Consider the following 257,567-nt stretch of genomic DNA (forward strand, 5'->3'; position numbering starts at 1 on the left):
GTTATCATGTCCTATGCAAATGAAGTTATTTAAATCCCATGGAAAATTAAATGCAGTCCTGTCATCAGATGGACGAATGAGTCTATTATGGTCCCAAGGTCCATTCATAAACAGAGTAAATTAACTTCTCCCTTGGTGCACAGGGACTTAACTTGGCCCCAAGCAAGGAACTTGACTTCTGATGATATGGTTGATATTTCCTTTTGCCCTTTAGTTGGAGGTCTGCTATCTTTTGGCTGACTTCCATTGTTTCCTCACCATCCACTATTGTCCTTGATGGCCTGGGCCCAAAGGAGTCAGAGGAATCCATAATATTTCAGTAGGATCCATCTGCAATGACAGACACATGGCCCTTCCCTTTACTTCTGGAGAAGTAAAACTGGGGCAGGTTAATACATCAGCTTGCTTATTTCCTTCTGCATAAAACCAGGATATGCACAAATACGAGTATATTTCTATTGCTGGAAATAATCTTACAACATAAGCAGAATCTGAAATGATATTTAAGGGTTCATGAATGACCCATAATAGATTAATCAAAACAGCCAGTTCCACCTGTTGGGCTGAAGAAAAAGAAGTATTAATAGATTTATGAACATCTGGACCATGAATCCTTCCTATACCATTAGATGAGCCATTAATAAAATAAGTATCTGCCTGTGGAATGGGGGAAGGTTGGACAATTTTTGTGATCACAAATTCAGTTGTGAGGAAATCACATAGTTTCCCAGCTGGGTAATGATTTCATATCCTTCATAGTAATTTACAAATGAAATTAGAAAATCCATGGAGTTCTGTAATGCTCTTAAAAATTGATTGTTAGGGATAATACAGCACAATAAGGATCAAACTTATGTAATTGTTGACATCAGGTCCTCCCCTGCTTCACTAATTGAGCAAGAGTGGCTAGCGACTAACCATTCATCCTGAGACTAACTCTCAGACTGAATGCCTCTACCTTTTATACCTCTAAAGTCCTGGGATTAAAGGCGTGAGCTCTGATTCATTCTCTGGTAGCCCAAGATGGTCTTGAACTTAGAGATCCATCTGCCTTTTTCCTGAGTCCTGGAATTAAAAGTGTGTGCCACCACTGTTTAGTTTCTATAGCTAACTAGTATAGCAGGCTTTACAAACTGATCTCCAGTGGCTTTATTGAATCATAAACAATATATCACCACATAGATCCATTTTAAAAGTTTATTCTCTTGTACTGTAATGCCTGTGGGAGACACTTTAGTGGGGAAAATAAGTAAGTTTAAAAGCAGGAAGGATCCACTCAATACACAAATCTTTTACTCTGAATTCAAATAGCTGTAGTTCTTTTCTTCCTCTCAAGATGATAAGCTAGGACTGTCTAGCACTGTTTTTCCTTCTAGAGTTTTAAGATTAGTACATATAAACATTTTGATTTTGCTGAAATGGCACTGGAAATACCAGTCGTACCTCATGAGTCCAGGGGGGATTTGCTAAAATGAATTTCATTTCCCAGTCGTGCTTTGCCTAGGTTGTAAAGTTAGCTTTTTCATAGGCTCTCCTAAGACCTCATAAAAAAAGTGGAGAGAATTCAGTATTAGATTATCTAATCCTAGTCCCATGCTTCAGGGTCATTTTCAAATAATAGAGAATACATATTTAAAGGAGATCTCAGTAAGGGAGCTGAGGAACCATCGGTAGCATAGGTGGTGGCACCATCACTACTTTTGACTTTTGCCTGCATAGGAAAACCCTCCTTTGTCTCTCTTACCAGTTTTAAGGTTTGATCATTCAGTTTATAGTCAAAGAATTGGCCATCTCTTCCTCCTGGTTAGTATTCTCCAGGTCCTCAAGTATCTTACAACAGTTCAAATCCATGCCCAGAACTGAACAGGGATCATTCCCCCTTGTTATTGCTGCCTCTTCAATATCCTTTCGGACTCTGTCCATGCTTCTTCATTTAACATTCCTTCTGGAAACCAGGACTTTATACTTATGCTCCTCCTTCCTTTCAAAATGATGTACAAGCTCGACATACAGTAAAGCCCCATTATCCTCACCTCCTTGGGTGAGGGTCACTACTCTTATCTCATAGCGGACTTCAGGTACTTGATTCTCGGAGCCACTTGTTTACCATGGGAGGCACCAGGAACATAACTGTCCTCCTCCTACAGTGTGTCAGGGCTAGTGACATCCCTCACCTCATCTGTCTCAATCTGCTTCATTAGACACACATAGCACAATCTTGCCGTTTCTTAAAACTTCTTGCTGGGCACAATAGTAATTTCTTTACATGCACGGTTGTTCAGGAGGAAGTCATGCCCAGCGATCACCTGGCTCCTCCTCCAGGATGCTAATGGAGGGAATGTTGGCAGATTGGTGGTAAAAGTGAAAATGTTGATATGAAACATTATACATGTAACTGGTATGCTACTAATAAATCTATCGTGTCCACATTTCTCACAAATCACAGTTAAATATTACTTGGAACCTCTAATGTACCATAAAGGCAGGAAAGCTTATTATTAATAAATCTTAATGGGTGCAAATGAGATTTCTGGGGTGGGACATCAGCACAAAGTAGAAAATGAAGTGAAGAAGCTATTGTTTCTCCTAGCCAAGTGAAGGGAGAGTTACAACCCCCTCCCCACACACACACAGACACACTTTTGGTCCTTTGTTTATTTGTGACAAGGTCTTGCTATGTAGCCTGGGCTATCCTCAAATTCACTCTATTCCTGTGTCCAGTTCCCAAGGACTGACTACAGGATCCAGATACCACATCCTGCTTTTTTTTATACTGAAAGAAAAACTAGTTGGTAACATATTTAGTCATTAACAACAATTATTCTGTTTGCCCATGTCTCAACCAGTTCTCAAGTCTAGCAAAATGTCGGACTTGAATATTACGTGTATTCTTTATTAAAAAAAGAAAAAAGGAAGGGCATGTTGTTTACCCTTTTCTTAGTCACTGTTCTATTGCTATGCAGAGACACCCTGAACAAGGCAACTTATAAAGAAAGCATTTAATTGGGGGCTGGCTTACAGTTCCAGAGGGTGAGTTCATGATCATCATGGTAGCAGGCAGATAGAAGACATGGTGCTGGTTGGCAAGTACTTACATGTTGAAACCACAACCACAACACAGTCATAAGGCAGAGAGAGAGAGAGAGAGAGAGAGAGAGAGAGAGAGAGAGAGAGAGAGAACTGAAATGGTGTGACCTTTGGAAACATAAAAGCCCACCCCCAGTGACACATCTCCAACAAAACCACACCATCTAATCCTTCCCAAATAGTCCAACCAACTAGGGTCCAAGCAGTCAAAAGTCAAACATATGAGCCTATGGGGGCCATTCTTATTCAAACCACCTGTAACAGGGAAGTTCACCATAATTCTATTGTTAGACCCCCGAAAACTCAAGTATTCGGGGTCCCAGGCCACGTTCGAGGTCACCCCAATCACCAAGCAGATTCGAGAGCTTGCTGCAAACTGCATGAGGCTTTATTGTAATTTAACGAGCTAACCCCATGTTAGCTCGGGTCTTTCACCCACCCGCCATGGCGGACGGCTAGAAAAGAGACGGCTCCTTGGGTCTCCCAAAAGATCTTATAGGGCAGCGTAAGGGGAGTGTCTAGGGGTACGCACAGGCTTACGCACAGGCTCACGATTGGTGTGCTTCCAGGCTTGGAGGGCTTGCCCTGTGTTGATTGGTCAACTGGTTGCTATGGCTCATAGGCCCTCCCAGGGCCTCTACGTCATTGTTGTGCGCTTGTCCGTAAAGCACACCCAGGGTCGTAAAGCATAGCGCCACCAGCTAACTTCCGATTGGCTCCTTGTCACGAGACAGGCATCTGACTTTCTAGTGACTAACTTCTGATGGGTTCCTTGTCACGAGACAGGCATCTGACCTCTAAGTGACCAAGGCAGGTTTATGGCAAGCACGTGTTCGGCTGTTATGGCTGCCAAAAGGGAAGCCGGTTCCTTCACTATCAGACACCACTCTTGGTCTCTTCTCTGCCTCTTTATTCAACCAAAATTATGCATCCACTGTGTTATGCATGTATCACTTAGGGTAAATATAATATCTACTTTTAGCAAGCCATTCTGTAATGTTAGGAGTTCTGCTCTTATCAGTTGTGTTTATATTTTCTAGGAGTGAAATGGGAGGAAATGGGCCTTTGAGAATCACAGACATTCTTGTCTCAGGTATGCTTAATTCAGGGACTAGGTAAGGTGCTGCTAGGCTTTTGTGGTCACTAAGCCTCCATGAGTCATCGACTAGGTGTTTTGTCTGGAGAACTCAAAGATTGAATTTCACAGGGTAAATTTTGGAAAAGGGGAGTTACTGTAGAGAGAAAGCTTAAAGAGAACAAATGCAGAGAGGAAGTGGGCAGAGCTCCTGCTTGATGGAAGGGGTCTTAAGAGAAGGCTGCTGCTAACAGGTTTTGTTGAGAGGTTAATAGGGCTTCTCATGGAGGAAGTGAGTTGGCTTTCGAAATGACTGGGCTGAGATGGGGGAGGTGAGCTGGTTAGTCAGATTATCTAATCACAGATCCCCCACGAGGTGTCTTTGTGCTTCTCTATCCCAGTAACTGGACTGGGGTTCTTGTAAACACCTCCAAGGACCAACGAAGTACCTAAGAGTGCAGAGCTTCCAGGCAGTTCATTTGGTTGCTGTACTAAAGAAGAAAGACAAACAAAAATCCAAGGACACAAACCAGTATGTGTGGCCAATACATTGTTTTTTGGCGGGGACAGAGCTGTCAATATTACCAAGGATGCTCCTGACCGCAGCAGGATGGCTTGTTTGCAAGGCCTCTTTCCCTTGACTATCTAGCAAGTTTCTTTGCCCCTGCTTTCATCACTGGGTTTAATATGATTATTCAGTAATTATAAATCCCAAGAAGTACAATTCTAGAAATACATAGTTCTTATGAAAAAATTGGAATAGACCATCTCATAACAGTGTTAGACCCCTGGAAAATTCAGGTATCCGGGGTCCCAGGCCATGACCGTGGTCACCCCAATCACCAGGCGGATTCGAGAGCTTGATGCAAACTGCACGAGGCTTTATTGTAATTTAACGAGCTAACCCCATGTTAGCTTGGGTCTTTCACCCACCCGCCATGGCAGATGGCTTGCAAAAGACAACTCCTAGGGCCTCCCAAGAGATCTTATAGGGCAGCGTAAGGGGCGTGTCTAGGGGTACGCACAGGCTCACTATTGGTGTGCCTCCAGCCTTGGAGGGCTTGCCCTATGTTGATTGGTCAACTGGTTGTTATGGCCCATAGGCCCTCCCAGGGTGGTTGCTATGCTCTGCATCATTGCTGTGTGCTTGTCCATAAAGTACACCCAGGGTCTAAAGCATAGCATCATCAGCTAAGTTCTGATTGGTTCCTTGTCACGAGGCAGGCACCTAACCTCTAGTGACTAAGACAAGGTCATAGGGCACATGTTACTGTCATGGCTGCCGAAATGGGGATCTGGTCCCTTCAACAGTAATTGTATGTCATGTTTTATAACATCCAAGATGTAAAGTGACCACTATGTTCTTTTAAGATCACTACTTTTAGTTACTTACAGTTTTATTGTAAATAAACTAAAAAAATACTTAAGAAGGTAGATATACTGCTGTATACCTGTAATTGAGCACTTTAGAGACTGAGGCAAGAGGACAGAAATTCCAGGCCAGTCTCTGCTATGTAGCAAGATCCTGTCTCCAAAATAATGATAGCAATAAATAAATTTACTGTACTTTTTAAGTGTACAGTTCAGTAATGCAAATATGTTTATACTTTGAAACATCTCCAGAACCTTTTCATCTTACAAAACCAAAAACCATATTCACTAAACAAAAATCTCATTTTTCTCCTTCCCAAGACCTTCTCAACCACCATTCTGTTATCTGTTTTTCATGAATTTGTGTACTTACTTGGTATAAATAGAAACCTATAATATTTGCCTTTTTGTAATTAGCTTATTTCACTTACCATAATGTCTCAGCCATGTACCTGTGACAAGTTATCTTTTGCTTTTTAAAGCCTAATAATATTTCCTCCTGTGTTAATGCCACATTTTATTAACACATCCATCCATCCCTGAATTTTTGCATTCCTCCCACCTCTAGTTACTGTGAAGAATGCCATGAACAAGTATGCAAATATCTCTGAGATTCTGATTTCATGTCCTTTGAACATATACCCAGACCATATGGATAGTTCTACCTTTATTTTTTAAGGAAGCACCATTCTGTTTTTTCATGACATTGTGTTGTTTTACAATCCCATCAACAGTGCTGGGGAAAGGGGTATTGAGATATTTCACATTCTCATCAGCAGTTTTTTGCTTTTATCTCTCTCTCTCTCTCTCTCTCTCTCTCTCTCTCTCTCTCTCTCTCGTGTGTGTGTGTGTGTGTGTGTGTGTGTGTGTGTGTGTGTGTGTGTGTGTGTATTCTGTATGTATCTGTGTACACACGCAGAAAGAGGACAGAGAGTCATGCTCTATTGCTCCTATTTTCTGAGACAGGGTCTCTCACTGAACTTGGAGCTCACTGTACCCAGTTTTTATGTGGGTGTTTGGATCAGAGTCAGGTCCTCACACTGCTCAGCAGGCACTTTGCCCACTGAACCATCTCCCTAGCCCCCAGATTTATATTTAATAGTGGCCATCCTACTAGTATAAAATAATATCCTTGTGTTTTATTTGTGAATCTCTGGTGGCTACTGATGTTGGACATCAATTTTATGTGTTTGTCAGCCAATTTAGAAAAATGTTATTAGAGTTCAACATAAATAATGATTTATTAAAAAAAAATAAGCCACAATAGTGGTCCTCCAGAACTATGGTGGAGCTGAGGAGTTCCTATCACATAGTGGCATGGTAATCATTGTGTACATGGTGTTTACTTGAGGGTCTGAGTTGGTGGTGTATACAAATTTGTGTTCATGGTTGCTTATAAAAGTATAGCACTTATACTATGTACCAAGTATAATCTTGGTAATTATAATAACAATGTTTCTTGTTTGTTACCTACTGTCTTAGTTTGGGTTTCTATTGCTGTGGAGAGACACCATGACCACAGCAACTGTTACAAAGGAAAACATTTAATTAAGGTGGTAACTTATAATTTAAAGGTTCAGTCCATTATCATCATGGTAGGGAGCATGGTGGCATGCAGGCAGACATGGTGCTGGCTACATCTTGATCAGAAGGCAACAGGAAGTGGACTGAGTATCACACTCCCTCCAACAAGGCATACCTACTCCAAACAAGGTCATACCTACTAATACTGCCACTTCCTTTAGGGGCCATTTCCTTTCAAACCACCACACTTACTATATACTTTCTTATTTGATTAGAGTATACTCCCTCTGCCTATTAAAAAGATTCTACAAAGCATTATGCTGTGTTCTGCCAGCAACAGCCTCACATGTTTTCTGTTTACCCTGTATTTTGATTTTATCAAAGCCCACATGAACAGAATGATCTGTACCATCTAGATTTATGTAAGCACATTCCACAGTGTCTCCACAACAATGTGAACTATGGCTATTATCTCTGATAGCCTGTGACATTAGAAAACTGGCATAAAATGTCACAGGGCATGAGAGAACCTCTGAGTTTACATTCCAGAGAATGTAATTTTATATTCTTCACCAAGTTTGAAGGTAGTGCAAGTTATTTGATATACTAATAATCTTACAGTTACCATCCTCTGCTGCTTTTCACCTTATTTTCTGAGACAGGGTCTCTCTGTGTAGCCCTGGTTAGCTCAGAACCTGCTATGTAGACCAGGCTGGCTCCAACTCACAGAGATCTACCTGTCTGCCTTTGGAGCACCATGATTAAAAGTATGTGCCAACAATACTTATGATTTATAATCAAAGAGTTGGATGACTCTTACAAATGTGACTTCTTAGAACAGATGTTGGATATTAGAGTCAATTTACATTCACTTCAGACATAAAAAGAATCACTTATAAAAACCCAAAGAATTGACATAAGTGGAATATATCTCTAAAACTGAACGTCCAATATATTTTATTCTAAGTACTTAAAGGAAATGTGGGCAAATAGTTGACAGTGTCCCACAAAGACATAGTTACTGTCCTCGTTGGCATTTTTTAAAAATATTGAAGAGACAACTGTCAAAATATTTACAATCATGTTTCTAAAAAGTATTAACTATGATTTTTAATTTTATATTTGGAACATCTCCTATGTGTTTTTAAATCAGCAGGATAGTAAATATTATTTAAAGATGCCTTGTTTCCTGTGAAGGAGAGAGTGGTCACCTGCATCTGCATTATCTGCAGATGCCTTAAGTGTTCAGGTTCCCTGGCTAAATCCCATACTGTATGTCTCGGTAATCTCAGAGAATTGGGATTATAAACAGATACCCTAGATGATTCTTCTATAACAAAGAAAAAATAGTAAGTATGGCAGGACTCCTTCCATGGTTTTATTTTGACTAGGGAGAGGGAAACACATGGGTTCAGACCAGCCATGTGTGAACTAGAAAAGGAAATTGGTCATTGCTGATGTAAACTTGTCATTAAATCCATGTCCCTTAGTGATCAAGCAGATAAAACCAGTTCACCATTTAATGAATGCTTCAAAAAACAGTAAGTGGTTATCCAGTTTTCTCTCAAGTGAAAACACATATTGCATAAAATGTGGTAAACACACTGGCAACCGTCTAGACTCCAAGAATGGGGCTTAGGTGATAAGCTACTCAGAGTTTTAGTTCAAAGTAGCCTGTTATTTCTCATGCAGTTCCCTCTTGTGGCTAATAGATGTAGGGAAAAAAAAAGCTACTTCTATGGCTAACTAAGGCACAGTCACTCCGGGGAGCTCTGGGTACCAATGGAGAACTCATTCTTATATACCCAAAGGATGCACATTTATACAACAAGGGTATCTGTTCAACTATGTTCATAGCAGCATTATTTGTAATAGCCAGAACCTGGAGCAACCTAGATGCCCCTCAACTGAAGAATGGATACAGAAAATGTGGTACATTTACACAATGGTGTACTACTCAGTGGGAAAAAAAACAATGGACTCTTGAAATTTGCAGGCAAATGGATGAAACTATAAGAAACCATTCTAGGTGAGGTAACCCAGTCACAGAAAGACAAACATGGTATGTACTCACTCATATATGGATATTAGAAATAGAGAAAAGGATTAACAGCCTACAATCCACACTGCCAGAGAAGCTAGAAAACAAGGAGGACAGTAAGAGAGACATACATGGTCCCCCAGAGAAGGGGAAAGGGACAAGAGCCTCTGAACAAATGGGGAGCATGGGGGGAAGGGGAAGGTAGGAGATAGAGGAGGGGAGAAGAGGAAAGGTGAGGAGAACATGAGGGTTCAGGAAGATTGAGTGGGGAGACGAACAGAGGAGAGCAAGAAAAGAGACACATCAATAGAGGGAGCCACTATAGGTCTAAAGAGAAATCTGTCACTAGGGAATTGTACAGAGATCCACAAGGATGACCCCAACTAGGACCCTAAGCAATAGTGGAGAGGCTACCTTAAATGTCCTTCCCCTATAATGAGAATGATGACTAACTTAAATGCCATCCTAGAGCTTCCATTCAGTAACTGATGGAAGCAGAAGCAGAGATCCACAGCTAAGCACTGAGCCAAACTCCTGGAATCCGGTTTCAGAGAGGGAGGAGTGATGAACAAAGGGGTCAAGACCATGCTGAGAAAACCCACGGAAACACCTGAACTGAGCAAGTGGGAGTTCATGGTCCCCAGTCTGACAGTTGGGGAACCAACATAGGACCAAACCAGGCCCTCTGAACGTGGGTGTCAGGAGCACTGGGCAGTCTATGGGACCTCTGGCGGTGGAACCAGGATGCATCCCTAGTGCACAAATGGACTTTGGGAGCCCATTTCCCATGGAGGGATACTCTCTTAGCCTAGATACACAGGGGAGGGCTTAGGCCCTCCCCAAATGACTTGATGATCCCTCATTGGAGGCCTCATCCTCCCTGGGGAGTGGATGGGGGATGGGATGGGGGGAGTTGTTGGGGGGCATGGGAGGATGGGAGGAAGAGGGAACTAGGATTTATATGTAAAAATGAGATTGTTTCTAATTTAAATAAAATTTATAAAGAAAACAAAATAAAAAACGCAAAACAACAACAAAAGAATATCAATACACCAAGTGATACTAGTCATTGGTTAGGGGTACTTTGGGGAGGCTTTATATCTCTGCACACACATGCCCACAGCTGGAGCTCTGGTTAACTCATAAAGCCATTAGAGTAAGGTGCAGCTGCTGGCAGCTGGAAAGGCCCAAGGAGGCATGAGTAAGACAACTATCTAGTACACTGGTATCTGACATCAAGTACACTGAGACCCATTATCAAAAGTCAGGGCTCATGAACTCCGGAATATAAAAGGCTCTAGGGACATAGCCTAGGTTCTTGGACCTATTGCTCAGTGGAAGAACAGTTGCCTAGCCTGCGGAAGGCCCTGAGTTTGATCCCCAGCCTACTAAACAAAAACCAAAAGCAACAACAGAAACAAAATCTAGATTCTTAATCTAAGGTTCAACATTCCATACAGGATTTTTTTAAAACAGGGATTAAACAATGTAATTCATGTATAAGTACTTGGAATTACAAATCCCTCCAAAAGCTAGCACTCATGCTATTTTAATATGTCACAACACAGAGACATAAAGCTGAATGGGACCTACCGTGTTCATGCTTTGCCACACTGCCCCCCAGGGGATCAGAGATGGAATCCTGCTGCTGGTGTATTTTTTACAGTGGCATCAATGAGCAGAACTATGCCATCCCTGGGTCTTGGTCCAAGAAAGTCTTCTTGAATAAGTGGCTAGAAGCCCTTGAATTGTAACCAACAGAGCAGACAGTGGCCCCAAGCTTCCTGAGGCTCTACAGATGTCCAGATCTCCCAAGGATGGTGTAGCTTCTGGATGGCTCCATTCACTGAGCCAGCTTACCTCTCCTCTCAGAGAGTTTTAAAGTTTGTTTTATGTTTGTGAGAGAAAGAATAGGGAAGAAAGAAGTTGTACTTCATCCTTTGTAACACAGTCCAGCACAAACACAACCACCTTTCAATAAGTAAGAATTTAGAATTCCTCAATTGAAATGAAATTACACAGTTAGAATACTCCAGGCATTTTCCCCCATCTTCTCCGTCAGTGAAGACCAGACTTCTGGAAAACTCAAGACACAATATGAAAGCTGGGTATGTTTGCTTAGGTTTTGGTGTGCTGTTCAACATCTCTACTTATCTGACCATTGGAATAGATTTGGAAAGAGATTATAAAAAGCATGAAAAGTGGTCATGCTGTCATGTAAACCTACAACAAAACTTAGGGAAAGTTATTTTCCAAAAGAAGAAAGCACCAACTTTTCAATTTTCTAAGATTGAAGGGACCCAAATACTTCGGGGTGCACCTCTTTGGACCCCGATTAGGCACAGACCACACCCAAATACCAGTTTCCAAGCACAAACCACACACAAAGAGATCCTTTATTAGGCAAGGCAAAGAGACAAGGTGGCTGGCGCATTGAGTAATACATGTCAGGGCAATGTGGTGTATTATAATCCGTCACTATCATGAGGATTCTAATTTCAGTTTTGCTTTCTTGTTTGGTTTTGGGTCTCTTGTGGCCCAGGTGACCTTGAACCTGATCCTCTTACTTCTGCCTCTTAAGCTTTGGGATTCCAAGCTTACATGACCATCCCTGGAAAAATGTTGCCTTTCTTAATAAAAATAAACTCTTTTCCAAAGTGGCACTAGAAAGAAAATTGCTACATAGAAAGGAACTGGATCTTACATTTCCCTAGATTGAGGGCGTGGCTTCCTAAGCACAGCCAATAGACAGATCCGCTCCCTGAGCACTTTCTGACAAAGTGCGCCCGACCGCCTTATAGCTAAGGTACACAGATCTTGATGAGTAAGTCCACAGGTCTCGACTCCAGAGGCTAAATGTCGGAAGTGAAAGCAGTCCTGTGAGATGCTGCTGATGGGCAGCACTGATGTTGCTTTGCTGGGCAAGCTTGTGTCTCCGTTGAGGTCTGCGCTAAACAGCAGTAAGATAGTATAACCCACTAAGTATAGTATTCATAAAAGTAAGCCTGAGAAATCATTTTATTGTAAGTCATCTTAAAAATTGAGTCAAAATCAATTAAAAAGTGACAAAATTCTTAAAAATGAAAAAAATTAATAAATCATTTCTGCAAACACAGAGAAAGAGGCAGAGACAGTGGAATTGCAAGCAATCCCAGGCCTTCCCTGCTAAGAACACTTAGTGCTTTTACAGAGGACTGGGTTTGGTTCCCAGAATGCTTGTAGAGCAGCTCTCAATGGCCTGGAGCTTCAGCTCCAGGGGATGTGACACCCTCTTGTAGCTTCTGCAGGCAACTGTACTCATGATATCACATATCTCCCATAGAGTCACAAAAATCAAATGAATCTCAAAAAAAAAAAAAACCAAAAACTAATTCTTAAAAAACTGACCACAATCTTTATTAAATTACTAAACTGTTAAGGCAGTAGTGGAGTTAATCATTTAATGATTTTTGTGGCAACTCACTTTTTTGCTGTGAAAAAAATTGCAAATTTAAACAATAGCTTTCTAATTTGTTATTTTGTGAAATTGGATTTTTTTTTCACTGACATGATTTAGGATAAAGCATTTATCACTGAATATCTTAACACCACAGAAAAGCATATAATTTGAAATTTCATTTGAATCTTATGCTTTTAGTTAGTGAAGCCACCTCAAGCTATGTATTATATTTTTTAAATACTATTTTCTTATTCTTTCAAATCTTCATAGGTGTATACAATGGATTTTGATCATATCCACCCTACTACCTCCTTTCCTCCAGTTCTTTCCATGAACCCCCACCAGTTACCTCATGTCCTTTCCCCTTTTTAATTTATTAATCCACTGAGTACAGTTAGTGCTGCCCGTAGGCTCATGGGTGGAGGGCCATTAATTGGGGCATGGGCACCCAACAACTGATCACATTCCCATAGAAAAGCAACCTTTCCTCCCTTATCATCAATCAGTTGCCAGTAATGCTTCCAGCTGGATTGTGGTCTCAGGAGGCCCCCTCCCCGCAAGATGGAATTTTTACTGGCTTGATCTCATGTGGGTCTTGTGCAGGTCATCACATCTGCTATAAGTTTATGAGTTCCAAAGCCCAGTTATCCCCATCCTTCAGCTCTCACAATCCTTTTGCTCCCCATTCCTTGGTGCTCCCTAAGCCTTGGATGGGGATGTTGATGTCAATGTCCCATCTGTGGCTGACCACTCAGAGTCACTTACCCTCAGCTCTTTGACCAGTCTTGATTGTCTTCATTGACCACTACCATTGCAAAGAGAAGCTTCTCTGGCCAAGGTTGAGAGTAGCACAGATCTGTGAGTGTAAACATAAATATTACAAGACAGTTTGACAACATGACCATTTAGAAAACTACAGGTAGGTTCACTTCTTAGGCCCATGGGCTTTTCTCGGGTTCACAGGACCAGACATGAAATCTCTCTTGTGAAGTAGGCCTCAAATCCATTTAGAAAGTCATTGGTTACCCCCTGTATTAGTTGCTTTTCTTTGCTATGATAAAACACATGACCAAGGCAACTTACAGAAGAGTTGTTTGGGCTTACAGTTCCAGAGGCATAAGAGTCCATCATGGTGGGCAAGCATGGCAGCCTAAGTAGGAAGCTGAGTGATCACATCTTTTACAAAAAGCATGAAGAGGAGGGGTGGAGGTGGGGGTAAGGGCCTGGAAGTGGAATGAAGTTACAAACTCTCAAAGCCTGCCCCAAGTGACATACTTCCTCCAGCAAGGCCATGCCTCCCAAACCTCCCAATTGTACCACCAAACTGGGGACCAAGTGTTCACATGCCCAAGCCTATATAGGATATTTCCTATCCAAACCACCACACTCCCATAAAAACCAGGTCACTATTGCACCAGTGGGCGTGTCTTATCTGGAAGGTTGGTTTTGCTGCATGCATGATCCAGTGTTGGGTAAGACCATTGATTGCTACCTTTTCTTCCCCAGCAACCTACATAGCATTTTCAATCTCCGTGGAAGCTAGCCAGGTGGTGAAGAGTTTCCTGGTCAGTGCAAGGTTAACTTCTCTATGTCCAGCAAACCAAGTGTGTTGTGCGGTGTCTTCGGCAATATGATCTTGCCATCTGGTTCAGGTGGGCACCCAAGAGCAACGGCAATAGCTTGTGTTGTTTTGGGGCCTCCGGGACCAATAGCTTCTAGCGTAATATTCTATGCTTGGCACTGAGGTTTTATTTAATAACTCATGTCTTTTGGGAGCAGCTCCATGCACTGATGCAGAGTACCTCTGTCCAGACTGTTTCTTTAAAAAAAAAAAAAAGTTTAAATTAGCTTACATACTTGTGGTTTTCCATAAATCTTTTCCATATGTCCTCAGTTTTGGTTAACTCACGTCTTACGCACTCCCTCTTTCCCCACCCCCTTGCCTCCGTGCACACTCAGGCCTTTAGCCCCCAGCTGTTCTTCTAGGTCACACGTGTTCTACTCCTACTCGCCCCTCTAATTATATAGATCATAGGTTTCCATACAGCTTTTCCCACACACCCTTCATTTTGGTTAACCCTTCCCTTCGTTTCCCCAAAGCCCCACCCCCATCTGGCATAACTTTTCAGCCTCCACTATTCTCCCTCTCCACTTTTAATCATGTTTAATCATCTCCCCTCCCTTAATACCCACCCTTAGTGGCCATTTCTAGTTTCCTAGATCCACTTGTTCTCCCGGTTAAACACACAAGACAAAAGATTTGAAACTGGGATCTCTCTCATACGAGAGAGATCATGCAGTGTTTGTCTTTCTGGGCCTAGGTGACCTCACTTACATGATTTTTTTTCTAGATCCATATATTTAGCTGAAAATTTCATGCTCCAATTATTTTCTTTATGGCTGAAAAATATCTCCTAGTATAAATGTACCATCCTTTCCTTATCCACTGATCAGCTGGTGGGCATCTAGGTTGATCCTACTTCTTTGTTATTGTGAACAAATCACCAGTAGCATGGATGTACAAGTGTTTCTGAAACAGGTTATAAAGTCCTTCGGCTATATGCACAGAAGGGGCCCGACTGGGCCATGTGCTGGTTCTACTTTTTTTAGTCTTTAGAGTAAACCCCATACTGGTTTCTAGTTTCTAGTTTCACTAGTTCACACCTCCACCAACAGCACGCAAGCGTTCCCAGTTCTTCACATCACACCAGCATTTGTTGTCATTTGTTTTCCTGATCCCAGTCACCACTGGGGTAAGATGGAATCTTAAGATGGTTTAAATCTGCATTTCCCTGACAGCTAGGGATGTCCAACACTTTTTCAGATGGTTAGTAGCCACTTGTATTTCTTTTGAGAACTTTCTGTTCAATTCCATAGGCCATTTTAAAAAACTGAGTTGTTCGTTTTTTGATGTTCAGTTTTTTTTTGTTTTTTTTTTTTTTTTGAGTTCTTTGTGTATTTTAGATACTAATCCTCTTTTGGATGTATAGTTGTCAACACTTGTCTCCCCTTCTGTGGGGTTTCTTTTCTCTTGGTTGATGATTTCCTTTGATGTACTGAAGCTTTTTAGTTTTGGGGGATTCTGTTTGTCAATTCCTGGCCTTAAATTCTGAGTAAATAGAGTTGAATTCAGAAAGTCATTTCCTGTACCTATAGCCTGCAGGACACTATCTGTGTTTTCTTTTTTTAATTTTTTATTTTTTTTGTTTTTTTTTTTTGAGACAGGGTTTCTCTATGTATCTTTGGAGCCTATCCTGGCACTCACTCTGGAGACCAGGCTGGCCTCGAACTCATAGAGATCTGCCTGCCTCTGCCTCCCGAATGCTGGGATTAAAGGCATGCACCACCAATGCCTGCTATCTGTGTTTTCTTATACTTTTGGTTGTGAGCGTAGCCTTTAACAGCTGAACTATCCCTCCAGCCCCTTTGTTTTCGTTGAAACCTCATTTCAGGTTTCACGTTAAGATCTTCGATCCATTTAGAGTTGATTTTTGTGCAGGTTTAAAAATATGTGTCTAACTTCATTCTTTTAACATGTGTATATCTAGCTCTCCCTGCCATCATTTGGTGAAGATGCTGTCTTTTCTCCAGTGTGCATTTTTGGCATCATTGTCAAATATGAGATGGCTGTAATTATTTGCACTTGTATTTGGATCTTGTTTTCCATTGGTCTGCATGTTTGTTTTGTGCCAGTGCCATATTTCTTTTATTCCTAAATCCCTGTAATACAGCTTGATTTGAAATATTTTATAAAATGTTATATATTTAAATTATTTATTGGCTATTTTTCTTTTTTCATAAACTGCCTATTCAGTTCATTGACCCATTTATTGATTGAAAATTAGTTTTATGGGGTATTTATTTTTTGCATAATCTAGATCTTAACCCTTTACCACATGCATAGTTGGTAAAAAAAAAAAAATTCCCCTACTTTGCAGGCTGTCTCCTCCCTATTTTGAAGACGGTTTAGCTTACACCTCACAGAAATATCATACTTTTTGACTGCTAAAAACTGGTAAGTTAGAAGGAATAGATAGTCTATGCTGGGCATGATGGTCTGTAATCCCAGAACTCCTGGAATCCGAGGCAAGAATATGGCTAACCTGGGGCACATAGTGAGACTTTATGCCAAAACAAAACAAAAACTATCATTTAGTTTTCTATGATGAAACAGAATCACAGAGGTTGTTTTTAAAGTCATCAGAGGAGCTAACGTTGGAATTGAGGAGGGAGCAAGTTTTAGAGAAATGAACACAGAGTCAGGTCCGGGAATAATGGCACGCTGTGATAACAGAAGGGGAACAGGGAGCCTAGGGTGCCACAGGAACAAGAACACGGGGCTGTAACACCGTTTTTTACAGGGGCCTCCCAGTCTGGAAGGAAGCACCGCCTAGCTGAGGGCGTGGGGTTGGGGTGGGCATACCTAACTGGAGGCCACTTAGCACAAGCAAGGCTCCTAACCTGTTAAAGCTACTGTGGCCTTTTAGCTTCAAACAGCCCCTCCGCAAACCAGTGAGAACGAAATCCTCCGGTAGGAGCTTGTCCACGTGTGAGTATTTTGCAGCTAGGATTGACAGCCGCAGTATTAAGAGCAAGTAGATGGGGAAGGGCAAACTCAGGCCCACAGACAGGATGCTTAGTGTTGGACCGCAGTGCTTCAAACCTTAGAAGCAGTTTGAAGCATGTCCCCCAGAGAGATCATAATGGATCAGTCCCAAATAACTTTCCACTATTGTTTTGAAAGAAAAAACTCCAAGTATTTTAAGTTTCAAAATATTTTCCCCGTTTAAGGGAGAAGATGATTCCCAGTTGGGTCTAATTGGCAGTGAAAACTGCTTGCTTGCCAAGAGGCTTGGAGGCAGGCACAGTGGGACCGAGCATGTGAAGCTTCTCCTGGACGCTAGGTGGCGCCGTGGACTGAGATTTGGTCTAAGAAATGTTAGCCTGGGAGAAAGGTCTTGGAAACTCCAATTCTTCACTCCCAGGTTTTAAAGTATTATTGTTATTATTATTATTATTATTATTATTGTTGTTGTTGTTGTTGTTGTTGTTGTTGTTGTTGTTGGTGGTGGTGGTGGTGGTGGTGGTGGTTAATTTGGTGTGTAGACAAAAGTTGGCTACTTATCACGTTTTGCATTCGTGAACAGAGAAAGCGATGGAGGCTGTACCCAGTGTGTGCTGTCTTGCTGCTGCTAGAGCCAGCTCTAGAGGCTCAGCAGGAAGGAGGCTGAGACAACCCCGGGCTGTTCCTGCGACATCAATGGTTTGCCCACTAGGAGGCGCTAGTAAGAGATCCACGAGCAGGGGAGGGTGGAGTAGGTCTCTCTCTCCCAGCTCCTCTGCTGGACTGGGCCCACAGTGACTACCTATCTTCTTGTTTCTCACCAACAAAAGCTGTCTTTGGATTTGGGTTCACTAATTCCCTCTTCCCCCTTGTCTCTCGAGGCCTCGGTCAGCAGTTACTCTCTTCTGAAACTTGCCCACTGTGTTCCTGTCTTCTGTTGTTAGCCCGGACCACTCCTTTGAAAAGATTGCAGTGGTTACGCTCCTGTGCCTCCTGCCAGGGTGCCCCTTCCTCACTTCCCTGTCCCACGGTCGGCCAGCTCTAAGAAGCCAATTCTTTTAGTTTCCTATACTCATCACCATACAGCCATATAGACAGACACTCATTCCTTTCAACTATTTATTCGGATTGCAGCATACTTGAGTGCCGTGCTATGAGTTTATTTCCACAGAAGATACCCTAAAGGTCTCTAGAGCAGCACACAAAAAGCTGCCTTATACTAATTTATGGCTGAATTATATTCTACTTTATAGGAATACAATTACTTTTTAACCAGCTCCGTATCAGTAGAGATGTAGGTTATTTCCAGACGACTGTTATAAATGTTGCCATAAAGAACAACACTGTTTAGAGGCCACTGTCCTCTGACATTTGTATGTCTGAGCAAATGTATGAGATTGAGTAAATCGACTCAGGTTAATTCTTGGCAGAGCCCATGTCAAAATAATCAGAAATAGGAGGTTAACATCTATGATCTAAATTTTGCAGGGCATGACACCCCCTTCATCCTCCCCTCCTTTCATCCTCCTCCTCTCTTCCCTAGCTGTCTTTTTCTTTTAAAAAAATAGGGTTTGGCTCTGTTGCCTAGGTTGGTCTTGAACTTGTGACCTTCCTGCCACAGCCTGTTGATCAGCTGAGCTTCCACGTGTATGCTATTACATCTGGCTCCAAATTCCATCCTTATAAAATTTCTACCCTTCCACATTTATTCCCAGCTTAGTGGTTATGAATGCAGAGCCATGGTGTTGGAGTATACTTTCTGCTGCATTGGTTATTATCTGTGTGTCCTTGGGCAAGTCATGACTTCTTGGTGCCCCAGTTTCTCCATATACAGGATGATTCCTTTCTCGTAGTTTGATGAGACCACTTAGTGCTTGGAGTGGTGTCTGGCACCAGTAAGAGCCACATAAGCAATGTCACATTCCTGTAGCCTGAGCCAGTGCTGCCCATCTGTGGGCACTCACAGTGAACCAGAGGTGTTCACTGCTGTCTCAGTAGTAGCTTGTCTTTCATATAAATGATACTATTAGATCAATTCTTGAAAGCAAAGTATGGCCAAAAATTAGGGAGCTGGGTACCTGAAATGGGTCCTGAGAGGAAGAGACTCTCCAGAGATATCTTTTGTACATTACAATTTTGTTTTGATTTTCCTGTTCACGTGTACTTAAAAATATATGAGACCCATATATTCACCCACCTGCTTAGCTAGATGGGAATCCTTTTAGGAGATTATCCTTTATAATAAGACGATCTGTAGTCTGTAAGCGTAAGATACTTTTATTCAGATAAACACCAGCCAAACACAAGCCAGAGCGTGCCAGGGGCAGCAAGGCAGGCAGGCCAGAGAGAAGGGGCTCCCATGTGCCTTGCAGCCCCTTAAAACCCTATCAGGAGTCATTCTGACCTCACCTTGACCACGCCCTGATAGGCGTGGTCAGGCACACCTGTAGCCAGCCCTTAGGAGGCGTGGTTACGGTGTCTCCCTACAATCCTTCTTAACATTTTCAAGCTAGACTTGTGGTCCATAAGGATCCACCATCTATACACCAATAAACCAGGAGCATCTTACTTCAGAAGTCCACACCACACCCAGCTGAGTTAAACCATCTCAGCATCATCCTTTACTGATCTCTTTCACAGACTTCATGTTGCACTTGTTTTTAAATCCTATGAATTGACCAAAGATCATATGGAATCCCCACTGAAAGCCATTTTTGTTTTCCAGGGCTCTTAGCAATAGATGGGACGAATTTGCACTGAGGCAGCAGCTGTAGTCAGCACAGTTCTATCTTCTTCTCCGAGATGTTGCCCTTGGCCAAAAACACACTAAACCGTCTCCAAGTTCAAAGCATTCAGTAAGCATTCTGACCAGGCAGAACCACCAGAAGCAGACACCTAATTTCCATGACAAATATGGAAATGCTGTATTAGCAGGTGGAGGCCTCTTCTGTGTTTCTATATGGACACAAACAGCAACATAGATTGGAATAGAATGGAACCTGTCCCCTCTTGGCAGTCACCTCAAAGGAATGGAATGGTCAATAGACATGCCAGTTGGTACAATAATCAAGGAATTGTTTCAAAATCAGCATAAGTGATGCCAAGTCAAAGAATGCTGTATTCACTAAAATATGGCATATTGAAGAAAAATAAAGTACCTTTGAAACCTTAAAGAATTCTATGAATTATGTCCTTTTAGTAGTCATAAGCTTCAACCTTGCTCTTTCTGCCTCCTCTAAGATTGCCTTACACACAGCTTTTGGTTTCCGGGGACCATTGTAGAGCCACCTGGGGAGTAGGAATCAAAGGGCTGTGGTAAATGTCTTGGCTGACAGCTTTTGATTGATGTAGGAGGGCCTCGCCCACTGTGGGTGGCACCATCTGTAGGCAAGTGGACCTGGGCTGTATAATAATCTAGAGGACTAAGCTAGAGAGAGTAAGCCAGGAAACTGTTCCTTCACGCTTTCTGTTTCAGTTGCCGCCTCAAGTTTCTGCCCTAACTTCCCTCATGATGGACTCTTACCTCCAGGTATAAGTCAAACAAACCCTTTCCTCCGCAGGTTGCTTTGGTCACATTGTTTTATCATAGTAACAGAAAAGCAAACTAGGACAGAAGTGTTGAGAACTGGGTTTTTGGAAGGGAAGAGGAAAAAAAGTAGCCTGACCCAAAGATGGGGGAGAATAGGTGGTAGCTGTGTGGAGAGCAAGCCAGGATAGGGAAGATGGCTTCCATATAGATTCTATGAGAGTTGGGGAACTGGTTTCACTTTTCACAGTTCCACAATCAGGTTGAGACTCCAAGCAGGAAGAGCCCAGATGGAGCCTATGGGGGCATGGCCTGAGTGCTGTGATGATGGAGCCTATGGGGGTATGGCCTGAGTGCTGTGATGATGGAGCCTATGGGGGTATGGCCTGAGTGCTGTGATGATGGAGCCTATGGGGGCATGGCCTGAGCGGTGTGATGATGGAGCCTATGGGGGTATGGCCTGAGTGCTGTGATGAACTATAACACAGTAGCAAGCTTCCTTGTGGTGGACCTGTGAGCAAAGACAGAATTTCATGAGAGTATCTCAGAAGCCTGCCAAGATAAAAGGTCCCATCAGACACCAATCGACAAGCAGATAGTATCATAGCAGCTAAGAAACCGAAGACCAGACCCATCTCCATTTTCAAGTCACCATGTGAGCCCAATGTGCTAGAATTATGGGTGGGTGAGTAAAGTTTCCTCTGTCCAAGGTAATGAAAATGTTTACTCTAAGCAATGAGTCTTATTCCAGGAGACATTTCTACCAGACAGGCTACTTAGTTTCTAGTCTCTCTCTCTCTCTCTTTTTTTTTCCACTTTTCCCCTTTCCCTCTTCCTCCTCTTCCTCTTTGTTCTTCCAGGAATATAACAAACTCGTTGTGTCATTATAAGCATGCCGTGACAAGGTGGTTTTCTTGCCTGTATGGCACAAGGGGTGGGTTTGAATTTCTGCCCCAGCTGTATCATCCCAAGGTTTGATATCATCTAACCCACAGAACAGATTGTCAATACAATGATCTGAAGACTTTTTTCTTTTTCTTTCTTATAATGTTGGTCACACTCCCAGCAGAACAAGCGAAAACTGATAAGGTTTATCTGCATCAGCAAGTACATGAATTCTTATAATTTATGGTCAGTTGTTTCCTTAAGTGCCTATCAGTGAAAACACAATTAGCAGCAAGACTGGGGCCAGGTCTTCCTGCACTGGGAGCACATGACTTATCTTTGAGGCATATCATGTGAAACCGATATTCAGATCTCCTCGCTTGAGGCTGGCTGCAGTGGAGGTTGGGGGAAGGGAAGGCTACAACCTCAAGACGCTTCATGCTAAGTGAACAGAAAGATTCCTCCCTGTTAATATAGAAGGGTCAGTCTCTACCAGGCCCCCTCAGGTCAGGAGTGCACAAGGTTTCATGGGCTCATGGCCAGCTTCTGTCATGGACTTTGGAAGAGAGCTGTGTGAGAGCACACTGTTGAATTTAACATTCTATTCCTCAAGCAGATATATTGAAGGAGGATGTTGAGAGGGAAGAAATGGTATGATTTTCCAATGGGTGAAATCAATTGCTAGACAAGACAATCAAATGTGTGTGGACTCTGGAGATGGTGTTGCAGGCCTGCTAATCAGCTGTGACTTTGAGCACATCATTCTCTGTGCCTCATCTATAAAATGCAAACATTGGGCAGGGCTGGAGAGATGGCTGGCAGCTAAGAGTACACACTCTACTTGAAGGGGTTCCCAATCTCTATGCTGATCAGCTCATAACTCACAAATGAATCTAACTCTAATTTGGAGATTCTTCTGGATTTCTATGCTCATATGCACGTGTGGACACATATCTCTCCCCCACATACACGTGATTATATGCCCAAGAGTGGGGTTATTTTGTTTTCTTTAAAGATTTATTTATTTATTTATTATGCATAGTATTCTGCCTGCAAGTATGATGGCACACCAGAAGAGGGCACCAGATCTCACTATAGATGGCTGTGAGCCACCGTGTGGTTGCTGGGAATTGAACTCTGAACTTCTGGAAGAGCAGCTGGTGCTCTTAACCTCTGAGACATCTTTCCAGCCCTAAAGCCCATTGTTTTATATGCTAATTTAAAAAGCCAATGGAAACATTCTAGACGATGTCATTTTTCCTGAATGGATTTTGGGATGTGTGTGTGTGTGTGTGTGTGTGTGTGTGTGTGTGTGTGTGTGTGTGTCTGTGTGTGTGTCTGTGTGTGTGTGTGTGTGTGTGTATCTGTGTGTCTGTGCGAGCGCACGCGCACTGGCGTACACTAGCATTTAAGGGGAGTACTTTTCATTTCTTTCAAGGTATAGAACAATAAATAAATATTTCAGCACTTCTGACCTGCTTGGAAATATAGGTGAAGTGACACATCATAAAATTTGAACTTCCATTGAGGGTAATTGTGAATAGTCATGTTTTCTTTTTGGTTTTTTGAGACAGGGTTTCTCTGGGTAGCTTTGGAGCCTGTCCTGGAACTCATTCTGTAGACCAGGTTGGCCTCGAACTCACCACCAGGCAATAGTCATGTTTTCTTTAATTCCACTTTGACATAAAGGTTCTTCATCATTTCCCACTGATGCTCAGTGTGATGAGAATACTGGATCCTTAGAAGAGATCCCTAACACAATATTGATTTCCTCTGCAACTTCAAAAGCCACAGCAAGACGTTGGTAAGCTTTGGCCTAGTTGGTGACATTTGAAGGGATCTTTTAAAAAATACTCTTATGCTTCTTAAAATTTCTAAAATGAGCAAAAGAAATTTTAAGAATTGAAATGTCAGTACTGGAAAGATAGCTCAGAGGTTAAGGGCACACACTGCTCTTGCAGAAGACACGAGTTCTTAGCACCCATGTCAGCCAGCTCACAATTGCCTGTGACTGTAGGGACAGTGTAAGCCACACCTGCTAGAAGATGACTACAGGTGTGCCTGACCACACCTGTCAGGGCGTGGTCAAGGTGAGGTCACGATGACACATGATAGGGTTTTAAGGGGCTGCAAGGCACATGGGAGCCCCTTCTCTCTGGCCTTCCTGCCTTGCTGCACCTGGCACGTTCTGGCTTGCGTTTGGCTGGTGTTTTTCTAATAAAGGTTATCTTTATCACAAGCTCCTTTTATTTCTTAATGTGAGACTCCAGTCCAGGGATCTGATGGCCCTGACCTCAGTGGACACCCGAACCCACAAGCACCCCCCCCCCACACACATAATTAATTTTTTTTAATCCCAGCACTCAGGAGGCAGAGGCAGGTGGATCTTTGTGAGTTCCAGACCAGCCTGGTCTACAAAGAGCTAGTTCCAGGGTAGGCTCCAAAGCCACAAAGAAACCCTGTCTCAAAACCCAGCCCCACCCCACCCCACCCCACAAAAATTTAAAGCTCCTTAAAAACTAATATTTGCTATTCTACTTATTTTCTTTTATAAAAATGGTATTTATTTTTTCAGTTATACAGGGGGGACACATACATGTGAATGTTGTTGCCCACAGAGGTCAGAAGAAGTGATTGTAACCCTTGGGGCTGCATTTACAGGCATTGTACACTGACTGGCACAGGTGCCAGGGACTGGACTGCAGTTCTCTGCAAGGGCAGCATGTGTTCTCAACTGCTGAGCCATCTCTTCACTTATTTTCATAAAGCAAAAAGAAATTGACTAGTTTATTGCCTTCTAGAAATAGCCAAGAGAATAAAACACCGGAAGTCAGCATGTTTTATTGCCTTTTTTAAAAAGAGGAAACTGTAATTCCCCAGGTTTGGACTTTGTCATAGATGGGCTCTTGGATGTCATAGTATTGAGATGTGTGACACCTTGGAGACATCATGTCTATTCTTCTCAATAACTTTATATCACTATTATCACACATCTAACCCTGGAAAAGTAGACTAGAAAAGTCTCTGAGATGCAAATCTCTAAGAGATACAAGAATCTAAGAGATACCATGAGAACAAAAGACTACCACGGAGCTTCTCCGCTGTTTGTGCCACTGGTTTTAAAATTGTGGAGACATGGGACTAAACTTTGAAGAGGGGAAAGGTAATTCTTATATTTTACCCCCATTTCTCCTCTCTCTAACTGAGTGTGTTTAATTAAGGTTCTCATCTAAATGACATTTTTTTTTTGATGGAGTCACATGATATACAGTATGCAACATTCTTGGTTCCTCTTACTGCAACCACAATCATAGCCTCAGAAGCAGGCCTGGAGGAGAATGAGATGCTGGAAAAAAGCCAAGCCCAGGCTGGGGATTTGCAAGATGTCAGTTTACTTACCAGAGGAATCTCTTTTACAGCCCCAGAGTAAATTCTGGATATTTTTGGCTGAGGGGTATTAGCTCTTTGTGTGTGTGTGTGTGTGTGTGTGTGTATATATATATATAATATATATATATATATATATATATACCAATGTCATTGACAGCTGTAAACTCCCTGCAAATCCAGTACCTTCTGCAAGTCTCAGGTACATACACAGTGCCTAAATCTTGGTCCAAACTTGTAAGAGCTTTTAGTCTTGTCAGGGAAACCTGTCTGGACATGTAGAGAAGACCGTCAAAGCAGATCTTCTTATGAACTCTTTGAAGACGATTAAGCCAGGCACGGTGGGGTACACCTGGAATCCTAGAAGGCTGAGGCAGTGGGGTTATGAACTACAAGCCAGTCTGGGCTATACTGAGAGATCCTCCTTCTCTTTCAAAAAGAAAAAAAAGATTATATTAAAGTTGTTATTCATCTTGTTTGTACCTCTCTTGAAACAGCCAAGAATCTCAGCAGTTAGGTCAACTTCACCAATTATAGTTTAATGCATTCTTTATATTGCTTCCAAATTTAATCTAAAACAAAAACTGTATTGCGCCTCTGACATGTCTGACACCGGTTATGTGAGTTTCTCCCATCAGCCACCACCTGAGCAACCCTGTCTTAAAATGCAGCTCCTGCCTGACATTTCTGGGATCTGGCACCCACACAGGACTTCACCTCACTTCAAATGCCTCCAGAATTCCAGATCAACCTCAGGCAACAAATAGGGACTCTCACAATAGGTTATGACTGATTTACAACTATACCTCCTGCCCACCTTACCTTTTCAGAAATCGGGGTTCTACTGGAAGTTCCAAGCTTCTAGTCATGGCTGGACCATCTCCCATTGCAAAGTATCCAGGTGACCATCAGGATGTACCTCATTAGAATAAAAGATGCAGGGCTGGAGAAATGGCTCAACAATTAAGAGTACTGTCTACTCTTCCAGAAGACCCAGGTTTGATTTCTAGCAACCATATGGCAGCTTATAGCCAGAGTGTTGGGGCATCCGAAACAGGGACTGAGAGTAGAAACCAGCTGTCTTCTGCTGCTTCTGCTACACAGTCTTCTAAGTGAAAGAAAACTACATATCCATTTTTTCATGAAGAAATTAAGGGTTCTGCTGTGAATACTCTTCTCATCTGCTACATGTTTTCTACTGTAGAAATTGCTTCCAGTGGACTCTTACAACCAAACTAAAATCCCAAGTCTCCCTCATCTTCCCATAGATCCAAAGAGATGCGAAAAGTTGTGGTTGATATCAGGCAGCTGTTTTCTACGTTAGTTTCAAGTCCACCTAAATTCTATTAGTCCGTTTTCTTTCTTTTCATTGGCCCCCGATATAGTCCTTTTAGCAAAATAGGGCTTTGGCAATCTTGCCTTCTCCGCAGTATGTGAATAAATCCCTAAGTCTCACTTACCACTCAGCCGATTTACCTTTAGGATAAAATGGAATTGTTCCCTGTGCACCCTCTCAGTATCTCTTCATTTCTTTCTGTCATTGTTCATTCATTCATTCTATGAAACTTCACTGTGACAGGCACTGTCCTAAGAGATGGAAAGGTGAGTCTTGATCCTCCCTCAAAGACTACACATCTGGTAGAAAAATACAGACAACCAGTGTGTATGCTTGTCTGTGTATTAGAGAGTGCCCTCCATCTGGATGGACAGATCTTAGTAGGACTCAGGCTTGGCAAGTGAGAGTACAGATGAAGGCAGCCCCACCTTTCCTCTTTGGTTGGGAGACTTTGTGTAGAACACAATGTGAGCAACTCTGTGTTATGGCCCCAGGGGAGAGCCTATGAGAACTCAAGGTTTGCTTCTCTAGATACTGGCAGTCCTGTATTTTCCTTATGTTTCCATGGGCCTCCAGTGAGTGGATTGATCTTCAGGGCACCTCAGTGACATTAACCAAAGTCCCCAGTTGGGAAAAACAGGGATATGAACAGTTTAACTTGCCTTTAGCAACCGGCAAATTAAAACAGGAGGGAGAAAACACGAACATTTTCTTCTCTGCCTATCTTCATTGTTAGTACTCAGGCTTGTTTAGCCTGGATCTGCACATGAGAGGTACCTGGATCTCCACCTGGGAAGCATTGTACTCTTATTCTAGCAAAGGCTAAAGTCAGAAGGAGAAGGGATGTTTGATAACTGTTCAGCCTGAAGGTGGTGTCTGAGCATCAGTCTGGGGTGGGGGTGGGGGGGTACCTTAAAAAAAAGAAAAAGCAGAAACAACTGAAGTACATGCTAGGAAGAAAAGTGAATGTCTCTTCCCCCTGGCCCAGCTTCATTGGTATCCAACTACTTAACTATGCACACACAGTCTCTCTCTCTCTCTCTCTCTCTCTCTCTCTCTCTCTCTCTCTCTCTCTGTGTGTGTGTGTGTGTGTGTGCATTCCATTTATTTGGCTCAGACCTGCTTCTTTGAGTGACTGCAGTACCTTTAGACTTTTTCAGAGACCCTAGCTGATCCTTAGCCCCTTTCCCCCATTGAAGCTTGGCCTTCCTTCTTGACCCTCCTTCTTGGCCCCAGGTAGCTCAGAAAACTCAAATCAATTGAAGCTAGTAGGCTTTACCTTCTGCATGTAGATGTTTTTCCCTGTGAGAGGTACTAAAAGACAAAATATCTAGGGTCCAGTGAGGACTTTAATACCTGTGTAATGCTGTGGTTGGAGTTGACTAACCGGTTAGGTCTGATCTGTTGGGTCGCTGAGGTCAGAGCTCAATGCACCCCCTACAAACTAACAAAGGAAGACCTCTGGGGAGGAGGCTCAAAGGAAAAATAACACTGCTATCTCCAACAGTTTCTGGGAAATCAGCAAAGAAAACCCATAAGGTTACAAGTGCATCATCAATTGTTGGCAGAACCATGTCAGCACAAAAGAGGGATTGCAACAGAAAGGGGCATGGGCATGGGTATGTGGGCTTGTCTGTTTAGATTGTAAAATACAATTCTACATGGAAACTATGTAAAGCACAAGTGCTTAGCACAAGTTGATAGCTCTGCACGTACATTCTATCATTTTGCCTTGGCAAAGTGTGGTTGCAGGTCCAGGGAGACGGGAAATTAGAGAAGAAACTTGAAAATATCAATTTTTGAATCTGCCTTGTCCTCAGGCTGTTGGGGGATATACAATAATACTGTGAACCCCAAATTTGCATTTGTGCTAATTAAATAAAATTAACATTGGGTCAGGAGATTGCATTAGCAACTAGTTGACAGGAAGTAACCATAGAGCATTAGAGAGAATCCAGGAGAGAGAGAGACACACAGGAAGTAGCAGAAAGAGAGGGATTTGGAGTGGTGAGCCTTTTCTAGTTTGGCAAAGCAGAAGCATGGGTCTTTTGGAGACACCAGCAAGGATAAGAGGGTCAGGTGGTTGCTACTCAGCCTCTCTGAGCTAGCAGGTTTTCACTCCAGCCTTTGAAACTCGCGTCTTACTTATAAATAGCATGATAGAGATTTAGTCAAAGCAATCTTTAGAAGCAGCAACAGAGCTGGTGACGGTGGGAACAGAATTCCTGCCAGGCTGTGGCCAGAGAAGCAAAGAACAATTGCTGGCTGAAGTCACAGTAGATTTAGCTGCAGCCACCCACGATGCTGACGTTAAAACAACATCAGGAAAATTTAATTATCTTTATGATGATAAAACTAACGGTTTTACACATTTGTCAATTATTAGAAAAATAGTGTAGCCTCTCCAAACCTCTCTTGTTTACAGTGTTCTCAGTGAGTAAAGACTGACTTGAAGAGGCCCGAATACTGCTTGAGTTATATTCAAAAAGTAAAAACTAAAAAGAAAAAGAAAGAAGAAACCTTATGTAATCAGTCAGTAGATGGAGACGTCATAGGGCTAAGTGCACTTAGAGGAAGCAGTGCTAAGGATGAAAGAGAAAGATCCTTGATGTCTGCAAGTGTGGTCTCTACATCTTCACTCAGGCATCACTTACTGCTCTACAGAGGTCTGAGGTCAGACACGGAGCTCAGAAACTCTGAGAGAAACCTGATAGATTCATTTTAGGTCCATTGAACCTACTAATTAAAAAACTGCTTCGGGCCACCATTTGAAACCTCTTTGCTTATTTCATTTTCTTTTATAATTTTGATCGTCGTTTATAAAAACGCTTGGTGTGTGGCTGGCCCTGGTGGTACAGGCCTAACTTCTCATCACACAAGACACAAAGCAGGGGGATCATGAATTCCATGGAGCTTAAACCAGGTAGTGGGACCCTGCCTCAAAATAGAACACAAGTTCTCTACTTTAGCCTGTTAGTGGCATTAGCAGTTGCTTTCTGGACTTAGCAAGGTACACCCTCTTGTGCCCAGTGGCCCTGACTCCAAACCATGTCCCTGTGACTTATCTATGGGCCACATACACACACCATTGTCTCTAGATAGGATTTTGAATGGGCGAGGGATATTTACAAGCATAAACTCTTGAATCCCAGATATACAAAACAACTTGTGTTGGAAATCTCACATTTTTATTAACCTTCTAAGAAAATACACCATTTGTCTATGCACGTCATTCAAGAAGGTTTATTTGGCTTTCTCATAAACTGGCTGAAACTGCTTTACTCCACTTCTTGTACCCTTTGGAAGTTTCCTAAGTGGAGAGGGAACATTTAGACCTGTGTGTCTTCATCACAGGTGTGTTGTGGAACATTATTTTAAGGTCTGTTACATTTGTTTATGCTGTGGAACATTTGCTTTAGTGATGCAAAGATGTGTTGCATTCTTTTATGTTGCATTTGTTTAACTCTGTGAGGCTGTGTGATCCTTTGCCTGTCTAAAACACCTGATGGTCCGATAAAGAGCTGAATGGCCAACAGCGAGGCAGGAGAAAGGATAGGTGGGGCATAGAGAATAAATAGGAGGGGAGATCTTGGAGAAAAAGACCTAGGAATGAGAGAAGGAGGAGGATGCTAGGGGCCAGCCACCCAACCCCACAGCCAGACACAGAATAAGAAGGAAAGAAAAGGTATGCAGAAATAGAGAAAGATAAAAGCTCAGAGGCAAATGGTAGATGGGATAATTTAAGATTAAAAAAAAAAAAAAGCTGGCTAGAAACAAGCCAAGCTAAGGCTGGGCATTTACAATTAAGAATAAGCCTCTGTGTATGATTTATTTGGGAGCTGGGTGGTAGGCCTCCAAAAGAGCCAAAAGAGGCAACAAGAGCAAAGAGTAAAAAAACAAACAACACAGATGAAAGTCAGTGTCTGTGGACAGGCGGCAATCTCCCTTACTTAGAAACAGTAAGCATTTCTCCAGTCCTTTATGTGATTGTGTGAAGAGCTCTGGAGTTTGATAAATCTGTGCTTATCTAGAGTGTTAGCTACCTATTGATGGGGTTCTATAGCCTCCTCAGCACCCATTTCTCATTTGTCTTGCTGGAACACAAGATAAAATGGAATAATTCATGAAGAACATCTAATTAGTATTGAGCAGACCAAATTTTCATACTTGATAACATCCTCACTTTTGGGTGATGGGGCCCAAAGAGGGTGTAGGAGAGATCTGAATGGTGAAGGGAGACAGAGCGCTGGGGAGATGGCACAGTGCCTAAGAGTGTGAACTAAACTTGCAGAGGGCACAGGTTTGATTCCCAGAACCCACATAGGGCAGCTTACAACTGCCTGTGACTCCAGCACGGGGGATCTGATATAATCATCTGGATTCTGCAAGTGCCTTCCCTCCCATGTATATATACCAACATATAGACATACACACATGCACATGCAATTTCTAATTTTGTTTTTTTTTTTTAAGAAAAAAAGCAATGAGGAACGAAAGGCTATCACCTGGACTTTCAAATCCATGTGCTCAGGATGTTGTCCACCAGCAAATGAAGTCATCTGGATTTTTAATGCCCAGTGACCTGAGGTCATGGGAGTGTGTTCTGCTGCGTTGTGAGGATTGCTCGTCGCCCCCAGAGACCTTTGTGACACCTGTCAGAATTCACCAGTTTTCAAGTGGCCACAGTGCTAATCAGTGTCCAAATAACCTTGAGCCCCACCTCTGTGTGTAACTGTGAGAAGGTCCCTCTGACTTTTCCTCTAGAATTCAGGGAATTCCCAAGGAATGCTTGCTTATTGCCAGCTACCACCAGCCACTGCAATCACATGTTGCACTTTCTCCAGACACAAAACAGGCTGTAATATTTAACAAAGTTTTATTGAAGGAGATGTGGGTATAATAAAAAAAATAGCATCAGAGAAAAAAAAATCCACCTGAGCCAACCTTTGGATTGCCAGTCAGCCCCACCCCTTTACTGTATGGTAGGGACCTATCCTGTTACAAACATCCAGTTTGTGGACTGTGCCTCCCTATCTCAGATGCCAGAGAAAGAAAGAGCCCAAGGGCCTAAACTGTACTAACAGAGACATTCTTTTCCCATAAACACTGCCTTATGAATGCAGAAGGTGCTCAAAAATGTTTGTTGAATGAATGCATGACATCTCAACCTTCCTGTTCCAAATTAGGATCTTAGCTTTACATTTATGTAATTAAAATGCTTATTTAAAATATCCCCCTTAATCAATCTCCAATGTAAATTTAAAAAATTCCCCTTCTGTTGCAGATAAAAATGTAGAGACTTAAAAAAAATGTTAAGATAAGTTTAGATAATTTCAGTGATCTGACAACTTGGAAATATTAGCCTTTCTCCCACCCTCATACTCAACTTTCTCAATTTTTAGAAATTAAATTTTCACGAACTGTTTGGCCTCAGGCTAAACGGTGCACCTCATTGCACAGGGCGTTTACTATTGAGAGCATGTTTCTGAAAATTCCAGGTTTTTACTTTTGCATCTAGGCTGACTGAATAAGTTCTGTTTTCCCATAGTTGACTTTTAACAAAAAAATATGATACTAATTTCTAGAAGCTACATTGAGTTGCTATACACTAACTCCAGTCTCCAGGCAGGTGGAAAAGGGTCCTATAGACTCAATTAGCAAGATCCATTAAACTGATCTCCATACCTCACCTCTAGGCCTCCTGGTATGGACTGTAGTGGTGAGAAGTCTTCTACAGTGCACTGAGGTACTAAGTGTTTGAGGACTGTTGCAACATTTCTCCTCTCTCATCTCTTTCTCTGTCCAAGCCTAAAAAAAAAAAAAAAAAAAAAAGGAAAAAAAAGTCATCAGAAAATATAGCTCATTGCCAGTGTTGCCCCAGTGACTCTTACTTAATCCTGCAAATGACTTCCAGAAAATGCAGAGTTTCAGAAAGAATGTTCAACCTGATGTCCTGCCCCTGTCCTGTTGAAGCCTGGGTTCAGGTCCCGAGACAGAAAGGGACATGGGTGGAAGAAAAATTGTCCAACCATATGATGAGTTTTACACAAGTGGCTGGTCCCAAACAGCCCTAGCGGTCTTTATTTATACTTCAAAAACAAGCATGTTTTTCCTACCCTCCAACGTTAACTTCCAGCAAAAACAAATATGTCAAAAGTGATTTTTTCCCAACTTTTGTGTCAAAACATCTTTTTTAGCCAAAAACAACACTTGTCATTTTGCTACCTTGGCTAAATGTTGAGCCAGGCACATCCTGTGCTTACAGAGTTAAAAGGAGAACAGGATATCCAACAGGAGCTACAGTGAGAACCCAATATCAGTGGCTAACAGAGCCGCAAGGCCTTGAGCCAGATCAATGACGTGTGGACTAAAGGGCAGCTGTGTGACTCAATGGGCCACACTACAGCCTCCACGACAAGATTCTTCTCTCTCTTTTTTCTTGCTTTCTTTCTTAGTTGTATTTGTTTTTTGGGTTTTCTTTTAAATTTGGTTTGGTTTTATGAAGGAGGGTGCAAGGGTAGATGATGAGGAATAAGATCGAACCCAAGATAGGTTGGTTATTAACTGGTAATTTATTAGGAAGGTATACTCACAGGAGGTATCAGTAACCAGATTTGGTACTCCGAGAAGTCTGATCCCAGATGTTTCCAAGATCTGGCCTGAACCCCAAGAGACAGCAGGTGCCTCCTGTCCTCTCTCTTTATCCTACCCCTCTAGGTACCTGTGACCACGCCCAAATGGACATGGTCAACCGTACAGGTATCCAGGGTCTCTCCCTACAGGTAAAGGGTGGATACAAGGGGATAGGGATCGGAGTGCATGGTGTGAAATCCAAAAAGAATCAGTAAAAGTTAATAAAGGTGATAGACATAGGCACACATCCTCAAAAACAGCACCGACATCCAAAACTTCGCCAAGCATATTTACAGAAATAGGGGTGAAGTAGCTTACAGAAATAAGCTACTTGCATACGGTCAGCTTATATTTTCTCTAACTGTTCCCTTGTCCTATCTGCCTAAGCCTCTTTATAAAAGGCAAACTTTGATAAGTCACTCTTTTTCCATTTTGCCACACTGTTCTTAATGTGCTTTCCCAGAATTGGAAGACATAGCTAATGTCCCCTGTGTTGTTTCCTTACTTGTGCCCATTAACTTTATCTGTCCCATGCATGGCTGACAATGTGAAACTAAAACCACCAAGAGAATCCTCAGTACTACGAGAGGGAAGAGAGTGTGTAGGCCACTTAGTCTCAGCAACATTCTATACTGTCCCAAGGTCTACCAGTTCTGGCCCAGTGAGAGACTGTCTCCTACTGGCTCTGTCTCACAGAGACCCGTTGGACAAGCACTCATATGCTGGTCCAAAACTAGGCCACACAGTTCCCAACAAACCCCTAGAGTACCACTTTCATCAGTGGGATTTTGGTGCTTTGGTAGCTGTTTCTGGCCACTCTTCTTGATGACTAAAGCATTTACTCAGGGTCAGGGCACATGGGAAAGGGATACAGAATATATTCATCTTCTTCTTGCTGGCACAACTCAAAGCTGTGTGTTGAACTGAACCTTTCTTTCCTCTGTTTCTGCATTCTCTGGCCTGAAGCTCAGTTAGGGGCATGTGAGGACACTCATCAGTGGACACAAGCTCCTCATGACAGAGATGCTGTATACTCCACCTGGATCCATGCTGTTTACCACTTTGGTTAGCATCTAACAAATGTTTTGGTAAATGAAAAAGGAAAACAGACTGATTTTCCCATATTTACAATTTCCTGGAATAGTCCTTGTGTCTGCTTCAGTAAAAAATGGCCTCTTCCCCAAGGACTCATATAATAGGCTATAGTAGAGTTAAGCAATAGAGCTAAAGAACTTAAAACCTAAAACAGATAGCTAAACACTGATCTGAACTCTGGAATCCAATTGCAGAGAGGGAGGAGTGATGAGCAAGGGATCAAGACCAGGCTGGAGAAACCCACAGAAACAGCTGATCTGAACAAGGGGTTACTCATGGATCCTAGACTGATAGCTGGGAAACCAGCATAAGACTGGTCCAGATCCCTTGAGTGAGGAGGTCAGTTTGGAGGTCTGGACAATCTACGGGGCCACTGGTAGTGAATCAGTATTTACCCCTAGTACACAAATGGACTTTGGGAGCCCTCTCCACATGGAGGGATACTCTCTCAGCCTAGACACATTGGGGAGGGCCTAGGCCCTGCTCCAAATTATATGACAGACTTCAAGGATCCCCATGGAAGGCCTCACCCTCCCTGAGGAGAAGAAAGGGGATGGGATACAGGGTTGATGGGGGGCAGGGGAGGAGGGGAGGGAGAGGGAACTGAGACTGACATGTAAAAGAAGCTTGTTTCTAATTTAAATAAAAAAGAAAAAACCCTAAAACAGTCTTTGAATCTTAAAAGAATCCCCAACACTGAATGATGAGGCAGAAAGACAGAGGAATAGGGAAGTGTGCAGAGGCAAGGCTGGGCATACGTGCACACTTCCTGACATGCTCACACAGCCACTTTCTTTTCTGGGCTGTCTGAGTCTGCTCAGAGGCGTTTATTTAAAGCAGTTACCTGTCTCCCTCGTCCAGCCCCTGGTTAGTGCCTCCAAGCCAAGCTCAGAATTTCACCATGATTCTTCACTAACCCTGAATCACTATCAGATAAAGGTCAGAGCACCTAGTTTCCTAGAAGCTGGAACTAAATGAAGGAAGTAAATGCCACCCCTTACACACACACACACACACACACACACACACACACACACACACACACCAGACTCCCTCTTCTGCACCTTTATCTGCATTTGTCCTGCTCTGGACAAACAGATGGACAGTTGTCCCAACAGATGGAAAGAGAGGCAGGTCAAATGAATACAATGGGTAATGTGAAAGCAAGTCTGAAAGGTTCTTGCTTCGGTGTTCACGGCTGAGTTCCATCAAATACCCAGGGCTGTGGCCATACCATTGTAACAGACAGAACTGGATGGAAAAATGCCCACTTTCCCATGCACCCTAAGTGGCCCCTGCTGCCCTGACCATCCCTCTGGGACTTGTCTCTCCGCAGGGTTCCTCAAAAACCTTCACAATCAACACCCACAAGAATAACTCTTGCCTCAGCAAGGCATTTCTGAGATACTTCTCTGGAGTTTCTGCCTGTGACCACACCGAATGGCCAGGGATGGGGCTGGGCAGCTGGATGAGTCTTTGGAGTACCAATCCTGCTCTTAATACTTGCTCATCACACATCCCTAGAAAGCCTGCAGGCTCGTCACATTTGTCCATCCCTCCCTGCTTCTTCTTCTGTTACTGACTCCCATGAGGAGCTCTGATCTACTTTGGATTCCTTGAGTCTATTTCCATTCACCAGACATGCAACTGTGTGCAACCTTGGTTTTTATATAACTTCTCAGTATGTGATGCAATCCTCTAGTTTGTTTTGAAGTCCTCAGTGTGAAACATCTAATGCATGCACTGTTTTGAACTTTTCAGGACACATAGCTGACAGAGGATTCAAACCACAAGATAAAAGGTAGTAGGCCCTGGGGCCTAGGAGTATCCTATATACCTTGAAAGAGAAGAGTGTTGCTGGGATGTCCAGGGTCACACTGATGCTCAGTCAGAAAATAAAAGCTCCGTTACCTGGCTTTGACCTGTCCCTCTCAGCCTGCATCCCACCTCCCCCCAACAGCCCTTAAACATCATGCCCACCATGTAGCAGTCACCTGTGAAAGTCGTCTTTCTCTTCTCTTCATTCTGAGAACACTCAACAAAAGTCTTTGTGTTTTTGGAAAGGCCCGATGTAGTCCCCACCCATGAATTTCTGCCACCGGGTGGGTCTTGATGACAACTTCCCCAAGCATTACTTGGAACAGATGCATGCAGCAACTCCTGTCACATGAGCCTCATATGCTCAGCCACAGCTCAGTCAAGCGTATGTGCTCGGGCCCTTGTGACATGTGAGGCTGGCAGGATACTGGCAAGCCCGGTGCCGGCTCAAACTTTCACTTGCTCAACTTGTCTTTTAGTTTCTCTTTAGATTCTCATAAAAACACAGGTGAAAATTTGTGCCTGACATAAGGGAAACACATGTTGAACATACAAAAAGTTTGCCAAAACTCCAGTCTATCAGTGACCTTCTGAGTTCTAATAGGTAGACCCAGAAATTCTAAATTTTCACATATTTTTAAATATAATGCTTAAATTTAAAATGTTTAAATGTCAAAATTTTAGACATATATTTAAAGTATCCAAAGTGCATTTTTCCCTCTCAAATACGGGAAGAATATAGTAAAATAAATATAGCTCATAGTCTCCTGGCATGGGCAAAGCTATGCAGCGTTACTATTCTTATGATACAGCTGAGCAAGCAAAGGGAAGGAAAGAAAGAAAAATGAATAGGATGTGAGATTTTTTTTTTAGCAACCCCTCCAATCTTTACAAAAGGATTTTATGGAGGAATTTTCCTCAAATTTTGCAAAGAAATGACAGAGAAGCATCTTACCAATAACAACATTGCAGGGGTAATTTTGTTGTCTTTGAATACCACAGCATTTCAGTGGCCAGTCCACTTTAGAGAACGTATTCTAGAGAAATGAGAGTTTACATAAAGGCTAACATCTGTATTATAAGCAATTATGTGCATCTGCTTCTCTAGAAGGAACTTGCACAGCCTTATGTGTGAACAAAACCCTCTTGAGAGTCTAGTGTACCCCTTTCTAGACTTTTTCTCATGTTAGTTACTGGGCTTGGCATTGAACCCAAAATAGTGCTAAGGTATAGTTAGTTGTGAGACCAGTGAACCATTGCCCCGCCCATTCTCCCTCCCACCTCATCTCTCATTCACACCCCTCCTGCACACACAACAATTTTGTCTTTTATCTGAACTTTTTGTATCAGTGAGCTGACATTTGAGTCCTGGCTCTCCAAAATGTGAAAACTTAGGAAAGTTACTCGGCAACCTAGTCTCCATCTTTTCATCTTTGTAAGGCTTGGGCCCTCTTCTTCCATAGGGCCCTATAACATGAAGAGATAAATGCAAATTTTGTGCTGACTTCACAGCAAGTGCCCCAACACACAGAGACTTAACATGGCATTCAACAATTATTTCATATTTCTATCTAGTTTAGTGCCCATGGTTAGATGGTGACCTGTAATATAAACACAACTCACTATGACTAAACTCTTTCCATTGTGCTTGACAGGTAATTTCCAGTTTGGGGTCACAAATACCGTAATGAAAGCATGTTATAAGTAAAGCATGTTCTTCCCCTCTGTTCTTTTCTTTAGAAGAATTCTTGCAATTCTTCTTGTAATAGTATTTCTAAGTAGAGTCATTAATCTTGAGTAATCTAAGTAAAAGTTTTATATTTTTCCTACTTCATTCAATGTTGTAAGAAAGCACACACAAAAAATGAGAGAGAGAGAGAAAGAGAGAGAGAGAGAGAGAGAGAGAGAGAGAGAGAGAGAGAGAGCGCCTTTATGTGCCTATAGCTTCGCTGATACTTTGTATTAGTCAATACTTTGTATTATTTCCTTAGAGAGATTCTGAGCAGTAGAATTACTTGAGCTAAGTGTAGGGCAAATGGCCTGGCCTCCACACTATAAATACTTTAAATGCTGCATTGTGACAATTTATTCCACTATTAACAATTTATGAGACTACAAGTTTTGAATGGTCTAGTACATTAACATATTTAGTGTATATATTTAGTATGTGTTACAATTTAGAAAAGTCTTAGCCAGTGTAAGAAGGAGGAAAAAAACCCTGCTTAAATTTGGTCTTGCTTAAAAATTTTGTATTATTTCTTTTAATTTAAATTTTAAATCACTTGGTAAGTTACTCATTTCAGTTTGGGATTTTGGATCAAGGGGGACTGAATATTAGAATGCTTCCTGACTTGACAAACAATGTCATTGTTTTCCCTTTCTATCTCTACAGATAAAACATTCTGGATCTGGTTGCTTCCTCTCTGCTTCCTGCAGTTGTTGTAACCTGGAGGTCAATTTTCACAGGACAAACAGAACTGAGCAGGAAACATGCTACTGTCTTGTTCCAAAAGTCAACAGAAGATACTCTGTTAGTATATTAATTAGCTTTCTGTTCTCTGTGACAAGATGTCTGATGAAACAACCAAAGGAAGGAGAAATTTATTCTGCCTCACTGTTTGAGAGTGTCAGTTTTCTGGCAGGAAGGGTATGGCATGGCAGAGTGGGCCCACACATCCAACAAGGAAGAAAGGAAACAACGGGAATGGGCATGAACTTGAGGATAAGTCCATTCTCTAGGGCTCTTCTCACCTCACTTTTGCTTTACGAGGCCCCTCAGTCTACAGGATGGTGTGGTGCCGACCACATCCAGCAAAGGTCTTCCCACCTACAGAATTGTCTCTGGATGTGACCTTACAGACACACACGTGAGTAAACTATACTAGTCTCCTAGTTTTGAACTTTTCAGTATAATCAAGTTGGCAAGTTTAGCCATCAGGGACTGTGGAGATGGCTTGGTGGGTAAAGTGCTTGTCCCAAAGAGTAAGCAACAGAATTCAGATCCTCAAAACCAATGTAAAAACCAGGTGGGTGTGGCAGCCAGCCTGCAATGCCAGCAAGCTGGAGGGCGGTAGGAGCATGCTGGCTAGCTAGATTAGCCAACACAGCAAGCTCAGGGGTCAAGAAGAGGCCCTCCCTCAGAACATAAGTGAACAGTCAAGGAATACACTTCACATCAACCTCAGGCCTCCACACGCATGTGTGCATGCACCCACACACCTACATAATGCACACATACCACACATACACACACCTAACAAAGAAAGAGAAAAGGTTAGTCACCACCAGTCAACTCGAAATTAGGTCAACAGTGTGGATTATGGTGATAAAACTCCTCAATACTATTCCACAAGAGACACCAAAGCTGCTGCAGAATATACTATTCCTATAGAAAATTTATGAAGAGTCAAGTCATACTTGCTTCTCTTCTGGGTAGGGTGGAAGGGGGGGGCGTGGCTGGACTGACGGCCATGGCTGGTTCCATTAAGCTGTGTGGATCTGATACATTCCTGGGCCACAGGAGGGACAGATCTGACAGGCGGTAGGAGTGTGTGGATCTAGTGTCGTGCCTGAGATTCACTGACACATTTTTCCTTCTTGCCTTCTTTTCTCTAGACTCCATGCATAATATTTTTAAAAGTATTTTTAAAAATGTAAATCCTTGTTTTGGGTTCTGTGATTATGAAAATGAATTTAAAAAATCAGTTCTTGCTTCTAGCTACTTCACAGGCAGTGACAGTCAGACTGAGATGTAATTACAAAATGCCATTATTATGAGGGCTCTTTGAAATAAATGCGTCTCGGATGTCTTGGCCTCTTCTTATTGTGGTTGGCTGAAGAATCTTAAGATATAAAAGGCTATGCCATTTACTAGCTGAGTTAATAGAAACAATTTAATTAAACTTCATGGGGCTCTAGTTTGCTTACGTACAAAAATAAGGACCTTAAGAGTCCCTATGTCTCTAAATTGTGAAGTCAGAGTCATCAAACACCTGTGAGGTTATTAGAACAGTGGCTAGGTGTGGTAGTGTTCCTCTGTCATCCTAGCACGTGGGAGGTAGAAGGAGGAGGATCAGGAGGAGTTCAAGGCCAGTCTGGCCTACACGAGACCTACTTTCATAACCAACTAACCACACACACACACTGGAATGGAATGACAGCTACAATGATAAATTTGATCAACTTTTGTGCCACATACTAGGTTTAAGGCATGGGAAATCTAATGTTTCAAGCCCAGCCATGAAAAGTCCAAACTGTTCCTGCACATGAACACGTATGTCTCCTGTGAAAGGAAAGAGACACACTATCAGGAAAGGCAACCCACTTCTGAACCTATGATCGTTTGTCTGAAGCAGAGACATTTTTACCCAGGGGTTCAGGATGGTAGTGGGATTTTTCCCTTTGGTGGTTAATATTGACCGACAACTTGGCAAGAATTGAGACTCACCGAAGGGACAAGCCTCTGGACACATGAGTGAGGGAGTGTCTGGATTAAGGTAACTGAGGTGGGAAGGCCCACCCTAAGTGTGGCCTGCCCTACACCATGGACTGGGGCTGCAGACTGCATACCTCAAAAACAAGAATGCTAACCCCTCCCTGCAGGGTTTGGGGAGCTATGCTGAAGAGGAGGTAGAAGGACTGCAAGAGCCAGTGGGGATGGAAGACACCAAAGAAACAGCGTCTTCCAGATACAACAGGATTAACTGTGGCATCCTGCACAGGGCCTGCACAGGTCCAGGCCAGGTGTGGCCCCAGCTCTGAAAAGAAGTGAATATGAGTTCCCATCCTAACAGAAGCTATCTACAATTCACAGCTACTGGCAAAGGATAAAATAGCTTTCTCCAATGGAGTCTCCCTGGGTATATAAACCACACTTAAGGGTAGCTTGGATGCCCAGCCATAGATGGCCAATAGAAAACAAACTCAGTGGTATGTTTTTTAGGCATGTTTTGTCTCTTTAATGCTTTGTGCTTAAAAAAAAACAAAAACTTTCTTGACTTTTGCTTTCCTGTTTTCCGATTTTATGTTCTTATGAATTTTATATGTGTGAGTGTGTATGTGTATTTCCCTGTGTGTATGTGTTTCTTGTACTCTTTTTTCTTTTTTCCCCCTATTAATTTACTTTGTTTTATTCTGTTTTTGATTTTTAATTGGACCATGTATTTTCTAAAGAGAGAGAAAAAAGGCATGGGATTGGTTCGGTGGGGAGGTGGGGAGGATCTGGGAGGAGATGAGGGAGGAGAAACAGGGATCAGAATACTTCATGAAAACTATTTCTAATAGAAAAGGAGAAAGCTATCTGAGTACAAGCATTAATCTCTTTTTGCTCCCTGACTGCAGGTGCAATGTAACCAGTTACTGCAGACTCCTGTCGCCATGTCATGGTGGACTGTCCCCTTGAACTATGAGTCAGAATAGACGATTCCTTCTTTTAGTGGCTTTTGTCATAACAGTGCAGAAACCGTTGGAACTCCCAATAGCTTTCCCTACACATTTTGGCAAACGTCCACAGATGCACTTGGAACCTCCAACATATCAGCTCAAAGGCTTCTCTGATTCTTGATTATCTCTGTCTTAACATCCAGAGGACCACAGGGCCATGTTTACCTGTGACGTCATAGAAGTACTAGTTACTTTTCTATTGCTGTAATAAAAATAAACTGGCAAAAAAGCTACTCAGGGAAGAAGGGGATTATTTTGGCTTTTGGTTCCAGAGGGAGAGAGCCTCATGGGTTTGAACATAGAGGGTCTGTTAACTACAGGCCATCATCTTGTGATCATAAGAGGACACACTGAGTTGGGTGGTGGGGGTGCACTCCTTTAATCCCAGCACTTGGGAGGAGGCAGAGGCAGGCTGATCTCTGAACTCTGAACTCTGTGAGCTCAAGGTCAGCCTGGTCTTCAGAGCAAGTTCCAGGACAGCCAAGCTACACAGAGAAACCCTGTCTTGAAAAACAAAACAACACAACACAACACCACCACAACAACAGAAGTGCAGAAAGGAAGCAGAAGGAATAGACAGGAGAGGAGAGGAGAGAAGAGGAGAGGAGAGGAGAGAGAGAGAGAGAGACAGAGAGAGAGAGAGAGAGAGAGAGAGAGAGAGAGAGACTCCTGAGGGCATTTGTTAGGACCCATCGTACCTCTAGGTTATTCAATTGTGTAAATGAATAATTTGTCTTTTGCATATAAGCTAGTTTGCACATGAGTTTGTTTTTTTTGTTGATGTTGTTTTGAGATTGGCTTTTAAATTGTAGACTAGGAAAGCTTTTAACTCGTTCTTGTGCCTTGGCTTCCTAAGTGCTGGGATTGGAGACACGCACCACCTTGTGTGCTGCCACCATGCATACGCCACCATGCCAGCTCCAGTCTCACCTTTTTTTTAAGTTATTGAAAACATTTTCTTATTTTTTCATACAGTATATTCTGATCACAGTTTTCCCTCCCTCATTTCCTCCCAGAATCTCCCCACCTCCCTATCCATCCAACTCCACACCTCCTTTCTCTCTTTAAGAAACAAACAATCCAATAAACACACCAGCAATCCAGAATAAAACAGAGCAAAGAAACAGGAAAGAGAGAGAAAAAACAAAACAAAACGAGACACACATGCTTGCATGTATACAAACACACATCACAAAAACCATAAAAACACAAAATTGGAAAACATAATAGAAAAGCAAAAGCAAAAAAAAAAAAGGTTTAAAAAAAATTTCAAACAAAGTATTATGAGCCAAAACATCTCCAACAATGCTATGGAGTTTGTTTTGTGTTGGCCATCCACACACCTCCCCTAAATGTGGTGTGCATACCCAGTGAGACGACATTGGAAAAACTAATTTTTCTTTTGTGAGCAGTTGTCAGCTGGAGGAAGTGTCTGTGTTAAAGTTGAGGCCTTGTATCCCGTTTCCCCCTCAGCACTGGACCTCATCTGGCTTGGCCCTGTGCTGGCCCTGTGGGTGCTGCCAGTCTCCATGCGTTCATATGTGTGTCAGCTCTGTCGTGTCTAGAAGGCCTTGTTTCCTTGCTGTCCTCTGTTCCCACTGACTTACAATCTTTCTACCTCCTTTTTCTGCACAGCTCCTGAGACCTGAGGGGAGGGGTCTGGTGGAGCGGTAGGATTTTGGACTGAGTAGCTGTTATATTTGAGCATTATTCTAGTAAACATGGTTATAAGGGATTCGAGGTGAGATTTCCCCTAAAACCACAGGCAGAGCATCAGCTGGGGTTCTAAACTGGCTCTAAAAATATCTCCCACTCCTTCGGGTTGCAGGAACAACTAAATATGACTGAGAACTCAGAAGCAAACCAAGCATTCAGGAACTGGTAAGTCTACGGAGAACAGGAACATGGAAGGAGCAGGACCCAGGCTAGGAATGGGGACATTTGACCGGGCTTGTCCTCAACCTGCCCCTGAACTCCCCTTCATAATGAAAGAAGTCCCTCTTTCCTGTCTGGTGACACTAACTTTCCCTTGCTTAAAACCCTGTATAACCACATATGAACAATGGCCTCCCAGGGGTATCCCCGTTCCTCAAAAGCTCCCATGTCCTGGCCTCATTCCGAGTGATAGGAGTAGAGTCTAGGTGGATAAGAAACGCCTCATATTCCAAGAGAATCACAAATTTTTAATTTATATTGGAATAAACTGAATATTACATGTGGAGTGGATTCTAAAGGTATTTGATTCGATGGAGCCCTGACTGTCACTTCCTGAATTCTTTGGACTCAACATTTTAGACAGTTCCAGTATTTCTGGTCCCCCAGAATATCATGCTTTGCTTCACATCGTCTCTTTACACACTGAAATCTGGCATGCCTGTGTGCTTTCTTTAACCAAAGAGACATTAGGAAATGTGGTACAACTGGGGTTGGAGAGATGGCTCAGTGGATAAAAGCACTGGCTGCTATTCCAGAGGACCCAGGTTCTATCTCCAGCACTACAAGTTGGCTTACAACCATTTATAACTCCAGTTCCAAGAGAATCCAGCGCCCTCTTCTGGTCTCCACAGGCACTGCATATATGTGGTGCACAGACATTCAGGCAAAACACCCATACATATAAAATAATTAAAAATAGTATAAAAAGCCGGGCAGTGGTGGTGCATGCCTTTAATCCCAGCACCCGGTAGGCAGATCTTTGTGAGTTCAAAGCCACCCTGGTCTACTAGAGCTAGCTCCAGGACAGCCAGGGCTACCCAGAGAAACCCTGTCTCGGAAAAAAAAAAGTACAAACATAGAAAATAAGATACAATCATCCAGTCCAAATTGTTAACCTAGAAAATCATAAAATGTCACTAATTGTTTTAGGTCTCTAAATTTGGGGTAGCTTGTAACACAGCAAAAGCTGTAACAGATATATCAACTCGTGCATCTGGGAAAAGTTTTGCTTTCTTTGTAGGAAGATGGACTAACAGTAGGCTACATGGGTGATGCTAACTCATCACATAGTCTATGGGAGGATTTTAAAAACTCAGGGAGACAAGACTAATGGGAAATTGGTCATGTATAATTATGTATCTTGCCTCACCCCTTGGGTCCTGCGAGGTCTAGAGAGTAATGCCTTCTCTGAAGCCCAGAGAACTGTATTCATGAGGTTGAGCCTCAGCAAACTTCAACTGTTCTAACCATGATTTGGCAGGCATGAAGCATCGCCTCAGAGTTGTATTTCTTGATCTCAGTGGAGATGACGAGATACCAGACTAGCACTCAGAATTTTCTTACCCACAGGAATCTCTGAAGAGGTGTGGCTCTAAGAACCAAGGGCTATGTCATCTATAAAGCCACCTTGAATTACAGACTAGAAACCAGATGTGTCTTACCACAACTGAGAACCTTGCTTCTTCCTCTATCCCAACATTGGTATGAGTCAGAGGATATTTTAGTGAGATATATCACAACTAATAAAAATAATTTAAAATAATAATTGTTCAAAGATTTTGGTCAAAGACAGTTAAGAATCTAAAGCCATATATTACAAAAACAAATCAGATACAACTGAACTGTCTATATCCAAAAACTACTACTTTATAAGGTAAGTTTTAACATGAAATCAAAGAAAATTGATATAAATGGTTGTTCAAAATTTACATAATTTATTTATTCTCAATTCATATTTGTTAAAGAAAGGAATAAACATTTCTCAGAAAGTTTTAAAAAATCAGTTATACATAATTTTCATCTGACAGTCCAGTGAGAGGGGTGTTATTCTTAGGATGTTCATATATAGGTGAAAACATTGTAGCTTAAAAGCTAAATAATATATCAAAATGATTAAATTATAGAGTAAACAAAACACTGAACAAGAGGTTGAGCAGGGAAAGGAAGAGCCTATTAGATACAGATTCTAATGGTGGCCACAGGAAGAATGGTGGTTTAGGAGCAAAGCCAAGGGTGACCAAAACAGGAAAACCTAAGTGCCATTGCTTTAGCCTGTTATATTGGCAAAGTGAAGCTTTAAGCATACCAGTGGAAAAGTATTCCAGTAGCAATGTGAACATAAAGACCTCTGGAAGTAGAGGGTGCATCTGTAAAGCTTGAGAAGTTCACCTTCTCTACAAATCTCTGTTGAGGTAACCATCCCAAGGAAAGCAATAGAGCAAAACCACACCACACCAAGCAGAAATTGAATTATAAAAATAGAACTTAGGGAATGCTCTAGAATTTCCAAGGAAAATACTTGGCTCACATTCACTTTAAAAGTAATAAAAGACATACAGTGGGACAGGGACTTTTATATGAAGGTTTGATTTGTGCTCTGTCATGCAGTTTGTGAGTGTCTGCCTTAGCCTCATTGCATGTGTGTGTGTGTGTGTGTGTGTGAGAGAGAGAGAGAGAGAGAGAGAGAGAGAGAGAGAGACAGAGAGAGGGAGAGAGAGAGACAGAGAGAGAGAGATGTCATGGCACAGATATGGAAGTCACATTTACACAAACATATCCATATCTCTGCACATATAAAGGCAATTTTAAAAATTCTTTAAGGTTTAATTTTTTTTTGAGATAGGGTTTCTCTGTGGCTTTGGAGGCTGTCCTGGAGCTAGCTCTTGTAGACTAGGCTGGCTTTGAACTCACAGAGATGTACCTGCCTCTGTCTCCTAAGTGCTGGGATTAAAGAAAATTTTTAATTGCCTTTCTATGTACAGAGATCTACTGGTCATGGGTGCCCAGACCTAATGGATACATATATGATAGAACTCTTGCATGCAAGCTCAAGCAGCATCCTGGAAGAGGTAATGGAAGGATGGCAAGACCAGGAAGTCTGCTGTGAAATCGTGTCTCCCAGAAATGACTGGGAAGCTACATTCAGCAAGATGGCTGCCTTAGCAAGAGCTGAACAATGACACCACCAACTAGACTAGTTAACTAACATGGAAGAGGGAAGTCTCATAGGTCACCAGTCCTAGACAAAGAACTACAGACAACTCCTGATTTCTGAGAGAAGAGGTTGCATCTCCCAGCGATGAGCCCCTAACTGACTATCCAATATAGAGTGGTTAACTTTGAAATCATAAAAACATAAGCAACACTTAATAGACTCAGGAAGTTGTATTTATATATTTGTGTGCATACATAAGTAACAGTAATATTCAAAGAAGAAGAAAGAGAAGCCATTGATTTGAGAGAGAGTGTGGGGGCCATAGGAGGGGTTGGAGGGAAGAAATGGAAGGACAGAAGGGACATAATTATATTTTAATTAAGGATTTAAAATTGTCATTATTTACTTTTTAGGCAATCACATTAAGGTCATAAAAAGTTAGACTAATGAGTATAATTTTATCCTCACTATATAAAGATGTTCAGAGTCAGTCATGTATAAAACACCTATCTCCTACACGGTACTGTGGGAGTCGGAAGAGTCTACACTTCCTCTGTCTTCCAGGAGTCCAAGTGGGGGAGATTAAATGTGTGCTCTAGTCCCCATAGTTTAAAAATGAAAACGTGTATGTACTGAGAGAAAGAGAGAGACAGAGAGAGAGAGAGAGAGAGAGAGAGAGAGAGAGAGAGAGAGAGAGAACTTGTGCTTAAAGGAAAGACAGATCACAATCAGTTGGAGGAAAATTAGGAAGAGTATAAGAGTATGTCTCCTAGGACAGGGACAGGTAATGATTAAAACATGGACAGCCTTCTTCCAGGAAGATCTGAAGTTCCATAAATGAGGCATTGTGGGTGGAAGAGACCACATAAGACACACAAGGACCAGTGAGCACTTTGACGTTGAGGCCTGTGTAGGAGTTCCTGGGACTGAAAACCCATGCAACATATTTAGGCTGGAAGTTTCTTTAGGAATGGAACTAGGAGAAATCTGGTGCTGATAAATCAGCTGGTAATGCCTGAATGCTGTGCTGCTGATAAATCAGCTGGTAATGCCTGAATGCTGTGCTGCCTTTGCTTTGGAGACAGTGGCTGGTATGTTGGGGGATTCACACTGACACATACTTTCCACATATTCATTGCACACCGCACATAATAGTGCCAGGTAAAGAAAGGCAATAAACACCATTCATTTACTATTCAATTTTCAGATAGGAAAATTAATGCTTAAGGAGGTCAGCTGATGGATCTAAAGACTTACATAGTAAAGCTAGAGTTTGAACCTTGGGCCCCCAAACCTGGACTTCCCCTACACATACCTCTTGTATCTCACCAGGAAAGGTAGGCGTGAAATTAATCCTTGATCAGTCGAAATACCACTGGGCATATGCAAGTGGCAAAAGTCCACCTTGAAGTCCCATCCAGGGAAACCAGGGCACGTTAAAGGCTGTAATAAATATGGGTTTGATGCCCTTGCTCACTTACTTCTCAACAAAGCAAGTAGCCCCAGCCAGACTGTCTAACCTTTCTGGACTCTGGGTACCTTGCCTAGGGAGTGATGTCATTAATAGTTCCCTTTTCAGAGGATTTTGAGAGAAGTCACTCCAGTGGTGTGTGTAAAAGGCTTCATAGTATCAAGCACCTAGTAAGTATTTGGTAAATGTTAGGGGTTAATTTTAAGAGATCACAGTGTAAAATAGTGCACACTGCACACACTACCTTATGGCCTCTTAGGATTTTAGGATATTGGTTCTACATGGCCTTTCTCTATTTGATATCCTAGAAAATAGCCCCAGCAAGGGCCAAAGATGGCAATATTTTGTCAGAATCCATTATACTACCGATTCCTAATAAAACAAGCAAACCACTCAACACTGATTGGCAATCAGGATTAGGCCTGCCAATCATGCATCTGAGAGCAGGGGTCCAGCATAAGTGAGTCTGTATACCCAGAAAGACTTTTCTGTCTGCCCTGCTCTCTGGTACTGGGAGGGTCTGCTTCCCCAGCAGGAATCTTAGGCTATGGCATAGAAGCAGTGAGAGACCCACCTTGCTGCAAAAGGCATCTAAACACACCTCAGAGATTTGTGCTTCACAGGCATTCTCTGTTCTGTGCAGGAAGATGATGACAGAGTAAGATGCAGGTTGTGGGAATGTTACTTCCACTATGTAAAAATGTGTTACATTTGTTTATGTTGTGGGATATTATGTAACGATGTGTTGTTGTTTCATCTTGCCTGCCTAAGGCATCTGATTAGCCTTACAAAAAGTTGAACCGCTAATAGCTAGACAGTGGGACTGGTAGGCAGAAAGCATAAGTAGAAGAAGGAATCTAGACTCCAGACAGAAGAAAAAGGAAGAGAAAGGAGAAGGAGATGCCAGGGTCCAGCCAGGCATCTGCCATCCAGACAGTCATGGAGGAAGCAGGAGAGTAGGACATGTAGAATGAAAGAAAGGAAAAAAGCCTCCAGGTAAAAGATAGATGAAAAGAAACAGGTTAATTTAAGTTTTTCGTTTGTTTGTAAAAAAAAAAAAAAAGCTAGCTACAGAAGCATACTCTAAATATTACCATTAACCCTTTTCATCCCATCAACTCCAAATTCAGTCTAAACACTGGGTAAAGAGCTTGCTTTAGGCTCACTAACTTACAGCTGTGACAGTAGCTAATGGGTACATTTAGGTAGTTCTCAGGTCAGTAAATTCACTGAGCTCCATAGTTCTAGCATACAGACCAAATTTAGCACCTTATGTAATCCGAGCACAAAGAGATCTGGAAGGACTTCCAGAATGCCCATCATCAAATGCCCTAACTAATGACATCACCATGTTACAGCTGTAGAAACATCTACTAGAGGGTTCACTGTAAAATAACACAGAAGGCTAGGGAAGTGGGCTTAGTTTGGGGAACAGGGCATTATAGCTACTCATCTGAAATCTCTGAAGGCACAACACATTGGCATGACATTTTCCCTTAAGGTGATACCACCGGAAAACAACAGCAGCAAAACTCTACAATGTTTTGTTTTAAGGAAAACATTAGCAAACATTGTGACATTACAGGTTAAAACAAATGCCTTGTGACACGGACCATAAAAAAAGTAAAGTCTAAACAAAGTCTTATCCCATGGTTGTGTACTCAAAATCGGCTTAACTGCTTCCTCCTGTTAATTCAAACTTCAGAGGCTGCCAGGATTCTAGGAAGCTTCAAACCCACCAGTTATGATTTTGTTGACACAAAATGGTCTGGAGTTTCCAGCCCCCAGAGGAAATCAGAGATATAAATAACTCTATGACAATCTGTTTTAGTAACTGGAAATTTCCACATCTTCCCATGGAAAGCTAGGGGGAAACAATTCTTTTTGGTCTCAGGTTGGTGGCCAAGAGGGGCCTCGGTCCCTCTCTGGGGTTCAGGATCCCAGGGCTGACTTTCTAAGGTGCAGTTGTGCTGGTTCAGATGGAGTCTTGAGACCAAGGAGGCTGTCAGTCTGGCAGGCTCCTCGAGGAAGTGCTGGGTCATGATCCAAAGCATTTGAAAAGTGCAAACGACAGGTTCTGCAGGCCAAGGGATCCTCACTCAGAGTCCAGAGTGAGGGTGTCCCATCAGCTGATCTCAACCGCCAAGGCCACAGGTCCAGATCTGGGAAGAAGAGACCACAAACAGGGAAATAAAGAAATCACTATTCTGATTAGAGCATACATAACTTCTCAAAATAGACTGGAGGGAGAAACAACTTTAAAAAAATCCATGTAATGAAATCAGCATGGCTCAAAGTCATTCATGCCATTTCCTCTACCATTGATTGCCCCAGTCTAATTTCCTTCCTAGCACTATTGCAAGAGCCACCTCCTGCCACCCCCATTCTATGGACCACAGACAGCTGTACTGTGATGAAACATTTCATAGCATGTCAGATGCCCTGGAGCTTGGAGTTACAGGTGGTTGTGAGTTGCTCAACATAGATGATGGGAACTGAACTTAGGTCCACTGCAAGGACCTCTTAACCACAGAGCCATTCCCAGGTCCTTTACTTCTGTTTTTAAAGGCTCTGACAGTTCCAACAAGCTGACTTACTCCATGCACTCACTCGACCAAGTGTATGGCCAAGACTGCAAATGGATCCCGCATGGGTATATCTGATTTGGCTAGTTTGTATTTAAAAATCTTTTCATCAACTATTTACTAACTAGCAGTCATTACATAAACATTTATGTTTCCATCTTGGCAGTGACCGGTTAGAGCTGAGTAGCAGGCTACGTTCTCCAGTTGGCCACCATCCCCACTAGTTACCTCAGACCTCCTTCCATTTCACCTCTGCTCTCAGGCCTATCCTGTTTCTTCTGTCCTGAGCAGTTGGGGAGTCACTTAGAGAAAGATGCTGAGCCCATAGGACCTACTCAAGCAGGTGCTTCTAGGTCAGGGATATCATTTATAGGAATTGGGATTTTCATGTCTGAAGAAATAGATATTTAATCAGGCTTGCCAGGGCTGATGGGAAACTGTTGAGTCCAGCAAATCTAACTGCTGACTCAGAGCTGAGAGCAATCAAACCTCTGCGAGGACCTGCCCTATGCTGCATTTATTCCCTGGCTCTGTGCTCAGGGTGTGGGCCCTTAGTAATGGCTTTTAGACCAGTTGTTGGGAAAGGGCTGCGGGCTCACATTAACTCTTTTTCATCCCATTGGTACTGACGATTGCCATATCTTACGGTTGAGCTGAAGGCTTTCTAGGGTTGCTTTCTCAAATGCTGGCTTTGGAATTGTGGTGCTCGCCACAGTAGAATTCTAAATCAAGCAGCTCGAACATCCTGAGTTTCTGACACAAAGGTGTTTTGAAGTCTGATTCTCCTGTATCATTTTGTTCCACTCAGGTGCCGCATGACATCATTGCTAGCCCACAAAAGAAGTGGCTCTTTGCCAAGCAGACTAGACATCCCATTGTCCCTCATGACTCAGGCTATCTGATTCCAGAAGCACGGCTTCCCAAGCTCCACACTTTCCATTCAACCAGCCTGCAGGAGCCTAGCACTCTCCCTTCTGATGTCCCTTCCCTGTCACTGACTCCAGCTGTGAGCCTGTCACCCTCTTCATTAGCCCTGCCCTGCTCCCAGCTCAGCCCCACAACCTATTTCTTAAACACTGTTGGCTGCAAAACCCTCAGTCAGTTGTACCCCAGCAGAGTTATTGTCTCACTAGTACATTTTGACTGTGTTTCTAACTTTACCATTACAGACTTCCCACTCAGGATAGGAGGCAGGAGAATTTAAGGATACAGATAGAGCAAAGAAAGGCGGAATTGCTCCGGGCCTGAAGTGGATGCCGTCTTTGCTCTCCAACAAAGACAAGGAGAGGAAACACAAATTGCAAGAACAAGCCTAGTAGAACAGCTGCCAATTAAAACGCTTCTGTCTGTGTACACTGATCCTATTCAACTTTCATGAATTAATTAGCACAACCGTGGATACAGTTGCCCCTTCCTATCTCTGTGTTTCACACCCACTGGGTTGACCAACTCTGGGTTGAAAATAACAAAAACAAAACAAACTGCCCACAATAAATGTTTATAGGTAATCTTCCTTTTCCTGTTTTTAAGTATTAAAATGCATTTTAATATTTTTACAAGTAAAGCATACAGCTATATGCGAAGGGACCAGCTCCCCATTTCGGCAGCCTTAACAGCTGAACATGTGCTTGTCTGACCTTGCCTTGGCCACTAAGAGGTCAGATGCCTGCCTTGTGGCAAGGAACCAATCAGAAGTTAGCTGGTGGAGCTATGCTTTACGGCTCTGGGTGTGCTTTACGGACAAGTGCACAGCAATGACGTGCAGAGCATAGCAACCACCCTGGGAGGGCCTATGGGCCATAACAACCAATTGGCCAATCAACACAGGGCAAGTCCTCCAAGCCTGGAGGCACACCAATCCTGAGCCTGTACGTCGTACCCCTAGACATTCCTTATGCTGCCCTACAAGATCTCTATGTAGCCTGTTCGAGCTGTCTTTTTTAGCCATCAGCCATGGCGGGTAGGTGAAAGACCCGAGCTAACATGGGGTTAGCTCGTTAAACAACTTTAATAAAGCCTCATGCAGTTTGCATCAAGCTTTCGAATCCGCCTGGTGATTGGGGTGACTGTGGTCCTGGGCTGAGACCCCGGAGGCCTGAGCTTTCAGGGAGTCTTACAATGATGATTATTCTCTGGGCACAAGCTAGTCTTAAGATCTGTGTGTGTGTGCTGTCTGGTTTTATGTCAATGTGTCACACAAACTACAGTTATCTGGAATGTTGTAGGGCATTTTCTTCATTAGTTATTGATGAAGGTGGGCCCAGCCCATTGTGAGCACAGTCCACCCCAGGCTAGTGGTCCTGGCTTCTGTAAGAAAGCAGTCTGAGCAAGTCTTGGGGGGCAAATCAGTACGCAACATTCCTCCATGGCCTCTGCATCAGCTCCTGCCTCCAGGTTCCTGCCCTGTCCTGACGTCTTTCGATGATGAACAGTAATATGGTAGTGTAAGCATAATAAACCCTTTCCTCCCCAACTTGCTTTTTGGTCATGGTGTTTTGTCACAGCGATAGTTATCCTACAAGAAGGTGTAAAAACCAACAGTGCACAGTTAAAGCCACACTTTAAGCCACCAACACCATCCTGTTCCTTCTCACATCTGCCCACCGAGGTGACAGAGAATGGCACATCCTTTAATTTGGCAACAAATATGGCCAAACCGACAAGGCCCCTGGGGATGGCTGGGAGAACAGACAGTAGGCACCACTGAGTCCCCTGGCAGCTATTTTCACATATTTTCACAGCTATCCAAAGATTACAACAGATCCAGAGACAGGACTGCAGAGCAGTGCCATGAGAGAGCACGTGTGCACCCCCCTGGGCACAGCCACACAGTGTGCTTCTGAAAATGCATTTCAGGGACAGCATCTACACAGAGTATGGGAGCTGGGCTTTTGCTGGGTTAGACTATCTTGGTTGTATGGCACTGCTAAAATGATGTAGGACAGAACGCTTAAACGGAGGGCTTTAAAATACAAAATTACAAAAATACATATTTTATAATACAGGAAATAAGAATATCTGTTAGAAAAGGAAGACTGGGTTTTCCAGAGGCCTCCATGTTTGGAGGTTCAAATTTAGATGCTTTACACTCCACTCACATTTACAGGTCAGGGATGAAAACAACCGTATCCATCCAGGCCAGGTTGAGGGGTCCTGAGGACGTTTCCGGAGTCCCTAGGACCTGCCCCTCTTCCTACCTAGATCCTAAGTTTCTTCCACCTGTGCTCCATCCCAGAGCTGGGTGGACAGCCACAACACCTTACTTCTGCACAAGAGAGGGCTCCTGAGGGCAGGAAAACAAAACAAAACAAAACAAAAACAAAACAAAACAAAACAAAACAGAAACAGCACCAGCCCTGGAAGATACGAAGCTGGAACACACAACCATGGCTCCAGAGGCACCTTTCTCATTATTCCTTTACTATCGCTTTCTCAAAGAGTAGAACAATAAATAGGCTTTAGGTAGGCTTAGCTGGCAATAAGCAGCCTAGAGCAGACACAGTGTAGACTCTTGTTACCATTTGAAGGAGAAATGTCTTCACAGGCTCTTGTGTTTTAATACATGGTCCCTGGCTGGTGCTGCGGTTTTGGAGGGTGTGGACCTTTAATGAGGTGGGAATTAGCCTGGGGAAGTAGGCCACTAGGGTTTGGCCTTGAGGTTAATCGCTTGTTCCTATCTTACATCCTGTTCCACGGCACTTCCTATGGAACTGAGATGTGAGCAAGCAGTTGTCACACTTGCTCTCACTGCCATGAAGAGGCCTGCTGCCGTGCCTTCCCTCCCATGATGGACCCCTCTATAGCCCCTCAAACCATGGTCCAAAATAGACCTCTCCCTTCAGTTGCTTCTTGTCTGGCGATTGGTTACTGCACTGAGAAAAGTAACGGACACACCCTTGTTTTTGTCATTGTTCAGTAAATCATGGAATGCAACTGCTATCTACAAAGCATTTGCACTGTAATAGGTGTTTTAAGTAACCAAAATGACTCCAACATGCATGGTTTTGGATCTGTGGCAGGTTTGTCACCCTAGGTCTCTCATAGTGTCCCATGCTAGAGCAAAATGCTTCCTAACCCTTGCCCGGCCTCTGTGCCTGTAGACTGCTGGCACTGAAGTGGGTCACACTGTGGGGAAAAATGATTTCAAGCCTATATGCAGGTGTAGATAGGTTATCTGCAAATATTGGGCCATTTTACTGAAGGGACATGAGGATTTACTAATTTAAGTGAGGCTACAAACAATTCCCATGGATATTGGGGGATAATTGAATTTACTAACTCAAACTGAGATAGAGAAGGAGGTGAGAAAGAAAAGCAAAGCCACGTTTACTCATCGTTCTGTTCACTTCTGTACTGTGGTGGAAGAATTCATTGTCTGCGAAAGAAAAATCCCAGAAATGTCTAGTTTCAGTATTATTCCTCCCTTTTCACTTTAAAAATAGGTTTTTATTAATTCTTTGCGAGTTTCACAAATGCCTAGAATGGATTTTGATTATATTCATCTCCCCATATTCCCAATGTCCACCCCACCCTCCCAAACCCTTCCGACTCCGAGTCTTCATGTGTGCGGCCCATTTACTCAAGATATGGAACCATCCACTGGAGCATGGCCAACTTACCAGGGGCCACACCCTTAAAGAAAAAGGATTTTCCCTCCCCCCAGAAGGCTTCAATTATCATTAACTTCTCAGATAGGTGTGGGGGCTCATGAGCCCCTCTTTGCTCCATGCTAGAATGTTTTGAATGCTGCTCTTGTACAGGTGGCCAGAGCTGCTGTGAATGCACCAATGCAGCAGTCCTGTCAATGTCCAGAAGACACCATTTTGTGCCGTGCCTGTCCTTCCCAACCTCTGGCTCTTACAATCTGTTTCTTCCTCGTTCATGGTCTCTGTACTAGCCGGTTTTATGTCAACCTGACAAACCAGAGTTATCCAGAAGGAGGGAATCTTAATTGGGAAAATGTGTCCATAAGATCCAGTTGTAAGGCATTTTCTTATTTAGTGATTAATGGGGGATGTCTCAGCCCATTGTGAGTGGTGTCATCCTTAGGCTGGTGGTCCTGAGTTCTATAAGAAAGTGGGCCGAGCAAGCCCATAGGGGGCAGGCCAGTGAGCACCTCCCCTCCATGGCCTCTGCATCAGCTCCTGCTTCTAGGTTTCTACCATGTTTGAGTTCCTATCTGTCTTAGTTAGGGTTTCTATTGCTGCAATGAGACACAATGACCCAAAGGACAGTTGGGGAGGAAAGGGTTTATTTGGCTTATACTTCAGCATTGCTGTTCGTTGCTGAAGGAAGTCAGGACAGGAAGTCAAACAGGGCAGGATCCTGGGGTCAGGAGCTGATGCAGAGAACATGGAGGGATGCTGTTCCCTGGCGTGCCTTCCATGGCTTGCTCAGCCCACCTTCTTGTAGAACCCAGGATCAAAAGCCCAGGGATGGCACCACCCACCATGGGTTGGGCCCTCCTGCATTGATCACTGAATGAGAAAATGCCTTACAGATGGATCTCATGAGGGCATTTCCTCATCTGAGGCTCCTTCCTCTGATGACTCTAGCTTGTGTCAAATTGACACACAAAACCACCCAGTACACTGTCCTGACTTCCTTCAATGATCAACAGGAATATGAAAGCGTAAGCAGAATAAAACCCTTTCCTCCCCAACTTGCTTTTTGGTCATGTTGTTTTGCTACAGCAATAGAAACTCTAACAATGACAATCCATGAACTTAAAGGGGTGGGGTATGATATAGATGTCCTATTTGTAGCTGAGCTCTCCATAGACAATTATTCTCTGAACTTTGAGCATTTGTGAGCATCTGTGTTAACCAAGGTCCACTGTGGAAAGGAACTTCATGTTAAGATCTGGGAGATGCACTAATCTATGACTGTAGAGATACAAATTTAGAGAACAGATTGATGCTATTGTCCCTTTAGTAAAATTACTGTAGTAGGCTCACCATCAGAGCCTACGAGTTCTCCGATAGGTTCTTGGCCACAGATACAGTACCAGCCATGCAATTCAGCCTGTGGAGTGGGCCTCAAATTAAATCAGAATGTGGCTGATTATGCCCGTAACGTTATTGCCACTACTACACCAGTGGTTACATTCTTGCCATGCCAGTTACTGTTGGAGCTCACAGAATTCTCAGCTGGGTAAGATGACGGCTCATCACCAGGACCATTATCCTCTATGTAGAGTAACTAAAATTTCTAATATGAATAGATCGATCATATGAATACATAGATTAGATGAAAAAAATATATAGCCTGTAAAATAGTAGGCTCCCATATGGCTTTTTTGAACATCTTTTTTTTGACTGACACGTCATACCTGCCTGTTTTGCAGTAGAACACAAAGCTTGGCTGCTTAATTTATACTAAGGTGTGGAAACCTGATGTCAGAGTTCCTAAGAGAACAAAAGCTCACGTTTGCATGATGAGTTGTTAGCATCAAGTTTTTCTAGTTTCACTTTTTCCTTAACCCCTAGTTTCATGTGCTCTTTCCCCTCAGGTTTTCTTCCAGGACTTGGCACCCAGCTGGCTGAACTGTGCTGAACAGCCCCTGTTGCTTCTTTTCTAACGAGGTTTTTACTAACCCCATCATGACCATCCTGACCTTGCTGGCCTCTTCAAGAAAGTTTGCATTTAGAAGGAGCCCAGTGGAACTGCTCTGGAGTGTTGCCATGCTCAGCAGCAGTCTCCCTACTGCCAGAGGCCATGCTACTATTCGCCATGGGCCTTAGGCAACCAGAAACCACAATCTTTGGCTTTTGGTTTAGATTCTTATAAAATTCTGATTTTGGTCCTCTAGGACCACCCAAAATCTAGTCCTTGGGCTAGTGTTAGCTGGATAACTGCTAGTTACCAATTTTGGGTCTAAAACTTAGGAACTTAAAAAAAAACTATTTTGTTTTTTCTGTTATGAAAATGTGTTATATCTGTTGTATCTAATAGAAATGTAGGGGGGGCGGGGGCTAAGAAGATAACTTAGTGAAACAGTTGATGCCCAAGCATGAGGACCTAAGCTTGATCCCCAGCATCTGTGTGAAAAGCTGACTGTGGTGGCACATACTTGGAAGACAAATGCATCAGTGGCCAGCCTCAGATCCCAGTGGAATACTGTGTGGAGAAAACAAGGTATATGGCTCACAAGGAGTGGTACCCAGGCATACATTTGTTCCCACAGGCATACATATGTTCCCCAGTCATGCATGAATGTGTATACACACACACACACACACACACACACACACACACACACACACACACACACACACGCACACCTGAACATACACATGGATAAAATAAAATACAAATATAAGCTGGAACTACTATGTCCTTGTGGTTTTCCATTACAAACAGACCACAAGCTTACTATGTAGCCCCAGCTGATCTCAAGCTAGAAATCCTCCTGCCTCAGCCTTCTGAGCCTGGGATTAAAGACATGCATGAATCAATACACTTGGCTTTCCATTTTAGTTTTTAAGAATTTATTTACTGTGTATATTATGAAAGTATCAACAGCACCTTGAAAATTGAACACACACGGGTGACACACACACAAAACCTGGCTGTTGCCCAGAGTTTGGGAAACGAGCTTCTCAAGATCTGAAGACTTGTTCCAAACTTTTTCCACCAAGAAATTTGTATGCTATTCTCTCTCTCTCTCTCTCTCTCTCTCTCTCTCTCTCTCTCTCTCTCTCTCTGTGTGTGTGTCTATGTGGGGGTGATAACTACAAAAATCAAGCATTTTTGTAGTACAAAAATGACCTTATTTAAAAGCAAGTCTTTGTGCTTATGTAATTTTACCATTCATTAAAGATGAAAGAAAATTTGTATACTAGTGACTTGGTTGTGTTTATAACTACGAATGTGTAGAAAACCAACACATAAATATACAGCACAAATTAGCAGAAGTATATTTAGGGCTAATTCAGAAATTGCTGGAAATTCTGTCCTAATAGCAAACCAAAATTTATTTAATAATTTTTTTAGTGAAATGAAAGCCAACAATGAAAAGTTTTAAAAATAAAATATCTAATGTAACTAAATATAAAGTTATGAGTTTGATACATGCTGAGGAATGATGGTAGAAAAATATTAAAAGTGTTTTGTGTGGCATGTAGTTGTACACACCTCTAATTAGAACACATGGGAAGCAAAGGCAGGCAGATCTCCGTGAGATCCAAGGTAGCCAGGCCTACATAGTGAGTTCCAGGACAGCTAGAGCTAAATAGTGGGACTCTGCTTTGAAAAGAAATGAAATAAAATAGTATATTTTTTGTAATTAAAGCATTATATTTCAGTAAGATAATAAAGCTGTATATGTACAATAAGTCATGACACTGCAAATCATAACACATGATAGTCTCTGCAGCATTCCTTCGTGTGGCATAGTAGGACAGCATGCACAGTGCAAAGCGGTCATGCTGCATGCTCAGAACCATGTTGTCATGATATTATGTGATATCACATGGGTAAGTACTGACAAACACCTCAGATTCACTATACATTTACTTTTGAATTGACAATTGGTCATTGCATGGTCAGACACCATTCGCCAAGTTTTTTTTTTTTTTTTTGAATCCCCATTTGTTTAAGCCACCCAAAATTTAATAAATTCTGTAAATCTAGACTCTGTAGCAGGTAATTGCTATATGGTCCTCTAGTTTGACATTACAACAGGCCCCAACATATAAATGACAACCCACTCAATTCTTTACATTAAGATTTGTTCCTTCCTCCTGTGGATAATAAAATCCAGATCAATCGTTTTTACAAAAAACTATTTTTGTTATGAAAAAGTCACACGTTTTAGAGGCTGACAGATCTGTGGAACTGCATTTGAGTCTACATTGTGTGATTTCAGGAGGTCACGTGGCTTTTCTGACTCTCAGTTCCTCATGGGGAAAATAAAGGCACCATTCCCTGCCTTAGGCAAGACTCAAGATTAAGAGAACAGAAGTTTAGGAGGGATTTGTCACAGTACCATGAATAGGATTTCCTGCAGTGACAGTAATGCTGTGTATCTGCAGTGTCCCATATCGTAGCCTCTAGCTACCATGTGTGACTGCTTTAAATATGGCTATTAAGCCCTAAACTCAAATGGCCACAGCTGGCTATTGTGTCCGTTAGAGCAGGTCTGGCATGCTCACCTCCAGATAGTAGACTCAATGTCTACTATTTTAGTGAGCACTGTAGAATCCCATAACTGGCTGAAGCCCAGAGTAAGCAACGACAGAACATTCTGCTTTAAATGGTATATCTATATCACCCCCTCCAAGGCTCAGGGAACAATATGAAAGAGGGGGAAGAAAGAATGTAAGAGACAGAAAGTGGGGACATGAGTAACACAAAGACTGACATAGACACTGCACTCCTGGACCCAGGATAGCATGGTTATCCACTTAAGTCCTGCTCAAGACTGGTCCTGTCAAATTTCACCATGGATAAGAGAGGAATCTGCGATGCCCACACCCTTCTGAGGGACTATTGGCAGTCAATGGTTGCTGTGGTGCAGCTACTGATACATTGACTTTTCTTTAAACAACTCCCACCCATGCTCCTGCAAAGAACTCCAATTAAACTCAGTGAGTCACACACAGAAAGAAGAAATGAAAATAGAGGAGGCGCTTGTTGGGAAGAATGTCAGTCGGAAAGGAAGGGGACTAGGAGTCCGGAATGGGGGATGAAATGCCTACAATTCATTATACATACATATGCATGTATGAATAGAAATAGAATAAAAATAGAAAAACTTAAAATTTTATTAAGCATCATCTTACACATACCAGACAATGTTTTAGATATTGCAAATATTATCTATTGACGAGAGAAACACCATTTCCAAGAAACTTAGGCGTAGCTAATAAAGCAGAACTTGATATTTTTGTAGGGGAATTTGCCCAGGTCTTCTCTGGAAGGCCTCGTGACACTCTGGATCCTTGAACTACTGAATGGCTAATAAGACATTTTATGAACCAGTAATGGCTGTCCTCCAGCAGGCACTATGAGTTGTGATACTCAGGTGGGTAAATCTGTATAGTGGCCATGGAGACTTTCAGAAAAAAAGGGACAGAGACATCTTTATCTTTACTTCAGTCTCAGGAAAACAGTGGCCCAAAAAACTGAAGATGGAGAAGTTAAGGCTCCTGACTCAGGTTCTTCATGAGCATGTTGTGTGGAAGGGGCTAATGGCACAGCAGCTGAGAAGTCAAAAAGCCCCTCCTATCTCTTCAGCCATGACAGTTTGATGTGATCTTTATGGGGATCTGCTCTGGCAAGGAGACCTTTGCCCAGCGAATGTAAACACCTGGAAGAAACGGAGACTCTACATGGCAGTACTAGAGAACTATACTCCACAGTGGTTGTGGACTACAGTTAATGCCTTTCACATGCTACTTGCCACTGGTCCCAACACAAGACACACAAGGCTGAAGAGGTAGGTGGGACTTCCTGTCCTGGCCACAGTTGCGCACAGTCAATGACTTACACATGAGGCACTCATTGACAACTCAGATGGGGCCCTCTGGTAAATTGGCTTAGCTCCCTGGGAGGCTAGAAGAGGACGTAAGATCTTCTGGAGCTGGAGTTACAGGTGATTGTGAACTCCCTGGTGTGGATGGTGGGAATCGAACTCAGGTCCTCTGTAAGGCAGCTCTCTTAACTACTGAGCCATCTCTCCAGCCTAATCAGAATGGCATTTCACAGACATAGACAATGTCCTTCAATCATATCCATTCCCTTTCACCTGCCCTGGACCTCCTCCCCTTGTGCAGGTGCCCTGTCCATGTATTATTATTTTTTAAAGTCTAGAATCTCTATATGAAAGGAAACATATTATCTGTCTGCACTGTTTGAGTTGGGATTAAAACGATGACCTCTATTTTCATTCATCCCCCTGAAAATGACACCATTTCATTTTCCTTTATGGCTAAATAGTGCTCTACTGTGAACACTGACGGACACCTGGGATGATTGCATAACTTGATTATTGTGAATGGTTAAGATGTCCCTTCTGAGTGACTAGGGGGTCCTCAGGCCTCAGGCCAGGAAATCTGTGTGTGAGAGGCGGGACCTAAGACTTTAGTGATGTCACAAGGGAGCAGAAAAGATTTAAGTAAAAGTCAAGGTCCTGTTGAAAGTCACTATTTCCTCTTTCTTTGCTTTTCTGCTCCTTTCCTGTCACAAAAAAAAAAAAAAAAAAAAAAAAAAAAAAAAAAACCTCCTGTCTGCTTCTCTGTCTTTTTCTCTCATTTCTCTCCTGTCTCTCTCCCTCCCCGTTCTTGCCCCCCCACCCCCGTTTTTACTGGTCTCCCCTCTTTTTTTCTTGCTTTCTCCCTCTTCCTCCTTTCAGTTTTCTTTTTTTTTCTCCTGAGGCTAGGTTTCACTGAGTAGCCCAGGCTGCCTTTGGCAGCACAATGCTCCAGTCTCCACCTCCCCCTGAATGCTAAGATCTTATTTCCTTTTGACAACAGTTCCTTGAAATCTACAGTTAGAGGTCTCATTGTCAGCCCTGATAACACACACAAAGGGCAGCGGACAAAACACAAAATACTTCAACAGATGAGGACACAGCGAGGATTCAGTGTAGGATTCAATGTAGCCTCCAAAACTTCTTCCCCTTGCTGGTGCCACACACTTCAAATAAATTAGTCAAAGACGCCATTTCCTTTTTGACAGACAAAGCCGGTGTAGATATGGAAAGAAATTCACTGGGTGCTGCCTAGATCCCACTGAGAAAAACCCTAGACAGGTCTACATATATTCTGGGGTTCTTGTGGACTTCAGGAAGTGAGGAACAGAGACTACAGACAGACACCAGAGCAGCTCTATTTAGGACTCAAAGCCCTAGCTGGTCCAATCAAATAGGAGCAGGATGATAAAAAGGCCCAGGCTAAGCTGATGCTCACAAAAACCTCCCAGAACTGAGAAGGTTACCAAATCTCTCTCTGTTCCTTACCCAGACAGAAGGGGTGGATTCCTAGGAGACCAGGAAGATTTAACCTGGCTCATGCCCAGAACAAGAAAAAGAATGATGGAAACCAACAGAATCCTCAGAGAGGCTCCTGGCTACCTCTCACTGGCAAATGCAGCCTATATTACCCAAAAGACAGCACTTTGGAGGCTCAGAGCACAAGGCAAACCCTTTTAGTCCAGAAACAAACATCCCCTTACGAAAAGTCTGCATGTGGATCCCAGCTCATGGAAAACTGAACCTTTTTCTTCTTGGGGTAAAATGTCTCCAGGATTGTCTCAAAGCCCTCCTATGCTTGAAGTGTTTCAGTGGAGCCTGGCAGGTCGAAGGCCACTGTGAGTCAAGCAGAGGTTCACACCTTGGCTCACAACACAGGCTCATACTACTTGCAAGTCACTCACCTATGTCTAGAATACAGCTTTCCACAGAGCTTCTTCCTCAGGGCTATCACTGCGGCTATGAAGATTAAAGCAATGATGCAAAACGGGATGAGAACATGAAGTGGTGATGTTCTGGGGACCTTGGGTTCAGTCCAACCTGAGTGAAGGGAAGAATAAAAATCCCATCACAGGGTAGCTCATAGCCAGACTGGATTGGCTTTCTGAGGGGTCCCCACCACACAGGGTTAAGTCTTCACTCCACACCTGTCCCAGCCACCCAGTGAAGTAGCCTCTACTTTGCTCTCTATTTTCACTGGTGAAAAAAGCGAAGCTGTGAAATCTCCCCAAAGTTAGACTGCAAGGGGTTTAGCTGAAATACATTCCATACTGACCGGGCCCAGATCCTGTGCCCTTTGCCGCTTTGTCATTCCATCCATCCACCACCACCACCCCCATCTCTTTTTTCTATCTCCATTTCCTTTCTCTTCATCAACCTGCCTTTCTCATTCAAGCAGGAAAAAACCCCTCAGCTCAAAAATTAAATTTCTCCCTCACCGATAAGAACTCAAGAGCTTAGAAGTACCACTAGTTATTTGATTTTAAAGACTAGCAAGATCCTTTGGGAAAAGCAGAACATCCCAGGCAGTGGTGATATATTAAATCTAGCCATTCAGGTTTTGGTGTGGATGATTACAACTGATCCTTAGCTTGTCTGGACTAACCAAGGTGCTGGTGCTGAGGACAGCATCCATTTAGTGAAGAGGTGATGAGAAGAGTAATTTAGAGGCTGGGGGACAGTTTTGCAGCACTCTGGGTACCTTCAGGTTGGTCAGATGGAGAGAAGAAAGGACTACCGGAGTGTTCACAATTTGGCAATGAAAAGGCACACAGGTTAGGCTGTACCTGTTTCCAAGACTGGAATTTTGCCTCATGGCATGATGGACACAACTACTGTACAGAACTATTCAGGAGGGAGGGCTTGAACTGCTGGCAAATCAGGCCCCTTTGGGAACCTTTGTTGGGTTCAAGTTTCCTCACAGATCTTCCATGTGTGGAGTTTCTGCTCACTCCTGAAGACTCCAGCCTCCCTAGACTGTATTTGGAGGGCAAGCATGGCACCCAAGTCATCTCTTAGTCCTGTATGAAGCCTAACATCACTTCATGAGAGGTGTCAGTCATAGTTTCTGGGCTGCACAGACTAGTCCACCTAGCTGGTCAGTAGTTCCTTGTGGCAATCTGTTGGTTATTTTTCTCATCCACTCCCTCCATCCCAGCGCTAGGTTATTAGCTAGATATGATTCCTAAAGACTGCCTTTCTAGACCCATGGACCAGCATTTAGGTGTAGCCAGTAACAAAAACTAAGTTCAGACAAAGAATGGGTCTTCTGGATCTTGACTGTAAAACATCAGAGGTCTCTCCCATCACTTTTTCTTCTCCAAAGGCAGAAATATGGATTTGGCAGTGATCCCGTTCGGCATTTCAACAGTGACAACATCCAGAAGAATGGCAGAGCAAAAAGATGGAAATAACCTGGGTCACTAGATGACTTATGGAATGTAGTCATTTAGCTGCTTACAGTACTTTCTTTATTTGAGTATTATGTAATGGGGAAATACATGGCTACTTTGAGTCATTGTATGCTCGTTTCTTCATTATGTCTGCTTAGCCCACATATTCTTCAATGTTATCTTATGATAACTGCATTCTCTTTAACAATGATAAGCAATGGGGGAAAATCAACTGTACTATTCTTACCACAGACCCGTATGCTCAGAAAGAAGCCAGGAATCTTATTGGTGGTAACTTAGGTTTTCTTCACTTCACCCTTCAGTATCGTGTTTCATTTAATTACCACAGTGACTTTTTAACATTTGAAATTTGTCTGGTTTCAGACAAATTCTTTTCTGCTGCCTGGATTCCCCCCAGATGTGCCAGGAGGGCTTCACTTTTCTGCCAGCCCCGCCAGGTATTTTATAGTCACTCCCACAGTGTAGCCCAGTTACATTTCCCATTGAGAATGTAGCAGCTGGCTGAGGACCGCTCTGTTTCTAAAGGAAAATGACCTGATAACTCCCTAACTTCTGACCAAAATTCAGTGTGTTCAGCCTTCTGTCCTGAGTGGCAGGCATCTTCCCACGCACCGACTCTCATTTCTGCATCTGCTTTATTCACCGACTTCTGGAGAAGCCTGACGTGGTTCACAGAGGACAGCAGTGAGTGAGTGAGCGAGTAGCTTAGTTGATGAGAATGAGTAGAAACGGGAGAGTTATAAGTCAGCCAGGCAACACCTTTGGGAGGATGTGTGACTGTGGTTATCCTGCTGCTATAGCTTTGTGTCACACATCAGGGCATCGTCTCTGATCTGACTGTCCACACAGACTAGGAGCTGAGGTGAGAGAGCTGGGGTCTTCAAGATGGTGTCTCCCACCCAACACTGCAGCATTTACCAAGTACTCCTCGTGGGCAAAGCAATCTGCTTTCACTTTGGTATGGATATAAAGAAGACCCGTGTCAACTATGAAAACACATGGAAAAACACATACAAAATGCGAAAACATACCACACAGTCTCAGCAAAATAAGCAAGTGATGTGGACGAAAGATCTTGATGAGTAAGATGAGAATCTGAGTCTGAAGTAGTTTGCGCTGTCTTAGGGACAGGGTAGGCTTGGGGGCTGCAAATAATGTTGTTTTATGGAAAGGAGCTTATGGCACAAAGAAGGTGTGGAAGTGGGAAAGGTATTGTAACAGGGTCCCAGACCTCAGTAGGCCCCCAGACCTTAACACAACTGACTCCATGCAGGAAGTACCATTCAGTTCATAAAACTCAGCACATAGACAATACCACCTGCCCAAATGAAAACAGAGACCCGATCCATCAAAATTCATACTCCTGGGAAAGTCTTTAAATGTACTAACCTTGCTTTTTGGCTTTTATAGCTCTGCTTCTGGCTAACTGTTCTTGTTTACTGAAGTGTGTCAACCTGGAATATAGTTTTTGTTCTTAAAAATTCATCCTGAGAAATGCCTGGGGCTACGCTGGGATCTACTGGCCATCTGGCTAATAAAGGCTTTCTATTGGCTTAAACCCATGTCTGAGCAGTCTTTTCTGGTGAATACCCCACAACATTTCTGGAGGTTTCACAGAGACCAGACCTCAAGACACAGGGCAGGGGTGTCTCTGAGCTGCTTGGAGTGAGGCAGTGTAGTCCTCAGGGGACTCCTGGGGGGTACAAAACCTGAATTATGGGTCTCTAGGGCTCCCTTTGATCAATTGATGCCTAGAGCTTTGGAGGAGTCTGACAGCTCCACCTTAAAAGGAAACAAATTAGAAAGCTGTCTGGTTTGTCACCTCAAGAGGTAAGACTGGTGAAGGCCGCACCTTCTGTTTGGACACATAGGAGAGGTCTGACGATGCATCTACTGATTCAGTGTCCAGGATCCATGTGAGGCGCCACTGAATTCTTCCTCTGTTCAGGTTCTCTCTCTCTCTCTCTCTCTCTCTCTCTCTCTCTCTCTCTCTCTCTCTCTCTCTCTCTCTCTCTCTCTCTCTCTCTCTCTCGTCTGTGTGTGTGTGTGTTTGTGTGTGTGTGTGTGTGTGTGTGTGTGTGTGTGTGTGTGTTTATGTGTGTTCTGTTTCCTGTTTTGATCAGTAGCTTTCTCTGGGGGTCAGAAGCCCGTGGCTTAAGGCCAGTGCCCCCTTCTGTTGGGGGCCTGAATCCTTTTGGATATTCCAGGTTGCCCAGAGAACACCTCCCCAAAAGAAAACCCTCCACCTGTTCCACTCCAGGATCAGAACACTTGCTTGTTTCCTGTTCAGTCAGGGTTGGCTCCATGTGGAGGTAGGGAAAGCCAGGCCTCTCATCCAGGGCCCCTGCCATCTAAGAGGAAGGCACACAGGGAGGGGAGATAGTTCCCTGTGGTGCACACTCCCTCTGCTCTTGCTCCTCTGCCTGCTCTAAGTAACCCAGGGGAAAGAGGACGTTTACTCCATCTTTCATGATTATGTTTCCTGTCAACCAATTATCCATATAATTGAAAAACTGAAAATTAGCATTTTCAGTAGAAAAACCCCTGAGGCCCAGGCAAGGAAGTTACCAAAGACAATGCTGCCAGGGCAGATGGATTTTCCCTTCTGCCCAACATTGACCAAGGGGGCATTATTTTCCTCCATTTTTCTTTTTACTTAAATTAGAAACAAGATTCTTCTACATGTCAATCACCAGTTCTATCTCCCCCCAACTAACACCCTACCTATCTCATACCCTTTCTGCTCCCCCTGGAGGGTGAGGACTTCCATAGGGGGTCTTCAGAGTATGTCATAGCCTTTGGGACAGGGTCTAGGCCCACCCCCATGTGTCTAGGCTCAGAGAGTATTCCTCTATGTGGAATGTGCTCCCAAATTCCATTCCTATGCTAGGGGCAAGTACTGATTTACTACAAGAGGCCCCATAGATTTCTGAAGCCTCCTTACTGACACCCATGTTCATGGGGTCTGGATCAGTCCCATGCTGGTTTCCCAGATATCAGTCTGGGGACCAAGAGCCCCCCCCTTGTTCAGGTCAGCTGTTTCTGTGGGTTTCACCAAGGGGGCATTTTTCACTGGGTCCTTTGAGAGCTATACTTGAGTAAGCTCTGTTTCGCTGGCTGTGGTGCCCGTTAACTGGTTTGGGTGACATTTCCAAGAAAACCAGTCTCTTACTAAATTATTCAGAGTTTGACTGGCCATGCTAGCTAGCTAGCTCTGGAAGTGGATCTCAGCCTTTGGATTCCTGCACCCACAAAATCTCAACCTATTTGGACACATAGGTAGGAGCATCTAATATAAAGCCCAAGATTTAAGAGAAAGAGTGGAAGAGTCTGCTAAAAGGGCAGAGGGGTGTGGGACTATTGTCTTAAGATGCAGGAAGCAGTTGCAAGCCATGCAATATAGATGATGAAGATGGAAAAGGCAAGAAGTCTGTGAAACCTATGTTAGACTTCAAACTTCCAGAACTATGAGATAATAGAGCTTTGTTGTTTTGAACCATTACATTTGTGGCAATTCAATACAGGAGCAATAAGAACGACATACAGAGTAAAAAAAAAAATTCCTGTCTCTTAAGAAATTGTTGTTTTTCTAGTGGATAGATTTTAGTTCTCAAACAAATGTTTATATCTGGCACAAAAAAGGTACTGGTTTATTCAAACAGGTTCAAATTTGGCTGGTGCAGATATTCAAAATGATGAAATCCATTTCTAAAACTAGCCAGTCAGACTGAGAGATTTTTTTTTTTGTAGGAGAGCAGTTTCTCAGGGATACCACATAACCAATTAGCCAGCAGTATAGCCAACCAAACATCAACCATGCTATTCACTTGTTTCTTGGACAAACGAATCACACAGGATGTTTCTCCGGCTTCTCCAAATCTGTTTTCTAGGGTGTAACATTATCCTCTGAGATCTCAATGTTGACCTTTCTGGAAGAAGCCTGTGGATACATCTTTGTTCTCTGATCTCTTGGTAGCCGCTCCAACAGTGAAGGACTCTTGCTCAATAGAGATGTTTGTCCTGTTCTATCCTTGTAATTATTCTAGATTCTACCTTGACTTCATGAAGAGTCCCTTCATAACACCTTCCTTGAATGGCTTGTGTGAGCACACCATCTGTTTCTCACCTGAACTCTGATTGGTAGAACTGGGAAGTGGGGCCTGCACTTACCCAGAAGGCCAATGATGGCTGATGTAAGCTCCTTCATGTGAGCATTCCAGAACATGCAGCTGAAGTTTCTGCCAGGTTGGGGCTTTAGGCGCAAAACACTGGTGACCTGGTAGAGGCCTTCAGGGGTCCTGGTGTGGCTGGTGTTGGCAGGAACACTGACGTTTTGCCAGGACACTTCTGCTAGTGGGTAACCTCTAGCCTGGCAGGTGAGCTGCACCTCCCCTGTCCCTGGGACCTCTAGGATCCTAGTGTCTATCTTCTTGTAAGAAGCTGGACAACAGAAGAAAAAGAAGTTTTATTCTGATTGCTGTAGAATTCTACTTAATGCAAGAGGAAATAAGATGATCACTCTTGATCTTAGATAATACATATTTTTAATTTAAAAGATATTTTCTATGTCGCAGGTACATTATTTTGCATAGATTGAATAGTTTAATTAGTACAATACTACAAAGATGCTATATTGATGTCTCTAGTCTTTGTTGGGGTTAATTGAAGATGGGTATGTTGAGAGTGGTGTGCAAAGTCAGAAGAATAAAGAGTGGTAGACCCAATGTTTGAAATAGGAAGACTACAAACTTATATCTTAGCACTATGCTAAGATGCCATATTCTGTGGCCTCTTGTATTCTAAACAGTCTCAGAATCAATAGGTGGAGAGAGGTGAGAGGATGAATACACAATTAGCACTAAATAAACCCAACAGATCACTTCTCCAGACATTGTCAGTGGAAAGTTTACTCAAAATTTCCCTTTCCTTCTGTTATCTTTGAAATTAGGAGGAGGAAAATAAGGACCCTATAAGAGCTGTAAGTAATTAAGAGTTGGGTGTATTTATTATTACTTCTCAATACAGACATGTTCTGAGCATTATATGGCAAATGAATTATTTCTGTGTGACTCCCTACTTTCTAGAACATGAATATCTGAAACTGAAAGAAGACAATTGGAGAGTCAGGAAGCACAAAGACTGTCCAACAATCTTAGGTCATACCTAAAAATGAACAAATATTAACACCACATGTATAGTGTTGATAGTAAACTGTGCACTTTTTGGTGATGTAGCATGTACTGGCTTTTATTAAGTGGGAATTATTCCCTTAAAGAGACATTTAGCACAATCATTGAAGGAAAAGCAATTTTGAAGTGAAAACACAATTGTTGAGATGGTTAATCTTGTCAACCTAATTGGATGAGAAGCTCCCAGGATATTGGCAAAATGGGTGTGTGTCTGTGAGGGCTTCTCCAGAGAGAATTAACTAGTGGGTGGGAGGTCTACCTTGAACATGGGCAGAACCATCCCATCCCAACGAACTAAAGAGAAAACGAGTCATGATGGAAGTTCTGCTGTGTGTACCCTCCTGCGCACGTGGACTGAAACCTCTGAAAGCATGAGCTATAATAAATCCTCCTGATCACATTGCTTATGTCACGATGTCCCGTGTCACAATGATGAACAGTGGCTGCTAACTGCTGTGTCACAACAGGTTCTTATGCTAATAGAATATGTCCAAGCATGAAAAAAAATTTTTTTTTTGGTTTTTCAAGACAGGGTTTCTTTATGTAGTCCTCGATGTCCTGGAACTCACTTTTGTAGAATTTGAGGCTGGCCTCAAATTCACAGAGATCCGCCTGCCTCTGCATCCCAAATGCTGAAAATTAAAGTGGGAAATTACCAAATAGAGTAGCCGGTTGTGGTGGCCAACGCCAGTAGGCTTTGCTGAAGGAAGCAGAGGCAGTCGGATTTCCACAGAGAAACCCTGTCTCAGAACAACAACAAAAAAGAAACAAAAGGAAGTAAAAGTAGAATAGTAAAAAAGCCACCTAGAGATGAAAAATGCACAGAGAATCTGGATACTAAATGCCATACTTAAAAGTAGAGAATTAAATTTAGCACAAGCAAGCAGGAGTACATGTGTTCACTTCTTTCTGCTCTCCACCCTGGATGAGATACTGAGTTCCTGCCTTGATTTCCCCTCAATGACAGACTATAATTTGGAACTGGAACTGTAAGCCAAATAAACCCTTCAAATCTTAGTTGCATTTCCTCGAAGTATTTGATCATAGCCACAGATATGAAACTAGAATAGGGTTTGAACTGGAAGTCTATGCTTCCAGATCAAGGTAAGGGAGCAAGGAGGAAGGGGCTGTCTGTTCTTACCCATGCTCTCCAATGTAAATCATCCAGTGGTACCCCCCAAACAGGGAGAGGAGGGAGCATCGTGTAGTCATGCAGCTATTTGCTTAACACGTGGTGTTCATTTCCCATATGACTGTACATTCTTGTGTGTTGCTTACTTTTTCAAACACTTAGCTGAGAGCAGAGATTAAGGGACCATAATACCCGGTCCTAGCTCTGTAACTAGACATTATCTTATTTAAAGTGTACAAGGACTCCATGAGGTTGGTAAAATTTGGCTTCTTTGCTTGTAAACAAGGAAACAATAGAACCGTTGAGATGCTGGGGAGGTATGAACCCCTACATTTTATCACACTACTTTGCATTGGAAATGCCATAAAGGAATAAGAAGCAACATAAGCAGGAAGAATGCATTCCCTTGATAGATCTAGTAATACCTAGAACTCAAAGAAAATGAAGAGAATTGGGTTCTGACAGTCTACTGAATGAGTTGGCCTGGTCTTATATAATCTTCATGGAACCAAGTTTTGGGCTGTCTCTGGCAACCAAACAGTATCTAAAGCAATCTTTGGAAGTAGTCACTTTACGTCTTATTTAGCCAGACTTTACACCGCATCTTATTTCTATCTTTTGTGGATTGGGGAGTAAATTTTTTAAAAAAGCAAAAAAAAAAAAAAAAAAAAAAAAAAAAAACCAGTAGTATGCTGTAGGTGAAATCCAGACAACTCCTGCAGGAGAGCTCCAAATCTCCAAACAAAAAGAAACTGATCTGGGCTGAGCAGAGAGGTGATTCTAAAGATGGAAGACAGGACTGAGAATCGGGGCCTGCTGAAACTCTGCCTCGTGACATGTAGATGTAGGGAAAGGGATGGATATTCAGCTAAAAGAACCATCAGGGTTTGGGGGAAGGGGTGGAAACCCACACTTACAATTACAGCTTCCATAGCCTCCTTTTTATTGGGGAAGTGGCTAGAGAGGCATCACCCCCAGCAAGGCATAATAGGGAAGCTAGGCTTTTCTTGAGAAAAGATGAACAAAGTTTAGAGTTTCAGTGGGAGAATTTAAAGTCCACGAGTTCCAACTTCCTGCTCAATGAGAAGTGTCTTCTCTGGCAACTTTGTTAGTTAACTACCTTGGTAAGTGTTAGGCACAAACCTAACAGAAACAACAGGCAATCTGAGGTTGGTCAGGATGGATAAGTGTGTTGTTCAAGTCTTCTGCTTCATATTTTGTCCTATCTGTTATAGCAGAGATGAATCAAATGACAGGGATGAATCAAAGGCAGAGATGAGCCAAAAGCTCACATACATACTTATTTGTCATTGTCATCATTGTCATTGTCTTCATTTTGTCTTCAATTTGTTTTTGAACAAAGAGAACTGAAATTTATTAAGAAAGTGAGAAAAGCCTAAGAGGCCTCCGCCCTATACAAAGGACTACAGGCAACTAAGGGATGCTGAGAGTGGAGACAGTCTTCCTCAGGGAAGAGAACAATGATTGGTTAAACTAAATGTTCATCCCTAAAAACACACATGTAAGTGACATTGTACAGACCGAGCAGGTTGTATTCATGTATGCAGAATGTGTGTGTGTGTGTGTGTGTGTGTGTGTGTGTGTGTGTGTGTGTATACATATACATACACACATATATACACATATATGTACATGTATGTAGCAACATATGTGTGTAGCAACAATTAATGAAGAAACTAGGCCACGACTTTGAAAAAAAAAGTATTGGGAGGGTTTGGATAGATGAATAGGAAGGTTGAAATGATATAATTATATTAATCTCAAAATATAAAAATAATTTAAAAGAAGTTAAAAAAAAGAACTGAGACTGGGTGGGGCTCCAGGGGAGGAATAGCCAACTTTCCAACTTATGTCTAATATAATGAAGATATATTGTCAGATGCACATACATTTAGAATAGCCATTTCTCTCTGTAGAGCTGATTCACATCACTATGAAATGTGGCTTTTTAAAGATCCTGCCATTCTTTTTGTGGCATGGAAGAACTGTTTAAAATGCAGATTGTATTGACATTTTCATACATGCGTTACTGTACTTGGATGACAGTCACCTCTCCATTACCCTCAGTTATATACCCCCATCCTTTCCTCTGGCAACCCCTTTACTTTGATGGCATCCCTTTCCCTCTTAGGTTCCACAGATGAGACCAAACATATACATTTCTTCCCAAGTCTCCATTATGTCTCTTTATACAACAGTTTCCAGTTCTATCCATTTTCCTTTAAATGATCTGATTTTGTTCTTGGTTATAGGCGAATACGCCGTTAAACATGCATACATTTTCTTTATGCATTCATCTTTATGCATTGAGGGCAACTAGACTCTGACTTGGCTATTGTGAGTAGTGCCACAATAAACATGGTGGGTATTTTTATTCTGTGCTGAGTTAGACTTCTTTGAACATATACTCAGGACTAACTATTATAGCTGGATCAAACCACAGTACTATTTTTAGTTTTCTGAGGAACCTCTATTCTGATTTTCACTGTGGCTAGACCAACTGAAAAACACTGTCTTTTATCTTTAGTAACATCTATTTTTTTCTCATAATAGCAATCAGTTAGCTACCTTGTAGTTATATCTATAAATGGAAGTCCCTACTTCCCCCAGAAGCTATCTTTGCCATGAGCACAACAAGTAACTGAACTTCCAAGTGGGAAGCTCATTTTTGTGTCATCAGTTTCATCCCAGAGACACATGTTTGGCTGAGTAAAACACATGTAATAAGCTCAGTGGCTAAGAACTTGGTCTTATAAATCTGAAAGGTATCAGCCAATGGCTGGTGACGTGATCTTTCAAACTCCCAGTTTTCTCATTAATCAAAGGACACTTCCCTCCATTTCTGTCTTTGCTCTGGTGGTTTCTATAGCAGCAGAATCATTTCATTCCTGGCACCAGCTCTCACTGAAGAGTCTATGAAGTGATCATCCTGGGGTCCATCAGCCCTGGCTTTCCCCTTTATCTCTTCCTTGGCACCATTGCTGATGTGACTCGGTCCCTTGGTCCCCTGTTGACTTTTCAGCCTCTAACCTTAAAAGAATGATAACTTTCTACTTTTAATTTCTACAAATTTCATGGTTTCTATTTCTCTGGTTTGTGTGTGTTGGGGAGGGGTATGTGGTATATGTTTCTGTGTAATGTGTGTGCAGGCGGGCATGTCCACATTGGAGGTATGTGGTATATGTGGCGTATATGGTGCATGCTTCTGGGAGCGTGTGTGCGCGTGAGTGCGCACGCGCGCGCACACAAGCTCGCTCCTGCATGCATGCAGATGGACATGCCCAGGTGAAGATCAGAAGAAATCCCTGATTGTCTTTCTTATTCTCCACTGTATTCCCTTGAAACAGGGTCTCTCACTGAACTTGAAGTTTACTGTTTTTGGCCAGTCTGACTCTGGCCAGCGTGCTCTCAGCTCCTGCCTGTTCCTGCCCTATAGGAGGATACAGACATGCATTGTTTTTTTGATTTTTTTTTTTTAACGCGGGTGCTACGAATTCAAACTCAGATCCTTATACTTGCACAGTAAGTGCTCTTACCCATCTCTCAGCCTCCATATCACTTGTAAGACAAGAACAATCTGTGCATACAGTGTTATTATTTTAATCATCATAGTGACTGCAAATACGGAGGGAAACATAGTTCTTATATGCTTTTGTCACCTTTCTACCCATGGCTTCTCTTCAGCTGCCTTTGCTAGGCCCTTTGTCCTCATTGGTGGTGAATTCCCTCAACAGGAGCCGTGCTGCCTCTTTCCTCAGCCTGTTGAAGTCCCACTCATATCTTCTCGGGCTTTGGTTGGGTTAAAGTACTGCATTCCCCACGATGGCTCATCTGTTTCTATGCTTAGCTCCAGCTTGACTGTGGCCCAGTGCTCTATTGCTCTGAGCAGGCCTTTGCAGGCCTCTTCTCAACCTCAGCAGCTTTGTGAGGCCTTGGCCTCTCTTTCAGTACCACTGTTACTCTGCTTCAGCAACTCTCCCGCCTGATGGCTCTTAGTCACGTGGCTACAGCCTAGTTTTCCGGAAGCCACCATCTCTTCTGGATCATTTCCTCTTTCTGCCTCATCATTTTTCTATCCTTTAGAAACCAACGCTTTTCCTTATATTTAATATGAGTCATGGTGTGGAAAGAGGTGTTACATTCCTATTGTCCAGATCTATCCCCTAGATTTAAAGGTAAAACTAACCCTTTCTCTGCTCATACTTCGTTTGTAGGATTCTTCCCTGGGTCCCAGATCTGAGCTTCGGCATCACCATAAGTTACTCTTACACGTTAGTCTTTAACAATGCTCTCTGCTTACACTCCTCTGATGAAAATCAGGACACAGTGTTCCCTCTTGTATGTCACTTCGATTCTCAGACTTTTCCATAAGCTTCAATATTGAAAAATACATATTTAGGATTTTACAAATATTTGTATTTTCAGCAAGTAATTGTTTTATTCTTACAACACACATATATGTTTGGTAGTTCTCTGCTTTATCATTCTTAACTGTCTTATACTTAAAAACACTATGTATAACTATTGAAATTAAATGTTTCCTTATCACTGTGGGATTTCAGGTGTTCAAAGTTAGGAAACACCCACAACTATATGATGATCAGATTATTTGATTGTGTGACTGAATGAAAGATCTATTGAATATAATTCGATCCAATCTACTGCAATGATTCAGAAATGATTTCGAGATCTTTCCATACCTCCATCAAAAGGGTGCCCTGTCAATACTGATGGATACAGCACACAGTTTCCCACACTCTACTGCCCTCCCTGTTTCTGCTATTTAAAGGATTATTTAAATTAACTTGGCTTTTAAAATACAAGCAAAGAGGTCCCTCTCTATAGGCAGAAACCCAGTAACATGCTAGTAAAACAGAGGCTAGAAACAAAAGCAAACACGTTTTAAATTTAAGTTCTCTGCTTGTGCTGCTCATGTTCTTGAGAGCTTCCTGCCTTAGTAGTAGAAGAAATATCCATCCCCAAAGAATACGAGTCCAGTTAGAAAACATGTAGTGGGGGATTGAAGTCAAATTAAAGGGGAATAAGTTTCTCTTTAAATAATTCAACTCCCTTAGCCTGTGGCTCTGCCCCACAAGAAATTACCTTACATATCTCTGAGATATCCTGGGAAACGCTGCAAATAGATACTACAGCTTTTTAAGTCAAACACCAATGGGCCCTGAATTGTAACCATATTAACTCTATTCTTGGAGCCAATGCCTTTGAACAAAATTATAAAATCCTAATGACAACCCATGTTTCAGGTCAAGATTACAGTGTTAAAGAATATAGCTATAAAGTCCCTTCTGTGAAATTTGACCTGTAGTAGTTAAACAGTTCCTTTTCTTTTTCCTTTGATTTTATTGATCCAAAATAGTGAACATCCATAGTGGGTTCATATGACTTGGTGGCTACTGGTGAAAGATAGAGAAATACTGCACTGGTCTTAGCTGTGGACTCTTAGGCAAGTAGATTAACCTTTCTGTGCCTCATTTCATTTTCAAAAGGGAGGTAGCAATGCCACCTGTCTCACTGGCTTGCGTTTGGCTGGTGTTTTTCTAATAAAGGGATATCCTTATCATAAGCTCCTTTTGTTCCTTAATAGGGGTAGAACAGGCAACAGCCATGCTGCTCTGGGAGGCATGGGGTTTCTTTTCACACTTGTCTGGCACTGTGGAGGTTTTAAACCTTGGGGCAATGGATCATATCTGTGAAGGGAGACAGGCCTTTCATAAAGAGGGAGAAAGCAAAAGTAAAAGAAGGGGTGTTTCAGGGGAACCCTAAATGCTTTGCCTGGCGGTACATTCTCAGGTTCATCAATATGGGAAAGAGACAGGACAATGGGAAGCCTGTGCTTCCCTTACAGAGGCTGTGGGGATCAACAGGCCCCTCCATGACGACCATTGCTTTAAGGAAGAAATCTTCCTACACAGGGAGTCCTGAGCCCCGCAGAGGAAAAGGCAGGATGCCTCCTCATTCTGACTTCCTTTCACCACACTGTGTCTGCTGTTTTAACCGCTTTACCATTACTTATACCCGATGCCAAAATATATTTCCTTTCAGGTGCTTTTTTCCCCTTTGAAGCAGCTGCCTCTCATGTGGAGCATTATTGTAGGATGTAATACATTTGTTTATGCGGTGGAACATTTGTTTAATGATGCAAAGATGTATTGCATTCTTTTATGTTGCATTTGTTTAACTCTGTAAAGCTGTATTACTTTGCCTGTCAAAAACACCTGATTGGTCTAGCGAAGAGCTGAACGGCCAATAGCTGGACAGGAGAAAGGACAGGCGGGGCTGGCAGGCAGAGAGAATAAATAGGAGGGGAAAATCTGGGAAGAGAAGATCAAGGAGTGAGAAAAGGAGAAGAAGGACCTCAGGGGCCAGCCACCCAGCCACACAATTAGCCAAGGAGTAAGAAGGAAAGAAAGGAATATAGAATAAAGATACAAGCCCAAAGGCAAAAGGTAGATGGGCTAATTTAAGTTAAGAAAAGCTGGCTGGAAATAAGCTACACTAAGGCTGAGCATTCGTAAGTAAGAATAAGCGCCACCACCCCCCCCAAAAAAAAGAGCAAAGAGCCGAAAGAGTAAAAACCAAGTACAGCCTCTTTCAACCAGGTTTTCGGCTTTTGCTTGAGCTACTACTGAAAGTAGCATGCTATTGTGTGCATTTGTCACAACCCTCCATCAGAGGTGACTTGCAAACACTCACCTTTGACCTTCACCGTCAGGTACTTGTAGTCCCAGGCAGCCCCGCAGATGACCAGACAGCGGTACTGCCCAGCATCTCTCAAGTGGACACTGGGGATGTGGAACAAAGCCTTCCCTAGTGGCAGCGCCTCCTCCAGCAGGGTGGCTCTTTCACTCAGCGAAGAGGTATCGTTTTCTACCTTCTGCAAGCTGGCTCTGATTTCTCCAAGCTCCGTGCATTCACTGAGGTCAAAATCACACTCCAGGCTCGCGTTGCTGCTGAACTCTACTGTGTACACTTCCTTGGGGACTGTCACTGTGAATAAAGCTGAAAGGGAAAGACAGCTTGCTGTTGTCTAATTCTGTCACATCTCAGTTCTTGTAGAACCGGAGCTGTGCTCCACCCCTGCGTGATCTTCCAGGAGACCCCTGTCATTCTCTGGGCTTTCGCATGGCTCCTCGCTTCCCTTTTGTCCCATATAGAAATGGCGGAGTTCTTGTCTCAGCACGCTGAGGTGGTTTTCTTCTCTGAACATTCCCACCTGCACAGCTGATCTCCACTCTTGCTTCTCCTGAACACCCCAGGAGGAGCTTCTGATGGGCAGGCCTGCTTGCCCCCAACATCCCACCTCAGAGCCCTGCAGTCAGCCCAGAATATCCCTCTTGTGAGACCACAGGCTGCCCAACCATTGAGGGCTACCTACATTTTATTAATTGTCATTATATCTTATCATCTGGGCTGATTTTATTTTGTTTTAAAACTCTCTTTGCCAAATATCACCATCTCTAACCAGTGATAGTAATGGCATCCACCTCTTACAGAGCTCTTAGATACACTTAGATACACCAACACCTCATTTAGTCCCCCTGGAAGCCAGTGAGACAGGTGGCATTGCTACCTCCCTTTTGAAAATGAAATGAGGCACAGAAAAGTTAATCTATTTGCCTAAGAGTGCACAGCTAAGACCAGTGCAATATTTCTCTTTCACCGGTAATCACCAAGGGCTTGTATACATGCCTAGGGGCTGCTGAGAGGTTGGTGAGGATGTGCAGTTCTAAGACTGTCTCTGGGATTAAAGGAAATATTTGATATCAGTTTTATAAATGATAATAGATGTCTTCTGCTATTACCCCCTGTGGTGGCGCACGCTGGTAGGATTTGCAGAAGGAGGCAGAGGCAGGAGGATTACGAGTTCGAGGCCAGAAAAAGAGGCTAGGGTCTCCACGTGCAGTCGTTAAGAAGCTTCCCTTAAGTCACCTTGGCTTTCCTTCACCACGCCCTTATGGGCGAGTCCCGGATCCACCTGGTACCTGTCCCAGGACTATTGGGCGGGGCTAGGGTGTCTCCCTACAACCCCCACTGTTGGAAAGTTATTTAAGAGGATGCTTGAATAAACCGTGGACTCCAGAATGAACTGAGAGCCCTCCTGAGGTGACAAGATGTCTGTGTTTCATCCTTAACGCCGCTGGGTAGCTAGGAGTTTCCTGATCCACACTCCCCCGCTCAGGGAAGGACCTGGGGCTGTTCGGCTGGTTCCAATTGCAGCCCCAAAGACATCAGTCCGGAATAGATGGCCTCTGCAGCGTGGGACTGATACAGGCCCGACCTGTCATCATATGAACCTACTATGGATGTTCACTATTTTGGATCAATAAAGTCAAAGGAAAAAGAAAAGGAACTGTTCAGGCCAAATTTCGCAGAAGGGACTTTATAGCTATATTCTTTAACACTGTAATCTTGACCTGAAACATGGGTTGTCATTAGGATTTTATAATTTTGTTCAAAGACATTGGCTCCAAGAATACAGTTAATATGGTTACAATTCAAGGCCCATTGGTGTTTGACTTAAAAAGCTGTAGTATCTATTTGCAGCGTTTCCCAGGATATCTCAGAGATACGTAAGGTAATTTCTTGTGGGACAGAGCCACAGGCTAAGGGAGTTGAATTATTTAGAGAGAAATTTATTCCCCTTTAATTTGATTTCAATCCCCCACTACATGTTTTCTAACTGGACTCGTATTCTTTGGGGATGGATATTTCTTCTACTACTAAGGCAAGGAGCTCCCAGGAAGATAAGCAGCGCCAGCAGAGAACTTAAATTTAAAAAGTGTTTGCTTTTGTTTCTAGCCTCTGTTTTACTAGCGTGTTACTGGGTTTCTGCCTATACAGAGGGACCTCTTTGCTTGTATTTTAAAAGCCAAGTTAATTTAAATAATCCTTTAAATAGCAGAAACAGGGAGGGCAGTAGAGTGTGGGAAACTGTGTGCTGTATCCATCAGTATTGACAGGGCATCCTTATGATGGAGGTATGGAAAGATCTCAAAATCATTTCTGAATCATTGCAGTAGATTGGATCAAATTATACTCAATAGATCTTTCATTCAGTCTCACAATCAAATAATCTGATCATCAAATAGTTGTGGGTGTTTTCTAAGTATTTTCATTTAGTGAGAGGTTAGCTTGGGTTCAGATCCCAATAGTAGCCTGATTAGTTAGGAGCCTCTGAGTCAGGGCCTGTCATTTAACTTCTACGAGTCTGTCCGTTTTCTTTTAATGAGGCTAGTATCTATCTCTTGGTTCTGTGGGAAAATGTGGGCAAGGTGGAACATATGTATCACCCATATCTGTCAGCTAGCAGGCACTCAGAAAACATTCTTCCAGGTGATTGTTTAGTTCTTGGGGTAGTAGTAATCCATATACAGAAGGGCAGCCGTTCTTTATTAGCCAGGATGTTCTGTGCCTCTTTCCCTCTCTTCCTTCTTCCCTCCCTTCTTTCTCTCTTCCTCCCTCCTTCCCCTGTTTGCTTCCTTTCACTGACTGACAGGGTCTCACTATGTAGCCAGGCTGGCTGTTACCTCAGCCTTCTAGGCCCTCAGATTGTAGGTGCATACCACAATTGCGGTGAACTAGGGTATCAATTAACCAGGATGCTTGTCCATTCCCTGACCAACTCCATAGTCTGAGTAATTCTGTGTTTCCTGCTGGTTGATGACTCACACTGCAATTCTCTTTTAGATTGTTTTTGTTTCTAAGACAGTGCCTTGCTAGGTAGCCCCATATGGTCTTGAACCCAAGTCCTTCCAATCTCAGCTTCCAGGGTCCTGGAGGTGGTCCGGGTGTGGTACAATACTCAGTTTACAAGTCTTTTCTAATTCAAATATTTCCTTCTGTTATCCTCCAGACCTAAGAAGTTAATGATAAGATTAAGTTTGCTTTGATATTTTTTCCTAGTATCTAGCACGTTAATCTCAGCTATGGAGAATCAGGGGAGGGAAAGGGAAGAGTAGTGAAGAAAAAGAATATGAGCTTGATTATATTTATTTCTCACCAAGGTGTATTTTGCAACAGATCACAGGAATCAGCAATTCTTGGTTAGCATCCAGCATAGTGGATGGTGATATGCACCAATGAGCTTTACCAAAAATGGCTGGCAAGTTTATTTCCTCCATTCTGTGCCTTAACTACAACTAGAACATTAATGTGCATCTCTACAGAGGTCTGTGGTACAGAGAAGGTGCACCTATGCCCAGCATTTGTTTGTGCAGCACGGGGCTAGGAGAAAGACTCTAAGGTGTGTGCTCCTTTGCAAAACATTGCTAATCCTGCATGCCCTTGCTGGATCAGGCTGAGAAGACCCTGGGATCATATTAGTGGAGAAGGATGCTGTAGTTCAGGAATTCCTGTATGATTCCATTTTGGAGACTTCACTGCATGCTGAAATCACAAATTCCTATGTGCCTTATGCATAGTTTCCATAACAGGACCCTCTCAGTATTAAGATCTGTTCTTATGGGAACTGTAATAGTTTTCTCAATTTGATGGGATTTGGAAACATGTAGGATATAAACCCCTGGGCAAGTCTGTTAACGGGTCCAGAGAGAGGCTTAATTGAGCAAGGGTCCTGGGCTAAATAACAATGAGAAAGTGAGCTGAGACCAGCATCCATCTCTCTCTGCTTCCTGACTACAGATGCAATGTGACAGCTGCCTCACACTCCTGCCACCGTGCCTTCCCTGCCATGATGGACTGTGTCCTCTCAAATTGTGAAACAAAATAACCCCTTTTTCCCTTAAGTTGCTTTTTTTTGGCACTTTACCCCAGCCAGGGAGAAAAATGGCTACAACAGAAATCATCTCTAAATCCTTCACTTCCTTATAACTAAGAGATATACAAAATTAACAAGAGATTGTACAAAATCCACTCTGCCCTGGGAGGAGTTGTAATTATTAATCACTCATCAAAAATACACTAGCTACTTTCTGAGCATTTAATGTAGGAATTTATTTCTGTTAAAGCACATCCCCCTTTTAAATTACAGACATCCAAACAGAAAACAGGGAGATGGGTGTACAAGAAGTGGTAGTTGTGTGTCTGAGTGACAGGGCTGGATGCGTGTGGAGATGTGCCGACTGACTGACCTGACTGACATAGCTCATCTGTTTACCACTCTACACTTTCTTCTCATGAGAGGCACAGGCACTTCCCCTGGAACTCCCCATTAAACAGAACTTCCCCATCACGGCCCTGCCTTATACAGACATGGCTTCTCTTTTCTTTTCAACTGTTCCCCCGCTCTGCTTTGTCGAGTAGATGTCCCAGCTTTAGAAATAAAATGTTTTACCTTTCAGACAGGTGGCATTTGGGGGCTAACATTCATAAGTGGGTGAGCAATTAACCAACATAAACCATGCATCAGGTTTTTGAAGTTTCTCAGGATGACTGAGGGTTGTTATCTTGATGAATTTTGACTCAATTATAGCTTCTAAGATGTGCCAAGTCTTGGGCTTGATTACTCATTATAAAATGGGTAGTTTAGGAGAAACCACATACTTTTTTTGCAACATAGTTTTGAAATACTATAACTTTGGACTTTTGGTGTCATTTCATTTCACAGAGGAAATGAAAACACAATCAAGTCTGTGAAGAGCTCTTCTTCAAGGCTGTGTGCACGTTAGAGTAACCAAGCAGAAGGCCTCTGTCTGCCTGACTCAGGAGTCTTTTGGGACACTGCCTCAACCCATTCTCTGTTGTTTTAACAAAACACGAAAGGCAGTGAACTTTATTTCTAATGAGGGTCATTGCCTTCTGCTTCACCTGAGCACTAATTAGGATGCAGATGCTCAGGTTTGCCCCAAATGGAGAGAATGAGGATCTGTGAGGCAGACAATGGCATTGCTGCATTTGGACTGTAACTGGGGATAAGTGATAATTGACTTTTCTAAATGATCCCCACACTATAGGAACCCTTATATATCCATCTTATTGGCTCTCCCATCAACCTGTCAAAGTGGGAGATACAATCCATGTTTAACAGGTGAGGAATCTGAGACTTTACAAAGGACACAGTTTGCTTAAGGCCAATGAATGGCAGCCATGGAGCTAGAATTCAAATTCATTTCTATGTTCAACTCAATTTCATCTGTATGCTCATCACAACTCTCGGCTGTGAATCTAGCAGCTACTACCAGATTTTACTAGTCACTACCAGATTCTACCACCTACTACCAGATTCTATCAGCTACTATCAGATGCTACAGCTACTATCAGATTCTACCAGCTACTATCTTTGTAAACAGACAATTTCTGTGATTGAGGTAGGTAAACTTTTGGCTTTACGTTAAGGTAGACATGTTTTGTTTATATTTCATGTGCCACGTAGCAGCTAAATTAGCTAATCTAGAATTGAACTTTTGAGGTGATCAGACAAAGGATATCCAACTAGATACTTCTGGGGTCTTTTTGAAGTTTCTGAGGTCAATTTAGCATTTTATTTGCAAGCAGGCCTTGATGACAGCTGGCACCTGTCACATCTCCAGGAAACACAAAACAAATTATTTGCATGATCTCCCAAGATAGTTTCTTCCTTAGGCTAATTTTGAACTTTTTCCATTAAACAACAGAAAGTTTACTTTTCTAGCCTTTCTATATAGTGTTCTTGAAATGTGAAAAGGGGATAGAAGGCTTTATACAGCTGCTGTTCTTCAGAAAACTCTTGTGTACATGAGGCCCATGCTCTGTTCTGTGTGTGAGCATTGCAGGGGACACCTTCATTTTAGAAACACTGTCCTGGCCAGATTCCAGTCCTCCATTATTTTATTTACTTCACTCTTCACATTGCTGTGATGAAATAGCTGACAAGAAACATTGCTAAAGCTCAAATCACACATAAAACTTCACACACTTATAGTAGGAGTCTTCAACACCCCACTCTCACCACTAGATAGGACCGCCAGACAGAAAATTAACAAAGAAGCAAGAGAACTAACAGAAGTTATGACCCAATTGTGTTTAGCAGATATCTATAGAACATTCCATCCAAACACAAAAGAATATACCTTCTTCTCATCGCCACATGGAACCTTCTCTAAAATCGACCACATACTCTGCAATGTAGCAAACCTACACAGATACAAAAAAATTGGAATAACCCCCTGTATCTTATCAGACCACCATGCTTTAAAGTTAGAATTCAACAACAACACAAATTGCAGAAACCCTACAAACTCATGGAAATTGAATAATGTGCAATTACACCATTCCTGGGTCAAGGAAGAAATAAAAAAGGAAATTAAAGACTTCCTAGAATTTAATGAGAATGAAGACACAGCATACCCTAACTTATGGGACACAGCTAAGAGGAAAGTTCATAGCACTAAGTGCCCACATGAAGAAACTGGAGAATTGTCACACTAGAGAATTAGCAGTGCAACTGAAATCTCTAGAACAAAAGGAAGCAAACTCTCCCTGGAGGAGTAGACACCAGGAAATAATCAAACTGAGGGCTGAAATCAATAAAGTAGAAACTAGGAAAACACTACAAAGAATCAATGAAACAAAGAGTTGGTTCTTTGAGAAAGTCAACAAGATAGGCAAATCATTATCCAAATTAACCAAAAGGCAGAGAGAGAGAGAGAGAGAGAGAGAGAGAGAGAGAGAGAGAGAGAGAGAGCATGCTAATTAACGTAATCAGAAATGAAAAGGGGGATATAATAACGGACACTGAGGAAATCCAGAGAATCACCAGGCCATACTTTGAATATCTATACTCCACAAAATTTGAAAATCTAAAGGAAATGGACAATTTTCCAGGGTTTTCGATTTGATTCCATTGGTCAATCTGTCTATCTTTATGCCAATACCAAGCTGTTTTCAGGATATGGCTCTATAATAGAGCTTCAAGTCAGGGATGGTGATGCCTCCCAAAGTTTCTTTATTGTTCAAGGTTGTTTTGGCTATCCTGGATTTTTTGTTTTTCCATATGAATTTGAGTACTGTTCTTGCAAGGTCTTTGAAGAATTGTGTTGGGATTTTGATGGGAATTGCATCAAATCTATAGTTTGCTTTTGGCAAGATTGCCCTTCTTCGAGAGACTATGCAGTCTTCTCTTGGGGTCCTCCTTGTTTTCTAGCTCCTCTGGCAGTGTGAATTGTAGACAGGTAATTCTTTGCTCTATGTCTAAAAATCAAAAATGAGTGAGTACATAGAATGTTTATCTTTTTGTGATTCGGTTACCTCACTCAGGATGGTTTCTTCTAGTTCCGTCCATTTGCCTGGGAATTTCAAGATTCCATTGCTTTTTTCCACTGAGTAGTACTCCATTGTGTAAATGTACTACATTTTCTCTATCCATTCTTCAGTTGAAGGGCATTTAGGCTGCTTCCAGGTTCTGGCTATTACAAATAATGCTGCTACGAACATAGTTGAACATATGTCCTTATTGTATGAGTGTGCGTTCTTTGGGTATATGCCCAAGAGAGGAATTGCTGGATCTTGTGGTAGACTGATTCCCATTTTCCTGAGAAACCTCCATACTGATTTCCAAAGTGGTTGTACAAGTTTGCACTCCCACCAGCAATGGAGGAGTGTTCCTTTTTCTCCGAATCCTCTCCAGCATAGATTGTCATTGGTGTTATTGAGTTTAGCCATTCTGACAGGAGTAAGATGGTGTTGGCATAACTGGATTCAGACATGTAGAAGATTGCAGATAGATCCATATCTATCACCATGCACAAAACTTAAGTCCAAATGGATCAAAGACCTCAACATAAATTCAGTCACACTGAACCTCCTAGAAGAGAAGGTAGGTGGTACCCTAGAACAAATTGGTACAGGAGACCGATTTCTGAACATAACACGAGTAGCACAAACTTTGAGATCGACACTTGAGAAAGTACTCAACATCCTTAGCCATCAGGGAAATGCAGCTCCAAACCACTCTGAGATACCATCTTACTCCTATCAGAATGGCTAAAATCAAGATAAACATGGTATGTACTCACTCATATATGATTTTTAGACATAGAGCAAAGGATTGCCAGTCTACAATCCACACTGCCAGAGGAGCTAGGAAACAAGGAGGACCCCAAGAGAAGATTGCATTGTCCCTCGAAGAAGGGGAGGGGGACAAGAACCCTTGAACAAAGTGGGAGCACGGGGCAGGGGTGGAGAGGAAGGAGGTGGGAAGGGAAGAAGTGGGGAGGAGAACAAGAGGACTGAGACAGGGGAGGAATAGAGGAGGGTAAAAAAGGAGATGCCTTGATAGAGGGAGACATTACAGGTATGGAGAGAGGTCTGGCACAGGGGAAATGTTAGAGGATCCACAGGGATGACCCCAACTAAGAATCCAAGCAGTGGTGGAGAAAATGCCATTGATTCCCTTCCCCTATAGTGAGATTGATGTCTACCTTGGTTACCATTCCTAGAGCCTTCATCCAGTAGTGTTCGAAGCAGAAACAGGCACCCACAGCTAAGCACTGAACCATACCCCTGGAATCCAATTGTGGAGAGGGAGAATGGATGAGCAAAGGAGCCAAGACAGTGCTGCAGAAACCCGCAGAAATAGTTGACCTGACCTAGTGAGAGCATGGAGATTCTAGTCATAAAGCTGGGGAAACAGCATTGGACTGAGCCAAGCCCTCTGAATGTGGGAGCCAGCTAGGAGGCCAAGACAGTCTATGGGACCTCTAACAGTGGTGCCAGTCTTTAATCCTAGAGCACAAATGGACTTGGGGAGCACATTCCCTATGGAGGGATACTATTGCAGCCCAGATACAGCAAGGAGGGCCTAGGCCCTCCCCCAAATGATACATACCACAGACTTTGAAGGTCCCTGGTGGAGGGCCTCACTATCCGTGGGGAGGAGTTGGGGGATGGGTTGGGGGTGTTGGTGGGAAACATGGGAGGATGGGAGGGTGAGGGAATGGGGGGGATGGACATGTAAATATGAGTAGTAATTAAAGAATTTAAATAAAAATATAAAAAAGAGGAAGAAAATTAAATCACCTGTCCAAATTTACAGTAACCAATAGTAATCAAGATACTGACAAAAGGCTAGATACAAGGATCAATGGACCCACACAAATACGAGCTATTGGTTTGTGAGTCAATGGTGCAGGCTGGAGTGAGTGGGCACTGGTATGCAAAAGTTAAATGAGCCTCAACTTTTACCCCACATTCTGAACAAACATGAACACAAAGTGGATTATAAATCTAAATGTCAAATGTACAGCTACTAAATGTTCAGAGAAAAATCATTTCTATTTGAGCTGCTGAGAGATCCTAGAAACAGAGTCAGAAGTGTGAGACATGAAAGACAACACCCATACATTAGACCACAGGAAGCATCTTTCCGAAGACACCATTTAAAAAATGGAAAAGCAGGCTGAGAGATGGTATTTACAAACCATATACCTGATAATGGACTTATATCTGAAATAAATAAAGAACACTTAACACTTTACCAGGAAACAAAGAACCCAATTAAAAACTGTCAGGTGATTTGCATACATAGTTTACCAATGAAGATAAATGGCTAGCCAATAAGCACATGAAAATAGCTAGCCAATAAGTACACTAAGATATGCTTAACATCATTGGTCCCTGGAACACTGCAAACTAAGACCACAACAAGGTATTTCTATACATCAGTTGGGATGACATAGAATAACAGAACAATGTCAATACCACGAGTCACTGACACTCTCAGATACTGCTGATGGCAATGTAAAGTTGGCACAACTGCCACGGAAAGCTCTGGCAATTTTCTATACATTTATTTACAATGGCCATAGGGTCTACAAATTCAATGTAGTTAATCAGAAAATTGAAATGTATGTCCAAGCAGAAACCTATTTGCCAGCATTCGTCACAACTTGATTTAAAGTTGCCACAAATGGGAAACATCCCAAATGCCCTTCAGCTGTGTGAAATGGACCATCAAAATGCAGCACATACCTACAAAAGGACACCATTCAATAACAAAAAGAAACTATTGATATAGGCAGCAACATGGCTGAACCTCTAATGCATTGCACTGAGAGAAAGAAGCCAGATAACAAAGACTATCTACAGTAAATGTTATACACATGTGTAGAAAGTCACAGTAAATTCAATAAGCAATATAATGCACATATATTGATAATAAAAGAATATGTAATTACATAAAGAGCGTCTAATCCTATTTTGATTGTGGGGGTCATCCTGTGACTGTATTTGTCAAAATACACAGACTTTTTAGTGACAGAGAAAATTTCACTCTATGTAAACTTGAATACTTTTAATATGAAGATGTATCTGTCATCATCCCGTTAAACTTTTATAGATGGTATATATCTACAGAGAATACATAAGGAAAGAGTTAATAATGGCTCATGGAATCAGAATGAGTCAGGTTTCTCTACAGTCTTAAAGAGATACCCTTGACAAATTGAAATAAATGCAATGCCCATGAATGGGGGACAAATTAATAAATTATAGAACGTTCAGGGAAAAATATAGTCACTTAAAAATTATGGCTACTTCCATTTGCTGGCTTGGAATCTACAAAGAGTGCATACTGTCTGAATGCTTAAAAAGATTTCTTTTACCAATCCGTAGCCATTTATTTTTATGAAGCTCAGAGCAGAAACAATAACACCATGAGTAGTGTTTTGGGGAGGAGTATGTTTAGGCTGCTGCAGGCAAGTTCCTGGGGAGCTGGCGAACAATCTGGGGGAGTTTCCAAAAAGTGTTCAGTTGTGTCAAGTTTGAATTAGCTTCATGTGGTTTTCAGTGCCTTTGGTATATTTTGCAACAGAATGGGTTAAAGAAGAGCTATTAAAGCAATTTATGTAAGAAAGTGAGCATCAGCCAGGCATGGTGGCACATGCATTTAATCCCAGCACTCAGGAGGCAGAGGCAGGTGGATTTTTGTGAATTCAAGGCCAGCCTGGTCTACAGAGTGAGTTCGAGGGCAGCCAGGGCTGTTACACAGAGAAACCCTGTCTCAAAACAACAGCAACAAAAGCAAACATCTGAGAAGCCACCTCTTATCCAAGAACTTGAACATGACACATGACATGTGACATGTGTGCCGCCTCCAGAAGCAACTGATACTGAATTGTATGTGTCACAATCTCTTGCTTTATTTCAGTTTGACCTTATACATTTAAGGATGCTTGAGCAACAGACTTCTGAAAAACACGTTGTGCTGAATATCATCTTTCAGGGCATGGCTTTTTACTCAGTGTTACACCAGATTCACAGATGCAGTAACATGTTTGTGGTTAATTTACTTTCATGTGGTGATATCTTGCTTGTACAGATAAAGCCTGTCTGAAGGTCAGAGAATGGAGTTTGCCGCTAGCTAAGCATAGAGGTCTGGAGGTCTGTACAGACAGACAGGAGGGAGACGACATGTAGCTACTGGGAAGATAGGACATCAGGCATTCTCCAGTAAGCCAAGGCCACATGGAAATACTTAGATTAATAGAAATGGGTTAATAATTAAGAGAGAGCTAGCCAATAAGAAGCCTGAGCCGTTGGCCAAACAGTTTATAATTAATATAGGCCGCCATGTGTTTATTTGGGACTGAAGGGCAGGAAAGAAACTCAGTCTGCACTTTCACACTTATAATACTCTATCCTGGTAACAGAGCAAAGATTCTCTAACTATATCAGAATATTAGAGGTGTCACTACTCATCTCTAATGACTAAATGTTGCAATAAGCATTGGTTTTAGGATCTAAAGTTAGAAATGTGTGCCTGGGGTAATGAGGAATCACAGTGATGTAACTTGTGTATAGGAATTCCTTTTTCAGTGATGAATGCAGATCTAGTATGGTGCACAAAGCAGTTAAAGAAATGGGATCTTCATTCTGAACACTGTGATAGCCAGGGCATTCTCTCAGACAATGAATGTTGTAGCCCAACTGCCCTCCTGTTCCTCTTAAAGCTTTGACATATTCTTTTTTTTTTTAATTTAAATTAGAAACAAGCTTCTTTTACATGTCAATCTCAGTTCCCTCTCCCTCCCCTCCTCCCCTGCCCCCCACCGACCCCCCATCCCAACTCCTTTCTGCTCCCCAGGGAGGGTGAGGCCTTCCTTGGGGGATCTTCAAAGTCTGTCATATCATTTGGAGCAGGGCCTAGGCCCTCCCCAGTGTGTCTAGGCTGAGAGAGTATCTCTCTATGAGGAGAGGGCTCCCAAATTCATTTGTGTACTAGGGGTAAACACTGATCCACTACCAGTGGCCCCATAGATTGTCCAGACCTCCAAACTGACCTCCTCCTTCAGGGGGTCTGGAACAGTCCTATGCTGGTTTCCCAGCTATCAGTCTGGGGACCATGAGCAACCCCTTGTTCAGGTCAGCTGCTTCTGTGGGTTTCTCTAGCTTGGTCTTAACCCCTTTGCTCATCACTCCTTCCTCTCTGCAACTGGATTCCAGAGTCCAGCTCAGTGTTTAGCTGTGGGTGTCTGTGTCTGCTTCCATCAGCTACTGGATGAAGGCCCTAGAATGGCATATAAACTAGTCATCATTCTCATTATCTGAGATGGGGTTTTAAGGTAACCTCTGTACTATTGCTTAGATTGTTAGTTGGGGTTGACCTTGTAGATCTCTGGACATTTCCCTAGTGCCAGATTTCTCTTTAAACCTATAATGGCTCCCTCTATGATGGTATCTCTTTTCTTGCTCTCCTCTATTCCTTCCCTGACTAGATCTTCCTGCCCACTCCTGTCCTCCTCTCCCCTCCCCTTCTCTTTCTTCTAACTCCCTCTCCCCTCCTGTTTTCACATATTCTTAAAATGCTATTTTTTATTAAACATATAATACCCAAATGCACAATTCTTAGAAAGAAAAGCCTAAACAAAGAAACAAACATGGATACTGAAGTTTTCCTTTTTATCCCTAACCCAGGCTTTTTCCTTCACTCACACAATCACCATTCCTCAGTTTTGTTTTCTAGGCGCTCCCACCATCAGCTTAGTTTGAAATCAAAATACTTTAATTAGAAAGACAAAAAATGATAAAGTTAAAAAACACACACACGAAGAAGAAGGCATTCTGATTTAACACTCATTTGAATTAAAATTATCACAAAGAAAGAGCAGAAAAAAGAATTTCAAATTTATGGAAAGAGCAAAATGTGCTGGTTTGGTTTTCTATTTATTATTTCATCAAATAACTCATCACACATTTTTTGGTTTGTGAAATGCTCAGAGTAAGCATTAAACACGTATCCATTTTCAAACTTATTTGTGTACTAGGGGTAATAATTAATAATAATAATAATAATAATAATAATTAAATAATAATAGTAATCGCCCCCAGTTAGACGATTTATAGATTGTCTACCGTTACATCACACTGTTAGCACCAAGCTAACCGGGCAGAAAGGACACCAGTGTGTGCAAATCCTTCATATGCTACAAGTAACTATCTCATCCAGGGCACAATAAAAAATGTCCCCGACTCTCAGTTTCTCTACCTGCCAAACGACCGTTGTAAAGATTGAATGAGATATGTAAATTGTACAACATTCAGCACATATAAGCCCTCTTGTGAATATAAACATACCTGCTTCTCTGCATTCTTCCTGCTCCTTTAATACCTAACTCAGCTCATAACGATTGTAATTGCCCTGGATGGAACTAGAAAAAAAATCATCCTGAGTGAGGTAACCCAGACCCAGAAAGACAAACATGGTGTGTACTCTTTCGTAAGTGGATATTAGTTGTAAAGAAAAAGATAACTATGCTACAATCCACAGACCCAGAGAGACTGGGTAACAAGGAGGCGGGGGTGGGGGGCGAGGGGGGGCACATGGATCTCCCTGGGAAGGGGAAATAGAAGAGATCTTTTGGGTGGACTGGGAGCAGGTGGGGGGTGGGAGCTGGGGCCTGGATAGAGTAGGAGAGTACTGAAAGATGACTGGAAATGGGGGGAGCAGCATTTCAGGGCCATATAGAAACCTGATACAAGGGACACTCCATGAATCTACAAGAATGACCCTAGCTAAGACTCCTGGCAATAGTGGATACATAGACTAACCTGGCCATCTCCCATGGCCAGATTGGTCACTACCCCAATTGTCGTCAGAGAGCATTAATTCAGTAACTGGTGGAAACAGATGCAGAGACTCACAGCCAAACGTTAGGCCAAGCTCAGGGAATCCTGCTGAAGAGACGGAGGAAGAACTGTAGGAACCAGAGGGGTCAAGGACATCACAAGAAAATCCACAGAAACAACTAACCTGGCTCATAGGATCTCACAGAGTCTGAACCAACAACCAGGGAGCCTGCATGGGACTGGCCTAGGCCCTCTACATATATGTGACAGTTGTGTAGCCTGGTCTACTTGTGGGACTCCTAACAATGGGAATAGGGGTTGTCCCTAACGCTTTGTCTGACTCTTGAGATCCTATTCCTCATGCTGGATTCCCCGGCCTTAACACAAAGGGAGGAGTTTAGTCTCACTGCACCTTGATATGCCATGCTTTGTTGGCACCCATGCGAGGCCTGCCATTTTCTGAGAAACAGAGTAGTGGATTGAGGGGGCCTGAGGGTGGGCAGAAGGGATGTTAGGGGAGGGAATAGGAGAAGGGGAGGAAGGGGAAACTTCAGTTGGGCTGTAAAATAAATAAAATAAAATAAATTTCAAAAAACAAATGAAATAAAAAGAAAAGAAATGAAAAAGCACAGGCAAACAAACAGCAAAAAACAAAAAACAAAACAAAAATAACCTGCCACCCCTCATCCCTGTTTCCCTAACCCCTTCCTTTCCTAAGAGAAAACAGAAGAAAACCAGCCAAGCACCATCCTTGGTGGCTTTATAGCTACTAATCTATAGAGGCTGCACACTCCCCCAGGGTTCTCCTGAATGCAGAATCCCGTTAGGGCACGGGAACTCCAGCTTCAGACCCTTCTTTTGCCCATTGGTCCCTTTATGGCTTTATGGGAACAAAAGGTCTAGTCCAATCAGGGCAAAATCATTACATGCTTCTTTAACTAGCACTGGGGTAGAGGGGGACAATAAAGAGGAAAAATAGTAGTCTCTTTTTAAAGAAGAATGTGCCAAATATGTGTCCTAGTGCCAGGTCAGATTAAGAGGCCCACAGGGAAAGAAGGAGCATGGCTGCAAGATAACCTGGACAGGATGAGACAAGGAGACCACTCCTCAAAAGGTTATCTGGTGCCAAAGGATCACTTTGGCCATGATTCCTCTCAAGGCTTCTTCCATTGTGGAACATCCAGTCCTCTAGCCCTACGCCTGTCTATTTTCTTAACTCCCAGTGTTCTCTTGAAAGTGTACTGCCGCCCTGATGATACACACCAGTGATCTGAAATACCTTCCCCAGGGAAACAATTCTGAAACTGCTTTCTCCCTGCTCAACCACATCCTCCACTAGATGTCCCATCTTCAAGTTCTAAAGCAGAGTTTTCAGATTCAGTTTTCAATGGGGCTTTACGGAGACTCTGCCTTTTCGTTCCAGTCCACACCAAGACATTAAATGACCAGTGGCTACCGCCATTGCTTGCTAAAAGAATTCACATGAGTTTGCCCTGGTCACTGTCCCTGATAGAGGGGAAGCAGCTGCTTAGAACCTTAACTTAAATGGAACTGAACCACTGCTCTCTTACATCCACTCAGACGTGCCATTGGATGCAAACATTGGATGATGGAGACAGGTGGAGTAATATTCTGTAAGATGGGGCCAGCCACCTGGGAACCTTTCTTCTCTGTTACTTGAAATAACCAGGTAACCACACTCTCTCTCAAAAAATCCCACAGTCGGAGGAGCAAACTCATTTCCAGCTTTGGCTAGGGGGCCATCGCCTGCTTGGTGCTCCCAGGCCCCTCCCACTCTCCGTTCTTACCTGCTATATGATGAAGGTGCAAGCCGAGGCTCAACATCAGCGGCAGGAAGATCATGGTCTGTGTCGATCTGAAATGGACAATGAGAGAGTCTCAGGGCTTGGTGAGATTTCTCAGTCTCTGCTGGTTTAACTACTCCCAAGAGCATGGTAATGACCCAGATACAAATCTTGTGGGAGACACAGGTGACAGCGAAGGCAAGAGGAGAAGTAAGCAGTAGGTGCCTTTTCTGCAGAAGAGGGCATGCACAGTAAGGAGGAAGAAGGCACTCTTTCTGAATTCAAATGAGATGCTCTTCTTCCTTCTGGGGAGGCCTTGTCTGGAGAAGGGGCTGGACCTCCTCAGTCACCCACATCATTTCACTTCTAAAGTTGAATCAGTATCAAAATCTTGAACACCAGCCTTGTTTACAAATTAAATAAGTACACCATCTTCTCTAGCTGGACCAGAACTTGGAGAGAAAACCCTGGAGAACAGATCAGCTTGGGAGATCAGATTCCTAATTGGTTGAGCAGGAAAACACCAAGTCTTGAGTGCTGTTACCCATCATGCCTGTTGTGTAAATTGCCTCTCCTTTTTGTTGTTGTTGTTGTTTGGTGGGGTTTTTGTATGTTTGATTTTTATATCCCATTTCCCTCTCTCTCCCATCCTTCCACTCCCCATACCATCTTCCCATCCCATCCCTTCTCCCCTGACTCCTCAGAAAGGGTGAGGCCCCCCATGGGGATCATAAAAGTCTATCACATCATTTGGGGCAGAACTAAGGCCATCCCCCCTGTATCTAGGGTGAGCAAGATATCTCTCCATAGGGAATGGGCTCCAAAAATGCCACTTCATGCATTATGGATAAATACTGGTTCCATTGCCAGCAGCCACATAGATTGCCCCCTCCCCCCCCACTTACACCCACACTCAGGGGGTCTAGTTTGGTCTTATGCAGGTTCCCCAGCTGTCAGTCTGGAGTCTGTGAGCTCCCACTTGCTCATGTCAGCTGTTTCTGTGGGTTTTCCCAGCATGGTCTTGACCTCTTTGTTCATCATTCCTCCCTCTCTACAACTGGATTCCAGGAGTTTGGCTCAGTGCTTAGCTGTGGACCTCTGCTCAAAAGCAATCTATAGATTCAATGCAATCCCCATCAAAATCCTGGCACAATTCTTCACAGACCTTGAAAGAAAAATACTAAACTCCATATGGAAAAGCAAAAAACCCAGGATAGCCAAAAAATCCTGTGCAATAAAGGAACTTCAGGATGCATCACCATCCCTGACTTCAAACTCTGATATAGAGCTATAGTAATAAAAACAGCTTGGTATTGGCACAAAAACAGACAGGTAGACCAATGGAATCAAATTGAAGACTCTGATATTAATCCACACACCTATGAACACCTGATTTTTGACAAAGAAGCTAAAATTATACAATGGAAAAAAGAAAGCATCTTCAACAAATGGTTCTGGCTAACTGGATGATGACATGTAGAAGACTGCGGATAGATCCATATCTATCACCATGCATGAAACTTAAATCCAAATGGATCAAAGACCTCAACATAAATCCAGCCACAATGAACCTCTTAGAAGAGAAAGTGGGAAGTACCCTTGAATGAACTGGCACAGGAGTCTGCTTCCTGAACATAACACCAGTAGCACAGACACTGAGACCCAAAATTAATAAATGGGACCTTCTGAAGCTGAGAAGCTTCTGTAAGGCAAAGGACACAGTCAACAAGACAAAACGGCAACCCACAGAATGGGAAAAGATGTTCACCAACCCCACATTTGGTAGAGGGCCGATTTCCAAAATATACAAAGAACTCAAAGACATCAAAACACCAAATAATCCAATTAAAAATGAGGTACAGATCTAAATAGAGAATTCTCAATAGAGGAATCTTAAATGGCTGAAAGGCACTTAAGAAATTGCTCAACATCCTTAGCCATCAGGAAATGTAACTTGCCTCTTAGTGAATTTTCTAATTACTATTTTTAATTATTTTTTGGAACAGGGTCTCCTATTGTCCAGACTGACTCTACCTATGTAGCCGAGACTGGCTTTGAACTCCTGTTTCTTCTGCTTCTTCCCTCTGAGTACACACTTCCCTCTGAGTTCCCACTGTGCCTGCCCTACTTTTTATTTATTTGAACACATTAAATGGCGATGATTTATTACTTATTATAAATTATGCCTCAGAGAAGCTGGTTTTAAGATTTATATGCTGAAGATATATTCATGTTGTAAAAACTTTATTAACCACTAATTGTATAAACAATGAATTCCATTGTGACTTTTCACACATGAACTTTAATTATATTTACTCCCATTACCCTATATGCCCCCATCTCCTTATGGCCCCTTTCCTCATTAGCAGTTCTCCTACTTTCACATATTTTTTCCTACAAACGGCATTGAATTCTTCTTTAAGGCTGAATAATGTTCTATTGTATACATATGCAATATATTTTTTATCCATTCATCCATCAGTGGGCACCTGGACCAATGTCATAACTTGGCTGCTATGAATGGTACAGCAATAAGCATGGATACCACGTATTTAGGTGGATGACTTAGATTTCATTGGGTTCTCAGGAGGGGAACAGATGGACCATATGATGGTACCAGCTTTAGTTTTTTTGAGGAATATCCATCCTAATTTCCATGTGGCTGTACTAATTTTCATTCCTATTAACAGTGTGCAAGGGTTCATTTTGCCTGCATCTTTTCTAGCACCTGGTGTGTTTTGCTTTTTCTTTGATGATAGCCATTCTTCCAGGGGGTGGGGAGGAAACTCAGTGTTTTCTGAGAGCTCTAGACAAAGCAGGTAGAGCTCTGGGGTCTAGTGGGGATGGTAGGTATCATGGATCCTGCTCCAACTCAGCCTAGTTTCACCTCCTGTTTCCTTTCTGATTTCAGGTTTTCTGCATCCACAGAATACTCATGTTTGAACACAGATGGGATGGCACACTGCTGTCAGTTCTCCCTTGAAAGGAACCTTCTCCAGGGAAGGCTGTACATGTAAGTCCTGGGGAAGCAAAGCTGGTCAGAGAATACAGTAAGCTGGTGGAGGGATTCTCTTTGAGCCCTAGTAATGTCATTTGCATTTTTAGAAGAGGATGTTGCTTTGGTTAGAGAATTGCCTACTATCGGAAGGATGAGTTAGTTGGCAATGCAGACTAAGGACAGTGTGATAGCTTGCAATAGGGTGCTAGGGCTAGAAGAGGGAAGTGATCTGTTGAGGGTTTTATTTTCTATGTGTTCCTTAAATTTGTTTTTTTTAAATGTTTAATCGCTTTATTAGAATTATTAAAGTTAACACACAAAGAAAGCTGTATAAACCTAATACAGATTCTAAAAAGTAGAATATTAATTCAGTGAGTTGGTTCACATATACATAGAGTTGTGTTACCAGCACCAGTATTTAATTTTGCAACATTGTAATTACTACTAAAAGTTAGAGAAATATCCATTTCCTCTTCATTTTCCCAGAATCCCTAGCAGTTACCAGTCTGCTTTGTGTCTTGGTCAACTACTTGTGCTGAACATTTCACGTAAATGACATCAAGTAGCTCTTGACCTTTTGTGGCTAGCCTCTTGCTATGAGCATGTCAAGATTCATCTGTTGTGCATCACATCAATACTTTCTCTCTTCATAATGGGAAGTTATTCTGTTGTATAATGAGCCACATTTGTTTATCACTTGCTATTTCTTGTGAGAACAAAATATGTTCTGTTCATATCTGGGTCTGTAACCTGTTTTGAGTTAATTTTTGTGGATAACTAAGGTTTTTTTGCACATGTTTCAATAAAATATATTTTAAAAAACAAAACTATACTTTTTCTGTAGAACTGTCTTGGCATTCTGGATGATCGATGTGGGAACGTATTGCTGGACTTTTCGTCTATTTTGCTCAGCTCTGTGTCTGTTCCACGCCCCTATCACACAGTGCTAATTACTGTAGCTTTGGGGTAAGTTTGAAATCAGGAAGTGAGACCTACAACTTTGTTCCTTCTCAAGTCCTCTCTCTCCGTCACTCAGCCCTTCCTACTTCTTTCCTCCTCTCCCTTGAACTTCTGTATGAATTTTCGTATAGACTTGTCTATTCTTCACAAACGGATCGGACTTTGTGCTTTGGTAAGAATTGCCTTGACCCCGCAGTTCCATCCAAGGGGAATCTGATCATCTCAACATTAAGACCTCCAAGCCCTGAAAGAAACCTACCTGTCTGGTTGCTTTTCCCTTTTTTTCCTTTAAAAACATTATCTGTTGTTATTATTATTATTGGTGATATGGGCGAGTGGGTACATGTGCTCTGATGTGCACATGGAAGCCAACTTTATGAATTTGGTTCTCTCCTTCTACCTTTCTGTGAGGATTGGGAATGGCACTTAGGTCTCCAAGCTTGCTTAACAAGCACCTATACTCACTGAGTGATCTCACCATCCCAAGCTTTTAAAACTTTGTATTGGCACATTTAAATGTTACAAGTTCTAAAACTTTTTACTGGCATATTTAAACGTTACACTTTCTAATAATTACAATAATTTGAACAAAAAAGATGGCCCTCTGATTAAACTGCATGTTGCAGCCTGCAGGACACCATGGACCATCTCAGATTTTATTCTAGATCTCACCACCTCCCACCCAGCTTCCTCCCCTCCCCATCAGGAAGTTCTTTCCCCTTTCCCTTTCCTGCCAGCCAGACCTGCAGATGGCAAACAGAAGACTTCGTTACAAGTTGTTATGGATTCGGTGATGTGTCAAAGAGAGCCCAGTCATTTAAACTTGGTCCAACTTCTTCACATTACAAAGTTAAACAGTGTAAAGAAGTAAAATTGGACTGCAACATTCATGGAGTACTTGGTGCATGTGGCTGGTGCTTGTCTCTCCATCTGCCTGCTCCTGTCTGTCTGTCTGCTCCTTTCCCTTGAAGGAAGAGATTCTCCCACACATTTCTGGGTTCTTCAGTTTCCATTTACTGAGTTTCAGGAAGGCAGCCACATCGGGTATTTCAGACAAGTGTGAGGAGAAAATGGAGTAAGAGTGTGTGAGTCACTGACTGGGCCATTTTCTATATTTTGAAAGAAAACCTATAGGGAATTGCTGACTGTATAGATAAGTAGTTACAAAAACACAGCAAAGCTCCTGGGCTTGGGGATGGAGGCATTAGGGTAGCAGACAGCCAGCAACAGCCATCAGATCTGAGGTGCCTGCCAGAGTTCCAAGTGAAGCTGCTCGGAGGTGGAAGGGCAGACAGTCCCAAGTTGGAGGTTATGATAAGACCTTGTGTAATAATGACATAGGCCACAGCCTGCATGACGTCAGCCCTGAGAGATGGGAAATTCAAAGTATGCAGCAATGGACCTGGGGTATTTCAGTATGTCTGCACCCCTGTGAGGAGAGGCACCAGCAAAGATGAGGCAGGCGAAGGGCAGAAGACCAGACGATGGCACTTGTTAACTATAGATTCCACTCTGGGTATTCTGATCTTTGGTAGATTCAAAGCATGCTGATGCTAAACAGACTACCCTCCCCAAATCAGTCAGTTATAAGAGGTGGCATCGATTGGACCAGGAACTCTTGTTTAAATGTAAACCAGGCAACTCAAGAGTCTTTGTGATCCATGGCCTGCTTTATTGGGGACCTTGACATTCATGTTCACTATGTCATACTCCTCACAACCAAACACTATGAAACTAGTGACAAGTCCTCACTGAAAGCAAGCAGAATTGTGTTAATTCATCCTAAATTTGCTTATTCTGCCTCACTTCTTTCTCCTGGTGAATTAGTAATGCAGACATCTCCCTTCTGCTTCCTGGATAACCCCAATGTTTCCCCATGTGGGACCCTATGGCACAAGGCTTTTTTTTTTTTCCTTTGAGATTTCTAAGTATATCAGACTATCTTCTCAATGACAAAATGAACAAACACTTGACATACCAGGTATTCATTCTTTAAATAACAAAGTCCTTAGGTTGTTTTCAGGAGATGTCTTCAGAATCCACTTGAGGGGGGATGAAACTGGTATTTCTAGAATGGACAGTCTTGGAAGAAGCCAGACCACCTGGCCAAGACATTGTGTTAACAAAAGCTCAGAAAGGCCCATCAGACCCTGTTGACAGGGTTGGGGTGAGGTGGGCGGTGTGAGCTGGTGATGGGGGAAGTATTTCTGTGTATGTTTATCTTATTGATTGTTGAATAAAGTTCTGTTTGGCCAATGAGGCAGCAAGTTAGACGGGATTAGGAGTCAAAGAGGATTCTGGGAAATGTAGTAGAGAAGTGGTGATCCAGGCAGGAAGTGACAAAGCAAGGAGACTCATATTTAAGGAAGGAGAAGTAGGAAGTGGCCCCTTTTTCCCCTCGGCGCCTCCTCCATCGGCGCCATGTGAGCCACCGGCAAGAGAGGGTGCCAGTGGAAGGCATCCTCTATAAGATAAGTCTTATAAAATATATAGATTTATGATAATTAAGACTGAGCTAACAGATGAGAATCCTAGTCATTCATTGGCCAAGCAGCATTTGTATCTAATATAAGTCTGTGTATTATTTTGTCCATCCACGTGGCGGGCAGAACTTGGGCGGCTGGCAGAGATCGCCCATGTGGCCATAGGGCTTGGGCAGCTTTGGCGGAAAGATTTATCGTAACAAGCTGGCTCAAAAATGTGAGCATGGGAGAGCTGCCCCCATCCTCCCCATCACCTGTATCAGGTGGGAGAGCTGGCCCTGTACCTTGCCTTGGCATCACAGTACAGTTGACCCTGTGAGCTGGCCTGAAGTTGTGAGAATGGAAGAGATGGCCCCACTACTTGCTGGTCATGTGATAGCATGAATGAGAGAGAGAGAGGCTCCCCATGCACACACCCTTTACCCCTCGACACCTGTGGCAGGTGAGAGATATGGCCCCAGGGTCTTGAGAGTGGGAGAGCAGGCCCTTTACCTTGCCTGGGCAGCACAGTAGAGCTGGTCTCAGGGACATGAAAGCAGGAGAGCTGGCCTTGCTCTTCACCAGCCACAACACTCTGGAGAGTGGGCCCCACACCCTGTCTGGGTAACACAGTAGAGCTAACTGGTGGGAGTGGGGGTAGAGGTGGAGGGCAGGGGAACAGGCCCCACTTCTTGCTTCCTGCTGTGTTGGGTGAGCCAGCAGGGGTAGTGCTGGAGAGCTCTCCCTGGTGGTGAGGATGAGGGAGAACTGGCAGGCTGACCAACCCAGCTACCACCCAGTTCCAGAACCATGGCTATAAGTTGGCCCACCTCAACATCCACCCCTTCTATAAACTGCCAGAGCATGTAAAAGGGCCAGTCCTATAGATCCAAAACTACAGGGCCTCCATGACACAGGTCAACAACAGGACAGCCAGGAGAAGACCCAGTGAGAGGCCAGTATTGTGGTGTAGCAGGAACCAAAGTCCTTGAGCCAGACCAATGACTCATTACAACAAACACTTGTAAGTAACAATGTATGAGTCCGCAGTCACTGTGTCCTTACCTTTATTTCAGGAAAGGCCACATCACATAGGTAATGCTCTGGGCGTACTACTTGTGATGTACCTTAGCTGAACCCAACAATGGCCATCCTCTTATCAAAATGCAAGCATCACTTAAAAAGTTACTGCCTTCATGCATGGCAGCAGGCCTGGCACTTGCCAGCATTCTTATTTTTAAAACATGAAAGGATGACATACAGCAGAGTTCTCACTTCTGGTCCAGCTTCCATTTCGTCAATAGCCAATCAATGGAACTTTTCTGGAACACTGTCTCCCTGGAAAGCTGAGGAACAGGCTATTCTAAAGGCACTTTCCAGCCTGCAAGCTCCTGTCCTATTAATTTTGCTTCTAGGGAAAATGTGACCCGTGCCATGAATAAGAACACAGACTCTAAAACCAGACACATATGCAATAAAATTACAAATTATTAGCTTCTAACACTTTGGACAACTTATAAAAGCTTTTCACTTTCTTTCCAATAATAATAATAATAATAATAATAATAATAATAATAATAATAACCATCTCATGCCAGAATCTTATTCTCCTCTAATCCTCTAACTTCTACATCCGCCAGGCATCTTAGTTTAGCCCTCTCCTTTCTGCTATCCATTGGCATCCGCTTAACTCAGACTCTCATCACTTCTGCTGCTGCCCTAAGATAACTTCCTCACTGCTTGTTCCCCCTTTGTGCCGTGGCTTCCTCTCTACCAGTCTTGATGAGACTGGAATCATTTTTCACTCTTTTTCTCCCTTTTGACTTCTGACTCATCAACTCATCCTATAAGTCTCTCTAGTCACAAACACTCAGAACCTAATCATTTGTCACCACCCCCAGAGATTCCATATCAGTGGGGGTCATTGTCATCTCTTGTGATGATTTCTGCAATTGATAATAAAACACTAAGATCCTAATCCCACCATCTGACATTTGATGTTCAATTCAGCAGCCAGAGTGATTCTTTTAAAACATACGTGCTATTGTTTATGGAGTCAAGTTTTTCTAGGAACACTTTTTAATTCCTTTCCTGCCCTGGCCTCTTTTGCCTCATTAGTCACAAAATAATAACCCATGCCCTTTCCATGAACAAGAACACTCAGGTTGGTTATGAAAATTCTAATCTCATTTTACTTTGTATTTTGTTTTACTCTACCTTTGTTTATGAGTTTTTAATGGAATCACACAGTCTTGTTAAATGCCTTATATTGTACTACATTCAACACAAACATTTCCTAACTTACTTTATGTAGTTCCCTGTATCTTGAGTGTATTGTAAAACTATCATGTAGCTCATTACTGGTATGTCAAGTGATTATACGTTAGTCTTCCCTGCTAAAATGTAAGCCTTTTGAATTTATTTAGGGTCTTGGAATTTTGTTGAATAGACAATAAATTGCTACTCAGAAGCATGATCATTCCCTCGGGAGCCTGGCTCTTAGACGGACTCTTTCTCTTTTAGATAAACAAAACTTTAGGAAGAATTTCCTTTCAGTTAAGGCCACAATGGGATGAAGTAGTAACAGGCAGACAACCATCATCCTAGGACTTGCTTAAGATAAGGGCCCACATTGAAACAAGAGTTTCCATTGGTGGAAGGTGCTTGCAAGGTTGTCAACACAGGCATTTTAAGACCCTCTCTTATCAACTTGTCTAAATCTCTAGTCAGTGCAAATAAGACCTTTGTCTTCTGAGTTCGTGTGAGAACCATATTTTCTGAATGAATAGGTCTTCAGAGCCTTTATACTTAGGGAAGCAAAAGTCAAGTACAATAAAGTGAAGGAAGCATCGATTCTTTTACAGCCAGACAAGCAAGGTCTGGAGAGTTTAGAGGATATAAGGAATGAATGGAGAGTTTAGAGGATGTATGGGATGAATGGAGAGTCTGGAGGATGTATGGAATGATCAAAGACCTCAACTTAAATCCAGTCACACCAAACCTCTTAGAAGAGAAGGAAAGTGGTACCCTCAGATGAACTGGTACAGGAGACTGCTTCCTGAACATAACACCAGTAGTACAGACATTGAAATCGACAATTAATAAATGGGACCTCCTGAAACTGAGAAGCTGCTGTAAGGCAAAGGATGCAGTCAACAAGACAAAACGGCAGCCCACAGAATGGGAAAAGATATTCACCAACCCCACATCTAACAGAGGCCTAATTTCCAAAATATACAATGAACTTAAGAAGCTAGTCTCCAAAACACCAAATAATCCAATTAAAAAGCGAGGTCCAGAACTAAATAGAGAATTCTCAATAGAGGAATATAAAATGGCTGAAAAACACATAAGAAAGTGCTCATCATTCTTAGCCATCAGAGAAATGCAAATCAAAACAACTCTGAGATACCATCTTGCTCCTGTCAGAATGACTAAAATAAAAAACACCAATGACAGTTTATGCTGGAGAGGATGTGGAGAAAAAGGAACTCTCCTCCACTGCTGGTGGGAGTGCCAACTCATACAGCCACTTTGGAAATCAGTATGGCAGTTCTTCAGGAAAATGGGAATCAGTCTATTATAAGATCCAGCAATTCCACTCTTAGGCATATACCCAAAAGAAACACATTCATACAACAAGGACATCTGTTCAACCATGTTCATAGCAGCATTATTTGTAATAGCCAGAACATGGAAGCAACCTAGATGCCTCTGAACTGAAGGATGGATAGAGAAAATGTGGTACATTTACACAATGGAGTACTTCTCAGTGGGGGAAAAAAAATGGAATCTTGAAATTCCCAGGCAAATGGATGGAACTAGAAAAAACCATCCTCGCCTGGCGGTGGTGGCACATGCCTTTAATCTCAGCACTTGGGAGGCAGAGGCAGGTGGATCTCTGTGAGTTCAAGACCAGCCTGGTCTACAAGAGCCAGTTCCAGGACAGTCTCCAAAGCCACAGAAAAACCCTGTCTGGAAAAAACCAAACAAACAAAACAAAAGAAAGAAAGAAAGAAAGAAAGAAAGAAAGAAAGAAAGAAAGAAAGGAAGGGAGAAAGAAAGGAAGAAAAAGAAATAATCCTGAGTGAGGCATCTCAGCCACAAAAAGACAAACATGGTATGTACTCACTCATACATGGATTTTAGACCTAGAGCAAAGGAGTACCAGACTACAATCCACATTGCCAGAGAAGCTAGGAAGAAAGGAGAACCCTAAAAGACACATACATGGTTCCCCAGAGAAGGGGAAAGGGAAAAGATCTCCTGAGCAAATTGGGAGCATGGGGGGAGGGGAGAGGGAGGAGAAAGAGAAGGGGAGAGGAGGACAAGAAAGAGCAGGAAGATGGAGTCAGGGGAAGAATAGAGGAGAGCAAGAAAAGAGTTACCATAATAGAGGGAGCCTTATAGGTTTAGAGAGAAATCTGGCACTAGGGAAATGTCCAAAGATCTACAAGGTTGACCCCAACTAAAAATCTAAGCAATAGGGGAGAGCTACCTTAAAAGCCCTTCTCTGATAATGAGATTGATAACTACCTTATATGCCATCCTAGAGTCTTCATCCAGTAACTGATGGAGGCAGAAGCAGACACCCACAGCTAAACACTGAGCTGAACTCTGGAATCCTTGCAGAGAAGGAGGAGTGATGAGCAAAGGGGTCAAGACCAGGCTGGAGAAACCCACAAAAACATTTGACCTGGACAAGGGGTTGCTCATGGACCCCCCCCCCCAGACTGATAGCAGGGAAACCAGCATAGGATTGTTCCAGACCGCCTGAAGGAGGAAGTCAGTTTGGAAGTCTGGTTAATCTATGGGGCCTCTAGTAGTGGATCAGTATTTATCTTTAGTACACCAATGGACTTTGGGAGCCCAATCCACTTAGAGGGATACTCTCTCAGCCTAGCCACACAGGGGAGGGACTAGGCTCTGCTCCAAATGGTATAACAGACTTTGAAGATCCCCATGGAAGGCCTCATCTCCCTGGGGAGCAGAAAGGGGATGGGATAGGGAGTCAGTGGGGGGGGGCAGGGGAGGAGGGGAGGGAATTGGGATTGACATGAAAAAGAAGCTTGTTTCTAATTTAAATTTAAAAAAGAAAAAAATTAACTCATCATTTACAGGGCATCCACTCCTTCAGCTGCATGAACACAGTGATGACATGGATAAATGAAATGTGCAGGTGACCAGTCCATCTTTGCAGTCTCCTTTCTGAAATTCATTTGTGTTTTGTAAGTCAGTACCCTACCATCTATCTATTCTTGATGTCTGTCCTTTTTTTTTTTTTTTAAATGTACTGTGATGGATTCTACAAATCAGTGGGTTCACTATCAACTGGTCAAACCTCAGGAAATGAACAGTAATGCTTGTGGGTACTTGGATGACATGTTGTAAATGATAAATCACTCTTTGAGTTTACCGCCATTATGTCTTCTGAGGTGACAGGCAATCTTGGGCTTAGAAATTGTATGACTTTACATATGCCCATTTATTTCATCAACTCACTAAGGGTTCATCTAGTAGAAGTCTCTCTATTTTATTACTTACAGGGCTACCTACTTTGAGGTACCTCCCCTGTACCTCAAAGTACATATTTGCTTTCTAAGTACATATTTGCAAAGTAGTTACACCTCAAGTGTATTCTTTATCTGTCTTATTTTCAGTAGTTCGTATTTAACTTTCTCCCAAGTATAGTTATTAATAAATCACTCAGTTTTCTTCAGGTGGAGTTTTATGTAGCCCAGGCTGGCCTTGAACATCTGATCTTCCTTCTTTACTAGTGGAATGCTGGGATTATAGGCATGAGCCAATAATACACCTGGCTCCCTAGTAGAATTTTTAGCTCCCTTTCTCGTTATTTCTACACAAGAAGTACTTAGATCAATTTCTTCAGTTGCATTAGGAAGTCATATTTTTTTCCAGAGAAATCAAGAAAAAGTTTTAAGAGGCTCAAAAATCAGTTGCAGTTTCATTTTTTGGGTGTTGAATGTTTTGTTTCTTGCCATTTCTGTCATCTGACCAAATTAACAATGAAAGAAATTAACTTTGTCATGTTATAGAAATGCAGAAAAGCTTTCATTCTTTATTTTATTCATAATCTTTACTGAGTGCCAAGCTCTTATTACAGAACATACGGCACAGCCAACAAGCTTGAGAAAGTCTCCTCAATCTTTGAACAACCCAGGCACAGACTGGAAACATCTCAAGAATCCTAGATTGTTCCTTGCTGTAATAATGACCAGCATAACTGATACTGGATGTCTTGGTCTTAGCCAAAAGGCCAAGAGATGATCAGATCATGTTTGTGTATCATCTCATTATTACTAAAAATTCCCAGTTTTTTCTGGTTTGGTTTCTTACATACTTTAAGTGTCTGGGACGCCTAGCATGCCCAAGACAACCTAGATTAAAGAGACATCTGGACTAGAATAATGTGTCTGAATTAGCTACTGATTCTGAGATCAAGTATCTAAGACCAAAACTGAAGTTAGCTATGTTTGAAAATAATTTGAATGTGGTGCCTTTCAACAAAAGAAGGCAGAAGGCCCTGGGATTCTGTCACTCCTCATTGTATCATATCTACCGGGACTCAAGTATTTTTGTTAACAGTCAGTTTCCATAGATAATAAGGATCTTAGAGCCAGTGCCCAGTTGTCATGGGGATATGAGTAACTGTGTCATATTTAAATCATCTGTGGCATCATAGACAATTTATTCTCATTGTTACTCATCTCAAAAAGTTCAAGCTGCATCTCAATTTTTCATTCAATAAACACTGAGCTTCCCCAGTGTACACATTGGCTTTTGTGAGTCTTTATATTAGACCATGGAGAATTTGTAGTAGGATTCACTTAAGAAAAGACCCTTGCAAGTTAAAGGCATTATAACATAGTTAGAAGGTCAGAAGCCACACTAACTAGGAGCTGGTGTAAAAGGAATGGACACAGAGCAAGCTCCATGTGAACTGACTACAGAGATGGAGACTTTCTAGGGATGGGGTCCTTGAAGTGGTTTTTAATGCTCTGGGAAATTTGGCCTGAATGTTCTTTGGGTAGGCACCTGGGAAGTACAGAAACTAAACCTCAGAAATGCAAATGCATGGGAAAGCTGAGGGAACACAAAAGACTAAAGTGGTTTCTGCAATTCACACTGAACAATTATATGCTTCTTGCCAGGCAGAGGTGATAATGAGGTTGTAGTGCCCACCATCCAAAAATAGGTAAAATGTCAAAAGAGTGGGGAAATGATTAAATTGTGTGTGTGTGTGTGTGTGTGTGTGTGTGTGTGTGTGTGTGTGTGTGTGTGTATGTGCACTCGCGCATGCAGAACTGAAGGAGGATTGGCCACTCAGAGGGTCACTGTTCTTCTTCTATATGTTTGATCAGAAAGTCCTTGTTTAGAGTCAGAAAAGGTAAGCAAGAGAAAGGAGAAACTGTAAGACCATTGACAGAACTGTTGACAGAACAATTGGCAACTGATCAACCATATAGGTGAGAAAAAGAGAAGCAACAAGGATGACTGGAGTCTTAAGACCAAAACATTTTAGGGCTAGACAAAGAAGTTATTTCCATCACGGAAATGTCAGCTAATATTGGGGACTGAAGAAAGTACCTTAGTAAAAGAACACATTGCAAACTTACAAGATGCCTTGTAAGCTGATCAATCAACCCTGAAGCATAGTACCCCAGTGCATGGTATCTCAGCACTATCTGGAGATACTCCCACACTCTCTCACCATGCACGAATTCACCACCACAGCTCTCCTCTTAGGTATGTCAATAAATAGCAATTACTGCATTTTTAATTTTCCTAGTTCTCCTCTGATTATCTTATATGAGAAAATAAGCTACTTAGTAGGCTGCAATCATATTTTCTTAAATTTAACAGTGGTTAATGCAGAGCTGTGGAAACCATTTCCAAAGGATACATCTATAAAACATTCTGCATCTAAGATTCAGGGACCACTGCAGAAGAGGGGGCAGAAAGAGTATAAGAGCCAGAGGGTTAGGGTGTTTGCCGTGAGATTGTGTCCTCTAGAAATGTCGGAAACTATGCCCATAAAGATTCAGCAAACATGGCTGCCTAAACAGGAGCTGAATAAGGACAACGAAAGACATGGTAAAGGGGGAAAACCCATGAGGCCTCGACCCTCCACAATGGACTGCAAGCAGCTAAGGAATGCTGACATGGGAGGTAGAGTCTTCCCTGGGGATGGGCACATCAATTGGTTATCCAATACCAAATAGCTCTGAAAATATACATATGGGTAAATTATACAGACTGAGCAGGCTGCACTCAGGAACACACACACACACACACACACACACACACACACACACACACACACACACACATCCTTGTAACAATAACTAATGAGAAAAGAGGCCTTGGCTTAGAGCAAGGAGGGGTATATAAAGGATTTTGAGAAAGGAAAAACAAGAGGGAATGATGTAATTATAATTTCACATTTACAAAAAACTAAGAAAAAAATTTAGATTCGTGGAATATAATCATTTAAATTTTTTCTGTCCCTAATAGCAGACTCTTAAGCCTCGCTTTATAAACACAGGTCAGCTGGGGGTATTGACCTCTATCCAAAAGGGTAATCACCCACAGATGTCAGTTGTAGAAAATCAGATTCTGAAATTTTTTAAACTGCTAACACTTCAAAACCTCTGAGGGAGGCAATCTCAAGAATGGTTTCTCAGGCTGCTAAGACCGCTTGGTGGTAAAGGTGCTTGCCTTCCAAGCCTGAGCTCTGTCCCTAGGATAAAAAGGTAGAGGTAGGAGACAGCATGGCGTTGGTGGCCTGGCTATCTCCTTTAATCCCAGCACTCGGGAGGCAGAGGCAGGCGGATCTCTGTGAGTTTGAGGCCAGCCTGGTCTACAGAGCGAGTGCCAGAATAGGCTCCAAAGCTACACAGAGAAACCCTGTCTCGAAAAACCAAAAAAAAAAAAAAAAAAAAAAAAAAGAAAGAAAGAAAGAAAGAAAGAAGAGAAACTGAGGCTACAAGCTGTCCTCTGACCTTAACACACCTATTATGACATTTCACAACCAAGGCACAGTATGCAGAACAACCAAGGCACAGTATGCAGAATAAATAAATAAATAAACCCAAAACAAGAATAGTTTTCTCTCCAGTGAAACTTTTTTTTTTTTAATGCAGAAAGTTCTTTACCACATAAAGAGTTTCAATAAGAATAACAAACACTGGGAGAAGTGAGAGAAACCCTGACTTTTGGGAGATAGGAAGAAATTTCCCTGTAAGCACAATTTCCCAGTCAGAATGTGACAAAAAGAAAAGCTGTATTCTCATTGTCCTCCCCCCCACCACGGCAGACTCACCTACACAAACCAAGATAGTAAGAGACATTCTCAATGCACTGTGCCCCCCATACTCACAACAGCCCCAGCACAGCCCTGCCAGCAGACTCGAGGAAAAGCGTCTCCCAGAGGTCTTCCAATTAGATTCCCTTGAAGCAAATGACACCCATGACCAAAACTGTCCGCAAAGGGAACAGCAAGTGGATTCTCCCTAGTTGTAAGACAGGAGGGTGCAATAAAAGTATGCCCACATTTGAGCTTATGATATATTCAGCAAGGGAAGAAAAGACGCACGCAGTCATGATCCTTGAAGTTCTGTTTTCCTGTTAAAAAGAAGAAAAAAAAAAGTGGGGTTGGGGTTGTAATTCACCCAGAATGGTTTCTGAGGAACTGCATACTGCCTGCAAGCAAGTTTTGGTTTTGCTTTCAGCACTGTTGCTTTGTCTGTAGGTCCTCTCAAGTCAAATCCCTGTCAGTCACCCGGGAGCTATTGCTCTTGTCAGCTGTCCTTCAGTTGTGTCCCTGGTCCATATGTGATGGGGATCCCCGCAGCAAGCTGGCTTCCAGACTGGCCATACCACACAAGCTCTGCCTCATTGAATACGGTGGAAGAGCCACTGACGATGACTCCCTACATCAACCTCAGGCTTCCACATTCATGAGCACAAGCACATGTGCATCCACATAAAAGTGTGCGCACACACATGCACACATGTGCGCACACACATGCACAGGCACACACTTAGAAACAGAAAAATACATAAACGAGAACACTTCCCAGCTTCTTCATAGCTTCCCACCAGCTAGCCACTTAGCAATTCTGGGCATCCGTTGCCATGTATAGCATCATCTCCTCTCTTCATGCAGCCCTTGTCCCTTGTGTATCTCCGTGTGTTTCCTGTTTTTATAAAGGCATCAGCCATTGGACTAGTGTCCACCCTGATCCATTATAATTTTATCTATAAATTCCCGACTTCCAAGTAAATTCTGAAGTTCTAGGTCTAGGGTATGACCAGTGGTGATGTTTGGGAGGACACTAACTCACTACACGTCTAGATGGTATGATGGGGGAACTAACTCACTATAGCATCTAGATGAGTGTCACAGGGACACTAACACACTATACTATCCAGAGGGGGGTGACTGGGGGCACTAACTTGCTACAGTGTCTACATGGGTATGACTGGGGGTAGTAACACACTATAGCACTTCTAACCTAGGAACACTTGGATCCATTCCACACAAGAAGGAATGGCCAAGATACAGACAGCAATGGTTTCTTAGGTGTATGGCTGGATTTGAACTCAGGCCTGTGTGGCCCCATCATTCTATGAAGCTCCTCAGGGCAAGATTCAAACCCAGTAATGAGAAGGAAAGCTGGAGTAAGTGCAGATATAGGGGCAGTTGCCTTCTTCTTGACCCAGGCTGGAGATGGGGTGGGGGTGGCTGACAGAGATTTAGGTCTGCAGACTCAGGTGGTCATGCATGGGTTTTTTTGCTCTCTGCTCTTGACCCCCCCCATGACCTCTGACCTCTGGTTTTCCTTTTGAAAATGCAGGATCCTTTCATACTTGTCTATGTGCTTTTTAAATGTTTAAAAAATTAATTTTAATCTCTCCCTTGAGTAAGGAGGGAAGATTACAAAAAGGAGTGGTTACCTCAACTACAAAACACAAAGTGGGGGACCATAATAAGGGGATCCTGTTTGGGAAGCTCACCCCTCCCTCTAAGGACTGCCGCCCACTTCCAGCTCCAAGATGCACTCACAGAGTGGTTCTGGGAATCTATGGAATCCTCAGCTCATCCACAGGAGTGATGAATGTGTAAACCACCTTCCCACCTCCCGAGCTCACTCCAGTGGCCACTCACCCCTCAGTCTCTTCTGGATGGGTCTGAAGCAGCCAGTGAGAGCCCAGGTGTCTTCACAGTGGAGCCAAAGTAACTCAAGCTGGCATCTCAGCATGCTGGCCTGCTTTGTCTAAAAAAATATCAAAGAGGGCAGACACTGAAGTCTCCACAGAGCATGGTGCGGAGCATGGAGTTGGTTTTACAGTTTGCAGTTGCTTTTTCCCGTTACATTATGTTTTCTGCCTGCTATGAACATGAATTACTCTTTTAAACACATAGAAGTAACTTTTAAAACAAAGGAATAATAGAGAGTACTGTTAGATTGCTGAACAAAACCAAGAAAACATTTTAAGACTTTAGCAAACATCTCAAGAACTTAGCAAACATCTCTTATGTTTTTAATTATTTAAAAAAGAACACACAACTGTGAAAGCTCTTAACTTAGAAACACCTGTAAGCTCTTTGCTTCATTCCCAAAGGTCTCTCACAGGTGGCGGCGGCGGAGCAGGAGGAGGAGCAGGAGGAGGAGGAGGAGGAGGAGCAGGAGGAGGAGGAGGAGAGGAGAGGGGAGAGAGAGAGAGAGAGAGAGAGAGAGAGAGAGAGAGAGAGAGATTGAGAGAGAGATTAGGATTAGACCCTTCCAACATTGTATGTATGCTTGGTAATGGAAAAATGACAAATATGGTCAGAAAACAAACCACTTTAATATGCACGATAATGTTCTCACCAGTATACAAAACCTAGCACAGTCTTCCATTCTGTACAGAGAGAAGCTGAAGAGAGATTATATTGTTTATCAGGCTAGTGCAGGACAAAGAGAGGATGTGTCACACCCATTTCGCCCTTCCTTCCCTAAGACATTTTATTCTAAATGAACTGTCATGAAAATGCTGTTCAATGTATGGAAATTGATGCCACCTAACAAACATGACAGTGTGAAATGTTTATGTCAGCTACCCAGAATGATGTCTGTCATACAGCAGGGGCTCAGTCAACGCAGCCACAGCCCCTGCTGATCTGAAATAACCTATTCCACCCTGCCCACTCCAATTAGTCTAAGGGAGGATGCACATAGCATGAGGATGAGAAAGAAAAATGGCTTTGGAGAAATAACCAAAGGGCAAGTGCTGGGGAAGCCATGACCTGTGAGGAGCCAGACCGACTCTAGAATTGTCTTCCCAACTTTCCCAAGCCATAACCAAGATTCACACTTGGTCTTTATCTGGAATGTGGCAGAAGGGAAAAAGGCTAACCTTTGGAGAATGGGTAGAAGGACAGTCATAAGCAGCTGGGGACAGGGAGAAGACGGGCATTCACACTTGGGAATCTGTATGAAAACTGGCCTCTTCTATTACAGCCCAGGAATTGGAGGCCAGTCAGTTTTTGGATACACACTGGCTTGGGATTCCACCAGATCTCTGCTGATGGAGGCCTGATCTTGAGGTGAGGGAGAGAGAGGCATAGATCGAAGAATCTCTGTCCAAGATAGCTGAGATGTTCATTTCATGCTCAGAGTCTATTTTGGCCTCATTCGCTGACAAGGGCTCCTAACGTCAAGGGAGGTGTATTGTAAGTGGTTGGGTTGTTGCCAGGCTCTAGTGAAGTGCCTTCCCGCTCCAATTTCACCATACCTGCACAGTGACCAGAGAATAACTAAGGTGATGGCTCCTGGCTAAAAGGCAAGTTACTGAACTCCTAACTGTCAAATTTAAGTCAGACTGCTTCCTCCAAAAAGGTGTCTCAGGAGTAGGGGTCAGAGGTCAAGTAGGAAGTAAGGGAGAAGAGATGGAACTTGTCTACTGGCCTTCAGGAATAATAAAAAAAAATAGAGGAGGGGACTCATGTGACAGAAGTTTCTAGGAGCCTAGAAAGGACTTGTGCCTTCCTCTTTCCCCTCATTCCTGAACAGACAGGAGAACACTAGACATACTGCCCTGAAGTATGACATTGTACTTACTACAAAGACTTGCTGCCTGAAGTTTCTGAAGCAGAGAGGTTCACCACCCTGCCCATGCTTGTAAAGGGAGATGGGTTTGTTCATAGGGATGAAGGAAATGGGAACACCTTTGCTCCCATGCCTGGACCAAAGGAGCTACAAAACCCCAATACCTGCTTCAACAATGCAGAAAGGAAGGACATCTGTGGCATAGGAAGACAGGGCTCTAAGGCCACTAACAGTGGATGGAATCAGGCTAAGATGGCCATGTCGCTCTTCTGCTCCAAGGTGGGAAAGCTAGAAGCTTAGCTTGCTTTGGGGGTAAGTGTGAGTTGAAAAGATATAGGATTGGGACTTTAAATGGGACTGACTCTGTCAGTTCCTCAAACATAGCACAGAGTTCCCATATGACCTAGTTAGTATTCTACTCATAGCAATGTATACATGACAAGAGAAGTGAAATCTATACCCACACACAGTCTACGCCAATATTCACTGCATCATTATTCGTCATTGACAAAGTGGAAACAACCTAAATGCCCAGATGGAGTGCTGAAGCAGAGTGCTCCATACAATGAAATGTAATTCCGTCCTCGGAATAAATGACACACGGACATTCGGTGATATGATACAGTATGAAATGGATGCAATATAATATACCTTTAAAGCATGCTATGACAAAGAAACTGGGCACTAATGACAAGGCCACGAATTATATAACTCCATAGCTATGAAGCATCCAGAGTAGACAAACTGACATAGAGACAGAGAACACTGAATGACTGCTTAATACAGGAAAGCATCAGTGGGAACTGCTAAGGGGTGCATGGTTTCATTTGGGGAATGAAAATGTTTGCAATTCAATAGCAGTATTGTAATACGAAAAATATTGGGGTTCAAACTGAAGATCAGGGAAGCAAAGCAGCCAAGCTATCAGAGAGCTCTTAACCTCTAACAGGACTGTGGTGTTCCTATTATCATCGTGGTTGGAGAAATGAATGCCTCATACTGTGAAGACCCTGTTCCTATCTGTTATACCTCTCTAGTGCTGGGATTAAAGGCGTGTGATCCCAGGTGCTGAGATCATCTTTGTGTGAGCTGTTTCTGTTTAGGACTGGATCAATCTTGTGTACATCTGGGTGGCCTTGGACTCAGAGATCCATCTACCTCTTAATCCTGAGTCCTAGGATTAAAGGTGTGTACCACCATCTCCTAGCTTCTGGCTGCTGGCATTAAAGATATGTTCCTGGTTTCTATGACTTGTGGCTGACTTTGCTTTCTGAATCCTCAGGCAAGCTTTAATAAATCATAAACAATATACTACCACACAGTATAGGTCACACTAGTCTGTGCATAACAGTAAAATCCATTTACATGGGTGAACTGTGTTGTATGTGAACCATATCCCGAGTGCTGATAAAAAAAAAAAAAAAGTGGGACTCAGCTGAGTTGTGACAAGAAGCCTGGTAATGATGAAGTCAGGTTGGGATATGATGAAGGCCTCTCCTTAACAGGTTACGAGAATTTGACCGACTGCTAGTGTCAACTTTAAAAATAAAACATTTCAATGAATTGTGTCACCTCAAATTGGTGGTTATAGAGTGAGAAGGACCAGGAAACAACCCCTGTGCGCACCATTTTCCTTAGTGTCTCTCATAATGAGAAAGTCTCTCTCTCTCTCTCTCTCTCTCTCTCTCTCTCTCTCTCTCTCTCCCTCCCTCCCTCCTTCCCTCTCTCTCTCTCTCCATCTTTCTCCTGCCCCCTCTCTCTCTCCATCTCCCTCTCTCCATCCCTCCTTCCTCCCCTCCCCTTCACCTGACTATTTGGGAGACTGAAGCTCTAACAGCTGGTCCTCATCCTAATCCAACGACAGTACTGGTTGTGTTTGCAGGCTCAGTGTTGTGTGGATGCCAATGTGTACTTAGTTTTTATTCAAGTCCATCAGAGAGAGAGAGACAGAAGAGCCCCCAACCTCCTGCACCACACCTAGCCAGGCCTGAGCTTGTTTGTAGGAAGAGAAAGGCTTGAGGACTAGAAACAATCTGGGGACTGAAGGACCCTCAGAGTCAGCCAATATCCCCAGAGCTATGACATGTTCCGGGGGTCAAACTGAGATGGGAATGTGGTTCCTGCTACCTGGGCTCATATCCCTTAGTCTTTAGACCTGGAAGTGGATAAAGGGTTGGGGGTCAAGCAGAGGAGATGTTTAGATGTTATGCTCAGGTGAATGGAATCAGCTTTCTCACAGTGACTCTCAGGTTTCAGTTCAGCTTAAAAAAAAAAAAAAGAAAAAGAAGTGAAACGAACCTCTTTAAATGAAGTCAAAGGTAGTGAAAGGGACAGCTGACTCATACCTAAGTGTCAAGCCGGTGGTGGCTCCTTACGTGGTTCAAGTCAGTGGCTCACCAGAATCCCCTTGGGGAACTTGGAATGCGCAGAGGTGCCCGGGTATCACCCAGACATCCCGCCACACACTCGGGAGTCTGCATTTCTGGAAAGTTCTCACGTGTTTCTGGAGCAACTGATTTGGTGTATCGGATTCAGAGAACTCATGGGATTGATGTCCACTGATGGCAATCATTGAGTCAGAGGAAGGAACGGAAAATGAATCTACAAGATTTCAAGACGCAGCTTAAGTCTGCCTTCGCTCTACAACAAGCACAGGTGGCAATCTGTTAACTCAGCAATGGAGGAGCGGGGATGATGCTTCAGTGGAAATTGCTCTCTCCTGGTGTAGGAGGCAGAGTTCATGGCAGGCCCGTTTTTCAAAGCTACGCAACTGTAGAGGACGTGGCACTGTGGAAACCAGAGTAGATAGCTCCCAACAAAAGCCAGTCAGTCTCCTGGCTGCTCGGCCAGACTGCTCAGAGCCCTGGCCCACGACATAGGACTTTGTGGGTTATAGCTTATAATGTATACAGAATTTCTTCACTTGAGTGTCTAGTATAACGTAGGACCTACTGGTCCCTCTGGTTGAAGTGACGTGTTAAAAATCAGCAGCTTCTTGATGTCGGAACTCTGAGCCAGGTATTTGGAGAACAGAAAATTTAAAAAAACAACAAGCTCATTCACAAACTTCACTTTATCTGCCCTTCCACAGTTCAAGGCTCCTTGGGGTAACTTCCAATTATTTGCTCAACAGAGGACGCTCTTTCACTCAGTGTTCTTTTCCAAAGACCGGGGCTACAGAGGTTCAGGTGGGTCTGTGTTAGCCTCGAGGCGTGTGCCCAAGTGAACAGACTCATCTCTGGGTGGTGAGGGACACAGAATGCTTATCTCCCAGTGGACTCTTGAGAGTCCTCAACCTGGAGATCCTGGGGTCCGAGTCTCTCAGTGTAAAGTCACCTCAGCTTAGATCCCAGAACCCTGGCTAGGGGCAGTGAGGGAGTGGGAGAAGGGACAGACACACACACACAGAGAAGCTGGGATCGATCGGTTGGGGTTCTCTAACCTACATGGCCACTAGTGGGAACCTCAGCATGCTCCTGCGGTACAGCACAGGGGGAGGGGCTGGCTAGTCTGGGAGGAGATCCCTGTGAGCCTGCAGTCTGAGGATGTAAACATGAGGAGGAAGCCGCAGTCAGTTGCTAGTCCTTGTATACACTGATCAATTGTCTATAAACACCCATACTAGGAGTCCCGTGGAAAGCCTTGCCCATTTCCCGTGGGCCATTTGGTTTTGGAGTCCTTGACTGGCTGTGCCCATGTTAAAACACACATTCACTCAGGACTTCACAGGGCTTCCTCTGCTCCCTACATCTTGGCCTGAAACTTGGTGACAGTAGGGGCTGTATAATGACCTAGAATAAGGTAACCATAGCAACTAATCAATTCTAAATGGAGTGCCTAAGAAGATGCCCTCAGCTAATAAAAGAGGAAACAAAACTGGGAGAAGCTGAGGAAACAGGGGGTTAGCTGGACCCTAAGAGCCCCCAGGAACAGCAGTGTGAACCCACAGCCTCCATTTCTGCCTTCTCCCCACCCCACGCCCCTAGCTCCTGCCCAGTGCTCTGTCCCTTCCATGCCCCATGAAGCAGAGCAGGTGAACTGATGCTGCAAGCCAAAGACACGGAGTTGTGTCTGTCGATTTGGTAGCAGGCCTCTGACCAGATGGGTCTCTATTTCATCCTTCATCAGCCAGAGAAATGACTTCTCTAAGTGCCCATTCCATCATCAGTCAAATGAGGATCATAAAAGACTTGCTTCCTGGGGCTGTTGTACAGATAACATGAGCTGGTCCTGGAAGGTCCCCAGGACAGGTTTGGGGGGCAACATGAAGTACTATATAAATGTTAGTCTTAGGGGGTAACCAACCCAGATCCCATCTCTCAAATATGCCCGATTTAGTTCATTTGCTTAACTCAAATTTTAAAATTTAAAGTTTAGTTTTTTTTCTGGGCACAAAATGACACAATGTATCAATGTAAAAATATTTTAAGCCGCAAAAAAGTAAATTATAAAGAAGATAGTAAATATTCCCTAAGGAGTAAACCTCTACATAATTGTTCTCTGATTTTTTGTTTTGTTTTTTGAGGAGCATAGTTCACGGTGCCTCTCTGGACACAACCACAGAAATGTACTTCTAAATAAGTACCATTGTGTTATAACTCACGTTAATGAACTAATAACAAACATATTATGGACATCTTTTCCTTTGAGACTGACAGGGCTTTCTTTGTCTGGGAACACCATATTTATTTAAGCCACTTCAAGTCAGGCTTGCCTTTGACATGGTGCCCGAGAAAACAATTGCATTTCAAAACACTGCATAACCGGCTCTGAACCCTTGTCTACTTTATCTGGACAGACACCTGTGGGAAATGGACTAGACAGGTGGTGAGATGCCACTGATAAAGCTGTGGTTGTTGCAGCATCTCAGGGTGCAACTGTGGGAAAGCATCTAGGCTGGCAAACAGTTTGTGGATGGGTGAATGTTTAGAGACTGTTCCTGCCCAAGGGTTTTAAAAGTGTCCTTAATAGGGTGGACTTCTTCTTTTATTTTTGTTTTTAGGCCAAGAGGGGAGAACCAACTTATCTTGTTGGGCCTCCAGTGCCCTACATTTTTTTTCTTCTGAGTTTCTGCCTTTCCTAGGAAGACAGGTTAGGGGATTTTAATTGGCTGGAAAATGTCATATAACTTTTGAGAAACCTTTGAAGGTTCAGTGTCTGCAGTATTTTATTCCAAACAAGTTTGGGATGAATTTCTCCATCACCCCAATCCCTCCTTATTCCCTGGGGGAGAACTCTGGGCATCTTTAGCAAATGAGGCCAGGATATTAGGTTACAAACAGGATGGTGACTGCAAGCTGCATTGGCTTCTATGGACTGAAGAGCAGAAATAGATAATATCAACAAGGGGAAACATGGCTGTGAGATGACGTATCAAGGCCTGCTCAGCTTGACCTGGCTCTTTTTGCAAGTGGAGGAAGGAGATTAAATGCCTGGACCTTCAAACCAAAGGTCAAAAGTCTCCCCTCTTCCTCCCAGAAACCAAAGGCCAGCTTGTACCTGCCCACTTCATCCTGGCTTCCACCTTTTTTTCCATCCACCACCACAGAGGACTAGGCAGGCACATCCTATCCCCAGTGGCCACTTGCAGCCCTTGCTAAGGAGAAAAGCAGAAACATAGGCTGAGCTTTGCCGAGCTGTAAACATTGCCAGACAGTCCCAACTGCTTTGCACATATCCACCATTTCACAACCCAAAGAGAGAGACACCGTCATCAGTCCCACTGTATAAGTAGAGAAACTGATGCCCAGTCAACAGACTGTTGATGGTTGCAGAAGGAATGAGACAGCATCATCTGGTTCTGGGTATTTTTCACTCATCATTGCTTCTCTTCATTGTTAGGACAGGGCTGGCTGGTCATAAAGAGACCTGTGATGCTCTCTTCAACCAGCCCTCCTAGGAAAACAGAACAGCAACTCCAGAAGAGCTAATCTTGAGCTCAAAGTAAAACCTCAAGAGTGATGAAAAACTTCCCAGCATAGTAGTGGATGGTAATCCCAGCCAACAGCAGGCCAAGGTCTATCTACAGAAACAAAAAAAAACAAACAAACAAGAATAAACAGCAACAAAAGCATCCACCATCCTCAAAAGAGGCTCAAACAGGGGCCTTGAGTGGAGCCCACCAAGCCTGGGAGAGGAATGGGGGAAATGTGAGTGGCGAGTGGATTTGTGGTGCTATCTGACATTCCAGTGCTTTGTCTCAGAAATGGGATTCTAGGAAGGACATCTTTGCTTTCTCTCTTGCCTGGGTCCTTTCCTTTTTGCTTCCCGTTTCTGCTGCCTCCTCTTCACAGGTGAGCTCCTTCACAGCCAACAGACACAGACACACTAATTTCTCCTGAGGCACATGTTCTCTGTATCACGTATACACAGTTTGTCTGCACAAATTTAATTTTCTAGGAGTGTGATAAAGTAACCTGATTTTACTATGCATTTTAAAACACACGTCCAAGTTCATATTATGACCCCAGTACTCAGGAAAACACCTGGGCCAAAGGAGGTAGGTTAGAGTCAGGGGCCTTTAAGCTGCCCCTTGGTATGATGTGGTGAGAATGAAGAGAAGCTATGGCCTCTCTTATGTTATGCTGGCTTGTGTTTGTAATCTCAGTACTTGGGAGACCGAGACAGGAAGACTGTTGATAATTCAAGCCCAGCCTGCAATATATAGGGAGTTCTAGGCCAGCCTCAGCTAGCATGTAAGATCTTGTCTTAAAAACAGAAGCAAACTCGGGAGGCAGAGGCAGGCAGATCTCAGTGAGTTTGAGGCCAGCCTGGTCTCCAGAGCGAGTGCCAGGATAGGCTCCAAAGCTACACAGAGAAACCCTGTCTTTGAAAAACAAAACAAAACAAAAAAACAGAAGCAATACGTCATTTCACACGAGTTTACCTGTATAAGACCTACACCTGTCAAAAGTCACTCTTGGTGGATGAGCTACTGGCAATTGTTGGCTGCTAACATGGCTGTTGGTAGAGTGTTCACACCCAAATGGATGATGACCTCACACCAGGTCTATATGGGCAGCACTAAATGGATTCAGGATTAATAATAACACCAACAACATTGGAGAGGAGTCACAGTGGGACATTTAGGGGAGTTGGAGAGGTGTAGTGGTGGATAGATATGATCAAAATATGTGTATAAATGTATAAAACTCTTATTTTAAAGAAACAGAATGAAGAGGCAGAAAGGTGAGCAAAGGATGAAGTCAGAAAACCATCATGCAATGGACAGGGAGAAGACTGACATCATTTGAGGGGTGCCTACTCTAGAAAGGGGGCATAGTACCCTTTGCTTATGGATACAAAGGATTCATTCTCTGACCGTGCCCACACTGGTAGCCAACAGCCCCTTTCTCTCAGTAAGAGAGTTTTATTTGGCAAGACATGGTATTTTAACAACAACAACAACAACAAGATGTTTGCTATCTCTTTTTGTGTGTGTGTTTGGGGAGGTGGGGTTGGAGACAGGGTTTCTTTGTGTCTTTGTGTAACAGCCCTGGCTGTCCTGGAACTCACTGTGTAGACCAGGCTGGCCCCAAACTCAGAGATTCACCTGCCTCTGACTCCCAAGTGCTGGAGTTAAAGGCGTGCGCCAACACTACCTCTTTCTGGGTGTGTGTGTGCATGTTGCACACACATGTGCATGTAATTCCCATTTCCAGTAACCTGAAGTTCAAACCAGAGCATTCTCAGAATTGTCTTGACTTTTGGGGAAGTAGCTTCCTGAATCTTACCTATCCACGCTCACCCCATGTTGGTGATGTCATAGTCAAACTTGAATTTTCCCAACCCTCTCCGCAGAATTTCCCAGTGTCTCCCTTTCACGAAATCTAGGTAAGTATCAAATAACTGTTTTTCTTCGCTCCATGATCTACTTTCATCCATAATTTGCGGCAATTTAGACTTTATAGAACCATTTTCTTTACAGCTCCCCTTATCTTTACAGCTTAAATCTTTGGATCCACCCACCCAGAAACATGACCATGTCTTTCCAGGCTGTATCGTGAAATTTTTACTTTTGGAACAAATAAAGAATCCATGTTCTAGGATTCAGAAAGGACATAAACAATTACAAGGGTCCATCTCATCTAAATAGGAACACAGACCAGAAGTAGGGCTAGAGGGGAGAAATACCCAGTCTGAAGCAAGTCTCTCTGGGGACACACCAGAAGGATGAACTCAGTGTCAGGATCCATGGGCTCCCCAAGGTTCCCTCCCTACTGCCAGCTTTCCCCAAGCTATGACTCCCAACACCAGCTATTGCCTGCTTCCATGGCCACCTGAAATGTTGCTTCTGTAGCAGAACCAAGCTCATAGTCCTATTGATAATGCACCTACATAAAAGCCATTAAACGTTTCCCCTTGCATTAAGAGCAGAACCGAACCGTATTGTGTGTCTTGGGGACCTGCATGGTGAGCTTTAGACTCCCACCTTGCGTCCTCACTTTCCCCTGAACTTGATACACTCAAGTCCACTTTGTTACTGCTTTGGTGAATACTGTACTTCTGGGGCTTCATTAGGTTATGAATAGGGAGTCCAAACAAATTTACAAGAAGTCCCTGGCCTGCCCATTCTATTTAAAGTTGCCTCCCAACTCAGCTACCCAGCTCTGGTTAGTATTTTGTACTGAAGTGGCGGCTCTTTTTTTCTGTGATTTATCTGCACATTCATGTCTCACCTAGAATGTGAGTCCCCAGAGAGCAGGAGCCTTGTTCTTTGATCCCCCGGATTTCCCTTCTTCATTCCCAGTATGTATTGGAAACCTGACATCTAGTAAATGTCCCATGTTACTTGGCTGAAAGAATGAATCTTTTTGTTTTTTATTTTTTTCAGCTCCAAGTTTACTGTTGCTTAAGGAAGAAAGTCACAAAACAAAGATGGCAGCTGGGTTTCATTTAAAAGCAATCAATTAAAACAGCTGGACCACATAGCTGGTTCCCGGTAACAGGGCTGGAAGTACACCTAAGAGTTCAACTCTAAATGTAGTGATTTCATGGACTTGGTTATCTTATGCCCTTTCCTTCACCAGGGCTGTGAAAGTGGAGCATGAAGAGACCAAGAGGATTGCTGCTGTACTCCTATCCAGGGACCATGCCACCTTGGGTAAGTGATAGAGGCTTCGGCACCCTGCCTTGGGAGATTGTGACTGTAGAGCCCTAAATGAAGGTGTCAGCACTGACTCTAGGGTTCTGATGATTCTACTCCAGAAAGGTGCATGAAGAGGTCTCCAAGCTCTGTCACGTCAACATCATCCGTGTTGGTGACCTGCTGGGTTTCTCGGTTCTCGATAAAATCCCAAAGCCACACTGAATTAAAGAACCTCACAGTGCCTTCAGAACTCAGCTGCTCCCGAGGTTTCTCTGGCTCTGCCAGCCATCCATCCAGGTAAGCACGGCACTTGCTTCCAAAGGGACAGGTCCCTTTTCCTTGCTCAAAGTATTTACATGCCTTTTCCCCATCCCCTGTTTGAAAGCTTCAATCAATTCATTCTTTTGATTCTGATCTTCTACCCAGTACACACTTGGAATGACAAACTCTGATATCACAGGACACTCTGGACAAGACTTTATGATCGGGTTTTCAAACTGCTTGGCGCATCTCCATTGGCGGATGCGGGACAGACCGTAGGTGTGGCTGCAGCTGGAGAGAATGCCAAACCTCTCAGGTGCAGATGCCTGCTCCAAGATCACCTCCATACAGATGCTGCACACTTTGTCCTGGCTTGCTTGGAAGGCAAAAGCCTTTTCCATCTCATGTTCAAATGTCGACATACACATCTTCTCATGAGCTTTCCTTTGTTCTGGGTCAAAGGGGTGCAGGACTTGAAGCCTGCAGATCTCACACATGTCCCCATGCAGGTAGACACAGGCATCTCCAAACCGGCACTCCCCAGCAGCAGCGTAGGGGCACAATTGCTGCTCGTTGCTGCTATAGTAGCTGCTGGCCTCCAAGTCGTCCAGGCCAGCCCTGATAGCATCTAGATAGGAATGGGGCTTCATTTCCGGGCTGGTCTGAGGATCACTGCAGCTACCGGATTATTCACTGTGCTCGGGACACTCTTTTCTTCAGCCAGGCCAGTGAGATTTCGGTCTCTCAGCACCAGCGTCTTCTTCTCTCGCTTCCCCGGTTCATGCAAATGTGTCCTCACAACAGATGTGGCAATGACAGCAGAAGGGTGAGGGCTGGGCAAGCCTGAGGATGGCAAAGAGTAGCAAAGGATGCTGCAGCTGGGGGCTTTGTATGATCATAACTGCAGCGTGCACCCTATATAGGCACAGTAGCCCTTCTGGTAGTATTTGCAGATGGTGGATGGCTTGCTTTTTGCCAGGTCATGTGAGAACAGGCACTGGCTGCCTTCTTGACACACGCCATGCATAAAATACCTGCAGGTGACCTGCTTGGTGCTCATGGGCTATGGGCTTGAGTGGCTCTGAAATCTTATAGCTGCCAGCGCCAAGACCCAGCCCGGCCCCGCCGCGCCCGGCGCAGGCAGTCGCATCACTCTCGAGCGCACCACCCCTGAGCCTGCATCACCTGTCTTCTTCTGGTCTTTCTAAGCCAATCCTAACAAATTTCCAAGATTTGGGGTCAAAGTAAAGCAATATATTACTTGAAGGAAACACCAGTTTTTGGTTTTAAGACCCCAAAAGAAAAATTTTTCCTAGTAAATCCTAAAAATAATAAAATTTTTAAAAAATGAAGGATTCTTCATTAGTAGTCCTAGACTATAGGGAATAAAATAGCGTCAAAAAACGTTTTGAGGCTAGAGAGATGACTTAGTAGTCAAGAGCACTGACTTCTCTTCCAAGGGACTCAGGTTCAATTTCCAGCGCCCACAATGTTGCTCACAACCTAATGTAACTCCAGTCCTAGGGGATCCAATAGGCACTGCACACATAAATACATTCTGGAAATACTCATTACATAATAAAATTTCAAAAAATGTCTAGAAACTGTTCTTAAACAACTCAAAAGAAAAGATTCAGTAAAGCCTACATTCTATAAGTATCACAACTTACTGTAGGCTTTACATAGGACCTGAGCAATAGTTAGTTCCCATACCCCACCTTGCCCTCGCTTTACATGTATACACCACCTTCTCCTGGGCAAATAGATAGTTTTTCCATTATTGTCAGGCTCCACCAGGTGTGGCTAAAATTCCTTTGCAAGGAGATGTAAACATCTACTCCTCTTTTTACATCTAAGTCCCAGCAAGAGAGGTGCAATGGCCCTAATTCACTCTTACAGAACAATGAGTGAGCAGTTAAGGGCCTGAAAGTTGACTGCCCTAAAACAACCATGCTAGAACTTCCGAATTCAGTGTGGATGACTACCCCAGGACCAGAATATGGAGTTGTCTCCCCTCCCCCCTAAACCAGCCTCTGTCCTTTCCTGAGGCCATGGGCAATTAGGGTAGAATTGTAAACAGCTGGGTGGGAGGTGTGGCTCCAGACTGCCATGACCCTCCCTCCCCGCCTCCTCCTGTGGGAAATGCTAATAGCCAACAAACCCAGCTACAGCAATCTTATGCAAGCGGGCACAGCTGGACACATGAAGATGATGGTAGTTTGGCTCAGAGGATAGTCCTGTACACTTTGTGTGACTGTCAAGCAATGCAATGTGAGGAAATTCTGTGTGCCCTTGTAAAACTCTGCTGAGATTTTCTATGCTTTTAGTCCAAATAGTTACATGGGGCACTCCAGGGAAAACTCAAAACCCTGAGTTAAAGGGACTTGAGTCACTGTTCACCTGTGTCCTTGAATGACTACACTGCTTGCCTAGGTGGGTGTATTGACTCTGTTTGCTGATATGAATTTTATTTCATGTCTAAGACTGAACATATATATTCTTTTACCAATTTATATTTACTCAAAACAATGGTTTTACTTGTGTTACCTCATGAAATTGCCCTAGTAAGTATCTTCTAACCCGATGCTATCGCTGGCTCCAATGCGTATATGAGGAGATCAAGACACAGGCTTAAATAACATATCCAAGTTCAGATGGATAAGCAGAAGCATAGCTATAATCCAAACCAGATCTAACTCTGGCTCATGATCATCCTGCTATTATGTTTGAGAGTTTTGTTACATCCTTCGATGATATAGATTTTTAATGAGCTAAATAAATAAATAGATCAAACTTTAGTCTTTCTAACAGGTTTGAGACCTTGGGAAATACTTTGACATTTGGCATGGAAGGTTTATGGACTCTAATGCATTGTTCCTCAAGAAGCAGTTGGTGTCTGTAGGCCTATCTATAATCTGAATTGCATTGCTACCTGTGACTGACTTTCTTCATTTGATGTCAGTTGCTAGAGTGAGAGGGTTCAGAGATAAGATTTCATGAGTGGGGTGGCCACCTCAGGGTAAGGGTGTAGAACCCAGAGTAGTGATTTTCATGATTAGCATGGGGAGGAAACAAGCCTTTTGTCTCAGTAGTTCCATAGCCTAGAAATGTTAAGAAACAGCCCTAGAGAAAAGTCTCATATATGAATCAGTTGACAGATTTAACAGATAATCTTACAAACAATAACCTGTCCTATGAACCACAACAACCATCATGGTAGAAAAACCCTAAGGATGCAGTAGTGGCTTGTTACGATAAATCTTTCTGCCAAAAGCCGCTGAGCCCCACTGCCACGTGTGAGCTCTCCGCCAGCCACCTGCTCGAGTTAGGGCCCAAATTAATGCACAGAGAGACTTGTATTAGGTACAATGCTGCTTGGCCAATGACTAGGATTCTCATCTGTTAGCTCAGTCTTAATTATCATAAATCTATATATTTTATAAGACTTATTTTATCAGACGCCTTATTGGCGTCCCTCCTTGCCGGTGGATCACATTGCTCCGCTGGAGGAAGAGTGGAGGGGAAAAGGGACGCTTCCTGTTTCTCCTTCTTTAGATATGAGTCTCCTTGCTATGCCACTTCCTGCCTGGATCCCCACTTCTCTACTACATTTCCCAGAATCCTCTTTGACTCCTAGTCCCGTCTAACTTGCTGTCTCATTGGCCAAACAGTATTTTATTCAATAATCAATAAGATAAACATACAAAGAAGTACATTCCCCATCAGTGGCTCATATACTTTGGTGGTAACCAACAACTCTCTAATTAGACTTAAGACCTACTCAACAAGAGGGAAATTCTATCTAGTCCCCAAAGGCTCATGTGTTGAAAGCTTTGTCTATATGTGCTGGTCTATTAATTAAAACACAGAGAGTAGAGGCCCATTTGGAGGAAGCGTGTAACTGGAACTATTCCTTCAAAGGGTATATTTTATCTTTCCTTTTTTTCTTTCCCTCCTGGCCAGCACAAAGCCAGCAGCTTTCCTGAATCAGGCCTTTGGCTACAATGTTCTTTCTCACCAGAAACAATGAGCCAAGTACTCATAGACCAAAATCTCTGACGCTGTAAAGCAAAGTAAATATTTCCTCTTTTTTTTTTGGATAGGGTTTCTCTGTGTAACCCTGGCTGTCCTGGAAATTACGGTGTAGACCAGGTTGGCTTCAAGCTCACAAAGATGTGCCTGTCTCTGCCTCTCCAGTGCTAGGATTAAAGGCGTGCTCCACTGCTGTCCTCCATTATGTTGACTTTTCTCTCTCAGATATTCTGTTACAGTGACCCAAAGCTGGCTGACACAATATACATGTCTGCTTTGCACTACCAGGGGAGAGTTGAGCAATCATGACAGAGACCATATGACCCTAAAGACTGAATATTTCCTGCCCAGCCCTCAACAGAAAATGTCTGCCACTCATGTTATAAGAAAGGACAAGCTGGGTGGTAGTAATTTGCATCCCAGTACTTGGGAAAGAGGCAGGTGATCTCTGAGTTCAAGTCTGACCTGGTCTACAAAGTGAGTTCCAGGACAGCCAAGGCTACACAGGGAAATCCTGTCTCTAAAAACTAGAAAAACCAAGAAGTAAAAAGGAAATAAAAATGAAACAAAGAAAGAAAGAAAGAAAGAAAGGAAGGAAGGAAGAAAGGAAGAAAGGAAGGAAGGAAGGAAGAAAGGAAAAAGAACACACTGGAGTCTGAAGGTGAGGGTCTTGAATAGAGGGACTACAGTATTCAGGCTTTGTCTTTCAGTCAACAAAACCACCTAGGTTCCCTGACCAAGAAGGTGCTGTGATGACAGAAGTGTGTCTAAGGATGCTGCTGATCTTCCCCTTTTTTTTTTTTTTTTTTTGGTTTTTCGAGACAGGGTTTCTCTGTGTAGCTTTGGAGCCTATCCTGGCACTCCCTCTGGAGACCAGGCTGGCCTCGAACTCAGAGACATCACCTGCCTCTGCCTCCCGAGTGCTGGGATTAAAGGCGTGCACCACCAACGCCCAGCTGCTGACCTTCCTTTAAGTACTGAAAAAAAAAAAAATGGAACTAAAACCAGGAAGCAGAAATTAGTCAGCAGCTGGCTACTATTAGTTTATACAAGGCTGTTAGGGTCTGTAGACCATTGGTATATATGAATTCAGATAGCCTTCTCCATGCATGTCAGTGGAAGATGGTCTGATTATGGTAACAGGGTAAATCCTTACTAATGCCTATTATCCCATCAAAGCTGATTGATTCAGGCCACCAGGCTCTCTCAGCATCTCAGTCCCTACCTGTTATGAGGTCCTCCTAACTGGCATGCCCCACCCCTACCCTAAACTTCTCCAACCCAGATACTGTGCTGAGCTACTTTTCCCCATATAACCCCACCATTTTGGCTATGCAGGTCCTTTTTGGTCTCTTGGCTTCTGGCACTCCCCTCTACTAATATGTCCGGGTTCAGTTTGCTGGTCATGTTTACTCTGGACTCTCCCAAATGTCTGCCTCTGCCTGTATTCTCCCTTCTATCTATAATAAAAATCTGAACCCCTTAGGAGCTGTCATGTTCACCTTTTATTTTTTTTCCTCATTCATCTGGTGATCTACCCATACCACAGGAAAGTCAAATCAGCAGCTTGGTTCAGAGTGACAGATTTCCTTGGAAGGGAGCTAGCTCATTTACACCACTCCCATGGTTTCAGAAATGAAGGAAGAATGGACATCACCTACAGTGTGCTCTCAGCAAGTTACAGCCCAGTAAGCCAGTATGAGGCCAAGAGAATGAGGAGTTCACTTTGGGCCCTTCTACATGACTCTAATAAATACTAATATGATCTCCTACAATACTGAGGCTGCGCATGACTTCTAGGGAGGTACAGTTATAAACACATTTATAGGTGTTTAAATTATAATTGAAACAACATATTGCTTTATACTGATTGTTTCATTGAAATAAAAATCACCTCTTTCCAGATCTCAAATACCTAGCTAGCAATTTTAGGGAAGGAGCAGAAAATGATTTTCTAAAACCCAAAGCCACCAAGATTTTCACTGAAAGTCACATATGAAGTGTAGTATCTTAAAACAAAACAAAACATGGTGCAATCTGATTTCTGTTGCTTTTGAAATGGACAAAGAGGAGCAATATAAAACAGATAAAACAAGTGATAAATGGATAATTTGTTCTTATGGAGAGACAAACACAGAGAAGGATAGAGGCTGAATAAAAAGTGGGAGGGGATGTGCTGTCAGAAATTTCAGTAGAGAAAGACAGGGGTCATCCTTTGCTTCATACAAGACCCACAGGCTGTATCCTTTGGTGGGTGTCATGGCGTATCTATGGTATCTATGACTCCAGTTGAAAATATCATAGCCTTAAATGTTACCCTACTCCCAGAGAGGGAAAGTTAAAGCTCGCAAGTAGTGCTTTAATAGAAGTTTCTAGACACAAAAATAAATGAGCTGATCAATGTAATAGACAAAAAGGTCTATGAACAAATAAATGATATAGGCATAGTCATCTGTCTTTTGACACTAAAGTAAAATGGGGAAGTGATATTTTCAACATAGTAAGTGGTACAAAGACAATTAGATCTACATAGAAAAATGTGTTTTGATCTCTGTCTCACATTTATATGCACACACATACACCCAAAGTTCTGGAAGGATTTTATCTAAATGTGAAACAAAACAAGAACAATTTTAGAAAAAGGGAGAAATAATTCTTCATTAATTTTGAGTAAACAAAATCTGCTTACAGTAGTATGCAAAAAATAGTCCTAGCATAAGGAAAAGACTGACAAGCTGAAATATTTGCAATGAGTTTCTGTTGATCAAGTAATTCCATCAAGAGAGATAACAGACAACCCATCAGCAGATGTAGGGAAAGACAAACTCAGTTCATCTATCTGTCAAGGAATTGTCTGTAGGACCTCCAATGGATCACTACAACATCAAGAGGACAGTCTATCTTTTTGTGTCTTTTCCTCTTTTATTTATTTTTAGTTATATGTATGTATGTATGTCTGAGGGCATATGTACACAGGAATGCAGGTGCCAGCAGAGGCCAGAAGCAGTGGATCTCTCCAAAGCTGGAGTTACAGGCAGTTGTGGGTTGGCAGACACAGATGCTACAAACCAAACTTAGGTCCTCCATGTGAGCAGTACATCTCCCCCTACTCTTACACATTTTTATTTGTGGGGCTACATCCCAAGACTCCCATGGATGACCAAAACAGTAGGCAGTACTGAACCTTACATACATTATGTTTTCTACATACACCCACATAGATACATGTCATACACATGCATATATGTAATATACATGGCAAATGTTAATTTATAAATTACATACAGAAATATTAAAACTGTGAGAATAGAATATAGGAATAGTTTCTCTTTCTGAAAATGTCTTATTGTAATGTAGATCTTAGCAGCCTTGGGATATGATCTTTTTTCCTTATTGAGTCAAGAATTTTTATACTTTAACTTAAAGGGAAGCATGTTATGACTTCTTGTTGTTATATGCCAATTTCCATCAACACTACTAATAATGGCTTTAGGGCCATTATTAAGTGAAATAAGGGACACTTGGACACAAGCATTGCAATCTGTGACAATTGATCTGATGAACCAGGCTACTTCTATGTGACCAGTAGGCAGGTAGCTATGCAACAAGGCCCCCCTCAGGAAGCCCATGGCTCAGTCATGGCAGAGAGGGATGAGTGATCGTAGACTTCCATGGTTTATTTTTGACAGTTTTCTGTCTTCTGTGCTATTCAGCTTTTAGAGGAGGAGGGGCTATGTCCATAAACCTGAGAGTATATTTCAGCCGTCATGTTCTTGAAGGTGGATGTCTAAATCATTTGTGTATTCCCCAAAATGCCAAGTGAGTAGAGCAGGCAGCTAGTGAATAGAGATAGAGAAGGTAAATCATCATTTATTGTGTGTGGACTCTGATCCAGTCAGAAACCAGCTGGGTCATTGTTGTGTTCTGTTTGTTTTCAGTTTGACTCAATAAGACTGACACATTTAACTTGAGGTCTGAAAAGAGGGAAAGCTTCCTGCTAAAAAGCTCTTTGTTGTAAAATAAGCAAAGAATGAATCATCTTTCCTAAAAACAAAATAAAACATGGTTTATCCAAAATCGACATTCGTTGAATTATCCTAAATATGTTATCCAGTGTATGTTTAGCTTTGCAGTAATTCCACACTGACTGATATGAAAGACCCAGACATCTCTAAAGAAATTGATGCCAGAAATTTAAATGCAAAAATTGAAAATAAATTCCAGTTGATTTTGATATTATACAGAATCACTGTGCATGAATTTAGTTCTTCAGTCTGCCACAACTACAATTAGTATGTGTACTAATTAAAGACAGGTATAAAAGTTAAACACTTTGGGGGATGGGTGGAGAGATGGCTCAGTGGTTAAAGCAGCCATTACTCTTGCCCAGGACCTGGGCTCATTTTCCAGCACCCACATGGTGGCTCACAACTATCCAGGACTCCAGTTCCAGGAGATCTGATGCCCTTTACTGACCTCTGTGGGTACCAGGGATGCATGTGGGGGAATTTATATGCATACAGGCAAAACATTCCTACTCATAACATAAAATAAATAAATACATATAAAAACTTTTTAAAATTAAACTTAACACGTATTTTTTAACTTAATAAAATTTAGGCTACCTTTTAAGTACTTTGTACCAGTAATAATCAGGATGGATATAGAGCCCTTGGATCTTAAAATAATTTGATAATCATTTTCCTGCAATCAACAATACAAAATATCGATACAAATATGGGTTTCCTGCTGCCTATCAATGCCAAGCAATCTACCAAACACTAAGATAGTAAGTGGACAGTCCTGACTCCATTCACCATATGAAAACAGACTCAGGGAAGCTAGATGACAAGTCTAAGGTCATGACTGGCTTCGGTTTTTAAGGCACTCTCCTGCCCTTCCCAAGTGTGTATAGGTTTCTCGGTACACACATGTTTTTCTTTCACAATCAGTAGTCAGAGTCCTGACTTGCACAAAAAGGTTTTTGTTTTGGTTTAGTTTTGGTTTTTTTGTTTGTTTGTACTCCCTCCCCCCCCAGTTACCCCCACCCCCAGAAGTCTAGATTATTCAAATCTCTTTGAAGTCTTCAACACCTACAGTGTTCTAGAAAGAGATCATTTTATTGGGTTTCATATACATTCACATTCATAACTTAGTTCAAGCTTATTAAGCTATCTGATATTCAGAAAGAAGAAACGATTGGCAGAAAAGGTTTTGTCTGGTTGGGTGACAGTTATTGCTGCTTGTTTGTTTTGTTCTGCTATAGATGTGTCCTGGCGTTTTCCTCAGTTTTCAGCAGTGCAACAAAAGTTCTCACAATGAGTTTCAGCTATGCACGTCACAGTCTATTAAGTAATGTCTCGTAGTCTTTCTCCTTTCCTTTTTCTCCACTACAAGCTTTGAGGCGATAATATATTTTTGTGATTTTTTTTTTAAGGCTGGAATACCTAATCTCCAAGCAGACAGCTAAATTTGCCAGGAAGAAACCAAGATATTAAGTGAGAGGGAAAGCCTAGGTTTAGGGGATTTCAAGACTCAACACAGGCCCCATATTACTGACCAAAAAAAACCCCCACAGCTGTTTTGCCAAACTTCACTTGCAAGAGTGTGTTAACACACACTCATTTCTCAGACTGCACAGATGGAAGTGAGGCTCATTCCTGGGAGTTAGTATGATGTAGATCTCGCCATCATTTCATCCTCGGAAACATAAATAATGGGCTGGTGTGATGCATTTGTTCGTCTGCAATGCCCCAGATCCAACCCTACAGCTGCATAGTCAGATCCCCTGAATAAACAATCTGCTGTGTGTCCATAAATCAGACCCTATGCCTGGAAGGAAACTTGCCAAAAATTATAAAAGAAAATGAATTGATTCGGGCTGAATTCTGGTCTACACTGAAATTCAAGGGACAGTGAATTGAGCTTTTAAATTCTCTGATTTTTATATTATCCTTATATATTAACAGAATTAACATTGTCTTAAAGTGAAGGAAAGAAAGCCCTTGGAAGGCAAATAATTGAGCTCTGACCTTGAATTATAACTTAGTTATCTGAAATAATAATATGCTTACAACATTCAAAAGCAGCTGAGTGGTGGTGGTGGCACATGCCTTTGATCCCAGCACCCAGGAGGCAGAGGCAGAGGCAGGTGGATGTCTGTTAAGTTTGAGGACAGCCTAGTATACAGAGTTCCAGGACAGCCAGGACTACACAGTGATACCCTGTCTTGAAAAAAATTAAGAGATACAAGAGGCAGTTTGTTGAAATTTGCCTACTAGGGTTCCAATTTACCACAAAAGGCATTTTCTATCAATTTCTCATTCATTCTTCTAAACATGTATTTTTTTTGCAAATACAAGCCAAATGCAATTTTTTCTTTTCCCAAAGTGCAAAATTTGTATTTGATGAACAGACACATATAGCCCATAATGTAAAAATTAAGGATATAGATTACCCATACTTAGCACCTAGAATGCAAATGAATATTCATATAATATACCATCCCGAGTAAAGTGTAATGTATCCTTTGTTCTTTATTTTTCCTAACAATAGGTACATCTTAGAGATTGTTCCCATATTAGCCCCAAAAGGATTCCTTATTTGCTTTTGTAGTTGTCTACTAAAGTAGTCTATTGTTGAGATATACCCGCACTTATTTAATCAGTTCCTTGTTAACAGGTATTGAGGTTGTTTTAAATGTTCGGTCATTCTGAAAAAAGGTACAATGGATAAGCTTATGTATGTGACAATTTGCACACATGGGAAACTTCAGAAATGGAAATGCTAGGTCATGTGTGATCTGATAGAAATTGCCAGCTTATCCACCACAGAGGCAGTGCCACTAGACATCCCCACTGCCTGTGTAAGGAAGCCCAAAGGGTCTTTGTTATACTGTCTGGAAGAAGTCACTTTCTGTGCCATCCAGGGTTGGCAACTGCTCCCGATGCAGTGGCCACGGTGAGTCTGCTGTCCTCTGCAAAGGACTCTGAGGCCTTAGGAGACTTTTTTTTAGCTTAAATTTGAGGGTGGTTACTTTACAAGGGAAAGAAGTCTCTTGGGCTTATGTTTTCAGAGGTTTCAGGGTCCAAATCGGCACCGCACATCTAGCAAAGGCCTTGGATAGCACCAGTGCACAGTGAGAAGCATCATGTGGCAGAACTCACATGAGAGAGGTGAGCAGTGTGCAGTGCGGAAGGCATCGCAGAGGAAGAGATGAAAACAGGGAGCCAGCAAAGGAAACTGAGATCTCATCAGAACAACCACGATATGAATTAATCCCATCCAAACCATCCATGAGAGAGGTTAGCTTCCCACAATAACCAGATGGCCTGACGCACTTCCCATAGAAAGTCATCAATTCCTCTTCAGGACTAGTCATCAGCTCCTAAAGGATCCATCCCATCCACACCACTGCTTTGGAGACCAAGTTTCCAGTTTATGCCTATCTGAGGGACAAACCATGTCCAAGTCAAACCTCATCTGTTCAGAATTCACCATCTTATCTTCTCAAAGTCCCCAGGCATCATCCTAAATGCTTATATTCTAACACATGAATTAATGGTCATTAATTTTTTCTTTGATTTTTTTTTTCAAGACAGGGTTTCTCTGTGTAGCTTTGGAGCCTATCCTGGTACTCACTCTGGAGACCAGGCTGGCCTCGAACTCACAGAGATCCACCTGCCTCTGCCTCTGCCTCCCGAGTGCTGGGATTAAAGGCGTGCGCCACTCCCGGCCCGGTCATTAATATTTTAAATGAATGTTTACATTGTCTCTTCCGTGAGACTGCAAGCTCCATGAAGGCATATAGAGTATTTCTTTGATTCCTTCACAATTCCCAGTAAAATGTAAATGTGAGTCACTGAGCTGTTTGTAGTGGGAGTGGAAGACTAACTTCTGAGGCTAAATGGCACTTTGTTTTTCTCAGCTTTGGTGTTGGCTGGGAGAGGAAGATTGATTCTTAGACTACAAAGGTGTGTGTGTGTGTGTGTGTAGGTGGAAGACACCATTCAGAGAAAAGACATTAATCAACATGTTGAAACATGATCCAACCCTGTCGTGGGACCTTCTGCTGGTAAGTCCATTGATTGTCCAAGGACTGCCATAGACGATAGTGTGTCATTATTACTATAAAGATACAGATCTTCCTTTAAAAACACCAGGAGTGGGCTGTATGTTACTAGGAACAGCCACCATGCTTTGAGAGTATCTGATGTCAAGAAATTATCCAAAGGTCAAAAGCTTCTTCAGGCTGAATTGCTGAGGAAATGATCAAGAGAGACAACACATGCAAAGATCCACACCTTAGTTAATGGTGAGTGTGATGATATTTGTTTTTTCTTAAAAAAAAAAAAAAACCTACAGATTTTCCCTGTGGTTCCAGAGAAGTCTTGGGTTCTGAACTTTACTTAGTTCGAGGTTTCTCACTTCCTTTTCAGAGCCTGGCGACTAAAGAGCATGCATCGTCACAGAGTAATGCTAGCACACCTCCAGGTTCACAGACCTGAGTGTGCTCTTGGAGCAAAGCCCTTCAGGTCCCCGGTTCTGGGTGACCCACTCTTTCTCTTCCCACCCCACCCCCAGATCTCCAATTTGGATGGAAGACTTTTGAATGTTTTCTTCATATTTTCCCAAACCTATAAAGCAAAAGAGACTGAAAGTGCTTTATAGATTTTGTTATGTTTTGGAGACAGGGTTTCTCTGTGTAGCCCTGGCTGTCCTGGAACTCTGTAGATCAGGCTGGCCTCAAACTCACAGAGATCCACCTGCCTTTGCCTCTCCAGCTTAACAGAGTTTTAAGATTTATTTTTATTTTGTGGATTTGAAATATATATATATATATATATATATATATATATATATATATCACGTGCCTTCAGTACCCAGGGTCCAGAAGAGGTCACTGGATTGACTGATTGATTCCCTGGAAGGTGGTTGTGAAGGACCATGTGATGCTATGAACTGAACCTGTGTCCCCTGCAAGAGCAACAGTGCTCTTAACCATGAAACTCTCTCCAGCGCCTAATAGATTATTTTTAATGAATCATTTTGATGGTTTTCATCATTCATATTCAGTAACATGCTATGTAAAGATAAAAGCTGTAGGGAGGGTAGAGAATAAAGACAGGGATGCAGGAATTCTAAGTGACTTTTTTCTACTGGAGGTTAAACAGAATGGCTTAAGAAACAAATGTTTAATAAATAAAATATTTTATTAAATTAATGCAACACAATGACAATTAGATGCAAAATAAATTTTCCAGTTATAGTGATACACAACACAAAGGTATAAAGTGCATTTACAATCCAACACCATGAGATGGTGTTAAGATTTCAAGTAAAGTGGATAAATTGAATGTCTCACTCAACTGTATCTGTTCTTAAACTTCACACAAATAAGACATTGCCATGAGAATCATCCCGCAAACACACTTGGGTTAACAGGTAACAGAAGGGTTCCTTTGGGGACCAGGTTGGCTTGGAACTCTATGTAGCCCAGGTTGGGCTTCAACTCACAGAGATCTGCCTGCCTCTGCCTCCTGAATGCTGGGATTAGAGACTATTTCTTCAGTCTTGACATGTGACAAAACAAAGAAGATTGAAAGAAAGCTCTGGGCTCCTTGTCCCTTCCTCCCCCAAGAAGCACTGATTCTCAAATCCACTGGAAACTGTTATCTTAGAGGCCTCTGTGCTGATGAGAGCCTTCAAGGCCTCACATAGAGCTGATGGACTTTTCCTGGTGCTGGTCCAAATGGCCAACAATCCAGCAGCAATGCTGGAATTTCCGGGGAGAACCTCTAATAAGCAAGTGGATCATCTGTGTTTGAGAAAAGCAGTAGAGGAGAAACAACAGTGACAACAGGGCTCTAGATCTGCTTCTGTCACTGAGTTTCAAATAAGGCTGCCCCTTGGTATTGGGTTGACTCAGTAGACCCTGGCGACTCATGGTCTCCCTTTGAACAGACACAAAAATAAGGCAAACACAAACTTAGTCAGTGAGTAAGTGCTCTACAAATGGTATTTTACAGGCACAGACAGCAGACACGGTGCCTGGCCTAGACAGTGTGAAAGGCCCCTGGAGGGATGGGAAGGAAAACCTAGAAATGAGGCAGTTCCCTTCTTGGATCTTGAAGTAGGTTCTAGCAGCTGCATAAGGATCCATACATTAAATAAAAAGGGCAAGGTGTACAACAAATGCACAGTGAGCTACCATTGAGGAGTTTAAAAAATATAGTTACTTTAACATCTATTTCTACATATTAACTGTCTTTGGGGAAATATATGTACAAAAAAAAAAAAAAAAAAACGGAAGGGAGTAGCATGGCTAGGGTGATGGAATAGAGTTTTGTTTTGTTTGTCTCTGGGACCATTCTGAATCAGCTCCCTGTTGACATGTATTTGGATTGCATGTGTGTTCATGAGCACGAGGGTGTTTGTAGGTTTGTGAGTGTGTGGTGCCCGTGTGTGAGTGTGAGTGTGTGTGTGTGTGTGTGTGTGTGTGTGTGTGTGTGTGTGTGTGTAGGCATCATTTCTCAGGCACTGTCTACATCATTTTTTTTTTTTTTTTGAGATAGCAGCTCTTATAAGGCAGAGCTTACCAAGCAGGTTAGGCCAGCTAGCCAAGGAGATTAGGGATCTGCCTGCCTCTGCCTGCCTGGCACTAGGATCGAAAGCATGCAGACACACCCAACTGTTTTTTATGTGGGTTCTGGGGAACAAACTCAGGATTTCATATCATGAGGAAAGTATTTTACAGCTGAGCTATCTCTCCAGCCCTCAATATTATCTAGATAGAAAGATTTAAAAAAAAGAACTTTTAAACAATACTAGATATTATATGGAGGACATGATATTGTATGACAAAGATAACAAATCAGGGATAAATATAATGTTAGACAAGGAACTCAAGAGTTACTTTCCAGAGTCTTTTAAATATAGACTTCTTGCTAATGAGCATTGCTTTGAGTATTGAACATGCATAAGCATAGCCAGCCAGTACTCTGGCTTACATATCTATGCTCAAGGGCCAGCACAGTACAAGAGGCATGGTGTGATATGCAATGCTTCTTAATAAGCCGTTTTTTAAAATTCATTTCTTAGCTACAAATTGTATCCTCAAAGGACAGTGGCTGAAAGAGATCTGATAGCTGTTGTTCCATGGGCAAGCTACTTAACTGCTCAACTTCTTGGGCTGTGAAGTGAATATAATAGAGATTAACATGAGGGTTACTATGGAGATGAAATGAGATTGTACTTGTGAAGCTGACACTTAAACGGAACAGCTACTACCACCAAGCCTCGAGGACTGAGAATAAAGATTACTCCACTCAAACAGCAAGAGCCCTGTCAAACCAATCTTGGGTCCTCCGTGTGTCCTGGTTGTACCAGTAGTTACAGAGGACACCAAGTACCTAGCAGATGTGCATGCTTTCTAGCCTATGGACAAGGTGATCAGCAGCAGTTGAGTTTGGTGACTACATTTTAACATCTATTATGGCTTCAGAATGCATCAGTCACAACTACACTCCCACGACAAGCACACACACGTACACACACACACTCGAAATAAATAGAAAACACGCACACTTCAACACTTGCGACTCTCCATCTCCCATCCAGGCACTGAGTGGAGGAAAAGGGCACTTCTTCAAGGACCAGATGTTAAGTCGGGGATTCTCAAGCCACTTTTCCAAGATGGACAACTTGCTGATTGGTGTCTCCTGAAGAAATGTCCTTTGTGCCAGGCTCCCCTTCCAATACTTTCTTTGTTCTTTTCTCTTCCCAGGTTCCATTTTGAGTCCTTGGCCCCACATGTCAAGGATCCCTTCCTCCACAGCCCACAGACTGGCAATCCCGCCTTGATGATCTGAGTCCTCAGCTCTGCTTACGTCTCCTCGAACTGCATATCTAAAGAGGGATGATAGTATAGTGATTCCACAGGGGCAGGGACTGTGTTGGGAGATGTAGGAAGAAATGGGCCTTTGCTAGGTCATATAATAATGCTGCAATAAGACAGAGACAAGTTCTGTGCCGAGTGATGAAAGATGCCTACCAGTGCTTGTTTGTCTGGGGCTGCCCTGGTTTTAAAATGGAAAGTCTGAGCAAGTTAGGCTGGTTCCTCAGGGTGGTTCTGCAGCATCGATGGCAGCGCCCACGAGGGAGCCACCTGGGTCTTCACAAGCTCATCAGACCACTTTAATCGTAGATTTGGGTTCCAATAACATCAAAATGAGTTAGAGAACTTAATATAACTTATTTAAAATGTAGAGCAGTTGGCTGGGTAAGGGTTTTCTACTCTTATAAATAAAGTCATTGGTAGCAGAATGAATTGAAGCACACAGGATAAGAGCAAAAGTCCACGGTAAAGCTGTGTGTTCCTCCCCACCTTATTTCATCGTCCCAGCTCTGCTTTCTCTACTATAAAATGGAGGTGGTTCTCATATTTATATGAGTACTTGGGGGCAGGGTAAGAGAAATGAAATGCCATATCCCACACATGAAACAGTTAACAGCTAACCACACAGCAGAATCGTTTGTACAATTACACGCTCATCTAACTCAGCACTGTCCCTGGTCGCATGGCCCCTCCATGGGTAGTAGCCGCAGCCTAGACAGAAGCACCTCCCCTTCGTGATTCTCTTTGCATAAAGCTGCTGGCTAAGAGCTTTACAGGGAAATCCCAGAATTTCCTCAGTTGAGAGAGTTGTGAGGCTGAGGTTGAGGAGCCAGCAGTGCCCACAAACAGCCTCCTTAGGAAAGAGGAGAGATCATGAGTGGTAGATTTCTCTTGTTATAATAGCCTGTTTTGTTTTTGTTTTGTTTCGTTTTGTTCTTTTTTGGTTTTTGCTACGTGGTTCAGCTGGCTCGTCACTCATCCTCCCCCTGCCTCAGCCTCCGGGCTCTGGAGTGGCAGGGCCATGCTTGGCTGCTTCGTCCTTCACTTGCCTTCAGTTTGCCCCTCCTTTCTATTAGCTACACTTACCATTTTGGAGTTTTGAGTTTGTATCTTCGGTGTCACATTTTTCCACGTCTAGAGTTCTCACTAAATGAGAAGAAATGGATCTTTAATTCCATAGAGCACAACACTACCACCCACAGCAACTCAAGTTTCATCAATTCAAGGTGATTAACCCTTCATCACCAGGCCTTTACATGAACTTCCTTATTCTTGGTCCCAGACTCCGAACAATTTACATACTCCCCCCTCTCCCTCCCTCTCTCCTTCTCTTCCCCCTCCCCTCCCTCTCTCCCTCCCCCCCTCCCTCTCTTTCTCTCTGTCAGATTGTCTACGTTGTTTCCCTCAGAGATGGCGGACGTCCTGAGCTACTTTATGCCGTCCTGAATCTCCTCCGTCATTCTCATTCTCAGCCAATCCTTCCAGATCCAATTTGGCAACAACTGCTTCCTTGTGCAAGTCCAAGTCCAGTCCTTGTCCACACGTGTCACTGAAACTTAATGCTACTACGTCATGGCCACCCTCTTGGTTCTCGTCAGAGCTGATTCTTTGGAAGCAGCTGGTTGCCATTCCCTCAGTTACATCACTTCACACAGACACTGATCCTCAGAAGGGACGGAGGGGAATTCCTCTCTGAAGACTGGAGTTCACTTCCATTTTCTACTTCCCTATTTGGCTTCAGACAAATGCATACATCACTGGCTCTCTTGGTATGAATCTCAAAGCACTGGGGGGAAATGTTTATTCTAAGTCATCTTACAACAGGAAGACATCATTTGAATGTACTTGTCTTCCTAGATTTTAATCATTCTTATGGGTAAACACTGAAATAAGTACATGAAAAGTATTTAAGACAACATGTCATATTGCCTCCAGAAATCTTGTAAAAGAAATTCTTTGTGGTAAAGATACAAGTTTGAGACAGAAATGTTTTCCAACTTAAGGTACCCAGAATCTAACTCAATAGGATGTCACAAGGAATGCCTTGAATTCAACTGAAACCAATAGGTACCAAGGGGCTCTTCAAAGTCTGTGGCTATTGGCATGTAGAAAGAAACTTTATGGAGGTCTTCTTCAGCCTCCATGGCTACCCACCCTTTACCTCACCTCTGCACTACACACAGCAGCCTTACTGTGAACTACTCAACATTGGACCCCGAAGTGCTACCTTGAGAACTATTTTAGCTTCTCTAAGCCCTTGTCCAACTCATACCCCTCCAAAATGCACCATGGTTCAAGGCCACAGTCCCAGGTAGATGTTACAAAACATCAACAGGAGCAGGTGTAGGGGAAGCTGTAGCCACGCCTTCTTAGGGGCTGGCTACAGGAGTACCTGAGGGCTTGTGAGGGCGTGGTGAGAGTGAGTAGGGGGACTGCGTTTCGTTTTCGGTTTCTCTTTGCTTCTTGCTGTACAGACTACCACCGGCTGGCTGGTTCGCTCTGTAAGTAAGGCTTTTCCCTATTAAATACCCTTATATTTCTACCTGACTCCGTATTGGTAATTTCCCACTATAAGCAGGACTAAAGGAAGACTTAGCACACTGGCTCACTGGAGTCACAGCTCCTACTTACTTTGTTTAACTGAAAGTGAGCCCTGAAAGTGAAAGGCCAAGTGTTTCCCAGAGACGCTTGCTCTGCTAGCCTGTTGGGACAGGCATCTCCCTGTGGTGTGGGGCTGCCCTTATCAAGTCAGGGTGAACACCATCTCTGGCACTGCCTACTCAGTATCGTGGCAAGAAGACCCTCATGTACTTCCCCATAGGCAGCACAGAAACCACCGCAATGAAGGGAATACCTTGTTTTCTTATGCAGAAGATGATGACTATGGATGCTACCAGAAACAGCAGTAGCAATCCCAGAAGTACCCAGTGAGTCCTCTTATTTGGGAGAAATTCTGCAGGTGGTTCTGAAAAAACGAAATAAAAAGATGCTGACTAAAGATAAAGTTTTGATAAGAAATAGTCAGGAGAATGATCATTCTTGAAATCTAGTTTGGCTTTAGGATAATCTTAATTACTAAAAGCTAATGGCCAGTTAAGGTCTGGAAGGATCCAGGCTTGCACACATGCAAGAGACTGGATTCTGCTGCTTCAGATTGTCTTTGAAACCTCAAAAGTCCTTTATCCAGCCTATAAAATGGAAATTCTAGGAATTTCTTGTGAGGCTGTCTGTGACATATTTAGCCTAGTGCCACAGAAAGCGACTGCACTATTAGTTACATGGTGAGCTCAGTGAAGTAAGTTCCTTGTACACTGTTTAATATAGATTCTAACAGCCAACACAGCATGGAAGGCCTACTCTAGAATATGGGGGAGCACTAGGCACTGTTAAACAGCCTTAGCCTCCCACACCTGTGGTCATGATCAGGGACCAATGCTTGCTTTTCTTCTCCCACGTCTGAAACTCTCTGGACATTCTAGTCATTGGCATCTCTTGTCAGTTTCTTTGTCTGACGTCTTGTGAAAGATGGGTCTCATAGCACAAGGATGCTTTGGGATTGACAATTCCTATCTCTTGTTGTAAGTCAGTTCCTATGTCCTTACTATGAATCAACTGAGATCTACAATACTTCACTACACAGTCTATAAAACCTGTTCACACATATTTTATTTACATTTCAAAGTAACATTATGCTAGACCTACCAAGTATTTCTTAGAAAAACAAAACACAAGTTACAGACAAGAAGACAGAGTGGCTAAGTAAGTTACTCCAGGATGCCCCACAAATAAACAGCTTTTTGTTGTTTTATTATGATGGTTTGTTTGTTTTCTTTTTGAGGCAGAGTCTCTTGTAATCCATGCTGGCCTTGAACTTGCCAAGCAGCTGAGGATGACCTTGAACTTCTGATTCTCTTGCTTCCACCACCCAAGTGTTTGGATTACAGGTGAGCCCTACATCACCAGGCTTATCTGGTGCTGGGTACCTGCTCTTTGTGGATGCTGGACAAGTACTCTCCCAACTGAGCTACATCTCCAGCCTCATGAAACAGCATTTAATGGCAGGAATCTAGTAATGCAGCTTTTATGAGAGAGTCCAATTCCAGTTAGAATATCTTCCTTGTTTTCTAAATTTGTCTGCTCTCTCTGGTTCCAAACCCACCCGGGGCTGAATTTTCATATTAGTTGACTTTTCTCTGTAGTTTTATTTATTTTCTCTAAACGTATTAGAGCACTGCTGTCGAGGTACACTAAGGGACAAATGGAGGCAGAAGCAACTCTCCTCAGAATATCTCTGGATTTATGTCCTCATAATGCTCTGAGCTTGACTGTCCCTATCCATCCCACCTGTTTCAGTAAACTAACAAGTTTACAAAACAGCTGAACTTACACAGGCAAGGATCTCAAATAATTTGCATACACTACAGCTCATTTGATCCCTACAGTAGCCTTGCCTGGTGACTTATAACCCTTACAGGGAGAGCAAACTACATAGAAATCTAGTAGGTTGCCAAGAGACATGAGCCTCATGTTCTAGGCACAAGGCAGATTTCCTGGAGTTGAGACATCAGAGAATGCCTCAAAGAGGGTTACAGGGGGAAAGAATCCTTCATATGGAGAATAAGAGGGAAGGACAACGCATTCACTCCCTACTGCAGAAGGCCTAGAGAGAAGAGGGCAGCTCCGTGTGATAAGGTTTCAATTCCTGAAGCATAAGCTGAGTCATTCCCATCTGGTGCCCCAGATACAAGAGTGTTTCCTACACTTCAGCTGTCCCCTGTTTTGCTGGAGCACAGTGACTTTTGTCCTCGTCATCTATGGATCCTCAATGCCTAACATACAGTTTGTCACAGGTGAATACTCAGTAAATACTTGTTGAATGTTTACTAAGTAGCATTATAGCTTGCATGCAAGAAAATAGCATACATTTAGAAACATAAGTATTGTTTATTCATGCACTCAGCCAGCTACTACTGAAAGACTATGATGGGCAGTCATCATCCTAGGGGACAAGGGACAGAGTTAGTCAGTTTACCTGGGATGATCAACTCAGCTGTGTGGTTTTCCCCCGACTGTAATCTCCAAAAAGTACAGTAGAAAACATCATTAGTTGTCGCGTTGATCCTCAGAGTGCTGGTCACATTGAAAAGAGTCTCCTCTGTCTGGGAGGTGGTGACAGTAGTATTGCCAATCAGGGTTTGTTTGTCACTGTTTGTCCAGATGACTTCAGCTTCTGGGTAGCCCTCAGCCTGACATGTTAGTTCATACTCGGATGTGACTGGATCCATGGAAATTCTGTGGTTGATTTTTCGGTATGGGGCTAAGCCATAAGCAAAAAGAGGTCAGGGCTCTCTCCCATTGCAGGTGTTACAAAGAGTATCAACTTGGGCCAGTTCTTGGGGAACTATGTCTCCAGCTCAGCTATTTTGGCTGCAGGGAGTGTTTGTTAGTCTGACTCAGGTCTTCTGCTCAAATCTAGGCCAAGTTTGGGCTTAAGGAACAATCACATTGCTGTAATAATCACATTGATGTGTTTTGTTGGGCTCAAACTAAATCTATCAACTAAATAAAGTAAATTATCATCTTGAAACCAAAGGTCTTCCTATCTAAACATGAACTATATCTATTTAGCCAAAGACATAAGAGCGTTGTAGTATATCTTCACAGAAATTTGACACAGAGCAATTAGGATAAAACAAAACTGAAATAATGACAGGAAGTTTTGTTGCCCTTGAATCAAGAAAATAACCATCAATAAAATAGGTATAATTATGATTTGAAAACACAAAAGTAAGGGGCTTTTATGAGCACGTGAGCCCTCAGGCTTGTATTCATCATATTAATTAAAAATGAAATCACCAATTTTGCCCTATTGAAATAGGCATAATGACTCATGAAATAACGTCACCACAATAGGGTCTATCCCACATTGCACATGACTTAGTTTTTCTGGGAAATTAAAGGTTTAAATTTAAAATCACTGTCAATGATAAAACGTTTGGAATGAAATATTTGCCTTCTATTATCATTTCTCCTGGGAGTTAATTGAAGGAGAACAGTGCTTCATTTAGAGGACATGGTGAACTAATGAGTAGATCCATCCATAACTGATTAAACCTCCACAGCTTTCATCTCTGAGATGGGCACATGTGTGAAGATGCCACAAGAAAACATTAGAACTTCTACTTACGTGTTTGATATAGTACCTGTTAAATTACTTATGCCTCACACATGTTGACAGCAGTCACTGTACCTTACTGACTGCCACAGGAAGAGGGGAGGGTATTGATTCATATTTAGGTTACTATGGATTTTTCAAATTCTCCTGTCTATTTTTTTTTGTTTTGTTTTTGAGAAAGAGTTTCATGTAGACCGGGCTAGCCTTGAACTTGCTATGTGGCCAAAGATGATCTGTCTCTACCTCCTGAGTGCTGGAATTACAGGCAAGTGTAACCACCACACCTGGTTTTAAACCAAAACTTCATGAATGGTAGGCAAGCACTCTACCAGATAAGCTAAGGAACCATCTCCTTTGTCTACTTTTAATTGAACTAACCTTTTTTTTTTTTTAAAAAAATGAGCTCATTCAAAAGTCTCCTTGCAGAAACGGAGGCTTGAAGATAAGGCTAACAATTCAACACAAAGCAAAACAACCACTTTCTGAAGTTAAAAAAAAACACTGAGTTGGATAGGAGAAAGTATTGATTAAAATAAACTTCAAGATTATTGAGACCATCTCCATTTGTTAATGACGAATTTCATCATAACATAGCCTGATGCTACCACAATTGGCAAGACATTACACATATTGTTTATTCCATTTACTTCTCCTTTCAAGATGTCTATTTATGTCCATTTCAAGAATGTTATCATGTATTAGGTTGAACCAACTGTATGAAATCAGAGACAGTTATCTTCTTTTGATCTTCAAAATGACAATTTCTTACGCTATATAAGCCGTGCATTGGCATCAAATTTATTGTTTATAATCATGCACAAGCTTATAATACTTTACAGAAAGGGGAGACAAGCAAGTTTTGTTTTGTTTGTTTTGAAACCTCTGGTTTAAATCTAGAACACTATGCTACCTAGTTTACTGATCAAAACCACAAAAAGTTCGAGTTAGTTTTAAAGCTGTTCTAAGCTTGATGCACACTCCAGAAGTACAAAGATGGTCAACAAAGCACAGTAAGGGCATAGATTTTAGAAACAGGCTAGTTAGGTTTAGAACCTGGTTTTACAATTTTTAGCTGGGTAGAATTTGGGCAAACTGCATTATTTCTTTAGACTTCAACTTTTAAAATCTTAAAATGGGAAGAATAATGTATCATTGAATCTAAGATGTCATCTATTGAAAGACACATTCATATTTGAAAGATAGTAAATAGGAAAAAAATAGCATGGCCATGATCAAGTGCTTCCTTCATAAAATCATGTTAAAGGTTAAGTGGATTCATATAAGCAAAGAGTGCAGGGCATGGCCTAACACAGATTAGGAGTTGCATAAGTGTTAACTATAACAATGCTCCTGCCATCACCAGTCAGATGAGGAGGACCATAAGCACAGCTGTTTCTCCCCCTTTCATCACTACTTCAGTGGCTCTTCAGAAAGTTCTCATAGCTCACAACAAACAGTCTAGGAAATAAATTTTCCCATATTCAACCCTGTTCATATAGCAAGTGTTTTCAGCTGATGATTTTTGAAACAACCATCTCTCCCTTTAACAAATGTTATTTTCTTTTCTTACTGTACTGGAACATCATTATATGCCAAGGCCTAGGGGTACAACAATGAATAAAACAGACCCAAACCCCTGACCCTGCAGTTTGTGTTCAAGAAGAAGGAACAAGACAGTAAATATGATATCCCGAGGCACGTTAGATAGGGATAGATGACATAGAAAAGATTTAAACAGGGTCCAAGGATTTGCTGAGCCATGACAATCCTTAATCTTTTATCCAGATGATTAAGGTGTTTCCTACAGCTGCTTAATATCATTTAAGGTCCCAGCAATATTAAATGGACATTTCATTTTTTTTCTGATATTAAGTTCAGTGACTAAAGCTAAAGATTTCAATTGAAATCCAGATGCATGGGGTCTTCTGGAAGCATAATAGCACCCAAAGAGATAATGATAATTGAGTTAATACAAAACTACACCCTTCCAGATTTCAGTTTTGAAATGCTTCACCTTTAAAATCCCATGGTGGGTTAACTCCCTCCCGGGAAGCTGTATTACCACACACTTACAGATGGGAAGAGAAGAGGGGCAGCCTTACTGTGAAATCATTTGCATAGGAGATGACTCAGGAGTTCTACTTCCTCTGCACGCAAAGCTCCTATGTGCCAGCCACCAACGTGCTAGGGATCAAACACAGGGTCCTACACATGCTGGGCAAGTATTCTACCTCTGAGCTATGTCCTCAGTCCAGTTCCCATTTTTATTTTTATTTATTTTTTTGTAGAAAGGATCTTGCTAATTTGCCCAGGCTGCTCTTGAACGTGATATATATCCTAGACAAGACACAAAACTGTGATTCTCCTGCCTCAGCCTCCCAAATAGCCACGATTACAGATTTGAGCCACAACACACACCAAAGCCAAGGTCCAGATACTTGGTCTAGCTCAGCTAAGCTCTGAAAGCACTGACTGAAAGCAAATGACAAGATGAATTGGGAGCAGAACGCCAATGTAGCAATGTCTAAAAGAAAACAAGAAGACCTTCAAGTCTCCTTGGTTATCACCTTTGCCCCATCAGAGATCCCTTCACGGAGAAGCCAGCAATTCCAGAAGGTTGCCTTTTGCATCAGAGATATTATTGAGCAGATAATTTAGAATACATTCTTCCTCACCACAAAATCAGCTACTCTCAAGAAGCCATGAGATACCTCTGGACACAGACTTAAACTCCATGCTTCCTTCTTCCTGACTGCAGGGGCTGTTCTTTCCCCCACTCCAGGTTCAGCTTGACTTGACTGTTAATGGCCTTGACTGTTAATGACCTTCGGGCTTCATAATTCCTTTAAATGTCTTGGAACAAAATAGATACCTCATATTTGCTGATGTACTAACACATGCTCAATTTATGAACAACCACATTCCTTCTTTCATGAAGGTCACAAATGAAAAATTGTAAGTAAAAGGCAATGACCATAAAGCCTAAAAGACAAGTGATATTTTCATAACTATGATAGCTCTAAGTGATCCAACATCAGAGATCCATTAATATACCATCAAATGGGCACACTTTTCCTATCTCTATATAATTTTTAGGTAATAGTTATCTTGATCCCTTATGAGAAACGTGAACTTTTCCTATTAATAATATATTGACCTTCACACTAGCTTAGGAATAAAAAGATCAAGGGAGATTATCTAATTTTAGTGGATATTTAAAAACTTATTATGAAAATAAAAAGAAGCAGGCAGATCATCTCAAATTTAAGCTTGAAGAAGACAGAATTCAGCTCACTATCAATCAGGGAGAAGTTTCAGGGGACCACCGAAGGGGGTTCCAAATTGGAGGGATGCCAATGGGATGCCTTGGGGGATTCCTGGTTTTGGCAGGCACTGGAATTGTCTGTGTGCATGCCTGGGATGGGTGCAGCTCTCAGTTCTGTGAAACCCAACAGTGAAAGCAGGGGTGGTTAGTAAGGTATTTCCCTTTCCTTAGCTAGTTCCAGTCCCAAACCTTGAACTCAAGTGACCTGATGACATTTTTTTTTTTTTTTGTGGGTCCTTATCCAGGAACTTAACTAGCAGTTCTTCCTCAACACTCCCAAGTAACACTAATACAAGCTTCGGAGACAGATGTGCAGCTTGTACCATTTCTGTGAAAGAATGGCTTCTTCTATACTTATCATCATTTGCATCTGAATGTGAACCTTACAGTAGGCAGTATGTATGTATGTATGTATGTATGTATGTATGTATGTATGTATATACATTGTATTTGGTTTTGTATGGAGATACCCAAAGAAAGGAAAATGTGCTAAGCCTGATAGAATTTTTAAAAATCCAATACAAAGGTTCTGGAGGGATACACAAATAGTATATGCATGCCATGGATGATGGTGCTGAATGGAGGATTCCTTTCCATGATATCTGAAATATATATATATATATATATATTATATATATATATATATATATATAGCAAACACCTGGCATTTAATCTTTGAAATCTTACAGAACTGCAGAGCAGAGCATGGCTGTGTATTATCTATTACTGGATCTCCAATTACTGTCAAACACAGGTGCTAGGAGTATTCATTGATGGAGTGAATGAATGAATGAATGAATGAATAAACAGACTTAGTTTTCTGTGAAAAGTAGGTGTGGACTTCCAACAGTGAAAAGCTCTCAACATGACAGAGATGTCTTAAATACAGGTCAAGGCTTCGTTACCGGGAGAATTCTTACCATTGACTTTCAGCGTGATCCGCTTGTAGTCTGCTCCACCGTAGCTGATCATGCAACAGTAAATACCTGCATCCAGGAGTTTCACATTTGTGATCTGAAGCCCAGCATTTCCCATTAAAATTTGCTCCTTTGGCAACCAGAATCTCCCCATTAAGTGTTGCTGCTTCAGGTCTGTCTTTCCATCTACAAACTGAATAACTGGATTGTCGTACTTTTCCCAGTAGACAACTAACGAAAGCAGTTCCAGCCGGTGTGTTACTGGGAATCTGCATTCCAGTGTGACATTGCTGCCATACTCTACCTCATACAGGTCCTTGGGAACCGTGATAGTAAATGCTGGAAAGAAAGAAGACCAGCCTTCAGCAGACGGAAAAGTCCTCCAAGCACATTTGTAAAATGGGTAAAAGGTTACAATCACTTTATGGTTGTAATCACTTTATCTGGTGAGTTGCATGAACACTAAAATTCTTCTTGGAAATATCTTCATTGGGAAGAATGCAAGCGAATTAGTATATTCCCAATCTTCTTTAAAAGGAACCAATAAATAAAAGTATATTACCATTGGGTCATTTCCCCAGAAATTTTCATAAGTTATTCATGGGAAATGGATAATCTTTTTGTTTTGTATTACCTGTATTTTTAGCTTCACCCCTCCCTGTTTTTTTGTTTCTAGTGCTGGGATATTGACTCCAGAACATTGCTCAGGCCAGGCAAGTGTTCCACTACTAAATTATACCTACAGCTCCTGTATTTTCCTTCATCTTTTACAATGATACAAGTAACTTGTTTATGAAGAAGGAAAACTAGAGTGTGCTTTTTAACAAACAAAGTATGTTCCTTTAAATTATTGCAGGAGCTTGGGTGATCACCCAGTAAGTAAACTACTTGCTGTGCAACATGAGAACCCAAGTTCACATCCCAGAACCTATGTACAAACCAGCTACTGTAGTGTGTGCCTGCCATCTCAATCTCAGTTCTCCTACAGTGTGATGGGAGGAAGTGACAGGAGAATCCCCAGAAAGTTTGGAGCCAGCTGCCTGCAGTACTCAGCAATGAACAACAAATAAGAGAACTTGTCTTAAACAAGCTAGAAGGTGAGGACAAACACTCAAGGCTATCCTATGACCTCCACATGTGTGCCTAGCAAATGCGCGCGCGCGCGTGCGCACACACACACACACACACACACACACACACACACACACACACACACACTTCATATGCATACACACAAATTACTTCAATTTTTAACTCATGGCTAGAATATTGAAAATACAGAACCCACTGAAAAGATTTGGTGACTTACCATTTACCAAGTGACAGCAGACTGTGAAGATGGCAACAATGGCGCATACCCTCATGTTTCTTGAGCTGTCTAGTAATGGGAAACACAGAAAGAGCACTGCTTAATTCAAACAGCTGAACAATGTGACACCCGTATAAGATTTGTCCTTCTCATAGATAAATAACTCCTAAGAGCCAGTACGAAAAGCACAGACAAGCCAGGTGTAATTGAAGCAGTTTTGATTTGTAAGTGTGGAAACACAGCTGCAAAGTTGAAAGGTCAATACTTTCATTTCATAACTCAAGGTTATACAGAACCAAGTGAAAAGAAATTAGTATGATGAGATGAACATTTGTATATTGAGTTATAAGCCCCTCCCCACATTCAATAATGTACATTAAAAATAAGCCAAGGGAAAAATACCTTCCCAGCTCCTCCAGCTGCACCATGCCCTTTTCAAGATCTGTAAAACCTGCCTTAGGCAAAACTTCACAGCAAAGAAAATCTGATTCTCACTTTCACTTTCCAGTGCTTCCTACCCCCTTAAAAATCTCCCTCCCCTGTGCTTCTCCCCTACTCCAGATTATAATCCTTCTCCCCAATAAAGAGAGTAGGTATACCAATAACAGCAGTGGGAAGAGAGGAGAATTCTATTTGGCCCATTTACTAAGGTCTGGGTGCCTCAGGACCACTCTCTGAGATGTAGCTGTCTAGATCCTAGTTTCCATTGTGCTGACATTTTCCTAATTCACTCAGTAAACCCTGAATATCTCTTCTTGAGTCTGGCACTAGTTAGGGCACTGGAGGAGCAGTGAGCAGGAAACAGAAGCCATTCTTCTTTGGAACTGATGTCCAAAGAAGAGAGTGGTCAACGAAAGCTAGAGCTACACCCCAGCCATGTTCATTAACATTTCCTCTCTCCAGTGTCATTCACATTTACAACTTTCACAGGAAAGTCAGTTTTCCCAGGAAGCATCTCCCTAACTATACACAATCCATTTGACAGGCATATACAGCAGAAGACTAGGGTTGCTGGGTATTCACTCTCTAAAACTCAGTAAGAAAACGATACATGGGTCAAGAGGAAAATGAACAAGAGCCCCGCATAGTTCAGAGAATAATAAATACAAACATAGGAAAGGATGCTCTTTCTAAGAATGTATATTGGAGATTTATGGTAACATTGTTGACCTTTTGCTCGACCAAAATTATAGCTTCCTCATAGTTAGGAAAAATACAGGTGGACAGTATTTCTTGACTTTCCATTGGTAAGGATGTGAAATTGTATAGCTTCTTAAAGATCACCTTGGTAATCTCTGTTAAAACTTTAACTATGTATACCATATGGCTCTTTATTCCTGACTTAGAAATTCACCATATGGAAAAAAGTAAACACAAATATAACAGGGATGGCATGGGTGACAGCAGCTCCAGATTTGAAACACCCCATGTAGCCTAATGGCAAAATAAAACTGTATACATTCAAAATACCATGAAGGACAGAATTTAGTACATGCATAGGGAATGAGTTTGTGAAGATGTAGGAAGGAACTTGGAGGCAGTGTATAAAGCAAAACTATACTTGTGGTTTATAACAACCCTAACCATGATTATCTGCTGTGAAATGTGACTTTTGCAGGAAGCACAGGTAAGTTCTCACCCATTTATCATTTTTTAAAGAAAGAAAGACAGAAGAAGAGAGATAGAATCATGAATGGTTTCTTCTTTTTTCGTGTGTGTGTGTGTGTGTGTGTGTGTGTGTGTGTGTGTGTGTGTGTGTGCCCAATTTTCAAATGAGTGAATAAACAAACGTTTTACTTTTATTATTCTAAGAAAAAACTAATGCTTTCAACTTCTGAGTGTTTGGCGGACAAAGTGATTCCATGGGAAGCCCCTAGAAATGGAGTCTAGACATCTTCACTGAGGTAGAATGACCACATTAGTTTATTTTTATGTTTTGTTGTTATTGTCATAAAAACTAATGTAAGTGCATAACATACACTCCTTCAGGGAATGCTTGGTAATATCAGCTAACATATTTGGTTGCCGAAGTTTGCTTGGGAGGAGGAGAGTTGATACTGATGTGATAAAATAGAGGCTGGAATGCTACCAAGACCTCTCCCCAGGCATAGGACAGCACCTGATGGCAGAGACAGAGATGGCCCATGGTGCCACTCATGTCAAAATTGTAAGTATTTGTGTATTTAGCCAATTTGGTGAGTCCCTATTGTGTGCCAGGTCCAAGGTTAGGCCTGGAAGGTAGAGTTCCCTAAAGAGACTTGCTGACCAAGGGAGAAAAAGGACTTTCCCAATATTCGTGACGCGTTGTGAAAATTGGTACCATTGTGTTTTCACCCAGCGCTGACATTTTAAAACTTTTTGCTAATTCTATTCTTGAGAAACACAACTTGAATTTTTTGAAGAAATGTTTAGTTCTTGATAATTGTCTGATTAAATTATTTTGTCTGTTAAGGTCATAGGCTTCTTATTGGCTATTATGAACCCTTGATATTAGAAAAAGAGCAGATGCAACAGCTTCTGAGAGGCTGAGGCAGGAGGATCTTGAGTTTGAGGTCAGCCTGGGCTACATAGTGAGACTCTGTCTTTAAAAGGGGGGGGCATTTATCAAAAGAGCAAAGTAAAATAGCTCATTATCCTCTTGCTAATATTAGACACATATTTAAAATTGTTCCCTCCAGTCATCTGTCCAAGGATGTGATGACATCCAGGCTGGTGAGGATGTCAGGACACAGCAATTGTGGCAATGAGGCTGTAGGAGAAAATGGCCAAGCCACGTACTGGAGAGTCATACCAAGGTATCTGATATCTGTTGAAGGACTACAGGGCCATGCCTGATTTTGTCAATATTGACAGTAGACTTGGTTGGAATAGTTATCCATTAATTATGAATCTGCTTTAAAAGCTTAGTACGATAAAGGTTTACTAAAAGGTTATGGATTAGGCCCAATAGTCACCTTATTCAGTATCATACCCTCTCCTCCCTGGCCCCCAGAGTGCAGCTCTCGGTAGTGTGAGAGAAAAAGAGGAAGTCCAGGGACCATGTCTGTGACCTTGGCACCTGCTCCGTTTAGTGGGTCTAAGAGCACAGGATCATTTTCCTCCGGCAAGAATTGTAACTTTTCATGAATTCCCAGCCAAGAGCAGAGACACAGCAAGGAAGTACTGACTGAGGAAGAAATGATGGCTCCTTTAAGATGGGGAAATAGGTTTGTCCCGGGGAAAGTCCAGAAGAATATCATGGAACACCACTTCTCTATCTTCCCATGAGAGCAGGAGGGGAGCAGATGCAAGCTTCCTTTCTCAAAAGTAAGAGTGAAGATATACCAAATTTTCAAATTTTATTAAATGATCCTAAAACCTGTGTCCCTCTCGGTCCCACCTAAAAGCCTGTAACTACCTATGCTGTACAATTGGAAAAGGCTAATATTTGCAAAGTAGAAAGTTCTCCTTAAATATTCCTAGTCACTGTCATTGGCAGCTGCATATACTTTCGGGAACGAATCTTCAGTTTTGTTTTATATTCCATACAAAGGTCTTTCAGATACCCTGACATAATTAGGTAGCTATAAGAGTTTATCTGAAGGAAATACCTAGCCGTGTTCCAGGCAGTTGCACGTGGTATATGATCAGTGAACGACTGGGCTAGTAACCTGCTTAAATTAACCTGTGCACCTATCAATGAGAGAGTGATGCCCTTTAGTTATCCAGCACAATGGGATGTAGCAATTAAAAAAAAAAACCTGACTATTTAATTCATAGGAAAACATAGCAATCATTTATTCAGATTAAAAATAAACAAGATAGAACACCGTACTTTTACTTCTTTACGTCCTCTGGACAGATAGAGTAAAAGTCTCAGGCTACAGCGCCCTGTATCTTGGCAGAGGAAGGGACCTCAGGAGATGCTTCAAGTGGGACAACTTACCCAGTCATCGCTAGTTAACAAAGTCGCCCTAGGACCCGTTCTTCTGACCCAGCTGCCTACCCCAAGACAGCTTATTCACAAACACACAGTCAGTCGCACACAAAACTGGCATTAACGCTAGCAGTGCCTTATCACCAGACGAGTTGCGCATTCAGAGCTCTTAACTGTGCCCGGCAATCGGCTCTGCTGCCTGTTAACCCATCCTATTTCCTTGTTGCCTTTTCCTCTCTCCATCCTCAAAGGGTCTAGGACTCTGGCTCCAATTTGCCCTGCAAGCTGCCCGTTCCGGAACTCGGCGAGAAGACGCTCCCTACCTGTAGGCTGGGAGACTGGCGGCGACAGGAAGAAGTGCTGCCTGGTTTGTGGCTGGAGGCCCCCCAGTCCCCCAGCTTTATAGCCAGCGGAGGCCCGCCCTCTTGTGTGAAAACCCTGCCCACCTCCGCTCTGAAACCAAAGAGGTATCGCCTGTCTCTCTGGATTTTGTGCTCACTTTGGGATTAGAGTTTATAGGAAAACAAATCTATGGTCCGGCTTGGTGACGCACGCCTTTAATCCCAGTACTCCAGAGACAGAGGCAGGTGGATACCTATGAATTGGAGGTCAGCCTGGTCCACATAGTGAGCTCCAGGACAACCAGGGCTACAAAAGTGAGACCCTGTCGTGAAAAAGAAAAGCAAACAAACAAACAAAACTATTTTTAAAAAAACGAAACTAAAAGTGAAAGTGAAACTTTAGCTTTCTTGTAAATCAGGTTTCTTAAAAGAGCCAGTTCTGAGTAAACACACTGAGCTATTTTTTGGGTGGGGGAAAGGGATGGGGTGAGGGATGGGTAAGGTGGGGAGGGTGCCTGTGAAGGCCACAGGTCCACATAGGTTGTCTCTCTTTACAGCTCCCCACCTTGTTTTTTGAGAGAGGGTCTCTGAACCAAGTTTGCAACTGGCTAGACCGACTCTCCAGTGTGCTCCAGGGATCCACCCGCCCCCAGGGTCCACCCCCCCCCCCCCCCCCCCCCCCCCCCCCCCGCCGCGGCCGCGTTCTGTCTCAGATAGGGAGCTTCACTGCTTTTATCGTGAGGGCTGGGGACCCAAATTTAAATCTTCCGTGCTTGAGCAGTAAGTGCTTTAAAAACAAAACATCTCAAGTCATAAGAACTCAGACTTCAATTTTCTTTTCAGAATCCAGACACCTTAATAAATTACTGTCCGACATGGGGAAGGGCCTAGGCCTGGTCCAGGATGATGTGGTAGACTTTGGGGAGCCCCTTTTGAGGGCCTTACCCTGCCTGGGGAGTGGAGGGGGGATGGCTAGGGTCAGGTGGGATGTTGGGGGGGGAGAAAGGATTGACATCTGAAGCAAGCTTGTTCCTAATTTGAACTAATAAAATAAAAAATAAAAATAAATAAAAAACAACACTGCTAACCAAAAAATAAATAAATAAACAAATAAATAAATAAATAAATAAATTACTGTCCGATCCCTCGCCTCTTTCAAGTCCTTTCTGGATATGTGAAGGTCTTGAAGTAACTTTACATATAGAGTTATATAACATAAAGAGTTAACAGGAGACAAACGACTTGGGTTTTAATTCTAGAAAGTAGGTGTGTCTATATAATAGGAAACATATTTTTAAATCGTGGATTTGGTCACTTCCTCAAAGTTCCTCGACATAATGAAACCAGTTGCCTTGCAGTTCAAGAACTTCCCCGTGTCCTTTCCGAATGCTTGTGGATCTACACTGTCACTGTCAGGATCCAGGTGGGGAAGTCTATTCTAGATGAACTTGAAAAAGCCCATCTGGGAACTGGAAATGTGGGCTTTTTCCAAGATAAAGCCATGGGAACTCCATAGGGTATTGTGATATCATTTAGACATCTCACCATTAGACCCCAAAGACCTTCTTCATTCTTTGCTTTTCCTGATTATTCACTACACTACAATTCTAAAGTAGTGCGTTGAGTGAATACCGGGGTGCCCACTGGCTTGGATATAAGGAATTTTCACATTCTCAGAGCTTCTCTATTCTTTAAAGACGATGGAGATGATACTGCATTAAGGAAATATAGAGAATTTGGGACTCTCGATATCATCAATAAAATTGGAATAGACTTTGAAGCCTCAGCTGAGCTATCCCCTCTCCCAAATGCCTTTTGAACCCTCTTAGTGATCTAGTTTTCCCAACTTTAGTGGATGACTGAAAATAAAACATAGACTTTATATGTAGAAGTCTAATTTAAACATGTATATGTGTATGTACACATGCACAGACAAACACATTTCTAGCTAATAGTTCTTTTCTCTGAAAACGATAGCCAAATCCCAGGAAATATTTATGATCTATAAAAATATTTATGATCTATAAAAACTCACTCTAGAGACTCACTGTTTAGCTGAGTTTTCTTGGTTAAATAACAATTTGAGCAGTGCAGATTAAGTCATAGTCCCTTAGTAGTTCCTATGAGGTGAATTATTTTTAAAACTGAAGGGGCAGGTGTTTTGTTTTACAAAAGTATTGCTTAAGGTCTACATAAATAGTAGAAGAGCCAAGGTAACTGAAGCTGTCCCTGAAGCTGTCCCTGGGGATTGAAACCCTGCTCTCAGCCTGCTGCTCGAACTGATTTGCATATGAGTAATCTGAAGATTACCCTCACCTCTCCACCTGTTCCTACACCTCAGACTTATATTTTCCCACGAAGTGAAGTTGATCACGCTCCTTAATGAATTTGGTGCCCTCCAGAAGTAGAAAAGCAGGATATGACTTTAATTAAAAAAAAAAAAAGTTTTATCAACTCAGAATATACTGTGTAAGCCAAAATAGCCTAAGTAAGGGAAAAGTAGCCCTGAAAATGATTTGAGTTTTGTGATTTGGACAAATGAATAGGAAACATTCAGACAAGAGACAAACAGTGGCTAGCCAAGGCTGAATAGTGGGACACGTTGGTCATCTTTAACATCACCATTTCCTGTTCATATCCTATTCATTTGGGGGGAGATTATTTGATGGTGAAGACTAACCATCTCTATGGTAAGGAAATGCACAAAGTGAATTCTGGAGAGAACCATGAATGATCCGCAGGAGAGGCCTACTCAATAGAGGGCAGAACCAGTGTGAGTTGTGAAGGTGTTCTCTCTCAGAACACCATTGTAAGGCGGAGTCTACACTGAAAGGTTGGCTCTCATTCAGTGAAGGGCCTTGAGAGTTAAGGAGAAAGGTTGGATTTTAATTGTAATGCAAATCCATTGTCTGGCTTCAGGCAGAGGAGTCATCTGGTATCATCCTACTGAAAGCACTCTAGCCCGCTGAAGAAGGCAGATGGAGGATCCTGTGTTCATGGAAGCCTAGAACTTTGATGAGAAGCTGTTCTAGATCAGTTCAATTCCGACATACCCGTAGAGAAGTCAAGTCACCTCCCACAAGTCAAGATTCAAGCACCACAGGATGGAACCCATGGCAGAGGCCAATCTTAGGCTAGGCCTCCAGAACTTACGATGGACTAGAGACAAATTAGGATTCCAATGATTCTCCCTGGTTTGTTAGAGTAACTCTGCAGCCCAGCTGCTTGAACCTCTGGCTCAGAGAATTTTCATAGAGACTGCATCAACAATCAGTTCAGTGTAGCACGAATTCTCTTCGGCCTTAATCGTAAAAACCTGGAGTCAGCTATCAGGGGGTGAAAGCTGAAGGATCAGAGAAGCAGATGGGCCAGCCACTAGAGTTCTTAGAGCTCAGACCAAAGGGGAGATCCTGTTTGTACAAATCCTCAGATTGCATCTCAGACTGAATTCCCAGACTGCCCTGAGCTCCTGTCTCCTCCTTCCTTGTTTTCCTCTCTCCGCCCAGCCATATCACTCCTGTCTCCACCTATTAGTGCTGGGATTAAAGACATATGATCCCAAGTGCTGGGATCACCTTTGTGTGTGAGCTCTGCTTCTCCTTTAGACTGGCTCAATCTCATGTAGCCCAGGGTGACCTTGAATTCACAGAGATCCGTCTGCCTCTGTCTCGGCAGTTCTAGGATTAAAGGTGTGTGCCACCACTGCCTGGTCTCTATAGCTAACTAGTGGCTTAGCTTTGCACTCTGATCTCCAGGCAAGCTTTATTTGTTAGATCATAAACAAAATATCACCACAGTTAGCTTTCAGCCCTTCTCCCCTTTGTGGAGGACAGGAGTTGGGGTGAAAGTGCCATGCTCTGACCATAGGTTGGTCATTCTGATGACAAGCTCAAATCCAGGAACTCACAAGAGTCACTTCACTAGAGCAGAGAATACTTCTGTCTCAGGAAATTCCAAAGAATTAGTAGCTATGTGGGTCATATCTCAGAACAAAAGATGACCAAACAATCTTATTAATCACACAATTATAATAGGTTTCTAGGAATTTAATGCCAGTAAATGGAATGGAAACCAAAAGACAGAGAGAGAGAAAGAGAGAGAGAGAGAGAGAGAGAGAGAGAGAGAGAGAGAGAGAGAGAGAGAGAAACATATGTATATATGTCTCGGAGTACCACACAAAATAGGGCAGGCCATCTTATTTTATTTTTAAAAATTTATTTATTTTATATGCATGGGTGTTTTGTCTGCACGGATGTCTGTGCTACAAAAGGATGTCAGGCCTTCTGGAACTGGAGTTACAGACAGTTGTAAGCTGCCACATGGGAGCTAGGAATCAAACCCTGGTCCTTTAGAAGAGCAACCAGTGTCCTTAACTGGATGAACTATCTCTTCAGTGCTAGTTTTAGAGTTCAGGGGCTGTTTTCTAGGGGAGGAGGAAGAGACCAGGCTGCAGTTCTGGGGACAGGAGGCTGAGATTCACAGGTTGAGAACAAGGTCATGTGAATTGCACGGGTTCCAGGAGAAGGAAGTTAGCAGGCCTTCAGTCAAATGGTGCTGTGACATCACAGCTCTCAGCACCCCACAGAGGATCATCTATGAGCTTCCTGCCTGCCAGCTGTGCAGAGCATTTACATACAGCTGGGGCAGACTAGAGTCCACACCCTTATCATTCTTCCCCAGTCAGGTTTATGATTCTTGGGCTGCTATGAAATGCTTCGACTGAGCCACACGAAGCCTCATCTGACTCAGGTTACACTCTGAAGTATAACCGCCCCTGCTCACAACAGCTTTCCTTGAGTCTGTCATCTTCAGTTACTGCATTTCAGTGACAAACCTTGACAAGCGGTAGCATCATTTAAAAAAAAAAGACTATCCAATTAATAAGCTGAAATGCAGCAATCACAACAATTAAAGTATCAGTTATAGCAAAACACATAGCATGCAAAAATGTCAGACTTTGTTGTCTACACACTAGACTACCCAACTTGTAGAATAGTCTTATGAATATTATTTTCTGAAGTTGATTCTACTGTTGAAGTTGAGACATACAGCACATGTAACTTGTCAAAACTCACATGATGGGAGATGCTATAAGTGGCATTCAAACCCAGATCTCTGGCTCTGGTGTCTGCTACACAACAAATACACAGGTGTACAGTGAAATAAGAGTCCTTATCTATTGCCATCACATTGCATGTTTCTTCAGCCCACTCAGTTAAATCCTGAATTATTGTATGCCCCAACAATTGTACCCCTTACAGATATGCCCAAGATAACTACAAAACTAACAATGTTATTTATGACATTGACAAAATAGAACAATCCAAATGTCTATCAATTCTGAATGAACACACAAATGTGCTATATCCATATACAAGGCATTTAGCCCCAACAAGAAATGGAGCAATGACCCATGCTTCATATTTATTTTGTTTAATTTTTATCTCAAATTTATTGATTGTGTGTTTGTGTACAAGTGCATACTCATGCATGGAACACTTATGGATGTCAAAGGGCAACTTGCAATAATGGGTTCTTTCCTTCCACCATGTGATCCCAGGAGTAGAACTGGGTCCCAGGGTGGTAAGCCTATTAACCCACTGACTCATCCCACCAGCCCCTCTGCTACAACTTAGATGTAAGTGGAAAATAGTGTCAAAGTAAAAGAAGCCAGTAAAAGTCATTTCATTTATTTCAAACAGTCCAGAATAAGCAAGTCTTTGAAAAGGCAGAAAATAAATTAAAATGGTTTCTATAGATTGACTGCATGTGGCATCTTCCATAAAGAGAGGTTCTATAGTCTGAGAAAAACAAGCTCATGATAAGGGCCTGGGGGAGGATCCTGTGTGGTTTCAGCCACACAGATAATGAAAAGGTCACCGGGCTATTAACCATCACCGCTCTGGGCAGAAAACAGGTTACACATCTCTCCCTTTGAAAATACAGCTCTGCTTGCTTGACATTGCTGGTTTCCCTAGGGCTTATCTGTGGGCAAGGACCTCCATGCCTCCTAAGGTTGCCTTTCTCACCTTCTCTGCCCAAAGGGGGACTTGGCTTCCCCTGCTGAACATTCCTGTTGGGCATCCTCCCAAAGTGTCAACTCTCACCTGGCTTTAGTAACCACCCTGGTCCTTTCAAGACTATAGATAGCAGAAACTCCCACGGTTGCCATTTATGATCTGCTGAATACTATACGCAGGCAGAAAACCTTGTGTGCATCTAAATATATTATCTCATTCAGCCCTCGAAGCACAATAATCAGATAACTTCAGTCCTACTGCAGACGGAAGTGACAAAGTGAGAGGGTCCTGGTGACAGGGTGGGAATGGAATCAAGGCATGGTTCGTCTGCAGGCATAAACCCTATCAGGGATTTGTGGCCCAGCTCCCTTCGAAAGCTTTTACTCTTGGTAACACACCTGCTCCCACCAATTTTTGCAATTTTCCCATCCGGCTATTGAACTAATAATGTTTGAAATGAAGAATCTAAAATCCAGAAAGAATACCGAGGACTGAAGCTGAGAACATCCACACAAGCCTGGGAGGTCTGTCCCTTGAAGAGGCTGGATGCCTTCTCTATGGTGTGGTGTCAGCCAAGGTTGAGGCAGGGAGCTCTTCCAAAAGAAAATAGCGTGAGCACACGCTATTTCTCCAAACCTTGGGTAGCTAATGGGTCCTTGGGTGTTTCTTCAGAGGTTGGGGAGCATTACTTACTCCAGACAGACATTACTGGTAGTAGTACATAATATCGAAAGGGCATAAGGTAACATGGAAATTCAGTGATTTGCTTTTGTTTCCTGTTTAACTTGAAACTATTTGATGGTGGCAAATAGTTTTTTTTACAGGCTCGGGATTCCGGAGACATTTCCATGCTGCTTCTTCTGCCTTTCCTCAAAAATCATCCGCTAGACTACATCCTGCAGGTTGCAATTTGCGGCTCTGACCCGCCCCACCCACCTCCCTGCTCCAGGCGCATGCACCGGAAGGACACCCCAGGCCGCGAGAACTGGAGCCCGTAAAAGATCCAAAGGCCACGCTGATTGGCTGAAGCGCGTCCAATCCCTAGGCTCCGCCAAGAGAAGCACAGTCCTGCCCTGATCGATGAGGAGCCCTGGCTAGAGGCCTCCGCTGTGGTCACCTTCCCAGCACTGTGTCGCGTGAGTGCATCCGGCTGCAGGGAGGGAGGGTCGGCTCGGCTACATAGCCCTGTACAGCTGCAGCTCCAGCTGGGCAGGGGAGGCCTGGGCTCTGGGTTCTGCTAATGCCCCTGAGGCTGACAGGTATAGACAACCCTGTTTTGTGAGGGAGTGTGATCTCTCAGTAGCATTGTCAACAAGTTGGAAAAAGTCTGCAGAGTGCAAAGGAGAGGGAAATGGGATAACTCTAGGGGAAATACCTACACGACAGTAAACTGGCTCCACGGAGTCAAAGTGGAAACAATGACAGAAAACACCCCCAGAGGCTATGTGCTTCTGCTTAAGTTTGCTAGGAAATATAATTTGGAGCATTGATTGAGAATGATTGCGGTGATGTGACAAGCCACAAATTCAGGTAATAAAGCAGGACAGAGATCTGGATGACAGATGTCACAAATTATTTCTTTTTCCAAATCAAATCTTGGTTCCCAGGGTGACCAGAGAAAGTCTGTCTGGGATTTGCACCATCAACATTCCCCCAGAAACACACCTTTCCACAGTAATTATAATCATGACAGTGCAGAGCTGGAGAGTTAACACCTCACAAAAAAAGAAAAAAAGAAAGAAAGAAACCCAAACAAGCAAAAAAACAGGAGCAACCACATCAATATTTCTTTTCTTTTCTTTCTTTCTTTCTTTCTTTCTTTTTCTTTTTTTTCTTTTTTTTTTTTTGAGACAGGGTTTCTCTTCGTAGCTTTGGAGCTTGTCCTGGCACTCGCTCTGGAGACCAGGCTGGCCTCTAATTCACAGAGATCCGCCTGCCTCTGCCTCCCGAGTGCTGGGATAAGAGACGTGCGCCACCAACGTTTCTGTCCTCCACAACACTCTTGTTTCCTCTGTTACCAGTAAGAAAGTCGATTCGAGGCCACTCTTATTTAGCTGTTGATAACGTTTTGTCTCTGGGAGAGAGAAAATTGAGGGTTTTTGGAACACTCTAAGAAAAGGCTGTTAATGGTTTAGTTAGGTATCGGGGAGAAGAAGTTGAAAACTCTGTTCAAGGGTGAAGTTTCAAGGTGTGGCATATCATTTGCAGGTGTGTTCTCTCAGAGGGACACTGGTTTCCCTCTGTCTTTAACCCATCTACCTGAGAATTACTCCTGATATATCCAAAGTCCAAGTCCAAGAGGTCAAGGCCCAGAAAGAGGTAAGCCTGACCCTAGCTTTCCAAAGTCTTTCTCTTCTCTAGATGATTGACATGAGGATTGTCCCACCACTGCAAGGGAGAGCTCATCCCTCATAGGAGTTTGGCAAGGGACTCGGATCTGTGTGTGTGTGTGTGTGTGTGTGTGTGTGTGTGTGTGTGTGTGTGTGTGTCAATGTTCGTAGTAGGAGTAAAAATTAAACCTTCCATCCCTATATGCAGAAGACAGATAAGAGATGGTGAGTAGCCTGAGCCAAAGTTTTTCTTGTGTGGAATCATTCATCTTGTGCAAGTAGAAGCCACAAAGACTATCAAGATGGATGGCAGTGTTTCTCCTGCAAGCTCAGTTGGAAATGACTCATTTGGGCTGTCAATACTTAGATAACAGGGTAAGCTGCTAGGTCCCCCTCCCCCATGAGTGTCCTTTGTCCCTGCTCATAGGGTGCTGAGTGGGACAATGACAAACAGGAAGGAACGTCATAAGGAATCCTTAGGTATCTGCTCTTTCTTCCTAGTAAGTACTTTAGCCTCTGCCTGGCCCTGCAGCTGATTGGTACAAGTGCCACGTAATTCCAGGGTGTGTTCTTTGTTGGAATACACAGAAGTCACTAAAGCCTGGCACTCAGCTCCCTCTCTATCCCTGTGAAACATCCCTGTTCCCGCTCACCCTACTAACAGGGTAACCACTCCAACTGTACCCCCCTTCTTCCCCCACTCATTTCCTGAGTTACTCTAAATCCAGGATTTCCTAATGGGGAAAGATGTGGAAATAGCTGTTGTCTGGGATCCAAACAGACATTAATCCTGTCTGTAAAGCATCAAGACTGGCTACTGTGGTGTGAAGGTATTCAACAGCCTATTAAATCACATTGAAGAAAGTAGAGAAGTTGTGACATTCTCCTGAGCCTTATTGTCTTCTGAGAGAAACATCAATGACTAACTAAAATGTTCTCTGTACATACTCACTTGGATTTAGAACAAAATTAGGAGTTCCGATCCGCCTACAGTTTACAGCCCCCTTAGGTAGCTGTTAGGGAAGATAAGGTAATACGATGAAAACTGAAGTGGGGTCTGATGTGGGTGTGGCTTCAGTCACAGTTGCAACATGCATTCATAAGGAAACAAACTTCAAATTTTGAATTTTAATCATTTCCAGGCTAGTAAAAGAGAACAGCCATTCTGTTTTTAGATTTATCATAATACTCAATAAATTATATTGAGCACTTTAATATATAAAGAGGCCTGTACTTAACTGTAGGCTAATGTAAGTGTTCTAAGTACATTTAAGGTAGGCTAAGGTAAACCATGATGTTCAGTATATTAGGTGTAGTAAATGCAGTTTTCTCAATGATATTTCCAACTTACAATGAGTTTATTGGGCTGTAGCTTCTGTTGGAAGGAGAGGAGAAACTCTACAATGTAGTTCTTTTAAAAATGCATTTCTGAGCAGAAGAGATGGCTTAATGTGTAAAGTGCTTACCATATAACCATGAAGACCTGTGTTGGATGCCCCCAAACCAATGAAAATTTGAGCATGGTAGCACACATCGGCAATTCCAGTGGTGAGACAGGAGAATCCCTGGGTGGCTCCTGGCCAGCTAATCTGGTGTACACAGCTGAGAGCAACAAGTGGAATGGACTGTCTCAAAAAAGGTGCGAAGTAAAGACCAACACCTGGGCTGTCCTCTGATCTGCACTCATGTGCTGTGGCACACCCACCTGCACTCACACACATGAATGGACATAGACACTCACACACGGAGTTTTTTGTTTTGTTTTGTTTTTGGTTTTGGTTTTTTTGTTTTTGTTTTTGTTTTTTTACAGTGCATTAGAATGAAGGTGAGGCTGGAGGAGGATAGCTAGGGGATAACAGCTGCAAGAAGGTGTGGATGAGATGTGTTTCAAAGAGGGATGGGAACATGGGACTTCAGGAAGAACATTGATATACTAGCCATGAGACACCTGATTTTTGTTGTTCTTCCCAGACAGGGTTTCTCTGTGTAGCTTTGTAGACCAGGCTGGCCTCGAACTCCCAGAGATCTGCCTACCTCTGCCTCCCAAGTGCTGGGATTAAAGGCGTGCACCACCACCACCCAGCTTTGACACCTGATTCTTAAACACAAGGTCAAGAAGGACAGACAAAAGTTCTTCTGAACACACGTCCTCAGATGCAAGGTCTTATTGTCAACTGAACCGACGGTAAGAAGATGGATAGCCTTAGATTTAGAGTTGGGAAGATCATGATGGAACATGGCACTGAGTATTTACAGAACAGGGAGAGATGGGAAATCATTTCAATCTTCGGGTCTTGGCTAAGTAAATGATGCCAGGCTGGATAAGTATGCCTGAGGTTAAACAGCTAGTTAGAGTTTACACTACTCCCTAGGTCAGTTTCTCTCTTTTTTACATTGTTGATAGTTCAGAGAATGTATGAGGATATACAGAGTCTGTATAAATTATAAATTTAATATATATATATAATTTAATAATTATAATTATAAATTAAGTTGCCTTGCATTTTTATGCTTTAGGTCAAGATGGGGTTTATATTCTCAAAATCTATGAATGAAAACATGAAAAACCAACAGGAGTTCATGGTTACACATGCTCGACTTCAGGTACGTGTTAGTTAAGATGTTATGCTCCTAATCACATAAAATTTCTGGACTGGTGCTCTAGATGTATGTTCTCTTTGATGCCCTTGGCCCCCTAATTAAAATGCTCTTGGGCACCACTCCCAAGAGATGAAGTGGATGACTTCCTAGTTGGCGAATGGCCCTTGCCTCCAATCCAGATACTTGTTTCAAAATTTCCACACTACACATAATTGCTTAGAGTATATTATGAACAGAATATACCCTTGCCCCAATTCCTAGAACCTGTGCATGTATTAGGAATATGATACCTTACATGGAAAGGGACTTTACTGTGTATTCATACAAAGAGGTGTTAGCCTGGATTATCCATTGGGTTCATTGTAATTCCCAGAGCCCTTATAAGGAGACTGTGTGTGTGAGAGAGAGAGAGAGAGAGAGAGAGAGAGAGAGAGAGAGAGAGAGAAACAGAGAGAATTCAAAGATGTCATTCTGCCGCCACACATAGACATCTTAAACACAAACCTAAGCTGAGCGACACCCTACTAGTTTTTGAAGATGGAGTGAGTCAGGGCCATGGCCAAAAAAGGCAGGCAGCCTCATTAAGTTGGAAAAGCCAAAGAAGCAGATTTTCCCCTGCCGTCTCCAGAGAGACAGCCATGCTGGCCTATTTTTGCCCTTTAACCCCAGATGATAATTTGTTAATGTGGCATTAGGAAACTGCTATAGACTGTATACTTGACCTTGGATTATACAGTAGAAGTTTAGAAAAAAAATCAGAGAGATTTCTGAATTGCCCAATATGAGTTGTCCAAGTATCTTTAAATGTTATAAATCACAGCTGAATGTACAAAAGTTCAGCCCAAATTGTTTTGCTAAGATTTTAGACAAAGATCATGAGGCCCCTGTGTTTTTTATGGCTCTTAAGGGTAGAAAGCGATACTCTTGGGCAGTACAAGTGAAAGGTAAACCAGCCTGCCTGGCTGAATCCTTATTAACCTGTTGGCATGCCCGACCTGTCCTTGGTCTCCTGGTCTGTACCCTAGAGCCAACATGCCCTTCAGAGATGCTCCAAGAAGGAAACAGTATACTCATCATGTGGAATGTATATCATATAGAATGTATACTAGAATGCCTGTTGCTTATATTAGGAGTTGTTGTCATTGCTATTAAAATCTTTTTTTTAAAGTTAGGGTTTCATGTAGCTCAGGCTAGCTTCAAACTGGTTGTGTAGTCTAAGATGGCCCTTGAACTCTTGTCCTCCTGCCTCCTTCTCCTCAGTGCTAGGGTTATGAGTATGTGCCACTATACCCAGCTGCCATTAAAGATCTACCCAAGCTCCTGGGCAGTATAATGATTTCTTTGGTGGAAATAGAGAAATTGAAAGAATGGGCAAGTTTTTTTTTTTTTCTGTAATGGGGCAGTGACCAGAGGTGACTACAGTACAGGAATCAGCCCAGTATCTCAGAAAGTTGGAGCCACCTGTGCATGGAAAGTACAGAAGTTTCCTTCTTAATCAGTCCACACAACCTCAGGATCTGTGAAGATGTGGGGAGTTTATTCCTCTTGGAAGTTACAGGAAACCAGAGAGTCCTACATGAGAGGAATTCATCAGCGCACTGAAGCAGCATGAGTGTAATGCTAGTATCACTTCCTCATGCTACTCCAAGCTCACTGAGGTGACAATGATGGGCATGGGTGTAAGTGCCTGCTCTGCACTCTGTGGATTTAGGTCATGTATGGGGAACACTTTTGGAGTGTAGGGCAGTCTACTGCTTTTATAATGAACCATGAGCAAGAGGAACATGGAGGCCTTGGCGTTGTTTCATTCCTTGGAGTTGTTCACTGACACACAATCAAAAGATGGCTCCAGTAAATAGGGCCTGGCTTTTTGCATCCACTCAAGAATGTGCAGGGATATTCATGGTCCCTGGTAGTCACCTGACTGACCAGAGGCAAGAGAACAGCTTTAAGTCCTCCCCAGTCAATCCCAGTGAGTAGGTTTTCCAGAAGTGGCATTGAGGTCATCAATTTTCAGCTTATCTAAATCAAAGGTGAACCCAACCTAGGAACCCAGCCCCTCTTAAGCCAGCAGCTTTCTCTCATCTGGAAGAAAACAGGGTAAAATTTTCCTTAGAGCAATGACTACTTCACCTGCATGGAACCAAGAAAAGGCTAGGTAGGCCTAACACACTGCACTTCAAACATGCCATGTTCATTTGAGGAGCTGATAGGCCCCTTCCTTGTACTTGTCCTGTTTTGGATTCCCCACCCCACAATGGAGATGTCATACCTGAGGATCACACGGCTTCCACAGAGCAAAATTTATCTTAAACAAATGCTCAGCAACAAAGCAATGGTTGTCTCGCCTCTCTGACCCTTCAATTACTAGCCAAATTGAGTCCTCTCAAAATTTTGGAATCCTAACCCCAACATGACTGTCTCACTGGATACAGAGTCTTCATAGAGGTAATTAAGGTAAAATAAATCCTTAGGGTGGGTCTTGATCTGATATGTCTGTGACATATAAGAGGAAATTTAGTCCTGTACCCCAAATATGAACACAGTCATTTACAAGCCAGAGAGATGTCTCCTTATAGCTTGTCAAGGAATTGGATGCATTGATTTGGGATTTCTAGATTTCAGAACTGAGACAATTTTTTTCCTATTGCTTAAACTAGCCAGATTGTGGCCCTCTTAGAGTATGGGCAGCTTTAGCATTCTAAAGCATGGAGTACTTGGAAGCTGTATCCAGAAGTGGGTGCTGGTGTATTGGGCTCAACTGTAACTTTTCTACCTTTCTCCCCTGCTGCCCATTTCTATAAGCCTTCCTGGGAGGAGAGTCAGATCTCACGAATGGGGGAGACTTGGTCACCATGAGCTTTCCATACAAGTAGGACTCATCAGTTTCACTATACTCTTGTATGTGTGCATGTACACACCCGACAGTGTCTTGAATTGAGTCAACCTCTATTCCTTACTGCAAACCTTGTTCACACCACATCAGTTGAATTCAATCCATTTTCCTTCAAAGAATGTAACGTAAGTATTGCAGGGTCCCTGCATAGTTTCAGGAGACTATACAGTGGTACAGATGGTTGGTGACTGATTATGAAGACTTTTTTTCTTTAAAAAATTAGTTTTTGAGAATTTCATACAATGTATTAGGGCTAGGAACTATGTGGCTAAGTGGTAGAGTGTTTGCCTAGCATTCATGAGGTCCTAGGTTCAGTACCCAGTACAGCAACCAAAAAGAGATGGGGAGGGGGGAGTGGGAAGGGAAGGGGGAGGAAAGAGGAAAGAGAGGTTAATTTGGGGGATAGTGAGAGAAACTACCTCTTCCAACCTCTGTTACAGAAGATGAGCTATACGGTTAAAAATGAACATTTTTCCACATAGCCACTAGATGGCACACCTAAACAACTTTATAGTGCCCAAATGTCTGGAAAGCTTGATGTTACTGAGGTAGAATGGAAACCAGAAACCTAACACAGAGAGAGAAATAAGGATGGTGTCAGCCCATGCTATGAAGTGTGGCTGTAGGCAAAGCAGCGTGGCTATCCATGCAAAGATTAGTGGGCAGTAAACGTTTATTTGTTATTTGCTGTGTTCAGGCAACAACATGAGAGAAAACAAGTCAACCAAACATGAGAGCCAGCCCTTGACCTGTTTTTGTGCTGGAAACTTAAGGTAGTATAGATTCTCCTAGTTTTTGATGAAATTGGATCTTGCAGATGGAAGTTAGGAGCTAAAATACCTCGGTAAACAGTGTGAGTTCTTCTCTCAAAGGATCACACATTCTTGAACAGGGTTGAGATGGCAGCCAATGAGTTCAACACTGTGTTAAGAGCTAAGAATGCTATATATCAATATGTCTGTTAAAGACAGAATAGTAGAGACTTTTCCAAAGGTCACACATTTAGTCAGTACTTGCTTAGTCCTGGCTAGTTAATGGGGGTATAAAAATAAAAAGGTGAGGATGAGAGCTTTTCTCTCTGTCCTGACATGCTTCAAATATTTTATGTAGGACTTTTGTTAGAGGAAAAAATGTTTGGATCATTTTTAATAAGCACACTTTGAATCTATTAGGGAAATTGATGTTAGTTTTAGGTTCATTGTTAAGTTTTGGCTTAGACTACTGAATCTATCTATTAGGCTAGGGGGTTGACAGTTATGCCATTGGATACCCAAATTTATTAAACACGGTGTATTTTAGTTTTGTCAATTATTAGACATTGTTTAGATGCCAAATGCTATTAAGGCATAACTATTTTTAGTTTTATTTCCCCAAAGAAAAAACATTAACTTCAAGTTTTATTTGTTTTAAAATTTTTGAACAAGACCTCATAGCTTTTAGAACTATAGTGGTGTGAGAGATTATGTCATTGCCTTCTTTCCCTCCCTCCCTCCTTCCTTCCCTCCCTCCCTTCTGATCCATGATGAGTTCTCTGTGATGACCCCTTACTAAGACAACACTGCAGTGTCTACTTTGTTGCAACCAGTCACTTAGCCACAACAGATTTTCAACTATAGGTGTATCCTAGGTGCCTTTAGCTGGAGAGCATTGACAATACTATGTTACCACATAAATACACATGTGTCACTTACAATGTGCCAGGCACTGCTGTAAATTAATATTTGTGCGTGTGTGTGTGTGTGTGTGTGTGTGTGTGTGTGTGTGTGTGTGTGTGTGTGTTGGGTGGGTGGTGGTGGTAGTGGTGGTGGTGGTGTTCCTTGAGACAAGGTGGCAGTAGCCCAAGTAGGCCTCAAATTCACAATTCTTTTTCTATGTTCCCTCTCAAGTTCTGGGATTACAGGCATGCACTACCGAGCCTGATGCAGAACGGTTAACCTGTACTCTGTGAGAGAGAGCCTTACAACTGGAGTCCAGTGTTTGAGAACAGTCCTTTTGATCTTTGACAGTACCATTTTTGCATAGTTAGATAGTTCCCCTCCCCTTTCTTACATCGTGTGTTTGTTGTGTAGTCACAGAATCTCATCATAGCCTCATCCCATGTTGGGCATCCTCTAAGTTCCTGGCTGATTTACACAATTTTGACACAACGGATGCACTCTTTACCATAAAGTTTATGCATATGACAAGGACAGGGTGTTTTACATTTGCTGCCCCATCATACTGTACCACAATCTTGACATAGCTCTCTGCTTACTCCCTTTGACAGTTCCCAGCCATCAATTTCAGACCGATATCCACTTGATGTTTACTGGGGGTTTAAAAAAAAAGAATCTATCCTGTGATAGTTCCTTTAGGCAGTAGTTTTCAATCCAAACTGTACAGCAGAGCTACTTAGACCACCTGCAAAATAAAATAAACTTGAACTAAACTTATGCTGACTTACCTCCAGTTAACATATGGAATATCAGCTCTAGGCTGTTGGGATGGACACTGGGACATTGAAGAACTCCACAGATGTTTACACTGAAGAACTCCACAGATGTTTACAGCTGAAGATACTGATGCTAGGCTTTTCTGTGTCTTTTTTTTTTCTGGATGCCTTTTTATATGAACACAAATTATTAATTGCTGTATTTATATCACTTTGAGAGATACGCATTATTATATGAGTTTGGGAAATAAGTGATCTAGCAAGGATGGGTTTTACACATTTAATATGCATGCATACAAAGGCATATTATTTATCTTTAATGGAACTCAAAATGCACCTCAACTTCTACTGACAAATGCAAATTTTGGCAAGGCCTGGTGGCTTAGTTACCTCTTGCTCTTTCTTCTCCGTTCACTTTTCCTTGGAACAATCTTGGCTTGGCCTCAGCGACCTCAGGTGGCACTGGCATTAGAAGAAGCATCTCTGGTTGAGGGAAATGTCTCTGCTGTTGTTTACAATCACCTGGGAAACATTAGGTGATTTGTTCTGAGAGCATTGACCATGCTCCGGGTGAGTCTGCCATGACCTACACTTTTCCATGCTGTGGACCCTTGAGATCCAACTGTCTTCTCCGACCACCTCTGGCTTATTCTCTACCCAAGTGTCTGCTGAGTTCTCCAGGCCCTGTGGTTTAGTGATTTCTGGTATGCCACCTGCTTCTAACTTTTAGCTACCTCCTGGGAACCTTTCCAGGTGACATGGGGACCACGCAGACACCTGGGTAGCTGAGATTTCCCCAACTCTCTCTCAGGCCTGCTCTGAACCCTGGTCTTCCCTGCAACCATTGTCTCTCTACTTTGGTTCTCCCCTCTCAGCATCCTCTTTATTTACAGGATTTCTGGGCACACCTGGGGTTTGCTTGACATTCTCCCTATAATCCCTGGGATGTGGAGTGGCCCAAGCCTTATTCTTTCACCATTCTCCCCTCAGTTCCTGCCATGCTAGAAAAAGGACATGACTGGAAACCAAGTCAGATTATTTTTCTTTCATCATGAGCCCTAGCTTTTTATCTCTGAGCTTTGCCGGTGATATGTATGTTCTGTCAAGGTTTTAGAATTAAGAGGCCAAGAAGAAAACAGGTTTCTCTCTGAAGAATTGGACTCTTCAAATCACGGGCTTGGGTTTTCATTTTGGCCATGGCTGCTGCTTCTGTGTATTTCTTTAAAAATCCAATCATGTATTGTGTCCTGTATTTGTGCTGGTCAAAGCCAAGAAAGGCACTGACTAAAGTGGCACAAGACACAGAAGGTGACAAGAAAAACCTTCTGTTGACACCTCAAAGAAACACCCCCTCATCACTGTATGATGACGACCTGGCATTTCGATTTGTAGTTGGTTGTATTTGGAAGGCAACATGATTGGAAGGCAAAATTATTTCCAAGCAAGAACTAACAACAAAGGCAGGCAAGGTGACCCCCCAGAGCTTTCCTCACATGAAACAGAGAGGTATAGAAACATATTGAGGCTTGGGTCCACAAAAATTCGGTCAAGACCTCAGCGAGCAGAAGCAGTGTCTGTTTTGTATGCAATTGAAGGGATTGTCACTACCAAAGCCATAGTTTCACGGAGCTGTTCAGAGAACTTAGTCAAAATCTATTGTGATTTCAACAAGACAAAAATGCATCAGAACACATGAAGAAGGAAAAGCAGATTGTAATACTGTTCCAAGATGAAAGGTGAGTAACCCCACTTTGTCTTTTGTGCTTAGCTGGAAAGGCAGCTGACCATGCAGAACGAGATGAGGGAAAGACAAATGGCTATGCAGATCGCCTGGTCTCGGGAATTCCTCAAATATTTTGGAACTTTTTTTGGCATTGCCACCATCTCTTTAGCAGCTGGGTATGTTAACAATTTACTTGAAGGTTTTTCTGAAATAATGCAGTCTTTGCCGTGATCATAGCGCCACCGTTAAGTTGGCTGAGGTAGGACTTTGAACCCAAGAGTATTCGTGTAAACAAAGAAACCCCCCCTAGTTTAACTCCTCTGTAGAGCAAGGGTAGTAGCAGTTCATTCCATTCCTTCTGTCTTTTTCTCTAGTCTACAAGTTAAAGAGGGCTCACTTGACACCAAGATGGATGGCCTCTATGCTTATCCCTGGAGGTCCTGAATGGTAGCCCTATGTCCTTGTGTGCTTTAAATGGAACAATCAAAGCCTTGAAGTCTAAGAAAGATTAGCAAGTCATAGCAAGTCCATGTCCACCCCTACTCCATCCCCACCCCGGAAGAACCAAAGAATCTGGTGAAGTATGCTGGGCAAGGAAATTCAATTTCTATAGAAGAATAAATAACTTATGAAATGGAATACATTCTTCCAGAAAGTAAGTGCTTTTTCTTACAAGGACAAGAAATGCATTTGCTAGTTATTATTGACATTCATTTTTCTGTTTCTGAAACAGAGCAATAAAGCAAAAGAAGCCAGCCTTTCTCTTTCCTATCGTTCCACTCAGCTTTATCTTCACCTACCAGTATGACCTAGGCTATGGAACACTTCTACAAAGAATGAAAAGTAAGTCTCCCTAACCTTGTTTCCTAACTAATCTTCTGATTCAAGATCTCCACTCAGGCCTGGGACATGGCTCAGTCAGTAAGGTACTTGCTTTGCAAGCATGAGGGTCCGAGTGGTACATGTTTGTAATCTCAATACCAGGGAGGCAGAGACAGGCAGGTCTCCTCAGCTCCCTGGCTAGCCAGCCTAGCCTACTTGGCACACTCCAGGCTGGTCTGAGATACTGTCTCAAAAACAAAAACAAAGAGTAGATAATGTCTGGGGACACTGGAGGTTAACCTCTGGCCTCTGCATGTACTTGTACACACATGAACATACATGCACATGTATTCTCTCCTTATAAATCTTTGACTTATTTGACTTATGTAGATTCTGGTAGGATCATTTTCCTAAGATTCCTATGACTAACATCTCTGCTCCCTCCAGCAGAGGGGCATGGAGTTAGCTCTTAATAGCGAATTAAGAACCGACTTGAACACCGGGCATTGGTGGCACACACCTTTAATCCCAGCACTCGGAAGGCAGAGGCAGGCAGATCTCTATGAGTTCGAGGCCAGCCTGGTCTACAGAGTGAGTTCCAGGACAGGTTCCAAAGCAATACAGAGAAACTCTGTCTCAAAAACAAACAAACAAACAAGCAAAAAACTGACTTGATAAATGTTTAGAGATTTTGCCTGGTGGATGTGAGGCACAGTTGTTTATTAAAATTAAATTAAATAGGAATATACAGACTTAGAATTAAATTATAATAGATACTAAATTTATTGTATTAAATAAAAGATATTTAAAACAAAGGCATTAAGCATTCAGAACCCATCTGTTTCTAATTATTTCTCTATTCTATATGACTATACATTACTTGTATCATAGTATCTGCATTTTTACAAATGCAGAAGCAGCATAAAGATGCAACAAAGTGCAGCCACAACTTCAGCCTCAGCGGCATCCCATTGGTGGCTTGAGGTTGGTCATGATGGGAGCATTTTACGTCATGGAAACTGACAAACATCAAATCAAGGCTTTACCTTATATTCTGTTGATCACCTAGACCAGGGATTGGAAATGCTGAATTTTAAACCTTTGGGAAAGAATTCTAATAATTCCTATAAGTATTCTTCATTTTTGCAGACAGCTTACTTATTTTTAGTGTAAATTTGCAATTGTTTGTATGTGTGTGTGTTGTATATTGGTCAAATCCAGGTAGTTATACCTATCTCCTCCATGCATTTATCTTTTTTTTTCATTCTGAGACACAGTCTCCCTGTGGGGCTCAGGCTGGCCTTGAACTCATGATCCTCTTGTCCTTCCGCCTGAATGCTAAATTATATGCTTGTACCACCACACCCAGCTGCAGCTGGGTTTCCAGAGTCTATCATGGTGTTTCTCCAAGTGGTGTATTCCTTCTCCTGAGGGAAATAGACAAGGTGCTTACCTCTGAGATGTCAGGCCATGGATACAGATTGTGACACAGTGTGTCACCAGAACAGCAATCAAGCCCTCTCATAACAAAATGCTGATGACCCCTCTGTTGCCTTACACACCTCTGCATTTTATTTAAGGTGAAGCTGAAGACATATTAGAAACAGAAAAGACTAAGTTGGAGCTGCCAAAGGGAATGATCACCTTTGAAAGCCTTGAAAAAGCCCGAAGGGAGCAGAGTAAATTCTTCACAGACAAATGAAGTCATGTGTTCAAAGCACATGGTTCGACTCAAAGCACAGAAAGGTTGGCTTGAATCACGGTGTTTACAGTTTTTTAAATGATCAAAATTTTGATACAATGCATTTTTTATTTTAGAATATTAAATTTCAAAATGAATTTGTTGGACTATTTTAGAATAAAATTTCTACCACTCAACCAAATCATGACAGTATTCTAAATGGCATTCAAATTTCCTGTGTGTGTGTTTTACAATTATCCAAGTGCAAAATTAAATAAATTGTATTGTTCTGAATTTGACACCAATGTCCTGTTGCTTGAGGTTTTATCATTCAGACTTTCTACTCGCTAACAACTCTCACGGGCATCTTTTAGAGTGTCCTGTCCCACAAAAAAGAACATGGTGGCCAAGGGCGACCAGTGTATAATGAATTACAACGTTCAGTGTTCGGAAGAGGAGGAAGAGATGATGAAGTTGAGAGGTATAAATGGAATTCCATAAGGAATGTGAGGAGGGAAATGGGGTGATATCTTATTTCATTGTATACATAGATGATAATCTCAAACAATAGGTTAGATAAATGAACAAATAAGCAAATAAATACATAGAAAGAAGCTATAGAAGAAAGAGATAGAGATTTTGTCTCATTTCATCTGATGGATTCATGCGTGATGGAATAATACCATAATATCAACTACTCTGGAGGCTGAGGCAGGAGGTTCTTAACTTTGAGGCCAGGCTGAGCAGCATAGCAAGACTCCATGTCTCTCTCTGTCTCTCTCTGTCTCTCTGTCTGTCTCTCTCTCTCTCTCCCTCTCCCTCTCCCTCCCTCTCCCTCTCCCTGTCCTTCTCCCTGCCCCCCCCCTCTCTCTCTCTCTCTCTCTCTCACACACACACACACACACACACCTGCATAATAGTGGTGTGCTATGGGTGCCCAAAATGGTTCATCAAGAGTTTTAAATTAAGAAATCTTTTTGCTGTGCAAGCTTTGCTGATGTCACCGTTCACCAGATGTAGTTTAAGGCCCCTTCAAGGTGGTGCTGAAGACCTTCCAGAGGCTTTAGCTGCTGGGCAATCTAGTCAGGCCCTTGGTCCTCTTTGACTGTGAGACACTTCCTTTAGCTCCGTGTCTTGATGTAGACGCTGAGTTCATTGATAACTCACATTCATACATCTGCTTCTACAATGGTCTTTCCCAAGCGTATAGAGAGGCAAAACCCAAGGCGATCTACTAAACAAACCTCTCTTAAGCACGGCTATATCAATTGGCCTCAGACCTGCTGACTATTCAGAATTTCTCCTCTTCCTATTACATCATCTTTTCACTGAATTGACAAACACTTCATCTGTCACTCTTGCCTATCTTAGTCATTTACATTAATTACATATTTAGTACATCTTAATTATACCTTTTATTAAGTTTCCAAGTACTGAAACAGCAGTGCTCTCCTCAGCTTATTATCGAGGCTTCATGGCCAGAGACAACTCTCTTCTCGTAGTTGTCGTCGTCGTCCTCCTCCTCTTTTTTTTTTTTTTTTTTTTTTTTTTTTTTTTACAGGGTTTCTCTGTGTAGCTCTGGCTGTTCTGGAACTCACTCTATAGACCAGGCTGGCCTCGAACTCACAGAGATCCACCTACCTCTGCCTCCCTGAGTGATGAGATTAAAGGTGTGCACTATCACTGCCCAATGGTGGAAGAACTCTTACCACTTGGGTTTCCCCTTCCCAAGACATGCTGGCAGACCCAAAGCAAAGCTACATATATATGACAAGTCTCCTTCAGGGTTGGAGGACATCAGTGAGCATCCAGTAGTCTCCTGCGGCAAAAAGACTTTCAATAATTTTGTGATAATTAAAACTTAGTTTGTGATATTCTAATACTTAAGCATTATTGCTAAAGATTTATTTATTTGTATTTTATGTGAATGGGTATTTTTGCTTGCCCATGTATCTGTACACTCTATGTGTGCAGTCCCTCAGAGGCCAGAAGAGGGCATCAGATCCCCTGGAACAGGAACTACAAAGGGTTGTTAGTGGCCACGTGGGTGCTGGCTTCTCTGAAAGAACAGCCAATGCTCTTAATCAACGAGCCACCTCTTTAACCCCCCTCAAGCATTTTGAATATTTTCGAGTCAGGTTGCAGGGAGAGCACTGTGCTTTTCCACAACTTTCAGAAATTTTACATCTAAAAAGAGCAGTTTCTACTAAACACTGGTGTTCAGTATTCATGGCAGTATCCTTTTCAATACAGCATGTTGGCTGTTATCTGAATAGCAACCAAATCAATTTTTAAAGCCAGTGACTGACTGGGAATGTAGCTCACTGATAGAGTCCCTACCTAATTCGTATGAGCCCAGGGCTCTATCCTTAGAACCACAGATGAAAACCCCAAAGTCAGAAATAATATGTTATTTAAAAAAGTCACCTTGGCCATGCCTTACAGTCACAGAAATTGTATGAAAATGGGTCAAAAGTGCATGGGTTAGCCCATCACTCAGAGCTGCACGCTGAATTCAAGAATAGACAGGGCTACATGAGACCCTGTCTCGAGAACAACAAAAGGTATATGAACTAGAAGAGAACGGGAATGGACAGATTCAGATTGTGAAAACTGGGTGGGGCATGAAGTTCAGTGGTAGAGTGCTTGGCTAGCGTGTATGAAGTCCAGGCTCAATCCCTAGATTAAAGGCATAAACACACACACACACACACACACACACACACACACACACACACACACACACACACACACACACACACGGGGGTGGGGTGGGATGGGGGGAGACAGAGACAGAGAGACAGAAACAGTGAAACATGGACAGACACAGAATCAGGCATGTAAGTGTATACACTCACACAAATGTCAAATTTCAAAAACTCTGCAACCAATTTGTTGTAAATATAAGTCATCTGAAATTGAGGTGTTACATAGAGTTCAACAATTCCAATATATGAATGTCCGAACATGATATTCTAGAGACACTAGCCAGAACCTAGCTTTTTATTGTTTTCTGTTCTGCCATTCCAAGAAAGAAATAGGCTCCTGCTGAGAAATCATTATCAATACAGTCTGTTGTTACTCAAACACTCTGGTGTTTCTTGCCCTTGGTGTGTCTATTCTGTAAAAGGATTGGAAATGTTCCCTTAGGTTTGGCCTTGTGGGCACCCACAGGAAACTTCAGGAAGACAGTGCATGGTGCCAAATGGCAGAAAAGACTGGCAGTTCTTCAAAGTGGACTGTTGGGTATCGCCACTGATTTTTTTAATGCCTACTTGGTCAGTCTCACTTGGGAAGACTAGAGCAGTACTTGGGTTATATACAGGCAGGACACAAGACCCAGAAAGGGGTGAGAAGTTATATCCAGAGAATCTGAAAGTTCTAAAAATCAAGAAGAGGGCCAAGGAAGAGCAGTCTTTGTGAGGTGAGGGGCCTGACTTGAATGCATCCACCAGTAGACAGGCCATACATGACTGACAGGGTTAAGTTACTGCAAAGACCGGTGTCAGTAGAGGGATCCTCTCACAGGCCAGTTCGGTTTAATATGGTCAATGAAGAGTAGGTTTTTGTAGGGGACAGTAAACCACGCCTGTTAGAGGCTGGCTACAGGTATGCCTGACCATACCTGTTAAGGCGCGGTCAAGGTGAGATCAGGATGACGTGGGATGAGCTCTTAAGGGGCTGCAAGCACATTGGAGGCCCCTTCTCTCTGGCCTCGCTGCCTTGCTGCCCTGGGCACACTCTGGCTTGCATTTGGCTGGTGTTTATCTGAATAAAGATATCTTTTTTTTTTATTAGTTCAAATTAGGAACAAGCTTGCTTCACATGTCAATCCCTTCTCCCTCTCCCTCCCCTCCCCCCAACATCCCACCTGCCCCTAGTCATCCCCCCTCCACTCCCCAGGCAGGGTAAGGCCCTCAAAAGGAGCTCCCCAAAGTCTACCATACGGACTATGGATCGGTTCTCATAACAGGTTTTCTTCTGACCAAAACATACTTGTAGTCCTACTGCTGTGACTCTGTTGTTGTAAGCATAGAACCCACCCAAATAGTAGAACTGTTCTTTAGAAAATGTGAAGGTCTTCATATTTTCCACAAGTGTAAGTCATCATCTAAGGTTAAAGAAGAACTTCAAAAATGAATTCTATTATACATTTTCTAGTGAATTCTGGTACTGAAATTAAACATTGAATGCTGCCGGAGTCTTAGTCACAAACTTGGTGCTGTCTGAGTCACACATTCACTCCTTTTCTATTTGAAAGCATAGGGCAGGGATGACTTCAGTTAGATAGGCTTTTTCTAAGCTCATTTGGTCTGCATTACTTTAAATTGCTTCAATTACTATTCACTACCTAATTTTCATTCTTCTCTGTCATTTTTTTTGTTCTCTTTCCTTAATGAGAGATCCATGCTGGCAAATTCTCCTTTAAATGAAAAAGTCCATGCATTGTGATTCCACTTATGAAACCTAAGGTGACACTAACCTCAGGTGATCATAACAGCATTTTCCTGGAAAGCTGAGGATAGACTACAAAGGGTTATGAGGGAAAACAGAACTGGCTGTGTCATTATAAAGATATGGCATACGCTGTCATCCCCATTTGTCAAAACTGCTTGCATAATATTTGTGCATTTCAAGGTATATTATCTAAAATTATAATAACTCTTGCCTTAATTTTCATTGTCATAATTTAATGAGTAGGGGAACTACATAAAGTAATAATAGTGTATGTGTGTATGTGTGTATGTATGTACACATGTATAAATGTATGCATGTATGCAGAGAGAGAGAGAATTATAGATATAAGTGAAATAAAAATGGTAGACTTTCAAATAGTCATTGAAACCTGTAAGTGGGTATTCTACATATGACACATATATTCCAAATGATACATATTTTCATCTTTAAAAACTAAGATATTTCCTAAATCTGTGAGATCAGAGAACTTGTTTTTTCTGGACTTTTGAAACTATATGCATTAGAAATCTTAGATAACAAAAGTATGATGTAAAGTGGAAAAAAATCTAATATTTAGAAGAATCAATTCAAAGTGGTAGAAAATTCCTGAAACACAACCTGGGAAGAGGTGACATTATCAAGATGATGAAGTAGGAGGTAGAAGCCTTCATTCTCCCCCCCCCAACACACACAAACAATCAAGCAAACAAACAAAAACCCAGTTATTTATAAAAACAAAATAACTTTGAGTGGGCCCATGAAAAATCTGCAATACAGTAGAGCAGAGTTAAATGGAGTGCCTATGTAGACAGGCCTGTTGATTCAAGTCTGAGGCACCAGTATGTCGAGTAACAAAAGGAAAGGCTGGAGACCCTGTAGTATCAGCTGTGTACAGTACAGTGGAATGACTGCATTCCCAAGAGGCTTTGCTCCTCAAAGGATGCCAGTATCCTTTGCCACAGAGCAGTCAACAGCCTTCCTTCCTGGAAATCACAGAGAGGGAGACCTGATGCATATTCCCCATCACCTCTCCCAGGCTTCGGAGACCCCGACACACCACTCCAGAAATGCCCACATTCTAGATGTATGCTCCTCGGCTGCGTTGCCTTGCTCACATCTCAGACACCAGACTCATTACTATACAGAACTAACCTGTACTTGGACACCAAAGTTTCTCTGGGCATACCTATGCTCTGGGTACCAGCCTTTCTACACTGACCCTGTAGCCACTGAGTTATGGGTGTTCATCCTTGTCTTCATTCTTGGCTCCTCAGTGGGCGCACCACCAGTACCTGTATATCATACACCATTATTGACAGTCCCAGACCCCAGAGCTGTAGTCCTGTCATGGCTCTATGGACATTCCAAGATGCCATTGTCCCTAGCAAATGGAGTACAAGCCAGATACAGTGCCAAGAGGGCTGCCTTCAGCCATAACTTCTTCAGTGGAAGATAAATTGGGAGGATGTTGGGGACATTGCCACTGAAGACTCCAACAGCTACTACAATGACTGTGGACATCCTCAGCCTAGGCTGCTGAGGATCTCAGCAAGGTGGCCAACACTGAACTTACCATCTGTCATATGATAGAAGAACCTACATAAGAAGCAAGGAAGTTGAATTACATTTCAGAACAAACAGACCTCCATTCCTCTCTCAGCTGTGGAAAACACATTCCTAACAACTGTTCAAGGAATGTTCTGCATAATGGATCATGTGTTGTCACAAACCACATCTTAAATTTTTTTCAGACACTTTTTCTGACCATCATAGTTTGAAACTAAAAAATAATAAGATGAATAGTGGAAAATTAACAAACTTGTAGAAATTAAACAATATGTTCCCGACTGACAATTGTATCTGAAAAGAAATTTTTAAAAATGTGAAAAATTAAAATAGATATACAATGGTCTAAATTTATAGATGTGGCAAAGTGTTTATAAGAGAGATGTTTATTACAATAGAAGTCTCGCAGAGGACCACAGTTAGGTTCCCAGTACCCATGTAAACTGCCTGAAACTCCAGTTCTGGAGATCTGATGCCTTCCTCTGACTTCCCTATACACCTGCACTCATGCACACATACCTCCCTCCAGACACATATACACATAGTTAAAAGTAAAATAAATCTTAAAAAAGAGAGACTACTGTGAATAATTAACACCGACAAACTGTACAGCCTTGAAGGAACAGGTAGATTCCTAAGTACCTACAACCTGTAAACACTTAATCATGAAGAAACAGAAAACTTGAACTGGCCAATGATGAGTAAGGGGACCGAATTAGCACACCACATTTGTAGTATAAAAGACGAAGCACACCGTCATTTCAATAGATACAGGAACAGCATTCGATGAATTTCAACGTCCATCCATGAGAATTCCTAACAAATCAAGCATATAAGGAATGTACCTCAGGACATTCAAGTCCATATTCAACAAGCCCATAGCTAACATAGCTATTCTGGCTACTTATCACCGAGACCTTATACCTGACAAGAAGCAATGTGAGGGAGGGAGATTGTATTGGTTCAAGGTCTGATAGGGTACAGCCCATCATGGCGGGGAAGGCACGGCAGCTATTACCGAGGTGGGATCATGTGGCTGGGCACCTCAACCTTGGTGTTTCAATTGGAATCTCTGGAAGGGGAGCCAGCCTGTAACTCATAAGGTCTGCCTTTATGGCCCTACATCTGCCAGCAGAGCTCCATGTCCAAAGGTCCTCCATCCAATAGGGTGGGAGGGATGCCCAGTGTGGAGCTTGCCAGCCTGTTGTAGGGCTCTCTGGTGGGTGGAAAACTCAAGCCCCAGTGAACTGCTGCAGTAGAGCAACCACAAAAGTCACAGAATCCCTGATGCAGGGAACTCCGGATTTTGATGACCAGAACACTGAGTGCAAACAAGATGAAAATTGCAGTTGGAAACTTCAGATATCACTCTAAGAACCAGAAGTACTGGCTTCAAATCAAAACCATAATGCAGCATTTTAGTTAGGAAAAGCTCTAGTCTGGGACTGGAGAGATGGCTCAGTGGTTAAGAGTGCTGACTGCTCTTCCAGGTGACACTGGTCCAATACCAGCACCCACATGGCAGCTCACGACTGTCTGCAATTCCAGTTCCAGGGGACCTGACACCCATGGCAAACACCAATGCACATAAAATAAATACAAAATTTAAAACCCATAATTTTAAAAAAAGGAAAGAATGGCTCCATACAAAAGAAAAAAAGAAAAGAAGGATACCGGTGGGGAGTACAGCTGCAGGAACCCTAATCCCCAGCAGTAAGGGATGCAACGTATTTGGAATACATGTGGGCAGTTTTCTCTTGGGAAGGGATATGGGAAATGTTTCAGGAATTTTAGAATAAGTTAGGAAGTCTAAAGTAAGACCTGTACTTTTGTCTTAGGGTTTCTATTGCTTTGATGAGATACCATGACCACAGCAACTCTTAGGAAAGCATTTAATGAGGTGGCAGCTTACAGTTTCAGAGGTTTAATCCATTACCATCATGGTGGGACATGACAGTGTGCAGGCAGACACGGTGCTGGAACTGAGAGTCCTACATCTTGATAGGCAGGCAACAGGGAGTAGACTGAGACACTAGGCATAGCTTGAGCATATATGAGACCTCAAGCCTGCCTCCACAGTGGCACACTTCCTCCAATAAGACCATACGGCCTAATAGTGCCACTCCCTTTGGGACTATTTTCTTTCAAATTGCCTCAGCCCTGTAGAAAAAAAAGAGGAGGAGATGGGCAGGCTGTAGGAGTAGGCTGTTTGAATCATCTTCTAATCACTTTGCTTGAGAGGGAGGGTTTCTCCTCTTAGGGTTATGCAGGTGACCAAACATACCTACCAGTAGTGGGCAGATAAGAGGAATAGTAGATATTAAGCATATAGTTACGCGATTGGAACATGGGCCTTGTATGCTGTACTGGGTCACACAGGCATAGCAACTGTGAAAAGACTGTAAAAGCCTGGGCTATCTGTGTGGGACAGGCTTTTGTAGTATCAAGAGGGTGAAATGGTTTCCATGAGAGTATGGGATTGGCTTATTTAGTGATCCAGCAAGCTGGCAGAGGATCGAAACTCACTACTCTGGGACAAGCAAGAATGGTGCTGAGTTCCCTCCACAAGGAGGGGTGTTTAGCTGGTAAACTTCGTCTGTGGCAGTAGAGAGGGAGAGAAGCTTGTAGGCAGGCTACTTGAGGCCCTTCCAGATTCATAAGGCAGCACATGGTATTGCTGGCCTTTGATTTTAGGCCTTAGACCTCAGTTGACCCTTAATGACGACATCAATTTAAGCTTTAGTAATGACTGATACTCACAGGAAAACAAAACAACACAAACAAAAACCCAACTGCCTTACCAGGAAGCTAAATGGCATTTGATACAAGGAAGGACAGGACAGCAAAGTGTTATAATAAACATTTCTGGGGTTTACAAACTTGTGGACTTCAATTGACTCCATTTGTTCAAGGACAGCCAAGAGAAAACATCTGTGGTTTCCAGGATTCTTGGTATAAATTATGTTTTTATTTAAGTGAAGTGCTGTTGCCCTTGCCCAATATTGTTGACCCATGCACAGTATTGTTTAGTTCTTTGGAAATAAAACACTCCCACTTCTGGGGCTAATCAATTATTCAACTTGTGTCATTAAGGCTAACACTCATGAGGTGTATGGTTGCAGTTTTGAAGGTTATGGTTCTCAGTCAGTGGTGCTTGGTACTGCATCAGTGGTTCTCAGTATGACCCATGAGAGTTTTATTTGGTGAGATTTGAGAAGAATTATGGGAATGATGTGATCAGAACTATAGTATATAGTTTGGGGTCCTATTACCTGGTGCTTACTATCTTTTTTTTTTTCCTTTTTGGTTTTTCAAGACAGGGTTTGTCTATGTAACCATGGCTGTCACAGAACTCACACTCACTCTGTAGACCAGGCTGGCCTTGAACTCAGAGATTCTCCTGCTTCTGCCTCCTGAGCCTGGGATTAAGGTGTGCCACCACCAGCAGAATCACCTGCCACCTTCCGATAGACCTATTTCATTTCTAGCAATGGAACTTCAAAAAATTAAGTATGAGGTCCAGGTTCTGTGACAGGGAAGGGAGTGGGTTGGGGTTTGTGATGTTCCACGAATGTTTGTGGAAATGGCTGAATTACATAGCCAGAAATCAAATTGTGCCACAGTGTCAATACCCAGTGTAACATCAAATTCAGAAACTGTAATAAAAGAATATTTTAGTAGTCAACTACTTAAAAAAAAAAAAACAGGCTGGAGAGATGGCTCAGTGGCTAAGAATAATTGTTCTTGCAGAGGATCCTCATTCCAGTGCCAGCACCAAGTGACAGCTCACAGCCATTCTTGACTCTAGTTCTAGAAGGATTCAAACCATCTTCTCATCTGAGTAGGCACCAGGCATGTAGACATACATTTGAGCAAAATATCCATACACATAAAATAATATAATTAAACTGAAAACAAAACAAAACAAAACAACCAAAAATCCCACTTAGAGTCTGTGCAGTGAGGACTGGAGCCACAGATGTGGCTGGGGACTGCCAGACTTCCCTTGTGCAGGGACTAATACTTGAGTTGAACAATAAGTGATGGGGAAAAAGGTATTTCTCTTAATTTAAAAATTTCCAATAATTTTCCAGCAAGAAACTTTTGGAGACAAGTTTCCAGTTACTTTTCATTCTTGATAACACAGGACTTAGCCAAAGGCTAAGTTAAATGGCAGCACCCACACCTGGGAACTGGAGAGTTAGAGCTGGGTTTTTACTAAGAATGCTTGGAGATTTAGAGCTGGATTTTTACCCAGAATTCTTGTAAATGCATGTCTTTCTCTTATTCCTTGCCACCAAGTCTCAACAAAATGATAGAATACAAGGCAACAAACACAAGTGCAGTAGGGCATGGATCATCACTGGGCTTAAGTTCAGACTACTGATGACAGAGTGGAGAGAACAGGAAGAACTGACCAGAAAATGCAAAGCCCAGGGAAGTTATTAGCAGGCAGCTTTAAAAGAGTGGGTAGCTCATCTTTAAAAAAACTGAGTTCCTCTTTTCCCTTAGAGCTACTGGCCAAGCCTGAGGCTCCTGATGGGATATCATGGAGGTCAGGAGCTGGTTCAGGAAGAAGGCCTTGAGTACAGGAACTCAGTTATCAGCTGTGGTAAATCATAGGCCATTGACCACCTGACATAGAGACCTGTGCTCTATGAACTGGTGATGTCAGAAGAGCCAGGACAGTGGGACAGAGATGACAGTCAGTTACAGAAGCAGCCCTGCAGACTCATCTCTGCCCATCTCCTCCTTGCCTTTGTCAGAAAAAGTGTATTCTCAGTTTAATGCTTTTATTAAAAAATGTATTTGGGGCAAGAGCAAGATGGTTGATTAAAGTCACCTACTACTTGGCTGCTGATCACACAGGAAAAAGTAGAATAACAAAGGAATAGCTATGTTTTGAAGAGAGTGGCACTGAGCACAGGAAAGGAGAAAAAGGAATCCTGGGAGACACAAATATTAGAGACTGAAATAGAGTGTGGGAATCTGTATCTCAGTTTTCGTGGTCTGGGAGACACCACACAAAGGGAGAAAGGGTGACTGGGGAAGTCCAGTAGATGGAGACTTCTGACACAGCCTGTACTGGCTCTGGGCTGACAGCATATAGTGGCTCATGTAAACACCATAATTGGCTCAAGATACATAGTTAACCCAGCCACCTCTAAACACAGCATGGGTCTATGCTTCCCAAAACTGCTGCCGTGCACAGCCCCTACTCAACTGAGCTGCCCTAGGTGGGTTGGCTATGCTCCACACTTTCAGTGACACCATTCCCATTGTCAGAGGGAGTCCCACATAAATGCCTCAGCCCCACAGTGTTAGGAACCACACTCACTGAACCAATGGGGTGTCTCTTCACTCATCATGACCCTGGAGGCAGATAGGGTCTCCAGCTCTAGTAACCACACACATCATACATATCCATAGGCATCAGTCACAGCTGAAGCTATAGAGCATCCATACCACAGGGCTCAACAGGAACAAAAGGCAAACTGTCTTACCAAACTGATACCACAAAAGGGCTATAAAAGCCACATGTGGTTCATCACTGTGTAAATATCAGCTTAGGGACACAAAAATATGAAAAAACACATGATGCCTCTAAAGGAACACACAAACAACAGACTTCCACACAAGGGTATTATATTAACAAAATACCTCATAAAGAATCCCAAATCAAAGAATGAGTGCAGGAAAGTGACCAGCACTAAAGGCAACACAAGGAGAACAAAGTTAGGAAAACAAATTATGTGATGAACCTAACAATTAAGGTAGTGCTTGATATCTTGGAAAAGAAGGAAAAAGAAAACTTAGACATGAAGAGCTTGATAAGTCACCTGAAAATGAGGCTCAAAGGTTAAATACAGACTTGACAGGGGATGTTCTTCTGTATATATGTTTCTCTTATTGGTTGATGAATAAAACTCAGTTTGGCCAGTAGTGCAGCTGGGGCTAGGATATGAGAAGGATGCTGGGGATTGAGGCAGAGAGCTGACATGAGGAGATGCCATGTAGCTGACAAGGGAGTAACAGGTCTAAGCATTCTCTGGTGAGCCAAGACCACATGGAAATACATAGATTTATAGAAATGAGTTAATAATTAAGACAGAGTTAGCCAATAATAAGCCCTAGCTATCAGGCAACAAGTTAGTAATTAATATAAGTCTTTGTGTGTTTGTTTGGGGCAAATCATCCATGGGACCAAGCTATAAAGAAATACTAGCCACACAGGGTAGCTCAAAAAGTGAAGAACTCTGAGCCTGAAGTCATATCTTTAAATATCTCAGGCAGAAAAGAAAGAGGAGGAAGGAGCTGGAGAGATGGCTCACTGGTGAAGAGCACTGGCTCTTCTTCCAAGGACCTAAGATCAATTTGTAGTTCACACATGTCTGTACCTCCAGTTCCAGGACATCTAATACCCTCACCCAAATAGAATTGCAGACAAACACCAAACGCTTGCAAAATAAAAATAAATAAAATAAAAAAAGAAATAGAAGGAAAAGAATATAGTGCCTCTGAGATATTGTTAAGGAGTAAGTACATTTGAGCACCAGAAGCCAAAGAAATAGAAAAAAACAATTTTAAAAACAAAGAAACAAACAAAATCCAGTAAATGATTAGTTGCAAATAGAAAATTCCCTAATCTCAAAGGTACACATACATGTATAGAAGCCACATGGATCCCCAAGTAGAATGGTAAGAATAACCTTCTGAGGCATATTTAGTCACACTGTTAAAAATACAAGGTAATTTCAGCTCTGGGGGACAAGACATGTTCTTCTGGACTCCTCAGGCACCTGTATTCATACACACAGGCACACATGAATGCATGCATATACACACTCAGGCATGTTCCCACACACAAACTTGCACATGAGTGCATGAACACACACACACACACACACACACACACACACACACACACACACACACACACACACACGTTTTAAAAAACCCCTCTAAATCTTTAAAGAAGAAAAAACTTTAAAACCTAAGTGAGGAAAGTAAAAAGTCCCATTCAAGGCTCCCATGGGTCCAACAGCTGCTTTACAAAGAGAAGTCTTCAGCATGGGAAGGTAAGGGAATGATTGATTCCAAATTATGAAAGAAAATACTTAACAACCAGGAAAATTGTTCTTGACAAAGCTGCCATTCAGAAATGAAGAAAAAAGAAATGAAAACCACGAAGAAGCAAAATCAGGGAAACCATTACCACTAGTGCAAGTTTCACCAGACACTTAGCCAAGTCCTAAACCACAAATGAAAGAACAAAAGCTACCACCATGAGAATACTGAAAGAATAAGGCTCAATTGAAACACAAAAGAGAAGTAGATAAAGTCCACTATAACAATATATTAAACCAAAGCAAGTGGAATAAAATGGAAGACATCAATCAAGAAAATTAGCAAAATAACAGTTTAAGTGTTTAGCCATTAATAAAGATAAATGTAACCGCACTAGATCCCAAAGGGTAAAAAATACACTGACTTCCTCAAAGGAGGAAAAAAAAGAGATGGTATTTCTTTTTCTGTACCTCCGTTATTTCACTTAACACAATGCCTTCCAATTCTATCCACTGCTACAAAGAAATAGGATTTCATTCTCCTGGTGGCTGAATAATATTCCATTGTGTATCTTTACTATATTGGGTCCCATCTTGACTATTGTGAACTGTGTACATGGGGTGCACAGGAATCTCTCTGGTATGGTAATTCTGGGATATACATCACAACGGGAGTTAGCTTTTCTTCCTTCCCAAATGTCAATGTAACAAGACTTAAAAATTAGTAGTATTTTTAATATACCATCCTATTTTTAGTTGCTTCCATACTATTTCTTACCAAACAGTGTATAAAAATGTAAAAAATAAATCCTACATGTGTATATAGGAAACAAAAGATTGGGAAGGGAGTAGTGATGGACAAAAGGAGACTAGATTTATCTAGTACATGGTTTACATATGAACCTGTGTTGTCACACTGACACACATTAATACATAACGTTAATGTGTTATCAAAAATGAAAAGGAAAATTATTTTCTTAAAAAACTAATGAGATATAGCCTGAATGGGTTTAAAAACTGAAGATCCAATGATCTTAGACATATATAACTCATCCAATCTAACAGTATTCTGCCCACAGGAAATTCTGTTTACCAGTACAGACACACTGAGGAGGCAGAAGAAGAGATTCCACACTAATGAAAACCAGTAGCTTGTTCTTCATACTGGATGAATATTGTTGCCTTGTTGAATGTGTAATTAGTAAATAATTTCCACCATACTGTACGCTACCTCTTTACTGTGGTGGCTGGGTTTTTGTTTTGGGTTGTATGGAGCTTTTTAATATCATATGACCACAGTTTTTAATATTGGGATTACATGCTGTGCTGTTGGGAGTCATTTTCACAAAGTGTCTGGTATAATGATTTTGAAGTGTTTACCCTATGTTTTCCTCTTGCAGTTTCACAGTTTCAAGTTTCAAAGTCTTTGAAGAATTTTGAATTAAAATAAAATACAGCTTGGCAGAATCTATTTCATTCTTTGTGTGGAAATCCAGATTTCTCAGTGTTCATTGTTAAAGTGGTTATCTTTTCTCCATAATATATTTCTGGTACTTTTGCCAAAAATTAAGTGGCTATAAATGTGTAGCTTCTTTTGGGGTCTGGTATACTATTCCATTTGTGTATGTATCTGTTTTAGGGTTGTTTTTTTGTTGTTTGTTTGTTTGTTTGTTTGTTTGGTTGACAGAAACAGAGTAGCATGGGTTTCTTGTAAGGAAGAATCTTAAGGAGGACAGCATGGGAGAGATGCATATCAAGAACAGCAATTCAATGACTTCTGACCAAGATTGCTGTGGCTACCAAAGCTATCTTTCAAAAGAGATGGATAAATGGGACAATCTTTAGTATCTCTTAGGTATAATAAGATGGTGTCATCAGCAAGTAGGGATACTTGGATTTCATTCCTTTATATGTGTATCTCTTGCATTTCTTTTTCTAGTTGCTCTAAGAATTTTAGCACCATATTCCAGTCAATAGAGAGAAACCTTGCTTTGTTTCATAATTTTGGGCACATTTTCTCAGTTTTTTTCCCATTTGGCATAATATTGCCCAAAGATGTGTTAGGTTGATACATGTTCATTTTATTCCTAGTATCTACAGGGTATTTATCACAAAAGGGATGCTGAACTTTGTAGAAGGCTTTTTCTATGTCAACTGAGATGGTCTTGTGGTTTCTGCCCTTGGAGCCATTTTTGTGTTGAATGACACATATTTACTCATGTATGTTGAACCAAGCTCTTCTTTTGACTCACTGAGTGGCTTGAATGGGCATGGGTAAGTTAATTCCTGTATCATGGACAACTTCAACCCTGCCGAAACTGACATCTCTCAGGGAGGGGTAAGACCTCATAAGCGCTCTCAACCCAATCCCTGATGCTTGACGGAACGCTGAAGGGCACAAATTGCCAGGTCCATGTCCAAGAGAAAGCTTTGCAGAGCACTCTTCCCCATGCTTTAAAGCTTTTCAGTTTTTGCCACTTCACTCTTCCCCGACATCCCGTGGGCCTTGATGGAGGTGATATAGATGTCGAGGTTAGGCCTAAGAACTAGATAATCAATCACTTATTCGCTCTACTTTGAGTCTTTATGAGCCTCTGCATTGATAACTGCCTTGTTCATCACTTCCAATGGAATTTTATTATATGGAAGTAGTTTCATCAACTTCAGAATGCCAGCCACAGAAAGGCATGTAAGTAATATAGTCGGCATGTCCACCTGTAATTTCTTTCTGACTTCTGACTCTCTCTTCTCCATTTTCTGTTCCCCTGGTTTTTGCCACAGTTCTAGTGGCATCCATGAATACTGTAAATTCAACTGTCAGTCTGAGTTATTAAAGATGATATAATATAGATTAGGATAATCTCATCACTTTCCTTGAGAAATAACCAATGTCCAAACTACACTGGGCCATATGTTCTACTCAGAACTCTTTAGGGGAGCGCTGTGAGAGAAGAGCATACCCATCATTTATAGATGGAGACTTAAAGATGAAAATATATGTACCAGCCCACCTGATTTACATGATGCTCTGTGCTTTCTACACCAGTTCTGGCTAGTTCTTTGTTAACATGACACAAGCTAGAGTCATTGGAGACGAGGGACCCCCAACTGAGGAAATGCTTCCATAGGATTGGGCTGAAGGCAGGCTTGTTGGGCATTTTCTTAATCACTGATTGATGGGGAGGGTCCAGCCCAATGTGGGTGGAGCCACCTCTGTGTTGGTGGTCATAGGTTCTAAGAAGGCAGGCTGATCAAGCCATGGGAGCAAGCCAGCTGCTTTTCTCCATGGCCTCTGCATCTCCTGCCTCCAGGTTCCTGCCCTGTTTGACTTTCATCCCTACATCCTTCAGTGATGAACAGTGATGTGGAAACATAGGCCAAATAAGCACCTTTCCCCCCAAGTTGCTTTGGTTATGTATGGTGTTTCATCACAGCAATAGTAACCCTATTGTCTTGCTTTGTATTTTCAGATGCCACCCCTTACATACTGACATGTGGTCAATTTAGCTTCTTTGTTTGTTTACTCCCATCCTACCAGAATGTGTTCTCCAGCAGGTAAGAATCTTCATCTAATTTGTTTCCTGTGATGTCTTCCTTGCCTTGAACAGTGTCTGGAAAACAGTAGGTTCTTAACAATGCTTTAGTGTAATAGATAAAACTAATAGTATTATCAACAAATAATCAATTAACTACTAGTAAGTTCATAGTATTTGGTAAATTAATGAATAAGTCAATAAAGGAGAATGTATGAGTTACTTTGTACTGTTTCCCTACTTCTGACATCATTTTAGTTTATTATTACACTGTTTAGTGTTTAAAATCTTTTTGTTAAAAGCTCATTAGTGAATGGAGCCATCTTTTGTTCATATTTATTACCCAGTCCATATCATTAGCACAGTTGAGTGGATTTATTAAAATATATTAAATAAATAAATAAATATTTATATGCATTTTATTTTACTATTACTCTTTAATTGTACGTGTATGGCTATTGTGCCTGCATGTATGTCTGTGTCACTTGCGTGTGTGGTGCCTGCAGAGGCCAGAAGACGGCTTAAGATTTCCTAAGAGGGCATTGTATTAAGCTGAACTATTATATATGGTTATGTGGTAAGATTCTATAGCCATTTTAAAGGGATATTATTCAAAAACAATAAGATTCAAAGGGCAAAAGGAGTTTTGCATAAATGTATTATTAACAGAGCTACAATAACGCAGAGAACATTTCTTTCACGTCAAATGACAAATCCATATGTAAACATCCATTTCTCAGATTGCCGGAAATGATCAAGAGGAACAGAAAGCGGCATCGAGCAGGTGGCACGAATGCGTGTGAACGCTGGGCGAGTTGTACACCCTCAGCTCCAGATCAGCAGATGCTAGCAAGAGATCTTCTTGAGCAACCCCGGAAGCAGCACTGATGACTCATGTAAACACCGGTGTACCTCTTTTTCCGGGAAAGAGTGTCCAAGTGTAAGGATTTCAGCTCTGGAGGACTGCTGTCTTTGGCTTCACCTTGTGTAGCACCGAAACTTTCCTTAAAGTCTTCCAAGCTACCAACTGAATCGCTCGATACAGGCGCATATTGTTGCTGCTCAGGCAGAGAGGGATGCCCCTCAGACAGTGCTGCCTGGGGCTCCTCTGATGAATTTGGAAGGCGTTTAGGCATCGTTTCAAAAGGCTGTGCGTCTTCCTTGATGAAGGAGGTTATAGCTTCTGTTACGTTTAAAAGAAAGTGGGTGGGGAGAGAACAGTCATGTCAAGGAACATTCAGGAAACTGCAGACAGTTGAATAGAAAAAAAAAAAAAAAAACAACCTATTTTTCCCGGATATAATTAAACACTGAAACAGAATCAGCAGGTATTGACTATCTAAATGGTTGTTCTTGCCAAGGTTCTGTTTATTCCACATGGCCTTCCAACATCTTTATTTATTTATTTATTTATTTATTTATTTATTTATTTATTATGTATTTATTTTGGTTTTTCGAGACAGGGTTTCTCTGTGTAGCTTTGGAGCCTTTCCTGGCACTCTGTAGATCAGGCTGGCCTCGAACTCACAGAGACCCTCTGCCTCCTGAGCACCGGCCAACATCTTTCTTAAGCACTTCTTTCTTGCTTTTTCATCACAATAATTTTCACCCTTTGATAATGAACTCTTATTTTTCTGAAATCATGTTGGCCATTGAAAATACTAGTTTTCATGTTTTCTAGTGCTACATGCCTTTAATCCCAGAACTTGGGGGACAGAGGCAGGTAGATCTCAATGAAGTAAGTCAAGGCCAGCCAGAGTGAGTTTCAAGACAGCCAGGACTGTGTGGAGAGACCTTGTCTCAAAACAAAGCAAAACAGAACAAAACAAAACCCCAGTCATTTACATGCTTTCTAGCCTGAGTAATTTTCTTCATTGCTTTTGAGTTGTGAAAGTAAGTAATCCTTGAAAACTATTTTCAAAATTTGAAGATTGTAAGTGGCCCGTAATATCAAGTTACTGCTTCAGGATAAAGTTTAAGAGACAGAATTTCACAGCAGTTCAGCTCTGACCAGAGGGGCAAGTATGTCTCTAAGCACTTCCATGGCAATCTTTCTTCCCCAGAGTGTTGGCTCCAATCAATGATATTGCATATTGCAGAGAGACCCAGCTTTAAACAGTACTTCTGATCCTTCCTAATGCTGTGCCTGACCCTTTGATACAGTTCCTCATTCTGTGGTGACCCCCAACCATAAAATTATTTTCATTGCTACTTCATAACTGTAATTTTGCTACTGCTGAGAATCGTTATGTAAATACCTGATATGCAGGCTATGTGACCCCTGCCCCCAGGGGTCTAGACCCACACGTTGAGAACCGGTGGCTAAAAGCACGGTAATCCCAAGCCATGTGCTTCCCAAAGAGAACGGTGTCTCCCAGGGTGTGCCAGAGTGTTAAGTGTGGGGTTTGCCCAGTGCTGTGGGAACCCCTTTAGAAACACCTGGCACCTGCCTTCTTCATACATATCTATAGTTCACAATTCACTAACTGTTCCATGTGGCAATGCCAGTTAGGAGTTTAAAAAAATATTCTGCCAAAAATAAAGAGTTCCCTCACTCCCCCCCCCAAAAAAAACCCTTACAGTAACACAAAGTCTTCCCTGGCCTCACTTATTCCAAATGCACAAATTGAGTTTTAGCAAACAAAAAAAACTGGAAATGTTGGTTATGTTTCAGTTTTAGTACAAAGGCTCAGTTCTTGCTGCTGCTCTTTAGCTTAGCAGTAAGTCATTCCTCTGGAAGCAATAAAACCAAAGAATCTAAGAGATACAACGTAAGGGTGTAAGGGAGATGCCTGTTTAGCCATGGAGGCTTACCCTGTAGAGAAAGCCAAAACCTTCACCTATACAGAGGTGCCTGGGACAAAGCTTCCTGACAATCCTGTTGTTTACTGAGGATTGAAGTATATCAATGATACACTTCAGCAGTTGGAATTTGGCAGAGGGAAAGGAATTTATCTTCTCACTGCTCCCGGCTCATTCATTGTCTAAACTGGGCATGGCAGGTGACATTCTGTACCATTTTATGTATATCAGAAGCTTTAACTCTTTTTTGCAGTAAGACTCTCTAACCTTAACTCACTTTATTGGTCCCTCCTTGCTCTAAAATTTTGTCCAGATAGGGCTTTCTTGGCGGCAAAGCAAAGTTGATGATCACTCTCTATGTATTTAGAGTAAACAAGCAAAGGCCAGTTATAGTTTGGGTCAGACTTAACTTACAGGGTTTTGCGCCTTGAAATTCTTTATTTAAAATATTTTTGACTTACTTGGAAATCCATAGTTTTAATTTATAGATACTAAACTCAAATATTACATTTTAATCTACTTGAGCTCACACAGATACCTGCTTTTTAATCGTTGGATTATAGCACCAATGCGTTTTTGGCCATGGTAGTTTAAAAGCTAGCCTCCCTTCTTACTGATCCCCGTCAGGTTTCTCTAGGGTTTCTCCTGCATTTCCCTACCCTTTCGATTGAACTGCAAGACCCAACACAAAAAGATGTAGGACAAGGCTTGCTGGGTGACATGCCTCAAATACCGGGAGCAGGGGTTTTCCTGGGCACACCCCACATCCCAGATTTGGATCAAGTGCTACCTAGCAAGAAATTGATGGCAGCGGCTGCACGCCCACCTCCCTCTGATGGGTTCTCATTGAAACTCTTGAACCCAAGCAAGGTATAAAGACCAAACTTGTGGCTGGGGATCACAAACCACGGAGGACTGTGGCTTTCCAATTGGTGGGCAGCCGGTGGGAAGCACAGAATGCAGGGAAGAGGGCGCTGGCTCACCTGGCTCACCTGTCATTCGCCTATGTCGCCTAGCTGGCTCCTCCACGCCAATGGCCTTCGAGCAGACATCGATAGCCGCACGGACATATTCCCGACCGCACACATGGATGACTTCGTCCAGCCACTCCTTCGTGACCCGCGCCCTGCAAGGCTGGCTCAGCAGCAGCCAGAGCCCCAGGAGCTGGAACACGAATCTGCAGGACATCTTGGTGGGGCAGCTTCTGGGAGACTCAGCCAGTGACAGGACTGGGCTAGGCTGCTTTCCTAGTGCTCAGCCTGCCTTTTATATCCCTTGGGTGCTCTTTGAGCCTGGATGTAAAGTTCCAGCTCCACCCCCTATCCGCCCACCCACAGTATTGCCTCTTGGGTCTTGATCACCTTTCCCACTTTTCCGTCATCTGGTCACCCTTATGACCTTGTCCCTTTCACAGCATTTTCCCCTCTGTTCTTGCCCTCAAATCATTTTGTAGGCCAAAGTTACTCTGGGCTTGAGGCCATTTCTTGATATCAGAATAAGGCATGCCCACCGCACTAACTCAAAGCAGCAGTAAAGTCGATACCTCCTTCTTACAAACAAAGGCTTGCCAGTGCAAGAATTTGCCCTGACACCTTCCAAGCCCAGTAAGGATATAGTTGCAGCCTCTGGTAGGTCAGTCTGGAACAAACAGAGCTGGAGCAGGGTAAACTGCTGGTCAGACAGGGAAACTAACTCCTTTTACCTAAAGCATGGTAGAAAGCATTGGAACTTGTTTTTTGTTTTCTTTTACTGAGGTGAAGGGGGCTGCTTTTATGATTTCTTTCCAGTAAATTCCTTTGTTGATGTTTTAAAATGCTGGTGAGTTTTGTATGTTGGTTTTAGGCGCCAGAGTGGAGATTCTGCTAGCCGTAATGGAGATTTTGACATTTGACTTCTTCTCTCCCTCTTTGTCTTCTCTGCACTTTTATTGTCGTTCATCCTAACATCTTTAGGACTATATTGAACGAGAATGGTGGGAACCAATGTCCTTGTCTTTTTTAAAATAACAGAGGAAATGCTTTCAGCTTCCCTGTATTCAATATGATGCAGGCTGTGGCTTCTTCTATACTCTTGATCATGTTAGGGATGAGCCTCCAATAAGTTTTAAATCATGAAGCAATGCTGAATTTTAGCCAATGTTCTCTACTTCTATTGAGATGATTTTTACGATTTTGTAATTCATTCTGAGGATGTATTATATTTATTGATTTGCATATGGCAAACCATCCTTACATTTATCTCTGGGATCCATCCACCACGATCACCTTGGAGACCATTCTGATGTTTTAATATCTTGTTGAGTGTTTTTGTGTCTATGTTCATCAATGACATTGGTCTGTAGTTCTGTCTCTTGGGGCTCTGTCTCCTTTTTGGTGTGGGGAAATGCTGACCTGGTAGAACAGTTTGAGAATAAGTGATGCTTCTTTCACAATTTGGTAGGATTCAGCTGCAGAGCCATCTGAGGCCAGGTGTTTCTTTGTTGGGTGACTTCTTGGTTATGCAGTCCCATTACTCATGTTAGTCTAATCTGGTTTTGTAAGTCCTAACTGTTTAATTTTGAGAAACGATCTATATCTAGAAATGTATCCATTTTTTCTTTCCCTTTCCAATTTTTTAGATGAAATTGATTTATTAAATATTGTACATGGCATATAAGGCCTTTTCAGATTTTTTTACACTGTCTCTATGATGCAAGTATAATATATTGTAGCAGACATATAATTAAAATAAAATAAAATACCTCACTTTGGGATGCCTCAGCCTGGACATCTAACCAGACTACAGACCAAAAACTCTGCCACATATTTTTAAAAAACAAGCTTGGAAATTAAGCTAACATTCCTAACTCCAACTAGAGGATATCTTAGTTAAAACCCTCAAAATATAATAATAATAATAATAATAATAATAATAATAATAATAATAATTTGTTACACTTAATTTACAAGTAGTTCTTTTGCTTGGGGCATGTAGCCAAACTTGTAATGCCCTCCATAGCCATTCGTATGTTTTGGCTTTTCTTTGAAAATTCATAATATTTTTTGCATTAAACACATATGAGGAATGTCTGCCATATAAAAATATTGGTACCAGAAAACGTAGCTTCTGACAGCATTATTCCAAATCCCACAGCAAGTTTTACTTTCTTATAGAAACAAGGCATGCGGCCCATGGCAGGCTAGCCAGGGTAGCAAGAGAAAACCTCAGAGTAGCGAGAGCCTAGAAAAATTCTTATCTTAGGGTGGATGGAAACCTAAGACAAAAGGAGGAAATACATGCTTTCCTTATGGTAACCTTCTCTTTTACTTCATCATAAAACTTCTGTCTGAAAAGATCACTGTCTCCACGCTGCTACATAGCTTTTCACAGATTCCTAGTTATCTCTACACATTCTCTTTTCACAGCTCTGCCTAGTTGTATCCACAGCCAAACTCTGGACAACTACTAGTGACTTTTTTAGGGTCAGACGCATGACCCATTATCATAACACAAGACAAAGTCACTTGGTTTCTCTTAGGCTAGGAATGTCACGTAGTCTCTCTTAGGCTAGGGATGTCACATAGTTTCTCTTAGGCTAGGGATGTCACATAGTTTCTCTTAGGCTAGGGATGTCACATAGATTCTCTTAGGCTAGGGATGTCATGTAGTTTGTCTTAGGCTAGGGATGTCACACTGAATGGCCAGTGGGTAACACCAGGCCAAGCATGTAGCTCAAAGTTGGTGAGGATTCCCAACAGTAAACAATTGGGTGAACCTTGAGTTGTATGGAGCACATGCAGAAAGTGAAGTTATGTTTAATAAGTTTTTTCAAGCACTGACATTCAATCATCAAAACAACACCTAGGAAAATTACCTCATATATGTGTCCCCAGGGCAACCAGATATTTGCCTCCAGGGCCACCAGACCTGCTTTGAATTTGTTCTGGAGTCATAAATTAGCTGTCTGTGTAAAAGGCTGTTTTTGTAACTGAGAATCCTGTCAGTCTAAGTAATGTAAAATATCCTAGTATTATTTCTATTTATTAAATTTTTACACCAAAAATCATCTTCCTGAACATTCAATACAGCTATGTGTGTATCCAAGACATGTAAAACACACCAGAAAAAGGCTGTGCAAAAACCCCACAGCTTTTCATATTATGGAGGAATAGCAGTGGCACGAAACATAGTTACAGATGGAAAACAGCCAGTCCATTGCAGTCAATAACCCTTTGGCTCTGCAAAGTGACCCCCCCAACAGGGAATCATTTGTCTGGTGGGTTCTTCTCTGAAATACTAGTCAGCATTGGTGTATATTCCCATGGCCCCTGCATTATTCCAAATCCCATAGCAAGCTTTATTTTCATACAGCACCAAGACATTGCATTTTTAAAAAAGTGTACACAATGGTCTTGATTCTTCAACCCAGCAATAGACTATACCCTGTCTCAGCTGCATGAGAACAGTTAGCATTGTTTCTGGAGTCTGACAGGAGGGTTTCCAGGGAGCAGACAGATGGGCAGCTGGCCCTGGAGCCATGTTCTGAGGTTTTCCGGTTGTTGGTGCACTGGTGCTCACAGGTCACTAAGGACCCTCCATGGTCCTCCCATACTGGTTATAATGCCCCCTTCAATGTAAGATAAATTAGTTGCATGTGTTTTATACTCTGTCTCAGTTATTCTGTCTAAAAGTTTATCAGTTTTGTGTATCTTCTCTAAGAACAGCTCTTCATTATCTATCCTTTTAAGTATATTATTTTCTTTATGTAGTCTTTGGTCTTTGTTATTTTGGATTTGACCTGTCTTTGCGTTTCCTGGTCTTTGATATGCATAATATTAGGCTGTTATTTGAAATCTTATCCTTTTTCTGAAGCATTTATTGCTTTATGTCACACTTGTTATTGATATTTTAATTCCTTATCATGTGGTATGTTAACTCTGTGTTCAAAAGTTTTAAGAATTATCTTGTTTTAGGATTAAATTTATTTTTTTCCATTACACTGTTGAAGGATGTACAAGAAAAGAGAAATACAATATGGCTTTTGATATATTATCAAGCAAATAGGATAGTATAATTATTTTATTGTTTGTATTAGGAGTATATAGACATGGTTGGAAACAATGTTGATTTCCCTTTTATTTCTTTGATGAATCAGTATTTACTCAGTATCATGTGTTCAGTCTGTATACCTTCATTTACTTATATAATTTCTGAAGTTTCTTTTATCCTTTTATTTCCAAGACAGGATTTCTCTGTGCAACAACCCTGGCTGTCCTGGATCTCTCTTTATGTGTCTGTCTCTGTGTGTCTGTCTGTCTGTCTCTGTCTCTGTCTCTGTCTCTGTCTCTCTGTCTCTGTCTCTCTGTCTCTGTCTCTCTGTCTCTCTGTCTCTCTGTCTCTCTGTCTCTCTCTCTCTCTAGACCAGGCCGGCATCAAATTCACAGTTCTGTCCCTGCCCCCTGTGTGCTGGGACTAGATGTGTTCACCATCGCCTGGCTACTTTTTTCTTTTTCTTTTTTCCAGATAGGGTTTCTCTGTGTAGCTCTGTAGGCCAGGCAGTGCTGGGATTAAAGGCGTGTGCCACCACTGCCCAGCTTCTGGCTAGTATCTTTTATTCTTGATTTTTAGTTATATTATATTATGCCTAGAAAAAGTACATGATATGATCTTGATTTTTTTTTGAAATCTGTTATTTTGTTTTGCCTAGTATCTAGAATGCCCCTCATGCTGATGAGATGAATGTGTGTTTGGCAGCTGTTGGTTGAAAGGTTTGGCTAGTATCTTTCTCTGTGAGTTAAGTCTGGTGTTTCTTTGTATCTAAATGTCTGTCCAGTGTTGAAAGTAGTAAGCTGAAGTCTCCCCTCCCCACATTCTTACTGTATTGGAGATTATTTCCCCCTTTAGTGTTTTATAGATTGCATGCTTCAGCATGGGTGAATTTACATCTATAATAGTTATATCTTCTTGGTGAATTGATATCTTTCTTTGTCTCTTTTTATAGTTTATTTCAAAGTGTATTTTATCTGATATAAGCATAGGTACTCCTGTCTGTCAATGGTATTCATTAGTGTGGAATGTCTTTTTCTGTCTACTCAGTGTGTCTACACTGGTGAAGAGAATTTCCTGTGGGCAGCATACTGTTAGATTGGGTGACTTGCTGAGTAATTTATGTCTAAGATCATTGAATCTTCATTTTAAAAATCTCCTTCACGCTATATCTTGTTAGTTTTTAAGTATTTTTTTTCTTTTTGATAACACATTAATATTATATATTAATGTATCTCACCGTGACATCACAGGTCCATGTATTCACCGTGTACTATTCAAATCTAGCCTCCGTTTTCCATCCCTACCCTACTACCCACCTTCCTGTTTTCTACATACAGATCTCGTTTTGATTTTTACAATCTTATACACTGCTTGGTGAGATACAGTATGGGAACAATTAAGAAAGTAAAAGTATGTTATAAAAATACTACTGATATCTAAGTCTTGTTACATTGCTATTTGAGAAGGGAGGATAAAGCTAACCCCTTCAGGATGTGTATCCCAGAACAATAGAATTGCCATACGAAAGAGATTCCTGGGCACCCACTGTGCACAGTTCACAATAGTCAAGATACAGACTTAATATAGGAAAGATACATAATGGAATTTTATTTAGCCACCAGGAGAGTGAAATCCTATTATTTTATAGCAGTGGAGAAAACTGGAAGACATTGTTTTAAGAAAAATAACCCAGGCACAGAAAAAGAAGTGTCATCTTGTCTTTTTCCTATGAGGAAGTCAGTATTTTTTACTCTGGGGAATCTAGTCCATTTACATTTAATTTCATCTTATTAATAGCTAAAGACTGACTCCTGTTATTTTGCTTATCTTCTAGATTGATGTCTTCTATTTTATTCCTTTTGCTTTGGTTTATGTACTGTTAATGTGGACTTTATCCTACTTCTCTTTTGTGTTCAAATGAGTCTTATTCTTTCAGTACTCTTTCGTTTATGGTTTAGGACTTGGGTAAGTATCTGGTGAAACTTGCACTAGTGGTGATGAATTCCCTGAATTTGCTTCTTCTTGGTCTTCATTTCTTTTTTCTTCATTTCTGAATGACAGATTGGCCAAGAATAATTTTCCTGGTTGCCAAGTGTTTTCTTTCATAATTTGGAATCAATCATTCCCTTACCTTCCCATGCTGAAGACTTCTCTTTTTAAAGCAGCTGTTGGACCCATGGGAGCATTGAGTGGAACTTTTTACTTTCCTCACTCAGGTTTTAAAGTTCTTTCAATTTTAAATATTTAGAGTTGTTTTTAAAGTGTGTGGGTGTGCGAGTGTCTCTCTCTCCCTCTCTCTCTCTCTCTCTCTCTCTCTCTCTCTCTCTCTGTGTGTGTGTGTGTGTGTGTGTGTGTGTGTGTGTGTGTGTGTGAATTCAGGTGCCTGAGGAGTTCAGAAGAACATATCATGTCCCTCAGAGCAGGAAGTACCTCATATTTTTCACCACAGAATATGATTTCTAATCTTTCTACTTGGACATTCATTTGAACTCTTTATGTGCATGTCTATCTTGGAGATTGGGGCATTTTCTATTTGCAACCCATCTTTTACTACAGTTTTCTTGTTTTTAATACTTTCTTTGGTTTCTGGTGCCTAAATGCGTTTACTCTTTAATAATATCTCAGAGGTACTATTTTCTTTTTCTTCTATTTCTTTTTTTAAAATTTTATTTATTTTTATTGTGCAAGCATTGGTGTATGTCTGCATGTATGTTTGTGTGAAGGTGTTAGATCTCCTAGAACTGGAGGTACACACAATTGTGAGCTACAAATTGAATTCAGCTCCTCTGGAGGAACATCTCTTAACCACTAAGCCATCCCTCCTGCCCCTTCCTCCTCCAGCTTCTCTACCTGAGATATTTAAGAAGTCTTCAGGCTCAGATTTCTTCCTTCCCTATTTGAGCTAGTGTGTATTTAACATTTGAGCCTCATTTTCAGGTGACTTATCAAGCTCTTCATGTCTAAGTTTTCTGCTTCCTTCTTTTCCAAGATATCAAGCACTACCTTAATTTCTCATTCATCAAATACTTTGTTTTCCTAACTTTGTCTCCCTGTGTTGTCTTTAGTGATGTTCAATTTCCTTGTACTCATTCTTTGATTTCAGATTCTTTATGAGGTATTTTGTCAGTACCTGTGTATGGAGGTCTGTTGTTTGTGTGTTCCTTTAGAGGCATCATGCTTTTTCATACTTCTTGTTATCCTGAACTGATATTCACACACTGATGGACCACATGTGGATTGTAGAACTTTTGTGTTGTATCAGTTTGGTAAGACAGTTTGCCTTCTGTTCCTGTTGAGCCCTGTGGTATAGATGCTCTATAGCTCCAGCTGTGATTGACGGCTATGGATATGTATGTGTGTGGTTAGAAGAGTTGGAGACCCTTTCTGTTTTGGGCCCAGTGGGTGTGATACCTACCACTGTTGGGGGTGAGGCATTTTTGTGGAACTCCAACTGAGAGTGGGAATGGTGTCACTGACAGTGTGGAGCATAGCCAACCCACCTAGGGCATCTCAATTAAGTAGGGGCTGTGCATGGCAGCAGTTTTGGACATGGGAAGCATAGACCCATGTCTGGGTCTAGAGATGGCTGGGTTAACTATGTATCTTGAGCCAATTATGGTGTTTACATGAGCCACTATATGCTGTCAGCCCAGAGCCAGTACAGGCTGTGTCAGAAGTCTCCATCTACTGGACTCCTCCAGTCACCCTTTCTCCCTTTGTGTGGTATCATCCAGACCAGGAAAACTGAGATACAGTTTCTGGTACTCTATTCCAGTCTCTAATAGTTGTGTGTCCCAGGATGCCTGTTTCTCCTTTCCTGTGTCCAGCACCGCAAACTTCAAAACACAGCTATTCCCTTGTTATTCTGGTTCTTCCTTTGGGACCAGGAGTCAAGTAGTACATGCCTTTAGTCAACCATCTTGCTCTTGCCCCAAATATATTTTTAATAAAAGCATTAAACTGAGCCTACACCTATCTGTTTCTGACAAAGGGAAGGAGGAAATGGACAGGGATGAGTCTGCAGGCTGCTTCTGTAACTGACTGTCATCTCTGTCCCACTGTCCTGGCTCTTCTGACATCACCAGTTCATACAGCACAGGTCTCTATGTCAGGTGGCCGAGACCCTCTGAGTTACCACAGCTGATAACTGAGTTCCTGTACTCAATGCCTTCTTCATGAACCAGCTCCTGACCTCCATGATATCCCATCAGGAGCCTCAGGCTTGACCAGTTACTCTAAGGGAAAAGAAGAACTCAGCTTTTTTTAGATGAGCTCTTTTAAAGCTGGCTGCTAATAACTTCTCAGGGCTTTGGATTTTCTGGTCAGTTCTTACTGTTTTCTCCAGTCTGCCCCCAGCCAACATTCTGTACCTGAGCTCTGTGATGACTTGTGTCACACTGCACCCCTGTTTTTTCCTTGTATTCTACTGTTTCACTGGGACCCAGGCCCAAGAATAAAGTGAAGACATTCATCCCAAGAATTCTGGGTAAATACCAATTCTAATTCTGCAAGCATTCTGGATAAAACCCAGACATAACTCCCCCAGTTTCCAGGTGTGGTGCAGCCATTCACCAGGGTGCTCCATTTGGCTACATGCTGCCTTATCAAGAATGAAAAATAACAGGAAATTTATCCCCAAAGGTTTCTTGCTGGAAAATTTTTCATTAAGAGAGATACACTTTTAAAAGCACACAGTTTCCTGATAGTAACCTTTTCTTTCACTTGATTGTAAAAATGCTCTCTGAAAATCTCACTGTCTCCACACTGCTACATAGCTCTTCATAAATTTCCAGTTAGCCCTACCCAATCTCTTCTCAAACCTCTGCCCAGTTCTTTCTCTCAGTTCTCCACAGCCAAAATCTGGACAATTACAAGTTACATTTTTAGAGTCCAACCCATGGTCCATTATCATAACACAAGACAAGGCACGTACTTTCTCTTAGGCTAAGGATGTCACATTGACCGGCCAGTGACTAACCCCTGACCAAGCACAGAGCTGTAAGTTGGTGAGGGTTCCCAGACAGCAAACAATTGGCTGAACCTTGAGCAGTATGAAGTATATGCAGAAAGTGAAGTTATATTTAATAAGTTACTTTAAGCTCTGACATTCAATCACCAAAAAAAAACCCCAAAAACACAAACAAACAACAACAACAAAAAACACTTGGGAAAATTACCTTGTATATTTGTCCCTAGGGGCAACCAGATATTTGTCTCCAGGGCCAACAGACCTGCTTTGAATTTGTTCTGGAGTCCAAAATTAGCTGTCTGAGTCAAAGGCTGTTTTTGTAACTGAGAATCCTGTGTCAGTCTGAGTAATGTAAAATACCCCAGTATTATTTCTATTCTTCAAAATTATACAGCAAAAATCATTTCCTGACCATCCACAGCTATATGTGCGTCCAAGAAGTGAAGAACATACCACAAAAGGGTGTGACAAAGACCCCATGGCTGTTCTTGTTAGGGAGGCATAGTAGTGTCACACTACTATGTTCTAAGTTACAGGTGGAAAACAACCAGCCCATTGCTTTTTTTCCGCTGAGTAGTTCTCCATTGTGTAAATGTGCCACTTTTTCTCTATTCATTCTTTAATTGAGGAGCACTAGGTTGCTTCCCGGTTCTGGCTATTACAAATAGTGCTGCTATGAACATAGTTGAACACATGTCCTTGTTGTAGGAATGTGCTTCTTTTGGGTATATACCTAAGAGTGGAATTGTTGGATCTTGTGGTAGGCAGATTCCCATTTTCCTGAGGAATCTCCATACTGATTTCCAAAATGAGTGTACAAGTTTGCACTGGCACCAGCAGTAGAGGAGTGTTCCCCTTTCTCTGCATCCTATTGAAATTCTCAGGCAAATGGATGGAACTAGAAGAAACCATTTTGAGTGAGGTAACCCAGTCACAAAAAGACAAACATGCTATATACTCACTCAAACATGGGTTTTACACATAGAGCAAAGGATTACCAGCCTATAATCCACACTACCAGAGAAGCTTGGCAACAAGGAGGAGTCTAAAAGAGACATACATGGTTCCCCGGAAAAGGGGAAAGGGACAAGTTCTCCTGAGCAAATTGGGAGCATGGGGGGACTGCAGGATTGAGTTAGGAAAATCAGAAGGGGAGAAGAGGAGGGGTGAGGAGTACATGAGGGAGCAGGAAGGTTGTGTAGGGGGAAGAATAGAGGAGAGCAAAATATGAGATACCATAATAGAGGCAGTCATTACAGGTTGAAAGCGAAATCAGGCACTAGGGAAGTGTCTAGAGATCTACCAGGATAACACTAACTCACCATCTAAGCAACCGTGGAGAGGCTGCCTTAAATGCTCTCCCCTGATAATGAGATTGAAGTCTAACTTATAGGCAATCCTAGAGCCTTCATCCTGCGGCTGATGGAAGTAGAAGCAGACACCCACAGCTAAAAACTGAACTGAACTGAACTGAAATCTAGTTGCAGAGAAGGAGGAGTGATGAGCAAAGGGGTCAAGACCACGCTGGTGAAACCCACAGAAACAGTCGACCTGAACAAGGGGCAGCACTTTGCCCCCACATTATCACTGGGAAACCAGCATGGAACTGATCCAGACCCGATCAACATGTTTATCAGTGAGGAGGCCTTGGAAATCTATGGGGCCTCTACTGATCAGTACTTATCCCTAGCATAGGAATGGAAGTTGGGATCCCATTTCACATAGACGGATACTCCCTCAGCCTAGACACACGGGGGAGGGCCTGGGCCCTATCCCAAAGGATATGACAGACTCTGAACCCCCCATGGAAGGCCTCACCCTCCCTGGGGAGCAGAAATGGTATTTGATAGGTAGGGTGTTTAGTGGGGGGCAGGGGAGGAGGGGAAGGGTTGACATGTAAAACAATCTCGTTTCTAATTTAAATACAAATTTTAAAAAAAGGAAAAATAGAACAACCAGTCAACACCCCCATGGTTTTGCCATGTGGGTCTCCCTCAACAAGGAATCATTTGTCTGGTGGGTTGATCTGTGAAACACTAGTTGGCATTGCTGTACATTCAATTGCCCCGTGCATTATCCCAAATCCCACAGCTAGTTTTATTTTCAAACAGCACCAAAACATTGTTTTTTTTCATTCATTTATTTAGTTCATAAATACACAATTTTGATACATAATACAGTATGTTCACAATGGCATGGCTAAAGTAAACCAATTAACATGTTATATCACATATTCATCATTTTTGTTTTGAGAACATTTAAAGTATACTATCTCACAACTTTTAAAATATAGCATATTGTTATCAACCATATTTATCATGCTCTCAGTAGACCTCAAGACTTCACAGAGTCCATGCCTCTTGTCCAACTGCAGTTTTATATCCTTAAACCAATCGTTTCCCCATTGTTAAAAGACCCACATTGAAGCCTAATAGCCACAACTCTGCTCTCTGTTCCCATAAGTTCATCATTTCTAGGTTACAAAAAAAATTGAAATTGTGTGACGTTTGTCTTCCAGTGTGTCACTTTTTTTTTTTTTTTTGGCAAGCATATAACTTTACTACTTACTAAAGATGAAATCAAATTTGCATGCACAGGTGAGCACTCACTGAAACACTTTGGATTCATCACATATTTGAGTTTCAATTAGCATATATATATATATATATATATATATATATATATATATATATATATAGAGAGAGAGAGAGAGAGAGAGAGAGAGAAATAATGGCAATATGTTATGCATCAATAGCAGCAACAGCTTTTCCAGGTTCTGCAGTCATTTGAACAAAATTGTAGAGACATCAGCACACTCCATTTAAAACAAACAAACAAAAAAACAACAAGAACAACAAAAAAGTAAAAAACGAAATCCCAGAAAACAGCACAGTTCTGTTACTCTTGTGGTACTTGGCACCATTTTTTTTTTTAATTAGCTTCTCAATCATCATCTGGGAGGAAACCATTCTGAGCAACATCATTAAAAACAGCTCTGATAAAGCAAGGTCACTACTATGTATCATAAAGCAGGTCCACATAGGAGTGAGTACATACCATGTTTGTCTTTTTGTGATGGGTTACTTCATGGACAATATTGAAGAGGTATGGAGAGAGTGGACAGCCTTGCCTTGTTCCTGATTTTAGAGGAATTGCATTGAGTTTCTCACCATTTAATTTGATGTTGGCTGTTGGTTTGCTGTATATTGCTTTTATTATGTTGAGGTATGTTCCTGTTATCCCTGATTTCTCCAGGACCTTTATCATGAAGGGGTGTTGGATTTTGTCAAAGGCTTTTTCGGCATCTAGTGAGATGATCATGTGATTTTTTTCCTCAGTCTGTTTATATGGTGGAATACATTGATGGATTTTTGTATGTTGAACCATCCTTGCATCCCTGGGATGAAGCCTACTTGATCGGGATGGATGATTTATCTGATGTGTTCTTGGATTCCATCTGCCAATATTTTATTGAGAATTTTTGCATCAATGTTCATGAGGGATATTGGTCTGTAGTTCTCTTTCTTAGTTGTGTCTTTGTGTGGCTTGGGTATCAAGGCTATTGTGGCCTCATAAAAAGAGTTTGGTAATGACCCTTCTGCTTCTATTGTGTGGAATACTTTGAGGAGAATTGGTATTAGCTGTACTTTGAATTTCTGGTAGAATTCTGCACTGAAGCCATCTGGCCCTGGGCTTTTTTTGGTTGGGAGACTTCTAATGACTGCTTCAATTTCATTAGAGGTTACAGGTCTATTTAAATTGCTTATCTGTTCTTGATTTAATTTTGGTAAGTGAAATCTGTCCAGAAAATTGTTCATTTTCTTTAGATTTTCAAATTTTGAGGAATATAGGTTTTCAAAGTATGACCTGATGATTCTCTGGATTTCCTCTGTGTCTGTTGTTATGTCCCCTTTTCATTCCTGATTTTATTAATTTGCATGTTCACTCTTTGTTGTTCGGTAAGTTTGGATAAAGGTTTGTCTATCTTGTTGATTTTCTCAAAGAACCAACTTTTTGTTATATTGATTCTTTGTATTGTTCTCCTAGTTTCCATTTTATTGATTTCAGCCCTCAATTTGATTATTTCCTGGCATCTGCTCCTCCGGGGTGTATTGGCTTCTTTGTTTTCTAAAGCTTTCAGTTATGTTGTTAATTCTCTAGTGTGATTATTCTCCTGTTTCTTCATGTGGGCATTTAGCACCATGAACTTTCCTCTTAACACTGCTTTCAAAGTATCCCATAGGTTTGGGCATGTTGTGTCCACATTCTCATTGAATTCTAGGAAATCTTTAATTTCTTTTTTTATTCTTCCTGGACCCATGAATTGTGCAATTGGGTGTTACTTAATTTCCATGAGTTTGTAGGTTTTCTGTAGTTCGTGTTGTTGTTGAATTCTAATTTTAAAGCATGGTGGTCTGATAAGGCACATGGGGTTATTTCAAGTTTTTTGTACCTGTTGAGGTTTGCTATGTTGCCAAGTATGTGGTCGATTTTAGAGAAGGTTCCATGTGGTGCTGAGAAGAAGGTAAATTGTTTTGTATTTGGGTGGAATATTCTATAGATATCTATTAAGTCCAATTGAGCCATAACTTCTATTAGATCTTTTGTTTCTTTGTTAAGTTTCTGTCTGGTGTTTCTGTCCAGTGGTGAGAGTGGGGTGTTGAAATCTCCCACTATAAGTGTGTGCGGTTTTATGTGTGATTTGAGTTTTAGTAATGTTTCTTTTACAAATGTGGATGCCTTTCTTTGCATTTGGGGCGTAAATGTTCAGAATTGAGACTTCATCCTGATGGATTTCTCCTGTGATGAGTAGGAAGTGACCTTCTTCATCTCTTTAGACTGATTTTAGTTTGAAGTCCAATTTATTGGCTATTATGATTGCTACTCCTGCTTGTTTCTTGGGTCCATTTGATTGAAAGATCTTTCCCCAACCTTTAATTCTTAGGTACCGTCTGTCTTTGAGTTTAAGGTGAGTTTCTTGTATGCAGCAGAAGGAAGGATTCTGTTTTCTTATCCATTCTGCTAATCTGTGTCTTTTTATAGGGGAGTTGAGACCATTAATATTGATGGATATTAATGACCATTGATTATTGTTCATTCTTGTTTGTTTTTGATTTGGTGATGGTGGCAAGATTATGTGTGGGATTCTGTCCCTTTTTCCTTTTGGCTGTTGGTAAGTTGGGATTATCTATTGCCTATGTTTTTCTGGTTGTAGTTAACTTCCCTGGGCTGGAGTTTTCCTTCCAATACTTTCTGTAGGGCTGGATTCGTGGATATGTATTGTTTGAATCTGCTTTTGTCATGGAATATCTTGTTTTCTCCATCTATAATGATTGAAAGCTTTGCTGGGTATAGTAGTCTGGGCTGGCATCCATGGTCTCTTAGTGTAGGTAGAATATCTATCCAGGATCTTCTGGCTTTCAGAGTTTCTAAGAAAAAGTCAGGTGTGATTCTGATATATCTGCCTTTATATGTTACTTGACCTTTTTTCCTTTGCTGCTCTTAATATTTTCTCTTTGTTGTGTATGTTTGGTGTTTTGATTATTATGTGGCGAGGTGACCTTTTTTTTGGTTCAGTCTATTTGGTGTTCTGTAGGCTTCTTGCATTTTCATTGGTATGTCTTTCTTTAGGTTGGGAAAGTTTTCTTCTATGATTTTGTTGAGTATGTTTTTTGTGCCTTTGAGTTGGATTTCTTCACCTTCTTCTATACCTATTATTCTTAGGTTTGATCTTTTCACAGTATCCCATAGTTCCTGGATATTTTGTGATAGGGATTTGTTGGACTTAAAACTTTCTTTGGTTGATGAGTCTATTTCTGCTAGTGTGTCTTCAACCCCTGAGATTCTCTCTTCCATCTCTTGTATTCTTTGGTTATGCTTACATCTCTAGTTCCTGATTGTTTACCCAGCTTTTCTATTTCCAGCATTCCCTCAGATTGTGCTTTCTTCATTGTCTCTATTTCAGTTTTTAGTTCTTGAACTGTTTCCTTGAGAGATTGATATTGATTGACTTGAAGATTGATATTTTGTATTTTTTGGTTAGTTTTTTCTTCCATTTCTTTAAGGGATTTTCTCATATCCTCTTTGAGATCTTCTATCACTTTCCTGAAGATGTTTTTAAGGTCTTTCTCTTCTGGTTCATCTGTATCGTGATGTTGAGGTCTTACTGGTGTATGGTTCCTAGTCTCCGGTGGTGTCATATTGGGTTTTCTGTTGTTGGATGTGTTTTTACCTTGTCCTCTTCTCATCCTTTCTTCTGGTGGGTGTAGCAAGAGTTTCTTGTTCTCCTGGTGGATGTGGGACCAATGTTCTCTTCTGGTAGATGCAAACAGATCCAATACTCTGATGCTGGTCCTCTTCTCGTGAATGGAGGTGTCACTGTTCCCTGGATGTTGGCAGTGTTCGGCATGCAGGGTTCTGGCCCAGATGGAGTCGGGCTGCCTCTGGGTGTTTGGTGTTCGGAACCTGCCACCAAACTGGTCTGGCACTCAGGTCGCTTGTGTCAGGTGACTCTGAGCAGCGACGACGATCAGGGGCCGGAAACAGTTCCTGGCCTACCTGGACCTCGGATGGAGGCCGGACTGCCTCTGGGTGTTCGGAACTGCCACCAAACTGGAACATTGTGTTTTTTAAAAGAGTACATGGTGAACTTGATTCTTCAACACAGCAATAGACTATACCCTGTCTCAGCTGCATAAAAACAGGTAGCATTGTTGCTGGAGTCTGACAGGAGGGTTCCTAGGGAGCAGACAGATGGGCAGCTGCCCCTGGTGCCCTGCTCTGAGGGTTTCAGGTTGTTGGTGCACTGGTGCTCACAGGTCACTAAGGATCCTCCGTCGTCCTCTTATACTGGTTGCAATGCCCCCTTCTTTGTAACTTAAATTAATTGCATCAGCTTTATTCTCTGTCTCAATTATTCTAACTAAAGGTTTCTTGATTTTTTTTTTCTGACTTCTTAAAAACCAGCTCTTCGTTATCCTTTCAACTCCATTTTATTCTCTAGTTGACCTCTGGTCTTTGTTATTTTGGATTTGGCCTCACTGTGCTTTTTGTGGTCTTTGAAATACATAATTAGACTGTGATTTGAAATCTTATTCTTTTTTCTGAAGCATTTGTTGCTATAAATTTCACTCTTCCTATTGATTTAGTTTTAATCCATAATGTTGGCTATGTTGGTTCTATCTTCATAAGTTTTAAGAATTTTCTTCTTTTAGCCTAAAAGTTTATCCTTTTAAATTACATTGTTTAAGGATGTATAAAAAATATGGCTTTTGGGAGATTATCAAACTAATATAGCATACTATAATTTTTGTTATTTTTGTAGTAAAAGTATACAGACATGGTTGAAAACAATTTTAATTTCCTTTGTTATTTCTTTAATAAGCTAGTATTTAGTTAGTATCATTTGGTCTGCATAAGTTCATATAATAATATTTTCTGAAGATGCTTTGATTGTTATTTTTTTCAAGACAGGGTTTCTCTGTGTAACCACACTGGCAGTCCTAGAATTCTCTTTGTAGACCAGGCTGGCGTTGAATTCACATTTTTGCTTCTGCCTCCCAAGTTTTGTGCCACAATCCAGCTAGTTTTTTTTTATTCTTGATTTCTAGTTTTATCCCATTATGACTAGAAAAAGTACATGGCATGATTTTGATTTTTCAAAAGTCTGTTATTTTGTTTTGCCTAATGTAGAGAATGCTGTAGTGATATGTTATTTATGATTTATTTAAGTTTGATTGAACATTCAGCAAGCAAAGTCAGCCACAAGCTGTAGAAGCCAGGCATACATCTTTAATCTCAGCAAGTCAGAAGCTAGGAAGTGGTGGTACACACCTTAAATCCTAAGACTCAGGATTAAGAGGTAGATGGATCTCTGTGAGTCCAAGGCCACCAAAATCAACACAAGATTGATGTAGTCCTAAAAAGAAAGAGCTCACACAAAGATGATCTCAGCACCTTTAATTCCAGTACTAGAGTGGTATAAAAGATAGGAGCAGAGTCTTCAGTAGTCAGTATCAGGCATTCATTCTCCAGCCACATTGAGGACAGGAAGACATTGAAATCTCAGAGTTCTCCAACTATGCTGAGGAGAGGTTACACTTCTGAGGTTTGACTTTTGAGGTTTGGTGGAGCCAAGGTCACATTTCAGAATGAGGTAGAATGAGAGCTTTGTCTGGAAGTTTGAACGCCAATATTAGTCTCCAGGTATGTCATTTTTTTGTGTTACATTTGTTGTGCAAGTTAAAGTACAAATTCACAAGCATGAGCTGAAGGCGGGACTCCCACCTGAGTCCCTCAGGCCTGAGGGCCTGCCTGACCAACTAGGTTTTCTTTTGTTTTCTCTTAAAATCTTTGAGCAAGTGTGGGATTTTTCAGTTGTAGCTTTTGTAAAATGTCTTCAGCTGCCAACCAAACTCAGGGGACTTTCAGGCTTTTCCTACAGCCCCTTTCTTGGGGCTGATCTCTCAGCTCATGGCCACAAGGTAGTTTTCTCATTCAGACATGCTAAGCTCCATGGTTCACTGACATCATGGGCAGATTTGGTAAGTTTGTTGGGAATTCTTAAAGCAAGGGATTAGTTTAAAAAAAAAAAGAAAGTGGTTTCTTGAACTGAAAAATGGAAAACACTATTAAAATGGAGAGAATTAGGTTTGTATGTTTACACAATGGATGGTTTAAAAATGGAAAAAGTAAATGAAGGGATAATCAAGTTAACCAGGATTGACAAACTGCTAATTATCATTTTGATAATCTTTATTGTAGTTTTGATAATTCTTGGTTTATCTCTAAAAAGGTTGGTTGATGTGAATGCTAAGATGAAGGCCTTGGAAAACTTATTAAAGTAGAGATATTCAAACCCAGACCAAGGAATTACATGAAGAACCAAATTCAGCATTGCATTTTAAGGTTAAAAATGAACACTTGAATGCCTTAAGAGAATCATCTTTAATATATCCAGTAACCTTATAGGAAGTGCCAAATGAAGGAGATTCTATAAGAGCTGTTTGGAAGCCTGTGACAATGTTAAATTTAGAGAAATTTAAGGAAGCTATCATGTTATATGGCATCCATTCACCAGTGGTGAAACAGATGATAAACATGTAGTCTGTTTGTAATAGGGTTATCCTTGTAGATAAGATAGATTTGATTAAAGCTCTCCTAGAGATTGGACCACAATTACAGTGGACTTCCTGAGTCAGAGAAAAGGGTAAAAATATTGAGTAAAAGGCTAAATCTAGAGGTATAGATATTTCCCAAGATCAAATTCTTGGAGAAGGAGATTATCCTACTTTAGAAAAGCAATGTCAATATGATGATCACCTCTTGAGTTTATGCCATGCAGTGGCTTTGAATGCTTAGGACAGAATTAGAGAAGCAGGAAAGAATATTGAATCATTTACAAAAGTTATACAGGGCCCAAAGGAAGCATTCATGGACTTCTTACAAAGACTGCCATTAGCAGTCAATAGAATGGTATAAGACTTAGATACTAGAAAAAGAATAATTAAAACAATGGCTTTTGAAAATGCTAATGCCCAGTGCAAAGGATAATTAGGCCCTCAAAAGCAAGATCAGCACCTTTGGAAGATTGGATCCAAGATCCAATTAATATTGACTCATGCTCATGGGCATGATGATGATACAGGGATAGGAGAGATGAGTTCAAGAGGTTTAAAGAAATCAAACTGTAAAATGCTTTCATTGTGACACACAAGGTCACCTGAAAAGGGATTGCAAATGTGGCATTTCTAGAAACAATTATTTTTATAAATAAAATCCAAACAGAACGCTTTCCCTTCTGGTTTATGCAAAAGTGGCAAATGCAGGCATTGGACAAAGGAATGTCGGTGGACAAGACATTATCAAGGTAATCCTTTGCCATTGGGTAATGCCCTGAGGGGACTCTTGAAGGACCCTATGTAATGAGGGATTACCAGGTAAAAATATAAAGGTATTTATTAGGGAGATGCCTTACTTACAGAGCGACCTACCCAGCCGGCAGGGCAGCAGTAAGTACAGCAAGCCGATGATGAAAAGGCAGAAGGGAGTTCCACATGCGTGCCCCTCACTCTTAAACCTTCCCTACATCACGCCCTCATAGGCGTGGTCAGGCATACCTGCAGCCAGCCCCTAGTAGGCATGGTTATGGTGTCCCTTACACCTATGTAAAACCCTATGCCAAATTCTGTTCAGTCCCTTCTTGTCACCATGGAAACCACTTCCTAGGGCTATTAAAGAGCCTAATACCTTTGCCTTACAGAAGATTCTCAGTTTTAGGAGGTCCCATTTATTAATTGTAGATCTCATTGTCTGTGCTACTAGTGTTTTGTTCAGGAAGCAGTCTCCTCTACCAATTCATTCAAGGGTATCTCCTACTTTCTCTTCTAAGAGGCTGAGTGTGGCTGGATTTAAGTTGAGGTCTTTGATCCATTTGGACTCAAGTTTTGTGCATAGCGATAGACATGGATCTATCTGCAGTCTTCTACATGCCAGCATCCAGTTATGCCAGCACCATTTGTTGAAGATGCTTTCTTTTTTTCCATTGTCAAAAATCAGGTGTTTGTAGGTGTGTGGGTTAATATCAGGGTTTTCAATTAGATTCCATTGGTCTACTTTTGTATTTTTGTGCCAATACCAAGCTGTTTTCAGAACTATAGCTCTATGATAGAACTTGAAGTCAGGGATGGTGATGCCTCCGGAAGTTCCTTTATTATACAGGGTTGTTTTGGCTATCCTGGGTCTTTTGTATTTCATTATAAAGTTGAGTATTCATCTTTCAAGATCTGTGAAGAATTGTGCTGGGATTTTGATGGGGATTGCATTGAATCTGTAGATTGCTTTTGGCAAGATTGCCATTTTTACTCTGTTGATCCTACCTGTCTGAGAGCATGGGAGAGCTTTTCTTCAGTAGCTGATGGAAACAGAAGCAGACATCCACAGCTAAACACTGAGCCAAACTCCTGGAATCCAGTTGCAGAGAAGGAGGAGTGATGAGCAAAGGGGTCAAGACAAGGCTGGAGAAACCTAAAGACCTGAACAAGGGGGAGCTCATAGACCCCAGATTGATAGCTGGGAAGTCAGCATAGGACCAACCCAGACCTCCTGAATATGGGTGTCAGTTAGGAGGCCTATCGGTGTATGGGAACTCTGGTAGTGGATCAGTATTTATCCCTAGCATACAAATGGACTTTGAGAGCCCATTACATATAGAGGGATACTTCCTCAGCCTAGACACATTGGGGGGGGGAGGTAGGCCCTGCTCCAAATGATATGACAGACTTTGAAGATCCTCCAAGGAAGGCCTCACCCTCCCTGGGAATGGGATAGGGGATCAGTAGGGGGCAGGGGAGGAGGAGAGGGAGAGGGAACAGGGGACATGTAAAACAAGATTGTTACTAATTTTTTTTAAAAAAAGATCCTAATACTAATTGTAAGAAAACATATTATTCTGGATGATAGAAGAGCTTTAGAAGAGAAAATGAAAAAATTAAGGAGAAGCCATAGATCAAAACTGATAAAGATTAGATTAGGAACTTCCCCAAAGTTAAGGCTGGAGAAGGGCTTTGTTTATGTCTTTTCAGGAAAATAAATACAAACATCATGAAGAATTTAAAAATTTTCGGGCAAATAAGCATCCAAAAAAAGAAGAAAGAACTACTGAGAAAAAAATCAGCAAGTCAAGAAATAATCTGACTTAATGTGGTCTCTAAAGTCTCCAAAAGAAGATTGAATCCAAGCTGGGTGGAGGTCACACACTCCTTTCAGAAAGCAAAGTCAATCACAAGCTACCTTTAATCCCAGCAGTCAGAAGCCAGCAGGTGGTGGTACACACCTTTCATTTTAGGACTCAGGATTAAGAGGTAGATGGATCTCTGTGAGTCCAAGGCCACCCAGATCTACACAAGATTGATTCAGTCCTAAATAGAAATAGCACAAAGATGATCTCAGCAACTGGGATCACTGCCTTTAATCCCAGCACTAGAGGGGTATAAAAGATAGGAGCAGGGTTTTCAGTAGTCAGTATCAGGCATTCATTCTCCAGCCACATTGAAGATAAGAAGACATTGAAGTCTCAGGGTTCTCCAGTCATGCTGAGGAGAGGTTACAGTTCTGAGGTTTGGTGGAGCTAGGATCATATTTCAGTCTGAGATAGAGTGAGAGTTAGTGCCTGTTGCTTTTCTGATCTTCATCTTGAGTTTGAATGCCAATATTAGTCTCTGGGTCTTTTATTTGTATGGGACAGAATGATTCACATGCTGATGGCATTAGTGTGTATTTGAAAGTTGTTGGTTGAAAGATTCCACTATTATCTTTCTGTGTGAGTTAACTCTGGTGTTTCTTAGTATCTGGATGTATGTCCAGTAGTGAAAGTGGGAAGCTGAAGTCCCCCATTCTGAATGCAGTAGAGATTATTTCCCCCTTTAGTGTTTCATAGCTCGAATACTTCAGCATGGGTGAATTTACATCTATAATTGTTATGTCTTCTTGGTGAATTGATTTCTTTCTTTGTCTCTTTTTATAGATTACTTCAAAGTGTATTTTATCTGATGTAAGTATAGGTACTCCTCGCTGCTACTGGTTTTCATTAGTGTGGAATATCGTCTGTCTACTCAGTATGCCAATACTGGTGAAGAGAATTTCCTGTGGGCAGCATACTGTTTGATTGGGTGACTTACTGAGTTATTTATGTCTAAGACCATTGGATCTTCATTTTTTATTGTTTTTGAGACAGGTTTTCTCTGTGTAGCTTTACAGTCTGTCCTGGAACTTGGTTATAGACCAGGCTGGCCTCAAACTCACAGAGCTGTGCCTGCCTCTGACTCCCCAATGCTGGTATTACAGGCCTGTGCCACCACAGTCCAACTATGGATCTTCATTTTTTAAACTCATTCAGGCTATATCTTATTAGTTTTATAAGTAAATATTTTTTCTTTTTCTTTTTATAACACATTCATATTATGTATTAATGTGTCTCAGTGTGATATTAGGTCCACGTGTACAGCATGAACTAGTCAAATCTAGCCTCCCTTTGTCCATCCCTACTCAACTTCCCACTTTCTTATTTTCTGCATACAGATCTCATCTTTTTATGTTTTTAAAGATTTATTTATTTATTATGTACACAGTGTTCTGCCTGCATGTATGTCTGTTGGCCAAAGGAGGAAACCAGATTTCACTACAGATGGTTGTGAGCCACCATGTGGTTGCTGGCAATTGAACGCAGGACCCTTGGAAGAGCAGGCAGTGCTCTTAACCACTGAGCCATCCCTGCAGCCCCACAGATCTTGTTTTGATGTTTACTATCTTATACACTTCTTGGTGAGAAATATTATGGGAACAACTAAAACAACTAAAGTTTGATGGTATGTAAAAATACTACTGATTTCTAAGTCTTGTTGCATTGCTATTTGGGAAGGAAGGATAAAGTTAACTCCCTTCAGGATGTGTAACCCAGAGCAATAGAATTGCCATACTAGAGAGATTCCTGGGTACCCAATGTACACAGTTCACAATAGTCAAGATACAGACTTAATATAGGAAAGATACATAATGGAATTTTATTCAGCCACCAGGAAAGTGAAATCTTGTTATTTTATAGCAGTGAATAGACTGGAAGACATTGTGTTAAGTAAAATAACCCAGGCACAGAAAAAGAAGTACCATCTTTTCTTTTTCTATGAAGAAGTCAGTATTTTTTACCCTGGGGAATCTAGTCCATTTACATTTAATTTCATCTTATTAATAGCTAAACACTTACTCTTGTTATTTTGCATATTTGATTGATTCATGCCTTCTATTTTATTCCATTTGCTTTGGTTTAATATATTGTTAAAGTGGACTTTATCCTAATTCTCTTTTGTGTTCCAACTGTTTCACTCATTCAGTATTCTCATGGTGGTAGCTTTTGTTCTTTCATTTGTGTTTTAGGACTCAGCTAAGTGTCTGGTGGAACTTGGGCTAGTGGTGATGAATTCCCATATTTTGCTTCTTTGTGGTCTTCATTTCTTTCTCCTTATTTCAGAATGACAGCTTTGTCAAGAACAATTTTCCTGGTTGTCAAATGTTTTCTTTCAGAACTTGGAATCAATCATTCCCTTACCCATGCTGAAGACTTCTCTTTGTAAAGCAACTGTTGGACCCAATAGACTCCTGAATAGAACTTTTTACTTTGCTCGCTCAGACTTTTTTTCTATTTTTAAATTAGAAACAAGCTTGTTTTACATGTCAATCCCAGTTCCCTCTCCCTCCCCGGCACCCCTGCTCCCCACTATCCCCCTATCCCATCTCCTTTCTACTCTCCAGGGAGGGTGAGACCTTCCTTGGGGAATCTTCAAAGTCTGTCATATCATTTGGAGCAGAGCCTAGGACTTCTCCCTTGTATCTAGGCTGAGAGAGTATCCCTCTATGTGGAATGGGCTCCCAAAGTCCCATATAGATAAATATTGATCCACTAGCAGAGGTGCCATAGATTGCTGAGGCCTCTTCACTGACACCCAGGTTTAGAGGGTCTGGATCAGTCCTATGCTGGTTTCCCAGCTATAAGTCTGGGGTCCATGAGTTCCCCCTTGTTCAGGTCGACTGTTTCTGTGGGTTTCACCAGCGTGGTTTTGACCCCTTTGCTCATCACTCCTCCTTCTCTGCAACTAGATTCCAGTTCAGTTCAGTTTTTAGATGGGGGGATCTGCTTCTACTTCCATCAGCTGCAGGATGAAGACTCTAGGATGGCATGAAAGTCAGTCATCAATCTCATTATCAGGGGAGGGCATTTAAGGCAGCCTCTCAACTGTTGCTTAGATGGTTAGATGGTGTCATCCTTATAGATCTCTACATTATCCTAGTGCCAGATTTCGCTTTACACCTATAATGGCTCCCACTTTGATAGTATCTCTAATTTTGCTCTCCTCTATTCTTCCCCCAACACAACATTCCTGCTCCCTTATGTCCTCCTCACCCCTCCTCTTCTCCCATTATCATTCTCCTAGCTCCCTCTCCCCTTCCCCCATGCTCCCAATTTGCTCAGGAGAACTTGTCCCTTTCCCTTTCTCCGGGGATCCATGTTTGTCTCTTTTAGACTCCTCCTTGTTGCTAAGCTTCTCTGGTGGTGTGGATTATAGGCTGGTAATCCTTTGCTCTATGTGTAAAACCCATGTATGAGTGAGTATATAGCATGTTTGTCTTTTTGTGACTGGGTTACCTCACTCAGAATGGTTTCTTCTAGTTCCATCCATTTGCCTGAGAATTTCAATAGGATGCAGAGAAAGGGGAACACTCCTCCACTGCTGGTGGGAGTGCCAACTTGTACAGTCACTTTGGAAATCAGTATGGAGATACCTCAGGAAAATGGGAATCTGCCTACTAAAAGATCTAACAATTCCACTCTTAGGTATATACCCAAAAGAAGCACATTCCTACAACAAGGGCTTCATTCAACTATGTACATAGCAGCACTATTTGTAATAGCCAGAACCGGGAAGCAACCTAGTGCCCCTCAATTGAAGAATGAATAGAGAAAAAGTGGCACATTTACACAATGGAGTACTACTCAGCGGAAAAAAAGCAATGGGCTGGTTGTTTTCCACCTGTAACTTAGAACATAGTAGTGTGACACTACTATGCTTCCCTAATAAGAACAGCCATGGGGTCTTTGTCACAGCCCTTTTGTGGTATGTTCTTCACTTCTTGACGCACATATAGCTGTGGATGGTCAGGAAATGATTTTTGCTGTATAATTTTGATGAATAGAAATAATACTAGGATATTTTACATTACTCAGACTGACACAGGATTCTCAGTTACAAAAACAGCCTTTGACTCAGACAGCTAATTTTGGACTCCAGAACAAATTCAAAGCAGGTCTGTTGGCCCTGGAGACAAATATCTGGCTGCCCCTAGGGACAAATATACAAGGTAATTTTCCCAAGTGTTTTATGTTGTTGTTGTTTGTTTGTGTTTTTGGTTTTTTTGTGATTGAATGTCAGAGCTTAAAGTAACTTATTAAATATAACTTCACTTTCTGCATATACTTCATACTGCTCAAGGTTCAGCCAATTGTTTGCTGTCTGGGAACCCTCACCAACTTACAGCTCTGTGCTTGGTCAGGGGTTAGTCACTGGCCGGTCAATGTGACATCCTTAGCCTAAGAGAAAGTACGTGCCTTGTCTTGTGTTATGATAATGGACCATGGGCTGGACTCTAAAAATGTAACTTGTAATTGTCCAGATTTTGGCTGTGGAGAACTGAGAGAAAGAACTGGGCAGAGGTTTGAGAAGAGATTGGGTAGGGCTAACTGGAAATTTATGAAGAGCTACGTAGCAGTGTGGAGACAGTGAGATTTTCAGAGAGCATTTTTGCAATCAAGTGAAAGAAAAGGTTACTATCAGGAAACTGTGTGCTTTTAAAAGTGTATCTCTCTTAATGAAAAATTTTCCAGCAAGAAACCTTTGGGGATAAGTTTCCTGTTATTTTTCATTCTTGATAAGGCAGCATGTAGCCAAATGGAGCACCCTGGTGAATGGCTGCACCGCAACTGGAAACTGGGGGAGTTATGTCTGGGTTTTATCCAGAATGCTTGCAGAATTAGAATTGGTATTTACCCAGAATTCTTGGGATGAATGTCTTCACTTTATTCTTGGGCCTGGGTCCCAGTGAACAGTAGAATACAAGGAAAAAACAGGGGTGCAGTGTGACACAAGTCATCACGGAGCTCAGGTACAGAATGTTGGCTGGGGGCAGACTGGAGAAAACAGTAAGAACTGACCAGAAAATCCAAAGCCCAGAGAAGTTATTAGCAGCCAGCTTTAAAAGAGCTCATCTAAAAGAGTTTTCCCTTAGAGTAACTGGTCAAGCCTGAGGCTCCTGATGGGATATCATGGAGGTCAGGAGCTGGTTCATGAAGAAGGCATTGAGTACAGGAACTCAGTTATCAGCTGTGGTAACTCAGAGGGTCTCGGCCACCTGACATAGAGACCTGTGCTGTATGAACTGGTGATGTCAGAAGAGCCAGGACAGTGGGACAGAGATGACAGTCAGTTACAGAAGCAGCCTGCAGACTCATCCCTGTCCATTTCCTCCTTCCCTTTGTCAGAAACAGATAGGTGTAGGCTCAGTTTAATGCTTTTATTAAAAATATATTTGGGGCAAGAGCAAGATGGTTGACTAAAGGCATGTACTACTTGACTCCTGGTCCCAAAGGAAGAACCAGAATAACAAGGGAATAGCTGTGTTTTGAAGTTTGCGGTGCTGGACACAGGAAAGGAGAAACAGGCATCCTGGGACACACAACTATTAGAGACTGGAATAGAGTACCAGAAACTGTATCTCAGTTTTCCTGGTCTGGATGATACCACACAAAGGGAGAAAGGGTGACTGGAGGAGTCCAGTAGATGGAGACTTCTGACACAGCCTGTACTGGCTCTGGGCTGACAGCATATAGTGGCTCATGTAAACACCATAATTGGCTCAAGATACATAGTTAACCCAGCCATCTCTAGACCCAGACATGGGTCTATGCTTCCCATGTCCAAAACTGCTGCCATGCACAGCCCCTACTTAATTGAGATGCCCTAGGTGGGTTGGCTATGCTCCACACTGTCAGTGACACCATTCCCACTCTCAGTTGGAGTTCCACAAAAATGCCTCACCCCCAACAGTGGTAGGTATCACACCCACTGGGCCCAAAACAGAAAGGGTCTCCAACTCTTCTAACCACACACATACATATCCATAGCCGTCAATCACAGCTGGAGCTATAGAGCATCTATACCACAGGGCTCAACAGGAACAGAAGGCAAACTGTCTTACCAAACTGATACAACACAAAAGTTCTACAATCCACATGTGGTCCATCAGTGTGTGAATATCAGTTCAGGATAACAAGAAGTATGAAAAAGCATGATGCCTCTAAAGGAACACACAAACAACAGACCTCCATACACAGGTACTGACAAAATACCTCATAAAGAATCTGAAATCAAAGAATGAGTACAAGGAAATTGAACATCACTAAAGACAACACAGGGAGACAAAGTTAGGAAAACAAAGTATTTGATGAATGAGAAATTAAGGTAGTGCTTGATATCTTGGAAAAGAAGGAAGCAGAAAACTTAGACATGAAGAGCTTGATAAGTCACCTGAAAATGAGGCTCAAATGTTAAATACACACTAGCTCAAATAGGGAAGGAAGAAATCTGAGCCTGAAGACTTCTTAAATATCTCAGGTAGAGAAGCTGGAGGAGGAAGGGGCAGGAGGGATGGCTTAGTGGTTAAGAGATGTTCCTCCAGAGGAGCTGAATTCAATTTGTAGCTCACAATTGTGTGTACCTCCAGTTCTAGGAGATCTAACACCTTCACACAAACATACATGCAGACATACACCAATGCTTGCACAATAAAAATAAATAAAATTTTAAAAAAAGAAATAGAAGAAAAAGAAAATAGTACCTCTGAGATATTATTAAAGAGTAAACGCATTTAGGCACCAGAAACCAAAGAAAGTATTAAAAACAAGAAAACTGTAGTAAAAGATGGGTTGCAAATAGAAAATGCCCCAATCTCCAAGATAGACATGCACATAAAGAGTTCAAATGAATGTCCAAGTAGAAAGATTAGAAATCATATTCTGTGGTGAAAAATATGAGGTACTTCCTGCTCTGAGGGACATGATATGTTCTTCTGAACTCCTCAGGCACCTGAATTCACACACACACACACACACACACACACACACACACACACACACAGAGAGAGAGAGAGAGAGAGAGAGAGAGAGAGAGAGAGAGGGAGAGAGAGACACTCGCACACCCACACACTTTAAAAACAACTCTAAATATTTAAAATTGAAAGAACTTTAAAACCTGAGTGAGGAAAGTAAAAAGTTCCACTCAATGCTCCCATGGGTCCAACAGCTGCTTTAAAAAGAGAAGTCTTCAGCATGGGAAGGTAAGGGAATGATTGATTCCAAATTATGAAAGAAAACACTTGGCAACCAGGAAAATTATTCTTGGCCAATCTGTCATTCAGAAATGAAGAAAAAAGAAATGAAGACCAAGAAGAAGCAAATTCAGGGAATTCATCACCACTAGTGCAAGTTTCACCAGATACTTACCCAAGTCCTAAACCATAAACGAAAGAGTACTGAAAGAATAAGACTCATTTGAACACAAAAGAGAAGTAGGATAAAGTCCACATTAACAGTACATAAACCAAAGCAAAAGGAATAAAATAGAAGACATCAATCTAGAAGATAAGCAAAATAACAGGAGTCAGTCTTTAGCTATTAATAAGATGAAATTAAATGTAAATGGACTAGATTCCCCAGAGTAAAAAATACTGACTTCCTCATAGGAAAAAGACAAGATGACACTTCTTTTTCTGTGCCTGGGTTATTTTTCTTAAAACAATGTCTTCCAGTTTTCTCCACTGCTATAAAATAATAGGATTTCACTCTCCTGGTGGCTAAATAAAATTCCATTATGTATCTTTCCTATATTAAGTCTGTATCTTGACTATTGTGAACTGTGCACAGTGGGTGCCCAGGAATCTCTTTCGTATGGCAATTCTATTGTTCTGGGATACACATCCTGAAGGGGTTAGCTTTATCCTCCCTTCTCAAATAGCAATGTAACAAGACTTAGATATCAGTAGTATTTTTATAACATACTTTTACTTTCTTAATTGTTCCCATACTGTATCTCACCAAGCAGTGTATAAGATTGTAAAAATCAAAACGAGATCTGTATGTAGAAAACAGGAAGGTGGGTAGTAGGGTAGGGATGGAAAACGGAGGCTAGATTTGAATAGTACACGGTGAATACATGGACCTGTGATGTCACGGTGAGATACATTAATATATAATATTAATGTGTTATCAAAAAGAAAAAAAATACTTAAAAACTAACAAGATATAGCGTGAAGGAGATTTTTAAAATGAAGATTCAATGATCTTAGACATAAATTACTCAGCAAGTCACCCAATCTAACAGTATGCTGCCCACAGGAAATTCTCTTCACCAGTGTAGACACACTGAGTAGACAGAAAAAGACATTCCACACTAATGAATACCATTGACAGACAGGAGTACCTATGCTTATATCAGATAAAATACACTTTGAAATAAACTATAAAAAGAGACAAAGAAAGATATCAATTCACCAAGAAGATATAACTATTATAGATGTAAATTCACCCATGCTGAAGCATGCAATCTATAAAACACTAAAGGGGGAAATAATCTCCAATACAGTAAGAATGTGGGGAGGGGAGACTTCAGCTTACTACTTTCAACACTGGACAGACATTTAGATACAAAGAAACACCAGACTTAACTCACAGAGAAAGATACTAGCCAAACCTTTCAACCAACAGCTGCCAAACACACATTCATCTCATCAGCATGAGGGGCATTCTAGATACTAGGCAAAACAAAATAACAGATTTCAAAAAAAAATCAAGATCATATCATGTACTTTTTCTAGGCATAATATAATATAACTAAAAATCAAGAATAAAAGATACTAGCCAGAAACTGGGCAGTGGTGGCACACACCTTTAATCCCAGCACTGCCTGGCCTACAGAGCTACACAGAGAAACCCTATCTGGAAAAAAAAAGAAAAAAAGTAGCCAGGCGGTGGTGCACACATCTAGTCCCAGCACACAGGGGGCAGGGGCAGAACTGTGAATTTGATGCTGGCTTGGTCTAGAGAGAGAGAGAGACAGACAGTCAGAGACAGAGACAGAGACAGAGACAGAGACAGAGACAGACACACAGAGAGAGATCCAGGACAGCCAGGGTTGTTACATGAGAAATCCTGTCTTGGAAAAAAAAGGATAAAAGGAAGCTTCAGAAATTATATAAGTAAATGAAGGTATACAGACTGAACACATGATACTGAGTAAATACTGAGTCATTAAAGAAATAAAAGGGAAATCAACATTTTTCCAACCATGCCTATATACTCCTACTACAAATAATAAAAAATTATACTATCCTATTTGCTTAATAATATCTCAAAAGCCATATTGTATCTCTCTTTTCTTGTACATCCTTATACAATGTAATGGAAAAGAATAAATTTAAGCCTAAAGGAAGATAATTCTTAAAACTTATGAACACAGAATTATCATACCAAATGATAAGAAATTAAAAAATCAACAACAAGTGTGACATAAAGCAATAAATGCTTCAGAAAAAGGATAAGATTTCAAATAACAGCCTAATATTATGCATATCAAAGACCAGGAAACACAAAGACAGGTCAAATCCAAAATAACAAAGACCAAAGACTACATAAAGAAAAAATATACTTAAAAGGATAGATAATGAAGAGCTGTTTATCGAGAGTATACACAAAATCAAGAAACTTTCAGATAGAATAACTGAGACAGAATATAAAAAACATTCAGTTAATTTATCTTACAAAGAAGGGGGCATTGCAACCAGTATAAGAGGACCATGGAGAGTCCTTAGTGACCTGTGAGCACCAGTGCACCAACAACCTGAAAACCTCAGAACATGACTCCAGGGCCAGCTGCCCATCTGTCTCCTCCCTGGAAACCCTCCTGTCAGACTCCAGAAACTATGCTACCTATTTTTATGCAGCTGAGACAGGGTATATAGTCTATTGCTGGGTTGAAGAATCAAGATCATTGTGTACACTTTTTTAAAACTGCAATGTCTTGATGCTGTATTAAAATAAAACTTGCTATGGGACATGGAATAATGCAGGGGCCATGGGAATATACACAATTGCCAACTAGTATTTCAGAGATCAACTCACCAGACAAATGATTCCCTGGTGGAAGGGTTACTTTGCAGAACCAAGGGGTTATTCACTGCAATGGACTGGTTGTTTTCCATTTGTAACTATCTTTTGTGCCACTGCTATTCCTCCCTAATAAGAACAGCTGTGGGGTTTTTGCCACAGCCCTTTTCTGGTGTGTTTTACATTTCTTGGGCACACACATACCTGTGGATGATCAGGAAAGATGATTTTTGTTGTATAATTTTACTAAATATAAATAATCCTAGGATATTTTACATTACTTTAACAGGATTCTCAGTTACAAAACAGCCTTTTAAACAGACAGCTAATTTATGACTCCAGAACAAATTCAAAGCAGGTCTGGTGGCCCTGGAGGCAAATATCTGGTTGCCCTAGGGACACATATATGAGGTAATTTTCCCAGATGTTGTTTTGATGATTGAGTGTCAGAGCTTGAAACAACTTATTAAACATAACTTCACTTTCTGCATGTGCTCCATACAACTCAAGATTCACCCAATTGTTTACTGTCTGGGAATCCTCACCAACTTTGAGCTACATGCTTGGGCCTGGTGTTACCCACTGGCAATTCAGTGTGACATCCCTAGCCTAAGAGAATCTATGTGACATCCCTAGCCTAAAGAGAAACTATGTGACATTCCTAGCCTAAGAGAATGTGACATCCCTAGCCTAAGAGAAACCAAGTGACTTTGTCTTGTGTTATGATAAAGGGTCATGGGTTGGACCCTAAAAAAGTCAGTAGTAGTTGTCCAGAGTTTGGCTGTGGAGACAACTGGGTAGAGCTGTGAAAAGAGAATGTGTAGAGATAACTAGGAATCTGTGAAAAGCTATGTAGCAGCGTGGAGACAGTGATCTTTTCAGACAGAAGTTTTATGATAAAGTAAAAGAGAAGGTTAGCATAAGAAAAGCATGTATTTCCTCCTTTTGTCTTAGATTTCCATCCACCCTAAGATAAGATTTTTCAAGGCTCTCGCTACTCTGAGTTTTTCTCTTGCTACCCTGGCTAGCCTGCCATGGGCCGCATGCCTTGTTGCTATAAGAAAGTAAAACTTGCTGTGGGATTTGGAACAATGCTGTCAGAAGCTACCTTTTCTGGTACCAATATTTTCAGATGTCAAACTTTCCTCATATGGGTTTAATGCAAAAGATATTTTGAATTTTCCAAGAAAAACCAAAACATACGAATGGCTTTGGAAGGCATTAGTAGTTTGGCTACATGGCCCAAGCAAAAGAACCAGATGTAAATTAAGTGTGAAAAATTATTATTATTATTATTATTATTATTATTATTATTATGTTTTGAGGATTTTAACTAAGATATCCTCTAGTTGGAGTTAGGAGTGTTAGCTTAATTTCCAAGCTTGTTTTTTAAAAAGCATAGTTTTCAGTCTGTAGTCTGGTTAGACGTCCAGGCTGAGGCATCCCAAAGTGAGGGATTTTATTTTATTTTAATTATATGTCTGCTACAAAATATTATACTTGCATCACAGAGACAGTATAAAAAAATCTGAAAAGGCCTTATATGCCATGTACAATATTTAATAAATCAATTTCATCTAAAAAATTGGAAAGGGAAAGAAAAACATGGATACATTTCTAGATATAGATCATTTCTCAAAATTAAACAGTTAGGACTTAGAAAACCAGATTAGACTAACATGAGTAATGGGACTGCATAAACAAGAAGTCACCCAACAAAGAAACACCTGGCCCCTGATGGCTCTGCAGCTGAATCCTACCAAATTGTGAAAGAAGCATCACTTATTCTCAAACTGTTCTACCAGGTCAGCATTTCCCCCCACCAAAAAGGAGACAGAGCCCCAAGAAACAGAACTACAGACCAATGTCATTGATGAACATAGACACAAAAACACTCAACAAGATATTAAAACATCAGAATGGTCTCCAAGGTGACCGTGGTGGATGGATCCCACCACCATAAATGTAAGGATGGTTTGCCATATGCAAATCAATAAATATAATACATCCTCAGAATGAATTACAAAATCATAAAAATCATCTCACTAGAAGTAGAGAACATTGGCTAAGATTCAGCATTGCTTCATGATTTAAAACTTATTGGAGGCTCATCCCTAACATGATCAAGAGTATAGAAGAAGCCACAGCCTGCATCATATTGAATACAGGGAAGCTGAAAGCATTTCCTCTGTTATTTTTAAAAAGACAAGGACATTGGTTCCCACCATTCTCGTTCAATATAGTCCTAAAGATGTTAGGATGAACGACAATAAAAGTGCAGAGAAGACAAAAAGGGAGAGAAGTCAAATGTCAAAAACTCCATTACGGCTAGCAGAATCTCCACTCTGGCGCCTAAAACCAACATACAAAACTCACTAGCATTTTAAAACATCAACAAAGGAATTTACTGGAAAGAAATCATAAAAGCAGCCCCTTCACCTCAGTAAAAGAAAACAAAAAACAAGTTCCAATGCTTTCTACCATGCTTTAGGTAAAAGGAGTTAGTTTCCCTGTCTGACCAACAGTTTACCCTGCTCCAGCTCTGTTTGTTCCAGACTGACCTACCAGAGGCTGCAACTATAACCTTACTGGGCTTGGAAGGTGTCAGGGCAAATTCTTGCACTGGCAAGCCTTTGTTTGTAAGAAGGTGGTCTCGACTTTACTGCTGCTTTGAGTTAGTGCGGTGGGCATGCCTTATTCTGATATCAAGAAATGGCCTCAAACCTAGAGTAACTTTGGCCTACAAAATGATTTGAGGGCAAGAGCAGAAGGGGAAAATGCTGTGAAAGGGACAAGGTCATAAGGGTGACCAGATGACGGAAAAGTGGGAAAGGTGATCAAGACCCAAGAGGCAATACTGTGGGTGGGCGGATAGGGGGTGGAGCTGGAACTTTACATCCAGGCTCAAAGAGCTCCCAAGGGATATAAAAGGCAGACTGAGCACTAGGAAAGCAGCCTAGCCCAGTCCTGTCACTGGCTGAGTCTCCCAGAAGCTGCCCCACCAAGATGTCCTGCAGATTCGTGTTCCAGCTCCTGGGGCTCTGGCTGCTGCTGAGCCAGCCTTGCAGGGCGCGGGTCACGAAGGAGTGGCTGGACGAAGTCATCCATGTGTGCGGTCGGGAATATGTCCGTGCGGCTATCGATGTCTGCTCGAAGGCCATTGGCGTGGAGGAGCCAGCTAGGCGACATAGGCGAATGACAGGTGAGCCAGGTGAGCCAGCGCCCTCTTCCCTGCATTCTGTGCTTCCCACCGGCTGCCCACCAATTGGAAAGCCACAGTCCTCCGTGGTTTGTGATCCCCAGCCTCAAGTTTGGTCTTTATACCTTGCTTGGGTTCAAGAGTTTCAATGAGAACCCATCAGAGGGAGGTGGGCGTGCAGCCGCTGCCATCAATTTCGTGCTAGGGTAGCACTTGATCCAAATCTGGGATGTGGAGTGTGCCCAGGAAAACTCCTGCTCCCGGTATTGGTATTTGAGGCATGTCACCCAGCAAGCCTTGTCCTACATCTTTTTGAGTTGGGTCTTGCAGTTCAATCGAAAGAGTAGGGAAATGCAGGAGAAACCCTAGAGAAACCTGACGGGGATCAGTAAGAAGGGAGGCTCGCTTTTAAACTACCATGGCCAAAAACGCATTGGTGCTATAATCCAACGATTAAAAAGCAGGTACCCGTGTGAGCTCAAGTAGATTAAAATGTAATATTTGAGTTTAGTATCTATAAATTAAAACTATGGATTTCCAAGTAAGTCAAAAATATTTTAAATAAAGAATTTCAAGGCGCAAAACCCTGTAAGTTAACTCTGACCCAAACTATAACAGGCCTTTGCTTGTTTACTCTAAATACATAGAGAGTGATCATCAACTTTGCTTTGCCGCCAAGAAAGCCCTATCTGGACAAAATTTTTAGAGCAAGGAGGGACCAATAAGGTGAGTTAAGGTTAGAGAGTCTTACTGCAAAAAAGAGTTAAAGCTTCTGATACACATAAAATGGTACAGAATGTCACCTGCCATGCCCAGTTTAGACAATGAATGAGCCGGGAGCAGTGAGAAGATAAATTCCTTTCCCTCTGCCAAATTCCAACTGCTGAAGTGTATCATTGATATACTTCAATCCTCAGTAAACAACAGGATTGTCAGGAAGCTTTGTCCCAGGCACCTCTGTATAGGTGAAGGTTTTGGCTTTCTCTACAGGGTAAGCCTCCATGGCTAAACAGGCATCTCCCTTACACCCTTACGTTGTATCTCTTAGATTCTTTGGTTTTATTGCTTCCAGAGGAATGACTTACTGCTAAGCTGAAGAGCAGCAGCAAGAACTGAGCCTTTGTACTAAAACTGAAACATAACCAACATTTCCAGTTTTTTTGTTTGCTAAAACTCAATTTCTGCATTTGGAATAAGTGAGGCCAGGGAAGACTTTGTGTTACTGTAAGGGTTTTTTTTGGGGGGGGGAGTGAGGGAACTCTTTATTTTTGGCAGAATATTTTTTTAAACTCCTAACTGGCATTGCCACATGGAACAGTTAGTGAATTGTGAACTATAGATATGTATGAAGAAGGCAGGTGCCAGGTGTTTCTAAAGGGGTTCCCACAGCACTGGGCAAACCCCACACTTAACACTCTGGCACACCCTGGGAGACACCGTTCTCTTTGGGAAGCACATGGCTTGGGATTACCGTGCTTTTAGCCACCGGTTCTCAACGTGTGGGTCTAGACCCCTGGGGGCAGGGGTCACATAGCCTGCATATCAGGTATTTACATAACGATTCTCAGCAGTAGCAAAATTACAGTTATGAAGTAGCAATGAAAATAATTTTATGGTTGGGGGTCACCACAGAATGAGGAACTGTATCAAAGGGTCAGGCACAGCATTAGGAAGGATCAGAAGTACTGTTTAAAGCTGGGTCTCTCTGCAATATGCAATATCATTGATTGGAGCCAACACTCTGGGGAAGAAAGATTGCCATGGAAGTGCTTAGAGACATACTTGCCCCTCTGGTCAGAGCTGAACTGCTGTGAAATTCTGTCACTTAAACTTTATCCTGAAGCAGTAACTTGATATTACGGGCCACTTACAATCTTCAAATTTTGAAAATAGTTTTCAAGGATTACTTACTTTCACAACTCAAAAGCAATGAAGAAAATTACTCAGGCTAGAAAGCATGTAAATGACTGGGGTTTTGTTTTGTTCTGTTTTGCTTTGTTTTGAGACAAGGTCTCTCCACACAGTCCTGGCTGTCTTGAAACTCACTCTGGCTGGCCTTGACTTACTTCCTTGAGATCTACCTGCCTCTGTCCCCCAAGTTCTGGGATTAAAGGCATGTAGCACTAGAAAACATGAAAACTAGTATTTTCAATGGCCAACATGATTTCAGAAAAATAAGAGTTCATTATCAAAGGGTGAAAATTACTGTGATGAAAAAGCAAGAATAAGTGCTTAAGAAAGATGTTGGCCAGTGCTCAGGAGGCAGAGGGTCTCTGTAAGTTCGAGGCCAGCCTGATCTACAGAGTGCCAGGAAAGGCTCCAAAGCTACACAGAGAAACACTGTCTCGAAAAACCAAGATAAATAAATGAATAAATAAATAAATAAAGATGTTGGAAGGCCGTGTGGAATAAACAGAACCTTGGCAAGAACAACCATTTAGATAGTCAATACCTGCTGATTGTGTGTCAGTGTTTAATTGTATCCTGGCAAAATGGGTTTTGTTTTTTTGTTTTTTTCTATTCAACTGTCTGCAGTTTCCTGAATGTTCCTTGACATGACTGTTCTCTCCCCACCCACTTTCTTTTAAACGTAACAGAAGCTATAACCTCCTTCATCAAGGAAGACGCACAGCCTTTTGAAACGATGCCTAAACGCCTTCCAAATTCATCAGAGGAGCCCCAGGCAGCACTGTCTGAGGGGCATCCCTCTCTGCCTGAGCAGCAACAATATGCGCCTGTATCGAGCGATTCAGTTGGTAGCTTGGAAGACTTTAAGGAAAGTTTCCGTGCTACACAAGGTGAAGCCGAAGACAGCAGTCCTCCAGAGCTGAAATCCTTACACTTGGACACTCTTTCCCGGAAAAAGAGGTACACCGGTGTTTACATGAGTCATCAGTGCTGCTTCCGGGGTTGCTCAAGAAGATCTCTTGCTAGCATCTGCTGATCTGGAGCTGAGGGTGTACAACTCGCCCAGCGTTCACACGCATTCGTGCCCCCTGCTCGATGCCGCTTTCTGTTCCTCTTGATCATTTCCGGCAATCTAAGAAATGGATGTTTACATATGGATTTGTCATTTGACGTGAAAGAAATGTCCTCTGCATTATTGTAGTTCTGTTAATAACACGTTTATGCAAAACTCCTTTTGCCCTTTGAGTCTTATTGTTTTTTAATAATATCCCTTTAAAATGGCTATAGAATCTTACCACATAACCATATATAATAGTTCAGCTTAATACAATGCCCTCTTAGGAAATCTTAAGCCGTCTTCTGGCCTCTGCAGGCACCACACACGCAAGTGACACAGACATACATGCAGGCACAATAGCCATACACGTACAATTAAAGAGTAATGGTAAAATAAAATGCATATAAATATTTATTTATTTATTTAATATATTTTAATAAATCCACTCAACTGTGCTAATGATATGGACTGGGTAATAAATATGAACAAAAGATGGCTCCATTCACTAATGAGCTTTTAACAAAAAGATTTTAAACACTAAACAGTGTAATAATAAACTAAAATGATGTCAGAAGTAGGGAAACAGTACAAAGTAACTCATACATTCTCCTTTATTGACTTATTCATTAATTTACCAAATACTATGAACTTACTAGTAGTTAATTGATTATTTGTTGATAATACTATTAGTTTTATCTATTACACTAAAGCATTGTTAAGAACCTACTGTTTTCCAGACACTGTTCAAGGCAAGGAAGACATCACAGGAAACAAATTAGATGAAGATTCTTACCTGCTGGAGAACACATTCTGGTAGGATGGGAGTAAACAAACAAAGAAGCTAAATTGACCACATGTCAGTATGTAAGGGGTGGCATCTGAAAATACAAAGCAAGACAATAGGGTTACTATTGCTGTGATGAAACACCATACATAACCAAAGCAACTTGGGGGGAAAGGTGCTTATTTGGCCTATGTTTCCACATCACTGTTCATCACTGAAGTATGTAGGGATGAAAGTCAAACAGGGTAGGAACCTGGAGGCAGGAGATGCAGAGGCCATGGAGAAAAGCAGCTGGCTTGCTCCCATGGCTTGATCAGCCTGTCTTCTTAGAACCTATGACCACCAACACAGAGGTGGCTCCACCCACATTGGGCTGGGCCCTCCCCATCAATCAGTGACTAAGAAAATGCCCAACAAGCCTGCCTTCAGCCCAATCCTATGGAAGCATTTCCTCAGTTGGGGGTCCCTCGTCTCCAATGACTCTAGCTTGTGTCATGTTAACACAGAACTAGCCAGAGCTGGTGTAGAAAGCACAGAGCATCATGTAAATCGGGTGGGCTGGTACATATATTTTCATCTTTAAGTCTCCATCTATAAATGATGGGTATGCTCTTCTCTCACAGCGCTCCCCTGAAGAGTTCTGAGTAGAACATATGGCCCACTGTAGTTTGGATATTGGTTATTTCTCAAGGAAAGTGATGAGATTATCCTAATCTATATTATATCATCTTTAATAACTCAGACTGACAGTTGAATTTACAGTATTCATGGATGCCACTAGAACTGTGGCAAAAACCAGGGGAACAGAAAATGGAGAAGAGAGAGTCAGAAGTCAGAAAGAAATTACAGGTGGACATGCCGACTATATTACTTACATGCCTTTCTGTGGCTGGCATTCTGAAGTTGATGAAACTACTTCCATATAATAAAATTCCATTGGAAGTGATGAACAAGGCAGTTATCAATGCAGAGGCTCATAATGACTCAAAGTAGAGCGAATAAGTGATTGATTATCTAGTTCTTAGGCCTAACCTCGACATCTATATCACCTCCATCAAGGCCCACGGGATGTCGGGGAAGAGTGAAGTGGCAAAAACTGAAAAGCTTTAAAGCATGGGGAAGAGTGCTCTGCAAAGCTTTCTCTTGGACATGGACCTGGCAATTTGTGCCCTTCAGCGTTCCGTCAAGCATCAGGGATTGGGTTGAGAGCGCTTATGAGGTCTTACCCCTCCCTGAGAGGTGTCAGTTTCTGCAGGGGTGAAGTTGTCCATGATACAGGAAGTAACTTACCCATGCCCATTCAAGCCACTCAGTGAGTCAAAAGAAGAGCTTGGTTCAACATACATGAGTAAATATGTGTCATTCAACACATAAATGGCTCCAAGGGCAGAAACCACAAGACCATCTCAGTTGACATAGAAAAAGCCTTCTACAAAGTTCAGCATCCCTTTTGTGATAAACGCCCTGTAGATACTAGGAATAAAATGAGCATGTCTCAACCTAACACATCTTTGGGCAATATTATGCCAAATGGGAAAAAAACTGAGAAAATGTGCCCAAAATTATGAAACAAAACAAGGTTTCTCTTTATTGACTTGAATATAGTGCTAAAATTCTTAGAGCAACTAGAAAAAGAAATGCAAGAGATACACATATAAAAGAATGAAGTCCAAGTATCCCTACTTGCTGATGACACCATCTTATTATACCTAAGAGATACTAAAGATTGTCCCATTTATCCATCTCTTTTGAAAGATAGCTTTGGTAGCCACAGCAATCTTGGTCAGAAGTCATTTAATTCCAGTTCTTGAAATTATCCCTCCCCTGCTGTCCTCCTTAAGGTTCTTGCTTACAAGAAATCTTATGCTACTCTGTCTCTGTCAACCAACCAAGCAACCAAACAAACAAAAAAACAACCCTAAAACAGATACATGGACCAATGGAATAGTATACCAGACCCCAATAGAAGCTACACATTTATAGCCACCTAATTTTTGGCAAAAGTACCAGAAACTTATTATGGAGAAAAGATAATCTCTTTAACAATGGTGTTGAGAAATATGGATTTCCACACAAAGAATGAAATTACATTCTTCCACGCTGTATTTTTTTTTTTCGAGCCTGGGTTTCTCTGTGTAGCTTTGGAGCCTATCCTGGCACTCACTCTGGAAACCAGGCTGGCCTCAAACTCACAGAGATCTGCCTGCCTCTACCTCCCGAGTACTAAGATTAAAGGAGTATGCCACTAATGCCCAGCTACACTGTACATTTTTTTAAATTCAAAATTCTTCAAAGACTTTGAAACTTGAAACTGTGAAACTGCAAGAGGAAAACATAGGGTAAACACTTCAAAATCATTATAACCAAAGACTTTCTGAAAAGGACTCCCAACAGCACAGGAAGTAATCCCAATATTAAAAACTGTGATCAGATGATATTAAAAAGCTCCATACAACAAAAAACAAAAACCCAGCCACCACAGTAAAGAGTGTAGCCTACAGTATGGGGGAAATTATTTACTAATTATACATTCGACAAGGCAACAATATCCATCCTGTATGAAGAACTGCAAATTTTGGTTTTGGTTGTGAGCCTAGCCTTTAACAGCTGAGCCATCTTTGCAGCCCGAGGAACTGCAAATTTTAAACCCCATAAAAGCTAGTGTTATAATCAATAAATAGGCTAATAAATTGAGCTTTCAAAACAAAAATGAAAATGGCTTAAAAAGGTATTTGAACATTTTTTACCTACCAGGGAAATACAAAATATGACTGCTTTGATGAAATACGAATTATAACTGCTTTGAGAGTCCATCTCACACTATCAATACACAAAGCACATGGCAGCAAATTCTGGCAAAGATGTGAGGAAAAAGGAGAATTTGTTCACCGCTGGTGAGAATATGATTTTATGTTGCCAGTATGGAAGTTCCTCAGCAGACTGAAGATAGAACTATATAGAATCACCCAGCACTATGGTGCTTGGGAATATATCACAGGGGCTATGAGTCAACGTCTCACAGAGATGCTCACTTGTTCATTGCTCCACTACTCAAAATAGCTAGGAAATGGGAAGCCTAGATGTCCTTCAGCTGATACAACATGCTGTTACAAGGGCTCAGTAGTTAAGAGCATTTGCTGCTCTTTCAGGGGACCTGAGTTTGGTTCCCATTACCCATGTCAGGCAGTTCCTAACACTTGTACCTTCAGCTCTAGGTGACCTGACACCCTGTTTTGACCACAGTGGGCACTCACACTCAAATACACATACCCACACAATACTTAAATATAAAAACTACATTAGACAAAAGAAAATATGATAAATATACACAATTGGATTTTTATACATTCATAAAGAAATATGAAACTATTATCTTTGAAGGAAAACAGATAAATATATATATATATATATATATATATATATATATATATATATATGCACACACTGTGGCACACATACATACTGTAGCACACACTCACACCAGTAAATATGTACAATAAAACAATAAAGATTTATTATAAGAAGGATGTGTTCATACAAATAAACTAAGGCAAACTTTACCAGGAACAGGACACTAAATGATGTTTTCACTTACATGTGGACTCTAGATTTAAAACTATACATTTGTGTGTTTATATAAGTGTATGCTTGAATATGTGTGTTTGTAGGTCATGAAACTACAAAGGGGAGCCCGAGAAGGATGAGTGCCTAAGAAAGATAGGTGGGAATCAAGTAATAGAATGCAGGTTAGCAAAAAGCAGGAAGGGACTGCTGAAAAGGAAACTGAACTTGTGGGAGGTACGGGAGAGAGAGACTACGTGACAACAAACTGTAATGCCATAGGTGTGAGAAGATGCCATGATGAAGCCCGTCACTTTGTGTGCCAACCTACAACATTAATAATTTTCAAAGATTTATTTTACTTGATGTGTATGAGCGTTTGCCTGCACGTCTGTACATGCACCACGTGTATGTCTGGTCCTGATGGAAGCCAGAACTGGAGTGACAGACTGTTGCGAGCTGCCATCTGGGTACTGGGAAAGGAACCCAGTTCCTCTGCAAGAGCAGCAAGGGCTCCTAACCGAGGAGCCATCTCTCCAGCTCCAGTAATAACTTTTTAAAGTTAAAAAATATTACCCATGAAGGAGATGAGAGAATGTTTCTTCGAAGGGAAGAGATGCCTCATGCAACCACTACGCAAAAAGGAGTTCACATTCCAGGTGGAGTTTGCAGCATCTTCCATTATTTGTGTTTTTGGTTACTCAGGGTCCTCCTATGCTCTCATATTTTAATGGCAGTCTCTTGGCGAGGACGACAAGGAAAATGAATAAAAGCCAGGGAACGGAAACTTTTCTTTCACTTCTGAGCGAATAGGAGCCTATTTTCTTCAACGTCCTGCAAGCCGGAAGTCCAAGCAAGCCTGGAACATCCCACACCGAACCTCAGTGTTCTGGAAAAGATTGCGGGATCCCGAGCACTGCGTGAGGGGGGCGTGACGAGGGGGCGTGGTGTGGTGGGGAGGGGGGGGGCGGGGCGGGGCGATGGCCGTTGCAGCGAGCCTGGCCCTGCGGTGGAGCCCAGGGATGAAGCAGCTGTGCTGTTCATGTCTGTTGTGGTTTGGACTCCTACAGGCTGCTTTCTCCTGGGAGGAAATGGAGAACAGACCCAGGAAGCTGTGCGGCAAGCACCTGCTGTCACAAATCATAAAGCTCTGTGGCCAAACCGATTGGACACAGTTTGAGATCGATGAGCAAACTTCTCTGGGACACATCCCTCATCAGAGCTCACATCCGCCTAAAACCCTCAAACCTGAGCAAATCCCTTCTTCTTCGGCCTGGAGAAAATTCACACACCCAGGTAAAACTTTGAACGGAGGGTGGGTGTTTGCTCTCCACTGTGCATTGCTTAGACTCGACTTTGCTCCACCACTGAGTTTCTGCGGGAAATAGAAATTTGTGCCTAGAATACATGTAACTACAATTTTAAAACATACAAACCGATGTGACGTTTACTTTAGATATAGAATAATGTGGTCAGAGGCGTCCTCATTAAAAAGAGGTTGCTGTGGTTTCAATATATCCCCCAAATTCCATGGGTTAGAAGGCTAGTCCTCCGTGCAGCAGTGCTAGGAGGTAGGGGCTAGTAAAAGGGAACTAAATGTCCTTGAGATGAATTCAGGCCATCATCACAGATGTAGATTGTCCTCAGTGAATTTGTTGCAAAATCAGCTTCATTCTCCTCTCACTTTGTTGTTCTCACACCCTTGTCCCACACCTCCACTATGGAATAATGTTACAGGAAGGTCCTTGGACACTGTCACATCTACAAACGATGAATTGAATATTGTTCTTTTGAAATTAGACACTGCCAGGCATGGTGTCTTGACAGTAGAAAATGGATAGAGGTGGTTGAGGAGGGGGTCTTAGTTTAGAGGAAACACCAGGAGAAAGACCCCTCTATCTGAATTATACCTGGAGAAGCACGGAGATCAGGGTGGCCTGGACAGGAAATGAAACAATCAGCTCAGGTCAGTAAGGTTCATTCAGAATGTCTGACAGAGTAAACAAGCAGACCCAAAAGTGCAGTGAAAACCAATAAAGGACACAGGGAAAGATTGAGGAGATGAATTCCGGCATGGATCGTTCATCTATGCAGATAGGCAGGAAGGGAGACTATCTGGGAATAGATGTTAAGAAATGAGCTCAAAATGGTGAAATTCCCTGATGATTGCAGCAGCCGCTGGCTGAACTCAAATTAACATGAGGAACTGAATTTTGTGACCTTGACCCACCCTTACTGGCTTCATATAAGCCTTTCTCCTATGTTGGTAAGATGTATCTAAGATTTACTTAACTGATTTCATAGTTGTTGTTTTTTTTTTTAACTACATTTGTAACTGAAATCACTTATAAGAACTTTAAAAAAACAAAACTCAGTATTCTTACCTGGTTTGGAAATAGGGATTATAAATGAGCTTCATAAAACGACATGGAACTGTTTGAAAACTACTGTTCTTTAAAAATAGGTGGAATCCATCTCTAAAACCATCTATGTGCACATCTTCTAGGGCATGGCTAGCTTTGCTTTAGATTTCCTTGTCATTGAAGTACTTAAGTTTTGGATGTCTGTGTGTGTGTTAAGGTTTTCACAGAAATTCATTTCATCTTGATTCCATACGTTTAAGAATTAATAATCATTTATTTAGAAACTTGGTTCTACCTATACTATTCTTTTCTTCCTGTATTTTGCTCACCTTTATCTTTGTGTTCTTGTTTAGTTTAGCTATGATTCTATTCTGTTTTGTTAATCAAACAGTAGCAGGAAAGGGTAGCAAGTAGTCCTCTAGCTTCAGGGACTGAGCTTCCCTGGCAGAACATCATGAAAGAAAGGAAGAAATGAAAGACCCAGTGATGAATTCAGAAGGCCCACCCCCATAATTCTCTTTTCTTTCCCCTTTTCTTCCTCCTCTTCGTCCCCCTTTCTCTTTTTGCTCATTTGTATTTATGTCCCTTTATTCCATGACAAGCCTCATAAAATCTTTTCAGTCTTGAATCTCACTAACTTGTCTCTTTCTAAGCATTAGAGCAAAAAGAAGCAAACTCACCAAGGAGGAGTAGACGCCAGGAAATAATCAACCTGAGAGCTGAAATCAATAAAGTAGAAACTAGGAAAACATTACATAGAATCAATGAAACAAAGAGTTGGTTCTTTAAGAAGATCAACAAGATAGACAAACCTCTAGCCAAACTAACCAAAAGGCAGAGAGAGGGCATGCTAATTAACAAAATCAGAAACAAAAAGGGAGGATATAACAACGGACACTGAGGAAATCCAGAGAATCTTCAGGTCATACTTTAAAAGCCTGTACTCCACAAAATTCGAAAATCTAAAGGAAATGGACAGTTTTCTTAATAAATATCACTTACCAAAATTAAACCAAGATCAGATAAACAGTTTAAATCGACCCATAACCCCTAATGAAATAGAAGCAGTCATCAAAAGCCTCCCAACCAAAAAAAGCCCAGGGCCAGATGGCTTCACTGCAGAATTCTACCAGAAATTCAAACAAGAGCTAATTCCAGTACTCCTCAAACTGTTCCGCACAATAGAAGCAGATGGGATATTGTCAAACTCTTTCTACGAGGCTACAATCACTTTGATACCAAGCCACACAAAGATATGACTAAGAAAGAGAACTACAGACCGATATCCCTCATGAACATCGATGCTAAAATACTCAATAAAATATTGGCGAACCGAATCCAAGAACATATCAGAAAAATCATCCACCACGATCAAGTAGGCTTCATCCCAGGGATGCAAGGATGGTTCAACATATGAAAATCCATCAATGTAATCCACCATATAAACAAACTGAAAAAGAAAAACCACATGATCATCTCACTAGATGCTGAAAAAGCCTTTGACAAAATCCAACATCCCTTCATGATAAAGATCTTGGAGAGAACAGGAATAACAGGAACATATCTAAATACACCAAACCAATAACCAACATCAAACTAAATGGAGAGAAACTCAAAAAATCAGGAACAAGACAAGGCTGTCCACTCTCTCCATATCTCTTCAATATTGTACTTGAAGTTCTAGCTAGAGCAATAAGACAAGAAAAGGGGATCAAAAGTATACAAATTAGAAAGGAAGAAGTCAAATTTTCACTATTTGCAGATGACATGATAGTCTACATTAGTGACCTGAAAAACTCTACCAGGAAACTCCTACAGCTGATAAACACCTTCAGCAAGATAGCAGGATACAAAATTAACTCAAAAAAATCTGTAGCCCTACTGTATACAGATGATAAACCCAATGAGAAAGAAATCATGGAAACATCACCTTTCACAATATCCACAAGCAACATAAAATATCTTGGGGTAACACTAACCAAAAAAGTGAAAGACCTGTACAATAAGAACTTTGAGACTTTAAAGAAAGAAATTAAAGAAGATACCAGAAAATGGAAAGATCTCCCATGCTCTTGGATAGGTAGAATTAACATAGTAAAAATGGCAATCCTACCAAAAGCAATCTACAGATTCAATGCAATCCCCATCAAAATCCCAACACAGTTTTTCACAGATATTGAAAGAACAATACTCAACTTTATATGGAAAAATAAAAAACCTAGGATAGCCAAAACAACTCTTTACAATAAAGGATCTTCTGGAGGCATCACCATCCCTGACTTCAGGCTCTACTATAGAGCCATAGTTCTGAAAACAGCTTGATATTGGCACAAGAATAGACAGATAGACCAATGGAATCGAATTGAAGACCCAGATATTAACCCACGCACCTACAAACACCTTATTTTTGACAAAGGTGCTAAATCTGTACAATGAAAAAAAGATAGCATCTTCAACAAATGGTGCTGGCACAATTGGATTTGGACATGCAGAAGATTGCAGATAGATCCATACCTGTCACCATGCACAAAACTTAAGTGCAAATGGATCAAAGATATCTCCATAAATCCAGCCACACTGAATCTTCTAGAAGAGAAAGTGGGAATTACGCTTGAACAAATAGGCACAGGAGACCGATTCCTGAACATCACGCCAGTAGCACAGACACTGAGGTCTGCTATTAATAAATGGAACCTCCTGAAACTGAGAAGCTTCTGTAAGGCAAAGGACACAGTCAGTAAGACAAAACAACCACCCACAGAATGGGAAAAGATCTTCACCGACCCCACATCTGACAGAGGGCTGATTTCCAAAATATACAAGGAGCTCAGAAGCTAGCCACCAAAACACCAAACAATGAAATTAAAAAGTGGGGTGCAGAACTAAACAGAGAATTTTCAACAGAGGAATCTGAAATGGCTGAAAGACACTTAAGAAAGTGCTCAAAATCCTTGGCCATCAGAGAAATGCAACTCAAAACAACTCTGAGATACCACCTCACACCTGTCAGAATGGCTAAAATCAAAAATACCAATGACAACCTATGCTGGAGAGGATGTGGAGAAGAAGGAACACTCCTCCATTGCTGGTGGGAGTGTGAACTTGTAAGACCACTCTGGAAATCAGTATGGCGGTTGCTCAGAAAAATGGGAATCAATCTACCTCAAGATCCAGCCATTCCTCTCTTGGGTATATACCCAAATAGTGCATGTTCATACAACAAGGACATATGTTCAACCATGTTCATAGCAGCATTGTTTGTAATAGCCAGAACCTGGAAGCAACCTAGATGCCCCTCAACTGAAGAATGGATAGAGAAAATGTGGTACATTTACACAATGGAGTACTACTCAGCAGAAAAAAGCAATGGAATCTTGAAATTCGCAGGCAAATGGATGGAACTAGAAGAAACCATCCTGAGTGAGGTAACCCAGTCACAAAAAGACAAACATGGTATGTACTCACTCATATATGAATTTTAGACATAGAGCAAATGTTTACCAGCCTATAATCCTCTTCACCAAAGAAACTAGGTAACATGAAGGACTCTAAGGGATAAATAGACCCCAGGAATAGGAAGTGGCAGGAACTCCTGAGTTAATTGGGAGCATGAGGGTAGGGGAGAGGGTGCTGCCACAATAAGAGCACAAGAAGAGGAGTAGAGGAGAGGAAATGGAGGAGCAGAGATATTGAGTAGGGGGAAGAATAGAGGAGAGAGAGCAGGATGAGAGATACCATATTAGAGGGAGCCACTATAGGTCTGAGAAGAGATCTGGAACTAGGGAGATCTCCAGAGACCTACAAGGATGACACGATCTGACAATCCAGGCAATGGAGGAGAGGATAACCTAAAAGCCCTTCCCCTAAAATGAGATTGATGACTACTCTTTATGCCATCTTAGAGCCCTCATCCAGTGGCTGATGGAAGCAGAGACAGACATCCACAGAAATACACTGAGCTGAAATCTGGAATTTAGTTGAAGAGAGGGAGGAATGAAGATCGGAAGGGTCTGTACCAGGTTGGAGAAACCCATAGAAACAGTTGGCCTGAACAAGGGAGAGCACACCGACCCCAGATGCTGTCTGGGAGGCCAGTACAAGACTGATCCAGACCCCTGAACATGGATGTCAATAAGGAGGCCTCTGCACTCCAGGGAGCCTCTGGAAGTGGATTAGCATTTTTCCTTGGTGTAAGAAGGGATTTTGAGAGCCCATCTCACGTGAAGGGTTACACTCTGGCCCTGGACACATGGGTAATGGCCCAGGCCCAGCCCAGGAAGAGTTGGTGGACTTTGCAGAGCCCCCGTTGAGGGCCCTACCCTGCCTGGGGAGTGGTGGGTGGATGGGGTGGGGGGTAGGTTGGGGTGGGGAAGGAGGGATGGGGGTGAGGGGAGGGAGAGGGAGAAGGGACTTACATTTGAAACAAGCCTGTTCCCTAACTTGAATTAATAAAAAAAATTTCTAATTTGAAATTTGAGGAAGAATCATCTAATTTCAAAACACAGGGATCTGACAAAACCAACTAATTTTCCCATAACCCACGAATCATCCACCATAATAGTTTTCTGTCTTTGAGCTTGCAATGGAGTTGCGCCACCTAGAGCATGGCTTACAGAGCTGGAGGTTAAGGCCTCAGGAAAAAAAAAATGTCCTCCTAGGAAGTACTGAATATGGCCACAGTGGACATGCAGGAGTTATTTTAGTTTCTGTCACCCAGCGTCCAGTGTTGACTGAATTCAGAAGAATGCAACAATAAATCTGTCCCTTGAGCATATCTCCACTTCTCACATCTTTACATTTTGTTAAAGAACAAAGTGTTTCTACTAACTACCTAGTTATAACCTACACAAACAAAGACAGCCTGACTGGAAATGAAGAAAGGCAACATGTGAAGAAATAAAGATGAGCATGGGATTTAATAGGTATCCCTCCAAAGATGACATACAAGAAGCCCATAAGAAGATGCTCTGAATTACCATAGGATCCAGCAATTCCACTCCTAGGTTTAGACCCAAAAGGACTGGAAACACGAACACATACAATGGTGGGTGCGAATATCCGTGGCAATGTTATTCATAATAGCTAAAATATGAAGACAGCCAAAATATCTAAGACCCAATAGCTGGACCAGTAAAATGTAATGTGGGGAAACCACACAATGGGAAGTTACTTAGCCATGAAAGGAATAAAGGGGGAACACATAGGACATCCCAGATAAACATGGAGAATATTATGCTAATTGAAACACAGGCAAAAATAACCACACACCAGAAGCTACTCCTTGTGTGAACTTTTCGTAGAAAAGAAAACAGAGGGAGAGGGCATGGGAGAGAACTTTAGTGGTTACTGCTGGCTTTTCTGTTGTCGTTTCTGTTTGTTACTGTTTTTGAGAGGTGGAAGAACTGATCTGGAATTGGATTGTGGTGATGGTGGCACAAGCTTGTAGATAAACCACAAGCCACTGATTTCACTGCTGTAAAATGCTGAATTGTACTGGTGTAAAATGCTACAGCCAGTGAGTAGTATTGTAATAAAAATTATTATTACAAAGTATTCAAAGGCTGCTAAGTCTTCTCAAGCACTGCACCTGTTTTAGTTAAAACTATGTTGCCTTGGAATAACTGTACTTCCCAACCTTTATCTGAAATTAGTTTTAATAATTAGCTGATTTTAGTATTCTGATGTTAAATTCTAATAGAAGATTTGAATAAATAGGATTTCTTTTCATTCTCCCTCAACAGTCCCTGCATCTACCTCTCAGGAGAAAGTAATAAACACTTGGGAAGGCCAGCCAGTGCCCGACTATCAGTTTGAGAACACCAACGTGGTTCCTGAGAACACAAGAAAGTTTTCATCCCATGATGCCAATCCCTATCCTGGTGTTGTAAAACTTCAGAAGAAAAGCACAGACAAAATCAACACCCACAGCAGCTTATTTGGGAGGAAACATCCCCAAAGGGAACAAAGAGGTTTCTCAGATAAATGCTGCCTTAAAGGGTGTACAAAGGAAGAGCTGGCCGTTGCGTGTCTCCCGTATGTTGATTTTAAAACAAATAATAAACGTCACTGGTAACTGAGATGTACAAACCATCGTAGAAACTATGCTAGCTTAACAAATACTTGCTAAGTCTAATTTACCACTCATTTATTCTTGAAGTGATGCTTGTAAGTTATGCTAGATTGTGAACTACATTGGAGCAGTGAACGACCATAAGAGCCATGGACAGTGCCTTATGGTGGTGACAGACATCTTGGTATTTAGTGACTCCTTTTTGTCATATTTTTTTCCGACTTTTTTATTTGAATTAGAAACAGGATTGATTTACATGACAATCCCAGTTCCCTTCTCCCACCCGTCCTCCCCTACCACCCCCCCAACTAAAACCCTACCTATCACATATCTTTCTGCTCCCCCTGGATGGTGAGGCCTTCCACAGGGTGTCATCAGTGTCTATTGTATCCTTTGAGATAGGACCTAGGCCCACCCCTGTGTGTCTTGGCTCAGGGAGTATTCCTCTATGTGGATTAGGCTCCCAAAGCCAACACCTATGCTTGGGATAAGTACTGAACTTCTACAGGAGGTCCCGTAGATTTCTGAGGTTTCCTCACAGAAACCCATGTTCCTGGGGTCTGGATCAGTCCCATGCTGGTATCCCATCTATCAGTCTGGGAAGCAAGAGTTCCTGGATGTTCAGGTCAGCTGTTTCTGTGGGTTTCACCAGCCTGGTCTGGACCCCTGTGCTCTTCACTCATCCTTCTCTGCATCTGGGTTCCAGTTCAGTTCAGTTATTAGCTGTGGGTGTCTGCTTCTACTTCCACCAGCCGCTGGATGAAGGCTATAGGATGGCATATAAGTCAGTCATCAATCTCATAATCAGGGGAGGGCACTTAAGGTAGCCTCTCCTCCGTTGGAATCTTGAAATTTGCAGGAAAATGGATGGATCTAGAAGAAACCATTCTGAGCAAGGTAACCCAATCGCAAAAAGACAAACATGGTATGTACTCACTCATATGCAGATTTTAGACATAGAGCAAAGGATTACCAGCCTACAACCCACACTGCCAAAGAAGCTAAAAAACAAGGAGGACCCTAAGAGAAACATACATAGTCCCCTAGAGAAGGGGAGAGGGTCAAGATCTGCTGAGCAAATTGGGAGAATGGGAAGAGGGGGGAGGGAGCTATGAGAATGAGAAGGGGAGAAGAGGAGGGATGCAGAGGTCATGAGGGAGCAGAAAGGGTGAGTCAGAGGAAGAATAGATGATAACAAGAATGGAGATAACATAATAGAGGGAAATATTTTTGGTTTACAGAGAAATCAGGCACTAGGGAAATGTCTGGAGATCTACAAAGGTGACACCAGCTAACGATCGTCATATATATCTTAAAGGTGATGTTACTATAAGTGCCACAATCTATGCAGACATTTGGAAATTACCTATTCGGGGTTTGTCATTGTGACTGAAAATTCTTAAGCTGCATTTAAATGGATTATGGAACCTTATAATTCTTTCTATATAATACACATATTTGTATCCATAACTGCTATGCTCATTTCCATAAACTAACCAGTTTGTCTCAGCAACTTGAAGCAACTAACATTACCTCTCAGAGAAGCTATTGTATGGTAATAGTAGTGGCTACATTTTTAGGGCCCGGAGTTTTATTCATGCTCTTTTCCTGCTGAGCCATCTGGCCAGCCCTGTGTGAAATAATTTTAATGATACAAAGTTGAGAAAAACTTAATTTGAAGTTTTCAGAATAGAATCCTTTCCCAGTAATTGATGGGTAAGTGTAGCACAAATAAAAAAAAAAAAAAAACCAGAGACAGATATTGGGGTCCAGGCCAAAGATCAGAAAAGCAAAGCAGCCAAGTCACTAGAGAGTTCTCACCTCTACCAAGAACAAGACCAAAGGGGGAGGGGGGAATGATCCTGTCCTCAGAGTAATTGCAGTGCTTTCCACCAAAACCTCAGACTGCCCTGAGACTGCACTGAGCTCCTACCTTATATTCTTCTCTAGTGCTGGTATTGAAGGTGTGATCTTTGTTTCTCTTTTAGACTGATTCACTCTCGTGTATCCCAGGGTGGCCTTGAACTCACAGAGATCCATCTGACTCTGTCTCCTGAGTGCTGGGATTAAAGGTGTGACCACCACTGCCTGACCTATATGGCTAACTAGTGGCTTAGGTGTGTGGCCATCTAGTGGTTCAGTGAGTCTAACTAGTGGCTTAGCTCTATACTCTGATCTTCAGGCAAGCTTTGTTAGCTTACAAACAAAATATCACTACAGGTAAGCGACATCCAAAATCTTCTTTAGTTTTCTTCCCAAGTGTGCCCTATAATATTATGCTCAGTGGAATATTTTTATTCCTCTTTGACTGCTGTATGTCTTAGAACAAAACCTCTTTTCCACACAAATCTACATTTCCTATGCATTTGAAAAATGTTTTGGTTTTCTACTGCTTTCAGAGTAGAGCCTGCATTTAGTTACTTTTGTGAATAGAGAGAACTACCAATTTTGATACAAATTTATGTCATGGTTGAATAGGTCCACAAAGATTTAGGTGAAAATTTACATTTAGATCTGGACAAAACTTTAGATTTGTTAAGGAAATGGGTGTTACAGTAGGGAGGGACAGAGTGGCCCCCATCCCTAGCAATGCTGTAAGCAAAAGAGGAAAAGAAAAGGCTCGCCAAACTGCAGAGGCTCACAGTCTGGCACTGGCTAAATGTTAAAGAAGGGAGGTCTTTGACTCACACAGCAAGCAGATACTGGAGAAGGGCCCCTGCACTTCCCAGCCTGCTCACTGGTGCTGGGTGAAGGAGAATCACTTGAAAAGAAATCTTATAGTCAAAATGCTAGCTGGGGGAGAAGGAAAAGGGCACAAGATCTCCTGAGCTAATTGGGAGTTTGTGCGGGGGGGGGGGAGTTAGGAGAAAGAGAAGGAGAGAAGAGGAGGGGAAAGGACATGAGGGAGCAGGAAGATTGAGTTGGGGGTGAATAGAGGAGAGCAAGAAAAGAGATATCATAATAGAGGGAGCCATTATAGGTTTAAACAGAAACTTGGCACTAGGGAGATCTCCAGAGATCTACAAGGATGACACCAACTGGCAATCTAAGCAATAGTGTACAGGCTACCTTAAATGTCCTTCTATGATAATGAGATTCATGACTACCTTATATGCCATTCTAGAGCCTTCATTCAGTAATTGATGGAAGCAGAAGCAGACACCCAAAGCTAAACACTGAGCAGAACTCCTGGAATCAAGTTGCAGAGAGGGAGGAGTGATGAGCAAAGGGGTCAAGACCAGGTGGGAGAAAACCACAGAAACATCTGACCTGAACAAGGGGGAGCTCATGGACCCCAGACTGATAACTGGGAAACCAGCATAGGACTGACCCAGCCCCCCTGAAACTGGATGTTGATTTGGCGGTCTGGGCAATCTATGGGACCTCTTGTAGTGGACCAGTATTTATCCCTAGTACACAAATGGACTTTGGGAGCCCACTACACATAGAGGGTTGCTCTCTCAGCCTAGACACATGAGGGAGGGTTTAGGCCCTACTCCAAATGATATGACAGACTGTGAAGATCCCCACGGAAGGCCTCATCCGCTGGGGAGCAGAAAGGGAATGGGAGAGGAGGTCAGTATGGGGCAGGAATGGAGGGGAGGGAGAGGGAACTTGGATTAACATGTAAAACAAACTTTTTCTAATTTAAATGAATAAAAAAAAGAACCCAGTGGGGAAAAATGCTAGCTGAGGGAAGCAGAAATTCCTGAAGTTTTTCAAAAAATAATTATTTTATTTTTAAAAGTAGCATTCAAAGTATATGGTCATGGTTCTATAGAGGAAAAGAAACAATAGTCTGGGTTGCTTTGTTTAGCATAACAATTCACAACCTTACACGTTTTCTTGAAAATGTTATAATTTTATTTTTCTTGATAGTTGAATAAAATTCCATTGTGTATATATATATGTACCACATTTACTTAGTCCATTCACTTGTCAATGACCACCTAGGCCAGCTCCACTTCCTAGCCACGGTGAACAGTGAAGGTGTAAGTATGGAGGTGCAAGAATCTCTGAGATGTTGTCTCTGAATCCTTTAGTTATATACCTAGGAGTGATATCACTAGCTCACATGGTTGTTGAGTGATATCACTGGCTCACATGGTTGTTGGTTTTGTTGTTGTTGTTTGTTTGTTTGTTTCCAGACAGGGTCTCACTATGGAGTGCTGGCTGGCGTGGAACTCACTCTGTAGACCAGACTGGCTTCAAATTCATAGATGTCTGCCTGATTCTGCCTCCCCAGTGCTGGGATTAAAGCCATGCACCACCTCACATACTGGTTGTTCTTTCTAAAAAAATTTTTTTGAGAAACATCCATATTGATTTCCACAGTGGTTGCATCCATCTATATTTCCACTAATAGTGAATCCAGGCTCCTCTTTACCCACATCCTTGTGAGTACTCATTGTCACTTGCTTTTGTGACATTAGCCATTCTGGTAGGAATGAAATAGAATCACAATGTAGTTTTACTTAGCATTTTCCTAATGGCTAAAGATGTTGAACACCTTTAAAAACTATTTATTGTTCACTTTGTTTCTTCTTTTGAGACATGTCTAGTAGCCTATTTATTGATTCAAAGATTTGTGGGTTTGTGGTGTTTAACCATTGCAGTTTGTATATCTGTCAAAGAAGTATACAGCTGTGAAGTTTCTCCCTTATTATGTATGCTGTCTTTTCACTACACTGCTAGTTTCTTTGCTGTGCAAACCTTTTTAATTTGCCATGTATAGATTCTTGGGTTATTCACTGTACTACCACTATCCTTTTGCTTATGCCTGAATCTTGATGTGTTTTCTCTAGCAGCTACAGTAATTAGGGTTTATAGTTAAGTCCTTGATCCATTTGGAACTGATATTTGTGAAGAGTGAGAGATATGGATCTAATTTCATTCTTCTGCATACAAATACCCAGTTTTCTCAGCACCATTTGTTGAAAAAGGCTGTATTTTTTCCCAGTGTAAGTTTTTGCACCTTTGTTGAAAACAGTGCTTATAGGACTTATTTCTGGGTTCTTTGTTCTGTTCCTTGGTATACGTGTCTGGTTTGTGCCAGTGCCATGCTGTTTTTGTTACTGTTGCTCTGTGGTATGATTTGACATTAGGCACTGTGCTATCCAACAGTGCTCTTTTAACTTTGTGTTTCCATATGAATGTCAGTTTCTCCCTAGTTCTGTGAGGAATGTTTTTGAGATTTTGATGGTGATTGCATTGAAGTAGCAACTACTTTTGATACTGTTGCCACCTTCACTATATTAATTCTGTCAAGCCAGAAGCACAGATATTTCCATAATCTAGTGTCTTCTTCAATTCCCATTTTTAGTACCTTAAAGATTTCATTGCAGAGATCTTTAACCCCTCCCACTAGATTTATTCATGAATATCTTTATTTTTGTGAAGCGATTATGAATGGATATTTTTCATTTCTTTCTGCACCAACTTATTGTTGGTGTATAGAAAAGCCACTGGTCTATATATTATTGTTTTGAGTCATGCAACTTTTCCTGGGGACATTTACCAGATCTTAGACTTACCTTGTGGAGACGATAAATTCTTTTAAGTTTAGTATAATGACATAAACAAATAGACACTATTTAATTTTGTTCCTTTCCTATTTATATCCTTTTTATTTCTTTCTCTGGTCTTATTTGTTCTAGCTAAGACTTCAAGTACTACAATGAATACCAGTTGGGGGAAGATTTGTCTCATTCCAGATTTTAAAGGAAATGTTTTTTGTGTTCTCTAATTTTATATAATATTAGGTATACATTATATAGAACTTTGATTGTGTTGAGATATATTTATTCAATTTCTAATTTCTTTTGGACTTCCACCAAGAAGGAATGTTGAGCTTTGTCAAGACCCTTTCTTCATCTATTGAGAGGATCAAGTGATTTCTGTTCTTAAGTCTACTTATATATTGCATTTACTGATTTGCATATGTTCAACAAAACCTTGTCCCTCAGATTAAAACAACTTGGACATGATTTAGGCTCTTCTTACTGTAGTCCTGAAATCAATTTGCCTGTATGTTTTATTGAGAAGCTTGTGTGTGTGTTCATCAGGGAGATTGCCCTATAGTTCTTTTTGTGTTGTTTTATCTACTTTTGGCACTCTTGGCTGTTTCCTAGGAAAGTCCTAGCTTTGAAGAATGAGTTTGGTAGTGTTTTTTACTTTCTATTTTATGGAATAGTTTGCTTGGAAATTATTTGTACTAGGTCTCTTTTAAAAGCTTGTTGAAATTAGCACTGAATGTTCAGTTTGGGACTTCCCTTTGAAGTGACACTTAATTACTCTTTGGTCCCATAACAAGCATTGTGAATTTGGGTAACTCATATATGTTTGAGAATTTATTGATTTTTCTAGATTTTCCAGTATGTTAGAAAGTAAATTTTCCTTAGTGATCTTCCTTATTTCCTTACAGTTCATTGTGCAACTTCATTTTCATCTCCAATTCCATTTTGTCTTTTGATTCGTTTGACCAGGGGGTTGTCAATCTTGTTTCTCTCTTCAAGACATAAATTTGTCTAGGCATTGTTCTGTTAATCTGTTTCCTTAATTTCTGCTCTGACTTTTATCTCACTGGATGCTGCATTTGGGCTTGGCTTCTTCCTCTTCTAGAATTTTGAGGTGTGTCACTGAGTTGAACTTTCTCTGACTTCTTTTAAAATGTGAGTACTTAGAAAACTTCCTCTTACAACTTTTTTGGTGGGTTGTGCTGATTTGTATCCGAATTGAAGAATTTAAAAATCTCCACTATTCATAAGAATCTGTACTATTTGATCTTCATATATTTGTGTAGTTTCTGTGTTTTCTCTTGCTGTTAATACCTTGTTTTATTCTACCATTGCATGCTAAGATAGAAGGAATTATTTTTAATTGCTTTGCATTCGTACAGGCTGTCTTCATAGTCAGTCATGATTGACTTTAGAGAAAGTTCTATTACCACTGAGAACCTATAGTACCTATCTGTTATATGAAATATTCTGTAAATCTCTGTTAAATCCAGTTTATTTGTGGTATAGTTTATATCTTTGCCAGATTTTAGTTTAGGAGACCTATCCAAAGGTGAGAATGGCAACCAAAATATTCAATCGTACCTGGACATACCTGATTTTTCATGCCTTTTAGTGTTTGTTTTATGAAACTAGAAACTACAAGGTTTGGTTACATCAATACAAATTCTCATATCTTTTTGATAACTTGTTCCATTTTTAAAAAAATACATATATATTGTTCTTCTCTCTTCTAATTAGTTTTCGTTCAAAATCTACTTCATCAGATGTGAGAGTTGTATTAGCTTGCTTATGGCTTCTGTTTGCTTTGTAGATTGCTTTCCATACACTTAGTTTTTCTTATCTTGGACAGTAAGATGTCTTTGAGATGACACATAGTTGGATCTTGTCTTTTAATGTGGTATTCATTTTTTAGTTGATAAGTTGAAGCCATTTGCACTTACTGTTATTTTTAGAAGGGTCTGCTATTTCCTATGGTTTTGTTGGCTGCTGTTCTGGCTGGTTGGGTTCTTGATAATTCTTCCCTTCCTATCCTATTAGTATTGAAATTTTTCTGTGTGTTGGAAATGATGAGCTCCTCCCAGCTCCTCTGATCATCTATTCCTCTCATGAAATCTATTTTTTTCTGTGTTCTCATGGATGAGACTTTGTGTTTCTTTTCGTATAATATTCATTTCTTAAGTATTTTCTGTAGTGCTGGCATGGCTGTCATGAATTGCCTTAATCTATATTTTCAAATGTTTGTATTTCTACATCAATTTTTTTGATGCAAACTGCAGGAGGCTTTATTATAGTTGTTTAATGAGCTAACCCCCATGTTAGCTTGGGTCTTTCATCCACCCATCATGGCAGATGGCTAGGAAAGACAGCTCGAAGCATCTGCATAGAGATCTTATAGGGCAGCGTAAGGGGAGTGTCTAGGGGTATGCACAGACTCAGGATTGGTGTGGCTCCAGGCTTGGAGGGTTTGCCCTGTGTTGATTGGTCAACTGGTTGTTATGGCCCATAGGCCCTCCCAGGGTGGTTGCTATGCTCTGCGAGTCATTGCTGTGCACTTGTCCGAAAAGCACACCCAGAGCCATAAAACATAGCACCACCAGCTAACTTCTGATTGGTTCCTTGCCATGAGGCAGGCATCTGACCTCCTAGTGACCAAGGCAAGGTCAGACAAGCACATGTTCGGCTGTTATGGCTGCCAAAATGGGGAGCTGGTCCCTTCATTCCCCCATTTTCTTTTTTGGAGATTTCAATCATGGAATTGCTGTCTCTCCAGCATCACCATCAGGGAGTGAGAGATATTGGCGTCCCCATGCAAGGGAGTTCCTACTGACTTAGCATTTCAACCAGGGAAAATGGGCAATGTATTCTTTCCCAAGCTACTTCCTCCTGACTTTGGGATGAAGTTAGGGACCCAAGAAGGCTGAAATGCTAGTCAAAAGCAAAAAAAAAAAAAAAAAAAAAAAAAGGGAATTTAGGCAATGGGGAATCCATCAGGAGCTTCTGGTTGGCAGACTCTGTTGCAGAGACAGGGGGTGTCCACATCAGCTGGACTGGTTCACATCCACAGCAAGTCCAGGGCTCGAAGTCTACTTAGGAACAGCCTGTAGTCAGCAACTGATATACTCAGATGTGTCTGCCAGAAGCAGAAACCTGTTTAAGATATGTTTAAATTAGGAACAGACATTAAAACTTATTTACTAAAGCCCACAGTGCAGAAAAAGCAGCTATCTAGATCTGTTCAAACAGCAGGAACATATTTATAATTTTGAGCCTAGCAAAAACTACAGATTTGGGCTAGAAGCATATACATTTTTCTTCTGTCCAGAGAACCAGGTATGGATTGGACAGAGGTGCCTTTGGCCTGATGAAAAGCCCCTTAAGTTTATATTTAGATGACAACCAGAATAAACCTAAAAACCTTGAGTTTGTGCCTGAACAGTAAATAGTGATTAGTTTATCAGATAACATGCTGACTATAGTTAGTCTATAATGGATCTGACTGCCTGATGCTGTCAAGCTGACAACCATTAATATTTCAGAGATCTGAGAAGGGTATATTTTATACAGTTTCTGAATCTATTAAAAAGCAACAGAAGCCAGTTAGAAGCCAGTCCATATACAGTTAGCCATACCCAAGTCTCTCCATTAGCATTGGAGGCAGAAGTATCAAAGAACAGCAATCTTCGCCAGGCCTATAAGGTGAGTTTTTTTTTTTTTCTCTCTCTCTCTGTGGAAGATGGACATGGAATAGACTGACCTTGTTTTGTCTAGGCACAGGGGTACAATCAATTTTCCAGTGTCCAGAAGCTTTGTCCACAGTCTTGGCCAGGTTCTGGCAGGCAGCTAATGTCACATTTGAGCATCTTGCTCACTGGTCAGCATCGTCATCATCCAGGTGCAAGAACTGGGGTGCCTCATAATCTTCTTTGGAGACTTTGGGTTACTGTCAGGATCTGGCAGTCTGATATTATAAACTTTTAAAACACCATTTTAAATGCCATTCTGCAGGTCTCTGAAGCATTAGAGATCTGTCTGTCTGTTTTAGTTACTTGCCTTAAGCATACATTAAGCACACAGGTGGCTACCTAAGGTCTTATTTCTGTAATTGATTAATTTTCAGTCTGACTATAACTGGTTTTAACTTAGTAAAATATTTGAAACTTAGCACAGTGAATCTAAAACTGCATAGAGTTACCTTATATTCCTTAAACAGTAGCTACACATTTTAGCTGCTTGCTTAAACTTTTTTCTGAGACAGGGTTTCTCTGTGGCTTTGGAGCCTGTCCTGGAATTCCCTCGGTCGACCAGGCTGGCCTTGAACTCTGCCTACCTCTGCCTCCCGAGTGCTGGGATTAAAGGTGTTCGCCACCAACACCCTAAACTTAACTTCTGAAAACATAAACTGTAACATCTTATAATAGATTAGCAGCTTTTATAAAAAAAGAACTTTACATTGTCAGGCTTTGCTTAAAAATGATTCTAAATTGAAGCTCTTTGAGTACAAACATTAATAAAAAAGACATTTAAAAAATATAAACATTTAAAAAGCTAGTTTTAAAAAGAAATTTAAAATCCCTTAATGTCTTTCTGTAATATATAGACACATTAACATTTTAAATCTTAACTGAAAAACTTGTTTCTAAGATGGTACCTCTAATTTCCATGCAGTCATCTTTAGTCAAGATGGTGGTTCGAGTATCTTTTTTCAACTTCAGCAAAATGGCTACCAGTCAGCCATGTGACCAGCTTGCCATGTCGCTGGCTACAAAATGGCGGTGACCTGCACCATTTGTTTTAGCTGTAACAGAACTTAGGTTATACCAGGAAACAGAACATTTTAAAACAAGCATACATAATTTTCTTGAGAAACAAACAGAACTTTTAAAACAGAATTAACTTAATATGGTTAAAATTTTAACTTATATTACCAAATTTTAAAATTTACTATTTGTAGACATGAGAAACCATAACAGTTTACATTTTCTCTGACTTTTCACAACCTTTTCTCTGACCTTTGACAACTTTCCTCTGACCTTCTATGACTTGCTTTAACCCTCTATAATTTTTTATCATTCCTCTGATTTCCTTAGACATTCTTAGACAAATTTCTCTTTCCCTTTTTCTCTTTATTACTTTAGTCTCCTACATTTTCTCTCATTTCTCAGTCAACATAAAAACTCTTATCAAAGTCCCTTTTATAGTTTTTAATAACTTTAAGGCGGTTTCTTTAGAATGTCCAGAACAGGCCAGATGGTTCACCTGCCCCAGCTCCATGTGCTCAGGGCAGAGACCTGGGGGGAGGGGGGGTGTGCTGGCAATCCCAGACCCTCTGCCAATTCAGGGGTGGGAAAAAGACCCCAGGTTTCCCTGCATACCACGTGTGTGGAGCACAGAGAAGGCCAGGCAGCCAGGCAAACAGTGGCCTTGCAAGCCATGTGCTCAGGGCAGGGAAACTCCCGCCACAAGCCAGGACCCATGGCAGGATGGCAGTTGGGGCAGAGAGAGCCCCACTTCGCATGTCTCACAGACCGGCAGGTGAGGATGGAAAGACAGACTCATCTGCGCTGGCCAGGCTCAGCTGTGAGGGCCACAGCAATGGTTGGAGTTCAGAGCAGTAGCCTCAGGGGACTCTGCCGCAGCACACTCTAACCCATGGCACATGGCAGAGGAACTCCTGTCCCGCACGCCACGTGCTCAGGGCAAGAAAAGACCCCTGACCCATGCATGCCACGTGCGTGGGCATGAGGGCCAGAAAGAGATGTTTAACAAGCACACAGTACAAATGTGAAACTTGGACAGACAGCACAGTAACACAGACTAGGGTCCTATTTGGAATTTCAGATGGCTAGCCCCATGGAGATCAACTTGGTCCAAAACCAAGTCTCCCTACAGATTGGCAGCCTGCCTGGGTTCCCTTACAGATGGAATGGCAACTTGCTCCCAGCAAGTCCCTGTCCTACAGATTGGGCGATTTTGGGTCCCCAAAATCTTTATCCCTACTGACTAAGTTTCATAGTTCTGGAAGGTGATATCCATGCTACCAGAAAAAAGAATCATCAGTCTCACCCCACTGTGAATCCTACAAACTATAAAAACAACTGGCCTGACAAGATAAGCCCACTGGTACATTAGTGGTACAAAAGTTATGGGAGCAACCACTTCCTGGTTGGAACTAAGTTCCACTCCATGAGACAGAACTCCTTAATGGCACACTAATGGTACCAAGAACATGTGGTTAGATAGGTCTTAGGTCCTAGTAGGGAACCTACTACTACTATTCTGCTAAAGGGACATAGTATTAAAATGACTTCTAATAATTTTTGTTACCTGCACAGAACAGTACATCTCTCGGACCTCTTCAGAAAAGTTTCTTCTTACTATAGACAACAGTAACATAGAAACCACCAACTGCTCAATATGCACAGAATAAGAGAATGTTGAGTGATCAACCCTAAATGAGATGTATGCATCACTCCCTCACCCTCAAGGCTCAGGGGACTATGCAGTAGAGGGGTTGGAGAGATTTTTAAGAGCCAGAAATGGAAGGCGATTTTAAGAAAAGTGTTCTCCCAAACACAGTAGGTCAGTGGCACCTATGAACTCACAGTAATTTTTAAAGCTTGCACAAGCTCAGGCCTGACAAAATCCTGGCAGAGGTGGGGATGATATTTTCACTACTAGATGAGAAGCCACGACATTTGATAACTACTGAGAGAGGAAGAGTCAACTTTCTTTAATGATGTGGCCACTGGCAGGCCAAGCACATCCATTGCAGGCCCTATTCCCAAATGTATTTGGGCAACACAAACTGTACTTGATTGAGGAAAGGTGGGTAAAGGGAGGCTTGGGGTGAAGAGAATCAAAATACATTGTATAAAGTTCTCAATTAGTAAAATATTTTTCAAAATCACAACATAGGATCTGGAGAGATTGCTCAGTGGTTAAGACCATTTGCTGCCCTTACAGAGAATCCAGGTTCGGTTCCCAGTTCCCACATGTCAACACACGACTGTCTATAACTCCAGTTCTAGGGGACATGACTCCCTCTTCCTTCCCCTGGGGGCACCAGGGACATGTGGTACATGCATATGTAGGCAAATACTCATACACATAAAAATAATCATAAAAAACAATAGGTGGCGAAAAAGCCCTTGTCAAAATTCAACATCTTTTCATAATAAAAGTCCCAAAGAAACCAGAAACAGAGCTATCATGCCTTACTATGAAAGGCAATATATTTATAGTTTATACAGGGAGAAACTGCCAGCACTTTCTCTAAAATCAGAAATAAGACAAGGCATCAGTTCCCACTCCTATTCTAGAGTAAAGCTTATAATACTCAAGCACTTAGCCAGCAGAATAAAGAGATAGAAATAATACAGTAGTAACAGGGATAGAAATAAAATACCCTGTGTGCAGA

At 41.8% G+C, this 257,567-nt stretch overlaps 6 protein-coding genes, 1 long non-coding RNA gene, 1 other non-coding gene and 2 pseudogenes across 10 annotated transcripts; 6 read left to right on the forward strand and 4 right to left on the reverse strand.

Annotated features, from left to right (window-relative positions):
• The first annotated feature begins 19,605 nt into the window (after positions 1-19,605).
• Positions 19,606-20,403, forward strand: LOC113834745 (annotated as a pseudogene).
• A 33,742-nt stretch (positions 20,404-54,145) lies between these two features.
• On the forward strand, positions 54,146-54,279 carry LOC113834796. The gene has a single exon (XR_003483600.1). It is a non-coding gene; the product is annotated as a small nucleolar RNA SNORA42/SNORA80 family (small nucleolar RNA).
• Positions 54,280-60,376: 6,097 nt separating this feature from the next.
• Positions 60,377-120,623, reverse strand: Pdcd1lg2 (programmed cell death 1 ligand 2). Its single transcript, XM_035441568.1, has 6 exons — positions 120,487-120,623; positions 93,208-93,275; positions 77,093-77,419; positions 68,207-68,476; positions 62,528-62,663; positions 60,377-60,461 (listed from the first exon to the last, which is right to left on the reverse strand). Exons 1-6 carry the CDS (start codon positions 120,621-120,623, stop codon positions 60,377-60,379), a joined length of 1,023 nt encoding a protein of 340 aa, XP_035297459.1.
• A 1,262-nt stretch (positions 120,624-121,885) lies between these two features.
• LOC100758890 lies at positions 121,886-123,148 on the reverse strand (annotated as a pseudogene).
• Positions 123,149-136,634: 13,486 nt separating this feature from the next.
• Positions 136,635-149,816, reverse strand: Cd274 (CD274 molecule). The gene is made up of 6 exons (XM_035441894.1): positions 149,743-149,816; positions 148,437-148,772; positions 143,049-143,333; positions 140,871-140,981; positions 139,103-139,162; positions 136,635-138,027 (listed from the first exon to the last, which is right to left on the reverse strand). The coding sequence occupies exons 1-6, from the start codon at positions 149,795-149,797 to the stop codon at positions 138,005-138,007; spliced, it is 870 nt and encodes a 289-aa protein (XP_035297785.1). The 5' UTR covers positions 149,798-149,816; the 3' UTR covers positions 136,635-138,004.
• Positions 149,817-161,019: 11,203 nt separating this feature from the next.
• Positions 161,020-174,808, forward strand: Plgrkt (plasminogen receptor with a C-terminal lysine). Of its 3 annotated transcripts, XM_027406435.2 has the most exons (7): positions 161,020-161,155; positions 162,228-162,338; positions 164,460-164,534; positions 164,867-164,953; positions 172,046-172,176; positions 172,734-172,843; positions 174,403-174,808. In XM_027406435.2, the coding sequence occupies exons 4-7, from the start codon at positions 164,873-164,875 to the stop codon at positions 174,522-174,524; spliced, it is 444 nt and encodes a 147-aa protein (XP_027262236.1). In that variant the 5' UTR covers positions 161,020-161,155; positions 162,228-162,338; positions 164,460-164,534; positions 164,867-164,872; the 3' UTR covers positions 174,525-174,808. The 3 variants fall into 3 exon arrangements, with proteins under 3 accessions (XP_027262236.1, XP_027262235.1, XP_027262237.1); XM_027406434.2 differs by lacking the exon at positions 164,460-164,534; XM_027406436.2 differs by lacking the exons at positions 162,228-162,338; positions 164,460-164,534 and having other exon boundaries at positions 161,045-161,155.
• Positions 174,809-191,061: 16,253 nt separating this feature from the next.
• Positions 191,062-192,419, forward strand: LOC118238639. Its single transcript, XR_004769458.1, has 2 exons — positions 191,062-191,149; positions 191,868-192,419. It is a non-coding gene; the product is annotated as an uncharacterized LOC118238639 (long non-coding RNA).
• Positions 191,964-195,226, reverse strand: LOC100758313 (prorelaxin). The gene is made up of 3 exons (XM_035443095.1): positions 194,922-195,226; positions 192,662-192,664; positions 191,964-192,310 (listed from the first exon to the last, which is right to left on the reverse strand). The coding sequence occupies exons 1-3, from the start codon at positions 195,115-195,117 to the stop codon at positions 191,964-191,966; spliced, it is 546 nt and encodes a 181-aa protein (XP_035298986.1). The 5' UTR covers positions 195,118-195,226.
• Positions 195,227-228,666: 33,440 nt separating this feature from the next.
• On the forward strand, positions 228,667-231,928 carry LOC100758313 (prorelaxin). The gene is made up of 3 exons (XM_035443096.1): positions 228,667-228,891; positions 231,155-231,157; positions 231,486-231,928. The coding sequence occupies exons 1-3, from the start codon at positions 228,696-228,698 to the stop codon at positions 231,830-231,832; spliced, it is 546 nt and encodes a 181-aa protein (XP_035298987.1). The 5' UTR covers positions 228,667-228,695; the 3' UTR covers positions 231,833-231,928.
• Positions 231,929-237,220: 5,292 nt separating this feature from the next.
• On the forward strand, positions 237,221-244,634 carry Insl6 (insulin like 6). The gene is made up of 2 exons (XM_027406767.2): positions 237,221-237,494; positions 244,303-244,634. The coding sequence occupies exons 1-2, from the start codon at positions 237,221-237,223 to the stop codon at positions 244,632-244,634; spliced, it is 606 nt and encodes a 201-aa protein (XP_027262568.1).
• Positions 244,635-257,567: the final 12,933 nt, after the last annotated feature.

The sequence above is a fragment of the Cricetulus griseus genome, chromosome 3, assembly GCF_003668045.3.
Source record: "Cricetulus griseus strain 17A/GY chromosome 3, alternate assembly CriGri-PICRH-1.0, whole genome shotgun sequence".
Classification (NCBI taxonomy): domain Eukaryota; kingdom Metazoa; phylum Chordata; class Mammalia; order Rodentia; family Cricetidae; genus Cricetulus; species Cricetulus griseus.

Excerpts from the sequence above, each read along its gene's own strand:
- Insl6 (XM_027406767.2), top strand. The coding sequence starts at position 237,221 with ATGAAGCAGCTGTGCTGTTCATGTCTGTTGTGGTTTGGACTCCTACAG. Across the intron at positions 237,495-244,302 it reads GAGAAAATTCACACACCCAG|TCCCTGCATCTACCTCTCAG; the intron begins GTAAAACTTTGA and ends CTCCCTCAACAG.
- Pdcd1lg2 (XM_035441568.1), bottom strand. The coding sequence starts at position 120,623 with ATGGATGAAAGTAGATCATGGAGCGAAGAAAAACAGTTATTTGATACT. Across the intron at positions 77,420-93,207 it reads GCACCTTCATCATATAGCAG|CAAGCTGTCTTTCCCTTTCA; the intron begins GTAAGAACGGAG and ends ATTAGACAACAG. Across the intron at positions 62,664-68,206 it reads AGCCATCATTGGCCTTCTGG|GTTGGACTGAACCCAAGGTC; the intron begins GTAAGTGCAGGC and ends CCCTTCACTCAG.
- LOC100758313 (XM_035443096.1), top strand. The coding sequence starts at position 228,696 with ATGTCCTGCAGATTCGTGTTCCAGCTCCTGGGGCTCTGGCTGCTGCTG.
- LOC100758313 (XM_035443095.1), bottom strand. The coding sequence starts at position 195,117 with ATGTCCTGCAGATTCGTGTTCCAGCTCCTGGGGCTCTGGCTGCTGCTG.
- Plgrkt (XM_027406435.2), top strand. The coding sequence starts at position 164,873 with ATGGGGTTTATATTCTCAAAATCTATGAATGAAAACATGAAAAACCAA. Across the intron at positions 172,177-172,733 it reads ACCATCTCTTTAGCAGCTGG|AGCAATAAAGCAAAAGAAGC; the intron begins GTATGTTAACAA and ends TTTCTGAAACAG. Across the intron at positions 172,844-174,402 it reads ACTTCTACAAAGAATGAAAA|GTGAAGCTGAAGACATATTA; the intron begins GTAAGTCTCCCT and ends ATTTTATTTAAG.
- Cd274 (XM_035441894.1), bottom strand. The coding sequence starts at position 149,797 with ATGAGGGTATGCGCCATTGTTGCCATCTTCACAGTCTGCTGTCACTTG. Across the intron at positions 148,773-149,742 it reads CTGCTGTCACTTGGTAAATG|CATTTACTATCACGGTTCCC; the intron begins GTAAGTCACCAA and ends CTTTCTTTCCAG. Across the intron at positions 139,163-140,870 it reads CTTCTGCATAAGAAAACAAG|TGAGAACTCTAGACGTGGAA; the intron begins GTATTCCCTTCA and ends CTTCTCATTTAG.